The sequence below is a fragment of the Bufo gargarizans genome, chromosome 3, assembly GCF_014858855.1.
Source record: "Bufo gargarizans isolate SCDJY-AF-19 chromosome 3, ASM1485885v1, whole genome shotgun sequence".
Lineage (NCBI taxonomy): Eukaryota > Metazoa > Chordata > Amphibia > Anura > Bufonidae > Bufo > Bufo gargarizans.
In genome coordinates this window covers 306,468,145-306,756,502 of record NC_058082.1, presented here as the reverse complement: position 1 = coordinate 306,756,502, position 288,358 = coordinate 306,468,145, and positions in this window count along the sequence as shown.

Below are 288,358 nucleotides of genomic sequence, written 5' to 3'. Positions count from 1 at the left end.
TGTTGCAGTTCCTTTCTTTGCTGGCGAGTGGCAAGTTTAATAGATATATTTTATCTCTGCACGCTGGGCTAAACCAGTTTATTTGTGACATGTCCATCATTCAGAGAGAGGGGAAAAGATCACATGATGGGCCGAAGGTCTGACAAAAACAAGAAAGAGTGGGAAATCTTACTGTCTTGAGTGAGCGGTTAAGATTTCACTGAACATGCCATGTCTTTGAAGCATTATAAATAACATATACATCTGCCTGACTTTCAGGAGTAAGTGACGTGCTTGGCTGTCACATCAGCTGTTGAATATATGTGACATGAATATTTTAGCGTCTTTTAACCATATGTATTCCTCCAAGGAAATTTTTTCCAAGGAGTGGGTTGCTTTATACAGTAGGCTTCAAGCCCAATGTTACTCCAGGGACATTCTGAACATTGCATTTCCCAGGGCTGATTCCCTAGATAGAGAGAATCTAATAAGGGATAAATGCATTGATACATTCCATACCAAAAAAGACAAGCAAGAACATGGTATCACATTTGTTACTAGTGTGGTAATGTGAACTGTATAACAGGGGAAAGTGTGTAAATCCCACCCAGATACCTCAGCTGGGTGAGGTAAATGAATTCCAGAAATGGTGTTGCTTCAGCAAACATAGTTGCTGGAGCTTAAATATACGCTATATAGGACCGCGCTGATCCTCAATTTTCAGGAAAGATTCCTCCTATGTTCAGGTCATAGGCGTATTGCAGACCCAGGGAAAAGAACATCAATCTTCACACTGGACATTGTCCCTTTGGGTAAGTCGCTCTGTGAAGTATAAGAAGGTCATATATAGTGAAGCACCATTGAAAGAATCACATATAAAGGGTTTTATTTATACTCACAAACATGGTAAGTAGAGTTGAGCGGACACCTGGATGTTTGGGTACGACGGGTCTGGCCAAACTTCACATAAAAGTTTGAGTTTGGGACCCGAACTTGACCCCGAACCCCATTGAAGTCAATGGGGACCCGAACTTTTGAGCACTAAAATGGCTGTAAAAATGTTATGGAAAGGGCTAGAGGGCTGCAAATGGCATCAAAATGTGGTTACGAGCATGGCATGTGGATAGGGAAATTACTTTAAATAACATAAAATACGTAAAAATAAAATATAATAATTTTGATCTAGGAGGACGAGGTCCATATGGAGTAGGAGGTTGAGGAGGCGGTGGATGTGGCGGTGTAGGTGGAAGCAGCGGTTGAGGATGAGGAGATAGCCTACACTGCTTTTTAGTTTTACATTTATTTGTATTTTTTCAAATTAGGGTACACCCCAAAACATTGGGAGATATAACCTGTGATAACCCCCTCCAGTCGTGCTAAACACATGTTCAGACAATACACTGGATGCAGGGCAGGCAAGCACCTCCAAGTCGTAAAGGGCAAGCTCAGGCCATGTGCCCAATTTGGAGACCCAGAAGTTGAAGAGGGCAGACCCATCGTTCAGTACGTGTAGGCATGTGCACACATACTGCTCCACCATGTTGCTCATCCCTGTGATGTCCATGATCCCATTGGATATCTTCTCTATCAACTTTCAATGTTCTTTTATGCGCCTACCATGGTGATCATGGGTGGCGCGGAATCAGGGTTCCAGGCCGGAGAGGGAGCCTGAGAAAGGGATACCACATCCAGGGGAGGTCAATGGATTAAATTAAATGTAAGCGAGCAAAAATGTGGGACAAAGTATTGAAGTATAAGCTTCTAAGTTAAGGAGGGGGCATGTGGCAATTACCCACTCCCGTCTCGGGGAGGTAGTGAAGATAAATAACAATACCGGACTCTTAAGATGTCCTGTTATTGGAATGATTCATAAAAAATTATATGGAATGTCACTGTGGTATTTTGGATTTGGAAACGTTAGCCAGGAGAGGCCCTGCTGCCGCTTTGTTGACTCCAGATAACTCCATTTGGATATCTTCTATATCAACTTTCGATGTTCGATGTTCTGAGCCTACCATGTTGATCACGGTTATCGGCGAATCAGGGTTCCACGCTGAAAAGGGAGTGTGAGAAAGGGACGTCAATGGCTGTAATGGGATGAAGATGAAATGTCGGACAAGTTATTAAAGCAGAAGGATCGAATGAAAGGGCAAATTAAAGACGAATTTTAGAAATTTAAGTCTCTGTCACCTATGCAGAGAAGGGGTTTTTCATCGCCAGAAATGGGTTAATGTCACCCATCAATGGAACAGATTATTTTAAAAAAAATTCAATCCCTGTCACCTATGCAGAGCAGGGGTTTATTCACGGCAAATATTGTAAAATGTCACCCAAGAATGTAACAGAAAAATGTGAGATTTTTTTTTACCTGTCTACCAAGTAGAGCATGGGTATATCACACCGAAAAAAATTGTGAATTTCACCAGAAAATGTAACAGACAAATTAGTGATTTTTTTTTTTTTACATGTCTACTAGGTATATCAGGGGTATATCACACCCAAAAATTGGTGAATTTCACCTGAAAATATAAAAGACAAATTAGTGAAATAACATAAAATACGTACAAAAATAAATAAATCTTGATTTATGAGGTGGAGTTCCATACGGAGTAAGAGTTTGAGGAGGCGGTGGACGGTGGAAGCAGCAGTGGAGGAGGACGAGGTAGCCAACACTGTTTTTTAGTTTTAATTTTTTATTTTTATTAGGGTACACTCCAAAAGAGTGTCAAATATCCAAAATACAAGAATGAGCAATTGCGCTCTAGTATAACAATGGCTGGTTAAGGCCGGTATACATGTCCTGTGGGATCCATGCCTGGTTCATTTTAATGAACGTGAGCTTGTTAAAAGGGGGCAGACCCGTCATTCAGTAGGTGTAGGCGTGTGCAAACATACTGCTCCACCATGTTGGTGAAATGCTGCCTCCTGCTAAGACGTTCCATATCAGCTGGTGGTGCTGGTTGTTGTGGCATGCTGACAAAGCTTTTCCACATTTTTAGGCCATGCTAATCCTTGTGCTTTCACTGTGTCCCCGTTGTCAGGTGGGAATGCCAACAGCAGCGCTTCTACCAGTTTGTGCTTGTACTCGCGCATCTTACGATCACGCTCCAGTGAGGGAATTAAGGACAGTATGTTATCCTTGTAACGAGGATCCAGCAGCGTGGCCACCCAGCAATCAGTACAAGTTAGAATGTGGGCAACTCGGCGGTCGTTGCAGAGACACTTCAGCATGTAATCGCTCATGTGTGCCAGGCTGCCCAGAGGCAACGAAAAGCTGTCCTCTGTGGGAGGTGTATCGTCTGTGTCCTCTGTATCTCCCTAGCCACGCACCAGAGATGGCCATGAGGCTGGTCTGGGTGCCACCCTACTGTGAACATGGTTCCTCCTCCTCCATCTCCTTCTCCTCATCCTCCTCCTTGTCATCCTCCAGAACTGTGCCCTTGCTGGACAATTTTGTACCTGCCGTTTGTGGGTGCAGGCACTCAGCCTTGGAACGACTTTTGAATGACTGGCCAGAAACCCTATAAAATGATCCCTCTTCCTCCTCCTGCTGCTGTGCCACATCCTCTTCCATCATCGCCAGAAGCATTTTTTCAAGGAGGCATAGAAGTGGGATAGTAACGCTGAGAACAGCGTTATAGGCACTGGCCATGTTGGTGGAGTACTTGAAACAGCGCAACAAGGAACACAGGTCTCGCATGGAGACCCAGTCATTGGTGGTGAAGTGGTGCTGTTCCACAGAGCGACTCACCCGTGCATGCTGCAGCTGAAACTCCACCATTGCCTGCTGCTGCTCACACAGTATAGCCAGCATGTGCAAGGTGGAGTTCCATCTTGTCAGCACGTCGCATATGAGGCAGTGAGCGGAAAGGCCGAAGTTACGCTGCAGCGCTGACAGGCGAACAGCAGCAGGGAGAGAACGCCGAAAGCGCGCACAGACGGCCCGCACTTTATGCAGCAGCTCTGACATATCGGGGTAATTTTTAAGGAATCTATGCACCACCAAATTCAGCACATGCGCCAGGCAAGGGATGTGCGTCAAACCGGCTAGTCCCAGAGCTGATACGAGATTTCACCCATTATCGCACACCACCAGGCCGGGCTTGAGGCTCACTGGCACCAACCACTCATCGGTCTGTTGTTCAAGGCCTGTCCACAGCTCCTCCTCTTTGTCCCTCAAACAGATAAGTTTTAAAACTGCCTGCTGTCGTTTACCCCTGGCTGTGCTGAAGTTGGTGGTGAAGGTGTTACGCTGACTGGATGAGGAGGCGGTAGAGAAAGCGGAGGAGGAAGCAACAGGAGGAAAACTGAAGCGCCCTTCAATAACTACTATCCGCCTTAGGCCCAACCGGTACTGCATTTACCCAGTGTGCTTTTATGGAGATATAATGTCCCTGACTGTGTTTACTGGTCAACGTATCCGTAGTGAGGTGCACCTTGCCACAGATGGCGTTGCACAGTGCACACCTGATTTTGTCCCCCACTTGGTTGTGCAGGGAATGGATGGCACGCCTGGAAAAGTTGTGGCGTCTGGGCACAATGTACTGTGGGACAGCCACCACCATAAGGCTTTTAAAGTTCTCTGTCTCCACCAGACGGAATGACAGCATTTCAGAGGCCAATAATTTTGAAATGCTGGCATTCAGGGCCAGGGATTGTGGGTGGGTAGGGGGGTAATTGTTCTTCCGCTCCAGTGTTTGGGAGATGGAGAGCTGAACGCTTCCGTGGTATATTGTGGAGATGATTGGTGACCCAGGTGGTGGTGTTCCTGGCAGATCCTCTGTTTGCGGGGTGGCAGGTGGCACTGTCACTCCAGAGGCAGATGAAGAGGCCGAGACTGCAGCAGAAGAGGAAGCAGGAGGAGCCAGAGACCTTTCTTGGTTTTTGAGGTGTCTACTCCACTGCAGCTCGTGCTTTGCACGGTTATGCCTGGTTATGCAGGTTGTGCTCAGATTGAGAACGTTTATGCCTTGCTTCAGGCTCTGATTGCACAGAGTGCAAACCACTCGTGCCTTGTTGTCAGCACATTGTCTGAAGAACTGCCACGCCAGGGAACTCCTTGGAGGTGGCTTTGGTGTGCTCAGTCCCTTGCTGCAGTGGGCATTAGCAGGCCTACTGTCTAGGGGACGGCCGCTCTGCTTTTTCACCCTGCTCCCTCTTCTGCTGTGCTGTTGGCTCTGTGCGACCACCGCCTCTTCCTTCGAACTACATAGGTCACTCGCATGACCTTGATTCCATGTAGGGTCGAGGACCTCATCGTCCTCTACATCATCTTCCACCTAGTCCTCACCCCTGCTCTCCTTGTCGATCTGCACACTTTCAAAAGCCGCAACAGTTGACACCTGTGTTTCATCATCATCCGAGAGGTGCTGCGATGGTCCTCCCATGTACTCATCTTGAAACATAAGTTGTTGGGCATCGGTGCACTCAATCTATTCCATTTTGGGGCAGGGCTAGGTGGATGGCCCTGGGAAACCCTGCTAACAGAGTCATCAAAAAGCAGAAGAGACTTCTGCATGACTTGGGGCTCAGACTGCTTGGCTGATTTGCAAGGGGGTGAGGTGAAATACTGATGGACATCGGCTGCAGGTGCCAACTCTGATCTTTCAACTTGAGACTGGGTGGGAGACAATGTGAAGGGAATGGGAATTTGGTATCTGATATTACTGTAGGGGAAAGCTTGGGATCTAGTGATCACCAGTCAGTGTGGTTTACTATAAGTACAGTGACTGAGTCACACCACACAAAAACAAATGTTTTAGATTTTAGAAGAGCTGACTTTTCTAAAATTAGATTAGTGGTATACGAGTCCCTATCAGACTGGAACAGTTTCATTGGAGTCCAGGAGAAATGGGACTACTTAAAAGTGGCACTATTGAAGGCAACAGAAAATTGCATTAGACTTTTCAGTAAAAGCAAAAAAAGGAAGAGACCACTGTGGTACTCAGCAGAAGTGGCCAAAATCATTAAAAACAAAAAGATAGCACTTAGGAATTATAAAAATAAAAAAAAATCGAGGATGACAGGAAAATTTATAAGATTAGGCAGAGAGAGGCCAAACAAGTTATAAGAGCTTCTAAAGCACAGGCAGAAGAGAAATTAGCTCATTTATGGAAAAAAGGTGATAAGGCATTCTTCAGATACATAAATGAAAAAAGGAAACTAAAACAAGGAATTACCAAATTAAAAACAAAAGAAGGAAGGTATATGGAAGAAGTGTCATGGAACCATGAACCAGACGTACAACAAGAGATAAGTGGAAAATAAGAAGGTTTTATTGAAGAGCAAGCCGTAGCAAAGTCCGAACGGATGGCTAAACCGAAGCAGGGTCTTGCGGAGACAGAGGTCAGGAACCAGAAGGGTAGTCAGACGAAGCCAGGAACAGGAACCAACGGGGTAGTCAGACGAAGCCGGAATCAGGAACCAACGGGGTAGTCAGACAAAGCCGGAATCAGGAACCAACGGGGTAGTCAGACGAGGCCAGGATCAGGAACCAGAAGCAGCAGCAGTCTTGGAAGCATGTGAACACAGGAGGACCAAGCAAGGAACTGAAGCCACAGACCTCCTATATATATGAGCTAGGCATCCAGCTCCTCCCAGTGGGAAGGAGGAGCCGCAGGGTGGGAGGCTACAAGAAAACCCAGAAACCAAGATGGCCGCCAGCACATGTCAAACGAAGGGAACAGCAAGGAGGTAAGACCATGACAGTACCTCCCCCTCAAGGGCCCCTCCTCCGCGGAGTAAGGAACGGTTTCTGAGGGAAGCGTGCGTGGAAGGCTCGGAGCAAGACAGGAGCATGGACATCTGCGGAGGGAACCCAGGAACGCTCCTCTGGACCATAACCACGCCAATGGACCAAAAACTGCACCCGGCCGCGGACCAGGCGTGAGTCCAGGATATTGCTCACCTCATACTCCTCACGATTGCCCACTTGGACCGGACGAGGCCGAGGAATCGAGGAAGTGAAACGATTACACACCAGTGGCTTCAACAGGGAGACATGAAACACGTTGGAGATCCGCATGCCAGGAGGAAGCGCAAGGGCATAGGCTACCGGGTTTACCCTGCGAAGCACTCGGAAGGGACCAACAAAGCGAGGCGCCAGCTTGGGAGTGGGCACTCGAAGGTTGAGGTTGCGGGTGGACAACCATACGCGGTCTCCGACCTGGTAGGAAGGAGCGGGCGCTCGTCTGCGATCAGCCTGGAGTTTCTGGCGCTGCGCAGAGACCTCAAGGGACCTCTGGATCTGTACCCAAGAAGCACGTAGGACGGAAAGGTGATCCTCCACAGCCGGAATATCCTGGGGAGAGAATACCTCCGGTAACACGGCAGGTTGGAACCCATAATTGGCCATGAAGGGAGACGTCCCAGAGGAAGAGTTCACCGCCGTGTTCCTGGCAAACTCAGCCCAAGGCAGGAGGTCAACCCAATTGTCTTGGTGATCGGAGACATAGCAACGAAGGAATTGCTCCAAGGCCTGATTGGATCGTTCTGCGGCCCCATTGGACTGAGGGTGGTAGGCCGAGGAGAAAGAGAGATGAATCCCCAACTGGGAGCAAAAGGCGCGCCAGAACCTGGACACAAACTGACTCCCCCGATCCGACACAATCTCCTTGGGCAAACCGTGCAACCGGAAGACCTCCCTGGCAAAAATCGAGGCCAACTCTTGTGCAGAGGGTAACTTCTTGAGAGGAACACAGTGGCACATTTTGGAAAACCGATCCACAATCATGAGAATGACCGTATGGCCTCGGGATGCAGGGAGGTCCACAATGAAATCCATCCCCAGGTGTGACCATGGACGCTCCCCGGTGGCTATGGGTTGCAAAAGGCCCAACGGAAGGTGCCGAGGGGACTTACTCTGGGCACAAACGGAGCATGCCGCTACATATGCGGCGATGTCGGAACGTAGAGAAGGCCACCAGAACAGACGTGAAACCGCCCAGGACAGCTGATTCTTTCCAGGGTGCCCCGCGGCCTTGGAGTTATGGTAGGTTCGCAACAACCGAGTGCGCAACTCCTCAGGCACAAAACATCTGCCGTTGGGTCTCCCAGAGGGAGCACCAGATTGAGCCGCCAAAATCTGCTCACCCATAGGAGAAGTCAGGCTGGTGCGAATAGCGGCCAGGATCTGATTCGGGGGTATGACCGTAGTCGGAATCGACTAGGCATCCGCTCTGATGTTCTTGGAGCCGGGTAGGTAGGAGACCACGTAATTAAAACGTGACAAGAACAGAGCCCATCTGGCCTGACGTGGTGTCAATCTCTTGGCCTCAGAGAGGTAGGTCAGATTCTTGTGGTCCGTCAGGATGAGAACCGGAACCACCGAGCCCTCGAGCAAGTGCCTCCATTCTTTAAGGGCCTGCACGATGGCCAATAACTCCCTGTCACCAATCTGATAGTTGCACTCCGCGGAAGACAGTTTCCGGGAGTAAAACCCACAAGGAAGCAGAGGACCCTCTGGTGTTCTACGCTGAGACAGGAGGGTGCCTACTCCCGTCTCAGACGCGTCCACCTCGAGGACAAAAGGCAACCCAGGGTTGGGATGCGACAGAATCGGAGCCGACACAAAGGCGGACTTTAGAGCCTCAAAAGCTCGGATGGCCTCGAGCGGCCAGACCTGAGGATTACTGCCCTTCCTGGTCAGATCCGTGAGAGGCTTGGCTAGCATGGAAAAGTCCCTGATGAACTTCCGATAATAATTGGCGAAGCCCAAAAAGCGCTGCAGGGCACGAAGCCCACTGGGCTGGGGCCACTGTAAGACAGCCGAAACCTTCTCAGGATCCATGGAGAACCCCTCAGCGGAAATGATGTAACCTAAGAAGGTTACCTGGGATCGGTGAAATTCGCATTTCTCAAGCTTACCGAACAGCTTGTTCTCTCGTAAGCGTTGCAACACTCGTCTGACATCCAGAATGTGGGCCTCCATGGATGCAGAATATACCAAGATGTCATCCAAATAGACCACCACACACTGCTGCAACAGGTCACGGAAAACATCGTTGATGAATTCCTGGAAGACTGCGGGCGCATTGCACAACCCAAAGGGCATAACCAAGGATTCATAATGACCGGTCCTGGTGTTAAACGCGGTCTTCCACTCATCGCCCGCCTTGATCCTTACCAGGTTATATGCCGCCCTCAGGTCGAGTTTGGTAAAGACCGTGGCCCCTTTGAGGCGATCGAACAGCTCGGAAATCAAGGGTATCGGGTAAGCGTTCTTGATCGTGATGCGATTGAGACCCCTGTAATCGATGCAAGGCCTCAACTCGCCGCCCTTCTTTTTCACAAAGAAAAATCCAGCCCCTGCCGGGGACGAGGATTTGCGAATGTGTCCGCGTGAAAGCGCCTCCCTCACGTACTCCTCCATGGCCTCATTCTCCGCTACCGACAGTGGATAGACTTTGCCACGAGGAGGAACGGCACCGGATTGTAACTCTATGGCACAATCGTATGGGCGGTGCGGAGGTAGGGCAACCGCGCGCACCTTATCGAATACATCCCGGTACTCTTCGTATTCAGGAGGCAACAGAGAGTCCGAGGAAGTACACAGCAACTTGACAGGCCCATGGATGCAACTAGCCCCACACTGCGGTGACCACGAGAGGATCTCGACCGATCTCCAATCGAAAGTCGGATTATGCTTCTGGAGCCAGGGGTACCCCAAGACCACCGAGTAGTGTGGAGACGAAATAACCTGGAGACAGACCGACTCTCTGTGAACGGCACCAATGGCCATCCCCACTGGAAGGGTCTCATGAGTCACGTGTGGCGGCAGAAGGGGTCTGCCGTCTATCGCCTCAAGAGCCAGTGGGGAACCTCGAGGCTGCAGAGGAATGGAATTGGCGGCAACGAACACTCTATCAATGAACAAACCACCAGCACCAGAGTCCACCAACGCCTGGGTCGTCACCGAGCCCCCGACCCAGGAGAGGACAACCGTGATCAGTGGTTTGTCAACACGGGAAACCGGGGACGAGGAGACTCCACCCAAGATCTGCCCCCGACAGGACCTCAGGTGCGAGCGTTCTCCCGGACGGTTCGGACATGCCAACCGAAAATGCCCACCGAGACCACAGTACATGCATCGGCCCTCGCGTCTCCGGAGTACCCTCTCCCCCTCAGACAGGCGAGCAAACCCCCGCTGCATGGGTTCACCCCCAGACAAGTCATCCCCAGGAGGCGTGGGAGGAGAGGGAGGCACGGGTGGGACAGCAAACGTAGGCGCCAATCTGTTAGGAGACCTCCGCAGGCTCTCCTTAAAGGAAGGTCTCTCCCTGAGTCTGGTGTCAATCAAAATCAGGAAAGAAATAAGAGACTCGAGCTCCACTGGTAGGTCCTTAGCTGCAACCTCATCCTTCAAGGCATCCGAGAGACCATGAGAGAAAGCAGCGACCAGAGCCTCATTATTCCAGCCCACCTCTGCTGCCAGGGTACGAAACTCAATGGCGTATTCAGCTACGGATCGTGAACCCTGTCTGATGGACATAAGGAGCTTCGCAGCAGAGGCAGCACGAGCCGGCACATCGAATACCTTCCGAAGAGAAGCAACAAAACCGGAAAACTCGGCAACCACCGGATTGTTGTTCTCCCATAAAGGGCTGGCCCAGGCCAAGGCCTTGTCCGAGAGCAGCGAGATCAAGAAGCCCACCCTTGATCTCTCAGTAGGAAAGGCATGTGGCAGCAACTCGAAGTAAATGCCCACCTGGTTAAGGAAACCTCGGCACTGAGTTGGCTCTCCCCCAAAGCGCTGTGGAAGGGGGGCAGAACCGGTCATACCCTGAAACACCACAGGCGCAGCAACAGGTGTCAGGGTAGACTCTGGCGCAACAACCGGAGCGGCAGTAGGAGCGGGCCCAGGAGCGACAACCGACCCATCGGCAACGGAAGCTAAATGAGCCGTGCGTTCAAGCAGGGTTTGCAACGCCACAGCGAACCGACCCAACAGGTGATCCTGCTGATCAAGTCTGGCAACCAGCGTAGGTAGCGAGGGTGGCCCTGTACCGTCAGAATTCAGGGCTTGGTCCTAATGTCATGGAACCATGAACCAGACGTACAACAAGAGATAAGTGGAAAATAAGAAGGTTTTATTGAAGAGCAAGCCGTAGCAAAGTCCGAACGGATGGCTAAACCGAAGCAGGGTCTTGCGGAGACAGAGGTCAGGAACCAGAAGGGTAGTCAGACGAAGCCAGGAACAGGAACCAACGGGGTAGTCAGACGAAGCCGGAATCAGGAACCAACGGGGTAGTCAGACGAAGCCGGAATCAGGAACCAACGGGGTAGTCAGATGAGGCCAGGATCAGGAACCAGAAGCAGCAGCAGTCTTGGAAGCATGTGAACACAGGAGGACCAAGCAAGGAACTGAAGCCACAGACCTCCTATATATATGAGCTAGGCATCCAGCTCCTCCCAGTGGGAAGGAGGAGCCGCAGGGTGGGAGGCTACAAGAAAACCCAGAAACCAAGATGGCCGCCAGCACATGTCAAACGAAGGGAACAGCAAGGAGGTAAGACCATGACAAGAAGGTAAAGAACTAGCTGACTGCCTCAATGAATACTTCTGTTTAGTTTTTACGAAGGAAAATGAAGGAGAAGGACCTCAGTTAGGAAAGAAGACTAACAAATCTTTTGATACATATATCTTTACAGAGGAAGAGGTTCTAAGTCAACTGTCTAAAATTGATACAAATAAGTCACAGGGGCCTGATTTGGGTCGGATACAGCCAAAGCAATTAAAAGAGCTCAGCGGTGAACTAGCAAAACCATTAACAGATTTATTTAACTAATCACTGGCAACAGGAGTCGTCCCAGAAGATTGGAAATTAGCAAATGTTGGCCCATTCACAAGAAAGGTAGTAGGGAGGAATCGGGCAACTATAGGCCAGTAAGCCTGACATCAATAGTGGGGAAATTAATGGAAAGCATACTTAAGGAGAGGATTGTGGAATATCTAAAATCCCATGGATTGAAAGATGAAAAACAGCATGGGTTTACTTCAGGGAAATCATGTCAAACTAATCTTATTGATTTTTTTTTGATTGGGTGACTAAAATAATAGATGGAGGAGGTGCAGTAGACATCGCTTATCTAGACTTTAGTAAGGCTTTTGATACTGTCCCACATAGAAGGCTTATCAATAAAGTGCAGTCTTTGGGCTTGGACTCCCATATTGTTGAATGGATTAGGCAGTGGCTGAGGGACAGGCAACAGAGGGCTGTAGTCAATGGAGTATATTCAGACAAAGGTCTTGTTACCAGTGGGGTACCTCAGGGATCTGTTCTGGGACCCATATTGTTTAATATCTTTATCAGCGAAATTGCAGAAGGCCTCAATGGTAAGGTGTGTCTTTTTGCTGATGACACAAAGATTTGTAACAGGGTTGATGTTCCTGGAGGGATACACCAAATGGAAAAGGACTTAGGAAAACTAGAGGAATGGTCAAAAATCTGGCGACTAAAATTTAATGTTGATAAGTGCAAAATAATGCACCTGGGACTTAAAAACCCAAGAGCAGAATATAAAATCAGTGATACAGTCCTAACTTAAGTATCTGAGGAAAGGGATTTAGGGATCATTATTTCAGAAGACTTAAAGGTAAGCAGACAATCTCATAGAGCAGCAGGGAATGCTAGCAGAATGCTTGGGTGTATAGGGAGAGGAATTACCAGTAGAAAGAGGGAGGTGCTCATGCTGCTCTACAGAGCACTAGTGAGACCTCATTTGGAGTATTGTGCTCAGTACTGGAGACCATATCTCCAGAAGGATATTGATACTTTGGAGAGAGTTCAGAGAAGAGCTACTAAACTGGTACATGGATTGCAGGATAAAACTTACCAGGAAAGATTAAAGGACCTTACATGTATAGCTTGGAAGAAAGACGAGACAGAGGGGATATGATAGAAATTTTTAAATACATAAAGGGAATCAACAAGGTAAAAGAGGAGAGAATATTTAAAAGAAGAAAAACTGCTACAAGAGGACATAGTTTTAAATTAGAGGGGCAAAGGTTAAAAAGTAATATTAGGAAGTATTACTTTACTGAGAGAGTAGTGGATGCATGGAATAGCCTTCCTGCAGAAGTGGTAGCTGCAAATACAGTGGAGGAGTTTAAGCATGCATGGGATAGGCATACGGCCATCCCTCATATAAGATAGGGCCAGGGGCTATCTATAGTATTTAGTATAATGGGCAGACTAGATGGGCCAAATGGTTCTTTTCTGCCGACACATTATATGTTTCTATGTTAAAGGTTGTATCTCACACGTACAGATGCAGACTAGGCCGCAAATTAAGATTTTTGCCCAAAATGTTTTTTTTTTTTTAAAGGCAGTATAGAACAACAGTATCTAAATGGTGTATCTCACACGTACAGATGTAGACTAGGCCGCAAATTAATATTTTTGCCCAAACTGGGTGTTTTTTCGAATAACAGAATAGAACAACAGTATCTAAATGGTGTATCTCACACGTTCAGATGCAGACTAGGCCGCAATTTAAGATTTTTGCCCAAAATGGGTGTTTTTCTAATAGCAGAATAGAACAACATTATCTAAATGTTGTATCTCACACGTACAGATGCATACTAGGCCGCAAATTAAGATGTTTGCCCAAAATGGGTGTTTATTTAATACCAGAATAGCATAGCAGTATGTAAAGGGTGTATCTCACAATGATAGATGCAGCAAAATTAAGATTTTTGCCCTAAATGGGTGTTTTTTTAACAGCAGAATAGAACCACAGTATCTAAAGGTTTTATCTCACACGTACAGATGGAGACTAGGCAGAAAATTATAGCTGTATGTCTAGCTTAAATTGCACACTGACTAATGCGGCAGAGGCCCCAGATGGAGGCTATTGCCAAAAATTGTTGTTTTTTCAAAGCCAGAAAATTATTGAAGTATTTCAAGCTTGTTTTTTGCCCAAAAAGGGTGTTTTTTTTAAAACCCAGAAAATTATAGCTGTATTTCTAGCTTAAATTGCACACTGACTAAGGCTACTTTCACACTAGCGTTCGGTGCTCCGCTTGTGAGTTCCGTTTGAAGGCTCTCACAAGCGGCCCCGAACGGCTCTGTACTGCCCTAATGCATTCTGAGTGGATGCGGATCCGCTCAGAATGCATCAGTCTGGCACCGTCTGTCCTCCGCTCCGCTCAGCAGGCGGACACCCGAACGCAGCTTGCAGCGTTCGGGTGTCCGTCTGGCCGTGCGGAGGCAAACGGATCCGTCCAGACTTACAAGTAAGTCAATGGGGACGGATCCGTTTGAAGTTGACACAATATGGCTCAATTTCAAACGTATCCGTCCCCCATTGACTTTCAATGTAAGTCAAAACGGATCCCTAATTTTTTTTTATTTTCTTTTTTGTTCATGGTAATGCAAACGGATCCGTTCTGAACGGATCTAAGTGTTTGCATTATAGGTGCGGATCCGTCTGTGCAGATACCAGACAGATCCGCACCTAAACGCAGGTGTGAAAGTAGCCTTATCCTGCAAAGGCACCAGATGTAGGATATTTCCCAAAAATTTAGTTTTTTTAAAACCAGATTATTATTGCAGTATTTCAAGCTTGAATTTGAATGTCACAAAAGCACAGATGCAGTGCTGGTGCACTGAGCTTGCATAAAATGGCTGCCGCCACCCACCACCAACAGACGGATAAAAGTTTTTTTTCTCTGTCACTGGTAAAAAGATTGTGCACTGGACCCACACAACAAAATCTATGTAGATTGCTGAGTTAAATTGGAGTTCTGATTAAAGATTCTGTCCTATTTTCTTCCTCCCTCACAGCAGCAGCATCCTATCCGTACACTAAGCACAGCAGAGTGACGTGCAGCGCTACGTGACTCTAGCTTATATAGAGGCTGGGTCACATGCTGCACTGGCCAATCACAGCCATGCCATTAGTAGGCATGGCTGTGATGGCTTCTAAGGGCACACAGTTAAACGCTTGCTGATTGGCTGCTCTGCAGCCTTTCAAAAAGCGCCAAGAAATCGCCGAACACCGATTCCAAACTCAAACTTTTACTGAAATGTTCAGGTCCGGGGTCCAAAAATCACATTTGTATTCCTGCCCGATCTGGATTTTGCTCACGCTTCGTCAGGGGCGAATAATCCACCTTCTTTAGAGGCTGTCTTTTTATATCTTCAAATGCATGTTCCCACCTTCCCCATATGAAAAATTCTCTAAAATATGTGTGCTCTTCACATAGTCAGTACAACTAAAACTAAAACTGAAACTTTCTCCAGCCTCAGATTTTTATTTTTTTTAAGGGATTGCAGCTTGAAATCAGTAAAGATTTGGAGCAATTCCATCACATCAAACAGGGCTTTAGGTCAAACTCCACATTTAGGTTCTGCGGCTGTAATGTGTCTAATTTGCAGATCCATTCCACATCACAGCAATTGATTTTCATGACTGGATATCCTCCACGCCAATGTGACTTCACTATTTCAATTCGAGTCCACTCAGATTTTTTTTATGGACTTGTAAGGGAACGCTATGTGTCTCCAAGCCCTTTTTAATGTTGCGGATATGCTCCTGAATTCTTGTTTTTAATTTTCTCGTTGTTCTCCCCACATATTGGAGGCCACAAGGTCACTCCAATAGGTAGACAACCCCTGTACATTGACACGTAATTTACCCCTTTATTTTAAAGTCCAGATCTTTTTTATTTTAGTGAATTATTTCTACACTTCTAATTCTATTTCTTTTGGTTGTTTGTGTGGAGCTGGAGCTGTTTTGTTAAAGTTTTATGGGCTGGATTTTATTTGGACTTAGAGGTAGGTTTGGCAGTGGGACCTTTCAGTCCAAACACCCTTCCACTGCACATATTCCCTTTAACCTGAGCGGTCGGTGATAATTAGTGAGAGAAAATACACTCTGTGTATGAGTAAGAGTGAGAAATTAAAAAGGAAGCCTGCAGAGGCTCTGTGTGGTCCCAGCCAGGAGGGCTGGTGGGCTACAAGGCTGAGAAAGCCTGGGTTTGGGGGGGAGGCAGCAACGCCTGAGGAAAGAGGTGTCACATGGTCAGAGTCGGGAGGACTCTTGGACCATATCCCCCAAGGTATTGGTGTGGCCACAGCCAGGAGGCTACTGGACCGTATGGCTGAGTAAAGCTAGATCTCACCTCTTGTATGAACTGCATCTTAGAGGTGAGCTATGGAGACCTATGTATTAGGTAGAGCTCAGATATGCAGGCGTTTGTTTTGTATTTGAGTTTTGTGGTGCTGAAACCTCATATCACCCAGTAACATTAACTAGGTGATCATCTGTACTGCTAACAAAATAAAGCACCCTGTGGACTTTAAACCCCGCTGTCTGAGATAAGTCTGTCATTGTCAACCCCTGTGAGAGAGTAATGCATTACCCTAGCTATGGCAAGCAATATTATGAAGTTAAAATGAATGTCCAAAAATGTATCCCCATATTACACCACAAAGATAGCTTAGGGAATTTGTTATTAGAAGGGATGTAATTTGCTTCTAGGACCCCTACATTTGGCTACATTTTGTCCCTGTCCTTTTCTAGATATTTTTAATCAACAAATGAACTAAACATTAGTGATAATCGAGCACCAAGTATTCGGGTGTTCGTGCCTAACACATTGAGATATTCATGTGCTTGAATATCGCAATGCCGAGCACCCGAGTATAATGAAAGTCAATGGGAGACAACCAGGCACTGTTCTGAAGAGGGGAGGGTGCCTGGTCCATTGGAAAAAGTCAGAAAATGACAGAAACACCACCAAAATGGATCAGGAACAGCATGGTGACGATGTCTGGATGCATCTTGGACTCCTAAGTCGCTGCTGGGAACCAGCCACTTTTACAGACTGACAAAAATACACATGAGGAAACATTCTTTTCTGTATATTCAATCGTATATAAAGTGCAAGTGCTGCAACAAATTACAAGCAAGAGGCACTCCGAAACAGCCTGTATATCACATAAAGAAGGGCCTCATTCAGATTGTGGTACAATTGTTCAGGTAGTGGGACTCCTATACTCATAAAGCCTATGCACTAAGTGAAAGGGCTGCCAAAAATTACAAGGAACCGGCACTCCCTTTGTTACACATAAAGGAGGGCATCATACACACCCTTGAAAAATGGCCTGCTGGTGACCCTCAAAAACATTTGGAGCAAGGGCCTGCTGATCTGACCATCTAAAACCTTAGGGGCGAGGGCCTGCTGCCACATTGGTGACTCTAGATAACCTCTGGGCGATTGCACGTCCCTGTGATGGTGACGATCTATTTGGATGTCTGCTCTATCAACTTTCGATGCTCTTTTCTGCGCCTACCATGGTGATCACGTGTAACAGGTGTAAGGGATCGCCTCTTATTTGGGGGTCATTCTCACAGATATGACTTTAGGACACCAGGTTTCAGGTCCAAACCGTGCATTTATTGTGCACACTCCAACCAATACAGGTCATCATGAAGTAGCAGCTTCACCTTACACATGTGACATCCACATAAAATAATAAACACTTTCCCGGCTAGGCTCTAACTAACACAGAGTTTCCTAAGTCCTTGTTCACACCCTGTGAACACGTGCGGCTTTCTCAGCCAATGTCCCACAGCCTCCTGGCTGTACAGAGCACAGTATGCCCACTGCCTCCAGTCCAGTGTCTCAGCACACATGAGGAATAGTGGTCTCTCAGCCCTCCTGGCTTGGACCACACAGAGCCTCCAGGCCTCTGTCCACAGGCAAAACACTCCCCCTTGCTGACACCCTGGGAGGTGCTTTGTGCCAGCCTGATTACTTCCAGCTGGTCTGGCCTGTGGTCAAATAGGTGTGTGGACCGAACTATCCACCCCTTCCTTGCCTCTGTCATGGTCTTACCTTCTTGCTGTTCTCCTTCGTTTGACATGTGCTGGCGGCCATCTTGGTTTCTGGGTTTCTTGTAGCCTCCCACCCTGCGGCTTCTCCTTCCCACTGGGAGGAGCTGGATGCCTAGCTCATATATATAGGAGGTCTGTGGCTTCAGTTCCTTGCTTGGTCCGCCTGTGTTCACATGCTTCTAAGACTGCTGCTGCTTCTGGTTCCTGATCCTGGCTTCGTCTGACTACCCTGCTGGTTCCTGATCCAGGCTTCGTCTGACTACCCTGCTGGTTCCTGATCCAGGCTTCGTCTGACTACCCTGCTGGTTCCTGATCCAGGCTTCGTCTGACTACCCTTCTGGTTCCTGACCTCTGGCTTCGCAAGACCCTGCTTCGGTTTAGCCATCCGTTTGGACTTTTGCCTTACAGCTTGATTTTCAATAAAGCCTTCTTATTTCCACTTATCTCTTGTTGTACGTCTGGTTCATGGTTCCATGACAGCCTCTAACCTGCGTGAGACCTGTCACTGTCTGACACAGGGAATCAGGGTTTGATTCTGGAGAGGGAGCTTGAGAAAGGGATACCACATCCAAGGGAGGTCAATGGCTGAAATCTGATTGGATGTTGTTGCCTTGCCACTTTTTTCCTAATTGTGAACCACCCAGAGAGGGTGGGTCAACTTATTAAAGTTCAAGAATCCTCCCTTCCTTTAGCAGGTGTGTAGCAATTACCCACTCCCGACTCAGGGAGGTAGTGAGGATAAATAACAATACAGCACTCCTAAGCGGCCCTGTTATTGGAATGAGTACACTTTCCGTTAACGAGGATCTATTGGAAGGCAAGTCTAGTGTCAGCAGTCAACTTGCTCCCGGCCTCCACAACGTTCACCCAGTGTGCCATCATGGTGAGGATTGTGTTAACCAGACTCTTGACTACTGACACTGGACTTGTAGGTGAGGGACTGCTGCCACTTTTTTGACTCTAGATAACTTCTAGGCAATCGCACGTCCCTGTGACAGCGACAATCCATTTGGATGTCTGCCCTATCAACTTTGGAGCAATTTTTAAACAAGGACCTTCTGGTATAGCACCGTTTTGCTTGTCCTCTCCACCAGAGGAATGAGAGAAGAAAAGTTCTCTTTGTAGCTGGGGTCAAGAAGGGTGAACAACCAGTAATTTGTGTTGTCTAAAATGCATATAAAGCGGGAGGGGGGGGGGGGGGCGTGGCTAGCTGCTGATTGGGAAAGACGTCTCTCGCAGCAGCTCTGTCACTGAAAAGTGAATCTAACCTCATCTGCCCTACAATCTAAGTTTACGGACCTCATCTCGGATCCCCAGAGACTCTGACTAACATCTGCTCTGACCTGAGTCTTTTTTGGAGCCGAAAGACTGCTCCGTCCCGGATCTATAACTGAGGCCTAGTGGAGAAGAATCCCCGACCTAGATTTGTAGCGCCATATAGGTGAAGACAGAGGCTCACCCCTGCCTCTATCAGCAAGATACACGTCACCGCAGGTCGGACGCAGGATGAAAAGGAGTTATCCGGTGACAGCTGTGAACGCCTGCCCTGATTTGAGATCTGTCTGGGGCCGCAAGATAGCTCTGGGCCGGAGCTACGAGTGAGGCCCGGTGGAAGAGGATCCCCCGGCCTGGATTTGACTGGGAGACTATGGACCCTCACCTCTGCCCCAGCTGTTAGACACCGCAGCGCCACGGGTGTACGGGAGGAGCTTTGAGACCGCGGAGCTCATTCCGACCAGAGTTGGAGGAACTTGGCCTAGCTTGGATCGGAGCGTCACCTCGGGCCTGTACTGTGGTGGGACCGCAATCTAAAGTTTTGTTGCGACCGCACAGCGCCGAAGAAGACCTACGTATATAGAGCTGGCGGTTACCTCTTATGAAGTCTTCCCTGGGATCGGTAAGAGTCTCCTCAAGTGCCGTTTCTCAGATTACGCTCATAAGCTTACCTGTGCAACGTGGGGATCCGCCATCTTGTCCTGCAGGAGAGAGCCGGTAAGAGACTTGCTTCTCGACTATTCACTTTGTGGAGCTACCTAGCGCTGCTACTATACAAAACATCTATCTGCAGGCGCCTGTGCATGTCAATTCCTTGGGCACCCGTCTCACAGATCCCCCTGTGCCCTACATACACCGATCTACTGTAGGGTCATATTTATCCCTTTCAAGTGCAACTTGGTGCCCCTCATGATTGCTGGACTGTAGTGGCAAATGACCCTACAACCTCATGACCTCCATTGCCTAACTCTAAACTAAAAGAACACTGCTCCGCTAACTTTTCAAAATTTAAAGGGACAGTAACCCATTTTAACTGAGTACTAACAACACTGCAGAAAAATCTCCCACCTATAAAATGACCTAAGAGCCTGTTCTGGAGGGGGTGAAACTGGAGCTGGATCTGACCGGCCGCATGCAGTTGTAGCTTCGTCAATAATATCTTCCGCATAGCCTGGCCTTATAGCCTGTCAAGTCCAGGATGGTCAAGATCGGCAAATCTGCAGCTGGGGACACGCTGAGCCAACATAGACCGGTAAACAACGAGGGAGAGATGGACAAATTTATTAAGAAAGCGGCCTCTGCCTATGTGGCCAGAGATACCAAAATGGCGCCGACCTCACCGCGCCCTACAAGCCACAAATTGCTGGAGGCAACTGATACTGCACATGGTGGCGAGACTGACTCTGATGCGCTGCCCATATCCCGCACCTACCTCAAAGAAGTTCTTTCCTCTTCCCTAGCATCTGCCCTGGAACCTCTGAGTTCAGACCTGCTTGCCATCAAACAAGACGTCCGTCACATAGGACGCAGAGTAGAAACACTAGAGGAGTCGCAAACCTCAGTTATACAGCATCAGACCGCTGTTCAGCACAACCTACAGGTCATACAGTCTAATATGAACTTTCTTTACAGTGCACTAGAGGATCAGGAGAATAGAGGGAGGCGCAATAATCTACGCTTTAGGCGTGTCCCTGAGTCAGTAGCCCCTGGAGATGTACCTAACACCATTGTGCAAATTTGCCTCTCCCTCCTAGGCCCAGATTCAGCACATGAAGTGCTCCTGGAAAGAGCCCACAGGGCCCTTAAACCTAAACCAGCTTCCTCTGCTCCTCCTAGAGACATAATCTGCAAATTCCTTCATTTTCCTGTAAAGGAGGCTGTCCTCCTAAAAGCTAGAGAAGCCAAAGCTGCAAACTGGGATGGGCACGAAGTCCTCATTTTCCAGGATCTGGCCCAGTCAACCCTGCGGAAGAAAAGAGCCTTAAAGCCACTGACGGACTGGCTTAAATCAAAGCAAATCTTATATAGATGGTCCTTCCCTTTCGGCCTTTCTTTCATGTATGATGGGCGCAGAACCAACGTATGCTCATTCCAAGACCTGGAACACGCTTATGAACACCTGGGGATTGATCCTTTGGACATTCAGAATTGGGACCCAGTCCAGGACTTAGACAAATTGCCTACCCTCCCTTCGCTTGAGCTTTGGGAAAAGCAGCAAACCCCTAAACCTCAAAGGGGTAGAAGAGGAACCCCTAAGGCAACACCTAGAAGGCTTACATTGGGAGACTGAAGATATCCCCTCTCCTTTGAGGTCCCTTGATTAAGGACACTCTATGCTTCAATTTACAATCTCTTCTCTACATTGTCTTTTACGTTAATATCTCCTGTCTGCTTCCCTTCATCACCTACCTCTCTGATGCTCACTTGCCGATCTCACCCTGGTCTCCTACCTCATGTCTAGGGTGATACACATGATAGTGTCTGACCCCCCCCCCAGATTTTCTGATTCTCTATTATACTCACTCTCCCTTACCCTTGCTTGCTTTTCCTAATACCTTTCCCCCACACTGTCTTTTCTCTCTTGCTGTCCACCTCTTTGGCTCTCGATTTACATTACGGTATTGTTATATACAATGCTCTTTTCCTACCTGGAGCTGTGTTGCTCCTCTTGGTGCGAACATTTTGTTACTCTACCTGTTCTGGTACATGTTAATGTTCCATATGTTTTTGCCTTGTTCCTTAGATGTGAGATATCTAGAAGCAAGATGTGGCTACACTATTGTGTGGAAGTATTGGAGTCTACCTCTCCTTGTGGCGGCGCCCTCCTCCCTCTTTCAATAGTGGTAATTACCTGCATTATTCGGCAGACTTCTGAGCTTGTTATCCCATTTCTCTCCTTAAAACATGAGTACACCTAAATTAGTATCTTATAATGTTAAGGGGTTGAGGTCTCCACCAAAGAGATGTCAAATCCTATCGCAACTTAATAGAGAGAAATGCTCGATAGTCTTCTTACAGGAGACTCATTTTAAGCATGGTAACTATCCAAACCTCTCCTACTCCAAATTTCCCATTTGGCATCACAGTGGGGCCGGGGGCGCAGCTTCAAGGGGAGTTAGTATTGGATTCCATAAAGATCTGTCATTCCAATACAAAATGCATATCCAGGATCCAGAGGGAAGATTCCTGATTCTGATAGGACAAATAGGGCAGTCTCTATTCACCCTAGTTAATGTATATGCCCCTAACAAGGACCAAATCACCTGGCTCTCCTTTCTCTCATAGAGACCCACAGGGAGGGAATATTGATTATGGCGGGCGATCTTAACATAGCACTCCACCCTTTAGTAGACACCTCTTCAAAGAGATCCTCCATCCCCATAAAGGCTCTCAAATTAATACAAACCAGATTATTTGATATGGGTATGTTAGATACCTGGTGCTGTCTTAACCCTGATGTACGTGACTATTCTTTCTATTCCTCAGCTAATGACTCGTATAGCAGGATAGACTACATCTTTATTTCAAGAGAACACTTACAGCACTGCTCCTCCGCAGAAATAGGTGACATGACCCTCTCGGATCACTCCCCGGTATATTGCCACCTTTGTATTACGCCCGGGTCAGGTAAGAAACCTAACTGGAGGTTTAATGAGTCTCTGCTGAGCAACCCGAATCACAGATCCCAAATTACTTCTTTTCTAGAGGAATTTTTCTCCACCAACTGCACCCCAGATGTATCCCCCCAGGTCCTATGGGACACCCATAAGGCCTATATTAGAGGAAGATTGATTAGCCTTTGCTCTTTCCTTAAAAATGAATCTGACAAAAAATACACAACTTTACTGGCAAAGATCCATGCTCTGGAAAAGGCTCACAAACAGTCGTTACTAGTAGAGTTGAGCGAACACCTGGATGTTCGGGTTCGAGAAGTTCGGCCGAACATCCCGGAAATGTTCGGGTTCGGGATCCGAACCCGATCCGAACTTCGTCCCGAACCCGAACCCCATTGAAGTCAATGGGGACCCGAACTTTTCGGCACTAAAACGGCTGTAAAACAGCCCAGGAAAGGGCTAGAGGGCTGCAAAAGGCAGCAACATGTAGGTAAATCCCCTGCAAACAAATGTGGATAGGGAAATTAATTAAAATAAAAATTAAATAAATAAAAATTAACCAAAATCAATTGGAGAGAGGTTCCATAGCAGAGAATCTGGCTTCCCGTCACCCACCACTGGAACAGTCCATTCTCAGATATTTAGGCCCCGGCACCCAGGCAGAGGAGAGAGGTCCCGTAACAGACAATCTGGCTTCATGTCAGCAGAGAATCAGTCTTCATGTCATAGCAGAGAATCAGGCTTCACGTCACCCACCACTGTAAGAGTCCATTTTCATAAATTTAGGCCCAGCACCCAGGCAGAGGAGAGAGGTCCCGTAACAGACAATCTGGCTTCATGTCAGCAGAGAATCAGTCTTCATATCATAGCAGAGAATCTGGCTTCCCGTTACCCACCACTGGAACAGTCCATTCTCAGATATTTAGGCCCCGGCACCCAGGCAGAGGAGAGAGGTCCCGTAACAGACAATCTGGCTTCATGTCAGCAGAGAATCAGTCTTCATATCATAGCAGAGAATCAGGCTTCACGTCAGCCACCACTGCAACAGTCCATTGTCATAAATTCAGGCCCAGCACCCAGGCAGAGGAGAGAGGTCCCGTAACAGACAATCTGGCTTCATGTCAGCAGAGAATCAGTCTGCATGTCATAGCAGAGAATGAGGCTTCACGTCACCCACCACTGCAACAGTCCATTTTCATAAATTTAGGCCCAGCACCCAGGCAGAGGAGAGAGGTCCCGTAACAGAGGATCTGGCTTCATGTCACCAGAGAATCAGTCTGCATGTCATAGCAGAGAATCAGGCTTCACGTCACCCACCACTGCAACAGTCCATTTTCATAAATTTAGGCCCAGCACCCAGGCAGAGGAGAGAGGTCCCGTAACAGAGGATCTGGCTTCATGTCACCAGAGAATCAGTCTGCATGTCATAGCAGAGAATCAGGCTTCACGTCAGCCACCACTGCAACAATCCATTGGCATATATTTAGGCCTAGCACACAGGCAGAGGAGAGAGGTCCCGTAACAGACAATCTGGCTTCATGTCAGCAGAGAATCAGTCTTCATATCATAGCAGAGAATCAGGCTTCACGTCAGCCACCAATGCAACAGTCCATTGTCAGATATTTAGGCCCAGCACCCAGGCAGAGGAGAGAGGTCCCGTAACAGAGGATCTGGCTTCATGTCAGCAGAGAATCAGTCTTCATGTCATAGCAGAGAATCAGGCTTCACGTCACCCACCACTGTAAGAGTCCATTTTCATAAATTTAGGCCCAGCACCCAGGCAGAGGAGAGAGGTCCCGTAACAGACGATCTGGCTTCATGTCAGCAGAGAATCAGTCTGCATGTCATAGCAGAGAATGAGGCTTCACGTCACCCACCACTGCAACAGTCCATTTTCATAAATTTAGGCCCAGCACCCAGGCAGAGGAGAGAGGTCCCGTAACAGAGGATCTGGCTTCATGTCACCAGAGAATCAGTCTGCATGTCATAGCAGAGAATCAGGCTTCACGTCACCCACCACTGCAACAGTCCATTTTCATAAATTTAGGCCCAGCACCCAGGCAGAGGAGAGAGGTCCCGTAACAGAGGATCTGGCTTCATGTCACCAGAGAATCAGTCTGCATGTCATAGCAGAGAATCAGGCTTCACGTCAGCCACCACTGCAACAATCCATTGGCATATATTTAGGCCTAGCACACAGGCAGAGGAGAGAGGTCCCGTAACAGACAATCTGGCTTCATGTCAGCAGAGAATCAGTCTTCATATCATAGCAGAGAATCAGGCTTCACGTCAGCCACCAATGCAACAGTCCATTGTCAGATATTTAGGCCCAGCACCCAGGCAGAGGAGAGAGGTCCCGTAACAGAGGATCTGGCTTCATGTCAGCAGAGAATCAGTCTTCATGTCATAGCAGAGAATCAGGCTTCACGTCACCCACCACTGTAAGAGTCCATTTTCATAAATTTAGGCCCAGCACCCAGGCAGAGGAGAGAGGTCCCGTAACAGACAATCTGGCTTCATGTCAGCAGAGAATTAGTCTGCATGTCATAGCAGAGAATCAGGCTTCACGTCAGCCACCACTGCAACAGTCCATTGTCATAAATTCAGGCCCAGCACCCAGGCAGAGGAGAGAGGTCCCGTAACAGACAATCTGGCTTCATGTCAGCAGAGAATCAGTCTGCATGTCATAGCAGAGAATGAGGCTTCACGTCACCCACCACTGCAACAGTCCATTTTCATAAATTTAGGCCCAGCACCCAGGCAGAGGAGAGAGGTCCCGTAACAGAGGATCTGGCTTCATGTCAGCAGAGAATCAGTCTGCATGTCATAGCAGAGAATCAGGCTTCACGTCAGCCACCACTGCAACAGTCCATTGTCATAAATTTAGGCCCAGCACCCAGGCAGAGGAGAGAGGTCCCGTAACAGACAATCTGGCTTCATGTCAGCAGAGAATTAGTCTGCATGTCATAGCAGAGAATCAGGCTTCACGTCAGCCACCACTGCAACAATCCATTGGCATATATTTAGGCCTAGCACACAGGCAGAGGAGAGAGGTCCCGTAACAGACAATCTGGCTTCATGTCAGCAGAGAATCAGTCTTCATATCATAGCAGAGAATCAGGCTTCACGTCAGCCACCAATGCAACAGTCCATTGTCAGATATTTAGGCCCAGCACCCAGGCAGAGGAGAGAGGTCCCGTAACAGACAATCTGGCTTCATGTCAGCAGAGAATCAGTCTGCATGTCATAGCAGAGAATGAGGCTTCACGTCACCCACCACTGCAACAGTCCATTTTCATAAATTTAGGCCCAGCACCCAGGCAGAGGAGAGAGGTCCCGCAACAGAGGATCTGGCTTCATGTCAGCAGAGAATCAGTCTGCATGTCATAGCAGAGAATCAGGCTTCACGTCAGCCACCACTGCAACAGTCCATTGTCATAAATTCAGGCCCAGCACCCAGGCAGAGGAGAGAGGTCCCGTAACAGACAATCTGGCTTCATGTCACCAGAGAATCAGTCTGCATGTCATAGCAGAGAATGAGGCTTCACGTCAGCCACCACTGCAACAATCCATTGGCATATATTTAGGCCTAGCACACAGGCAGAGGAGAGGTTCATTCAACTTTGGGTAGCCTTGCAATATAATGGTAAAATGAAAATAAAAATAGGATTGAATGAGGAAGTGCCCTGGAGTCCAATAATATATGGTTATGGGGAGGTAGTTAATGTCTAATCTGGACAAGGGACGGACAGGTCCTGTGGGATCCATGCCTGGTTCATTTTTATGAACGTCAGCTTGTCCACATTGGCTGTAGACAGGCGGCTGCGTTTGTCTGTAATGACGCCCCCTGCCGTGCTGAATACACGTTCAGACAAAACGCTGGCTGCCGGGCAGGCCAGCACCTCCAAGGCATAAAAGGCTAGCTCTGGCCACGTGGACAATTTAGAGACCCAGAAGTTGAATGGGGCCGAACCATCAGTCAGTACGTGGAGGGGTGTGCACACGTACTGTTCCACCATGTTAGTGAAATGTTGCCTCCTGCTAACACGTTGCGTATCAGGTGGTGGTGCAGTTAGCTGTGGCGTGTTGACAAAAGTTTTCCACATCTCTGCCATGCTAACCCTGCCCTCAGAGGAGCTGGCCGTGACACAGCTGCCTTGGCGACCTCTTGCTCCTCCTCTGCCTTGGCCTTGGGCTTCCACTTGTTCCCCTGTGACATTTGGGAATGCTCTCAGTAGCGCGTCTACCAACGTGCGCTTGTACTCGCGCATCTTCCTATCACGCTCCAGTGCAGGAAGTAAGGTGGGCACATTGTCTTTGTAGCGTGGATCCAGCAGGGTGGCAACCCAGTAGTCCGCACAGGTTAAAATGTGGGCAACTCTGCTGTCGTTGCGCAGGCACTGCAGCATGTAGTCGCTCATGTGTGCCAGGCTGCCCAGGGGTAAGGACAAGCTGTCCTCTGTGGGAGGCGTATCGTCATCGTCCTGCCTTTCCCCCCAGCCACGCACCAGTGATGGACCCGAGCTGCGTTGGGTGCCACCCCGCTGTGACCATGCTTCATCCTCATCCTCCTCCACCTCCTCCTCATCCTCGTCCTCCTCGTCCTCCAGTAGTGGGCCCTGGCTGGCCACATTTGTACCTGGCCTCTGCTGTTGCCAAAAACCTCCCTCTGAGTCACTTCGAAGAGACTGGCCTGAAAGTGCTAAAAATGACCCCTCTTCCTCCTCCTCCTCCTCCTCCTCCTGGGCCACCTCCTCTTCCATCATCGCCCTAAGTGTTTTCTCAAGGAGACATAGAAGTGGTATTGTAACGCTGATAACGGTGTCATCGCCACTGGCCATGTTGGTGGAGTACTCGAAACAGCGCAACAGGGCACACAGGTCTCGCATGGAGGCCCAGTCATTGGTGGTGAAGTGGTGCTGTTCTGTAGTGCGACTGACCCGTGCGTGCTGCAGCTGAAACTCCACTATGGCCTGCTGCTGCTCGCACAGTCTGTCCAGCATGTGCAAGGTGGAGTTCCACCTGGTGGGCACGTCGCATATGAGGCGGTGAGCGGGAAGGCCGAAGTTACGCTGTAGCGCAGACAGGCGAGCAGCGGCAGGATGTGAACGCCGGAAGCGCGAACAGACGGCCCGCACTTTATGCAGCAGCTCTGACATGTCGGGGTAGTTGTGAATGAACTTCTGCACCACCAAATTCAGCACATGCGCCAAGCAAGGGATGTGCGTCAAATTGGCTAGTCCCAGAGCTGCAACGAGATTTCGCCCATTATCACACACCACCAGGCCGGGCTTGAGGCTCACCGGCAGCAACCACTCGTCGGTCTGTTGTTCAATACCCCGCCACAACTCCTGTGCGGTGTGGGGCCTGTCCCCCAAACATATGAGTTTCAGAATGGCCTGCTGACGTTTACCCCGGGCTGTGCTGAAGTTGGTGGTGAAGGTGTGTGGCTGACTGGATGAGCAGGTGGAAGAAGAGGAGGAGGAGGAAGCCGAGAAGGAGGAGGTGGCAACAGGAGGCAAAGAATGTTGCCCTGCGATCCTTGGCGGCGGAAGGACGTGCGCCAAACAGCTCTCCGCCTGGGGCCCAGCTGCCACTACATTTACCCAGTGTGCAGTTAGGGAGATATAGCGTCCCTGGCCGTGCTTACTGGTCCACGTATCTGTGGTTAGGTGGACCTTGCTACAGATGGCGTTGCGCAGTGCACACTTGATTTTATCGGATACTTGGTTGTGCAGGGAAGGCTCGGCTCTCTTGGAGAAGTAGTGCCGGCTGGGAACAACATACTGTGGGACAGCAAGCGACATGAGCTGTTTGAAGCTGTCTGTGTCCACCAGCCTAAATGACAGCATTTCATAGGCCAGTAGTTTAGAAATGCTGGCATTCAGGGCCAGGGATCGAGGGTGGCTAGGTGGGAATTTACGCTTTCTATCAAATGTTTGTGAGATGGAGAGCTGAACGCTGGCGTGTGACATGGTTGAGACGCTTGGTGACGGAGGTGGTGGTGGTGGTGTTGGTGGTACATCCCCTGTTTGCTGGGCGGCAGGTGCCAACGTTCCTCCAGAGGCGGAGGAAGAGGCCGAGGCGGCAGCAGCAGAATAGGCCGAGGCGGCAGCAGCAGAAGAGGTAGCAGGGGGAGCCTGAGTGACTTCCTTGGTTTTAAGGTGTTTACTCCACTGCAGTTCATGCTTTGCATGCAGGTGCCTGGTCATGCAGGTTGTGCTCAGGTTCAGAACGTTAATGCCTCGCTTCAGGCTCTGATGGCACAGCGTGCAAACCACTCGGGTCTTGTCGTCAGCACATTGTTTGAAGAAGTGCCATGCCAGGGAACTCCTTGAAGCTGCCTTTGGGGTGCTCGGTCCCAGATGGCGGCGGTCAGTAGCAGGCGGAGTCTCTTGGCGGCGGGTGTTCTGCTTTTGCCCACTGCTCCCTCTTTTGCTACGCTGTTGGCTCGGTCTCACCACTGCCTCTTCCTCCGAACTGTGAAAGTCAGTGGCACGACCTTCATTCCATGTGGGGTCTAGGACCTCATCGTCCCCTGCATCGTCTTCCACCCAGTCTTGATCCCTGACCTCCTGTTCAGTCTGCACACTGCAGAAAGACGCAGCAGTTGGCACCTGTGTTTCGTCATCATCAGAGACATGCTGAGGTGGTATTCCCATGTCCTCATCATCAGGAAACATAAGTGGTTGTGCGTCAGTGCATTCTATGTCTTTCACCGCTGGGGAAGGGCTAGGTGGATGCCCTTGGGAAACCCTGCCAGCGGAGTCTTCAAACAGCATAAGAGACTGCTGCATAACTTGAGGCTGAGACAGTTTCCCTGGTATGCATGGGGGTGATGTGACAGACTGATGGGGTTGGTTTTCAGGCGCCATCTGTGCGCTTTCTGCAGAAGACTGGGTGGGAGATAATGTGAACGTGCTGGATCCACTGTCGGCCACCCAATTGACTAATGCCTGTACCTGCTCAGGCCTTACCATCCTTAGAACGGCATTGGGCCCCACCATATATCGCTGTAAATTCTGGCGGCTACTGGGACCTGAGGTAGTTGGTACACTAGGACGTGTGGATGTGGCAGAACGGCCACGTCCTCTCCCAGCACCAGAGGGTCCACTAACACCACCACGACCATGTCCACGTCCGCGTCCCTTACTAGATGTTTTTCTCATTGTTATGGTTCACCACAACAACAAATATATTATTTGGCCCAATGTATTGTATTCAAATTCAGCGGGATATAAATTTGAGGCCTAGTATTTAGGCGCTGGGTGACCGGTATGGATTTAGTGACAGAATTAGACTTGGAAATGCACAGAAGCGTGTGTGTGAAGTTATTCTGAATGACCCTATGTGCACCTTGAATATTATATACCCTTTTTGGGATAGATTTCAAATAGCTCTGATATAGCAGGAACCACTAAATTATGAAATTGCTAAATTGGGAATTGTATTTCAACCCAGAACAAAAAATGTGCTTTGACGGACACTAAATATCTTGCCCAGCAACAACAGTACAGCGGTAACGAGAGATTTAGCAGGATATAAATTTGAGGCCTAGTATTTAGGCGCTGGGTGACAGGTATGGGTTTAGTGACAGAATTAGACTTGGAAATACACAGTAGCGGGTGTGTGTGAAGTTATTCTGAATGACCCAATGTGCACCTTGAATATTATATACCCTTTTAGGGATAGATTTCAAATAGCTCTGATATAGCAGAAACCACTAAATTATGAAATTGCTAAATTAGGAATTGTATTTCAACCCAGAACAAAAAATGTGCTTTGACGGACACTAAATATCTTGCCCAGCAACAACAGTACAGCGGTAACGAGAGATTTAGCAGGATATAAATTTGAGGCCTAGTATTTAGGCGCTGGGTGACAGGTATGGGTTTAGTGACAGAATTAGACTTGGAAATACACAGTAGCGGGTGTGTGTGAAGTTATTCTGAATGACCCAATGTGCACCTTGAATATTATATACCCTTTTAGGGATAGATTTCAAATAGCTCTGATATAGCAGAAACCACTAAATTATGAAATTGCTAAATTGGGAATTGTATTTCAACCCAGAACAAAAAATGTGCTTTGACGGACACTAAATATCTTGCCCAGCAACAACAGTACAGCGGTAACGAGAGATTTAGCAGGATATAAATTTGAGGCCTAGTATTTAGGCGCTGGGTGACAGGTATGGGTTTAGTGACAGAATTAGACTTGGAAATACACAGTAGCGGGTGTGTGTGAAGTTATTCTGAATGACCCAATGTGCACCTTGAATATTATATACCCTTTTAGGGATAGATTTCAAATAGCTCTGATATAGCAGAAACCACTAAATTATGAAATTGCTAAATTGGGAATTGTATTTCAACCCAGAACAAAAAATGTGCTTTGACGGACACTAAATATCTTGCCCAGCAACAACAGTACAGCGGTAACGAGAGATTTAGCAGGATATAAATTTGAGGCCTAGTATTTAGGCGCTGGGTGACAGGTATGGGTTTAGTGACAGAATTAGACTTGAAAATACACAGTAGCGGGTGTGTGTGAAGTTATTCTGAATGACCCAATGTGCACCTTGAATATTATATACCCTTTTAGGGATAGATTTCAAATAGCTCTGATATAGCAGAAACCACTAAATTATGAAATTGCTAAATTGGGAATTGTACTTCAACCCAGAACAAAAAATGTGCTTTGACGGACACTAAATATCTTTCCAAGCAACAACAGTACAGCGGTAACGAGAGATTTAGCAGGATATAAATTTGAGGCCTAGTATTTAGGCGCTGGGTGACAGGTATGGGTTTAGTGACAGAATTAGACTTGGAAATACACAGTAGCGGGTGTGTGTGAAGTTATTCTGAATGACCCAATGTGCACCTTGAATATTATATACCCTTTTAGGGATAGATTTCAAATAGCTCTGATATAGCAGAAACCACTAAATTATGAAATTGCTAAATTGGGAATTGTACTTCAACCCAGAACAAAAAATGTGCTTTGACGGACACTAAATAACTTTCCCAGCTACAACAGGACAGCGGTAACGAGAGATTTAGCGGGATATAAATTTGAGGCCTAGTATTTAGGCGCTGGGTGACAGGTATGGGTTTAGTGACAGAATTAGACTTGGAAATACACAGTAGCGGGTGTGTGTGAAGTTATTCTGAATGACCCTATGTGCACCTTCAATATGATCTACCCTTTTAGGGATAGATTTCAAATAGCTCTGATATAGCAGAAACCACTAAATTATGAAATTGCTAAATTGGGAATTGTATTTCAACCCAGAAGAAAAAATGTGCTTTGACGGACACTAAATAACTTTCCCAGCTACAACAGGACAGCGGTAACGAGAGATTTAGCAGGATATAAATTTGAGGCCTAGTATTTAGGCGCTGGGTGACAGGTATGGGTTTAGTGACAGAATTAGACTTGAAAATACACAGTAGCGGGTGTGTGTGAAGTTATTCTGAATGACCCAATGTGCACCTTGAATATTATATACCCTTTTAGGGATAGATTTCAAATAGCTCTGATATAGCAGAAACCACTAAATTATGAAATTGCTAAATTGGGAATTGTACTTCAACCCAGAACAAAAAATGTGCTTTGACGGACACTAAATATCTTTCCAAGCAACAACAGTACAGCGGTAACGAGAGATTTAGCAGGATATAAATTTGAGGCCTAGTATTTAGGCGCTGGGTGACAGGTATGGGTTTAGTGACAGAATTAGACTTGGAAATACACAGTAGCGGGTGTGTGTGAAGTTATTCTGAATGACCCAATGTGCACCTTGAATATTATATACCCTTTTAGGGATAGATTTCAAATAGCTCTGATATAGCAGAAACCACTAAATTATGAAATTGCTAAATTGGGAATTGTACTTCAACCCAGAACAAAAAATGTGCTTTGACGGACACTAAATAACTTTCCCAGCTACAACAGGACAGCGGTAACGAGAGATTTAGCGGGATATAAATTTGAGGCCTAGTATTTAGGCGCTGGGTGACAGGTATGGGTTTAGTGACAGAATTAGACTTGGAAATACACAGTAGCGGGTGTGTGTGAAGTTATTCTGAATGACCCTATGTGCACCTTCAATATGATCTACCCTTTTAGGGATAGATTTCAAATAGCTCTGATATAGCAGAAACCACTAAATTATGAAATTGCTAAATTGGGAATTGTATTTCAACCCAGAACAAAAAATGTGCTTTGACGGACACTAAATAACTTTCCCAGCTACAACAGGACAGCGGTAACGAGAGATTTAGCAGGATATAAATTTGAGGCCTAGTATTTAGGCGCTGGGTGACAGGTATGGGTTTAGTGACAGAATTAGACTTGAAAATACACAGTAGCGGGTGTGTGTGAAGTTATTCTGAATGACCCAATGTGCACCTTGAATATTATATACCCTTTTAGGGATAGATTTCAAATAGCTCTGATATAGCAGAAACCACTAAATTATGAAATTGCTAAATTGGGAATTGTACTTCAACCCAGAACAAAAAATGTGCTTTGACGGACACTAAATAACTTTCCCAGCTACAACAGGACAGCGGTAACGAGAGATTTAGCAGGATATAAATTTGAGGCCTAGTATTTAGGCGCTGGGTGACAGGTATGGGTTTAGTGACAGAATTAGACTTGAAAATACACAGTAGCGGGTGTGTGTGAAGTTATTCTGAATGACCCAATGTGCACCTTGAATATTATATACCCTTTTAGGGATAGATTTCAAATAGCTCTGATATAGCAGAAACCACTAAATTATGAAATTGCTAAATTGGGAATTGTACTTCAACCCAGAACAAAAAATGTGCTTTGACGGACACTAAATAACTTTCCCAGCTACAACAGGACAGCGGTAACGAGAGATTTAGCGGGATATAAATTTGAGGCCTAGTATTTAGGCGCTGGGTGACCGGTATGGATTTAGTGACAGAATTAGACTGGGATATGGCCAAAAAATAACCACACTATTGCTGGTTAAATGCACTTGGTGACGGGCGCAGCTTGCCCCTGATGTAGTATATGGCCAAAAAATGAACAGACTATTGCTGGTTAAATGCACTTGGTGTCACAGCTTGACCAACCACACTACTGAGGGTTAAATGCACTTGGTGACGGGCGCAGCTTGCCCCTGATGTAGTATATGGCCAAAAAATAAACAGACTATTGCTGGTTAAATGCACTTGGTGTGACAGCTTCACCCTGATGTAGGCTTTAGCCAGAAAACAACCACACCATTGAGGGTTAAATGCACTTGGTGACAGGCGCAGCTTGCCCCTGATTTTGTATATGGCCAAAAAATGAACAGACTATTGCTGGTTAAATGCACTTGGTGTGACAGCTTCACCCTGATGTAGGCTTTAGCCAAAAAACAACCACACCATTGAGGGTTAAATGCACTTGGTGACAGGCGCAGCTTGCCCCTGATTTTGTATATGGCCAAAAAATGAACAGACTATTGCTGGTTAAATGCACTTGGTGTGACAGCTTCACCCTGATGTAGGCTTTAGCCAAAAAACAACCACACCATTGAGGGTTAAATGCACTTGGTGACAGGCGCAGCTTGCCCCTGATTTTGTATATGGCCAAAAAATGAACAGACTATTGCTGGTTAAATGCACTTGGTGTGACAGCTTCACCCTGATGTAGGCTTTAGCCAAAAAACAACCACACCATTGAGGGTTAAATGCACTTGGTGACAGGCGCAGCTTGCCCCTGATTTTGTATATGGCCAAAAAATGAACAGTCTATTGCTGGTTAAATGCACTTGGTGTGACAGCTTCACCCTGATGTAGGCTTTAGCCAAAAAACAACCACACCATTGAGGGTTAAATGCACTTGGTCGCAGCTTGTGCTGGCGCACCACAAGACACAAAATGGCCGCCGATCACCCCAGAAAAATGTGACTGACAAACGGTCTGGGCAGCCTAAAAACAGTGAGCAATTGAGGATCAGCAGCTCAATGATCCACAGCTGCAGATCGATCAGTTAATCAAGTCCTTTGGAGGAGTTAATCTGCCTAATCTCGCCCTACTGTCGCAGCCGCAACCTCTCCCTACGCTAATCAGAGCAGAGTGACGGGCGGCGCTATGTGACTCCAGCTTAAATAGAGGCTGGGTCACATGGTGCTCTGGCCAATCACAGCCATGCCAATAGTAGGCATGGCTGTGATGGCCTCTTGGGGCAAGTAGTATGACGCTTGTTGATTGGCTGCTTTGCAGCCTTTCAAAAAGCGCCAAGAAAGCGTCACAAAAGCGCCAAGAAAGCGACGAACACCGAACCCGAACCCGGACTTTTACGAAAATGTCCGGGTTCGGGTCCGTGTCACGGACACCCCAAAATTCGGTACGAACCCGAACTATACAGTTCGAGTTCGCTCATCCCTAGTTACTAGCTCAACAGTTGGCAGAACTTTCTTCCCTTAGGACTGAACTTAAAAACCTCCTGAATGAGCGCTCAGCCAAATACTTTCTGTCTGCACAACAAAAATTTTATGCCCATGGTAACAAAGCATCAAAATTTATGATGCAGAGAATCAAACAGAGGAGAGGCTCCCGCCTCGTCCAGAGCATCAGATCTCCCCAGGGGAACCTCCTATACAAGGCTGAAGAAATTGCTGAACAATTCAAAATTTACTATGAAGCCCTGTGTAATTTACCCACCCCTACGCCGCCTGACCCCACTAAGGGGAGAGAGGACAATATTAATGAGTTTCTGAGACGACTGCATCTCCCAACCCTCTCTAAGTCTCAACGAGACATATTAACTAAACCATTTACAATAAACGAACTGTCGCTAGCCATCAATTCCACCCCCAAAGGCAAGTGCCCAGGCCCTGACGGTCTTCCCATAACATATTATTCAGCATTCAAGAAACCCCTTCTCCCTTTCCTGCTTTCCGTATGTAATCTTTCCTTAGAGAACCACCCCATTTCCATAGATATGACTAGGGCCATGATCACTATCATCCCAAAAGAGGGCAAGGACCCTTCCCTATGCCCCAATTATCGCCCCATCTCGCTACTCAATGTGGACCTCAAATTGTTAGCCAAAATGCTTGCCTCTAGACTCCAGGGTTTATTACCCACACTGATCCATCCTGATCAGGTGGGTTTTGTCAAAGGCCGAGAAGGAAAGGATAACACTATGAAGGTCCTAAACGCCCTTTATTTTGCCTCCCACAAATCCATCCCTCTGGTCCTGATCGGCACGGACGCCGAAAAAGCATTTGATAGAGTGGATTGGTTATATATTAGACTGACCCTAACTAAATTTGGGGTATGTATACTTGCTCTTCGGCGTCCGTGTCAGTGAATGGAATCTTATCATCCCCCTTCCCAATCAGGAACGGAACCAGACAGGGATGCCCACTCTCCCCCCTACTCTTTGTTCTGGTAATGGAGACTCTCCTGCAAACCCTCAGGCAGGAGGAGAAGATTAGGGGTCTCCTAGTGGATGGTTGTGAGTTCAAACTTGCTGCTTTTGCAGATGACCTGCTAATAATCACTACAAATCCCTCTAAAGCCATGAACACTATCCTGTCAATCCTTGATCACTTTGGCTCTTTGTCCAATTTTAAAGTAAATCCCACCAAGTCGCAGGTCCTTCACATCGGGCTTTCACCTTTAACCCTCTCCTTGCTCCAGAAAAACTCTCCATTTAATTGGCATATGCAACAACTAACGTATTTGGGTATCAAGCTCACTCCCCACCTCCCTGACTTGTTTAACCTAAACTACAAACCCCTTCTCGCTTCCATGGTTGCTCAGCTCGACTCCTTGGATCTCCCTTACCTGACCTGGTTTGGGAGGAAAAATATCCTCATGTCCTTAGTTATCCCCAGATCGACCTACTTAATGCAGGTACTCCCTATTGAGATTCCCCAGACATTTTTTCAATCTCTGAATAAAAAAATTCGCACTTACATCTGGCAAGGGAAAAGCCCACTCATCTCCTTTAGCTCGCTCACCAAACCACGGACCCACGGAGGAATGGGTTTGCCTGACCCTGAAGTTTATATGAAGGCCATCCAATTATCTAGGGCAGTGGACTGGCTTAGAAGCCCTCCTCACAAAACATGGCTTAAGTTAGAGCACTCCTTTCTTAGCGCCCCAGCTCGAGCCCTCTTGTTGGCTGACAGCCCTCTTCCAGCTCCTAGCTCCATACCTAACTCCAAAGGTCTGGAAGTCGGTCTCGGCTGATAGGGAGATCTTGATGCTTCCCTCCCCTCTGCTGCTTGTTGAAGATATTGTAGCCCTCGCCGCTAAGGAATTAAGACAAAGCTGCCCCTCTGCTATAAGGTGCTCAAAACTCACTTTACCTAGCTTACTGGATTCAGAAGGTTGCTTTCCTACGGAAGTTGATCTTATAGGAAAACTAGGACTCTCTTCCCAAAACTATATGCTTACCCGATATCTGATAACAAAATTACCTCCCCTTGTCAAAAAAATACCCCCCACAAGACAGATTAGCTGGCTGGAGAAGTTGTTTAGCCAACTATTGCCCCCCCTTAAAACAATCTCTACCATATATAAATCTCTAAAGACCTCTCCCCACTGCCCCAAATTAGCGGCTCTAGGCCTTTGGGAACTAGACTTGGAGAAGACCTTCTCACCACCTGAAGTTGCAAAGATATTGCTAGCGCCACACAAAATTTCCAGATGCATCCGCATACAGGAGAATAGCTATAAAATTCTCCTCCGCTGGTATAATACTCCTGACAAAACCTGTCGCTTTAAGCCGGGGTCTCCAGATACTTGTTGGAGGTGCCTTAAAGATAAAGGGACGTACCTCCACATTTGGTGGTCCTGCGATCCTATCAAATTGTGGTGGCTTGAAATAATTAGGCTTAGCAACCAAATTTGTAATACCACACACCCATGTACCCCAGAATTAGTTCTTCTCTCCCTGGGAGTAACTGGATCTAAGGATCATAAGGCTTCTCTCTTCTCTTTCCTGTTGGCGGCCGCCAGAATGCTTATACCTACTCACTGGCTCTCCACCGAGATACCAAAGAGAGACCATTGGATCAACAGTTAATCAAATATATAGATTTGAGGAGATCTCTCATTGGGAAACAAGGTCGAGACCTACCTTCCTTAAAATATGGTCGCCCTGGAAGAATTACAGGAATTTTTCTTGATCAGTACAGATATCCCGGTCTCCTCCTACCTCCATGCAAAAAATTATGACTTGCCACATATGCGATTTAACATAGAACATTGTTAATATGCTAACCCACATCTAACTGTTGGTATAGTTACACTGTTTTACCCCATCAGGGTTTTGATTTACTGTTTATTGTCACCATTCAAGAATAATATTTAAAAATGCTCTATGATTATTGACTATACGCTTATGTTAGGCGTTTTGTGATACAATGATATGTACAATCTGCCCTTTAAGACAAAACAATAAAATTGTTAATAAAAAAAAAAAATGCATATAAAGCGGAGGGTCGCGGGAAAGGCAGCCTAACATGAAGTCAGCCATGTGTGCCAGAGTACCAACAGGCAAGACTTTGCTGTCATCATCAGAAGGTGAGCTGATCCTGAACGTGCAAAACATTATATGTGAGGGCCTGCAGATGAGCTGACTCTGTAAAACATTAGGGGCGAGGGCCTGTAGGTGAGCTGACCCTGTAAAACATTATATGTGAGGACTGTAGTTAAGCTGACCCATAAAACATTATATGCAAGGGCCTGCTACTGAGCTGACCCTCTTAGACATTATGGGCAAGGGCCTTGCTGGTGAGCTGATGTTCTAAAACATTTTATGCTAGTGCCTGCTGGTGAGCTAACGCTCTAAAACATTATATGTAAGTGCCTACTGGTAAGCTGACGCTCTAAAACATTATATCCTAGTGCCTGCAGGTGAGCAGACGCTGTAAAACATTACATGTGAGTACCTGCAGGTGAGCTGACGCTATATAAAAAATTGAGTTGAGAGCCTGCAGTTGAGTTGACTCTATTAACAAAATTAGAGTGGAGGGAATATATACAATCTGGATGAGGATGAAAAGGAGGAGGAGGAGGAGGAGGAAGATGAGGAGGAGGAGGAAGATGAGGAGGAGGAGGAGAAAACAAGATTCAACCATACTGTATACTCTTTTTTGTGTGGTGGAAAAGGTGCATGGGGATACACTACAGTAGATTGAGTACATTATAAATGATAGATTGAAATTGCCTTTATGTTCATCATCAGCTCAGCTCTCCTATGGTGGAGTTGAGAAGTCAGGGGCAAACCAGGCCTTGTTCATTTTTATCTGAGTCAACCTGTCAGCATTGCCAGTGGACAAGCGGATACGCTCATCTGTTATAATGCCACCAGCAGCACTAAATACCCACTCAGACAAAACGCTTGTGGCAGGGCAGGCCAGCTTGGACACTCAGTAGTTGTAAGGCACTGAGGGATCGTTTAGGATGCTGACACGGTCTGCTAGGAATTCCTTCACAATCTTCCAAAACTTTCCCTCTTTGTACCACTAGGCCACGTTTCAGGGTGAGGTTGCTGGCGGGGTGTCATGAAAGTGTCCTTTGCCTTGGAGATTGTTGCCCTGCCTCTGTTCAAACTGCTGTGTTTTCCCCTTGTCTCACTTCCTCGTTTGCCAACGGAAGTATGGACTCTGTAGCCAGCGTTGTCAGATGGAAAATTTTGGAGCAATCTCTCAACAAGTACCTTCTGGTATTGCACCGTTTTACTAATCCTCTCCACCACAAGAATGAGAGACGAGAAACTCTCTTTGTAGCGGGGGTCGAGAAGGGTGAACACCTGTTAATTTGTGTTATCTAAAATGCGTATAACGCAAGGTTCGCTGGAAAGGCAGCCTAACATGAAGTCAGCCATGTGTGCCAGAGTACCAACAGGCAAGACGTCGATGTCGACATCAGGATGACTCCCCATCTCCTCATCCTCCTCGTCCTTTTCCAGCCATCCACCCTGAACAGATGGAATTAAAGTTCTATGGGTACTACCCTCTGTAGCAGATGCAACTGTCTCCAGCTCTTCCTCCTCCCCTTCATGGTCCAATTTGTGCTGGGAAGATCAACTGAGGGTGGGCTCGCTATCACCGTGTGTAATGTCTTCTCCACCAGCGGAATGAGAGAAGAGAAGTTCTCTTTGTAGCGGGGGTCGGGTAGGGTGAACAACCAGCAATCCGTGTTGTCTAAAATGCATATAAAGCGCGGGTAGCGGGAAAGGCAGCTTAACATGAAGTCAGCCATGTGTGCCAGAGTACCAACAGGCAAGACTTCGCTTTCATCATCAGAAGGTGAGCTGATCCTGTAAAAGATTTTAGGTGAGGGCCTGCAGGTGAGCTGACCATGTAAAACATTATATGCGAGGGCCTGCAGTTGAGCTGGCCCTGTAAAACATTATATGCAAGGGCCTGCAGATGAGTTGACTCTGTAAAATATTAGGGGCGAGGGCCTGCTGGTGAGCTGACGCTCTAAAACATTATATGCGATTGCTTGCTGGTGAGCTGACGCTCTAAAACATTATATGCGAGGGCCTGTAGGTGAGCTGACCCTGTAAAACATTATATGCGAGGGCTGTAGTTAAGCTGACCCGTAAACACAAGGGTCTTTGGAAAGGCAGCCTAACATGAAGTCACCCATGTGTGTCAGAGTACCAACAGGCAAGACATTGATGTCGACATCAGGATGACTCTCCATCTCCTCCTCCTCCTTTTCCACCCATCCACGCTGAACAGATGGAATTAAAGTTCCATGGGTACTACCCTCTGTAGCAGCTCTTGCTCCTCCTCTTCGTGGTCCAATTCGCGCTGGGAAGATGAACTGAGGGTGGGCTCGCTATCACCCTGTGTAATGTCCTCCCCATTTCCTAGTCTGCCACATTCAGAGCGTCATCCTTAATTGTGAGCAGTGATAGTTTGAGTAGACACAGAAGTGGGATGGTTACGCTGATAATAGTGTTATTGCACTAACCATCTGTGTGGATTCATCAAAGTTTTTTAAAACCTGACACAGGTCTGACATCAATACCCACTCCTCGCTTGTGAATAGTGGCAGTTGATCGAAAGGCGATGACAATGTTGCAGCTGGTATTCCGCAACTGCCCTCAGCAACTCACAAACATGTAGAAAGTAGAGTTCCAGAACGTGCTCACGTCGCACAACAGTCAGTGAGCTGGACTGCTGCAGCATTCGCAGACCGGCTGAAGCTAGGGACGACTTGCAGAAATGGGCACACACGCGGCGCGCGTTCACTAGTAGCTCTGGCAAATTGGGGTAGGTTTTGACAAACCGCTGAACCACTAAGTTTAAGACGTGGGCTCGGCATGGGATGTGTGTCAGGTTTCCGAGCTCCAAAGCCACCACCAAGTTACGGCCATTGTCAGACACAACCATGCCTGGTTGGTCCCTTATACCCTGCCAAAGCTCTGCGGTGGTGTGCTGTTTGTCCCCTAAGCAGATCAGCTTAAGCACGGCCTGTTGATGCTTACCCACAGCTACACTGCTTCCAGCTAGTGACTGATGGCTGACTGCTGCTGGAGGTGGAAGTGGAGGAGGAGGAGGAGGCAGAGGAGGAGAAGTGGGGATTGAAACCAGTAACATAGCTGCTGGCGGTGACCCTAATGGACGTAGGGCCCGCAATCCTGGGAGTGGGTAGCACCTGTGCCTTCCCAGGGTACGACTCACTCCCGGCCTCCACAACATTCACCCAGTATGCGGTCAGGGAAATGTAGCATCCCTGGCCACCAGCACTTGTTCATGTGTCCATGGTTAAGTGGACCTTCTCAGTATCTGCGTTGGTACGGGCACAGGGGATGTTCTGGAACACATGCTGGTGTAAGACGGGCACGGCACACCATAAAAAAAAGTGGCGACTGGGGACTGCGTACCGAGGAACATCCGCCGACATCAGGCTGTGAAAGGCCACAGTGTCCACAATTAGGGTTGAGTTTGGTGTTCGGCAATTTAATCGTTCTTTTTGAAAGGCTGCAGGGCAGCCAATCAACTATTGTTTAACTTGTGTGCCCTTAGAAGCCATCACAGCCATGCCTACTAATGGCATGGCTGTGAGTGGCTAGTGCAGCATGTGACCCAGCCTCTATATGAGCTGGAGTCATGTAGCGCACGTCACATCAGCTCTTACTAGTGTAGGGAGAGGATGCTGCTGTTGTGAGGAAGAGAATAGGAAAGAATCTGATATCAGAACTTGTTGTTAACTCTGCAATCTATAGCAATTTTTTGTGGGAGCAATGTAACATTTTTGTACCCTGCCCTGAGCCCAGTGACACAGAAAAATACGTTTTATCTGTCCGTTAGTTAGGTGGGCGGCCATTTTTTGTAAGTGCAGTGCATCAGCACTGCATATGTGCCGGGGACAATAATTGAATCCTGTTCTTTTAGTTCAGTGGGCAACATATACCCATTTTTGCACTGCATATTTGCCAGGGGAAGGGAAAATAATATAGGTAATCCATCTGTGAGTTCAGGGACCCAGGGGGTACTGTAAAGTACCCCTATGCTGCATATGTTAGTGAAATCAGTTCAGTAAATCCATTTGTTAGATTTTGGGGGGACAAATACTTTTTTTTTTCTTTCTACATAGCAAGACAGGGAAATAATAAAATAAATAAAAATTGTCTGTTACATTGTTTGGTGACATTAACCATTTTGGCTGTTTTATACCCCTGCTCTAAATAGCAGATGGAAATAATAAATAAAAAAATTGTCTGTTACATTGTTGGCACCAATATGATAGCCGGATCAATAGTTTTAATACTGCGTAGAGGGAAAAAATATGTAAACTGAGCCACTGAGAAAGTGGTAAATACAAACTTTATTAATGGTAAAATATTACAATACAGTACATAGATAATTATTTTAGACAGCAGCCATAACAAAATGGAGGACACAAAACCAAGAAAGAGGCTGAGGGGACACTTCGAACAGCATGAAAAAAGCAGGCATCCACATTCACCTGTCTATAAGGTGCATAAAACTCCCAGACAAAACCAAGGAAAAAGGAAAGAGCAAAAGTGACATGTGGAGAAACATAAATGTAGTAAATATCCGCCGTGTGCTGGCTCCTCAGCCGCCGCCCCCAACGCCGTTTTATACCCCTGCTTTACATAGCAGACAGGGAAATAATTTTAAAAAATTTGCCTGTTACATTGTTAGGTGACATTAACCCATTTTTGCTGTTTAAAAACCCCTGCTCTGTATAGGTGACAAAGACTTAAAATAAAAAAAATGTGTCTGTTCCATTGGTGGGTGACATTAACCCATTTTTGCAGTTGAAAAACCCCTGCTCTGCATAGGTGACAGGGACCGAAATTTCTCAAAATCGCCTGTTCCATTGGTAAGTGACATTAACCAAATTTTGCTGTTGAAAGAACCCTGCTCTGCATTGCTCACAGGGAGCAAAATTTTGTAAAAATATCTGTTACTTCGGTGGGTGACCGCAAAAAATGAGGAGAGCGTCAAATAAGGGACGTGGCCCTGGTCGTCGTGCTGCTGGTGTTGGTGGAGCTCCTGTTGCAGGGACAGGACGTGGTCGATCTGTGCCAGTTACACAACGAAATGAAACACCTTCCTCAGGTGCACGTAGGCGACAGAGCCTTCAGCATTATTTAGTAGGCCCGAATGCCGCTCTACGGATGGTGAGGCCAGAACAAGTACAGGCGCTAGTAGATTAGGTGGCTGACAGTGCCCTCAGTTCCTTCTCATTGTCTACTACCCAGTCCACTGCTGAAAGCTCAGAGTTGGCATCTGCAGGCCATGGGCATCTAACTTGCACCTCACCCCCTTGCAAATCAGCCAAGCAGTCTGAGCCCCAAGTCATGCAGCAGTTTCTTATGCTTTTTGATGACCCTGCTGGCAGGGTTTCCCAGGGCCATCTACCTAGCCCTGCCCCTGAAGTAGCACCGAAGCCCAACCACTTATGTTTGAGGATGAGGGCATGGGAAGACCACTGCAGCATGTCTCTGATGATGACGAAACACAAATGCCAACTGCTGCGGCCTTTCTGCAGTGTGCAAACCGACAAGGAGGGCAGGGGTAAAGACTGGGTGGAAGATGATGTGGAGGTTGATGAAGTCCTAGACCCCACATGGAATCATGGTAATGCGAGTGATCTGTGCAGTTCGAAAGGAAGAGACGGTGGTCGCACAGAGCCACCAGCACAGCAAAAGGGGTGCAAAAGCAGAGCGGCTGTCCCCTAGACAGTACACCTGCTACTGCCCACCACACCCAGGGACCGAGCACACCAAAGCCAGCTCCAAGGAGTTCCCTGGCGTGGCAGTTCTTCAGACAATGTGTAGACAACAAGACACAAGTGGTTTGCATTCTGTGCAAACAGAGTTTGAAGCAATCCATAATTGTTCTAAACCTGAGCACAACTTGCACGACCAGGCATCTAAGTATAAAGCATGAGCTGCAGTGGAGTAAACACCTCCAAAACCAAGAAAGGTCTCAGGCTCCTCCTGCTCCCTCTTCTGCTGCAGTCTCAACCTCTTCCTCCACCTCTGAAGTGACCGTGACACCGGCCACCCCGGAAACAGAGGATATGGCAGCAACGCCACCACCTCGGTCACCAAGCATCTCCACAATGTCCAATGGAACCGTTCAGCTGTCTATATCCCAAACACTGGAGCAAAAGAGGAAGAACCCCCATACCCACCAGCGATCCCTGTCCCTGAATGCCAGGATTTCAAAATTCATGGCCTTTGAAATGCTGTCATCCGTCTGGTGGACACGGACAGTTTTAAGAATCTTATGGCGGTGGCTGTGCCACAGTACGTTGTGCCCAGCCGCCACTACTTTTCAAGGCGAGCCATTCCTTCCCTGTACAACCAAGTAGGGGACAAAATAAGGTGCGCACTGCGCAACGCCACCTGTGGGAAGGTGCACCTCACTACGGATACATGGACCAGTAAGCGCGGTCAATTAAATTATATCTCCATAAAAGCACACTGGGTAAATGCAGTGGCGGCCGGGCCTTAGGCGGATAGCAGTTTGGCGCATGTCCTTCCACCACAGAGGATTGCAGGGCGTTTCTCTTTGCCTCGTGTTGCTTCCTCCTCCTACTCCACTTCCTCATCCTCTACTGCCTCCTCATCCGGTCAGCGTAACACCTTCACCACCAACTTCAGCACAGCCAGGGGTAAACGACAGCAGGCAGTTTAGAAACTTATCTGTTTGGTGGATAGACCTGACAACGCGCAGGAGCTGTGGGAGGGCATGGAACAACAGACCGATGAGTGGTTTGTGACAGTGAGCCTCAAGCCCAGCCTGGCAGTGTGCGATAATGGGCAAAATCCCTTGCCTGGTGCTTGTGCTGTATTTAATTTAATAACTTGTACCACAATTCCACCCAATCAGATTTCAGCCATTGACCTCTCTTGGATGTGCTATCCCTTTCTCAGGCTCCCTCGACGGCATGGAACCCTGATTCTCCGGCATGGACCGTGATCACCATGGTAGGTGCATAAAAGAACATCGAAAGTTCATAGGGAAGATATCCAAATGGATTGTGAATGTCAAAGGGACGTGCGATCAGGCAGAAGTTATCTAGAGTCCACAAAGCGGCAGCAGGGCCTCTCCTGTATAGCATTTCCTAATCCAAAATACCGCAGTTACATTCCCTGTAATCTTTTATTACTTATTGCAATAACAGGGCATCTTAAGAGTCCTGTATTGTTATTTATCGTCACTACCTCCCCGAGTTGGGAGTGGGTAATTGCAGCGTGCCCCCTCCTTTTCATTGATTCTTCCGCTTTATTAAACTTGTTCCACATTTCCACCCGATCAGATTTCAGCCATTGTCCTCCCTTGGATGTGGTATGCCTTTCTCAAGCTCCCTCTCCGGCATGGAACCCTGATTTCCCGTTACCCTTTACCCGTGATCACCATGGTAGGCGCATAAAAGAACATCGAAAGTTAATAGAAAAAATATCCAATTGGATCATGGACGTCACAGGGACGTGCGACATCGTGGAGCAGTATGTGTGCACACGCTAAACGTACTGACTGATGGGTCTGCCCCTTTAACTTCTGGGTCTCCAAATTGGGCACATGGCCTGAGCTTGCCCTTTACGCCTTGGAGGTTCTGGCGTGCCCTGCAGCCAGTGTATTGTCTGAACGTTTGTTTAGCATGGTAGGAGGGGGCTATCACAGACAAACGCAGCCGCCTGTCCACAGCCAATGTGGACAAGCTCATGTTCATTAAAATTAACCAGGCAGGGATCCCACAGGACTTGTCCTTACCTCGTGCAGTATAGACATGTATAACGGCCTTACCCAGCCATTGTTGTACTCCAGCGCACTTTAAATTTTTTTATTTTTTTTATTTCCCAATGTTTTGGGGTCTACCCAAATTTAAACAAAAACAATAAAAAATAATAAAATAAAATAAAAAACAAAACAAAAAAACAATGTTGGCTACCTCCTCCTCCTCCACCGCTGCTTCGACCTACACTGCCACATCCACCGCCTCCTCAAACTTCTACTCCATATGGACCTCCTCCTCTTAGATCAAGATTATAATTATTTCATTTTTACGTATTTTATGTTATTTTAAGTCATTTCTCTATCCATATTTGTTTGCAGAGCACTTGCAATGCTCTTAACCACATTTTGCTGGCTTTCCGTGACTTTTTTTAGAGCCATTTTAGTGCTCCAAAGTTCGGGTCCCCATTGACTTCAATGGGGTTTGGGGTCAAGTTCGGGTCCCGAACTCAAAACTTTTTCGCGAAATTCAGCCGAACCCGGCGAACTTGGACATCCAGGTGTCTGCTCAACTCTATCCACAAGCCTAAATAGCAAACTTTCAAGGGCCATTAATTTCGAAAGTTGCGCATTTAGTGCTAATGCCTGTGGGTATTTACACTTGTGTTCAAATGAGTGTGTTATGGACATTTGGAAGCTGCGCCGGGACAGGGAAGTAGATGTTGTTGCTGATGGTTCATGAGAAGGTCCAGGTGCAGGGCGAGTGGCATCCGGGCCTGCGCCTTTGACAGGGGATTGGCCAGCAGTGCGTAACGCAGGGGAAGAAGAGGCAGTGGTGTGACCCGCAGACCCAGATTGTGGACCCAGGCATTCGGCCCACTTATTAGGGTGCTTGTAAGCCATCTAGCGGATCATGCTGGTGGTGGTGAAGTTGCTAGTGTTTACGCCCCGGCTCATTTTGGTAAGGCACAGGTTGCAAACTACCACTCTTTTGTCATTTGCACTTTCTTTAAAAAAGCACCATACTGCTTTTGCAACCCCACTACCTCTTCCAGCCTGTTGCGGTGCTGGAATTTCACGTCTGCGTCTGTAGGTTAACAGCGCTTGTGCTAGGACTTATAGAATTTCTGCACTCCGGTCTTAGATATTTTCGACTTCAATGATTGAGTGTGCATGCGTGAGAACTTAGAGAATTTCACGTCTGCGTCTGAGGGTTAAAAGCGCATGCGCTAAGACTTAGAGTATTTCAGTGCTCCGGTCCAGGTGGTCGTTGCGCATGCGCTCAGACTTTTATTTTGGGAATAGAGCTATCTCAGTGTGCCTGCATACGAGAAAATATGTGCGCATGCGCTCGAACTTAGAAAGTTTCAGCATTCCGATCAAAGTAGTCGGTACGCATGCGTTCGGACTTTATTCAAAGAACCAAGCAATCCCAATGTGCGCTAGCATCAGAAGATTTTCCCGATTACAATTGTTCAGGGCGCCTGCGCGGCTACTTAGCAATTTTTCCTTTCCTCCAAAGTGAATTTTCACGCCTGCATCCGAAAAAACCAGGCGCGCGTGCGCTGGGACTTAGAAAGTTTAAGCATTCTGATCCCAATAGTCAATGCACATGCGTTCGGACTTTGTTCAGGAGACTGAATAATCCCTATGTGAGCAAGTATCAGAAAGTTTCCTGATTACAATTGTTCGGGGCGCCTGTGCACCTACTTATATAGGACCAAGTACAATGATGACCAACACAAATACCAATCCATCTACAGGTATAACCTGTACCTCTACCTCTGCACAACCTTTTGCCTTCGGACAGCCAGTAAATGTGACAACCAATCTGGGTCTAAATCCATCTACTACCCAAATGCCAATAACACAGACGAGTACACAGATGAGTACACCTATAGCCCCCCTTTATTTAGGACAGGCGGGGATTCAATTGAGGGATCGGGAGAAATGGGGATGCAGAAAATAGAAATCACTTTACCAACGGATGATGTAAATGACAAACAAATTATTAATTTGTCTGGATATTCTTTGACAACATCACAGAGAACACTCCTGAGTAGAGGTCTCACTTTCTCACCAGTTCCACAGAGTGACAAATTCTTGTGGATTAAAGATATAAATCTTTTTGCGCGCAAACTGGCCTTACATAAAGTACACAAACAGGCCGAATGGGACCTAAGAAAAACCTATGAAAATGAAAAGAGATGTGTTCAAGCCCTGGAGGACCTGTAGAGAGAAAATGAATGACAATGTGTCATCCCAGACCACCCTCGACCCAAAAACCCAAATCTAAAATTACTCCATCATTTACACAGTTCAAGGAGATAGATACCTTTGTGAGTCTAGTGACACAGGATATAAAATCTCTAAAAATGAGAAAAGACCACATTGATTCTAACCTGAATACCTAGGAACTGGAAGCCTTGGAGGAACTTAAGAGAAATGAAAATATTATAATCAAACCCAGTGACAAAGGTGGCAACATAGTCATCCAAAACAGAGATGACTACGTTGACATGGTACAGAGACTGCTAAGGGACAAAAAGACCTATAAAATACTCCCTAATGATCCCACAAAGCACTATACCATGGAATTGAAAGTACTCCTATCTGATGCCAGATCTAGGGAGCTGATAACAAAAGATAAATTTTTGTACCTTCTAAAAAATACCCCATTATCTCCACCTTTTATGCAGTGCCAAAGGTGCATAAAAATAAAATACCAATCCCAGGGAGACCAATAGTATCCGGGAATGACAATTTAACACATGGCATTAGTGAGTATGTAGACCAGATAGTAAGACCTTTTGTCACTACTTTACCTTCCTATATTAAGGATACAAAAGACCTCCTCCTGAAAATTTACCAGCTCAGCTCCCCTAGCTTAAACCCCCTTAATGACCATACCACTTTTTACAATTCTGCCCTACACTACTTTCACGGTTTATTGCTTGGTCATACAACTTACCACCTAAATGAATTTTACCTCCTTTTATTCTCACTAATAGAGCTTTCATTCTGGTGGTATTTCATTGCTGCTGACATTTTAACTTTTTTTTATATTAATGTATTCCTCTTACAAATGATTTTGTAAGAGAAAACAAAAATAAAAAATCATTTTCCGCTAACTTGTGCCCAAAAAATATATATTCTAGGAACTCACCATGCCCCTCACGGAATACCTTGGGGTGTCTTCTTTCCAAAATGGGGTCACTTGTGGGGTATTTCTACTGCCCTGGCATTTTAGGGGCCCTAAAGCGTGAGAAGAAGTCTGGAATATAAATATCTAAAAAATGTTACGCATTTGGATTCCGTGAGGGGTACGGTGAGTTCATGTGAGATTTTACTTTTTGTCACAAGTTAGTGGAATATGAGACTTTGTTAGAAAAAAAATATAAAAATTTCCGCTAACTTGTGCCAAAAATAAATAAATCTTCTATGAACTTGCCATGCCCCTCAAAAGTGATCTTTATAGCGCCGCATCGATTTTACGGTGTTTTTGCAGTGATCAGGAAAAAAAATGCTGTCACTGTGGTGGCGCGGACTGAACGCAAGTGTGCGCACAAGATCAGGCCTGATCAGGCGAACACTGTGTTTTTTGTAGAGCCTATAGAACATGTCCTATTCTTGTCTGCAATTGCGGTCAAGAAAAGGCATTTTCTATATAGTTCTGGCAATGTGCGGATCCGCAAAATGCGGAAAGCACATTGCCGGTGTCTGTGTTTTGCAAATCCGCAGTGTCCGTGTTTTGCGGATCCGTAGATCCGCAAAACACATATGGACGTCTGAATGGAGCCTTACAGGGGGTGATCAGGGAGTCTATATGGGGTGATCAGGGGTTAATAAGAGGTTAATAAGTGACAGGGGGGTGATATAATGTAGTGTGGTGCTTAGTGCTACTTACAAAGCTGCCTGTGTCCTCTTCTGGTGGTCGATCCAAGCAAAAGGGACCACCAGAGGACCAGGTAGCAGGTATATCAGACACTGTTAACAAAACAGCTTCTGATATACCTTTCAAAGGTTAAAAAAAAATCACATCTATAGCCTGCCAGCGAATGATCGCTACTGGCAGGCTGTGGATCAACTAGTTTACCTTCCGATCCTGTGAGCGCGCGTTCACAGGAAATCTCGCGTCTCGCGAGATGACACAACGGTGCGTCAAGGAGGAACAGACCGTCCGCCCGCAGGACGCATCCCTGTGTTAGGCGGTCGGTAGCTGGTTAATGAGATGACAATAACACCAAACACTATCTTAGCAAGCTTGGATTTTGAATCCCTATATAGCAACATACAACACTCACTAGGCCTAAATGCACCAATTTCTTAGCACCAAAAGTAGTAATTTTCACCAACACAATCACTTAGTATTATCTATGTTAGAATTTGTTTTAGAGCACAACTTTTTTATTTTTCAAGGACAATTTTATAAACAGATTAACGGGACCGCTATGGGGACATCTTGTGCCCCCACTTACGCCAATTTATTTTTAGGGTGGTGGGAAAACAACACAGTATTCACGGAGGAGATGTTTTCATATACCTGCCACATTATATTTTGGGGCAGGTATATAGATGACATTCTCATCTTTTGGGATGGTGGACAATCACTTTCCAGGGAATTCACCCAAGTCTTAAATGACAACAATATAGGAATGAGATACACGTATGAAATACAGGAGCGAGAGATTGTCTTTTTGGATCTAAAAATTAAAATTATGGGAAATGGACATCTTGATACTGAGGCATACAGGAAACCAACCTCTACAAACAGTTACCTGCATTGGACGAGTTGGCATCCACCGCCACTCAAGAGGGGAATACCCATGGGTCAATATTTGAGGGCTCAGAGAAATTGCTCTGATGAGGCAACCTTCGAAAGAGAGAGTAGACAACCTCGAGAGATTCAAGAAGAGGGGTTATCCCTCAGCCCCTCTAAAAAGAGCCTATAACAGAGCGAAAATCACAAACAGAGAGGATCTACAGTACTTAAAACAACTCCCCCCAAAAAGAATGAGATTATCCGGTGTATAGGAACCTTTGATGGTTACAATAGAGAAATATATTGTATATTGGAAAGATATTTTAATAGAGAAATATATTGTATATTGGAAAGATATTGGCACATCATCCAGCCAGATAGAGATTTAAAAACAGTACTCACGGTTAATCCGAGTATAACCTATAGGAGAGGCCCAAATCTGAAAGATCAATTCGTGCATAGTCATCTGAAAGAGAAAGAAACAGAAAACATCTCAACTAGAGGAAAATATTGTGGGTCCACACCCTGTGGAGATTGCTCCTTCTGCAAATATATTCTGCGGATTAAAACATTTGTAAACCCTAATGATAAGAAAGAATATGAAATGGGCAAAACCGCACAGGAATTTAGACGTCGTATATCAGGCCATCTACGCTCAATAGAAACGGGTAAAGACACACCGATTGTGAGACATATAAAATATGTACATGAAAACAAAACATCAGTCCTGCGCTTCTGGGTTATTGAGAAGTTAAATATGGGTCCCAGAGGAGGCAATCTCGATAAGAGGCTCTTACAGAGTGAAGCACGATGGATCCAGAGACTCAATACATGAGTCCAACTGGTTTAAATGAAGGTTTTACCTTCACAGCATTTATATGATAGTCAAGTAGGAGAAGAACCCCCATGGTGTTGAGTCCCATGGACTCCTCCATAATAATTTTATAGTGCAACTGATCAGTTTGTTATTTCTCTCTCTATTTAAAGAAAATGAAATAAAAATATTACTAATAAATAGTAAAAGCTAAAATGCTTAGGAAAACATAGGGCAACAATATCCAGATGTACGATGAAGAATATGCATATAATTAATGATATGGGACCTCGGAACGACAAATATGCATGTGAAGAGAAAAAAAGAAAAATTAGCCTAAGTATAGGCATGATATGAAGTTAGACTGGAGCAAAAACTAAAAGTGGGCTAGCGATTGCATTCTGCCACTAGGATAAGTGGAGGTATTTTATACAAGTGATAGATGTATATATACATCTGTATCCTGTATACATGCAAGCCTCCAATATCATTCGAAAATCAGGATGTTTAGCGTATACGTTATGCAAATGTTAACTAAAGACCAATTTCAAACTTCTAAATAAAGGGATTAACTATATGCATGGAAAACAACTAATCTTACATATCTTGGTGGTCCATTTAGGCCCCAGTATATCCCCTGATTCAAACCAGACACTGTAATGCACAGATAAAATATCTAAGTGTAAGTGGAGATCTTGTAGAAGAAATTACTAAGTAGGTGTGCAGGCGCCCCGAACAATTGTAATCGGGATACTTTCTGATACTTGCGCACATAGGGATTATTCGGTCTCCTGAACAAAGTCCGAACGCATGCGCATTGACTATTGGGATCGGAATGCTTAAACTTACTAAGTTCCAGCGCACGTTCGCCTGTTTTTTTCGGATGCAGGCGCGAAAATTCACTTTGGAGGAAAGAAAAAATTACTAAGTAGCAGGTGCCCTGAACAATTGTAATCTGGAAAATCTTCTGATGCTAGCGCACATTGGGATTGCTTGGTTCTTTGAATAAAGTCTGAACACATGCATACCGACTACTTTGATCAGAATGCTGAAACTTTCTAAGTTCGAGTGCATGCGCGCCTATTTTCTCGTATGCAGGCATAGAAATTTATCATGTCTGACGCCTGCGCACACTGAGATAGTTCGATTCCCAAAATAAAATCTGAGCACATGCGCAACGACCACCTGGACTGGAGCGCTGAAATCCTCTAAGTCTTAGCGCATGCGCTATTAACCCTCAGACGCAGATGTGAAATTCTCTAAGTTTTCACGCATGCGCACTCAATCACTGAAGCCGAAAATACTTAAGTTTCGGACGCAGGCGCAAACTAAACTATCCGATTTGTCTAGAAACCGTACATCGTGATTCAAGAGATGGATATGATTGGCCCGAACGGATATCATTAAACACAAGATCGAATTGTTACAGGTTACTAGAAGGTGAGATCCGCCCCAAGGGTATGAAGCACCTCCCATAGGAAACGCTTGTGTTGATAGTAGCTCCATTTCCCCTGAAGATGCCGCATATAGCGGTGAAACATGTCGGAGGAGCTGCATCTCTAATACCTTTTTAAAAAATTATAGCAGTGTAAACAACCTAATAGGAATACGGCGAGCTGCAGGCGCCGACCATATATAGTTACATGATAGGGGTAGCGTAGATGGAATCGAAGTGCCAGTAGCACCACTACTGAGAGACCTCTAGAAAGGGTCAGATACAAATCAAAGAGCACTTCACGCAGGGTAATTAGCTAACAGAGTTTAGTCCAGATGATAGAGTGGCTGGTGTCGGTTGACATTGCAGACATAAAATTATAATGATATAGACTACACCCTATCCTCAGAGGGATATGCAGTAATATCCTTCTGATCTACCAATAAAGTAGACACACTATACCCTCAGCCCCAAACATAGTAGCCCACCATATGTATTTTTAAATTTTCACTTATGTTTTTCGTAGCAATGTATTGTTTAATAAAGTAAGAATAAAAGTTATATTTTAAACGATAAAACCAGAAACAGGAAATTATAGTCGCAGACTATTGAAACATTATCTTTGACCTCTTGGGTACAGTGGGTCATCTGAAACATTATAACAGTCAGGTATTCTCTTTAATTTATAAATTACACAGAGAACCACAGATACTCATGGACTATAGCATTTAAATTGTATTCAGCTAGTTATACCACAAACCTATCAAGGGGATTATACATCTATACTTGTCTATACTTAAAGGTCACATGTTTAAGTGGAAGTGATACCCTCCTTGTGGATTACTTAAACGCGCCCATTTCCTTGTTTCACTATTATGTATTTTTCACTGCACTATTGTCTTATAATTAAAAGCCCAATATTCTCTTATTTATGATGTACACAGAGAACCACTGATATCCCTGGACTATAGCATTTGTATCACTTCTATACGGACTATGTGTTTAGGTGGATGTGGCACCCTCCTTGTGGATTACAAAATACGTGTCCATTTCCCTATACCACTATTATGCATTAGGTCATTGCACTTTGTGTAAGGTCACTATTGTTTCAGGTGATTAGATTCTATCTGTCACTTGACGAGTTTGTTGGTCTTGATTGCTTCTAGACATTGTCTTATTATACTGATCACCATGGTTTACTTTTTGAAGTTCTAAAAGCCTGCTGTTTTTCTATATTCTGTTTTAGTTTGATAAAGGCTGTAATTGGCCGAAACGTAACATCAACATTTTTTCTGGAGTTTTCTCTTCATACAATTGCCAAGAAGTCAGAATGTTGGTGGCTGTAGTAATGGAAGAAGTAATAGTAATGGAAAAAGCAATAGCAGCACAAGCCATCTGACCAGTAATAGTAGTAGCAGCAGGGCATAGTTCTCCATCACTTTCAATAGTGGACACCAGATTATTATTGGGAACTGGATAACTCATTCATCTTCACATTCACAGCATGTTAATGTTGAGGTCATCTCTGAGTCTTAGTGCCAGGGGTCACTGCATTCCTCCTACTTCTCCTCCTTGCGGCACCAGAAAAGCCTTTCAGTTACATCATCTCTATTTTTACTGCCTCCTCCTAGTGGGGCACCTTTTTTTCTTCCTAAGAAGAGGCAACAAAAGCCTACATGTTGTGGAAGACACACAAGAGAATCTCCCATTTGAGGATGTGTGAGAACAGTGAGCGTTTGGACTGCCATGAGGAGGAAGCTCAGAGGCAGGTTGAGACCCCATGCACAGCTGTGTTGATGGTAGTAGTTGTAGTAGTGGCATGTGTATCCACAGTGGGGGTGGTGGTAGGCGTAATGTTAGTCATGTAAAGCAAAACGTTGCCATGCTTTGTTAAAGCTGCTCCCCCTAAAAAAAGAAAATAATTCAAGTCTTGTTCATAACAATCCACTGTCTCTTCCAACACTACCATTTGTGTGTGTAAACAGGGGTAGGCATCTGCTCCTATTTAGGCATACTTTTTGGATGCTTGTGCATAACAAGCCATAGGTTTTTCCAACACTACCATTTGTGTGTAAAAATATGGGCAGGCATCTGCCCCACTTATGGCATCATTTTTGGACCCTTTGCAGAACATTCCACAGTTTCTTCTGACATTAACAAATGTTAATGTGTGTATAAACAAGGGCAGGCATAGCCACCAGGTTTATGCAATAATGCTGACCACAGAATTTAGCTATTCAGATGCCATGGTCAAATTTGAGTTTAAAACCTAGGAGCACTGTGCTTCTGGAGTCAGAATGCCTCCCCATTGCTGGGATCCAGGAAAGAGTTCCGAAGTGGTAATAGGTTACACAGCTAACAGACATGAGAGGTGTATTTAAATGCAAGCCTGCATTAGAATATACAGTATTTTCTATTCAAAAATGCATTTGATCCCATTACCAAACAGATGACTGAATAGAGGTTTTAAAGACTGCATCTTGAGGTCCTCTCGGATGCCTAAAAAAAAAAGTAAAAAAAATATATAAAAATTCAAATCACTCCCCTTTCCACAAAATTAAAATGAAAATAAACAATAAAAAAAATTGGAATCGACATATCTGTATAGTATAGTCCGAGCACTCACATACAGGCATATGGAACGAAAATCATTAATAAAAACATTTAATATAAATAAGGTTGTGGGGCAGGTAAAATCTGGAAAAGCAACAGGATGTGATGGGCTCCCTTTTGAAATATATAAAACCTTCTCCCAGGTGTTAGTAGTACCTGAATTAAAAATAACATTGGACGAGGCTAAAAAAATTGGGGACCTACCAGACTCTATGAAAGAGGCAGTTATTACATTAATTCCAAAAAAGGGCAAAGAACAACTAGACCCGGGATCATATAGGCCAATATCACTTTTAAATACCGATGTTAAAATTTTGGCAAAAGTTTTAGCCGACAGACTATCAAAGGTAGTTAAAGGCGTAATAAACCCAGATCAAACAGGCTTCATACCTGGTAGAACGATATACTCAAACATAAGAAGGCTGTATTTAAATATTGAAGCTAATAGAACAGAAGCGGGGGAGAAAGCTGTATTATCATTGGATGCCCAAAAGGCATTCAACTGTATTGAATGGGAATATTTATGGGCAGTGTTAAAAAGGGTTGGTATAGGGGAAGGATTTATAAGATGGATACAGTTAATATACCACAATCCTCGGGCTAGAGTGATGGTGGATGGGAGCTTGTCCCTGCCCCTTTCCCTATATCGGGGCACTAGGCAGGGATGCCCTCTCTCTCCACTATTATTCGCTATTGCGATTGAACCTATGGCATGTATAATAAGAAACGACAGGGAGATTAAAGGCTTTCACTATGAGGGTGGGGAAGAAAAATTGTTAATGTACGCGGACGATATTTTGTTATTTATGCATAATAGTGGAGATCAGTTTAATAGAGTTATAGACATAATAGATAAGTTTGGTTGTTTTTCTGGATTACATATTAATTGGGGGAAATCATATATGTTGATGTTGGGAGATGCACAACCACAGGGGTTTTTAAAGGTGCAGGTGTTGGGAAAACAAGGAAACTTTAAATATTTAGGGATACAAATTTCGGGAAATATAGAAGAATATGAAAAATTAAATGTACTTCCCCTAATAAAAGAACTTAGGGCCAAAATACATGTCTGGCGTAGGTTACCAATTTCAATACAGGGCCGTGTAAATTTAATAAAAATGTTTTTTCTCCCTAAAATACTATATGTTCTTCAAAATGCCCCAGTTAGGTTGTCGCAGGATACTTTTAGAGTACTTGACAGTTTAATGGGAGATTTCCTCTGGAAAGGTAAGATTTCCAGAATAAAGAGAGAGATACTCCAGCTCCCTGTGAGAGAAGGTGGATTAGCAGTTCCGAACAGTTTTTTTTTATTATATAATCACACAATATGGTCAAATAAAGAGTAGTTTAGATGGTTTGGTGGGTAGGCAGGTAGTAAATAGATTGGGATGGAAAGAAGAATGGAATTTTTTAGAGGTGTTGGAATCGGGTACACTGGGGAGAAATAGTATAGGAAATAGAGTTTTAAACTCTCTGGAATACATATGGGTGGAAATTAAAAAAATATTAGAGATTAAAGGGTTTTTGCAATACACACCTATATGGAAAAATATTAACCTTAAGGAACTGCAGGGGATTAAGATGTATAAAAACTGGGAAAAAAATGGGATAAAAATACTTAAACCAGATATTTGAACAAGGTAAATTGAAAGACTTTAATACAATGATTAGAGAGTTTGGTATACCGCATAAGGACATATATAAATATTTTCAGCTTAGGAATGCATTGAGGTCAGCTACGCAAGAGGACAAATATAAGATGGAAAGATCTGAGTTATTGCATAAATTTACTAATGTAGGTGAAAGGGGAGGAATAACGGCAAAAAGATATAAGATATTGATGCAGGGAAAAAAGAAACGGGTTACAATATTAGCTAGGAAAAAATGGGAGAAAGAACTTCAATTCTTTACGGAGGAAAAATGGAATGATGCCTTAAAGAACTACTCTCGAGTCTCAAATAGGGGTTCACATAAGATTTCACCATTTTTTGTAGTCCATAGGTTGCATAGATCCCCATGGATATTGAAAAGAATGGGTGTTAGAGCTTCGGATGACTGTGTAAAATGTGGGGGAGAGAATGCTGATTTAATACATTGTTTTTGGAGATGTCCAAAATTGTTCAGATATTGGACAGAAATAACAGATACTATATACCGAATTTTGAAGGTTCAAATATCAGAAGATCCCATGACTTGTATTCTGGGGGCAACCGAACACCTGGGTCTAAATAGTGATATACGTATGGTCCTGAGTAAGGTGCTATTTCAAGCTAGACTCTTAATACTTAAGAAATGGGTAGGGGTCGATCCTCCAACAGTTCGGCAGTGGAGAAAAGCAGTCGATGATTTGATTAAAGAAGAACGGGTGATGGAGGGCCATAGTAGAAAAGAAAAAACTGTTGATGAAATATGGAAGAGGTGGTTACTTTAGGGCTGGTTAGATTGAGTATATATATATATATTTTTTTTTTTTATTACACGTCTCCCTCCCCCCCCCATAAGGGTGGTAGGAGGGTGGGTAATTGGGGAGTAAAAATAATTGGGTTTGCATAGAAAAAGATTTGATGTTTCAAAAATGTAACTTTTATCGAATCTATTGTTGACGAATTTTGAGATGATGAAAATAAAGAGATATAAAAAAATAAAAAAAATAAAAAAGACTGCATCTTGAGGTCCTCTCGGATGCCTAAAAAAAAAAAGTAAAAAAAAAATATAAAAATTTAAATCACTCCCCTTTCCACAAAATTAAAATGAAAATAAACAATAAAAAAAATTGGAATCGACATATCTGTATAGTATAGTCCGAGCACTCACATACAGGCATATGGAACGAAAATCATTAATAAAAACATTTAATAACAACATTTAATAAACATCAGAATGCAATACAACAAAAACTAAAAACAAAAATAAAAATAAAAACCCGGATAAGGGAACTCCAGTTGGGGATGTACTCTATATAAAGTGCTTTTGTTTGGGAGCGTATTTCCTAAGAGAAAAAAAATCCTGGGAAAGATAAATAAAGTTAATACAACTTTAAACGTGCTGATGCATATGAAACACCATGAATGTGCACAGATAGATACTGAAAAAACCTGCCAGTCAAAGGGACCCACAGCAATAGTTAAATTCAAACAAAATTTGGTAAATGTAGTGCGTTACTGATAACCAACTCGCCGAGGCGTCCCACGGCTGTGCGAGACCAACACCACTTGTTACCTGTCCCGAGGTCTTCAGATGGAAAAACATTCCTCACAGTAAGTAATGCGTCCTGCTGTTACGGGCCCAAACAAAAGCCACACCAAATGAAGGTAGAGAATGCTGGCTTGTCACGTGATGTATCACGTGGTCATGGTGATCCTGATATCCTCAATAGAGTATGAAGAAAGTGGATCCAATAAAATAACCATCCAATGGTGTAAAAATATACAACTGCCCCCTTCCTCAGTGGTCACCCAAATGGTGAACTTTCCCTGTTTATATAGCCAATCGCAGACAAACATAAAACATGAATACAACCTGGACTGAAATACACTAGAATAGAGTACTAAAATGAAATGAGAAATAAAATAAACAGCAATAAAAACTAAAGGTAAATACATACACATAAAAAAATACAGCAGTTATGATTTGAAAAAAATAATTAAATTGTAAACACAGATGCGGTTTTTAGGTAATAATGTGTTTTTTTTGTGTAAAATGCTGTTTTAGTACAATAAATAGATTCTATGAAGTATTTGGGCCTAGCAATTTCTGGATAACCCAGAAAATAAACTAAAATCGTATGAGAATCATATAAGACATATAAACCTATGAACAAACAGGACGAGCTCAAGAGGAAATGGAGATGAATGGAGGCACTTCGACAAGGGAGGACCAAAGCGGGTAGAAACAAACCGCCTCTGGTTGACCATCACTTGGGGGGCGCCCAAACTAAAGAAAACCAAAAAGTTCCCACTCCACATTGAGTCCGTCCGGTAAAAAAAAATACATAGCTCATGCATTTCCTTGCGGAGAGACCATCGCAGCCATCTTGATTGAAGAAAGTGAGCAAAATCATCACATTACAACTTACAATTTCTTCAATCAAGATGGCTGCAATGGCCTCTCCAGAAGCAAATGGTGGCTATCTATGATTAACCCCTGAAAGGCCTCCATTTTAACATCAGATGCTGCGATCAGCGATGAACGCGGCATCTGAGGGGGTTCGACTATGGGAGGTTGGCGCAACCACTAGTCCCTGTCATTGTACCCGCTACTTACAAAGGAATGCGATTCGTGACAAAGTAATTAGTAGCAAATCAAATTTATTTGTGAAACTTGACGAAACAGACAAATCAAATTTTTCATAACTCCACTCATTACTAAAAGTGGTCAAAATGTCATAAACACTCTGAAATCAAACAGCTCCGTAGATGGAACTATGAAAAAATGTGTTAGTGTAACATACAAGCTAGAAATACTTTTAATAATTTTCTGGTTTTTAAAAAAAACACCCATTTTTGGCAATACCCTACATCTGGTGCCTTTGCAGCATTTGTGAGTGTGAAAGACAAGCTTAAAATACTTCAATAATTTTCTCGGTTTAAAAAAACACCCATTTTGGACAAAAAACAAAACTTGCAGCCTTTGCTGCATCTGTCAGTGTGAGATACACGCGTTAGATACTAATGTTCTATTCTGTTATTTAAAAAAAAACACCCATTTTGGGCAAAATACTTAATTTTGCAGCCTATGCTGCATTTGTTAGTGTGACATACAAGCTTGAAATACTGCAATAATAATCTTGGTTTAAAAAAACACCAATTTTTGGCAATAACCTACATTTGGGGCCTATGCTTCATCTGTCAGTGTGAGATACACGCATTAGATACTGCTGTTCTATTCTGTTATTAAAAACAAAAAACTAATTTTGGGCAAAATAATAAATCTATGGCCTTTGCTGCATCTGTCAGTGTGAAATAAACGCATTAGATACTGGAAAGGGATTTAGGGGTCATTATTTCAGAAGAATTAAAGGTAGGCAGACAATGTCATAGAGCAGCAGGAAATGCTAGCAGAATGCTTGGGTGTATAGGGAGAGGCATTACTAGTAGAAAGAGGGAGGTGCTCATGCCGCTCTACAGAGCACTAGTGAGACCTCATTTGAAGTATTGTGCTCAGTACTGGAGACCATATCTCCAGAAGGATATTGATACTTTGGAGAGAGTTCAGACAAGAGCTACTAAACTGGTACATGGATTGCAGGATAAAACTTACCAGGAAAGATTAAAGGACCTTAATATGTATAGCTTGGAAGAAAGACAAGACAGAGGGGATATGATCGAAACTTTTAAATACATAAAGGGAATCAACAAGGTAAAAGAGAAGAGAATATTTAAAAGAAGAAAAACTTCTACAAGAGGACATAGTTTTAAATTAGCGGGGCAAAGGTTTAAAAGTAATACCAGGAAGTATTACTTTACTGAGAGAGTAGTGGATGCATGGAATAGCCTTCCTGCAGAAGTGGTAGCTGCAAATACAGTGAAGGAGTTTAAGCATGCATGGGATAGGCATAAGGCCATCCTTCATATAAGATAGGGCCAGGGGCTATCCAAAGTACTTAGTATATTGGGCAGACTAGATAGGCCAAATGGTTCTTATCTGCCGACACATTCTATGTTTCTATGGTGTTCTATTCTGTTATTAAAAAAACACCCATTTTGGGCAAAAAAAATAATTTGCAGCCTTTGGTGCATCTGTCAGTGTGAGATACACTGTTCTATACTGGTGTTCTATGAACGTGTCATTGGTAAGAACGGCCGGAGCAGCATGACGTAACCAATGTTGGTGTGCCGCGCCCCCTGCCTGCCGTCGTCGCCCGCATCCCATGCCCCCGTCTGTTGACCCAGCGCTTATCCGTACAGCGCTGGGGCACTGGGCGACGCTGCCTCCTCCGGTCGGGTGAATTGCCGGCGTCAACAGGCAGCGTTCGCTCTTTTGCTGTTTGCTGGAGGGTTAGGTTGGGCCGGCCTCTACCCTGACTAGCTGGACTCAGGTGTGTACAAATCTATCAGTGCATGGTACCTGGTCTACACGTTGGGTCGCAGATTCAACGCTGTGAAGTCGATCGGACAGGCTGGTTGGAGAAGGAGGTTTGATGCCGTTTACAGGGCTGATGACTTGGCGTTCCGTTCTGGAGTGCGCAGTTCCTGGTCTTGACGTTGGAACGAGCTGCAGAGTGCTGAACCACCTGAAAGCGCAGGAGAGAGGGTTCACTTCATTCCCCCACGTGAACTGCAGTAATCCGAATCCAGTATCTGAGAATTGGTGAGATCTGAAAATACATGCTATTGTATGCCTCTTGAATGACTGTTCCCGTTGAGGCAATTTTGGCTTTGTTAGGGGCTACTGTGTTGAACATCTGGCGGATAGGTTATGGAGGGATTATCCTCACCTATTGACCATCCAGTCAAAAAGAGTTAACTGTTATATTCCATATTATATTTTACGGAACTGGGTGCTTAATGGATAGCCCACTGGCCTAAAATGTAATCTAGGACTTTCTCTCCCCCTTCGAAGAGGATAAACTGTCAGTTGGGGATTAGCGGAGGTTGCGCCCTGGCATTGGGTGCACCTTATTGCCTTGGTGCCCCCCCCCCCCCATTTGGACAGCTGTTGCAATGGTGATTGCCACAGAAAAAAGACCTGTGTGTGTTTTTTTTTGTGTGTGACATATAGTAACTCTGGGCTTGTTCTGTGACTGTTCTTAAATTGTTGGAAATAACTTGTGACTTTTGGGAATCCCTCTTCTCCCTTTCTGTTTGTGAAGTAATCTCCCCCCCCCTCTTTATATATATATATATATATATATATTTTTTTTTTTTATGGCACCCAAATATAATAAGAGGTCAGGCGAGGTGGGGTCCCCAAAGAGAGTTACCCCCTCCAGCCTGCAGACAAAACTGGATACATTTTTTAAATCGCCGGGTGCAAAAACTAGAGGGGGTCAGAAAAACCCTCTTGGGTCAAGGGGAGTACATCCAAGTGTCACACAGGCCAGTTCAGAAAGTCATGGCGAGCTTGCTGTCAATAGTGATCGCATGGAGGTCATAGATGGCAGGCTAGCTGAGATTTTAGGGGCGGTACAATGTACAAATAAGGCCTCATGCACAAGCGGATTCGCAACAAACGAAGTCGCCCGTGTGCCTTCCGCAATTTGCAGAACGGAACGGCCCATTGTAGACATGCCTAGTTTTGTCCGCAAAACGGACAAGAATAGGACATGCTATATTTTTTTTTGTGGGGCCTCGGAACAGAGCACCGTATGTGGACAGCACACGGAGTGCTGTCCACATCTTTTGCAGCCCCATTGAAGTGAATGGGTCTGCATCCAAGCAGCAAAAAAACTGCGGCTCGGATGCGGACCATAACTACGGTCATGTACATGAGGCCTAAGGGTCCATTCACACGTCCGCAAACGGGTCCGCATCCGTTCTGCAATTTTGCGCAATGGGTGTGGACCCATTCATTCTCTATGGGGACGGAATGGATGCGGACAGCACACAGTGTGCTGTCCGCATCCGCATTTACGAAGCGTGGCCCCTATCTTCTGATCCGCAGCTCCGCAAAAGATAGAACATGTTCTATTCTTGTCCGCAGCTGCGGACAAGAATAGACATTTCTATAGGGGTGCCGGGCGGGTGTTTTGCGGATCCGCAATTTGCACTTCCACTGTGCCCCCGCTGTCAGGTGGGAATGCCACCAGCAGCGCATCTACCAGCGTGCGCTTGTACTCACAAATAGTACGATCACGCTACAGTGAGGGAATTAATGATGGTACGTTGTCCTTGTAACGGGGATCCAGCAGCGTGGCCACCCAGTAATCAGCACAAGTTAGAATGTAGGCAACTCGGCCGTCGTTGTGGAGACACTGCAGCATGGAATCGCTCATGTGTGCCAGGCTGCCCAGAGGCAACGAAAAGCTGTTCTCTGTGGGAGGTGTATCGTCTGTGTCCTGTGTATCCCCCCATCCATGCATCAGTGATGGCCATGAGCTGGTCTGGGTGCCACCCTGCTGTGAACATGGTTCCTTCTCCTCCTCATCCTCCGCCCTCTCATCCTCCAAAACTGTGCCCTGGCTGGACAATTGTGTACCTTGGGTTTGTAGGTGCAGGAACCCACCCTCAGAGCCACTCTTCCTCCTCCTCCTCCTGTGCCACATCCTCTTCCATCATCGCCCAAAGCATTTTTTTCAAGGAGGCATAGAAGTGGGATAGTATTGCTGAGAACGGTGTTATCGGCACTGGCCATGTTGGTGGAGTACTCGAAACAGCGCAACAAGGAACACAGGTCTCGCATGGAGGCCCATTCATTGGTGGTGAAGTGATGCTGTTCTGCTGAGCAACTCACCTGTGCGTGCTGCAGCTGAAACTTAACTATCGCCTGCTGCTGCTTGCACAGTCTAACCAGCATGTGCAAGGTGGAGTTCCACGTCGCATATGAGGTGGTGAGCGGGAAGGCTGAAGTTACACCGCAGCGCTGACAGGCGAGCAGCAGCAGGGTGAGAACACCGAAAACGTGCACAGATGGCACACACTTTATGCAGCAGATCTAACATATCGGGGTAATTTTTAAGGAATCTCTGCCCCACCAAATTCAGCACATGCGATAGGCAAGGAATGTGCGTCAAACCGGCTAGTCCCAGAGCTGCTACGAGATTTTCCCTCATTATCGCACACCACCAGGCCGGGCTTGAGGCTCACTGTCACCAACCACTCATTGGTCTGTTGTTCAAGGCCCGTCCACAATTCCTGCCCGGTGTGGGGTTTGTCCCCCAAACAGATAAGTTTTAAAACTGCCTGCTGTCATTTACCCCGGCTGTGCTGAAGTTGGTGGTGAAGGTGTTACGCTGACCGGATGAGAAGCCGGTAGAGGATGAGGAAGCAGAGTAGGAGGAGGAAGCAACAGGAGGCAAACTGAAGCACCCTGCAATCCTCGGTGGTGGAAGGACATGCGCCAAACTGCTATCTGCCTCAGGCCCAGCCGCCACTGCATTTACCCAGTGTGCTGTTATGGAGATATAACGTCCCTGACCGTGCTTACTGGTCCACTTATCCGTAGTCAGGTGCACCTTGCCACAGATAGCGTTGTGCAGTGCACACCTCATTTTGTCCCCTACTTGGTTGTGCAGGGAAGGGATGGGACTCATGGAAAAGTAGTGGTGGCTGGGCACGACGTACTGTAAAACAGTCACCGCCATAAGGCCTTTAAAACATTCCGTCTCCACCAGACGGAATGACAGCATTTCAAAGGACAGTCATTTAGAAATGCTGGCATTCAGGGCCAGGGTTCGCAGGTGGGTAGGGGGGTACTTCCTCTTCCTCTCCAGCGTTAGGGATATGGAGAGCTGAACGCTTCCGTGGGACATTGTGGAGATGCTAGGTGACCCAGGTATTGGTGTTGCTGGCAGATCCTCTGTTTGCGGGGTGGCAGGTGACACTGTCACTCCAGAGGTGGATGAAGAGGCCAAGACTGCAGCAGAAGAGGAAGCAGGAGGAGCCAGAGACCTTTCTTGGTTTTTGAGGTGTCTGCTCCACTGCAGCTCGTGGTCATGCAGGTTGTGCTCAGGTTAAGAACGTTTATGCCTCGCTTCAGGGTCTGATTGCACAGCATGCAAACTACTCGGCGGTATTTTAACCTGCTCAGGACCGCCGTACGCAGGATTGCGTCTTTGCGGCGGTCCTGTTCCTCTGGGTGGACGCGCCGGTGCGTCCTCTCGCGAGACACGAGATTTCGGGGAAAGCCAGCCCGCGCATGCGCATCGCGGGTCGGCAAAATTTAAAAGACAAGTTTGTCATCAACCTGCCAGCCAATGATCGTGGCTGGCAGGTTGTTGATTTTCAAAAAAACGAATCAGCAGCCAGATAACACATCATATTTAGTAAATATGATGTGGTTATATGGCTGCTGTGCTCCTCTGCTCCTTCTTTTGGTCGGTTGGTTCCAGCAGAGGAGCACACATCACTGTGAGTACCCACCAACACCACACTTAGCCCCCAGATCACCTCCCAGCACCCCAATTAACCCCTTGATCACCCCTTCTTGCCCCTGTCAATCACTAGTGAAAAGGAAAAAAGTGATCAGTGCAAACTGTCACTTTTTTTTTTTCACTGGTATTGACTGATAGGTTTTAGTATAGTTTAGGTCCCTTGGTTAGGTAGTTAGTGATCGGTTAGCGCCCAGCCCACCGCACCGCAGTCCCTTATTCGCTGATTAGCGTATCGCTAATCAGCATTTGTACTTTTATAGTATCTGGAAGTGATCAAAACTGATCACGGTCAGATCTATAATAGTATTAGTGTCACTTTAGTTTGCGCTCCACCCAAAACGCAGTGTTTGCCCGATCAGGCCTGATCGGTCGCCCACACGTGCGTTCACCCACGCCCGCCCCACCGCAGTGACAATTTTTATTTTTATCACTGCACATTCACTTTACACGCGCTGCGGCGATAAAATAATCAGTTTTGATATTTTTTATCAACCGCATCGGCCTCCAGTACTTCGCTAGCCTCCCCTTTGTAAGACAGGCTTGCTTTTTTTCTTGGGTAGTCTCAGGGAATACCCCTAAATTTAGTTGCCCAAATGTCAAACAGGGAGTATTCTTCTGAAGAGGCCTACAGGCTTCTGACCCAGTCGGATGAGGAATGGGAACCCTCATCTGATGAATCTAGCGGGTCAGAATACGAACCTGTAGAAAGCAGTGGCTCTCTGACCCAAAGTTCGGACGAGGAGGCTGAGGTCCCTGATAGCACCAGGCGTACCCGGCCCCGTGTCGCTAGACCGCAGGTTGCGCAGGATCCGTTTCAAGAGCAGCAGAGTGGGGCTGGTGCTGTCAGATTACGTGGTGAGTAGGGATGAGCGAACTCGAACTGTATAGTTCGGGTTCGTACCGAATTTTGGGGTGTCCGTGACACGGACCCGAACCCGGACATTTTCGTAAAAGTCCGGGTTCGGGTTCGGTGTTCGTCGCTTTCTTGGCGCTTTTGTGACGCTTTCTTGGCGCTTTTTGAAAGGCTGCAAAGCAGCCAATCAACAAGCGTCATACTACTTGCCCCAAGAGGCCATCACAGCCATGCCTACTATTGGCATGGCTGTGATTGGCCAGAGCACCATGTGACCCAGCCTCTATTTAAGCTGGAGTCACATAGCGCCGCCCGTCACTCTGCTCTGATTAGCGTAGGGAGAGGTTGCGGCTGCGACAGTAGGGCGAGATTAGGCAGATTAACTCCTCCAAAGGACTTGATTAACTGATCGATCTGCAGCTGTGGATCATTGAGCTGCTGATCCTCAATTGCTCACTGTTTTTAGGCTGCACAGACCGTTTGTCAGTCTCATTTTTCTGGGGTGATCGGCGGCCATTTTGTGTCTTGTGGTGCGCCAGCACAAGCTGCGACCAAGTGCATTTAACCCTCAATGGTGTGGTTGTTTTTTGGCTAAAGCCTACATCAGGGTGAAGCTGTCACACCAAGTGCATTTAACCAGCAATAGTCTGTTCATTTTTTGGCCATATACAAAATCAGGGGCAAGCTGCGCCTGTCACCAAGTGCATTTAACCCTCAATGGTGTGGTTGTTTTTTGGCTAAAGCCTACATCAGGGTGAAGCTGTGACACCAAGTGCATTTAACCAGCAATAGTCTGTTCATTTTTTGGCCATATACAAAATCAGGGGCAAGCTGCGCCTGTCACCAAGTGCATTTAACCCTCAATGGTGTGGTTGTTTTTTGGCTAAAGCCTACATCAGGGTGAAGCTGTCACACCAAGTGCATTTAACCAGCAATAGTCTGTTCATTTTTTGGCCATATACAAAATCAGGGGCAAGCTGCGCCTGTCACCAAGTGCATTTAACCCTCAATGGTGTGGTTGTTTTTTGGCTAAAGCCTACATCAGGGTGAAGCTGTCACACCAAGTGCATTTAACCAGCAATAGTCTGTTTATTTTTTGGCCATATCCCAGTCTAATTCTGTCACTAAATCCATACCGGTCACCCAGCGCCTAAATACTAGGCCTCAAATTTATATCCAGCTAAATCTGTCCCTAGTGCTGTAGCTGGGCGAGTTATTTAGTGTCCGTTCAAGCACATTTCTTGTTCTAGGTTGAAATACAATTCCCAATTTAGCAATTTCATAATTTAGTGGTTCCTGCTATATCAGAGCTATTTGAAATCTATCCCAAAAAGGGTATATAATATTGAAGGTGCACATTGGGTCATTCAGAATAACTTCACACACACCCGCTACTGTGTATTTCCAAGTCTAATTCTGTCACTAAACCCATACCTGTCACCCAGCGCCTAAATACTAGGCCTCAAATTTAAATCCCTCTAAATCTCTCGTTACCGCTGTACTGTTGTTGCTGGGCAAGATATTTAGTGTCCGTCAAAGCACATTTTTTGTTCTGGGTTGAAGTACAATTCCCAATTTAGCAATTTCATAATTTAGTGGTTCCTGCTATATCAGAGCTATTTGGAATCTATCCCTAAAAGGGTATATAATATTGAAGGTGCACATTGGGTCATTCAGAATAACTTCACACACACCCGCTACTGTGTATTTCCAAGTCTAATTCTGTCACTAAACCCATACCTGTCACCCAGCGCCTAAATACTAGGCCTCAAATTTAAATCCCTCTAAATCTCTCGTTACCGCTGTACTGTTGTTGCTGGGCAAGATATTTAGTGTCCGTCAAAGCACATTTTTTGTTCTGGGTTGAAGTACAATTCCCAATTTAGCAATTTCATAATTTAGTGGTTCCTGCTATATCAGAGCTATTTGGAATCTATCCCTAAAAGGGTATATAATATTGAAGGTGCACATTGGGTCATTCAGAATAACTTCACACACACCCGCTACTGTGTATTTCCAAGTCTAATTCTGTCACTAAACCCATACCTGTCACCCAGCGCCTAAATACTAGGCCTCAAATTTAAATCCCTCTAAATCTCTCGTTACCCACCGCTGTACTGTTGTTGCTGGGCAAGATATTTAGTGTCCGTCAAAGCACATTTTTTGTTCTGGGTTGAAGTACAATTCCCAATTTAGCAATTTCATAATTTAGTGGTTTCTGCTATATCAGAGCTATTTGAAATCTATCCCTAAAAGGGTATATAATATTGAAGGTGCACATAGGGTCATTCAGAATAACTTCACACACACGCTTCTGTGCATTTCCAAGTCTAATTCTGTCACTAAATCCATACCGGTGACCCAGCGCCTAAATACTAGGCCTCAAATTTAAATCCCTCTAAATCTCTCGTTACCCACCGCTGTACTGTTGTTGCTGGGCAAGATATTTAGTGTCCGTCAAAGCACATTTTTTGTTCTGGGTTGAAGTACAATTCCCAATTTAGCAATTTCATAATTTAGTGGTTTCTGCTATATCAGAGCTATTTGAAATCTATCCCTAAAAGGGTATATAATATTGAAGGTGCACATAGGGTCATTCAGAATAACTTCACACACACGCTTCTGTGCATTTCCAAGTCTAATTCTGTCACTAAATCCATACCGGTGACCCAGCGCCTAAATACTAGGCCTCAAATTTAAATCCCTCTAAATCTCTCGTTACCCACCGCTGTACTGTTGTTGCTGGGCAAGATATTTAGTGTCCGTCAAAGCACATTTTTTGTTCTGGGTTGAAGTACAATTCCCAATTTAGCAATTTCATAATTTAGTGGTTTCTGCTATATCAGAGCTATTTGAAATCTATCCCTAAAAGGGTATATAATATTGAAGGTGCACATAGGGTCATTCAGAATAACTTCACACACACGCTTCTGTGCATTTCCAAGTCTAATTCTGTCACTAAATCCATACCGGTGACCCAGCGCCTAAATACTAGGCCTCAAATTTAAATCCCTCTAAATCTCTCGTTACCCACCGCTGTACTGTTGTTGCTGGGCAAGATATTTAGTGTCCGTCAAAGCACATTTTTTGTTCTGGGTTGAAGTACAATTCCCAATTTAGCAATTTCATAATTTAGTGGTTTCTGCTATATCAGAGCTATTTGAAATCTATCCCTAAAAGGGTATATAATATTGAAGGTGCACATAGGGTCATTCAGAATAACTTCACACACACGCTTCTGTGCATTTCCAAGTCTAATTCTGTCACTAAATCCATACCGGTGACCCAGCGCCTAAATACTAGGCCTCAAATTTAAATCCCTCTAAATCTCTCGTTACCCACCGCTGTACTGTTGTTGCTGGGCAAGATATTTAGTGTCCGTCAAAGCACATTTTTTGTTCTGGGTTGAAGTACAATTCCCAATTTAGCAATTTCATAATTTAGTGGTTTCTGCTATATCAGAGCTATTTGAAATCTATCCCTAAAAGGGTATATAATATTGAAGGTGCACATAGGGTCATTCAGAATAACTTCACACACACGCTTCTGTGCATTTCCAAGTCTAATTCTGTCACTAAATCCATACCGGTGACCCAGCGCCTAAATACTAGGCCTCAAATTTAAATCCCTCTAAATCTCTCGTTACCCACCGCTGTACTGTTGTTGCTGGGCAAGATATTTAGTGTCCGTCAAAGCACATTTTTTGTTCTGGGTTGAAGTACAATTCCCAATTTAGCAATTTCATAATTTAGTGGTTTCTGCTATATCAGAGCTATTTGAAATCTATCCCTAAAAGGGTATATAATATTGAAGGTGCACATAGGGTCATTCAGAATAACTTCACACACACGCTTCTGTGCATTTCCAAGTCTAATTCTGTCACTAAATCCATACCGGTGACCCAGCGCCTAAATACTAGGCCTCAAATTTAAATCCCTCTAAATCTCTCGTTACCCACCGCTGTACTGTTGTTGCTGGGCAAGATATTTAGTGTCCGTCAAAGCACATTTTTTGTTCTGGGTTGAAGTACAATTCCCAATTTAGCAATTTCATAATTTAGTGGTTTCTGCTATATCAGAGCTATTTGAAATCTATCCCTAAAAGGGTATATAATATTGAAGGTGCACATAGGGTCATTCAGAATAACTTCACACACACGCTTCTGTGCATTTCCAAGTCTAATTCTGTCACTAAATCCATACCGGTGACCCAGCGCCTAAATACTAGGCCTCAAATTTAAATCCCTCTAAATCTCTCGTTACCCACCGCTGTACTGTTGTTGCTGGGCAAGATATTTAGTGCCCGTCAAAGCACATTTTTTGTTCTGGGTTGAAGTACAATTCCCAATTTAGCAATTTCATAATTTAGTGGTTTCTGCTATATCAGAGCTATTTGAAATCTATCCCTAAAAGGGTATATAATATTGAAGGTGCACATAGGGTCATTCAGAATAACTTCACACACACGCTTCTGTGCATTTCCAAGTCTAATTCTGTCACTAAATCCATACCGGTGACCCAGCGCCTAAATACTAGGCCTCAAATTTATATCCCGCTAAATCTCTCGTTACCGCTGTACTGTTGTTGCTGGGCAAGATATTTAGTGTCCGTCAAAGCACATTTTTTGTTCTGGGTTGAAGTACAATTCCCAATTTAGCAATTTCATAATTTAGTGGTTCCTGCTATATCAGAGCTATTTGAAATCTATCCCAAAAAGGGTATATAATATTGAAGGTGCACATTGGGTCATTCAGAATAACTTCACACACACCCGCTACTGTGTATTTCCAAGTCTAATTCTGTCACTAAACCCATACCTGTCACCCAGCGCCTAAATACTAGGCCTCAAATTTAAATCCCTCTAAATCTCTCGTTACCGCTGTCCTGTTGTAGCTGGGAAAGTTATTTAGTGCCCGTCAAAGCACATTTTTTGTTCTGGGTTGAAGTACAATTCCCAATTTAGCAATTTCATAATTTAGTGGTTCCTGCTATATCAGAGCTATTTGAAATCTATCCCAAAAAGGGTATATAATATTCAAGGTGCACATTGGGTCATTCAGAATAACTTCACACACACGCTTCTGTGCATTTCCAAGTCTAATTCTGTCACTAAATCCATACCGGTCACCCAGCGCCTAAATACTAGGCCTCAAATTTATATCCCGCTGAATTTGAATACAATACATTGGGCCAAATAATATATTTGTTGTTGTGGTGAACCATAACAATGAGAAAAACATCTAGTAAGGGACGCGGACGTGGACATGGTCGTGGTGGTGTTAGTGGACCCTCTGGTGCTGGGAGAGGACGTGGCCGTTCTGCCACATCCACACGTCCTAGTGTACCAACTACCTCAGGTCCCAGTAGCCGCCAGAATTTACAGCGATATATGGTGGGGCCCAATGCCGTTCTAAGGATGGTAAGGCCTGAGCAGGTACAGGCATTAGTCAATTGGGTGGCCGACAGTGGATCCAGCACGTTCACATTATCTCCCACCCAGTCTTCTGCAGAAAGCGCACAGATGGCGCCTGAAAACCAACCCCATCAGTCTGTCACATCACCCCCATGCATACCAGGGAAACTGTCTCAGCCTCAAGTTATGCAGCAGTCTCTTATGCTGTTTGAAGACTCCGCTGGCAGGGTTTCCCAAGGGCATCCACCTAGCCCTTCCCCAGCGGTGAAAGACATAGAATGCACTGACGCACAACCACTTATGTTTCCTGATGATGAGGACATGGGAATACCACCTCAGCATGTCTCTGATGATGACGAAACACAGGTGCCAACTGCTGCGTCTTTCTGCAGTGTGCAGACTGAACAGGAGGTCAGGGATCAAGACTGGGTGGAAGACGATGCAGGGGACGATGAGGTCCTAGACCCCACATGGAATGAAGGTCGTGCCACTGACTTTCACAGTTCGGAGGAAGAGGCAGTGGTGAGACCGAGCCAACAGCGTAGCAAAAGAGGGAGCAGTGGGCAAAAGCAGAACACCCGCCGCCAAGAGACTCCGCCTGCTACTGACCGCCGCCATCTGGGACCGAGCACCCCAAAGGCAGCTTCAAGGAGTTCCCTGGCATGGCACTTCTTCAAACAATGTGCTGACGACAAGACCCGAGTGGTTTGCACGCTGTGCCATCAGAGCCTGAAGCGAGGCATTAACGTTCTGAACCTGAGCACAACCTGCATGACCAGGCACCTGCATGCAAAGCATGAACTGCAGTGGAGTAAACACCTTAAAACCAAGGAAGTCACTCAGGCTCCCCCTGCTACCTCTTCTGCTGCTGCCGCCTCGGCCTATTCTGCTGCTGCCGCCTCGGCCTCTTCCTCCGCCTCTGGAGGAACGTTGGCACCTGCCGCCCAGCAAACAGGGGATGTACCACCAACACCACCACCACCACCTCCGTCACCAAGCGTCTCAACCATGTCACACGCCAGCGTTCAGCTCTCCATCTCACAAACATTTGATAGAAAGCGTAAATTCCCACCTAGCCACCCTCGATCCCTGGCCCTGAATGCCAGCATTTCTAAACTACTGGCCTATGAAATGCTGTCATTTAGGCTGGTGGACACAGACAGCTTCAAACAGCTCATGTCGCTTGCTGTCCCACAGTATGTTGTTCCCAGCCGGCACTACTTCTCCAAGAGAGCCGTGCCTTCCCTGCACAACCAAGTATCCGATAAAATCAAGTGTGCACTGCGCAACGCCATCTGTAGCAAGGTCCACCTAACCACAGATACGTGGACCAGTAAGCACGGCCAGGGACGCTATATCTCCCTAACTGCACACTGGGTAAATGTAGTGGCAGCTGGGCCCCAGGCGGAGAGCTGTTTGGCGCACGTCCTGCCGCCGCCAAGGATCGCAGGGCAACATTCTTTGCCTCCTGTTGCCACCTCCTCCTTCTCGGCTTCCTCCTCCTCTTCTTCCACCTGCTCATCCAGTCAGCCACACACCTTCACCACCAACTTCAGCACAGCCCGGGGTAAACGTCAGCAGGCCATTCTGAAACTCATATGTTTGGGGGACAGGCCCCACACCGCACAGGAGTTGTGGCGGGGTATTGAACAACAGACCGACGAGTGGTTGCTGCCGGTGAGCCTCAAGCCCGGCCTGGTGGTGTGTGATAATGGGCGAAATCTCGTTGCAGCTCTGGGACTAGCCAATTTGACGCACATCCCTTGCTTGGCGCATGTGCTGAATTTGGTGGTGCAGAAGTTCATTCACAACTACCCCGACATGTCAGAGCTGCTGCATAAAGTGCGGGCCGTCTGTTCGCGCTTCCGGCGTTCACATCCTGCCGCTGCTCGCCTGTCTGCGCTACAGCGTAACTTCGGCCTTCCCGCTCACCGCCTCATATGCGACGTGCCCACCAGGTGGAACTCCACCTTGCACATGCTGGACAGACTGTGCGAGCAGCAGCAGGCCATAGTGGAGTTTCAGCTGCAGCACGCACGGGTCAGTCGCACTACAGAACAGCACCACTTCACCACCAATGACTGGGCCTCCATGCGAGACCTGTGTGCCCTGTTGCGCTGTTTCGAGTACTCCACCAACATGGCCAGTGGCGATGACACCGTTATCAGCGTTACAATACCACTTCTATGTCTCCTTGAGAAAACACTTAGGGCGATGATGGAACAGGAGGTGGCCCAGGAGGAGGAGGAGGAGGATGAGGAAGAGGGGTCATTTTTAGCACTTTCAGGCCAGTCTCTTCGAAGTGACTCAGAGGGAGGTTTTTTGCAACAGCAGAGGCCAGGTACAAATGTGGCCAGCCAGGGCCCACTACTGGAGGACGAGGAGGACGAGGATGAGGAGGAGGTGGAGGAGGATGAGGATGAAGCATGGTCACAGCGGGGTGGCACCCAACGCAGCTCGGGTCCATCACTGGTGCGTGGCTGGGGGGAAAGGCAGGACGATGACGATACGCCTCCCACAGAGGACAGCTTGTCCTTACCCCTGGGCAGCCTGGCACACATGAGCGACTACATGCTGCAGTGCCTGCGCAACGACAGCAGAGTTGCCCACATTTTAACCTGTGCGGACTACTGGGTTGCCACCCTGCTGGATCCACGCTACAAAGACAATGTGCCCACCTTACTTCCTGCACTGGAGCGTGATAGGAAGATGCGCGAGTACAAGCGCACGTTGGTAGACGCGCTACTGAGAGCATTCCCAAATGTCACAGGGGAACAAGTGGAAGCCCAAGGCCAAGGCAGAGGAGGAGCAAGAGGTCGCCAAGGCAGCTGTGTCACGGCCAGCTCCTCTGAGGGCAGGGTTAGCATGGCAGAGATGTGGAAAACTTTTGTCAACACGCCACAGCTAACTGCACCACCACCTGATACGCAACGTGTTAGCAGGAGGCAACATTTCACTAACATGGTGGAACAGTACGTGTGCACACCCCTCCACGTACTGACTGATGGTTCGGCCCCATTCAACTTCTGGGTCTCTAAATTGTCCACGTGGCCAGAGCTAGCCTTTTATGCCTTGGAGGTGCTGGCCTGCCCGGCAGCCAGCGTTTTGTCTGAACGTGTATTCAGCACGGCAGGGGGCGTCATTACAGACAAACGCAGCCGCCTGTCTACAGCCAATGTGGACAAGCTGACGTTCATAAAAATGAACCAGGCATGGATCCCACAGGACCTGTCCGTCCCTTGTCCAGATTAGACATTAACTACCTCCCCATAACCATATATTATTGGACTCCAGGGCACTTCCTCATTCAATCCTATTTTTATTTTCATTTTACCATTATATTGCGATGCTACCCAAAGTTGAATGAACCTCTCCTCTGCCTGTGTGCTAGGCCTAAATATATGCCAATGGACTGTTGCAGTGGTGGCTGACATGAAGCCTGATTCTCTGCTATGACATGCAGACTAATTCTCTGCTGACATGAAGCCAGATTGTCTGTTACGGGACCTCTCTCCTCTGCCTGGGTGCTGGGCCTAAATTTATGACAATGGACTGTTGCAGTGGTGGCTGACGTGAAGCCTGATTCTCTGCTATGACATGCAGACTGATTCTCTGCTGACATGAAGCCAGATCCTCTGTTACGGGACCTCTCTCCTCTGCCTGGGTGCTGGGCCTAAATTTATGACAATGGACTGTTGCAGTGGTGGCTGACGTGAAGCCTGATTCTCTGCTATGACATGCAGACTGATTCTCTGCTGACATGAAGCCAGATCCTCTTTTACGGGACCTCTCTCCTCTGCCTGGGTGCTGGGCCTAAATTTATGACAATGGACTGTTGCAGTGGTGGCTGACGTGAAGCCTGATTCTCTGCTATGACATGCAGACTGATTCTCTGCTGTCATGAAGCCAGATTGTCTGTTACGGGACCTTTCTCCTCTACCTGGGTTCTGGGCCTAAATTTATGAAAATTGACTCTTACAGTGGTGGGTGACGTGAAGCCTGATTCTCTGCTATGATATGAAGACTGATTCTCTGCTGACATGAAGCCAGATTGTCTGTTACGGGACCTTTCTCCTCTGCCTGGGTTCTGGGCCTAAATTTATGAAAATTGACTCTTACAGTGGTGGGTGACGTGAAGCCTGATTCTCTGCTATGATATGAAGACTGATTCTCTGCTGACATGAAGCCAGATTGTCTGTTACGGGACCTTTCTCCTCTGCCTGGGTTCTGGGCCTAAATTTATGAAAATTGACTCTTACAGTGGTGGGTGACGTGAAGCCTGATTCTCTGCTATGATATGAAGACTGATTCTCTGCTGACATGAAGCCAGATTGTCTGTTACGGGACCTTTCTCCTCTGCCTGGGTTCTGGGCCTAAATTTATGAAAATTGACTCTTACAGTGGTGGGTGACGTGAAGCCTGATTCTCTGCTATGATATGAAGACTGATTCTCTGCTGACATGAAGCCAGATTGTCTGTTACGGGACCTTTCTCCTCTGCCTGGGTTCTGGGCCTAAATTTATGAAAATTGACTCTTACAGTGGTGGGTGACGTGAAGCCTGATTCTCTGCTATGATATGAAGACTGATTCTCTGCTGACATGAAGCCAGATTGTCTGTTACGGGACCTTTCTCCTCTGCCTGGGTTCTGGGCCTAAATTTATGAAAATTGACTCTTACAGTGGTGGGTGACGTGAAGCCTGATTCTCTGCTATGATATGAAGACTGATTCTCTGCTGACATGAAGCCAGATTGTCTGTTACGGGACCTTTCTCCTCTGCCTGGGTTCTGGGCCTAAATTTATGAAAATTGACTCTTACAGTGGTGGGTGACGTGAAGCCTGATTCTCTGCTATGATATGAAGACTGATTCTCTGCTGACATGAAGCCAGATTCTCTGTTACGGGACCTCTCTCCTCTGCCTGGGTGCTGGGCCTAAATTTATGACAATGGACTGTTGCAGTGGTGGCTGACGTGAAGCCTGATTCTCTGCTATGACATGCAGACTGATTCTCTGCTGACATGAAGCCAGATTCTCTGTTACGGGACCTCTCTCCTCTGCCTGTGTGTGTGCTGGGCCTAAATATATGCCAATGGACTGTTGCAGTGGTGGCTGACGTGAAGCCTCATTCTCTGCTATGACATGCAGACTAATTCTCTGCTGACATGAAGACAGATTCTCTGTTACGGGACCTCTCTCCTCTGCCTGGGTGCCGGGGCCTAAATATCTGAGAATGGACTGTTCCAGTGGTGGGTGACGGGAAGCCAGATTCTCTGCTATGGAACCTCTCTCCAATTGATTTTGGTTAATTTTTATTTATTTAATTTTTATTTTAATTCATTTCCCTATCCACATTTGTTTGCAGGGGATTTACCTACATGTTGCTGCCTTTTGCAGCCCTCTAGCTCTTTCCTGGGCTGTTTTACAGCCTTTTTAGTGCCGAAAAGTTCGGGTCCCCATTGACTTCAATGGGGTTCGGGTTCGGGACGAAGTTCGGATCGGGTTCGGATCCCGAACCCGAACATTTCCGGGATGTTCGGCCGAACTTCTCGAACCCGAACATCCAGGTGTTCGCTCAACTCTAGTGGTGAGGCATACACCAGCAGCGCAGCCCTTCCTGGACCTAGTACCAGCACTGCCGTACAACCTGGTGAAGTGGCGAGCACCAGAAGGGCAGTTGAAGCTGGTACGGTGGCACGAGCAGTAGTGACCCCGTCGCAGCCACCGCAAAGACGTGCCCGTAGAGCCCCTAGTATCCCTGAGGTGCTGGCAAACCCTGATTGGCAGTCCCCAACTTCAGCCGCACCTGTAGTTCCCCCTTTCACCGCCCAGTCTGGAGTTCGGGTTGAGACAGCTCAGATCGGTTCGTCCCTGGGATTTTTTGAGCTGTTCTTGACTGCAGAGCTCTTGGACTTAGTCGTGGCCGAAACAAATCGGTATGCCACACAATTTATATCCGCCAACCCGGGAAGCTCTTATGCCCAGTCTTTCCGGTGGAAACCAGTCCAAGTTTCCGAAATTAAAACTTTTCTGGGCCTTCTCCTCAACATGGGTCTAACTAAAAGCATGAATTGCGGTCATATTGGTCCACGAACCCAATTCATCACATGCCCATTTTCTCTGCTGCTATGTCCAGGACACGATTTGAGACCATCCTGCGTTTCCTGCACTTTAGCGACAACACCACCTCCCGTCCCAGAGGCCACCCAGCTTTTGACCAGCTCCACAAAATTCGGCGCCTCATAGACCATTTCAACCTGAAATTTGCAGATTTGTATACCCCTGAGCAAAACATCTGCGTAGACGAGTCCCTTATACATTTTACCGGGCACCTTGGCTTCAAACAATACATCCCAAGCAAGCGCGCCAAATTGGGGTCAAATTGTATAAGCTCCGTGAAAGGGCCACAGGTTATACCCACAAATTTCGGATCTATGAGAGAAAAGATCAGACCCTGGAGCCGGTTGGTTGCCCTGACTACCTGGGGAGCAGTGGGAAGACAGTCTGGGACTTGGTGTCACCCTTATTCGGCAAGGGGTACCATCTTTATGTGGACAATTTTTACACAAGTGTGGCCCTCTTTAGGCATTTGTTTCTAGAACGGATTGGCGCCTGTGGCACCACGCGAACTAGTCGCGCGAGCTTCCCCCAACGGCTCGTTACCACCCGTCTTGCAAGGGGGCAGAGGGCCGCATTGTGTAACGAAGAACTGCTCGCGGTGAAATGGAGAGACAAGCGTGACGTTTACATGCTCTCCTCCATTCATGCAGACACGACAATCCAAATTGAGCGAGCAACCCGTGTCATTGAAAAGCCCCTCTCAGTCCACGACTATAACCTTCACATGGGAGGGGTGGACTTCAATGACCAGATGTTGGCTCCGTATTTAGTGTCCCGCAGAACCAGACGCTGGTATAAGAAGGTGTCTGTATATTTAATTCAATTGGCTCTGTATAATAGTTTTGTTCTCTACAGTAAGGCTGGGAGAACTGGATGCTTCCTCAAATTTCAGGAAGAGATCATCGCGAACCTCCTGTACCCAGGAGGTTCCGTGGCCCCATCCACCAGTGTAGTTAGCCGTCTACACGAGCGACAATTCCCCAGTGTCGTTCCTGGTACCTCAAACTGACCGCCACCCCGAAAAAAATGTTGTGTCTGTAGCAGGAGTGGAATAAGGCGTGACACCCGCTATTTCTGTCCTGACTGTCCTGACCACCCTGCCCTATGCTTTGGAGAGTGTTTCCGGAAGTACCACACACAGGTACACTTAGCATAGGGATCACATCTCACCAGGACAGCAAAAAGGTTAATGTTTAGTTCAAAAAGTTAAAGTTTATATGTTCTGTTCCAAAGTTAATAAAATTATTGCGTTGCGGCCTGTTTTTTTTTTTTTTTTTTACCTTTCAGGTGGACCAACCGATCGACTAGCTGCAGCACTGATGTACATTCTGACAGAAGCATTGCGCTGCTGTCAGATTACACGCAAGTTGGTGTATGCGGCGCTGCAAGACGAGATTTCTACTCTGCAGTAAAAGATACGTTTGCCAAGGCATAGGAGCTGAGGAGGAGGCGGCGTTCCTATGCTTTGGCAAACACTTTGTATATAAAAAAAATATATATAAATCCCGGCAATGATTTATTCATCCACATCGATTGATGTGAATGGAGAAATCTGGTTTGCCAGGGCATACGAGCTAAGTGGGTATGGATGTTGGGCGGAGCTCCTATGTCCTGGCAAACGCCTTTCCCCTCCTTTTTTTTTTTGGCAGAGATTTTTCCATCCACATTGATCGATGCGAATGAATAAATCTGTGCCGTTCATTTTTTTCTTTCAGCCCAGAGGCTGAACGGAAAAAAAAATCTCATTACCTGTATGCTCAATATAAGGAGAATAGCATAAACTCCTAATGCTGGCCATACATGTAATGATTGCGGAGACCCTCAAATGCCAGGGCAGTACAAACACCCCACAACTGACCCCATTTTGGAAAGAAGACACCCCAAGGTATTCGCTGAGGGGCATATTGAGTCCATGAAAGATTTAAATTGTTGTCCTAAGTTAGCGGAAAGTGAGACTTTGTGAGAAAAAACAAAAAAAAAATCAATTTCCGCTAACTTATGCCAAAAAAATAAATTTCTATGAACTCGCCATGCCCCTCATTGAATACCTTGGGGTGTCTTCTTTCCAAAGTGGGGTCACATGTGGGGTATTTATACTGCCCTGGCTTTTTAGGGGGCCTAAAGCGTGAGAAGAAGTCTGGGATCCAAATGTCTAAAAATGCCCTCCTAAAAGGAATTTAGGCACCTTTGCGCATCTAGGCTGCAAAAAAGTGTCACACATGTGGTATCGCCGTACTCAGGAGAAGCTGAGGAATGTGTTTTGGGGTGTCATTTTACATATACCCATGCTGGGTGAGATAAATATCTTGGTCAAATGCCAACTTTGTATAAAAAAAATGGGAAAAGTTGTCTTTTGCCAAGATATTTCTCTCACTCAGCATGGGTATATGTAAAATGACACCCCAAAACACATTCCCCAACTTCTCCTGAGTACGGCGATACCAGATGTGTGACACTTTTTTGCAGCCAAGGTGGGCAAAGGGGCACACATTCCAAAGTGCACCTTTCGGATTTCACAGGCCATTTTTTACACATTTTGATTGCAAAGTACTTCTCACACATTTGGGCCCCTAAATTGCCAGGGCAGTATAACTACCCCACAAGTGACCCCATTTTGGAAAGAAGACACCCCAAGGTATTCCGTGAGGGGCATGGCGAGTTCCTAGAATTTTTTATTTTTTGTCGCAAGTTAGTGGAATATGAGACTTTGTAAGAAAAAAATAAATCATCATTTTCCGCTAACTTGTGACAAAAAATAAAAAGTTCTATGAACTCACTATGCCCATCAGCGAATAGCTTAGGGTGTCTACTTTCCGAAATGTGGTCATTTGTGGGGTTTTTCTACTGTTTGGGCATTGTAGAACCTCAGGAAACATGACAGGTGCTCAGAAAGTCAGAGCTGCTTCAAAAAGCGGAAATTCACATTTTTGTACCATAGTTTGTAAATGCTATAACTTTTACCCAAACCATTTTTTTTTGCCCAAACATATTTTTTTTATCAAAGACATGTAGAACAATAAACTTAACGAAAAATGTATATATGGATGTCGTTTTTTTTGCAAAATTTTACAGCTGAAAGTGAAAAATGTCATTTTTTGCAAAAAAATCGTTACATTTTGATTAATAACAAAACCACCAAATGACAGCTCTATTAGTGAGAAGAAAAGGAGGTAAAATTCATTTGCGTGGTAAGTTGCATGACCGAGCGATAAACGGTGAAAGTAGTGTAGTGCAGAAGTGTAAAAAGTGGCCTGGTCATTAAGGGGGTTTCAGCTAGCGGGGTTGAAGTTGTTAAATATCTGAATATAACCCAAATATATAAAGGGTGCATCTCACAATCACATATGCAGCAAAGGCTGCCAAATAAACTTTTTTTTGCCCAAACTGGTGTTTGTTTAATAACTGAATTTGGCAGCAGTATATAACCCTGGAATTTCAAACATCTTGATGCTGCAAGGCCTGAAAAATTGTGTATTTTGCCCCAAAAAGTGTGTTTTATTAATAGAAGAATATAAGCCCTGTATATACAGGGTGTATATCACACGGTCTGACCCACAGTAGGCCTCAATTAAAGATTTGTGCACCAAATGGCAGTATTTCAAATACCTGAATATAACCATACTATGTAAAGGCTTTATCTCAAAATAACATATGTAGCAAAGGCTGCAAAATAAACTTATTTTTTGCCCAAACGGGCGTTAGTTTAATAAGTGAATATGGCAGCAGTATATAACCATGGAATTTCAAATGTGCTGATGCTGCAAGGCCTGAAAATTTGTGTATTTTGCCCAAAATAGGGTGTTTTTTTAATAGAAGAATCAAACCCCTATATTTAAAAGGTATATCTCACACGCCCTGAACCAGACTAGGCCTTCTTTTAATTTTGTTTGCCCAAAATGTCTGTATTTCAAATACCTGAATAGAACCCCTGTATATACAGGGTGTATCTCACACGCCCTGATCCACACTAGGCCTCAATTAAATTTGTTTGCCCAAAATGGCTGTATTTCGAATACCTTAATAGAACTGCTGTATTTGAAGGGTGCATCACACACACCCTGATCCACACTAGAACGCTATCAAAGAATTGTGCCCAAAATGGCGGTATTTCAAATAACTGAATAGAAAGACAGTATGTAAAGGCGGCATCTCACAATGACATCTGCAGCAAAGGCTGCCAACAAATTTTTTTTTGCCCAAATGGGTGTTTGTTTAATAACTGAATTTGACAGCAGTATATAACCCTGGAATTTCACACGGGCTGATGCTGCAAGGCCAGAAAAATAGTGGAATCTGGCAAAAAAGTGTGTTCTTAAAAACCCAGAAAATTATGGCTGTATTTCTAGCTTAAATTGCACACTGACTAAGCTTGCAAATGCACCAAATGTTGTAGAACCAAATGTTGTAAATTGCCTAAATTTTTTTTATTTTTTTTAAAAACTGATTATTTGTGCTGTTGGGTTTCAATGTCCCAAAATCTCAGATGCATTATTGGTGCACCCCATCGCCCACCTAACTGACTTATAAAAAAAAAAAAAATTCGGTCACTGGGCTCAGGGCAGGATAAAAAAAATTGTGCCCTGCACCCACACAACACAATGTATGTAGTATGTAGATTGCTTAGTTAGATTCACGTTTTGAGCAAAGATTCTCTCCTATTCTCTCCCTGAAATCACCAGCAGCATCCTCTCCCTACGCTAAGCACAGCAAAGTGACGTGCAGCGCTACGCAACTCCAGCTTATATAGAGAATGGTTCACATGCTACACTGGCCAATCACAGCCATGCCATTAGTAGGCATGGCTGTGATGGCATCTAAGGGCACAGAGTTAAACACTTGTTGATTGGCTGCTCTGCAGCCTTTCAAAAAGTGCAGAGAAATCACTGAACACCGAACACAAACTTTTACTGAAATGTTCTGGTTCGGGTCCGGGGTCCAAAAATCCTAAAGTTCAGTATGAACCCGAACTTTACAGTTCGCGTTCGCTTAACCCTACTCTCCTCCCATCCATTCTGTATGTCTTGACAGTCTCCCCTATATGGATTGATGACTCTTTCTTTTCTGCTCTGGATAGGATAATTAATTATCTGATCTGGGTCAGAAAGAGGGTTTGGATTAAGCTAAGATACTGAGTCTTGGACACAGGGATGGGGGGCTGTCTCTTCCTTTTTTCCAGGGCTATTATCTCTGTGCACAAACACACATGAGAATGGGGTGCTCTGATATCTTTGCAGAGTGAATCATGGCACATGGGACAATTTGTTCTGTCTCTTGGAGACGGGGAAATTGGGTACTAAACGTATTGTCTGTCCGATCGCTCAAATGCTCCAAAGAGTTTGGAATAAAATAAAGACCATTCTTGAAATCACGCACTTACTAAATGTTTCTCCTCTAGGATACCTTACGTCTTGGTGAGTTTTATAAGTTAAGGGACACTCACTTTTGAATCAATAAAGGTATCACAAGAATTGCTCACTTATTTCAGACTGGAAAGATAAAATCCTTAACTGACATCTTATTAGAAGAAGATATTACTTTTATGTCTCAGTTTAGATATGCACAATTATTACACGCCGTGATATCCACCACAGATAAGCATTTATTTTTGGTACAAGAGCAACCTTTTTTAGATTTCTGCTTTCTTTCTTCGGGTACTAATATTAAACTTTCACAAATTTACATTAGACTACAACACGAAATTGCCACGTTTACCAAGTTTAAGAGCGAAAGGAAATGGAATGACGAATTGGGGGGTACGGTTAGTAACTGGGCTAGGGTATATAAAAATATACAATTAGTTTTAGTTGCTACTCAACACAGATGAATTCAATTTAAAATTGTTCACAGGTTGTATTATACCCCTACTTTGTTGGCTAAAGTTTATCATGATTCATTAAGGGTCTTTCTATGTAGTAAGTGCAAGAGTGAAGATGCAGAGTTTCTTAATATGTTATGGGGATGCCCTCTTTTATGGCAATTCTGGGAGCCCATATTTGAAAGTCTGTGGATAACCAGAATATCAACTGTAGACCCGACTTTTGAGCTGGTAGTTTTTGGTCTAGTCTCAGTCGATACTGATCCAAAAATTCATATTTCTCTATTTCAATTATGGATGAAAGGTTTAATGATTGCGAAGGCCCTGATTGTTCCGGAATGGGGCTCCCAGAAAGTGCCGACATTCATTAAGTGGAAAAATTGCATGCTTAGATTAAAGCAGGATGAACAGTAGAGCTGCAGTGGGAAAAGACAGGAGTATAAATGGAAATCAGTTTGGACAAAGTGGGCAGTAACATCATGACCATATGTTGAGGATTATAATTCAGCACAAAAGTTTTGGAATGGTTGGAATGGGGCTCTGGAGGCCCAGTGTGCACACCCATGTAGGGATAGGGGGGTCCAGGGATGGGGTGGGGTAATAAAAAAAAATCTGGACAGTGAAACGCGGGTTGGGGAAGTTGTGGTGGTGCTTCAGTGCCGCGAACTGTACTTTTTCTCTTTTGTTATTTTTTATTTTCTTTGCTCTCGTTTTGCCTCCCTATCATGATCTGTATAGGAAGGAGGGGTTTGGGTTCCTGGAGAACTGGGCCGACTTCTCTATCGGCTACAGGCTCTATCGTAGGGACGGGCTGCACCTCAATGGGGAAGGGGCAGCTGTGTTGGGGAAGAAGATGGCTAGAAGGTTGGAGGAGTGTTTAAACTAGGGACTGGGGGAGGGTAATTATGTTATAGAATGGGAAGATAGTGCAGATAGAGACCGGGCGCAAGGTAGTGAGACTGGGGGAGGAATGGAAGGAGGGACTAGAACAGTTCAGAAGGAAAGGTGTAGAGTAAAAAATATACATAAACCTCTCAAATGTATGTATACTAATGCCAGAAGCCTGACTAATAAAACTGTTGAACTGGAATTAGTGATGTGTGAGGAGGACTATAACATAGTGGGAATAACTGAGACATGGCTGGATAATAGCTATGACTGGGCGGTTAATGTACAAGGTTACAGTCTGTTTACAAAGGATCGTCAAAACCGGAGAGGGGGAGGGGTCTGCCTTTATGTAAAGTCCAGTCTAAAGACCACACTCCGTGAAGATATAAGTGAGGGACATGAACATGTGGAGTCACTGTGGGTAGAGATACATGGCGCTAAAAACAATAATAAATTACTAATAGGAGTTTACAGAAAATCTACTTCTAAACGAGATAGACGAGGCGGCAAATCATAATGAGGTGGTTATTATGGGGGACTTCAACTACCCAGATATAGACTGGGAAACTGAAACTTGTATATCTCATAAAGGAAACAGGTTCTTGGCAATAACCAAAGACAATTACCTCGCCCAACTGGTTCAGGACCCGACTAGAGGGACGGCCATACTGGACTTAGTATTAACCAATAGGCATGACAGAACAACAGACGTGCAGGTTGGGGGACACCTGGGAAATAGTGACCACAAAGTAATAACCTTCCAATTATCATTCAAAAGAGCGTTTCTACAGGGAGAAACAAAAATACCAAACTTCAAAAAAGCTAAATTTAGCCAACTAAGAGAGGCCATAGGCCTAACTAAATGGGATAAAGTCCTCACAAATAAAAATACAGCCACAAAATGGGATTTCTTTAAAAGCATCCTAAAATCTCATTGTGAGAGGTACATACCGTATGGGAATAAAAGGTTAAGAAACAAAAAGAAACCAATGTGAATAAACAGAACTGTAAAGAAAGCAATAAATGACAAAAAGAAAGCATATAAAACACTAAAACAGGAAGGTAGCACGGAAGCACTGAAAAACTATAAGGAAAAAAATAGAACATGTAAAAAACAAATAAAAGCGGCCAAACTAGAGACCGAGAGTAAAACTAACCCTAAAATGTTCTTAAATTATATAAATGTTAAAAAGTATAAATCTGAAGGTGTCGGCCCGTTAAAGAGTAATGAGGGGGGAGTCGCAGAGAGCGACGAAGAGAAAGCAAAGCTGTTAAATATTTTTTTCTCCAATGTATTCACTGAGGAAAATAAACTGTCAGATGACATGCCGAATGTTGAAATAAATTCCCCATTAAAAGTGTCCTGTCTGACCCAGGAAGAAGTGCAACAGCGACTTAAAAATTAAAATAGACAAATCGCCAGGACCGGATGGCATACACCCCCATATCCTAAGGGAATTAAGTAATGTCATAGCCAGACCCTTATTTCTGATATTTGCAGATTCTATACTGACAGGGAATGTCCCACAGGATTGGCGCATGGCAAATGTGGTGCCAATATTCAAAAAGGGTCCAAAAACTGAGCCTGGAAACTATAGGCCGGTAAGTTTAACATCTGTTGTGGGTAAACTGTTTGAAGGTTTTCTGAGAGATGCTATGTTAGAGCATCTTAACGGAAATAAGCAAATAACGCCATATCAGCATGGCTTTGTGAGGGATCGATCATGTCAAACAAATTTAATCAGTTTCTATGAGGAGGTAAGTTCTAGACTTGACAGCGGCAAATCAATGGATGTCGTGTATCTGGACTTCTCCAAAGCATTTGACACTGTACCACATAAAAGGTTAGTATATAAAATGAGAATGCTCGGACTGGGAGAAAACGTCTGTAAGTGGGTAAGTAACTGGCTTAATGATAGAAAGCAGAGGGTGGTTATTAATGGTAAATACTCAGATTGGGTCACTGTCACTAGTGGCGTACCTCAGGGGTCAGTATTGGGCCCTATTCTCTTCAATATATTTATTAATGATCTTGTAGAAGGCTTGCATAGTAAAATATCAATTTTCGCAGATGACACCAAACTGTGTAAAGTAATTAACACTGAAGAGGACAGTATACTACTACAGAGGAATCTGGATAGATTGGAGGCTTGAGCAGATAAGTGGCAGATGAGGTTTAACACTGACAAATGTAAAGTTATGCACATGGGAAGGAATAATGCAAGTCACCCGTACTTATTAAATGGTAAAACACTCGGTAGCACTGACATGGAAAAAGATCTAGGAATTTTAATAAACAGCAAACTAAGCTGCAAAAACCAGTGTCAGGCAGCTGCTGCCAAGGCCAATAAGATAATGGGTTGCATCAAAAGGGGCATAGATGCCCGTGATGAGAACATAGTCCTACCACTTTACAAATCATTAGTCAGACCACACATGGAGTACTGTGTACAGTTCTGGGCTCTAGTGAACAAAGCAGACATAGCAGAGCTGGAGAGGGTCCAGAGGAGGGCAACTAAAGTAATAACTGGAATGGGGCAACTACAGTACCCTGAAATATTATCAAAATTAGGGTTATTCACTTTAGAAAAAAGACGACTGAGAGGAGATCTAATTAATATGTACAGTGGTCAGTAACATAGAAACATAGAAACATAGAATGTGTCGGCAGATAAGAACCATTTGGCCTATCTAGTCTGCCCAATATATCTGAATCCTATGAATAGTCCCTGGCCCTATCTTATATGAAGGATAGCCTTATGCCTATCCCATGCATGCTTAAACTCCTTCACTGTATTTGCAGCTACCACTTCTGCAGGAAGGCTATTCCATGCATCCACTACTCTCTCAGTAAAGTAATACTTCCTTATATTACTTTTAAACCTTTGCCCCTCTAATTTAAAACTGTGTCCTCTTGTGGTAGTTTTTCTTCTTTTAAATATGCTCTCCTCCGTTACCGAGTTGATTCCCTTTATGTATTTAAAAGTTTCTATCATATCCCCTCTGTCTCTTCTTTCTTCCAAGCTATACATATTAAGGTCTTTTAACCTTTCCTGGTAAGTTTTATCCTGCAATCCATGTACTAGTTTAGTAGCTCTTCTCTGAACTCTCTCTAGAGTATCTATATCCTTCTGGAGATATGGCCTCCAGTACTGCGCACAATACTCCAAGGTGAGGTCTCACCAGTGTTCTGTACAGCGACATAAGCACTTCACTCTTTCTACTGCTTATACCTCTCCCTATACATCCAAGCATTCTGCTGGCATTTCGTGCTGCTTTATTACATTGTCTTCCCACCTTTAAGTCTTCTGAAATAATTACTCCTAAATCCCTTTCCTCAGATACTGAGGTCAGGACTGTGTCAAATATTCTATATTCTGCCCTTGGGTTTTTACGCCCCAGGTGCATTATCTTGCACTTATCCACATTAAATTTCAGTTGCCAGAGTTCTGACCATTCTTCTAGTTTTCCTAAATCCTTTTCCATTTGGCGTTTCCCTCCAGGAACATCAACCCTGTTACATATCTTTGTGTCATCAGCAAAAAGACAAACCTTACCATCGAGGCCTTTTGCAATATCACTTATGAAGATATTAAACAAAATTGGTCCCAGTACAGATCCCTGTGGAATCCCACTGGTAACATGACCTTGTTTTGAATGTTCTCCATTGACTACAACCCTCTGTTGTCTGTCACTCAGCCACTGCCTAATCCACTCAACAATATGGGAGTCCATGCTCAATGACTGCAGTTTATTGATAAGTCTTCTATGTGGGACAGTGTCAAAAGCCTTACTAAAATCTAGATATGCGATGTCTACTGCACCTCCACCGTCTATTATTTTAGTCACCCAGTCAAAAAAATCTATAAGATTTGTTTGACATGATCTCCCTGAAGTAAACCCATGCTGTTTTTCATCTTGCAATCCATGGGATTTTAGATGTTCCACAATCCTATCCTTTAATAGGGTTTCCATTAATTTGCCTACTATTGATGTCAGACTCACTGGTCTATAGTTGCTCGATTCCTCCTTACTACCTTTCTTGTGAATGGGCACGACATTTGCCAATTTCCAATCTTCCGGGACGACTCCTGTTACTAATGATTGGTTAAATAAATCTGTTAACGGTTTTGCCAGCTCACCACTAAGCTCTTTTAATAATTTTGGGTGTATCTCATCAGGCCCCTGTGACTTATTTGTCTTCACTTTAGACAGCAAACTTAGAACATCTTCCTCTGTAAAAACACATGCATCAAACGATTTAATAGTCATCCTTTCTAGTGGAGGTCCTTCTCCTTCTTTTTCTTTTGTAAAAACTGAACAGAAGTATTCATTAAGGCAGTCGGCTAGCTGTCACAACCAGACAGCTGAGAAGCTCTGACAGAGGCCTTTCAGAACCTCCTCCTTGAATTTCTGTGTTGTGGTATTCAGCTCCTCCTCTCGTCAGCCTCTCTCAGCTGTCATGTCTTAATTGCTTCCCTTTAAATGCCTCCTCAGAATGCTTTTCTGAGCGGCTTATATTTCCTCCTGGAGTGTGTGTGCACGCTGATCTGTCCTCCTGTTTGCTTCAAAGCTAAGTGTACCTTTATATGTTTATATCTGTTTGCTGGATCCCAGATGACCCTGACTCCCTCCGTGTCTTGTGTAGGGAGCCGGTGGTCGTGTCCCCTCACTATTGTAGGGTGCTCAGGGCTTTATAGTCAAGGTTCGTGGATATGCAAACCTCCACCATTAGGATCTTTGCATAGGCTGAGCAGCCAGGGAAAGTGCCAGGTCTTCTGCAGGGGTCTCCCTTGGTTCCTTAGTTTTTGGATCCAGCGAGTCGTTTATACATGTTGCTTTGCCTTGTTACCTGTACACATTCCGTGACATTATAAGCCGCCAAAACCGTCTTAAGCATGGATCCGGTTTCACTTTTGGCTGAACGCTTCCAGGGTCTTTCATTGGAGGTAGCTGACCTCCGTAAGGACTTTGTCTCAGCTTCAAGTGACCGGTTCAGCTTGCGTTCATGGAGCTTGCTTCTGAGCCTAAGATCTCGCTCCCGGATACGTTCTCCGGGGGTAGTGAGAATTTTGTGCGTTTTAGAGAGGCTTGCAAACTCCATTTTCGCCTTCTTCCCCATTCTTCTGGTGATGAGGAACGGAGGGTGGGGATCATTATATCGCTGCTCAGGGGTAACGCTCAGTCCTGGGCCTTTTCGCTGCCGGAGGGGGCACGGCCCCTCCGTTCAGTGGATGAATTCTTTTTAGCCCTGGGTCAGATATATGATGATCCGGATCGTATTGCTCTGGCGGAGTCTAGACTACGTCTCCTATGCCAGGGTAAACAATCCGCAGAAATATACTGCTCAGAATTTCGGAGATTGGGCAGCTGATACTGGTTGGAATGATGCTGCACTCCGAAGTCAATTTTGCCATGGTCTTTCAGAGGGATTGAAAGATGCATTCGCCTTTCATGAAAGGCCTATTTCTTTGGACTCTGCTATGTCTCAGGCCGTTCGTATTGACAGGCGTCTTAGAGAGAGAGGAGAGATCTCTCCTTCCTGTCATACTCGGTCCCAGGACTGTGCAGCGGTCCCATTCTCTGCGCAGGGGTCTCAGTCGCTGTCAGCCCCTTCTGAGCAGGAGCCCATGCAGCTGGGGTTGATTGCTTCTGACAATAGAAGATTCAGCCCGCATGAGAGGGTTTGTTTTTGTTGTGGAGGTATTAATCATTTGGCAAATATTTGTCCCTCTAGGAGATTCAGGCAGTTCTCTGGGTATAATAAAGAAACAAAGAGGAAAAAATCTTTGAAAAATGTTCCGTCTGTTACTATTGGCAGGATTGAGGCGGAAATTGAAGATTTTCCGTTTGCTTGTAGTTCCCGTTTTGTCCTGCCGGCTAGGGTGGCGCTAGAGAGCAAGAACATTTTTTGTGAGATTTTTGTGGATAGTGGAGCAGCGGTTAATCTCATTGATAATCACTTTGCGATAACTCATGGTTTCCAGGTGTGCGCTTTGAGAAAGGATATTCCTGTGTTTGCTATCGATTCCGCTCCACTTTCTCAGAAGTCATTAAAGGGCATAGTTCACAATATCCGTTTAATTGTGAGTGATGCTCATGTTGAGGATGTGTCATGTTTCGTCCTTAGCGGTTTGCCGACTCCTCTAGTGTTGGGGCTACCCTGGCTCACTAAACATAACCCCACCATTGATTGGCAAGCGAGGCAAATAAATGGTTGGAGTGACTTTTGCAGAGAGAATTGCCTCACTGACATCTGTTTCTGAGGTTGCTACTAAGACTGTACCATCTTTTCTCTCTGAATTTTCGGATGTCTTCTCTGAGAGTGGAGTTCAGGATTTGCCCCCGCACAGGGAGTACGATTGCCCTATTAATCTCATCCCAGACGCCAAGCTGCCTAAATCTCGTTTATACAATCTTTCCCAACCTGAGAGGATCGCTATGCGTGCTTATATCTCTGAGAGTCTGAGAAAGGGACACATACGACCCTCAAAGTCACCTGTTGCCGCTGGTTTTTTCTTTGTTAAGAAAAAAGATGGTTCTTTAAGACCTTGTCTGGATTTCAGGGAGCTGAACAATATCACAATTCGTGACCCTTATCCGCTTCCTCTGATCCCGGACCTGTTTAACCAGGTTGTTGGGGCTAAAGTCTTTTCCAAATTAGATTTAAGAGGGGCATACAACCTGGTCAGGGTCAGAGAAGGGGACGAATGGAAGACGGCCTTCAATACCCCTGAGGGCCATTTTGAGAATTTGGTTATGCCTTTTGGGTTGATGAATGCCCCAGCCGTTTTTCAGCATTTCGTGAACAGCATTTTTTATCATTTGATGGGAAAATTTGTATTGGTGTATTTGGATGACATTTTGATTTTTTCTCCCGATTTCAAAACTCATAAGGAACATTTACGTCAGGTCTTGCTCATCCTGCGGGAGAATAAACTATATGCGAAACTGGAAAAATGTGTGTTTGCGGTTCCAGAAATTCAATTTCTGGGGTTTCTTCTCTCCGCTTCTGGTTTTCGCATGGACCCCGAGAAGGTCCGCGCTGTGCTTGAGTGGGAGCTTCCTGAGAATCAAAAGGCGCTGATGCGTTTTTTGGGCTTTGCCAATTATTACAGGAAGTTCATTTTGAATTATTCTTCTATTGTTAAACCACTCACTGATATGACCAGAAAGGGGGTAGATTTTTCTTCTTGGTCAGTAGAGGCGCGTAAGGCCTTTTCTGATATCAAGGAGAGTTTTGCTTCCGCTCCCATCTTGGTGCAACCTGATGTTTCATTACCCTTCATAGTTGAGGTTGATGCTTCTGAGGTGGGTGTGGGGGCGGTCTTGTCTCAGGGTTCCTCTCCTGCCAATTGGCGACCGTGTGCCTTTTTCTCAAGAAAACTCTCCTCCGCAGAGAGAAATTACGATGTGGGAGATAGGGAATTGTTGGCCATCAAGTTGGCTTTTGAGGAATGGCGCCATTGGCTAGAGGGAGCCAGACACCCTATTACCGTATTTACTGACCATAAAAATCTGGCCTACTTGGAGTCAGCCAAGCGTCTGAACCCGAGACAGGCCAGATGGTCGTTGTTCTTTTCTAGGTTTAATTTTGTTGTCACGTTCCGCCCTGGAGTTAAGAATGTGAAGGCAGATGCCCTGTCACGTTGTTTTCCGGGAGGCGGGAATTTTGAAGACCCGGGTCCCATTTTGGCTGAAGGTGTGGTGGTCTCTGCTCTTTTTCCTGAATTGGAGGCAGAGGTGCAGGCAGCCCAGTCAGAGGCTCCTGATCTTTGTCCTCCTGGGAGGTTGTTTGTGCCTCTCGCTTTAAGACACAAGATTTTTAAAGAACACCACGATACGGTCCTTGCTGGGCACCCGGGGGTAAGAGCCACACTGGATCTCATCGCTCGGAGATTCTGGTGGCCTGCGCTTCGTAAGTCGGTTGAGGGTTTTGTGGCAGCCTGCGAGACTTGCGCTCGTGCCAAGGTCCCTCATTCACGGCCATCAGGTCCTCTCCTTCCCTTACCCATTCCTTCCCGTCCTTGGACACATCTGTCCATGGACTTTATCACGGACCTGCCTCGTTCCTCGGGGAAGACTGTGATTCTGGTGGTGGTGGACCGTTTTAGCAAAATGGTGCATTTCATCCCTTTTCCTGGTTTGCCCAATGCTAAGACGCTGGCGCAGGCATTTGTTGATCACATTGTCAAGTTGCACGGTATTCCTTCAGACATAGTCTCTGATAGGGGCACGCAGTTTGTTTCCAGATTCTGGAAGGCTTTCTGTTCTCGCTTGGGGGTTCGGTTGTCATTCTCTTCTGCTTTCCACCCGCAGTCGAATGGCCAGACAGAGCGCGTCAATCAGAATCTGGAGACATATCTGCGTTGTTTTGTGGCGGAGAATCAAGAGGATTGGTGTTCTTTTTTGTCCCTTGCTGAGTTTGCTTTAAATAACCGTCGTCAGGAGTCCTCTGATAAGTCACCATTTTTTGGTGCATATGGGTTTCATCCACAGTTTGGGACTTTCTCGGGAGAGGGGTCTTCTGGTTTACCTGATGAGGACAGATTCTCCTCGTCTTTGTCATCTATTTGGCAAAAGATTCAAGATAATCTAAAGAGCATGAGTGAGAGATATAAGCGTGTGGCTGATAAGAGACGTGTGCTTGGTCCGGACCTGAATGTTGGTGATCTGGTGTGGTTGTCTACCAAGAATATCAAATTGAAGGTTCCCTCCTGGAAGTTGGGTCCTAGGTTTATTGGGCCTTACAAAATCCTGTCTGTCATCAATCCTGTTGCATACCGTCTTGATCTTCCTCAGACTTGGAAGATCCATAATGTTTTTCATAAGTCCTTATTGAAACCTTATGTTCAACCCATTGTACCCTCGCCTTTGCCTCCTCCTCCGATTATGGTTGATGGGAATCTTGAATTCCAGGTCTCTAGGATTGTGGATTCTCGTCTTGTCCGCGGTTCTCTTCAGTACCTTGTTCAGTGGGAGGGGTATGGTCCTGAGGAGAGGATGTGGGTCCCAGTGACGGACATTAAGGCCTCTCGTCTCATCAGGGCATTCCATAGGTCCCATCCTGAGAAGGTGGGCTCTGAGTGTCCGGAGTCCACTCGTAGAGGGAGGGGTACTGTCACAACCAGACAGCTGAGAAGCTCTGACAGAGGCCTTTCAGAACCTCCTCCTTGAATTTCTGTGTTGTGGTATTCAGCTCCTCCTCTCGTCAGCCTCTCTCAGCTGTCATGTCTTAATTGCTTCCCTTTAAATGCCTCCTCAGAATGCTTTTCTGGGCGGCTTATATTTCCTCCTGGAGTGTGTGTGCACGCTGATCTGTCCTCCTGTTTGCTTCAAAGCTAAGTGTACTTTTATATGTTTATATCTGTTTGCTGGATCCCAGATGACCCTGACTCCCTCCGTGTCTTGTGTAGGGAGCCGGTGGTCGTGTCCCCTCACTATAGTAGGGTGCTCAGGGCTTTATAGTCAAGGTTCGTGGATATGCAAACCTCCACCATTAGGATCTTTGCATAGGCTGAGCAGCCAGGGAAAGTGCCAGGTCTTCTGCAGGGGTCTCCCTTGGTTCCTTAGTTTTTGGATCCAGCGAGTCGTTTATACATGTTGCTTTGCCTTGTTACCTGTACACATTCCGTGACACTTGCTTGGCCTCTTTCTGCCTACTCTTGTAGATTTCCTTTTCTTCATTGCTCTGTTTTTTTATATAATTACAAAATGCTAGCTTTTTATTTTTAATGATTTGGGCCACTTCTGCTGAGTACCACAGTGGTCTCTTCCTTTTTTTGCTTTTACTGACAAGTCTAATGCAATTTTCTGTTGCCTTCAATAATGCACCTTTTAAGTAGTCCCATTTCAGAGATCTATCCCATCATCTATTCATTCCCAGGACGGTGACTGTGACGAGGGGACATCCTCTGCGTCTGGAGGAAAGAAGGTTTGTACACAAACATAGAAGATGATTCTTTACGGTAAGAGCAGTGAGACTATGGAACTCTCTGCCGGAGGAGGTGGTGATGGTGAGTACAATAAAGGAATTCAAGAGAGGCCAGGATGTATTTCTGGAGCGTAATAATATTACAGGCTATAGCTACTAGAGAGGGGTCGTTGATCCAGGGATTTATTCTGATTGCCTGATTGGAGTCGGGAAGGAATTTTTATTCCCCTAAAGTGAGGAAAATTGGGGGCGGAGCTAGCCGCAAGCCGAGATGGAAGCTTGATCTCAGAGCTCCACACAGATGCTGCTGCAGCTTTGGTTTAGCGGGTGACAGACTCTCCTAAGATGGTGAAAACGAACAAAGAAAGGAGCGATACCATACAGGGCGCTCAAAAATCGTGCCAAACGCAATCAGAAATGGATCGTTTTCTCAAAAAAACTGAGTTTCTCGCCAGCCCACAGATCCAAGATGGCGCCGGAGGGAGCCAGAGCCGCCGCGCCACCAGAAGATTCCGATGGTGAAAGTTCCTGCGCCATGTCAGAAGGTACGGAGCCTGCAGATCTACCCCTGTCCAGAGCCTTCTTTAAGAAGACACTTTATAAGGCGCTGCAGCCCCTGCACAGGGACATATCCGATATCAAGACGGAGGTAAAGCAGATTGGGGGACGCGTTGTATCTTTGGAGGAGACGCAGGCGGCCATAATTAATCATGGAGAAGCCGTTAAAAAGGCCATGCAGGGCCATAATGCGTTACTTACCTCAACGATCCTACACCTGGAAGACCAGGAAAATAGAAGTAGGCAGAATAATGTCCGCATAAGAGGAGTACCGGAGGATGTCCCTCCTGGAGAAATCACAGCCGCGGTCACCGCCATATTTGCCTCACTTGTTGGGGAAGACAGGGCTGCGCAGATAGTAATTGAGAGGGCCCACAGAGCCCTAAGGCCTAAGCCACAGGAGAACGGTCCACCCAGAGATATTATATGCGGCTTGCTAAATTTTCTGGACACTGCCTCCATCTTAAGATCTGCAAGAGAAGCCAAGAATATTTCATATAACGGAGCGCGCATCCAATTTTTTCAGGACCTAGCATTTAGTACCCTGGCGAAACGCAGAGCACTGAAGCCAGTTACAGAAGCTCTTAGAGCCCACAAGTTGCCAGTGAGATGGCTATTTCCATTTGGCCTTGCGACCTTTAAAGAGGGCCGACAGATCATTATCAGAACACCGCAAGACTTAACTGATGCCTGGGATAAGCTGGGTATAGCTCCTGTGGAAGTTCAACCATGGATGCCGGTACCAGAAGATCTGGGCTTGCCTGACCTGCCAGAGATTCCTACATGGCAGGTGATAAAAAAGCCAAAATCACCAAAGAACAGGAAGATTACATGAAATTTCATGGGAACTGTATGTCTCCATTTTCACTCCTTTCTTCACAGCAGTTCTTTGTAGGAGCACTCAAATACCATCATAGAGGGTGCTTGTAAGTTGGAAGTTGTTAGATGATATGTGTTATCAATATCAGAGGGCATGAGTTTAAGCTGTACTGCTGATCTTATTTCATCTCTACATAGTAGAGAAGTATTTAGTGCCTCTTCTGAGTGAAAGATTCTAGTGCAGTTGTTAATGCCTTTTCACCACCTTGGGATCATATATTATCTTATTTTGTTGTATGGAAAATATTATAGGTTTTTCACCCGTTACACGATAAGGTGTAAATCATTCTGTTTATGATAGGGCAGTTAGTCTTGATGACAAAGGCTTTCCTCCCTTCCAAGCAGAGTTGGGGTGTTGCGCCGGGCCTGACCTACCCTTCCTACTCATTTGGTGGGGATGGCGGGTTGGGGCTGGGTGGAACGCCGCCAACTCCTTTACTGCTTATATCAACGTTAGTTGACAAATGTTTGTTCACAACTATGATTCACTGTACAATGTGTTTTTCCCCAGTTCTTTACCTGTTTAAGGCTCTTGACAGCTCAATACTCACGTCTTCATTTAGGTATGGCTAATCTAAACATATTGTCACATAATGTGAACGGAATTAACATCCCTCAAAAAAGACGTCAGTTATTTAACCTGCTTTTTAAAAAAAAAGCAGACATTGTCCTTTGGCAAGAAACCCACTTTCGTCATGATCATATTCCCACATTGCCCACGACAAAGTACTCGCAGTGGTTCCATGCAACACACTCATCTGCTTCTAGAGGGGTATCCATCGCAATAAGCTCTTCTATTCCATTTAAACTGATTAAATCCTTTATTGACCCAGGGGGACGCATGCTTATTATTCAAGGTACCATTTTTAACTTTAAAATTACAATAGCCAACATGTATTTTCCAAATACAGCTCAAATTCCCTGGTTGACTAAGGCCCTTAAGAAAATTAAGGAATTTTCAGAAGGTATGTTAGTAGTGGGGGGGGGACTTTAATGTTTCATTAGACATCACTACACCAAAATCTCATAACATCACTAAGAAACAAATGGGGAAATTAATGTTGTCACTTGCAGAATTGCGTCTGTTGGACGTTTGGAGGACCATTCATCCATCAGAAAAAGATTTCACATATTTTTCCCATGTTCATAATTCATACAGTAGGATAGATTATCTTTTCTTGCCTGATGCATATTTAACATGTGTAAAAAGTGTGGAAATAGGGAATCTAGTGATTTCCGATCATGCACCCGTTGCAATGTCGCTTTCTCTCCAATGTCTCCCACATAGAGCATGGTCATGGAGGTTGAACACCACACTTTTAGAGACAAAATCTCATGTGGACACGTTGGCAGACAAATTGGACAACTACTTTAAAACCAATGCCACCCCGGAGAACTCTCCCCCAATGCTATGGGAGGCCCATAAGGCGTATATAAGGGGGGAATTGATAGGACTAGGTTCATATGTTAAGAAGAAATCTACAAAGGAATTGATGTCCCTTCTTTTCCAGATTCAAACACAGGAGAAATTACATAAACTAACACACTCTGAATCCCATAAAGAGGCCTTAGTTACACTTAGACGTAAAGTTAAGGATCTTCTTAATATTAAAGGTGCCAAATCACTGCTGAATCTGAAAAGTAGAATATATGAACATGGGGACAAGGGAAATAAGATGATGTCTTACTTAATCAAAAAGAGAAGGGAAAAACCTTTGTCTCCTCAATAATGTCTAGTCCAACACAAAGGACGACCTCAACCCCTCTCATAGCTAAGGCCTTTCAGACATTTTATTCTAAACTTTACAATCTGCCAGCACCTGAGATACCTTCAGAGGCTGGTGAAAAAACGAGGGCTTCTCTGATTGGGGAATTTCTTGCCTCGATTAGAGCACCCTCGTTATCAGAAGACGAAAATGAAAGCCTCCTCAGACCCTTCTCCACAACAGAAGTAGAGAAAGTCCTCAATTCTATCCCTATAGGGAAGAGCCCTGGTCCAGACGGGCTCCCTATTATTTATTTTAAAAAAATTAAAAAGATTTTGCTCCCTCACTTTACAGATCTCTGCAATTCGTTGCTGGGAGGGATGTCTTTGGCTCCCCAGGCCTTGAGGGCGCATATCACCATCCTACATAAAGAAGGGAAAGACCCAGAGGACTGTGGGAGCTACAGACCTATATCCCTTCTCAACTGCGACTTGAAATGGTGGTCCAAGTTGTTAGCGTCTAGAATTTCCCCCATGCTAAATAGACTCATAGACCCCGAACAAGTAGGGTTTGTACCTGGGAGAGAGGGGAAACACAATATCTGGAGAGTGATCCACTTGATCCATAACGCCCGTGTCAAGAAAACACCTTTGCTGCTGCTGGGAACTGATGCGGAGAAGGCATTCGACAGGGTTAGCTGGGATTTCATGAGAGCCTCTTTATTGAAATTTGGTTTTCCTCCTACATTTGTCTCAGCTATTTTCTCATTATATTCCTGTCCTATGGCACAGGTTTTGGTTAATGGTGCCCTGTCGGATGCCTTCTCCATCAGGAACGGTACTAGACAAGGTTGCCCCCTCTCGCCCACCCTCTTTATTTTATGTTTGGAGATGTTCCTTCTTAAGATTCGACAGTCAGACAAAATTCAGGGTGTTTCTCTGGGTCAATACCAGCATAGAACTGCAGCCTTTGCAGATGACCTTTTAATTGTCATTTCTAACCCTGAAGAAGCCCTTCCCACGGTTATGTCCTTATATATGACCAATATAGTTTAGTCTCCAATTTTAAAATTAATTTTTCCAAATCGGAAGCACTACAAGTCAATATCCCAAATAAGATTCTTGACTCTCTCCAACGCGCATCATTGTTCAAATGGCCAACAACAGCAATCAAATTCCTGGGGGTTAATATCCCGATAGATTTGAATCTACTATTCAAATTAAATTACACCCCGTTACTTACAAAAGCCAAATCCTTCATCTCTTCATTAAAGGTGCCATATATGTCAGGGTTCGGTAGGAAAAACTTGTTGGCCACGTTCGTCCTACCCCAATTTTTGTATGTGTTCCAAGCCCTTCCGTTACATATACCCACCTTCTTTCTAACACAAATTAGAAGAATATTCACTTCATTTCTGTGGAAATCTAAAAGGCCTAGATTGGCTTACTCGCTTCTTTCTCAGAAGAAGCACAAAGGTGGCATATCGTTACCAGATATGTCTCTTTATAATAAAGCTATCCACTTAGCTAGATGGGCACTTTTAGCGAATGAAAAACTACAAGCTCCCTTTCTAGACATAGAGAGGATTCTTCTAGGTACACATAGGCATGCCCTAATGTGGCTTCCAGAGGCCCCTCTTTCTCTCTGTTGGGAAATGTGCACGCTGACAAAGAGTATGCTGATCTGTTACCGTAACTCTAAGATTGCTTTATTAAGAGGAAAGTTGATCTCCAAAATAGCTCCACTAGATGTCCTTCCTTATCTGGTAGATAAAATGGGAGGAGATGACAAGAGCTGGTGGCATTCATGGGGTAATGTGAGGATAGGGGAAGTTATAGAAAACAATTGCTTTTTGTCATTAGATGAAGCATATCATAAATTGGACAGAGGACCTCCTGCCCTAATACATAGCTGGGACTTCAAAAATATATGCAAGAAATATGAGAAAGAATCAGGTCACACGTTTTTGGAGCCTACTTGGCTCGAAAATTTCATGGCCCTACCCACTATTTTAAAGAAGTCACTTTCGATTACATATAATAACCTACTATCTGATCTTAGCATTCCCAAGCCATATTATTTGCATCAATGGGAGAGAGACCTGGGCAAGATCCTTTCAGATACTGAATCTAATTATATTCTATCCCATGCACAAGGTTTTTCCTCTTGCGTTCGTTATCAGGAGAACTCATATAAAACCATTACCAGGTGGTACAGAACCCCTGAATATTTACACTCTATAGGCCTTTCACCCACAGATCAGTGTTGGAGATGCCAGTCCGGGGTAGGATCTATGATCCATATTTGGTGGTCATGTCCCAGAGTTAAACAATTTTGGAAAGATGTCGAACAGAACATAAATTCTATATGTGCAATAGATATAACGTTAACCCCTGAGCTGGTGCTTTTGTGGATCCCTATCCCCAACTTTAAGCCATCAAAAGCGGATCTAATTACGCATATGATCGCCACAGCTAAATTACTTATCCCAACAAAGTGGAGAGATTCCTCCCCGCCAGATTTGAAGATGTGGTTCAACAAAATGCACCAACTCCACAGAATGGAGGAGATGTTAGGATGGATTCATGGTAATAGGTCCAGATATTTAAAGACTTGGCTTCCCTGGAAACAGTCTCAGGAAGCTAGAGATGTGGAAGTTCTTGACGAGCTGGGGGTAGTAATCTCGTAGGCGTCATTGGCCCACGAATAAGTTTAAGTTCTCATTGTGTGAATTTGCCGAGTTCATTCATAAGCAAGCCTAACTCATTATATAGTGGCAATATAGTGAGTGGTTCGTAATCTTTACATTATCCGTGACTTAACAGATACCAGAGTATTGACTAATTGAAACCAAAGAGCCAACCTGTTCATTTACCCTTATATTATTTTGTCCCCTTTTTTCAATTTTATGTTTTTTCTTATTCCCCTACCTCTTCTTCCCGTACTTGTTAAACATTTGCATTGAAAATGTACTTGAATATGGATATATACTGTACTGCATACTGTATTACAATGTGGAAATGTAATCTTATGTTCTTGTAAACTCTGAAACAATAAAAAGAGATTTGCAAAAAAAAAAAAAAAAAAGTGAGGAAAATTGGCTTCTACCTCACAGTGGTTTTTTGACTTCCTCTGGATCAACTTGCAGGATGACAGGCCGAACTCGATGGACAAATGTCTTTTTTCGGCCTTATGTACTATGTTACTATGTATATGATCCTCTGTATATCAGCCATTGATGTATTACACTGTGGGGCTTCACAATGAATACTTTATGCTTTATATTTCCTAGAGACAAGTGGGAGGTGTGTTGAGCTAAACCCCCCTCATCATACTTGCTGTTTCTTGTGATAGCCCACACAGTGTTTCAGGCAATTAATATGCAGATGCATATGTGCAGATATCCCACCATATCCCTCCTTGTTTGGTTATGTCATCTTATTGTGGCTGGTGTATATTACTATTTATATAATGGAGTTGTGAGGCTTTAAAGGGGATATTGAATATACTGCATGTTTGCAAGTGTAAGAAATTATCATCCCTTGTTTTCTCTTGTATTTGATTATCTGAACCAGTGGTCGGCAAAGTGCGGCTCGCGAGCCACAAGCGGCTCTTTAGACACTTCTATGCGGCTCTTTGGTGAGCAATAATCGAATTGCGAATAATCGAATCACGAATAATCGATAAATGCAATTTTGCGGACCCGAAAATTATATATGAAGGGGCACATAACTGGCTTTGTGTGTGAAGTTTTTTTACTACTGTCTGAACTCTGAAACAAGCTCTCTCCTATTGATAATATGGCCAGCCTCTGTTCTCACTGTCATTATGAATGCACTGCAGCGAGCGGCTTCCGGTGCAGCTACATCACTTCCGGGTATAGACTTTTGTCCAGGTATAGAAAAGTGGCAGAACACCGGCCTGCTCGCTGCAGTGCATTCAAAGTGAAAGTGAGTACAGAGGCTGGCCATTTTATCAGTAGGAGAGAGCTTGTTTCAGAGTTCAGACAGTAGTAAAAAACTTTACACACAAAGCCAGTTATGTGCGCAGTTTAGGACACATGAGGGGACACATAGGGCCATGAGGGGGACCAGCATAAGATGTGTGTCTTATGCTGGCCCCCCTCATGGCCCTATGTGTCATAGCACACATCCCCTGCCTATAACAGTGCCATCCACAGATCCACCCCATAACAGTGCCATCCACAGATCCCCCCATAACAGCGTCATCCACTGGTTCCCCATAAGTGTCCTTCACAGATCCCCCATAACAGTGTCCTCCACGGATCCCCCATAACAGTGTCCTCCACAGATCCCCCATAACAGTGTCCTCCACAGATCCCCATAACAGTGTCCTCCACAGATCCCCAATAACAGTGTCCTCCACAGATCCCCCATAACAGTGTCCTCCACAGATCCCCCATAACAGTGTCCTCCACAGATCCCCCACATAAGAGCGTCTTCCACAGATCCCACACATAACAGCGTCATCCACAGATCCCCCACATAACAGCATCATCCACAGATCCTTCACATAACAGCGTCCTCCACAGATCCTTCACATTACAGCGTCATCCACAGATCCTTCACATAACAGCGTCATCCACAGATCCCCCACATAACAGCGTCATCAACAGATCCCCCACATAACAGCGCCATCCACAGATCCCCCACATAACAGCACCATCCACAGATCCCCCATAACAGTGCATCATCCACAGAAGCTTTACAGTGGGTCATCCACAGATGCTTAGCAGTGTGTCATCCACATATGCTTAACAGTGCGTCATCCACAGATGCTTAACAGTGCATCATCCACAGACGCTGAACAGCAGGTCATCCACAGAAGCTGAACAGTGGGTCATCTACAGATACACAACAGTGCGTCATCCACAGATACATAACAGTGCATCATCCACAGGAGCTTAACACCACAGGAGCTTAACAGTGGGTCATCCACAGATGCTGAACAGCGCATGCACTACTGTTTTGCATTGCAGAGGCACAGCCAGAAGCACCACGGAAGCACTCTGTAGCACTCATATCCCGGATCCTGGACCCATTGAAGTGAATGGGTCCATGACGTGGTGTGCAGCCCGCATCATGGACCCATTCACTTCAGCATGCGCTACTTTTTTGCGGTGCGGAGGCACAACCAGAAGCACCACGGAAGCACTCTGTAGCAGTCATATCCCAGATCCTGGACCCATTGAAGTGAATGGGTCCATGATGCGGGCTGCGCATCATGGACCCATTCACTTTAGCATGCGCTTCCTTCCTATATATTTTAGGTTTTAAATATGTGGCTCTCAAAAGAAATTTCAATCGTGGTTTTGGCGATATTTGGCTCAGTTGACAAAAAAGTTTGCCGACCACTGATCTAACCGAACTGCTGCAGCTCCGCCACTTATTGCCACATACGTATCTAATTTTATTAATTAATTATTTCATGTATTGTGATTTTTTTAAATAAAGATGTTGTTTAAAAAAATTACATACTTGTGTTCTATTCTGTAAAAAAAACATCCATTTTGTCCAAAATACTACATTTGCAGCCTTTGCTGCATCTGTCAGTGTGACATATGTAACATCCCAGAGTATGTTACTAAACTCTGTTTCCCTGCTGCAACATGTCAGGTGTATATTTATTGTCATCTTGTGTAATCAAACACTGCATTCTCCATTATGTGCATTTTCTATACCTGTTTCATAGGTTTGCTGTGATTTTCATGTTCACCAGCAGGTGGCAGCAATATGTTTAGTTCAGTTTGGCATGTCTGGACTGGAATGGTGCATTCCAGTCTGGCTCCCCCCCCTCTTTGAGGAGGTGTGGAGTGTTCCCACTTCCTGCCTCATGGGGAGGAAAGAAAGTTCTAGTTAGTGTACCAGCCCCCTGGCTTGGGGCAGGCTGTGTTGGTAGGAGCTCCCAGTTACAGGAATCCCAACCTAGGATCCAGCCTCGGCTGAGGCCGAGGATCACTCTTCCCAGCCTGAGTCATCTACCTCAGCTGGTGACAAGCAAGCAACACCTCCAGAACTACAGATCTCCAGGAAGGAACCATTCCCTGCGAGCAGTCCTGTGAGTACTTATCCAGAGTCCAGGAGAAGCCAAATTCCTCCTCAGCTAGTCAGGCCCACATCAAGCAGAAGACAGAAAGAGCAGAAGATAGATACATGCCATCTTCACTAGGCATATGATAAGAAGCAGAATATATATAGATTGCTGCCACATGTTGCCCATACCTGCTGGGACCTAAAGTCTACTGCTGTAACTCGTATGGATTTCTGTTGCCATCCAGTAAAGACAAGTTGCATTATACTTCAAGTCTGGATCTCATTCATTCCTTGATTGCGCCTATTAGCAACACTCAAGTGAGCCAGGATCCAGGAGTCCAGCCGTACCAAGGTAGGAGACACCGTTGACACTGCACAGAGACATTGTCCCCCTCTGGCATTCCTCACCTGGTACGTGAGTTGCAACAACTTAAAGGGCCCTGAGACTATAACCTGCGCACATTGCAATTGGCATCACAAACTAAAAACTATTAATTTTGCGCCAGTGTGCATTAGTCACCAATCCGGCTTACTGCATATACAAGCTAGAAATACTGCAATAATATTCTGGGTTTAAAATAAAAACACCCAGTTTGTAGCCTTTGCTGCATCTATCAGTGTGAGATACATGCGTTAGATACTGGTTTTCTATTCTGTTATAAAAAAAAACACCCATTTTGGGCAAAATAATACATCTGCGGTCTTTGTTGCATCTGTCAGTGTGAGATACATGTGATAGATACTGCTGTTATATTCTGTTATAAAAAAAATACCCACTTTGGGCAAGATCCTACATTTGAGAAATATGAGGTGAGCGTCAAATAAGGGACATGGCCCCGGTCGTGGTGCTGCTGGTGGAGCTCCTGTTGCAGGGAGAGGACGTGATCGGTCTGTGACAGCTAAACGCACAAGTAAAACACCTTCCTCAGGTGCGAGTAGGCGACAGAACCTTCTGCATTAATTGCTCGGGACTAATGTGGCTCAACGAATGGTGAGGACAGAACAAGTACAGGCGATAGTAGATTGGGTTGCTGACAGTGCCTTCAGTTCCTTTACATTGTCTCCCACCCAGTCTCCTGCTGAAAGATCAGAGTTGGCACCTGCAGCCGATGTCCATCATTCTTTCACCTCCCCCCCTTGCAAATCAGCCAAGCAGTCTGAGCCCCAAGCCATGCAGCACTCTCTTCTGCTTTTTGATGACTCTGCTAGCAAGGTTTCCCACGGCCATCCACCTAGCCCTGCCCCAGAAGTGGAAAAGATTGAGCGCACCGATGCCCAACAACTTATGTTTCAAGATGAGTACATGGGAGTCCCACTGCAGCACGTCTTGGATGATGATAAGAGACACAAATGCCAACTGCTGTGGCTTTAGAAAGTGTGCAGACCGACAAGGAGAGCAGGAGTGAACACTGGGTGGAAGATGATATGGAGGACGATGAGTTCGTCGACCCCACATGGAATAAAGGTCACGCGAGTGACCTGTGTAGTTCGGAGGAAGAGGCAGTGGTTGCACAGAACCACCAGCACAGCAGAAGAGGGATCAGGGTGCAAAAGCGGAGTGGCCGTCCTCTAAGCAGTAAGCCTGCTACTGCCCACCGCACCAAGGGACCAAGCACACCAAAGTCAGCTCCAAGGAGTTCCCTGGCATGGCAGTTCTTCAGACAATGTGCTGATGACAAGACACGAGTGGTTTGCACGCTGTGCAATCAGAGCCTGAAGCGAGACATAAACATTCTAAACCTGAGCACAACCTGCATGACCAGGCATCTAAATGCAAAGCAGGAGCTGCAGTGGAGTAGACACCTCAACAACCAAGAAAAGTCTCTGGCTCCTCCTGTTTCCTCTTCTGCTGCAGTCTTGGCCTCTTCATCCACCTCTGGAGTGACAGTGGCACTTGCCACCCCGCAAACAGAGGATCTGCCAGCAACACCACCACCTGGGTCACCAAGCATCTCCACAATGTCCCATGGAATCGTTCAGCTGTCTTTCTCCCAAACACTGGAGCGAAAATGGAAGTACCCACCGCGATCCTTGGCCCTGAATGCCAGCATTTCAAAATTACTGGCCTTTGAAATGCTGTCATTCATCTGGTGGAGATGGAGAGTTTTAAAAGCCTTTTGGCGATGGCTGTCCCACAGTACATCATGCCCAGCCACCACTACTTTTCCAGGCGAACCATTCCTTCCCTGCATAACCAAGTGGGGGACAAAATCAGGTGTGCACTGCGCAACGCAATCTGTGGAAAGGTCCACCTAACTACGAATAGGTGGACCAGTAACCACTGTCAGGGACGTTATATCTCCCCAACAGCACACTGGGTAAATGCACTGGCAGCTGGGCCTGAGGCGGATAGCAGTTTGGCACATGTTCTTCCACCACCGAGGATTGCAGAGAGCTTCAGTTTGCCTCCTGTTGCTTCCTCCTCCTACTCCGCTTCCTCATTCTCTACCGCCTCCTCATCCTGTCAGCGTAACACCTTCACCACCAACTTCAGCACAGCCAGGGGTAAACGACAGCAGGAAGTTTTGAAAATGATCTATTTTGGGGACAGACCTGACAACGCGCAGGAGCTGTGGACAGGCCTTGAACAACAGACCGATGAGTGGTTGGTGCCAGTGAGCCTCAAGCCCGGTGGAGTGCGACAATGGGCGAAATCTCATAGCAGCTCTGGGCCTAGCCAGCTTGACACACATCCCTTGCCTGGCGCATGTGCTGAATTTGGTGGTGCAGAGGTTCTTTAAAAATTACCCCGGTATGTCAGAGCTGCTGCATAAAGTGCGGGCCGTCTGTGCGCGTTTTCTATGTTCTCACCCTGCTGCTGCTCAAGTCAGTGCTGCAGCATAACTTCAGCCTTTCAGCTCACCGCCTCATATGCAACGTGCCAACAAGGTAGAACGCCACCTTGCACATGCTGGTCAGACTGTGCGAGCAGCAGCAGGCAATAGTGGAGTTTCAGCTGCAGCACACATGGGTGATTCGCTCTGCGCAACAGCACCACTTCACCACCTATGACTAGGCCTCCATGCGAGACCTGTGTTCCCTGTTGAGCTGTTTCGAGTACTCCACCAACATGGCCAGTGCCGCTAATGCCGTTCTCAGTGTTAATATCCCACTTCTATGCCTCCTTGAAAAAACTCTTCTGGCGTTGATGGAAGAGGATGTGGCACAGGAGGAGGAGGAGGAGGAAGAGGGATAATTTCATAGGGTTTACGGCCAGTCATTCACAAGTGGCTCCGAGGGTGGGTTCCTGCACCCACAAATGCCAGGTACACAATTGTCCAGCCAGGGCACAGTTCTGGAGGATGACGAGGTGGAGGAGAAGGAGAAGGGAGATCAAGGAGGAGGAACCGTATTCACAGCGAGGGCACAGTGGAAGCACAAGGCGAAAGCAGAGGAGGATGAAGAGGTCGCCAACACAGCTGGGGCACCACCAGCACCTCAGAAGGCAGGGTTAGAATGGCTGGAATGTGGAAAAGCTTTGTCAGCACGCCACAACAACCAGCACCACCAGCTGATATGGAATGTCTTAGCAGGAGGCAGCATTTCAGCAACATGGTGGAGCAGTATGTATGTGTGCACACGCCTACACGTACTGAATCATGGGTCTGCCCCCTTCAACTTCTAGGTCTCCAAATTGGGCACATGGCCTGAGCTTGCCCTTTTCACCTTGGAGGTGCTGGCCTGCCCTGCAGACAGTGTATTGTCTGAACGTGTGTTTAGCACGGCAGGGGCGTTATCACAGACAAGCGCAGCCGCCTGTTCACAGGCAATTTGGACAAGCTCATGTTTATTAACATTAACCAAGGATGGATCCCACAGGACTTTTCTGTACCCTGAACAGACATGTATAACGGCCTTACCCAGCCATTGTTATACTACCGCACAATTGCTCATTCTTGTATTTTGGATATTTCTTACTCTTTTGGAGTGTAACCTAATAAAAAAAAATATATAAAACCAGTGTTGGCTACCTCGTCCTCCTCCACATCCGCTTCCCCCTATACCGCTACATCCACCGCCCCCTTAAACTCCTACTCCATATGGACCTCCACCTCATAAATCAATTTTTTATTTTTTGGGGACATATTTTATCTTATGTAATTTCAGTAATTTGTTTGTTACATTTTTGAGTGAAATTCACCAATTTTGGGTGTGATATACCACTGCTATACCTAGTAGACAGGTAAAAAAAAATCACTAATTTGTCTGTTACATATTCAGGTAAAATTCACCAATTTTTGGGTGTGATATACCCCTGCTCTACTTAGTAGACAGGTAAACACATTTAACTACTTTGTCTGTTACATATTCTGGTAAAATTCACATTTTTTTGGGTGTGATATATTACTGCTATACCTAGTAGACAGGTAAAAAAAAAAAACACTAATTTGTCTGTTACATATTCAGGTGAAATTAACCAATTTTTCGCTGTGATATAACCCTGCCCTACCTAGTAGACAGTTAAAAAAAAATCACAAATTTGTTGCATTTTCAGTTGAAATTCACAAATTTTGGGCTGTGATATACCATTGCTATCCCTAGTAGACAGGTAAAAAAAAAATCACTAATTTGTCTGTTACATATTCGGTTGAAATTCTCAATTTTTGGGCTGTGATATACCCCTTCTATACCCAGTAGACAGGTAAATACATTTTACTAATTTGTCTCTTCCATTATCAGGTGAAATTCACAAATTTTTTGCCGTGATATAGCCCTGCTATACCTTGTATACAGGTAAAAACATTTCACTAATTTATCTGTTACATTCTTGGGAGACATTTGACCATTTTTGCCGTGATTAAACCCCTACTCTGCATAGGTGACAGGGACATAAATAAATAAAAATTGTCTGTTACATTGTCAGGTGACATTTTGCCAATTTTGCCGTATACAAACCCTTGCTCTTCATAGGTGACAGGGAATTACATTTTAAAAATTCTTCTTTAATTGACGCGTGACCCCTCCTTTTATTCAATGCTTAAACTTTAACAACTTATCCTACATTTGCGCTTCAATAATTTGTCCCACTTTTCTGCTCGATCAGATTTCATTTCAAACAATTAACCTCCCTTGAATGTGGTATCCCTTCCTCACGCTCCCTCTCCGGCATGGAACCCTGATTCGCTGCTCACAGTGATCAACATGGTAGGCACAGAAAATAATATCGAAAGTTGATAGAGAAGATCTCCAATTGGATCGTGAACATCATGGGGAATGTGTGACACGGTGGGGCAGTATGTGTGCACACGCCTACACGTACTGACTGATGGGTTTACCCACTTCAACTTCTGGGTCTCCAAATTGGGCACATGGCCTGAGCTTGCCCTTTTTGCCTTGGAGGTGCTGGCCTGCCCTGCAGCCAGTGTATTGTATGAATGTTTGTTTAGCATGGCTGCAGGGGGTTATCACAGGTTATATTACCCAATGTTTGGGGTGTACCCTTATTTAAACAATTAAAAATAAAACCAAAAAGCAGTGTAGGCTACCTCCTCATCATCCACCGCCGCTTCCACCTACACTGCCACATCCGTCGCCTCCTTCACCTCCTACTCCATATGGACCTCGTCCTCCAAGATCAACATTATTATTTTTTATTTCTACGTATTTCAAGTTTTTTTTTAAAGTCATTTCCCTATCCACATTTGTTTTCAGAGCACTTGACATGCTCTTAACCACATTTTTATGCCATTTGCAGCCCTCTAGCCCTTTCTATCTCTTTTACAGCCATTTTAGTGCTCAAAAGTTCGGGTCCCCTTTGACTTCAATGAGGTTCGGGCTCGGGGTCAAGTTCGGGTTTCGAACTTTTTTGTGAAGTTCGGCCGAACCTGTCGAACCTGAACATCCAGGTGTCTGCTCAACTATAATATATGTAAATTAATTATGGCTAAAACATCAGTAGTAGTAGTTTCCCACATATTATGCATTCATATATATCAGAAGTATTATTTTTATATATATATACATATATATATATATATATATATATATATATATATATATATATATATATATATATATATTAGTAATTGCACATTTATTTTGTGCCATACATTTTTTGCAATTACTTAAAAAAAAAATATATATATATTAATCTTTATTTCTGAAAAGTTTGTGATAGGATTTGAACTCACAGTTTCTGCATCACAGTCTAGAACTACACCACTACACTATATAGCTACTTAACCAGTCCCATTAAAAAAAAAAAAAAAAAATGAGACTTCTACTGTAGAGGAATACTTAGCACAAAAATCACTCCAATAACTCAACCCAAAATCATTGTAGCTAATATTTTGTTTTAGACAGTGTTTGGTCAGTGTTTTGCATCAGTATCTGATCAGAATTGGTGAACCAAAAGCAGGGGCTGGTCCAAAAAACAGATGAGATGCAAATAATTCCATTCTATTTTATCTCTGTTTTCAACAGACTCCTGTTTTTCACTTAGAATTGTCATTGTTTTATTCCGGCCACCTCGCTGCATGTTTGTCATGCTACCACCGGAATTCCTGCCAGCCCCCATTATAGTCAATGGGGCTGGAGCGAACCTCCGGCGGCACGTGTGCACTAGCGGCAGCACGGATTCAGCATGCTGTTCACCCGCCAGAACAATCTGTGGGAGAAGGCTGCCACTAGTGTGAAAGTAGCCCGAAAGAGGCTTTATGGATGCTCAAACCACAGGATTGTTTTCTTTGCTGTTGTTTTATGTTCTTCTTATGGATCAGAAGAACAGAAAAATAAAAGTCATGTTAGCACAGCCTTAGTTGCCACTGCTGCTGTCCCCCTTCCCACTCTGTCATGGAGCTTCTATTGTCACAGTTACCGCCACTGCTACTGCTGCCACCACCGTCCCCACTCTGTCATGGGGCTTCTACTTGAATCTTGGGGCACTACACGGTTAAGTCCATGGCAATAAATTAGACCTGACTCTCTTATTGACCTGTAATACTGACGCAGAGTAATTCCACAGCTAACAGAAGGGATGAGCTTTAAATCTTAGTGACCTGCACAGTAATGTAGACAATGATAAATTACAATTGCCTGTAATACTGATGGCACTGTACCCCAAATGGATTAATTATGATTGTGGGTGCACTAGAACGTAATGCACTGCGATACACTGTCCCTGCACTTTAAGTTCCAAGCCTTAAGGGTGAGATTGGGCCACCAAGCAGGATGCATATGATTAGGCAGAGTGGCCTAGGTATACCATATTTATTGCACTTCATGACAAATACATTCAGAACTAATCAAATTTCTTGAAGAGCTTTGTCAAAACGTCCAAATCGAGATTTTGAAAACTTCGCTCATATCTAAATGTACACTTTCCCAAATTCTTCTCTCTTTATGTAATTCCAGAAAGAGTAAATTATATTGATATCATGACTCTGTGGAGACCATATCATCACTTCCAGGACTCCTTGTTCTTCTTTACGCTGAAGATAGTTCTGAATGGCATTGGCTGCATGTTTGGGGCTGCTGTCCTGCTACAGAATGAATTTGGTTCCAATCGGACACCTCTTGATGGCACTGCACGACAGATAAGTTTCTACCTGTATTCATCAACATTGAGAAAACCATTGATCCTGACTAAAGCCACAACTTCATATGCTGAAATGAAGTCCCAAACTTGCAAGGAATCTCCACCATGCTTCATTGTTGCCTGTAAACACTGATTATTGTAGCCCTTCTGAACATAGACTGCTTTCTACTAAAACCAAATATTTAAAATGTTGACTTACCATTCCAGAGCACCTGCTGCCATTTTTTTGTACCATTTTCCTATGTTTTCTTCAATAGTTGAGTGAATACAAGACCAAATGAACTATGATCGAAAACATAGGAACTGGAATGCAGATTTGCTCCTCTGCCTTCCTCTGTCAGCATTTTTGTTTCCTTTTTGGTTAAAAGACCCAGGTTCATGCATAGCCAGCTTATCTGACCCTGTCATTCAAGAAGCTTGGAATAAATAAATTGTCCGACCCAACAGTAATTTTTTATTTAGGGAGAGGACAGCTTTTACAACTTGTTGTAATAGCCCCAATGATCCAGAGGATTTTTCTTACTAAAATAAATACTATTTTGTGAAACTTGTCTGTACAAGAGCTTTTTGTACCTGCTTCATGTTTTCTATTAGACCTTCTGTTTTGTTATCATTATGTCTTTGTTTTTACCCTAAAGGTAGGTGTTCAATATTAAAAGATTGTTTCTCTTAAACTGCTGTTTTCTAATTCCCACTCTTGCCTTGGGCTGGGCTCAAAATAATTCAGCTTTACCCCTAAGCCCCAAAGGTTACCATTTTGTTTTAATACTTCAATTACTTTTGATTCTCATAAAAGTCTTTTCTACAGTCCACTATTACCGAAATAGATATTCTCTTCCCAGACATAGACTTCTGTACATTAACCTCCCTCCTCTATGTGGTCCCTTTCAGACATTTCTCATCCATCTCTTGCTGTTTCATATTATGTACAATACATCCCTTGGGAAGATCTAAGTGGTGCTTAACACAACTCATCAGACAGTATTAATGCAATGGTCTAAACATTCTGTTTTATTTATTATGTTGTTTTTTGTGTGTTCTCTTAGTTGTTCATGCTCTGGGGAACTATTTCTAGAACAAAAATGGTCATCAAGGCTGAAATGTACTATCTCTCCATTTAATTTTTTTCATGTTCTCAGGCCTAATGCTTGCAATAGCTTTTTAATACAGGATACTGTAAAAGACAAGTATGTGATATTTTTATCATGTTGTATCAACTAGAAAACCTCAAAAGAAATATTATTATTATTATTATTATTATTAATAACAATAATAATAATAATAATAATAATACACTTTCTTTTCTCCTTGGCTCAGTCAATTTATGTACCTTGCGCTAGCTGTGGCACATTTGACTCACTATATATAGTAGACAATTTCCTGTGTCAATGTGTAACTTGGAAAAAATATGTATTGCATAGCTGTGGTGGCTAATAATAGTAATGATAATAATAATAACTGAAAGGCTAATTAGGACAGTAATTTGGGGATTGAACAGGGACTATCACCATCCTTCCCCATCATTCATTGCTGTCAGTAAGCAGCTGTGTTGCTTTTAGGCTTTCACTTTATTGATTTTCAGGAAACAAACTTCACTCTCACTTCCTTATTTATTTGTTCTCTTATCATATCAAACTTTTGTATATAATTATTAATATTTCTACCTTTTGAATCCATTCTGTTTATGGTGGCAGTGGGTTTTTAGCCTTCTGGAGCCTTGGTGCCGTTGTATTGTTAGAGAGCACGCAATTCGAAGGAACATGTCTCATAAAATGAGAAGCAGTTGTAGGTACTGTATGAGCCTATGGCACCATTTAATGGATCCATACAATATAGATTAATAATATAGCAGTATGCATCGATCCATAAAGCAAGTGTTGCAAGCAACATCTGGTTCTGAACATTCAGTCAATTTTTTATGTATTCAGATGTAAAAAGAGATGTAAAACTTGTCCATATTTTATCCGCTATCTTCTGTGTTCAATTAGTTTTGTCCTCCACTGCATTCAATTTTTCTGTTTTCTATTTTATTCCCCATCTGTATGGCATCAGAATGTTCAGGTCTGTAAAAAATTAAGAATGCCAACCCAGTGTTTCCTAGAAACAATGCATGAAAAATGGACCATACATGCTTGGCATTTGTGTGCTGTTCTTTTTCTCTTAGATCCAGTGACTTGAATGGGTGAGTTTAGCAGGATAATTGGACAAAATTGCACATGCTGCGATTTACTCTGCTCCGATAGTCCATGAAGATTCTTGGATATGTAAACTTGCCTATTGACTATAATGGGTCAGTTTCAATCCTTTCTACACTCAGACGGCACACAGATGTAAAAAACCATTGCCTGAATTAGCCCTTAAGGACTGATGCACACAAACATGGTTTGGGTCTGCATCCGATCCACATCTTTTGCGGGTTGGATGAGGACCCATTCACTTTAGTGGAGCTGCAAAAGATGTGCACATCCATTTCGTGCCTTCCACAAAATTATATAACATGTCCTATTCTTGTCTGCTTTAGGGAAAAGGATAGGACTGTATCCAGTACCCTTGTTTTGCCGATCCACAATTTTCAGACCACAAAGCAGCCAATGTTCGTGTGCATGAGCCCTCAAGGGATTATCCCTCAATTTTAGAACTTTTTTTACTCACTTATCTGGATGAAATTCTTTCCTTTCTGTGGATGGACAGCAGCTTACCTGAGACAATCAAGCACCTGCATTAACCAGGATACATTGAAATTGTCTCCTATTAACCCCTTCCTCACCTGCATAGCATTATGTCTACATATATCTACAGAACCTGTTCTATTAAACGCTTATACAAGTAGAGCCCCCCTGGATAGAGTGGAGAGGTTGTCAGCAGTAAGTTTGTGTTTACGTCAATGATTAATTTGCCCTTACCATCAGAACAATAACCCACAAAAAACGAATCCTGTCTGTGGAGCATACGCCTTCACTCGATCAGAATTTGCTCAATAATCCATCAGTATTGCAAATGCAAAAAAAAAAAAAACAGGAGTGGATCGAAAACAGAGATGATCCGTGAATGGAATATTTGCATGTCTTCTGTGTTTTGTACCCACTCCTGCTTTTGGCTACCAAATCATAAGCTAATTCTGATGGGACCATACAGGCCTTACAACTGCTACACAGACATGATCCGTTGTGCGTATAATTTTTCTTTCCTTCTGACAGATCAAAAGAAAGGTCAAATAAATGATTATGTCAGCCAGGCCGAAAGGCAAAATAGTGGCCCAGTAATAAAGTGGGGAGCGTGAAAACAACATTAAAATTCCACAGAGTAGACCTATGATATAGTGGTGAGGTGGAATCAGCATGAGGAAACCATAGAGAGACCCAATGACAGAGTCTGGAGGTAGCGGCAGCAGTAGGAGGCCACAGAGTGGCACAACGACAAAAGATTGTAGAGGTGGCAGCAGCATGAGGAGGCCACAGAGTAGCATGACAACAAAAGATTGTTGAGGTGGCAACAGCATGAGAAGGCCACAGAGTGGCACGAAGACAAAGTGTGGAGGTGTCATCAGCATGAGGAGGCCAGAGTAGCACGATGACGATACATTGTGTAGATGGCAGCAGCATGAGGAGGCCACAGAGTTCCACCAAGACAAAGTGTGGAGTTGGCCATCAGGTGGCACAATGACAAAATCTGGAGTTGGTAGCAGTATAATGAGGCCACTGAGTTGCACAATGACCGAGTCTGGAGTTGGCAGCAGCATGAGGAGGCCACAGTGTGGAACCACAAAAAAGTGTGGAGGTGACAGCTGTATGAAAAGGCCATCGAGGGGCATGACAACAAAAGATTATGGAGGTGGCAGCAGCATGAAAAGGCCACAGAGTAGCACAACAACATGAAATTGTGGAGGTGGGGGCAGCAGCAGTATGAGGAGGCCACTGAGTGATACAATGACAAAGTATTGAGTTGGCAGTGGCATGAGGAGGCCACAGAGTGGCACTACAAAAAAGTTTAAAGGGGTCAGCAGTATGAGAAAGCCACAAAGTAGCATGACGACGAGAGATTGTGGAAATGGTGGCAGCATGAGGAGGCCACAGAGTGGCACGAAGACAAAGTGTGGAGGTGTCAGCAGCCTGAGGAGACCAGAGTAGCATGACTTCAAGAGATTGTGGAGGTGGCAGCAGGTGGAGGCCACAGAGTGGCACCATGGCTAAGTGTGGAGTTGGCAGCAGTATAAGGAGGTCACTGAGTGGCCCAATGACAGAGAGTGGAGGTGGCAGCATGAGGAAGAGGCCACTGAGTGGCACAATGACCGAGTCTGTAGTTGGCAGCAGTATGATGAGGCCAACAAGTGGCACAATGACTGAGTCTGGAGGAGGTGGCAGTAAGAGGAGAACACAGAGTGGCCCAATGACAAAGTGTGGAGGTGGCAGCAGTATGAGGGATCCCCAAGTGGCACAATGACCAAGTCTGGAGGTGGCGGCAGCAAGAGTAGAGCACAGAGTTGACTAAGGACAGATTGTGGAGGTGGTAGAAGCATGAGGAGGCCACAGAGTAGCATGACAACAAGAGATTGTGGAGGTGGAAGCAGCATGAGGAGGCCAGAGTAGAATGATGACGAGAGATTGTGGAGGTGGCAGCGGCATGAGGGAGCCACAGAGTGGCCCAATGACAGAATGTGGAGGTGACGGCAGCAGCAGCATCAAGAGTCGGCCACCGAGTGGCACAATGACAGAGTCTGGAGTTGGTAGCAGTATGATGAGGCCTCTGAGTGGCACAATGACCAAGTCTGGAGTTGGCAGAAGTATGAAGAGGCCACTGAGGGGTACAATGTCCAAGTCTGGAGTTGGCAGCAGTATGAGGAGGCCACTAAGTGGTCACAATAACAAAGTCTAAAGTGGGCAGTAGCTTGAGGAGGCCACGGAATGGCACCAGGAAAAGTGGGAAGGTGTCAGCTGTATGAGAAGGCCACCGAGTGGCACAACAACAAAAGATTGTGGAGGTCGCAGCAGCATGAGGAGGCCATAGAGTAGCACAACGACAAGAGATTGTGGAGGTGGCGGCAGCTACATCAGGAGGAGGCCACAGAGTGGCACAATGACATAGTCTGGAGGTGACAGCAGTAGGAGGAGGCCACTAAGTGGCAAAAAGAAAGAGTCTGTAGTTGGCAGCATAATGAGGAGACTACAGAGTGGCCAAATGACAGAGTGTGGAGGTGGCGGCAGCAGCATCAGGAGTCGGCCACCGAATGGCACAATGACAGAGTCTGGAAGTGGCAGCAGTATGAGGAGTTCACCGAGTGGCATAACGACCGAGTATGGAGGTGGCGACAGCAAGAGTAGAACACAGAGTTTACCAAGGACAGATTGTGGAGGTGGTAGCAGCATGAGGAGGCCACAGAGAAGCATGACAACAAGAGATTGTGGAGGTAGAAGCAGCATGAGGAGGCCAGAGAAGCATGACGACAGGAGATTGTGGAGGTGGCAGCAGCATGAGGAAGCCACAGAGTGGCACCATGACAACGTGTGGAGTTGTCGGCAGTATGAGTAGTTCACTGAGTGGCCCAATGAGTGTGGAGGTGGCAGCAGCAAGCATAGAGCACAGAGTGGCCCAAGGACTGAGTATGGAGGTGGCAGCAGCACGAGGATACCATAGAGAAGATCAATGACAAAGTGTGGAGGTTCTGGCAGCAGCATAAAGTGGCAAGGTGACATAGTGTGGAGATGGCAGTAGCAGCAGCATTAGGAGGATATCACAGAGTATCAAGATGACATAGTGTGGAGATGGCAGTAGCAGCAGCAGGATCAGAATACCACAGAGTGGCAAGTTGACATAGTGTGGAGATGGCAGTAGTAGCAGCAGCAGAATCAGGATACCACATATGGTGACGCTGCATATTTTGATGCAGGGTTGTGGTGCCAATATTGGCAACCTGGCCACGCTTCACCTTCTGCCCACATATTCTACATATGGCCATGTTAACCTCCTCTGGTGGCTTAGCAAAAAACTGCCACACCACCGAGTAGGTGATTTTCCCCTCCAACAGTCCGCACTGACTGACTGCTACCGCCGCTGCTTCCATGAACCCCTGTACCACTACTTCCTGGGCAAGTAGGCTGCTGTATAGAAGGTGGTCTACCCCGGGCACGTTTGGCTCCCGATCTTCCACTGCTGCCACTCTGCTGACTCCCAGACATGCTTTAAACACATATAACCGCCGTAGTGAACTGAGATTATATTTTTCTTTTTGTACTGAAATAGGCCACTAAACGCTTTTGCCACAAATAAGTGCACCAGTGAAGTACGTATATTTTTTTCTTTCTATACTGAAATAGGCCACTAAACGCTTTTGCCACAAAAAAGTGCACCAGTGAAGTGCGTATACTTTTTCTTTCTGTACTAAAATAGGCCATTAAACGCTTTCACCACAAATAACTGCAACAGTGAAGTGCATATATTTTGATCTTTATGTACTGAAATAGACCACTAAATGCTTTCACCACAAATAAGCGCACCAGTGCAGTGCATATATATTTTTCCTTTCTGTACTGAAATAGACCACTAAACGCTTTTGCTAGAAATAAATGCACCAGTTTAATTTGTATATATTTTTCTTTCTATATTGAAATAGGCCACTAAAAGCTTTTGCCACTAAAAAGTGCACCAGTGAAGTGCGTATACTTTTTCTTTCTGTACTAAAATAGGCCATTAAATGCTTTCACCACAAATAACTGCAACAGTGAAGTGTGTACATATTTATCTTTCTGTACTGAAATAGGCCACTAAATGCTTTTGTCACAAATAAATGCACCAGCAAAGTTTGTATATATTTTTCTTTCTGTACTGAAATAGACCACTAAACGCTTTTAAGTGCACTAGTATAGTGAGTATATATTTTTTTGGTCTGAAATAGGCCACTAAATGCTTTAGCCACAAATAACTGCATATACAGTACAGCCACAATAAGTGCATATACAGTACAGACCAAAAGTTTAGATACACCTTCTCATTCAAAGAGTTTTCCTTATTTTTATGACTATGAAAATTGTAGATTCACACTGAAGGCATCAAAACTATGAATTAACACATGTGGAATTATATACATAACAAAAAAGTGTGAAACAACTGAAAATATGTCATATTCTAGGTTCTTCAAAGAAGCCACCTTTGATTACTGCTTTGCACACTCTTGGCATTCTCTTGATGAGCTTCAAGAGGTAGTCACCTGAAATGGTCTTCCAACAGTCTTGAAGGAGTTCCCAGAGATGCTTAGCACTTGTTGGCCCTTTTGCCTTCACTCTGCGGTCCAGCTCACCCAAAACCATCTTGATTGGGTACAGGTCCGGTGACTGTGGAGGCCAGGTCATCTGGCGCAGCACCCCATCATTCTCCTTTATGGTCAAATAGCCCTTAAAAAGCCTGGAGGTGTGTTTGGGGTCATTGTCCTGTTGAAAAATAAATGATGGTCTAACTAAACGCAAACCGGATGGAATAGCATGCCGCTGCAAGATGCTGTGGTAGCCATGCTGGTACAGTATACCTTAAATTTTGATTAAATCCCCAACAGTGTCACCAGCAAAGCACCCCCACACCATCACACCTCCTCCTCCATGTTTCCCGGTGGGAACCAGGCATGTAGAGTCCATCCGTTCACCTTTTCTGCGTCGCACAAAGACACGGTGGTTGGAACCAAAGATCTCAAATTTGGACTCACCGGACCAAAGCACAGATTTCCACTGGTCTAATGTCCATTCCTTGTGTTCTTTAGCCCAAACAAGTCTCTTCTGCTTGTTGCCTGTCCTTAGCAGTGGTTTCCTAGCAGATATTCTACCATGAAGGTTTGATTCACACAGTCTCCTCTTAACAGTTGTTCTAGAGATGTGTCTGCTGCTAGAACTCTGTGTGGCATTGACCTGGTCTTTAATTTGAGCTGCTTTTAACCTGCGACTTCTGAGGTTGGGGACTCGGATGAACTTATCCTCCACAGCAGAGGTGACTCTTGGTCTTCCTTTCCTGGGGCGGTCCGCATGTGAGCCAGTTTCTTTGTAGCGCTTGATGGTTTTTATGACTGCACTTGGGGACACTTTCAAAGTTTTCCCAATTTTTCGGACTGACTGACCTTCATTTCCTAAAGTAATGATGGCCACTCGTTTTTCTTTACTTAGCTGCTTTTTTCTTGCCATAATACAAATTTTAACAGTCTATTCAGTTGGACTATCAGCTGTATATCCACCTGACTTCTCCACAACGCAACTGATGGTCCCAACCCCATTTATAAGGCAAGAAATCCCACTTATTAAACCTGACAGGGCACACCTGTGAAGTGAAAACCATTTCAGGTGACTACCTCTTGAAGCTCATCAAGAAAATGCCAAGAGTGTGCAAAGCAGTAATCAAAGCAAAAGGTGGCTACTTTGAAGAACCTAGAATATGACATATTTTCAGTTGTTTCACACTTTGTTTGTTATGTATATAATTCCACATGTGTTAATTCATAGTTTTGATGTCTTCAGTGTGACTCTACAATTTTCATAGTCATGAAAATAAAGAAAACTCTTTGAATGAGAAGGTGTGTCCAAACTTTTGGTCTGTACTATATATATATATATATATATATATATATATAAAAAAGCTATTTATCTATCTAATATAATGAGTGGAAAGCACAGAGCACAGCAATGACGCTGCTGTCTCTCTCAGAACTCCATAAAACTACAGAAAATGGCTGCTGGGGAGGTTCTTATATAGTAAGGAGCAGGAAACTTTCCTATTGGTTGCTACTGATGTTGCTAAGCTCAGACAATTCTCGAAGTGCCGAAATTCGCAATTAATATTACTGATTCGAATATTCGCACCCAACACTACTTTCATCATCCATCCCATACATAGCGGAACAATTGCGTTTGTACTATGAGTACCTATACAACCTCAAAGAATCCACAGCATTGCCAGAAAACTACAAGGCCTTGGCCCAAGATTTCTTAGCTAAGGACCGGCTGCCATCTCTTTCCCCTCCCAGCTAGAATCCTTGAATGCTTCAATTTCTGAACTGGAACTGAGGAAACTGGTTCTTTCCCTCCCCTCTGGAAAGTCCTCAGACCCCAATGGGCTATAGAATAAATATTATAAACAATTCTGTACCCCCCTAGCTCCCTATTTACTAACTATGTTTTAAAATATTATGTCAGGCATCGTTTTCCTGCCAGACATGCTGATGGCATAAATAGTAACCCTTCCCAAGCCAGGCAAACCTACAGACTCTCCCAAAAATTTCAGACCCATTTGCCTACTCAATTCACACGTTAAAATATTTGCTAAATTTGGGGGCGGAGCCTGGCCTTTGATGCAGATGGCTGTGTGAAACCTCGGCTGCTCCATTCCTAAGCGATTATAACCATTTCTACAGAGGTGACCCACTCCAAAATGGTCAAGTACGGTAGAGAAAGCGGACCTGACCCCCTCAGACACACGAGAACCTAAAAGAGCCAACAAGCTATGCAGCGTTTCCTTAAAAAGAATGCCCTTCACTCACCAGGTGCGGGCCCTAAGATTATGGCGGCAGCAGCATGTACTGAGGAAGGAGGGGAATCTGATGTGGACAGCTCACAGGGGGAAATAGTGAAAACTCTTGAAAAAGCCATAAAGCCAGTACTGGCCGAACTGTCTGATATAAAATCGGAACTTACACAAATGGGGCACAGAGTGGAGACGCTGGAAACTGCGGCTCTGGAGCTGGTAACACACTCCACAGGAATGGTGGAATACCTTGACATGCATACTGCAGAGCTTAGTAGAGCTATGTTAATGATTGAGGACCAATAAAATCACAACAGAAGGCGAAACATTTGCATTAAAGGACTGCCAGAGTCCTGGGCCTCTGAGACGCTGCGCAAAGTAGCCATGGAAATATTTGCTGACTTACTAGGTCAGGAACCAGCTGCCTCGATAGCAATCAAACGTATACACAGGGCATTGAGACCCATACCGAAGCCAAACGAAAGACCCAGGGATGTGGTCTGTGGTTTGCTTTCCTTTGTGGACACTGCACGCATCATGTTTTCAGCTAGAGACAGAAGGCAGATTACATATGATGGCGTGGACATTGCACTATATCAAGATATTGCACCCTCCACGCTAGCTCAAAGGCGCATCATGAAACCTCTACTAGATGTGCTGAGGGCGCAAAAAATTCCATATATGTGGCTCTACCCCTTTGGCATCTCGATCCTGAAAAACGGGAGACGTATAGCGATCCACATCCCGGAAGATCTGGAGAAAGCTTGGGAGGCCATAGGAATCCATCCAATTGAATTCCCTTTGTGGATGCCGATAGTTCAGCCAGCAAACCTCCCGCAACTTACACAAGTGGAGCCTTGGAAGATGGTCCTGAGGGCAAAGTCCAGGACGAACAAGTCGGCACCCAGAGCACACTCTCCTCCACCCTGAAGATGGAACAAGGAGTTAAAAATCTCAGGATAACAGGACAGTCATATTTGTCCCCTGTTTTTCACCAAACCATGCGGTGATTACCCACATTGATGGTCTGGGCTTTGAACTCTGAGCCTTCACTTTACAGTTTCCCAGTTTTTATTACTAGTTTTGAAAATTGGTTCCAGTTTACTGCTGAAATGTCACGTGTACCTCCTGTATACGCTTTCAGCTGTCCTTCCTAATTGTATGTCTAGCTAGAAACAGACCCCTTCCCCTCCATTTTTTACATCCTATTTTAGGCTTAAGAATATCACTTCCTCATCTATATGAGGGTTTGTCCCTGCTTTGGCTTCCTCCTCCACTCTCCTTCCAACATTAATTCTGACATCAGAAGACTATTCCAAAATCCATCCCTGAATTATATGGATTTCTGCACAAATTGGTCATAAAATGTGATCTGATCTTCATCTAAGTCACAACAATAGACAATCACAGTCTGCTTAAACTAATAACGCACAAAGAATTAAATGTTACCATGTTTTTATTGAACACACCATGTAAACATTCACAATGTAGGTTGAAATAGTATGTGACCCCCTAGACTAATGACATCTCCAAGAGCTAATTTGAGTGAGGTTTCAGCCAACTCGAGTCCAATCAATGAGATAAGATTGGAGGTGTTGGTTACAGCTGCCCTGCCCTATAAAAAACACACACCAGTTCTGGGTTTGCTTTTCACAAGAACATTTGCCTGATGTGAATGATGCCTCACACAAAAGAGCTCTCAGAAGACCTACAATTAAGAATTGTTGACTTAGGGCTCTTTCACACTTGCGTTGTCCGGATCCAGCGTGTACTCTACTTGCCGGAATTACACGCCGGATCCGGAAAAATGCAAATGTACTGAAAGCATTTGAAGACGGATCCGTCTTCAAAATGCTTTCAGTGTTACTATGGCACCCAGGACGCTATTAAAGTCCTGGCTGTCATAGTAGGAGCGGGGAGCGGGGGAGCGGTATACTTACCATCCGTGCGGCTCCCGGGGCGCTCCAGAATGACGTCAGAGAGCCCCAGGCGCATGGATGACGTGCCATGCGATCACGTCATCCATGCGCCTGGGGCGCCCTGACGTCACTCTGGAGCGCCCCGGGAGCCGCACGGATGGTAAGTATGCTGCTCCCCCGCTCCCCGCTACACTTTACCATGGCTGCCAGGACTTTAGCGTCCCGGCAGCCATGGTAACCACTCTAAAAAAGCTAAACGTCGTATCCGGCAATACGCCGAAACGACGTTTAGCTTAAGGCCGGATCCGGATCAATGCCTTTCAATAGGCATTCATTCCGGATCCGGCCTTGCGGCAAGTCTTCAGTTTTTTTGGCCGGAGCAAAAAGCGCAGCATGCTGCAGTATTTTCTCCAGCCAAAAAAAGACATCCTGATGCATCCTGAACAGATTTCACTCCATTCAGAATGCATTAGGATAATTCTGATCAGGATTCTTCCGGCATAGAGTGTGAAAGAGCCCTTACATAAAGATGGAAAGGGTTAGAAAAGTATCTCCAAAAGCATTGCTGTTCATCAGTCCACGGTAAGACAAATTGTCTATAAATAGAGAAAGTTCAGCACTGCTGCTACTCTCCCTAGGAGTGTCTGACCTGTAACGATGACTGCAAGAGCACAGTGCAGACTGCTCAATGAGGTGAAGAAGAATCCTAGTGTCAGCTAAAGATTTACAAAAGTCTCTGGAATATGCTAATATCCCTGTTAGCGAATCTACAATACGTAAAACACTAAACAAGAATGGATTTCATGGGAGGATACCACAGAGTAAGCCACTGTTGTCCAAAAAAAAAAACATTGCACACCTTTACAGTTTGCACAAGAGCACCTTGATGTTCCACAGCAGTACTGGCAAAATATTCTGTGGACAGATGAAACCATAGTTGAGTTGTTTGAAAGAAACACACAACACTAGGTGTGGAGAAAAAGAGGCACAGCACACCAACATCAAAACCTCATCCCAACTGTGAAGTATGGTGGTGGGTCATCATGGTTTGGGCTGCTTTATTGTGTCAGGGCCTGGATGGATTGCTATTATTGAAGGAAAAATTAATTATCAAGACATTTTGCAGGAGGACTTAAGGCCATCTGTCCACCAGCTGAAGCTCAACAGAAGATGGGTGTTGCAACAGGACAACGACCCAAAGCATAGAAATAAATTAACAGAATGGCTTAAACAGAAGAAAATACTCCTTCTGGAGTGGCCCAGTCAGAGTCCTGACCTCAAGCTGATTGAGATGCTGTGGCATGACCTCAAGAAAGCGATTCACACCAGACATCCCAAGAATATTGCTGAACTGAAACAGTTCTGTAAAGAGGAATGGTCAAGAATTACTCCTGACCGTTATGCACATCTGATCTGCAACTACAGGAAACGTTTGGTTTAAGTTATTGCTGCCAAAGGAGGTTCAACCAATTATTAAATCCAAGGGTTCACATACTTTTTTCACCTGCACTGTGAATGTTTACATGGTGTGTTCAATAGAAACATAGTAACATTTAATTCTTTGTGCTTTATTAGTTTAAGCAGACTGTGATTGTCTATTGTTGTGACTTAGATGAAGATCAGATCACATTTTATGACCAATTTGTGCAGAAATTCATATCATTCCAAAGGGTTCACATATTTTTCTTGCAACTGTATATGACTTAGGGCTCGTTCACACAAATGTTTTTTGCGTGCTGTATACGAGCCGCATTTGGCGTTCCTTATATGGTCCGTATACTAAACCATTCATTTCAATGGGTCCGCAAAGGATGCGGACAGCACTCCGTGTGCAGTCCACATCTGTTGCTCCGTTCCGTGCCCTGCAAAAATTATGAAGCATGTCCTATTCTTGTCCATTTTGCGGACAAGACTAGGCATTTCTATAATGGACCTGCTGTTCCGTTCTGCAAATTGTGGCAGGCACACGGGCGGCATCCGTTTCTTGCGGATCCGCAATTTGCGGACTGCAAAAAACGGCATGGTCGTTTGAACGAGCCCTTAATGGCAGATAAATCCAGGTTCATCAAATCTCCTCCCATGGTGAAATGGGAATAAGACCTGCAGGGGACCTTTTCAGTGGAGGAGTGGGCCAATGCGGTCAGCTTTATGGTGTCCACTTTCAAATGTATTTCTCAGTATGAAGCAGGGATGAAAACCTTGCTCAGGTGATACTTCACCCCCCACAGACTGAGCCTTATATATCCGGGTACATCTGCTTGCTGCTTAAGAAACTGCAGGACAACCGGATCATTATATCATATTCTATGGTCCTGCACAAAGCTTGCTAACTACTGGCAACAAACCTTTGCTTTAGTTTCGCCTGCCTCTGGGATACAGATTACTCCCTCACCTTCCCTTGCGCTCTTATTTATAGGCATGGCTCCTATGGGTGTAGACAAATTATTGGCCATATCCTATTTTACACCAAGCTAATAATCACCAGGCATTGGAAATCTGTAGATCCCCCAGCCCTATCAGAGACCATTCAAGCACTAAACATCTCTTGAAGATATGAGAAACTGCTACCTGTCACCATGATTAATCCAGCCGTCAGAGATAGTACATGGGCTCCCTGAATGTTACATTCAGATTACTCTCCATGATACATAAAACCTGAATTACTCATGTTGCTGTCTTGCATGAGTGACCCCCTCCTCACAATTTTTTGGGGAGTTTTGGTGAGGTTTACTTTCATTTGTTCAAGATGTATGTGTCCTTCCTGCTAATGTGAATGCCAACAGGCAGAGGGACACACAGCGTACATCGGCCCTCAAGCCCTTGATTGTACGTCACATTATCATATGACTTATTATTGTCATTGTTCCATTATATGCTAATAAGGGCTATTGGCTTGTTTTGTACCTTTAGTATTTGAAAACTAATAAAGATTATTTCTAGTTATATCTACTGAGCTGTGTGGTGGGTCATTTTTTGCAGGAAAATCTGTAGTTTTTATTGATACCATTTTGGAGTGTGTGTTACTTTTTGATCACATTTTATGACATTTTTGCAGGTAGGAGAAGCAATGAAAAAAATTGCAATTTTTTTTCCAGCCATATTTGGCGTATTGAAAAATATTTTTATATTTTAATGTTATGGGCATTTTTGGATGTGGTGATGCCCATGATGTTTATATTTTTTGTTATTTATGTATTTAATTTCTACTTTCTGTGATTTAAATTTTTAATATGTTTTTTAAACTTTTTTTTTTACTTTTTTTACTTTTTTAATGGTTTTGTAGCTCGTGTTTGAGGATAGCTATTATTATTATTTTTTATTCAATATTACCACACTCCATACAGGAGCATGGTAATATGTGAATTGCTGATTTCTTATATTGGCTTGCCACCTGCTGGCCAAAATAAGAATTTCAGTTCCAATACCCTGGGTCTCTTCAGAGAGACCCAGCGTATTGAATTCAATTACCTGCATCCTCATGCTAGTAAGAAGGCCAGTTTTTAGGCTTTAATAATCGCGATTGGCTTAATTGCCGGTCACAGTAAATAGCACGGGTCTCTGCTGTTTGATGTGAGTGGGTACCATGTTCACCTATCGTTCCAGCACCGTACATGTTAAAACCCACTGCCATCCGTTTACCCATAGCCATATATGCAATGGTCATGGTGACATCCCTAATGCTGTCTTATGGAGCTTGAAAGCAGACCAAATCAAATGTGATGGCTGATTCAATAGAATTAAATTAATTTTGGGAAATTTGGTTAACTTTAATATGGGGTAATTTATCATGAGGGAATTTATTTTCTGCATTTTTTTTTCCATCTGCATGAAATTTATCAAATGCAGATGTGTCTTTAAAGGAAACCTGTCACTTTGAACATTGTGTTTAAGCTGAGGGCAGCATGTTATAGAGCAGGAGGAGCTGAGCAGATTGATATATATATATATATATATATATATATATATATATATATATATATACATTTATGGGAAAAGATAAATTAAAACTTCTTTAGGGAATCTGTCAGCCAGATATTGGACTATTATTTACAGTAATGCATGGTAGTAATGCAGATAAGGAGTCCAGATCACAATTTTTTATTTACCTACTCCCCCTAGTTCCCCTGCTGTCAGTGATGATGTTTTCACTGCCTGACCCTGTCAATCAAAATGGAAAGGGAACGGCAGCTGCAGAGAGAGCAGAGCCTCTAGGTGTAACAGCAATGCCCCTGTTGGTCCTAGAGGCTAATTTGCATATATTCCAACTTAATTTTTCTCAGCAATGCAGGCCCATATGAACATGGGACCAACACAGATGCCTTCAGCTGCCAAGTGCACATGCAACAGGTCAGCCAGTTTCATAGGTACAAATATGTTGACAGATGGCCATTAATACCTCAATTTAATTTAGTGTTAATTAGACTCATACATTTGATTGTTTGGGGTTTTGCAAGATATACATTTTTGTTCACTCTGTACTGTATATTAAATTGTAGTTATTTCACAAATTTTTAACTGCATTTAATCATTGTCAGTTTCTATTTGATCATCCTGTGCTTATATTGTAAATCCCCTTTTCTCAAGCTTATCTATTAACTGCAGCTATAATGATCAGTTATGCACCAACTATATAATTTACATACTTCCTTCCAAATTCCTTCTTCATAAAAAATGTGTTAACTTGTGATTGCAATAATGGTGGTAGCTATAATAGTGCATATACACCCTTTTAAAAGTATTTAGTGAGGACTTGTCATCTCTCCTGATGTGTCTGTGTTTGTAACAATATGCATTACACATGCTTGTGTTGTTCCTCTATTATTTCTATTTGAAGTTTATAAATTAATTGCCAACAGTATGCAATAAAGGTCCAAAAGGGTGTTGCCAGTTGTTCTCTACAGAGTTTAACACTATCCATACTGTGCTGTCAGACTCTTTTCAAAGTGTAACTGCTTACATATTTCTATGCAAAAACTTTAGCTTTATTGGTTTTGCATTTATTATTTTTATACTTATTTTTCTCTTGGTTTTGCACTTTTACAACTGAAAAACAAAGAAAACCAGAAGAAATTAAACTGTATAGCATTGTAAAAAAAAAAGGTGGTTGCCTTGCCCTAATAGAGGACCAGTGCCAGGAAGTTTTACCAATGCCCTGAACCTCCCTTGTGGCTCGGTCAAATCAGCCTCTACACCTTTGAAAACACTAAAACAGAGATAAAAAGCCAAATGAATATGTACAAATATATGAAAACATCAAATAAAACAACACAAGTGCATGGAAACTAAAATGACAACATATTCAAAGGTATATACACAATAAAATAGGAATTATTCACTATTAGAGAATTTATAACGTATCTGTGAGCAGTCAAATAAATAATGTATTGAACATAATGAAGGAGAGTCATTTTTGCAGAATACATTTGTTTTTTGTTTGTTTTTTTTTACAATTTTTGATATATACAGTACAGATCAAAAGTTTGGACACACCTTCTCATTCAAAGAGTTTTCTTTATTTTCATGACTATGAAAATTATAGATGCACACTGAAGGCATCAAAACTATGATTTAACAGTAGAGTTGAGCGAACACCTGGATGTTCGGGTTCGAGAAGTTCGGCCGAACATCCCGGAAATGTTCGGGTTCGGGATCCGAACCCGATCCGAACTTCGTCCCGAACCCGAACCCCATTGAAGTCAATGGGGACCCGAACTTTTCGGCACTAAAAAGGCTGTAAAACAGCCCAGGAAAGAGCTAGAGGGCTGCAAAAGGCAGCAACATGTAGGTAAATCCCCTGCAAACAAATGTGGATAGGGAAATGAATTAAAATAAAAATTAAATAAATAAAAATTAACCAAAATCAATTGGAGAGAGGTTCCATAGCAGAGAATCTGGCTTCCCGTCACCCACCACTGGAACAGTCCATTCTCAGATATTTAGGCCCCGGCACCCAGGCAGAGGAGAGAGGTCCCGTAACAGAGAATCTGTCTTCATGTCAGCAGAGAATTAGTCTGCATGTCATAGCAGAGAATGAGGCTTCACGTCAGCCACCACTGCAACAGTCCATTGGCATATATTTAGGCCCAGCACCCAGGCAGAGGAGGGAGGTCCCGTAACAGAGAATCTGTCTTCATGTCAGCAGAGAATTAGTCTGCATGTCATAGCAGAGAATGAGGCTTCACGTCAGCCACCACTGCAACAGTCCATTGGCATATATTTAGGCCCAGCACACACACAGGCAGAGGAGAGAGGTCCCGTAACAGAGAATCTGGCTTCATGTCAGCAGAGAATCAGTCTGCATGTCATAGCAGAGAATGAGGCTTCACGTCAGCCACCACTGCAACAGTCCATTGGCATATATTTAGGCCCAGCACACACACAGGCAGAGGAGAGAGGTCCCGTAACAGAGGATCTGGCTTCATGTCAGCAGAGAATCAGTCTGCATGTCATAGCAGAGAATCAGGCTTCACGTCAGCCACCACTGCAACAGTCCATTGTCATAAATTTAGGCCCAGCACCCAGGCAGAGGAGAGAGGTCCCGTAACAGACAATCTGGCTTCATGTCAGCAGAGAATTAGTCTGCATGTCATAGCAGAGAATGAGGCTTCACGTCAGCCACCACTGCAACAGTCCATTGGCATATATTTAGGCCTAGCACACAGGCAGAGGAGAGGTTCATTCAACTTTGGGTAGCCTCGCAATATAATGGTAAAATGAAAATAAAAATAGGATTGAATGAGGAAGTGCCCTGGAGTCCAATAATATATGGTTATGGGGAGGTAGTTAATGTCTAATGTGGACAAGGGACGGACAGGTCCTGTGGGATCCATGCCTGGTTCATTTTTATGAACGTCAGCTTGTCCACATTGGCTGTAGACAGGCGGCTGCGTTTGTCTGTAATGACGCCCCCTGCCGTGCTGAATACACGTTCAGACAAAACGCTGGCTGCCGGGCAGGCCAGCACCTCCAAGTCATAAAAGGCTAGCTCTGGCCACGTGGACAATTTAGAGACCCAGAAGTTGAATGGGGCCGAACCATCAGTCAGTACGTGGAGGGGTGTGCACACGTACTGTTCCACCATGTTAGTGAAATGTTGCCTCCTGCTAACACGTTGCGTATCAGGTGGTGGTGCAGTTAGCTGTGGCGTGTTGACAAAAGTTTTCCACATCTCTGCCATGCTAACCCTGCCCTCAGAGGAGCTGGCCGTGACACAGCTGCCTTGGCGACCTCTTGCTCCTCCTCTGCCTTGGCCTTGGGCTTCCACTTGTTCCCCTGTGACATTTGGGAATGCTCTCAGTAGCGCGTCTACCAACGTGCGCTTGTACTCGCGCATCTTCCTATCACGCTCCAGTGCAGGAAGTAAGGTGGGCACATTGTCTTTGTAGCGTGGATCCAGCAGGGTGGCAACCCAGTAGTCCGCACAGGTTAAAATGTGGGCAACTCTGCTGTCGTTGCGCAGGCACTGCAGCATGTAGTCGCTCATGTGTGCCAGGCTGCCCAGGGGTAAGGACAAGCTGTCCTCTGTGGGAGGCGTATCGTCATCGTCCTGCCTTTCCCCCCAGCCACGCACCAGTGATGGACCCGAGCTGCGTTGGGTGCCACCCCGCTGTGACCATGCTTCATCCTCATCCTCCTCCACCTCCTCCTCATCCTCGTCCTCCTCGTCCTCCAGTAGTGGGCCCTGGCTGGCCACATTTGTACCTGGCCTCTGCTGTTGCCAAAAACCTCCCTCTGAGTCACTTCGAAGAGACTGGCCTGAAAGTGCTAAAAATGACCCCTCTTCCTCCTCCTCCTCCTCCTCCTCCTGGGCCACCTCCTCTTCCATCATCGCCCTAAGTGTTTTCTCAAGGAGACATAGAAGTGGTATTGTAACGCTGATAACGGTGTCATCGCCACTGGCCATGTTGGTGGAGTACTCGAAACAGCGCAACAGGGCACACAGGTCTCGCATGGAGGCCCAGTCATTGGTGGTGAAGTGGTGCTGTTCTGTAGTGCGACTGACCCGTGCGTGCTGCAGCTGAAACTCCACTATGGCCTGCTGCTGCTCGCACAGTCTGTCCAGCATGTGCAAGGTGGAGTTCCACCTGGTGGGCACGTCGCATATGAGGCGGTGAGCGGGAAGGCCGAAGTTACGCTGTAGCGCAGACAGGCGAGCAGCAGCAGGATGTGAACGCCGGAAGCGCGAACAGACGGCCCGCACTTTATGCAGCAGCTCTGACATGTCGGGGTAGTTGTGAATGAACTTCTGCACCACCAAATTCAGCACATGCGCCAAGCAAGGGATGTGCGTCAAATTGGCTAGTCCCAGAGCTGCAACGAGATTTCGCCCATTATCACACACCACCAGGCCGGGCTTGAGGCTCACCGGCAGCAACCACTCGTCGGTCTGTTGTTCTATACCCCGCCACAACTCCTGTGCGGTGTGGGGCCTGTCCCCCAAACATATGAGTTTCAGAATGGCCTGCTGACGTTTACCCCGGGCTGTGCTGAAGTTGGTGGTGAAGGTGTGTGGCTGACTGGATGAGCAGGTGGAAGAAGAGGAGGAGGAAGCCGAGAAGGAGGAGGTGGCAACAGGAGGCAAAGAATGTTGCCCTGCGATCCTTGGCGGCGGAAGGACGTGCGCCAAACAGCTCTCCGCCTGGGGCCCAGCTGCCACTACATTTACCCAGTGTGCAGTGAGGGAGATATAGCGTCCCTGGCCGTGCTTACTGGTCCACGTATCTGTGGTTAGGTGGACCTTGCCACAGATGGCGTTGCGCAGTGCACACTTGATTTTATCGGATACTTGGTTGTGCAGGGAAGGCACGGCTCTCTTGGAGAAGTAGTGCCGGCTGGGAACAACATACTGTGGGACAGCAAGCGACATGAGCTGTTTGAAGCTGTCTGTGTCCACCAGCCTAAATGACAGCATTTCATAGGCCAGTAGTTTAGAAATGCTGGCATTCAGGGCCAGGGATCGAGGGTGGCTAGGTGGGAATTTACGCTTTCTATCAAATGTTTGTGAGATGGAGAGCTGAACGCTGGCGTGTGACATGGTTGAGACGCTTGGTGACGGAGGTGGTGGTGGTGGTGTTGGTGGTACATCCCCTGTTTGCTGGGCGGCAGGTGCCAACGTTCCTCCAGAGGCGGAGGAAAAAGCCGAGGCGGCAGCAGCAGAAGAGGTAGCAGGGGGAGCCTGAGTGACTTCCTTGGTTTTAAGGTGTTTACTCCACTGCATTTCATGCTTTGCATGCAGGTGCCTGGTCATGCAGGTTGTGCTCAGGTTCAGAACGTTAATGCCTCGCTTCAGGCTCTGATGGCACAGCGTGCAAACCACTCGGGTCTTGTCGTCAGCACATTGTTTGAAGAAGTGCCATGCCAGGGAACTCCTTGAAGCTGCCTTTGGGGTGCTCGGTCCCAGATGGCGGCGGTCAGTAGCAGGCGGAGTCTCTTGGCGGCGGGTGTTCTGCTTTTGCCCACTGCTCCCTCTTTTGCTACGCTGTTGGCTCGGTCTCACCACTGCCTCTTCCTCCGAACTGTGAAAGTCAGTGGCACGACCTTCATTCCATGTGGGGTCTAGGACCTCATCGTCCCCTGCATCGTCTTCCACCCAGTCTTGATCCCTGACCTCCTGTTCAGTCTGCACACTGCAGAAAGACGCAGCAGTTGGCACCTGTGTTTCGTCATCATCAGAGACATGCTGAGGTGGTATTCCCATGTCCTCATCATCAGGAAACATAAGTGGTTGTGCGTCAGTGCATTCTATGTCTTTCACCGCTGGGGAAGGGCTAGGTGGATGCCCTTGGGAAACCCTGCCAGCGGAGTCTTCAAACAGCATAAGAGACTGCTGCATAACTTGAGGCTGAGACAGTTTCCCTGGTATGCATGGGGGTGATGTGACAGACTGATGGGGTTGGTTTTCAGGCGCCATCTGTGCGCTTTCTGCAGAAGACTGGGTGGGAGATAATGTGAACGTGCTGGATCCACTGTCGGCCACCCAATTGACTAATGCCTGTACCTGCTCAGGCCTTACCATCCTTAGAACGGCATTGGGCCCCACCATATATCGCTGTAAATTCTGGCGGCTACTGGGACCTGAGGTAGTTGGTACACTAGGACGTGTGGATGTGGCAGAACGGCCACGTCCTCTCCCAGCACCAGAGGGTCCACTAACACCACCACGACCATGTCCACGTCCGCGTCCCTTACTAGATGTTTTTCTCATTGTTATGGTTCACCACAACAACAAATATATTATTTGGCCCAATGTATTGTATTCAAATTCAGCGGGATATAAATTTGAGGCCTAGTATTTAGGCGCTGGGTGACCGGTATGGATTTAGTGACAGAATTAGACTTGGAAATGCACAGAAGCGTGTGTGTGAAGTTATTCTGAATGACCCTATGTGCACCTTCAATATGATCTACCCTTTTAGGGATAGATTTCAAATAGCTCTAATATAGCAGAAACGACTAAATTATGAAATTGCTAAATTGGGAATTGTATTTCAACCCAGAACAAAAAATGTGCTTTGACGGACACTAAATAACTTTCCCAGCCACAACAGGACAGCGGTAACGAGAGATTTAGCGGGATATAAATTTGAGGCCTAGTATTTAGGCGCTGGGTGACAGGTATGGGTTTAGTGACAGAATTAGATTTGGAAATGCACAGTAGCGGGTGTGTGAAGTTATTCTGAATGACCCTATGTGCACCTTGAATATTATATACCCTTTTAGGGATAGATTTCAAATAGCTCTGATATAGCAGAAACCACTAAATTATGAAATTGCTAAATTGGGAATTGTATTTCAACCCAGAACAAGAAATGTGCTTGAACGGACACTAAATAACTCGCCCAGCTACAGCACTAGGGACAGATTTAGCGGGATATAAATTTGAGGCCTAGTATTTAGGCGCTGGGTGACAGGTATGGGTTTAGTGCCAGAATTAGACTTGGAAATACACAGTAGCGGGTGTGTGTGAAGTTATTCTGAATGACCCAATGTGCACCTTGAATATTATATACCCTTTTAGGGATAGATTTCAAATAGCTCTGATATAGCAGAAACCACTAAATTATGAAATTGCTAAATTGGGAATTGTATTTCAACCCAGAACAAGAAATGTGCTTGAACGGACACTAAATAACTCGCCCAGCTACAGCACTAGGGACAGATTTAGCGGGATATAAATTTGAGGCCTAGTATTTAGGCGCTGGGTGACAGGTATGGGTTTAGTGCCAGAATTAGACTTGGAAATACACAGTAGCGGGTGTGTGTGAAGTTATTCTGAATGACCCAATGTGCACCTTGAATATTATATACCCTTTTAGGGATAGATTTCAAATAGCTCTGATATAGCAGAAACCACTAAATTATGAAATTGCTAAATTGGGAATTGTATTTCAACCCAGAACAAGAAATGTGCTTGAACGGACACTAAATAACTCGCCCAGCTACAGCACTAAGGACAGATTTAGCGGGATATAAATTTGAGGCCTAGTATTTAGGCGCTGGGTGACAGGTATGGGTTTAGTGACAGAATTAGATTTGGAAATGCACAGTAGCGGGTGTGTGAAGTTATTCTGAATGACCCTATGTGCACCTTGAATATTATATACCCTTTTAGGGATAGATTTCAAATAGCTCTGATATAGCAGAAACCACTAAATTATGAAATTGCTAAATTGGGAATTGTATTTCAACCCAGAACAAGAAATGTGCTTGAACGGACACTAAATAACTCGCCCAGCTACAGCACTAGGGACAGATTTAGCGGGATATAAATTTGAGGCCTAGTATTTAGGCGCTGGGTGACAGGTATGGGTTTAGTGCCAGAATTAGACTTGGAAATACACAGTAGCGGGTGTGTGTGAAGTTATTCTGAATGACCCAATGTGCACCTTGAATATTATATACCCTTTTAGGGATAGATTTCAAATAGCTCTGATATAGCAGAAACCACTAAATTATGAAATTGCTAAATTGGGAATTGTATTTCAACCCAGAACAAGAAATGTGCTTGAACGGACACTAAATAACTCGCCCAGCTACAGCACTAAGGACAGATTTAGCGGGATATAAATTTGAGGCCTAGTATTTAGGCGCTGGGTGACAGGTATGGGTTTAGTGACAGAATTAGATTTGGAAATGCACAGTAGCGGGTGTGTGAAGTTATTCTGAATGACCCTATGTGCACCTTGAATATTATATACCCTTTTAGGGATAGATTTCAAATAGCTCTGATATAGCAGAAACCACTAAATTATGAAATTGCTAAATTGGGAATTGTATTTCAACCCAGAACAAGAAATGTGCTTGAACGGACACTAAATAACTCGCCCAGCTACAGCACTAGGGACAGATTTAGCGGGATATAAATTTGAGGCCTAGTATTTAGGCGCTGGGTGACAGGTATGGGTTTAGTGCCAGAATTAGACTTGGAAATACACAGTAGCGGGTGTGTGTGAAGTTATTCTGAATGACCCAATGTGCACCTTGAATATTATATACCCTTTTAGGGATAGATTTCAAATAGCTCTGATATAGCAGAAACCACTAAATTATGAAATTGCTAAATTGGGAATTGTATTTCAACCCAGAACAAGAAATGTGCTTGAACGGACACTAAATAACTCGCCCAGCTACAGCACTAGGGACAGATTTAGCGGGATATAAATTTGAGGCCTAGTATTTAGGCGCTGGGTGACAGGTATGGGTTTAGTGCCAGAATTAGACTTGGAAATACACAGTAGCGGGTGTGTGTGAAGTTATTCTGAATGACCCAATGTGCACCTTGAATATTATATACCCTTTTAGGGATAGATTTCAAATAGCTCTGATATAGCAGAAACCACTAAATTATGAAATTGCTAAATTGGGAATTGTATTTCAACCCAGAACAAGAAATGTGCTTGAACGGACACTAAATAACTCGCCCAGCTACAGCACTAAGGACAGATTTAGCGGGATATAAATTTGAGGCCTAGTATTTAGGCGCTGGATGACAGGTATGGGTTTAGTGACAGAATTAGATTTGGAAATGCACAGTAGCGGGTGTGTGAAGTTATTCTGAATGACCCTATGTGCACCTTGAATATTATATACCCTTTTAGGGATAGATTTCAAATAGCTCTGATATAGCAGAAACCACTAAATTATGAAATTGCTAAATTGGGAATTGTATTTCAACCCAGAACAAGAAATGTGCTTGAACGGACACTAAATAACTCGCCCAGCTACAGCACTAGGGACAGATTTAGCGGGATATAAATTTGAGGCCTAGTATTTAGGCGCTTGGTGACAGGTATGGGTTTAGTGCCAGAATTAGACTTGGAAATACACAGTAGCGGGTGTGTGTGAAGTTATTCTGAATGACCCAATGTGCACCTTGAATATTATATACCCTTTTAGGGATAGATTTCAAATAGCTCTGATATAGCAGAAACCACTAAATTATGAAATTGCTAAATTGGGAATTGTATTTCAACCCAGAACAAGAAATGTGCTTGAACGGACACTAAATAACTCGCCCAGCTACAGCACTAAGGACAGATTTAGCGGGATATAAATTTGAGGCCTAGTATTTAGGCGCTGGGTGACAGGTATGGGTTTAGTGACAGAATTAGATTTGGAAATGCACAGTAGCGGGTGTGTGAAGTTATTCTGAATGACCCCATGTGCACCTTGAATATTATATACCCTTTTAGGGATAGATTTCAAATAGCTCTGATATAGCAGAAACCACTAAATTATGAAATTGCTAAATTGGGAATTGTATTTCAACCCAGAACAAGAAATGTGCTTGAACGGACACTAAATAACTCGCCCAGCTACAGCACTAGGGACAGATTTAGCGGGATATAAATTTGAGGCCTAGTATTTAGGCGCTTGGTGACAGGTATGGGTTTAGTGCCAGAATTAGACTTGGAAATACACAGTAGCGGGTGTGTGTGAAGTTATTCTGAATGACCCAATGTGCACCTTGAATATTATATACCCTTTTAGGGATAGATTTCAAATAGCTCTGATATAGCAGAAACCACTAAATTATGAAATTGCTAAATTGGGAATTGTATTTCAACCCAGAACAAGAAATGTGCTTGAACGGACACTAAATAACTCGCCCAGCTACAGCACTAAGGACAGATTTAGCGGGATATAAATTTGAGGCCTAGTATTTAGGCGCTGGGTGACAGGTATGGGTTTAGTGACAGAATTAGATTTGGAAATGCACAGTAGCGGGTGTGTGAAGTTATTCTGAATGACCCTATGTGCACCTTGAATATTATATACCCTTTTAGGGATAGATTTCAAATAGCTCTGATATAGCAGAAACCACTAAATTATGAAATTGCTAAATTGGGAATTGTATTTCAACCCAGAACAAGAAATGTGCTTGAACGGACACTAAATAACTCGCCCAGCTACAGCACTAGGGACAGATTTAGCGGGATATAAATTTGAGGCCTAGTATTTAGGCGCTGGGTGACAGGTATGGGTTTAGTGCCAGAATTAGACTTGGAAATACACAGTAGCGGGTGTGTGTGAAGTTATTCTGAATGACCCAATGTGCACCTTGAATATTATATACCCTTTTAGGGATAGATTTCAAATAGCTCTGATATAGCAGAAACCACTAAATTATGAAATTGCTAAATTGGGAATTGTATTTCAACCCAGAACAAGAAATGTGCTTGAACGGACACTAAATAACTCGCCCAGCTACAGCACTAGGGACAGATTTAGCGGGATATAAATTTGAGGCCTAGTATTTAGGCGCTGGGTGACAGGTATGGGTTTAGTGCCAGAATTAGACTTGGAAATACACAGTAGCGGGTGTGTGTGAAGTTATTCTGAATGACCCAATGTGCACCTTGAATATTATATACCCTTTTAGGGATAGATTTCAAATAGCTCTGATATAGCAGAAACCACTAAATTATGAAATTGCTAAATTGGGAATTGTATTTCAACCCAGAACAAGAAATGTGCTTGAACGGACACTAAATAACTCGCCCAGCTACAGCACTAAGGACAGATTTAGCGGGATATAAATTTGAGGCCTAGTATTTAGGCGCTGGGTGACAGGTATGGGTTTAGTGACAGAATTAGATTTGGAAATGCACAGTAGCGGGTGTGTGAAGTTATTCTGAATGACCCTATGTGCACCTTGAATATTATATACCCTTTTAGGGATAGATTTCAAATAGCTCTGATATAGCAGAAACCACTAAATTATGAAATTGCTAAATTGGGAATTGTATTTCAACCCAGAACAAGAAATGTGCTTGAACGGACACTAAATAACTCGCCCAGCTACAGCACTAGGGACAGATTTAGCGGGATATAAATTTGAGGCCTAGTATTTAGGCGCTTGGTGACAGGTATGGGTTTAGTGCCAGAATTAGACTTGGAAATACACAGTAGCGGGTGTGTGTGAAGTTATTCTGAATGACCCAATGTGCACCTTGAATATTATATACCCTTTTAGGGATAGATTTCAAATAGCTCTGATATAGCAGAAACCACTAAATTATGAAATTGCTAAATTGGGAATTGTATTTCAACCCAGAACAAGAAATGTGCTTGAACGGACACTAAATAACTCGCCCAGCTACAGCACTAAGGACAGATTTAGCGGGATATAAATTTGAGGCCTAGTATTTAGGCGCTGGGTGACAGGTATGGGTTTAGTGACAGAATTAGATTTGGAAATGCACAGTAGCGGGTGTGTGAAGTTATTCTGAATGACCCTATGTGCACCTTGAATATTATATACCCTTTTAGGGATAGATTTCAAATAGCTCTGATATAGCAGAAACCACTAAATTATGAAATTGCTAAATTGGGAATTGTATTTCAACCCAGAACAAGAAATGTGCTTGAACGGACACTAAATAACTCGCCCAGCTACAGCACTAGGGACAGATTTAGCGGGATATAAATTTGAGGCCTAGTATTTAGGCGCTTGGTGACAGGTATGGGTTTAGTGCCAGAATTAGACTTGGAAATACACAGTAGCGGGTGTGTGTGAAGTTATTCTGAATGACCCAATGTGCACCTTGAATATTATATACCCTTTTAGGGATAGATTTCAAATAGCTCTGATATAGCAGAAACCACTAAATTATGAAATTGCTAAATTGGGAATTGTATTTCAACCCAGAACAAGAAATGTGCTTGAACGGACACTAAATAACTCGCCCAGCTACAGCACTAAGGACAGATTTAGCGGGATATAAATTTGAGGCCTAGTATTTAGGCGCTGGGTGACAGGTATGGGTTTAGTGACAGAATTAGATTTGGAAATGCACAGTAGCGGGTGTGTGAAGTTATTCTGAATGACCCTATGTGCACCTTGAATATTATATACCCTTTTAGGGATAGATTTCAAATAGCTCTGATATAGCAGAAACCACTAAATTATGAAATTGCTAAATTGGGAATTGTATTTCAACCCAGAACAAGAAATGTGCTTGAACGGACACTAAATAACTCGCCCAGCTACAGCACTAGGGACAGATTTAGCGGGATATAAATTTGAGGCCTAGTATTTAGGCGCTGGGTGACAGGTATGGGTTTAGTGCCAGAATTAGACTTGGAAATACACAGTAGCGGGTGTGTGTGAAGTTATTCTGAATGACCCAATGTGCACCTTGAATATTATATACCCTTTTAGGGATAGATTTCAAATAGCTCTGATATAGCAGAAACCACTAAATTATGAAATTGCTAAATTGGGAATTGTATTTCAACCCAGAACAAGAAATGTGCTTGAACGGACACTAAATAACTCGCCCAGCTACAGCACTAGGGACAGATTTAGCGGGATATAAATTTGAGGCCTAGTATTTAGGCGCTGGGTGACAGGTATGGGTTTAGTGCCAGAATTAGACTTGGAAATACACAGTAGCGGGTGTGTGTGAAGTTATTCTGAATGACCCAATGTGCACCTTGAATATTATATACCCTTTTAGGGATAGATTTCAAATAGCTCTGATATAGCAGAAACCACTAAATTATGAAATTGCTAAATTGGGAATTGTATTTCAACCCAGAACAAGAAATGTGCTTGAACGGACACTAAATAACTCGCCCAGCTACAGCACTAAGGACAGATTTAGCGGGATATAAATTTGAGGCCTAGTATTTAGGCGCTGGGTGACAGGTATGGGTTTAGTGCCAGAATTAGACTTGGAAATACACAGTAGCGGGTGTGTGTGAAGTTATTCTGAATGACCCAATGTGCACCTTGAATATTATATACCCTTTTAGGGATAGATTTCAAATAGCTCTGATATAGCAGAAACCACTAAATTATGAAATTGCTAAATTGGGAATTGTATTTCAACCCAGAACAAGAAATGTGCTTGAACGGACACTAAATAACTCGCCCAGCTACAGCACTAAGGACAGATTTAGCGGGATATAAATTTGAGGCCTAGTATTTAGGCGCTGGGTGACAGGTATGGGTTTAGTGACAGAATTAGATTTGGAAATGCACAGTAGCGGGTGTGTGAAGTTATTCTGAATGACCCTATGTGCACCTTGAATATTATATACCCTTTTAGGGATAGATTTCAAATAGCTCTGATATAGCAGAAACCACTAAATTATGAAATTGCTAAATTGGGAATTGTATTTCAACCCAGAACAAGAAATGTGCTTGAACGGACACTAAATAACTCGCCCAGCTACAGCACTAGGGACAGATTTAGCGGGATATAAATTTGAGGCCTAGTATTTAGGCGCTGGGTGACAGGTATGGGTTTAGTGCCAGAATTAGACTTGGAAATACACAGTAGCGGGTGTGTGTGAAGTTATTCTGAATGACCCAATGTGCACCTTGAATATTATATACCCTTTTAGGGATAGATTTCAAATAGCTCTGATATAGCAGAAACCACTAAATTATGAAATTGCTAAATTGGGAATTGTATTTCAACCCAGAACAAGAAATGTGCTTGAACGGACACTAAATAACTCGCCCAGCTACAGCACTAAGGACAGATTTAGCGGGATATAAATTTGAGGCCTAGTATTTAGGCGCTGGGTGACCGGTATGGATTTAGTGACAGAATTAGACTGGGATATGGCCAAAAAATAAACAGACTATTGCTGGTTAAATGCACTTGGTGTGACAGCTTCACCCTGATGTAGGCTTTAGCCAAAAAACAACCACACCATTGAGGGTTAAATGCACTTGGTGACAGGCGCAGCTTGCCCCTGATTTAGTATATGGCCAAAAAATGAACAGACTATTGCTGGTTAAATGCACTTGGTGTGACAGCTTCACCCTGATGTAGGCTTTAGCCAAAAAACAACCACACCATTGAGGGTTAAATGCACTTGGTGACAGGCGCAGCTTGCCCCTGATTTTGTATATGGCCAAAAAATGAACAGACTATTCCTGGTTAAATGCACTTGGTGTGACAGCTTCACCCTGATGTAGGCTTTAGCCAAAAAACAACCACACCATTGAGGGTTAAATGCTGGCGCACCACAAGACACAAAATGGCCGCCGATCACCCCAGAAAAATGTGACTGACAAACGGTCTGGGCAGCCTAAAAACAGTGAGCAATTGAGGATCAGCAGCTCAATGATCCACAGCTGCAGATCGATCAGTTAATCAAGTCCTTTGGAGGAGTTAATCTGCCTAATCTCGCCCTACTGTCGCAGCCGCAACCTCTCCCTACGCTAATCAGAGCAGAGTGACGGGCGGCGCTATGTGACTCCAGCTTAAATAGAGGCTGGGTCACATGGTGCTCTGGCCAATCACAGCCATGCCAATAGTAGGCATGGCTGTGATGGCCTCTTGGGGCAAGTAGTATGACGCTTGTTGATTGGCTGCTTTGCAGCCTTTCAAAAAGCGCCAAGAAAGCGTCACAAAAGCGCGAAGAAAGCGACGAACACCGAACCCGAACCCGGACTTTTACGAAAATGTCCGGGTTCGGGTCCGTGTCACGGACACCCCAAAATTCGGTACGAACCCGAACTATACAGTTCGAGTTCGCTCATCCCTATTTAACAGATATGGAATTTTGTACATAACAAAAAAGTGTGAAACAACTGAAAATATGTAATATTCTAGGTTCTTCAAAGTAGCCACCTTTTGCTTTGATTACTGCTTTGCACACTCTTGGCATTCTCTTGATGAGCTTCAAGAGGTAGTCACCTGAAATGGTTTTCACTTCACAGGTGTGCCCTGTCAGGTTTAATAAGTGGGATTATAAATGTGCCTTATAAATGGGGTTGGGACCATCAATAGCGTTGTGCAGAAGTCAGGTGGATACACAGCTGATAGTCCTACTGAATAGACTGTTAGCTGCTTTTTTCTTGCCATAATTCAACATGTGTTAATTCATAGTTTTCATGCCTTCAGTGTGAATCTACAATTTTCATAGTCATGAAAATAAAGAAAACTTTTTGAATGAGAAGGTGTGTCCAAACTTTTGAAGTGTACTGTATATATATTTTATTATTATTATTTTTTTTATTATTTTTCACATAACTTCATCTTTTACATACAATAGAATCATATAATAATATATTAATACAATAAAGTAAATTTAAATGATCCAGATAATAAATTAGGGGAAAATGATAAAATGTTGATATCGTATACAAGATTTAACTAAAGAATGAAATGTATTAGCTTTTATATATTTCTCTTATTTCTTTATATTTATACCTTTGTCTTTTTAGTGATATATACTTTTGTCAATCCATTCCTACTTTGCCTCTCATTTTGTCAATCTGTCAAATTTTTTCTAATTAATCCATGAACTATTTGTATATTTTACTCACTTATATATCGTTGACATATTCTGCAGCACTTTACAGACATTATCATCACTTGCTGTCCCCAACCGTGCACATAATATAAGTTCCGTATTAGTACAGTATGTATTTAGAGTGCGGTAGAAAGTGGAGTACTCTTAAGCCTACACGGGGAGAATATACAAACGCCATGCAGAAGATGTTGTTGGTTGGATTCAAACCTAGGACCTCAGCTCTAGCAAGGCACCAGTGCTAACCACTGAGCCACTGTTATGCCCACCACTGACTAATCCTATTAGAGATGAGCAAATTTTTTGAAAAAATTTAGTTTGATTCAAATTTATTCGTGGAAAATCGTTATTTCCTGGTTGCAGAGAGCCTTTATAGTAGTGTAGTACACTGTGCCTTGCAGTAACACGCATAGGGAGTCTGCTGTGGTAGTGAAATAATGACATGCAGATGACAGGCATCACTCTTAGAATCACTGCAAACTTCACTTATTTGGGCAGTCACGGGCCAAAACTGACCATATAACTCAACTATGAACTCAGCCTTACAGGTTGTTAGCGCCAAGAAGAAGCACACTGCTTATACAACGTCGTCAGATGATTCCACATAGATGTCTACAGAACCTGTTCTATTAAATGCTTATACAAGTCGAGCCCCACGACAGAGTGGAGAGGGTGTCAGCAGTACATTTGTGTTGATATCACTGATTATTTTTCCCTTCCTCTGATCCATCAGAACAATAAGCCCCAAAAAACGGATCCTGTCTGTTGAGCATCCACCATCACTCGGACAGCATTTGGTCAGTAATCCGTCAGTATTGCTAATGCCCCCCCAAAAAAACAATAGTGGCTCTAAAACAGAGATGACAGAGTCAATAGTTGGGCTGCTGGTCAAGACACGACCGCTAGATGACACCGGGAGCTCAGGCCTCTCGCTTCGGCTCCTGCTGCCACGCCCCTTATTCTGCTGCAACATGTGCCTGTGCCATAAACATTCATGCCTCTGCCCCTCCCCTGTGCAGCGCCTGGGACTTCTCTGTCTGACATACTGTTAGATCAAATAAATAAATAAAAAGGAAATTAAAACACCCCCAAAAAGTCTGCAATTTTCTCACTTCACCAAATAACGGCTAATAAGCCATTTTTCTCCACTAATACACACAAAAAAAGTGCTTTAGAACAGGGATGCTCAACTTGCGGCCCTCCAGCTGTTGTAAAACTACAGCTCCCCCCATGCCCTTATGTAAGCTTATAGCTGTAGGCTGTCTGGGAATGATGGGAGTTGTCGTTTTCTAACAGCTGGAGTGCCGCAGGTTGAGCATGCCTGCTTTAGAACATATAACTGCACAGCTGAATGGCAAATAGGCCTTTATTTTTTTCCTACTTATACACGCCACAGAAGGCTTTACAACATATAACTGCACCGCTGAACAGCAAATATATTTTTATTTTGCCACCATTACATGACAAAAAGAGCTTTAGAAGATATAACTGCACCGCTAAACACCAAATATATATTTGTTTGCCACTAATACATGCCACAAAAGGCTTTAGGACATATGACTGAACAGCAAATATATTTTTCTTTTGCCACTAATACACACCACAATAGGCTTTAGAACATACAGTAAAACGGAACCGCTGAACGGCAAATATATTTTACTTTTGCCACTAATACACGCCACAAAAGGGCTTTAGAACATATAACTGCACCACTGAATGGCAAATATATTTTTCTTTTGCCACTAATACACACCAAAAAGGGCTTTAATTTTTCACACTTCACCACACAACAGCTAATAATCAATTTTTTCCCACTAAAAGCCAAAAAATGCTTTAGAACATATAACTGCACCGCACAAGGGCAAATAAGACATAGAAATATTTCCTTGAATAAACCCTGTTAATACCTGTATCAAACAGCACTTGCACCCAAATAAGCACAGTTAGCTGGAATTACAGAGCTGTATAATGGCAATTTGGGTCCCCAGTCAGTGTAGCAAAGTGCAACAGGATTGTTCCTATTACCCAGGCTGTAACCTCCCCTAATGAACCATGTTCTACATAAATGCTGTGGAATGATTTCTCCCTATCCTTTCCCTACACCTTGAATAATCTTTTCCTGAACTTGTAAATCATTTTTACAATTAAGTTTTTTTCTAGCACTGTCCCTAGCACCGGCTGACGTCTCTCCCTACACTAAGTACACTGGAAAATGGCAGAATCCAAGACGACCGAGGCTATTTATAGGGCTATGACATTACAGGGCTGGCTGCTGATTGGCTGCATGCATGGCATTATGGGTGATCCCGCCTTCCCAGAGTTTGAAGGTGCAAATCGAATTTTCCCTGAAATTCGAATCGAATTCCACTTCGTCATCTTTGATTTGCTCATCTCTAAACCCTATATAAAGAAAAAAGAGAAACACTGCCATATCTATTCCATTGAGGAAGGTGTTGAGAAAACACCAAAATGTGCCTGGGTGACATATATGGAAATTGTATTAGTTCTTGTACCCGCCAAACCAAGATATTGCTAATATAGCAAACATTGGGAGGAGGATATTGTTTAAATGTGTGAGTCACAGGAGCATGCTAGAACTGTACAAGACCAGGAAGGCTCAGAACACAAGGTATAATTTTTTTACTTTTTAATTTCACCAGGAATATTTTGTTATTATATGACTATAATTTCTGCATTGGCTCTGCAACATTTACAATTATCTTTAATGCAGGATTGACAATATTACTTATATCATGTTTTTTTCAAATTCTTTGGATGATTTACTGTTATTGATAATTACATATAGTCATGAGCAAAGGTCTCAAAAATTAGATTCGACTACTTCACCAAATTTCACCCAAAAATTTGCTTTGTGACAAATTACTTCATCACGCAGCACATTTCTTTATGAGTAACAGGCCCAATGATGAGGAATGAGGGTTGTGCCGCCCCCCCTCCCCCATCATTGAACCCCTCAGATGCCCCATTCATTGCTGATCATGGCATCTGAGATTAATCTGAACCTCCATCAGAGGTTAATCTGTTAAAAAACAAATATAATAGTCATCTTGATTGAAGATCCAGCCTGAAATCTCGTGTGGTGCCTAATGACAGGATTTTGCACAGGGATTTTCAATCAAGATGGCCGCGGCAGACTATTCGCATGCAAATGAGTGAAGTACCGTAAGTATGAATTTTTTTTACTGCTATTTAAGGGAAAATGTATTTGTTACCACGAAGCACGAGGAAATCCGGCTTTGCAGCAAATTTTTCCTGCAATTCGGATCGAAGTCCACTTCAGGAAAATCTAATCGCTCAACACTAATTACACTGTCAGACCCATAAATCAGTAATGGTCAATTTAATTTATTGTCTATCACATTTTATTTTATTATTGTCTATCATATTATATTAACCTCTTTGTATTTCTGGACCTTTTTCTAAATAAGTGTATTTTTCTATATTACTATAATTTACCTATCAATATATTGCTTGACTGGATAGAGTGCCGGCTTTAATACCCATTTATTGACTCACTCTGTTCTCTTTGTTTTTTTCAGATAGCCAATTAGCTTGAGCACCCAGGCTATCCATATTCAAAAATCGCTACCAAGTGCAAATATATTTAGACTTGTGCTCATATAGAAAAATGCAAGCTTTGTTTATTCTTAGATCTTTTTCTGCAAAAAAATTTAAAACCGAAAAATATTTTTACCCGCTGTAAATGAGTATAGGTCACAAAGGTAAATTACTTAATGCCTCTTTGTTCAATTAATCACCTGAGATTAATCACTTCAAAAGATTCCTCCAGACTCAGTGATTAATGGCCCATTTATTATATTCAATGGAGGCGATTAGTCGCTTTATGTTCATGCTAAGAGTATGTGATTAAACTGGGCCACAAAACGATCAAAGGAGATGATCTCTGCACACAGAGATTAAAAATTACCAAGCAGCATGTATAATTGAATCCAATGTGTTGAAAATGGGGCGTTTGCTCTTAGGAGATTAATCTCATGCGATTGAGCAATTAAAAATCCCCCATGTACAAATGCTAGCACAAGTCTTGGTATGTGGGAGAAGTAAACTTGTGTTTCTATCACTCCTTAATCTGAAATATTCGTTCCCCCATTAATATATTCAATGCCTTCATGTCACATGCCCGGCAAAGATACATTTGCTTTGATGCAACATTGTGATACAGATCTACGAATGGTTTTAATTACTGACTGTTTATATAGGACACTCTGAAGTCTGAAAAGTCAAAGTTAACTCCTTGGCAAAGATCCAGAGCTATTTCCAACATTGACAATGAATATAGAATTATCTCAAATGATATTGAAAAATTAGATTCATTCACTGCTGTGATAACTGATCTTCCAATCTGTCTCAAAGCCTAAGCAGCTGGTGTGGAAATAAAATGTGATTTAAAAAGAAAGAGAGAGAGAAATGGAGCTTGTGTCTGGCAGAGAACGGTCATTAATGAGGGTTCGAGGCAGGTGTGCGCACAGATTAACTCTTTACTTGACAGAGGTATAAAAAATATTTTACAATTATAGATTATAAATTACAATCTATTTCATAGTATGCATTTTTTTAGCGGGCAAATTGCATTCCATTGTGCTTTTGCATGGAAATCATAAAGGCCTCATCAAGAACTTAAATTATTTTTACAGTAAAATAATAACCACATAGTGTATTAATAATATTGCCACTAGTGTTGAGCGAAGCAAAGCATTCAAAGAGTTATTCTGTCTGAAGTATAGTAAAATATTTCCTTCAACTTCTTGGTAACAAATCAGTCTTTCTTGAAATGGCAGCTGCACATGTTAGAAAGCGAAAGTAAAAAGCTCAGGAACATAAAACCATCCTCATCTTTTGCTAGCTTTACTTCTTCCAAATCAAAATTCAAAGTCTCCATATCCTAGAAAAGACAGCAAGATGCAGAGAGTAGGAGCTAGATGTTCCTGATAACATATTCTCATCTACAGGTCCTTCTAAAAAAATTAGCATATTGTGATAAAGTTCATTATTTTCTGTAATGTACTGATAAACATTAGACTTTCATATATTTTAGATTCATTACACACAACTGAAATAGTTCAAGCCTTTCATTGTTTTAATATTGATGATTTTGGCATACAGCTCATGAAAACCCCAAATTCCTATCTCAAAAAATTAGCATATCATGAAAAGGTTCTCTAAACAAGCTATTAACCTGAATCAACTAATTAACTCTAAACACCTGCAAAAGATTCCTGAGGCTTTTAAAAACTCCCAGCCTGGTTCATTACTAAAAACCGCAATCATGGGTAAGACTGCCGACCTGACTGCTGTCCAGAAGGCCATCATTGACACCCTCAAGCAAGAGGGTAAGACACAGAAAGAAATTTTTGAACCAATAGGTTGTTCCCAGAGTGCTGTATCAAGGCACCTCAGTGGGAAGTCTGTGGGAAGGAAAAAGTGTGGCAGAAAACGCTGCACAACGAGAAGAGGTGACCGGACCCTGAGGAATATTGTGGAGAAGGACCGATTCCAGACCTTGGGGGACCTGCGGAAGCAGTGGACTGAGTCTGGAGTAGAAACATCCAGAGCCACCGTGTACAGGCGTGTGCAGGAAATGGGCTATAGGTGCCGCATTCCCCAGGTCAAGCCACTTTTGAACCAGAAACAGCAGCAGAAGCGCCTGACCTGGGCTACAGAGAAGCAGCACTGGACTGTTGCTCAGTGGTCCGAAGTAATTTTTTCGGATGAAAGCAAATTTTGCATGTCATTCGGAAATCAAGGTGCCAGAGTCTGGAGGAAAACTGGGGAGAGGGAAATGCCAAAATGCCTGAAGTCCAGTGTCAAGTACCCACAGTCAGTGATGGTCTGGGGTGCCATGTCAGCTGCTGGTGTTGGTCCACTGTGTTTTATCAAGGGCAGGGTCAATGCAGCTAGCTATCAGGAGAATTTGGAGAACTTCATGCTTCCATCTGCTGAAAAGCTTTATGGAGATGAAGATTTCATTTTTCAGCACGACCTGGCACCTGCTCACAGTGCCAAAACCACTGGTAAATGGTTTACTGACTATTGTATTACTGTGCTCAATTGGCCTGCCAACTCTCCTGACCTGAACCCCATAGAGAATCTGTGGGATATTGGGAAGAGAAAGTTGAGAGACGCAAGACCCAACACTCTGGATGAGCTTAAGGCCGCTATCGAAGCATCCTGGGCCTCCATAACACCTCAGCAGTGCCACAGGCTGATTGCCTCCATGCCACGCCGCATTGAAGCAGTCATTTCTGCAAAAGGATTCCCGACCAAGTATTGAGAGCATAACTGAACATAATTATTTGAAGGTTGACTTTTTTTGTATTAAAAACACTTTTCTTTTATTGGTCGGATAAAATATGCTAATTTTTTTAGATTGGTAGATAGGTTTTTATGAACATACAGCCAAAATCATCAATATTAAAACAATAAAAGGCTTGAACTACTTCAGTTGTGTTTAATGAATCTAAAATATATGAAAGTCTAATGTTTATCAGTACATTACAGAAAATAATGAACTTTATCACAATACAGGACTCCCACCTGTAGCGCAGGAGAGCGCTGGGGTTTGTAAGGGATCGTCTACTCTTAGGTGGTCGCCATCACAGACTTCCTTACAGACCACAGGATTTAGGGGTCAAACTGTACTTTATTGTGGCACGTCAGCAAAACAAACAAAGAAATCATAAACCTCAGCCGTCTGGCCACTGACTACACAGTATAATCAGCCTCTCTAGCGGGATCTGGGTCTACCACCCAGATCCCCAAAACACAGCAGTACTTACCCCACAGAGGGTTCCAGCTCCTACAGGCCTGTTCCTTCATCAGACTGGGAGCCCTGATTGAGGAGCTCAGCTCACATTTATCTGAACTCCTCAGCTGGCTGACAATTACATTCATTACCAGCCTAACTGCTGCAGACAGTGGGAAAAAACTATTTTCCCAGCCATTCTTTTTCTCACCCAGCTTCCTCTGGGTGAGATACACCATTTTAATGGCCCTCATATGGCCTCTGGCAGCTCCACTGTCACATATCCCGCCCCCCTGATAAAGGCCATAGGACTTTTCACATTACCTAAACCCCCTCCCGTGTCAAAACTCCTACGTTGGGAAACATCTGGGGTCACCTCAGCAGTAAACATTACATGTACATCACCTTCCAGAGGTGTACAAGACACTTGCTCAGACATGGACTTAATCCTCCATTTGCTTACTAGCCTCACACGTACATTGATTTTGTGATTTTTCTTGTTACATACAGTGCTGCCCATAATTATTCATATCCCTGGCAAATTTGGACTTAAAGTTACTTTTATTCAACCAGCAAATACTTTTTTGATGGGAAATGACATAGGTGTCTCCCAAAAGATAAGATGATGTACAAGAGGCATTATTGTGATAAAAAAAAAAAAAAAAAACATTTCTCAGCTTTTATTTACATTTGAGCAAAAAATACAAGATGTTCCGCACTGTTGAAAATCTCAGAGGACGTGGTCGGAAGCCAAAAGTGACACCTGTGCTGGCCAGGAGGATAGTTAGATATCTGGGCTCTGCTGGTGGCAATGTCTCAATGCAGACAATCCAGCGGACACTGCACACGGCTGGATTCCACTTTTCAAGATAAGGCACACAAAAGCTTGCTTGGCCTTTGCAAAAGCTCATCTGGACAAAGAAGAAGACTTCTAGTCTTCTGTGTTATGGTCAGATGAAACCAAAATTTAATTGTTTGGTCGCAATGATGTTTCCTTCATTTGGCATACAAAAAGAGAAGCCTTCAACCCAAAGAACACCATCCCCACTGTCAAACATGGTGGTGGGAACCAAATGCTTTGGGGGTGTTTTTCAGCCAATGGACCAGGGAACCTAATCACAGTAAACGGCACAGTAAAAAAAAAGAGCAATACATGAGGATTCTCAACGACAACATCAGGCAGTCTGCAGAGAAACTTGGCCTTGCATTACAGCATGACAATGACCCAAAGCACACAGCAAAAATGGCGAAGAAATGGTTAGCAGACAACAACATTAACGTTTTTGGAGTAGCCCAGCCAGAGTCCAGACTTGAATCCAATTGAGAATCTGTGGAGGGAGCTAAAGATCAGGGTGATTGCAAGAAGACCCTCCAACCTGAAAGATTTGGAGCTCATTGCTAAAGATGAATGGGCAAAAATACCTGTGGAGACATGCTGGTCTGAAATTACAGGAAAGATTAAATTGCTGTAATAGCCAATAAAGGCTTTTCTATTGATTATTGAGAAGGGTATGAATAATTTTGGACTGGACACTTTTTGCTCAAATGTAAATAAAAGCTGAGAAATGTTTTTTTTCCCCACAATAATGCCTCTTGTACCTCCTATTATTATCTTTTGGGAGACACCCATATCATTTCCCGTCAAAAAATTGCTTGCTGGTTGAATAAAAGTAACATTAAGTCAAAATTTGCCTGGGGTATGAATAATTATGGGCAGCACTGTACATGGTATAATTCCAGCTGAGAATTTGTTTTAACACCAACACAAATACCCATCCATGTTGATGGCCTAACAAACTTCTGTACATAGTCTTCTATCACCATGCTGGGACTTGTCATCTTGATCTCACTATTATATGCAAACTGGTTGATAATTAGCTTTTCAGAACCTACACCTGGACCAATTAACAGAGTTTTATTGGCCCTCTTAGACCCACCATTTGAGGACACTCTCTGACCGGTCACCGCTGTGCCTTGTGAACAAGGGTCACAAAGTACATCCTCCCAATATTGGCCTTCTAGTTGGCAGCACAATAATCCTTAACCTTCTCTGCATTTGTCTCATCTTTCTATTGTACACCCTCCTGGGGCATTACCCTCAATTCATCTCCATGCTGGGTGCATGCTTTAACCTGCAGGCTACTCAGCAGATCAGAACAGTGTGGTTCTTCCCCAGTATCAGGCATATCACCTACGAGCCTCCCCTCTACATGAGGCTATTGACCTTTCTCTGTAAGGTCCATCATCTGTTCTCTCTCCATCACTATCCCACAGCTCATCACCCTGGGCTTGTGTAAGGTCTACTTCAGCGATTCCAGACAGACATTCAGTCATTAACTCTCTCACTACTGACAGTGCTGAGCCTCTATCCTCACTTGGCTCTTTACACTCAGTATGACTCATCCCGAGCTCTGCTACCTGAGAGTCCTCACATATAAGCTCATATGTTGGGGCCTCAATCGCAACATGTACCACATCACTCTTCATAACCTCATCCTCGTTGTTACCACTGGCAGCCTGGTCTACATCGCCTGTAACATCAGTGACCGGGACACACATTACATCTGCACCCACAGGACCAGTCTTGCCATCCCCTTTGGTGGCTTCACTCTCAACCTGGGAATAAGTGAGCTTTCACATTCCACTCACAACCTGCAGGGGGTAGCATTTCTACTAAACACACTTCTTTATCATAGACATCTTCCTTGTCGGTGTTATTCTTCAGGTTACTACTGACAACTGACACCTGTAAGGAATTTTACACAAATATCTCTGGCTCATTACCTGTGAACACCACATCTATTAGCATGCAGACCTTACTGATTTTATCATCCAGGCACTCAAATGTATTATCTTGAGCTACATTCACCCCAGTATGATCCTCCATATTCTGCAACATTTCATTGTTTAACTTAACTGGCTCTGTGTCAGTACATAGTACACCAGCAGACATATAGGGTTCAGCATCACACACCTCCCTATCACACAACAGAGATCCCATGCCCTTTTTAGCATTGACACCTGCTGCACACACAGTCACCTTATCAGCAGCCTCCAAGAAGGTCCCTCCATGATCCACCACTGGCTCTGTACACCCTTCCAGCATACAGTCACTACCAGATATTTTCTCTTCCCACATCAAGCTCACCGACTTGACACTCATGTTGTCAGATACACCTGACTCCCGATTGCCACTCGCAATCACCTTAGTTTTACCAGAAACTGACATGGTAGCCTCACTCTCTGAGCTGCTATCAGTCACAGCACATACAGTGGATATAAAAAGTCTACACACCTCTGTTAAAATGTCAGGTTTCTGTGATGTAAAAAAATGAGACAAAGATAAATAATTTCAGAACTTTTTTCACCTTTAATGTAACTTATAAACTGTACACCTTAAGGCCTCGTTCACACTTCAGTGTTTGGTCAGTGATTTCCATCAGTGATTTGTGAGCCAAAACCAGGTGCAACTCTAAACACAGAACAGGAGCAGATCTTTCCCTTCTACCTCATGTCTGTGGAGGCTCCACTTCTGGTTTTGGCTCACAAATCACTGATTGAAATCACTGACCAAACACTGAAGTGTGAACGAGGCCTAATTGAAAATCCAACTGAAATCTTTTAGGTAGAGAGAAGAAAAAATAAAAAATAAAATAATATGGTTGCATAAGTGTGCACACCCTTAAACTACTACACCTTTTGATTTTATTACAGCACTCAGTCTTTTTGGGTATGAGTCTATCAGCATGGCACATTTTGACTTGGCAAGATTTGCCCACTCTTCTTTGCAAAAATACTCAAAATCTGTCAGATTGCAAGGGCATCTCCTGTGCACAGCCCTCTTCAGATCACCCCATGGATTTTCAATCTGATTCAGGTGTGGGCTCAGGCTGGGCCATTCCAAAACTTTAATCTTATTCTGGTGAAGCCATTTAGGGTTGAGCGAACCCGAACTGTAAAGTTCGGGTTCGTACCGAACTTTAAAAATTTTTGACCCTGGACCCGAACCTGAATATTTCAGTAAAAGTTCGGGTTCGAGTTCGGTGTTCGGCGATTTAATTGCGCGCGTTAAAAAGCTGCAGGGCAGCCAATCAACAAGCGTTTAACTCGTGTGCCCTTAGAAGCCATCACAGCTATGCCTACTAATGGCATGGCTGTGATTGGCCAGTGCAGCATGTGACTCAGCCTCTTTATAAGCTGGAGTCACATAGCGCCGCACGTCATTACTCTTACTAGCGTAGGGATAGGATGCTGCTGCTGTGAGGGAGAGAATAGGAAAGAATCTAATATCAGAACTTGTTGTTAACTCTGTGATCTACAGCGATTTTTTTTTGTGGGTGCAATGTAACATTTTTGTACCAAGCCCTGAGCCCAGTGACACAGAAAAATAAGTTTTATCCGTCTGTTAGTTAGGTGGGCGTTGGCGGCCATTTTGTGCAAGTGCAGTCTACCACTTTTAGTTCAGTGGGCAACATATACCAATTTTTTAAGTGCACCTGCACTGCATATGTGCCAGGGGAAGAGAAAATAATATAGGTAATCTGTCTGTGAGTTCAGGGACCCGGGGGGTGACATATTCACATTTTTTTCTGTAAAATACCCCTGTGCTGCATATGTGAGTGTAATAAATTCAGTAAATCCATCTGTTAGGGGTAACAGATTCTGGGGGAACAAATAATTATTATTTTTTTGCACTGCAAACCTGATCTAAATCCATCTGTTGTACTGTGGGTGAAAACATTATATATTTTTTTCCATAAAGTTCCTTTGCAGCACTGCATTTGTGATAGTGAAAGAAAGTCAGTTAAATCCATCTGTTTCACTGTGTGTGAAAAAAATCATCTTTTTTCCCCCAAAAAAATTACCTTTGCAGCCTGCACTGCATTTGTGATAGTGAAAGAAAATCAGTTAAATCAATCTTTTTCACTGTGGGTGAAAGAATCTTTTTTCTCCCATAAAGTACTTTTGCGGACTGCACTGCAAATCTGATCGTGAAATAAAATCAGTAAATCCATCTGTTTCACTGTGGGTGAAAAAAACATTTTTTTTTTACCAATAAAGTTACTTTGCTTCCTGCGCTACATTTCTGACAGTCCAATAAAACCGTTAAATACTGCTGTTACATTGTTGGTTGAAAAAAAACCTCACTTTTTGTGCTAGATAGTACATTTGCGGCCTGCGCTGCATTCCTAACAGTCCAATAAAACCGTTAAATACTGCTGTTATATTGTTTTTTGAAAAAAACACCCTTTTTGTGCTAGATAGTACATTTGTGGCCTGCACTGCATTTCTGACAGTCCAATAAAACCAGTCAATACTGCTGTTACATTGTTGATTGACAAATTCACATTTTTTGTGACTGTAAAGTAATTGTATTAAATTCGCCTGTCACACTGTTCTGTGACCTCAAGAAATGTTTTCTATTTATGACACCGGCACAGCCTTACTGTCATTGAACGTAATTGTTGACTATTGGCGGTTACATTGGCGCCTGATATAAACCATCTGTTAGTTTGGTGGGTGAACGCAAATAATGAGGAGAGCATCAAATAAGAATCATGGCCCTGGTCGTGGTGTTGCTGGTGTTGGTGGATCTCCTGTTGCAGGGAGAGGATGTGGTCGATCTGTGCCAGCTACACACACAAGTAAAACACCTTCATCAGATGCGAGTAGGTGACAGAACCTTCAGTGTTATTTGGCAGGCCAGAATGCCGCTCTACAAATGGTGAGGCCAGAAAAAGTACAGACGATAGTAGATTGGGTGGCTGTCAGTGCCTCCAATTCCTTCACATTGTCTCCCACCCAGTCCCCTGCTGAAAGATCACAGTTGATACCTTCAGCCTATGGCCATCAATCTTTCACCTCACCCCCTTACCAATCAGCCAAGCAGTCTGAGCCCCAAGTCATGCAGCAGTCTTTTCAGCTTTTTGATGACTCTGCTAGCAGTGTATCCCAGGGCCATCCACATAGCCCTGCCCCAGAAGTGGAAGAGATTGAGTGCACCGATGCCTAACCACTTATGTTTCAGGATGAGTAAATAGGAGGACCACCGCAGCACGTCTAGGATAATGACGAACACAGATGCCAACTGCTGTGGCTTTCTGCAGTGTGCAGACTGACAAGGATGGTAGGGGTGAAGACTGGGTTGAAGATGATGTGGAGGATGATGAGGTCCTCAATCTCACATGGAATCAAGGTCATGCGAGTGACCTGTCTAGTTCGGAGGAAGAGGCGGTCGTCGCACAGAGCCACCAGCACAGCAAAAGAGGGAGCAGGGTGCGAAAGCGGAGCGGCCGCCCCCTAGACAGTACGCCTGCTACTGCCCACTGCACCAAGGGACCGTGCACACCAAAGCCAGCTCCAAGGAGTTCCCTGCATGGCAGTTCTTCAGACAATGTGCTGATGACAAGACACAAGTAGTTTGCACGCTGTGCAATGAAAGCCTGAAGCGAGGCATAAACGTTCTAAACCTGAGCACAACCTGCATGACCAGGCATCTAAGTGCAAAGCACGAGCTGCAGTGGAGTAGACACCTCAAAATCAAGAAAGGTCTCTGGCTCCTCCTGCTTCCCCTTCTACTGCAGTCTTGGCCTCTTCATCCCCCTCTGGAGTAACAGTGGCTCCTGCCACCCCGCAAACAAAGGATCTCCACAATGTCCCATGGAATCATTAAGCTGTTTATCTCCCAAACACTAGAGCGAAAGAGGAAGTACCACCCTACCCACCACGATCGCTGGCCCTGAATGCCAGCATTTTAATATTCCTGGCGTTTGAAATGCTGCCATTCCGTCTGGTGGACACAGACAGTTTTAAGAATCTGATGGCGGTGGCTGACCCACAGTACGTTGTGCCCAGCCGCCACTATTTTTCCAGGCGAGCCATCCCTTCTTTGAACAACTAAGTGGGGGCAAAATCCGGTGTGCACTGCGCAATGCCATCTGTGGCAAGGTCCACCTAAATACTGATACGTGGACCAGTAAGCACAGTCAGGAACGTTATATCTCCCTAACAGCACACTGGGTAAATGCAGTGGGCCTGAGACGGATAGCAGTTTGGCGCATGTCCTTCCACCACCGAGGATTTCAGGGCATTTCAATTTGCCTCCTGTTGCTTCCTCCTTCTACTAGGCTTCCTCATCCTTTACTGCCTCCTTATCCGGTCAGCGTAACATCTTCACCACCAAATTCAGCACAGCAAGGGGGAAACAACAGCAGGCAGTTTTGAAACGTATCTGTTTGGGGGACAAACCCTACACCGCGCAGGAGCTGTGGACGGGCCTTGAACAACAGACCAATGAGTAGTTGGTGCCAGTGAGGTTCAAGCCCGGCCTGGTGGTGTGCGATGGGCTGGGCTTGAGCCTCACTGGCACCAACCACTCATTGGTCTGTTGTTCAAGGCCCATCCACAGCTCCTGCACGGTGTAGGGTTTGTCCCCCAAACAGATATGGGCAAAATCTCGTAGCAGCTCTGGGACTAGCCGGTTTGACACACATCCCTTTCCTGGCGCATGTGCTGAATTTGGTCGTGCAGTGCAGAGATTCCTTAAAAATTACCCCAATATGTCAGAGCTGCTGAATAGTGATGAGCGGCAGGGGTCATATTCGAATTCGCGATATTTCGCGAATATTTTTTAGAATATTCGTCGAATATTCGAAAATTCACAATTTTTCTTTTACTTGAAAAATCGGCAAGGTAATGATTGTGTAATATGCAATTTTTCGGATTTGAATTTTCAGATTCGATTTTTTATTGCAAATTTTTCAACTTACAACTATTAGACAAAGAAGATTATAGCACTGTATTAGCTAAATTGCTCTATATTCGATTTTTTGGGGAATATTCACCATATTGCTATAACAGTTTTTTCGAATATTCGTAATATTCTAAAACAAGAATATATAGCAATATAGCGAATATTCGAAAAAAAAACTAATATAGAGCAATTTAGCCAATATAGTGCTATAATCTTTTTTTTTATAGTTGTAATTTTTTTCCAATCTGAACTTCAGATGAGAAAAAAATTACAACTATTAGAGAAAGAAGATTATAGCACTATATTAGCTAAATTGCTCTATATTTGTTTTTTTTGAATATTCGCTATATTGCTATAACTTCGTTTTTTCGAATATTCGTAATATTCTAAAAAGAATATATAGCAATATAGTGAATATTCGAAAAAACGAATATAGAGCAAAATTCGCAAACACTACTACTCCTAAAGTCAAGTAGATTGCCCACAAGCTAAAAGCAGGAAGGGATCATGTGTACTGATTTAAAAAAACAAAAAGGAAAAAAAAAAATCGGAAAAAAATTGAAAATTCGAATTTACAAATATATAACTATAGTTATAATATATAACTATATATAACTTCACACATAAAATTATTAAATAAAGGATTAAAATTCGCACCATCTAATCAACTAAATAAGTTTGATACAATGATTGGTATAGAAAAGTACATTAGAAAACTATGCCTAAAGAAATATTTCATTAAAAACCCTATATTAAATGGAGGCACCCCAATAGAAGGTCGAAAGTATGTCCATACAGATGTGAAAACTAAATCGACTAAGTTCCCACGTCAAGAAATTAGTGAGGAGATGACGGCCTTTAGACAGGCGGTAGAATTTGATATTAGGAAGATAAAAACGAACAAAAGTAGAGATAATAATCTATCAAAAGCTGAAATACAGGCGGTAAAACAACTACAGAAGGATCATCAAATAATAATATGTCCAGCAGATAAAGGGGGATCAATAGTGATATGGGATAAAGATAATTATAATAAAGAGTGTATTAGACAGTTGTCCGACACAATTACATATAAGCGGTTACGCACTGACCCCACTATAGAATTCCATAAACAACTGGCAACATTATGTGAACAGGGTCAAAAATTGGGCATTTTATCCCAGCAAGAATACCAATATATCACTAATAGCCAATGCAGAATGCCAGTATTTTACTGCATTCCCAAATTACACAAGGACCCTATAAACCCGCCAGGGCGTCCAATAATTTCAGGTATAGGTTCGTTGACATCAAACCTGTCTCATTATATAGACAAATTATTGCAACCAGTAGTTAAAACAACTAAATCATATATAAAAGACACCACCGCAATAATAGATATGGTTGAGAAAATACAGTACAGGCCTGGATGGATTATGGGAACATTGGACGTGCAGTCCCTATATACTGTAATAAACCATCAACAAGGAATAAAAGCTATGGGACAGCAATTGCAACAAAATAGTCAGGTGCCTATAGAACAGATTGAATATCTGCAGACAGTTACCCAGTATATTCTGGATCACAACTATTTTTGGCTTGACTCGAATATATATCTGCAGATATGTGGGACTGCAATGGGCACCAGGTTTGCCCCCAGCTACGCCAATCTTTTTATGGCGAATTGGGAACAAGAAGTTATCGATCCGAGGCTGGGGACAGACCTGGTGCTCTGGAAGAGGTACATCGACGATGTCCTCTTCATATGGAAAAATGACCAGGAATCACTTGATAGATTTTTAGAAAATATAAATAAAAATGACTATAATCTACGGTTTGCAGGAAAAACCAGTCAAAAAATTGTGGAATTCCTAGATCTAGAAATTAAAATAGAAGAATCCAAAGTAATCTGCAATACATTTCGGAAGCCAACATCAAAAAATAGCTATATCCTGTATAATAGCTGTCATCTGCCACAATGGCTCCTAAACATACCGACAGGACAATTTAGAAGAATTAGGAGAAACTGTTCAAAATTGGAGGCCTTTGAAAAAGAAGCTGAAATTATGAAAAACCAATTTTTGGAGAAACAATACCCCACAGAAATTTTGGAAACAGCACTAAATAAGGTTAGACAATTAGATCGGCAGTCCTTCTTTGATACAAAAATAAGGGAACAGAAAGATGAAAATATAAGAATAATTGTCCCATTTAACACTCAACATAAAAAAGTAAAATATATATTAAATAAACACTGGCACTTTTTAAATAAAGACAAAATAATAGGCCAATTAATTCCAGAATTTCCACAAGTTATCTTTACTAAGGCTCCAAATTTAGCACTTATGGTAGTGCCCACTATCCCAAAAACCAACAAAAATAAAGTAGATCCGTCCATACAAAAATGGACGAATACTACAGGTTTTTTTCGATGTGGAAAGTGTATGGGGTGTAAAAATACTATGTTCCCTAAAAAAACAGTGGTAGTAAAATCTACAACAAATAATCACCAACATACAATTAAAGATTTCCTTACATGCAATACCAATAGTGTTATTTATGTTATACAATGCCCTTGTAAGAGACAATATGTGGGAAGAACAAAGAGACAACTAAAGGTCCGTATAGCAGAACATATTTCTAACATTAAAAAAGGTTATGTAAAACATACTTTGTCAAACCATTTTAAACTCAAACATAACCAAGACCCTAGGGGACTTGTTTTTTCGGCTCTTGAAAAAGTAGAAGCAGACTGGAGGGGTGGAGACCATATTAAAAAAATGTCAAGGATTGAATCACGATTCATCTTTGACTTTAATACATTATTACCGGCAGGATTAAATGCTGAAATTGAAATATATGGATTCTTATAGCCATATTTCAAGGAGGGGGTCCTTGACCGGGGAGAGACCCGTGAGTATTTGGATCTCCGGGTCTTCCCCCGGTGATGGACTCCCTCCTCATTGTCCGAAGCTCCTCCCCGTCTAAATAAATAAATCCAATCCAAAATAAATTAGAATTAATACTAAATAAATGGAATATCTATCTGTCTTTTTATCCATGGTGATATATACAGTTATTTTTTATATATATGATTTTATATGTATTTTTACGTATTTTTATGAACATAGTAACTATTTTACACATTTTTAAGACAATATATTTGTTTTACTATACATTGAAATGTCAATATAAGCTTGGGAAAGTTTGATACCGAAATTATATTGAATTAAAATAAAAACGCAATGAAACCGCAACATATAAAAAATTATAACATTAACCGCATAAATATTGCGTGGTATTTAGTAATGTCTAATGTCTTTTTGTGTATTTATTCCCATCAGTATAAACGAACAGTACGAAATGAATAATACAAAACAGATTAGCTGATGTAGAACAACTAAGTAGAGTATATTCTATGTTGCGGTGTATATATATATATATATATATATATATAAGCATATGCGAATGTTTTAAATATATACTACTATAATTTGTAGTCTGATAGTGATATACATATATAGCGATACACATACATTATATATTTAATCTATTTTTATTGGTTTTATACTGAAGTGTGTAAACGATATATTTGCCCTTCTGACTTGAGAAAGAATGTACGTCACTTCCGATTTAAAGTCAATTAATTTAATCCGCACCTGCTTTAGGTGTATAAAAGCTAGTCATTTCCATGGATAGGTTAGCCACTGAAGAAGGAGTCGTAGTTAACTCCGAAACGCATTTGGTAACTATCCTATGGAACAGAATATAATACCGGAGGACTGAAAGCGCTAAAGGAAAGTAAAGATGCAAGGGATCGGTGATTTCCTCTATCTTAAAAAAGTAAAGATAAGGTGGAAATTGGCGTATTGGGAGAGTCGACTTTGTGTTTAAATCCACTCTTGCAAAATATCTGCTTAAATGCTTATCGACTGATCTCCAACACAGTACGGCCATATAAGAACACTGAAGATCCCGAAGCCGCATCATCTTTGTTTGCTGTAACCTGTATCATCACTGCTTGCCACACGTGGGACGCCACCTGTGACGCAGCAAGCCAACATTATTTCACTACAAACTGTGAGTACAACAGCTTCGGCTCTCTTTATTAACAGGCAGCAACAGTGTAGCGCTCACATATGCGGTGCGACTATTGAGTCGCAACATTTGTTACAAGTGACTAAATAAAAAAAGACTTTATTCAAACAGCGGACTTATTCCCCACTCCATCTATTGGGGCACTGATTGGGTTAAATAACCCACCTGGAAGGATACCAACCACCATTTAATTAACTTTAGGGCAAATATCAGCAAATCTATTGCGAATATCTATATATATAAGATCATTGATTTGTATGCATATTGTGTTTTATTGTTTTATTGTATTTAAAGGTTTTATTATTTTTTTAAAATATTCTTTTATGTGTGTTTATTCAACAGTGTATGTCACTTAATAATAAAATATTGATATATTAACTATCCTTGTAGTTCCGAATATTGGTGTGCCCTACCATTCTTTCTTTTGATCCTGCAAATATATAACTATATTCGAAATATTCGCAAATTTTCGAAGTACCTATATTCGTGATAAAAATTCGAAATTCGAATATTCGTGATCAACACTACTGCTGAATAAAGTGCGGGCCGTCTGTGCGCGCTTTCTGCATTCTCACCCTGCTGCTGCTCGCTGTGGGCACGTCGCTCACTGCCTCATATGCGACGTGCCCACAAGGTGGAACTCCACCTTGCACATGCTGACCAGACTGTTCGAGCAGCAGCAGGCTATAGTGGAGTTTCAGCTGGAGCACGCATGGGTGAGTCGCTCTACGGAACAGCACCACTTCACCACCAATGACTGGGCCTCTATGAGAGACCTGTGTTCCTTGTTGCGCTGTTTCGAGTACTACACCAATATGACCAGTGCTGATAACGCCGTTCTCAACATTACTATACCACTTCTATGCCTCCTTGAAATAATGCTGCTGGCAATGATGGAAGCGGATGTGACACATGAGGAGGAGGAGGAGGAAGAGGGATCATTTACAAGGGTTTTCTAGCCAGTCATTCACAAGTGGCTCCGGGGTGGGTTCCTGCATCCACAAACACCAGTTACACAATTGTCCCACCAGGGCACAGTTCTGGAGGATGACAAGGTGGAGGATGAGGAGATGGAGAAGGAGGAACCGTGTTCACAGCATAGTGGCACCCAAACCAGCTCATGGCCATCACTAGTGCGTGGCTGGGGGGATACAGAGGACACAGACGATACACCTCCCAAAGAGGACAGCTTTTTGTTGCCTCTGGGCAGCCTGGCACACATGAGCGATTACATGCTGCAGTGTCTCCGCAACAACCGCTGAGTTGCCCATATTCTAACGTGTGCTGGTTACTGGGTGGCCATGCTGCTGGATCCCCGTTAAAAGGACAACGTACCGTCCTTAATTCCGTCAATGAAGCATGATTATAAGATGCGTGAGTACAAGCGCACGCTGGTAGATGCACTGCTGGTAGATGCACTGCTGGTGGCATTCCCACCTGACAGCGGGGGCACAGTGGAAGCACAAGGCAAAGGAAGAGGAGGAGGAAAAGGTCGCCAACGTAGCTGGGGCACCACCAGCACCTCAGAAGGCAGGGTTAGCATGGCCAAAATGTGGAAAAGCTTTGTCAGCACACCACAACAACCAGCACCACCAGCTGATATGGAACGATGGAACGTCTTAGCAGGAGACAGCATTTCAGCAACATGGTGGAGCAGTATGTGTGCACATGCCTACACGTACTGAATCATGGGTCTGCCCCCTTCAACTTCTGGGTCTCCAAATTGGGCATATGGCCTGAGCTTGCCCTTTACACTTTGGAGGTGCTGCCCTGCAGCCAATGTATTATCTTAACGTGTGGGGGGTGTTATCACAGACAAGCGCAGCCGTCTGTGGACAAGCTCACGTTCATTAAAATGAACCAGGCATGGGTCCCACAGGATTTGTCCGTACCTTGTGTAGAATAGACATGTATGCCGGCCTTAACCAGCCATTGTTATACTACAGCTCAATTGCTCCTTGTTGTATTTTGTATATTTCACACTCTTTGCAGTGTACCCTAATAAAAAAATAAAAAATTAAACCAAAAACCAGTGTTTGCTACCTCGTCCTCCTCCACAGCCGCTTCCACCTACACCGCTACGTCCACCGCCTACTCAAACTCCTACTCCATATGGACCTCCACCTCATAAATAAAGTTTATTTTAATTATTTATTTGAACGTATTTTATTTTATTTCATTTTATTTTATGTCATTTCACTACATTGTCTGTTACATTTTCTGGTGAAATTCACCAATTTTTAGGTGTTATTTACCACTGCTATATCTACACCCAAATCGCGAAGCGAATGAACGCCCGGTATTGTTGCTGTCCAGACTAACTATACGTATTTACCCAAAACTTGACTCAGAACAGCATAAATTATAGAAATACAAAATCTTTTATGGGACATTCACTTGTATAAAACATAGAAATCCATATACATAAGCAGCATTAAATCACACAGGATGATCTCCACAGGTCTGTTACATTATAGTACATATAACTTTGCAATAAAAATCCCAAGCTGTGCGGAATAGTAATCAGTCACAGCCCTCAGTCAGTATACATAAAGTGCATAGTGCTTCAGCTAAAGAATGACACAGGGAAAATATATGCAATAAAGGTAAATACAGACCAAACAGTCCTGGATCCCAACACGTGTTTCGTAGTCGCTTTCTCAAGGGATCACTTGAGAAAGCGACCGCGAAACACGTGTTGGGATCCAGGACTGTTTAGTCTGTATTTACCTTTATTGCATATATTTTCCCCGTGTCATCCTTTAGCTGAAGCACTATGCACTTTATGTATACTGACTGAGGGCTGTGACTGATTACTATTCCGCACAGCTTGGGATTTTTATTGCAAAGTTATATGTACTATAATGTAACAGACCTGTGGAGATCATCCTGTGTGATTTAATGCTGCTTATTTATATGGATTTCTATGTTTTATACAAGTGTATGTCCAATAAAAGATTTTGTATTTCTATAATTTATGCTGTTCTGAGTCTAGTTTTGGGTAAACCACTGCTATATCTAGTAGAGAGGTAAAAAAAAAATAATCACTAATTTGTCTATTACATATTCGGGTGAAATTTGCCAATTTTTGACTGTGCTATACCTCTGATCTACCTAGTAGACAGGTTACATTTCACTAATTTGTCTGTTACATATTCAAGTGAAATTCACCCATTTTTGGGAGTGATATACCACTGCTATACCTAGTAGACAGGTAAAAAAAAATATCACTAATTTGTCTGTTACATATTCGGGTGAAATTCACCAATTTTTGACTGTGATATATTCCTGCTATACCTAAACAACGAACTACAAATAGGGAAGCCAAAAGGTACAGATGCAAAAAATATATACTTTATTAAATAACATGATTTCATACATAAAAGTCGTTATAATACAAAGATGTAGCAGCAGAAAAGAACCACCATCCCTGTAGTACACTACACTAAAAATAATAGCATAATAAATATTGCAAATTAATCTCTATAGTATATGGCAGAGTCTCCTATGTTGTGTGCAATCAATATCACTCTGTGGGTGTCACTATAGGAGATGGTGACAGCAGTCAGGCCTGCAGATGTGACCAAAACTTGTGAAGCCTAAATGGAGCCGTGGCATCTTGCAGACTAATGACCATGAAAAACAAGTATAAGTCATGTATAGAGGAGACTCACCAGCAAGGTAGTGTATCCAAACCGGGATGGCGTTACCCCAAAGCGCGTTTCGGTGTGCCTTCGTCAAGGGGTGGCGCCATCACCATAGATCATAGGTTTTAAAGGTCTCTCCTCCAATCAGGTTGCATTCAAAAGTATCTTCAATCAAAGAGGTATTTTAGTCACCTGGATGTTCGGCCGCAAGGATCTGAGCATGTGATCCTCCCCCCAGCCGGCGTCACCTCAGTACCACCCATGACATGTGACGTCTCACGCCATGTGGCTGGCAGACGTCAAGACGCCAGGTGGGAGGTGCCACGCACTGTCTGGTGCATCATCTGCACACATCACAGGGGAAGAAAATCGGAGCGAACAAGCGCTCTATGGTGCTCCCAAATAGGTTATCTCTCATATACACTTCCTTGGCATATTGTACCACCTCTCATTTATACATAATTACAGTGTGTGCATTATTTATAGCACATAAAATAGCCCAATATTATGAAGTATAAAGGTTCATTCTGTACATGGGTTCGTATAAAATTCCATACAGATAAAAAAATATTGTACAGGATCTCATAATACCTAACATAAATAATGACAACAATGTATAAAATAGTGCAACCCATTATTATATAATCTAATATATGCATAATTATTCTATACACCAATTGATACTAAAATACATACAGATCGACATATTATATAAAATCACAAAATACATAATTATAAGAGAGCTTCATAATACATAATTGCACATGATAATAAATATAAGGTGCACAGGGGACACTTAATAAATATAAGGTGCACAGGGAATATATTTCATTATGAAATGTAACAATTATTGGGGCAAAAAACATATTTCATTAGAAAAATATTGAATTAAAAATATATATGCATATATAATAATTAAGTAAACTAAAATTAGTACTCTCCATTATAGGTGGTAAAAACAATGTGAGTGTATTAATGTGACATGAACCTCAAAAATCAGTGATCTGGAAATCCCACAGGTTAAAAATCTATGCTAAATGTAGATGGTTGTGAATGAATAAATGTGTAACATTTTACACCCAAAGGCATTGTGGGTGAAGAAAGGGTGATGTGTTTAAAAACTTTCTGGTAGTTGACCCGCTTTATTTTGCTGCAATATGTGTTGTATTGACTCATTGTAGTTTTGGAGGGGGGCTAACGTTGGTCTTTTATCGGTATTAACCCTGCTATACCTAGTAGACAGGCAAAAACATTTCACTAATTTGTCTGTTACATTCTTGGGTGACATTTGACCATTTTTGCAGTGATTAAACCCCTGCTCTGCATAGGTGATATGGACATAAATTTCAATAAATCGGATGTTGCATTGTCAGGTGCAATTTTACAATTTTGCCATATACAAACCCCTGCTCTGCATAGGTGACAGGGAATAACATTTCAAAATTTCTTCTTTAATTGATGCACGCCCCCTTCAATGCTTAAACTTTAACAACTTTTCCCACATTTGCGCTTCAATAATTTGTCCCACTTTTCCACTCGATCATATTTAATTGAATACAATTAACCTCCCTTGGATGTGGTCTCTCTTTCTCACGCTCCCTCTCCGGCTTGGAACCCTAATTCACCGATAAACATGATCAACATTGTAGGTTTAGAAAAGAACATCGAAAGTTGATAGAGAAGATATCCAAATGGATCGTAGACGATCAGGCAGAAGTTATCTAGAATCAACAAAGCGGCAGCAGGCCTTTTCTGTCTAACTTTTCCAAATTCTAAATACCCCAGTGACATTCCCTATATTTTTTTATTAATCATTCCAATAACAGGGCATCTTGCGAGTCCTGTATTGTTATTTATAGTCACTACCTCTCCGAGTCTGGAGTGGGTACCGTAATTGCTGTGCGCACCCTCCTTTCCTTCGATTCTTCCGTTTTAATAGCTTCTCCCACATTTCTGCTCCATCACAATTAAATTTTATCCATTGATCTCCCTTGGAAGTGCTATCCCTTTCTCACGCTCCCTATCCGGCGTGGAACCCTAATTCGCCACTAACCTCGATCAACATGGTAGGTGCAGAAAAGAACATCTAAAGTTGATAGAGCAGATATCCAATTGTATTGTGAACATCACAGGGATGTGCAACATGGTGGGGCAGTATTTGTACACACGCCTACACAAACTGACTGATTGGTCTGCCCCCTGCAACTTCTGGGTCTCAAAATTGGGCACATAGCCTGAGCTTGCCCTTTACACCTTGGAGGTACTGGCCTGCCTGCAGCTAGTGTATTGTCTAAATGTGTGTTTAGCATGACTGGAGGGGGGGGTATCACAGGTTAAATTTCCCAATGTTTTGGGGTGTACCCTAATTTAAAAAAATAAAAATAAATTTAAAACCAAAAAACTGTGTAGGCTACCTCCTCCTCCACCGCAACTTCCACTTACACCACCACATCCACTGCCTCCTCAACCTCTTACTCCATATGGACCTCGTCCTCCTAGATCAAGATTATTATTTTTAATTTTTAAGTATTGTATGTTATTTAAAGTCATTTCCCTATCCACATTTGTTTGCAGAGCACTTGCCATGCTCTTGACATTTTGCTGGCATTTGCAGCTCTCTAGCCCTTTCCATTACATTTTTAGAGCCATTTTAGTGCTCAAAGGTTCTGGTCTCTATTGACTTCAATGGGGTTCGGGGTCAAGTTCGGGTCCCGAACTAAAACTTTTTTGTGAAGTTCGGCCGAATTCGTCGAACATCCATGTGTCCGCTCAACTCTAATCTTGATCTAGGAGGAGGAGGTTTAAATGTAGTAGAAGGTTGAGGAGGCGGTGGATGTGGTGGTGTAGGTGGAAGCAGCGGTGGAGGAGGAGGTAGCCAACACTGTTTTATTTTTTATTTTATTTTTCTAATTTGGATAGACCTCAAAACATTGGGAAATATAAAAAATAAAACAAACAAAAAGTGTGCTGGAGTACAACAATGGCTGGGTCAGGCCGGTATACATGTATATTCTGCACAAGGTATGGACAAGTCCTGTAGGATCCCTGCCTGGTTCATTTGAATGAATGTGAGTTTGTCCACATTGGCTGTGGACATGCGGCTGCACTTCTCTTTGATAACCCCCTCCTGCCGTGCTAAACAAACATTCAGACAATACACTGGCTGCAGGGCAGGCCAGCACCTCCAAGGCGTAAAGGGCAAGTTCAGGCCATGTGCCCAATTTGGAGGACAAGAAGTTGAAGGGGGCAGACCCATCAGTCAGTACGTGTAGGCGTGTGCACACATACTGCTCCACCATGTCGCACGTCCCGGTGATGTCCACGATCTAAATGGACGTCTTCTCTATCAACTTTCGATGTTCTTTTATGCACCTACCATGGTGATCACGGTTAACGGGGAATCAGGGTTCAATGCCAGAGAGGAAGTGTGAGAAAGGGATACCACATCCAAGGGAGATCAATGGATGAAATTAAATGTGACGGCAATTGCCTACTCCCGACTGGGAGAGGTAGTGTTGATAAATAACAATACAGGAATCTTAAGATGCCCTGTTATTTGAATGATTAATATACAGGGAATGTCACTGAGGTATTTTAGATTTTTATACGTTAGACAATAGAGGCCCTGCTGCGGCTTTGTTGGCTCTAGATAACTTCTGCCTGATCGTACTTCCCTGTGATGTTCACAAACCAATTGGATATCTTCTCTATCAACTTTCAATCTTATTTTCTGCGCCTACCATGTTGATCACGGTTAGCGGAGAATCAGGGTTCAACGTCGGAGAGGGAGTGTGAGAAAGAGATACCACATCCAAGGGAGGTCAATGGCTGCCATGTGATCGATCTGAAATGTGTGACAAGTTATTAAAGCGGAATGATCGAATGAAAGGGCCAATTAAAGGCAAATTTTAGAAATTTAAGTCCCTGTGACCTAAGCAGAGCAGGGGTTTTTCATCGGCAAAAATGGGTTAATGTCACCCATGAATGGAACAGACGATTTTTTAAAATTTTGGGCCCTGGTTTATTCAATGCAAAAATTCTAAAATGTCACCCACCAATTGAACAGACGATTTTACAAAATTAGGTCAGCTATGCCGAGCAGGGGTTTGTATACGGCAAAAAATGGTAAGATGTCACCTGAGAATGTAACAGACAATTTTTTTTTATTTACGTCCCTGTCACCTATGCAGATCAGTGGTTTATTCACTGCAAAAATTCTAAAATGTCACCCAAGAATGTAACAGACACTTTTGCATCCTGCTTCCTCTTTTGCTGTGCTGGTGCCTCTGTGCGACCACCACCTCTTCATCCAAACTAGACAGGTCACTCGCATGACCTTGATTCCATGTGGGGTCTATTACCTAATCATCCTCCACATCATCTTCCACCCACTCTTTGCCCCTGCCCTCCTTGTCGGTCTGCAGACTGCAGAAAGCCGCAGCGGTTGGCACCTGTGTTTCATCATCATCAGAGACGTGCTGCGGTGGTATTCCCATGTCCTCATCCGGAAACATAAGTGGTTGGGCAACAGTGCATTCAATCTCTTCCACTTCTGGTGCAGGGCTATGTGGATACCCACGGAAATCCTTCCAGCAGAGTCATCAAAAAGCATAAGAGACTGCTGCATGAATTGGGGCTCAGACTGCTTGCCTGATTTGCAAGGGGCTGAGTCGACAGACAGATGGCCATGGGCTGTAGGCGCAAACTCTGATCTTTCAGCAGGGGACTGGGTGGTAGACAATGTGAAGAAACTGGAGGCACTGTCAGCCACCCAATCTACTATCGTCTGTACTTGTTCTGGTTTCACCATTCGTACTGTCCTAAATGCAGTGTAGGCCGCAAATGTACTTTCTAGCGCAAAAGATGACCATTTGTCACCCAACAATTTAACAGATGAATTTGTGAAATGTATTTCCCTTTCCACTAGGTAGAGCAGGGGTATATCACAGCCAAGAATGTGGGAATGTAACCCAACAATGTAACAGACAAATTTGTAAAAAGGTTTTTCCCTGTCCACAATGTAGAGCAGGGGTATATCACAGCCAAAAATTGGGATCTGTCACCCAACAATGTATCAGACAAAACAGTGAAATGACTTTAAATAAAATAAAATACTTAAAAATCATAATCTTTATTATGGAGTAGTAGGCTGAGGAGGCGGTGGACGTAGCAGTGTAGGTGGCGGTGGAGGAGGAGGTAGCCAACAGTTTTTTTGTTTTAATTTTTATAATTTTTTTTTTTTTTTGTTTAAATTAGGGTACACCCTAAAAGAGTAGGAAATATCAAAAATACAACAATGAGCAAGTGTGCTGGAGTATAACAATGGCTGGTTATGGCCGGTATACATGTCTATTCTGCACAAGGTAAGGACAAATCCTGTGGGATCCATGCCTGGTTCAATTTAATGAATGTGAGCTTGGTGGCTGTGCTTGTCTGTGATAACGCCCCCTGCAGTGCTAAACACACGTTCAGACAAAACACTGGCTGCAGGGCAGGCCAGCACCCCCAAGGCATAAAGGGCAAGCTCAGGCCATATGCCCAATTTGGAGACCCAAAAGTTGTAGGGGGCAGACCCGTCATTCAGTACGTGTAGGTGTGTGTACACATACTGCTCCACCATGTTGCTGAAATGCTGCCTCCTGCTAAGACGTTCCATATCAGCTGTTGGTGCTGGTTGTTGTGGTGTGCTGAAAAAGCTTTTCCACAGTTCGGCCATGCTAACCTTGCCTTCTGAGGTGCTGGTCGTATCCCAACTGCGTTGGCGACCTCTTCCTCGTCCTCTGCCTTCGCCTTGTGCTTCCACTGTGCCCCCACTGTCAGGTGAGAATGCCATCAGCAGCTCGTCTACCAGCGTGTGCTTGTACTCTCGCATCTTAAGATCACGCTCCAGTGAGGGAATTAAGGACGGTACATTGTCCTTGGAATGGGGATCCAGCAGTGTGGCCACCCAATAATCAGCACAAGTTAGAATGTGGGCAACTCAGCTGTCGTTGCGGAGACACTGCAGCATGTAATCGCTCATGTGTGCCAGGCTGCCCAGAGGCAATGACAAGCTGTACTCTGTGGGTGGTATATCGTCTGTATAACCCCAGCCAAACAACAGTGATGGCCATGAGCTGGATTGGGTGCCACCCTGCTGTGAACACGTACCTCCTCCTTCATCTCCTCCATCTCCTCATCCTCCACCTCGTCATCCTCCAGAACTGTGCCCTGGCGGGACAATTGTGTAAGTAGCGTATGTGGGTGCAGGAACCCACCCTCGGAGCCAATTGTGAATGACTGGCCTAAAATCCTTGTAAATGATCCCTCTTCCTCCTTCTCCTGTGCCACATCCTCTTTCACCATCGCTCGAAGGGTCTTTTCAAGGAGGCATAGAAGTGGGATAGTAACGCTGAGAACGGTGTCATCGGCACTGGCCATGTTGGTGGAGTACTCGAAACAGCGCAACAAAGCACACAGATCTCTCATAGAGGCCCAGTCATTGGTGGTGAAGTGGTGCGATTCTGCAGAGCGACTCACCTATGCGTGCTGCAGCTGAAACTCCACTATCGCCTGCTGCTGCTCGCACAGTCTGGCCAGCATGTGCAAGGTGGAGTTCCAACTTGTGGGCACGTCGCATATGAGGCGGTGAGTAGGCAGCCTGAAGTAACGCTGCAATGTTGACAGGCGAGCAGCAGCAGAGTAATGACGCCAAAAGTGCGCACAGACAGCTCGCACTTTCTGCAGCAGCTCTAACATATTTGTTAATTTTTAAGGAACTTCTGCACCACCAAATTAAGCACATGCGCCAGGCAAGGGATGTGCATCAAACCGGCTAGGCCCAGAGCTGCTACAAGATTTTGCCCATTATCACATACCACCAGGCCGGGCTTGAGGCTCACTGGGACCAACCACTCATCGTTTGTTGTTCTATGCCCGTCCACAGCTCCTGCGCTGTGTGGCGTTTGTCCCCCAAACAGATACGTTTTAAAACTGCTTGCTATTCTTTACCCCTGGCTGTGCTAAAGTTGGCGGTGAACGTTTTATGCTGACCGGGTGAGTAGGCGGTAAAGGACGCGGAAGCTGTGTAGGAGGAGGAAGCAACAGAAGGCAAAGAGAAGCGCCCTGCAATCCTTGGTGGTGGAAGGACATGCTCCAATCTGCTATCCGCCTCAGGCCCAGCCGCCACTGCAATTACCCAGTGTGCTGTTATGGAGATATAAAGTCCCTGACCGTGCTTACTGGTCCACGTATCCGTAGTTAGGTGGATCTTGCCACAGATGGCGTTGCACAGTGCACACCTGATTTTGTCCCCCACTTGGTTGTGTAGGGAAGGGATGGCTCGCCTGGAAAAGTAGTGGTGGCTGGGCACGACCTACTGTGGGACAGACACTGCCATAAGGCTTTTAAAACTCTCCGTTTCCACCAGACGGAATCACAGCATTTCAAAGGCCGGTAATTTTGAAATGCTGGAATTCAGGGCCAGGGATCGCGGGTGGGTTGGGGGGTACTTACTCTTTCGCTCCTGTGTTTGGGAGAAAGACAGCTAAATGATAACATGGGACATTGTGGAGATGCTTGGTGACCCAGGTGGTGGCGTTGCTGGCACATCCTCTGTTTGCGGGGTGGCAAGTGCCACCGTCACTCCAGAGGGGGGTAAAGAGGCCAAGACTGCAGCAGAAGAGGAAGCGGGAGGATCCAGAGACCTTTCTTTGTTTTTGAGGTGTCTACTCCACTGCAGCTCGTGCTTTGAACTTAGATGCCTGGTCATGCAGGTTGTGCTCAAGATGATAACGTTTATGCCTTGCTTCAGGCGCTGATTGCACAGCGTGCAAACCACTCGTGTCTTGTTGTCAACACATTGTCTGAAGAACTGCCACGCCAGCGAACTCCTTGGAGCTGGCTTTGGTGTGTTAGTTCCCTTGGTGCGGTGGGCAATAGCAGGCCGCTTCGCTTTTGCACCCTGCTCCCTCTTCTGCTGCTGCTGTTCTCCCTCTTCAAAGTATGTAATTACAACCTATATTACAAGCTGGTCATACTTATATATAATGACGCCCAAACTAAATAGAAACTAAATTGGATAATGGTACATCTTAAAAAGATATGTCTTTAATGGTTAAATTTAAAATAATTGGCTCAACAAATACATAGTATCAAGAAACCTCTCTCAGAGGACAAAAATTATTCCCTGCCAACCTCGATGAACTGGTCAGGTTTTGAAAAAATTGTGGAGCCAGGCGGTGTGAACACTGGCCCACTCGGAGGATTGAGTTATGAAAAAAAGTGATAGAGATAGGGAGAGGTGGACAGGTACTGGGTCTCAACCCCTATATGTATCCCTATACTCTATGTGTGAACTCCCTCCGTCTGACCCTAGATGGCCCTCAGACCTATTTTTTGACTGCCCAGCTTCGTCGAAGTTAAAGGACCAGTCACCTCTAGGATCAGCTAATAAACGTAGAAAAAAGAAAAGAAAAAGAAAACAATCCCAACGCGTTTCACTGGTAGGCACCAGATCAGCAGGGGACTCAAGTATAAACTGGACCACAAGTAAGTAACGACAGGCAGTATGTGCCTATATCAGCATTTCATGTAAGGCTGAAGCAGCATGAGACACAATCCTATATGGTATACAATAGGCAGTACTTAGCTTGCTGGAACTTCAAATTGGGTCCATGGTCCGCACCTATACTGCGTATGGCAGTGGCAGCGGGTTATTCGCGCTGGCGTCCTTTTTAAAGGCGCGCGCGTCAAGTAGACTCCTCCCCCCCCGTTCCATGTGATCCGTCACGTGACCTGTGACGCATCAGGTCGCGTCACTCGCTACCGTCACGTGATCAAAGGCGGTCCATGCAAATGCGGCCATAGCACTCTCAGTGATTGGTCGCATAATCGGAGGGGGCTGAGTCATCTGGGTAAACTATAGGTGGCGATACGGAGGTGAGCCACTCCTACTCCCCACCTTACACCCACGTTCCTGACAAGTCAGGTAAAGGTGCGTCACTCCTTAATGTCCTGGGAGGCGCAACCCATGGTATTTAAAAACAGGAAACATGTTGTGATTTGAATGGCCAATAAGTGGGTGGTATAGAGATGCTTGACCCAAACATACAGTGTGAACAGAAACATAACGGTATATTTAGACAGCTCTACAGCTGTAATTAAGAGTCGCAATAATAAAAGTCCCCATGTGTACTTTCAATATGTCGCACAGATGGAGAATTATGAGAACTGCAAATGTGTAATTGAGATTCCAGTATGAGGGGTAACGATGGATTAATACTACAAGCGCTCGACTAGACCTATTACCCAATTAAATATGTCTGTACACTAAGTGGACTACAAGTATCATACTTATAGACATAGTGGGTATATAGTGAATATAATGGGTATGTGATTAGGGGTTCTGGAGATAGTTACAGATTAGTGCGTGGATCTAGATTCCTCAATGAACGAGCTAAGTTTCTATTTAGTTTGGGCGTCATTATATATAAGTATGACCAGCTTGTAATATAGGTTGTAATTACATACTTTTCAGATTTTTTATGGTATGGCAGGATTCTTGGCGACCGGTTTGGATAGGAATTCTTGGTTGAATGAGGCTAGTGATGTATTTTCCGAAAAAACATTGACTTTGAAAAGATATACTCCCTCCTTTAAAACAGCCTTCAAAGAACTGACAAAAACCTTCAAGGAACAGATAAGCTCTTGGTGGGAGATTCAATCCCTGGAGAATTACCTGAAACATGAGATAGTTCCCAGGGGGCTTAGAATCTCGCTCACTCCAGCCAATAGATGCAGGAGTTCGGCACTAATGGCTAAATGGGAGGAGGAAGCCACCAAGAGCTCTTTGAGGTTTATGACACTCCTATTGGAGGAAGAGCGTATCAATCTGAACCAACTAGATAATAAGCTTAAAGAACAGATTGAAGTGACCAATAAACTCAAACAAGAACCAGAGTTTGCGAATAAGGAGGCACAACTGAAGACCACGTTAGAGAAATTTCAGTTTCACCTAAAAGAAAGAAAGCACCGTCAGTTCAATAGGGATTTGCAAGACTTTCGTGAAAACAGGGTCTATATCACTATTGAACGCGGTCCCCAAAAAGGAACAGGAAAACTAGATTCTGATATCTCTTCCAGTGAAACTGACATTTCTGAAGGTGAAAAGGAGGGTGGTCAACCAAATCGAGGGAGAGGTCGCGGACGCAGAAGGGGTAGAGGACCACGGGGTACCTATGAAAATAGTGGGTCACGTGGTTCATATGACAACAGCGGGGCACGTTTTTTAGACCAAGGAATTCCCTATTACCTGCGAAACCGCAAAGAACCTGTAACCCCAACGACATCAAGCCAAAACAGTGTGGGCAGATATAGAATTTATCATCACGCAAACTTGAACAAGCAGAGATGGCAATTCTCTGCAAAGGTTTATCATTTGTACCCACTTCTTTCTTTAATTTGTTCAATTGGATCAAGGATTTGAGTTTGTTTACCAGAAAACTCAAATGGCATAAACACTTTTCCTTGATCGGTAGACGGGAGAGTAAAGAATTGGGAATTCCCTCTGATATTCTACAGGATGTCAAATTACTGTTTAATCTGAGTGACTGCACTATGCAGGAGGGTAAAGGACCCTTCACTACTTTAAAAAATAGAAGTACTAGAATACCACCAACTGGGGACCCTTCCTGCATTGATGTATTTCTTAACCAAGTGTCGCGAGATTTGGAGACAATGACTCTGGAGAAACCCAGATTTAATTGCTCCAAAGAGGAATACAAGGCGATAGAAAATCTGGCTAGTGACAAGACCATCACAATTAAATCCTCTGACAAAGGGGGCAATGTGGTGGTTCTGGACACTTCAGACTACAAAAATCTATGCCTTGATTTGCTCAAGGATAAAGACACATACGAAAAACTTAAAGGTGATCCCACAATTGGTTATCAAACAACACTTAAAAAGATCCTGGGGGAGGCCAAATCTGCTGGCTTGATCTCAGGAGAAGAGTTTGATTTTTTATTCAAAAAGTATCCCACAATCCCGACCTTCTATAGTCTTCCCAAGGTCCACAAGGGAACAACACCTCTCAAGGGGAGACCTATAGTAGCTGGAGTGAATAGCTTGGGACAAAATGTGGGTATCTACCTTGATTTCATCCTGGCCCCTTTTGTGAAGACTTTACCGTCCTACATTAGGGACACTAGCGACCTTCTCGGGCGCCTGGAGGGTGTGTGCATTGATGCCAACACTTGGTTGGCCTCTATAGACGTAGAGGCGTTGTACTCCTCAATCCCACATCATCTGGGTGTGAGAGCAGTTGAGACTAGGGATGAGCGAACTCGAACTGTATAGTTCGGGTTCGTACCGAATTTTGGGGTGTCCGTGACACGGACCCGAACCCGGACATTTTCGTAAAAGTCCGGGTTCGGGTTCGGTGTTCGTCGCTTTCTTCGCGCTTTTGTGACGCTTTCTTGGCGCTTTTTGAAAGGCTGCAAAGCAGCCAATCAACAAGCGTCATACTACTTGCCCCAAGAGGCCATCACAGCCATGCCTACTATTGGCATGGCTGTGATTGGCCAGAGCACCATGTGACCCAGCCTCTATTTAAGCTGGAGTCACATAGCGCCGCCCGTCACTCTGCTCTGATTAGCGTAGGGAGAGGTTGCGGCTGCGACAGTAGGGCGAGATTAGGCAGATTAACTCCTCCAAAGGACTTGATTAACTGATCGATCTGCAGCTGTGGATCATTGAGCTGCTGATCCTCAATTGCTCACTGTTTTTAGGCTGCCCAGACCGTTTGTCAGTCACATTTTTCTGGGGTGATCGGCGGCCATTTTGTGTCTTGTGGTGCGCCAGCACAAGCTGCGACCAAGTGCATTTAACCCTCAATGGTGTGGTTGTTTTTTGGCTAAAGCCTACATCAGGGTGAAGCTGTCACACCAAGTGCATTTAACCAGCAATAGTCTGTTCATTTTTTGGCCATATACAAAATCAGGGGCAAGCTGCGCCTGTCACCAAGTGCATTTAACCCTCAATGGTGTGGTTGTTTTTTGGCTAAAGCCTACATCAGGGTGAAGCTGTCACACCAAGTGCATTTAACCAGCAATAGTCTGTTCATTTTTTGGCCATATACTAAATCAGGGGCAAGCTGCGCCTGTCACCAAGTGCATTTAACCCTCAATGGTGTGGTTGTTTTTTGGCTAAAGCCTACATCAGGGTGAAGCTGTCACACCAAGTGCATTTAACCAGCAATAGTCTGTTTATTTTTTGGCCATATCCCAGTCTAATTCTGTCACTAAATCCATACCGGTCACCCAGCGCCTAAATACTAGGCCTCAAATTTATATCCCGCTAAATCTGTCCTTAGTGCTGTAGCTGGGCGAGTTATTTAGTGTCCGTTCAAGCACATTTCTTGTTCTGGGTTGAAATACAATTCCCAATTTAGCAATTTCATAATTTAGTGGTTTCTGCTATATCAGAGCTATTTGAAATCTATCCCTAAAAGGGTATATAATATTCAAGGTGCACATTGGGTCATTCAGAATAACTTCACACACACCCGCTACTGTGTATTTCCAAGTCTAATTCTGGCACTAAACCCATACCTGTCACCCAGCGCCTAAATACTAGGCCTCAAATTTATATCCAGCTAAATCTGTCCCTAGTGCTGTAGCTGGGCGAGTTATTTAGTGTCCGTTCAAGCACATTTCTTGTTCTGGGTTAAAATACAATTCCCAATTTAGCAATTTCATAATTTAGTGGTTTCTGCTATATCAGAGCTATTTGAAATCTATCCCTAAAAGGGTATATAATATTCAAGGTGCACATTGGGTCATTCAGAATAACTTCACACACACCCGCTACTGTGTATTTCCAAGTCTAATTCTGGCACTAAACCCATACCTGTCACCCAGCGCCTAAATACTAGGCCTCAAATTTATATCCCGCTAAATCTGTCCTTAGTGCTGTAGCTGGGCGAGTTATTTAGTGTCCGTTCAAGCACATTTCTTGTTCTGGGTTGAAATACAATTCCCAATTTAGCAATTTCATAATTTAGTGGTTTCTGCTATATCAGAGCTATTTGAAATCTATCCCTAAAAGGGTATATAATATTCAAGGTGCACATTGGGTCATTCAGAATAACTTCACACACACCCGCTACTGTGTATTTCCAAGTCTAATTCTGGCACTAAACCCATACCTGTCACCAAGCGCCTAAATACTAGGCCTCAAATTTATATCCCGCTAAATCTGTCCTTAGTGCTGTAGCTGGGCGAGTTATTTAGTGTCCGTTCAAGCACATTTCTTGTTCTGGGTTGAAATACAATTCCCAATTTAGCAATTTCATAATTTAGTGGTTTCTGCTATATCAGAGCTATTTGAAATCTATCCCTAAAAGGGTATATAATATTCAAGGTGCACATTGGGTCATTCAGAATAACTTCACACACACCCGCTACTGTGTATTTCCAAGTCTAATTCTGGCACTAAACCCATACCTGTCACCCAGCGCCTAAATACTAGGCCTCAAATTTATATCCCGCTAAATCTGTCCTTAGTGCTGTAGCTGGGCGAGTTATTTAGTGTCCGCTCAAGCACATTTCTTGTTCTGGGTTGAAATACAATTCCCAATTTAGCAATTTCATAATTTAGTGGTTTCTGCTATATCAGAGCTATTTGAAATCTATCCCTAAAAGGGTATATAATATTCAAGGTGCACATTGGGTCATTCAGAATAACTTCACACACACCCGCTACTGTGTATTTCCAAGTCTAATTCTGGCACTAAACCCATACCTGTCACCCAGCGCCTAAATACTAGGCCTCAAATTTATATCCCGCTAAATCTGTCCCTAGTGCTGTAGCTGGGCGAGTTATTTAGTGTCCGTTCAAGCACATTTCTTGTTCTGGGTTGAAATACAATTCCCAATTTAGCAATTTCATAATTTAGTGGTTTCTGCTATATCAGAGCTATTTGAAATCTATCCCTAAAAGGGTATATAATATTCAAGGTGCACATTGGGTCATTCAGAATAACTTCACACACACCCGCTACTGTGTATTTCCAAGTCTAATTCTGGCACTAAACCCATACCTGTCACCCAGCGCCTAAATACTAGGCCTCAAATTTATATCCCGCTAAATCTGTCCCTAGTGCTGTAGCTGGGCGAGTTATTTAGTGTCCGTTCAAGCACATTTCTTGTTCTGGGTTGAAATACAATTCCCAATTTAGCAATTTCATAATTTAGTGGTTTCTGCTATATCAGAGCTATTTGAAATCTATCCCTAAAAGGGTATATAATATTCAAGGTGCACATTGGGTCATTCAGAATAACTTCACACACACCCGCTACTGTGTATTTCCAAGTCTAATTCTGGCACTAAACCCATACCTGTCACCCAGCGCCTAAATACTAGGCCTCAAATTTATATCCCGCTAAATCTGTCCTTAGTGCTGTAGCTGGGCGAGTTATTTAGTGTCCGTTCAAGCACATTTCTTGTTCTGGGTTGAAATACAATTCCCAATTTAGCAATTTCATAATTTAGTGGTTTCTGCTATATCAGAGCTATTTGAAATCTATCCCTAAAAGGGTATATAATATTCAAGGTGCACATTGGGTCATTCAGAATAACTTCACACACACCCGCTACTGTGTATTTCCAAGTCTAATTCTGGCACTAAACCCATACCTGTCACCCAGCGCCTAAATACTAGGCCTCAAATTTATATCCCGCTAAATCTGTCCCTAGTGCTGTAGCTGGGCGAGTTATTTAGTGTCCGTTCAAGCACATTTCTTGTTCTGGGTTGAAATACAATTCCCAATTTAGCAATTTCATAATTTAGTGGTTTCTGCTATATCAGAGCTATTTGAAATCTATCCCTAAAAGGGTATATAATATTCAAGGTGCACATAGGGTCATTCAGAATAACTTCACACACCCGCTACTGTGCATTTCCAAATCTAATTCTGTCACTAAACCCATACCTGTCACCCAGCGCCTAAATACTAGGCCTCAAATTTATATCCCGCTAAATCTCTCGTTACCGCTGTCCTGTTGTGGCTGGGAAAGTTATTTAGTGTCCGTCAAAGCACATTTTTTGTTCTGGGTTGAAATACAATTCCCAATTTAGCAATTTCATAATTTAGTCGTTTCTGCTATATCAGAGCTATTTGAAATCTATCCCTAAAAGGGTAGATCATATTGAAGGTGCACATAGGGTCATTCAGAATAACTTCACACACACGCTTCTGTGCATTTCCAAGTCTAATTCTGTCACTAAATCCATACCGGTCACCCAGCGCCTAAATACTAGGCCTCAAATTTATATCCCGCTGAATTTGAATACAATACATTGGGCCAAATAATATATTTGTTGTTGTGGTGAACCATAACAATGAGAAAAACATCTAGTAAGGGACGCGGACGTGGACATGGTCGTGGTGGTGTTAGTGGACCCTCTGGTGCTGGGAGAGGACGTGGCCGTTCTGCCACATCCACACGTCCTAGTGTACCAACTACCTCAGGTCCCAGTAGCCGCCAGAATTTACAGCGATATATGGTGGGGCCCAATGCCGTTCTAAGGATGGTAAGGCCTGAGCAGGTACAGGCATTAGTCAATTGGGTGGCCGACAGTGGATCCAGCACGTTCACATTATCTCCCACCCAGTCTTCTGCAGAAAGCGCACAGATGGCGCCTGAAAACCAACCCCATCAGTCTGTCACATCACCCCCATGCATACCAGGGAAACTGTCTCAGCCTCAAGTTATGCAGCAGTCTCTTATGCTGTTTGAAGACTCCGCTGGCAGGGTTTCCCAAGGGCATCCACCTAGCCCTTCCCCAGCGGTGAAAGACATAGAATGCACTGACGCACAACCACTTATGTTTCCTGATGATGAGGACATGGGAATACCACCTCAGCATGTCTCTGATGATGACGAAACACAGGTGCCAACTGCTGCGTCTTTCTGCAGTGTGCAGACTGAACAGGAGGTCAGGGATCAAGACTGGGTGGAAGACGATGCAGGGGACGATGAGGTCCTAGACCCCACATGGAATGAAGGTCGTGCCACTGACTTTCACAGTTCGGAGGAAGAGGCAGTGGTGAGACCGAGCCAACAGCGTAGCAAAAGAGGGAGCAGTGGGCAAAAGCAGAACACCCGCCGCCAAGAGACTCCGCCTGCTACTGACCGCCGCCATCTGGGACCGAGCACCCCAAAGGCAGCTTCAAGGAGTTCCCTGGCATGGCACTTCTTCAAACAATGTGCTGACGACAAGACCCGAGTGGTTTGCACGCTGTGCCATCAGAGCCTGAAGCGAGGCATTAACGTTCTGAACCTGAGCACAACCTGCATGACCAGGCACCTGCATGCAAAGCATGAACTGCAGTGGAGTAAACACCTTAAAACCAAGGAAGTCACTCAGGCTCCCCCTGCTACCTCTTCTGCTGCTGCCGCCTCGGCCTATTCTGCTGCTGCCGCCTCGGCCTCTTCCTCCGCCTCTGGAGGAACGTTGGCACCTGCCGCCCAGCAAACAGGGGTTGTACCACCAACACCACCACCACCACCTCCGTCACCAAGCGTCTCAACCATGTCACACGCCAGCGTTCAGCTCTCCATCTCACAAACATTTGATAGAAAGCGTAAATTCCCACCTAGCCACCCTCGATCCCTGGCCCTGAATGCCAGCATTTCTAAACTACTGGCCTATGAAATGCTGTCATTTAGGCTGGTGGACACAGACAGCTTCAAACAGCTCATGTCGCTTGCTGTCCCACAGTATGTTGTTCCCAGCCGGCACTACTTCTCCAAGAGAGCCGTGCCTTCCCTGCACAACCAAGTATCCGATAAAATCAAGTGTGCACTGCGCAACGCCATCTGTGGCAAGGTCCACCTAACCACAGATACGTGGACCAGTAAGCACGGCCAGGGACGCTATATCTCCCTAACTGCACACTGGGTAAATGTAGTGGCAGCTGGGCCCCAGGCGGAGAGCTGTTTGGCGCACGTCCTTCCGCCGCCAAGGATCGCAGGGCAACATTCTTTGCCTCCTGTTGCCACCTCCTCCTTCTCGGCTTCCTCCTCCTCTTCTTCCACCTGCTCATCCAGTCAGCCACACACCTTCACCACCAACTTCAGCACAGCCCGGGGTAAACGTCAGCAGGCCATTCTGAAACTCATATGTTTGGGGGACAGGCCCCACACCGCACAGGAGTTGTGGCGGGGTATAGAACAACAGACCGACGAGTGGTTGCTGCCGGTGAGCCTCAAGCCCGGCCTGGTGGTGTGTGATAATGGGCGAAATCTCGTTGCAGCTCTGGGACTAGCCAATTTGACGCACATCCCTTGCTTGGCGCATGTGCTGAATTTGGTGGTGCAGAAGTTCATTCACAACTACCCCGACATGTCAGAGCTGCTGCATAAAGTGCGGGCCGTCTGTTCGCGCTTCCGGCGTTCACATCCTGCTGCTGCTCGCCTGTCTGCGCTACAGCGTAACTTCGGCCTTCCCGCTCACCGCCTCATATGCGACGTGCCCACCAGGTGGAACTCCACCTTGCACATGCTGGACAGACTGTGCGAGCAGCAGCAGGCCATAGTGGAGTTTCAGCTGCAGCACGCACGGGTCAGTCGCACTACAGAACAGCACCACTTCACCACCAATGACTGGGCCTCCATGCGAGACCTGTGTGCCCTGTTGCGCTGTTTCGAGTACTCCACCAACATGGCCAGTGGCGATGACACCGTTATCAGCGTTACAATACCACTTCTATGTCTCCTTGAGAAAACACTTAGGGCGATGATGGAAGAGGAGGTGGCCCAGGAGGAGGAGGAGGAGGAGGAAGAGGGGTCATTTTTAGCACTTTCAGGCCAGTCTCTTCGAAGTGACTCAGAGGGAGGTTTTTGGCAACAGCAGAGGCCAGGTACAAATGTGGCCAGCCAGGGCCCACTACTGGAGGACGAGGAGGACGAGGATGAGGAGGAGGTGGAGGAGGATGAGGATGAAGCATGGTCACAGCGGGGTGGCACCCAACGCAGCTCGGGTCCATCACTGGTGCGTGGCTGGGGGGAAAGGCAGGACGATGACGATACGCCTCCCACAGAGGACAGCTTGTCCTTACCCCTGGGCAGCCTGGCACACATGAGCGACTACATGCTGCAGTGCCTGCGCAACGACAGCAGAGTTGCCCACATTTTAACCTGTGCGGACTACTGGGTTGCCACCCTGCTGGATCCACGCTACAAAGACAATGTGCCCACCTTACTTCCTGCACTGGAGCGTGATAGGAAGATGCGCGAGTACAAGCGCACGTTGGTAGACGCGCTACTGAGAGCATTCCCAAATGTCACAGGGGAACAAGTGGAAGCCCAAGGCCAAGGCAGAGGAGGAGCAAGAGGTCGCCAAGGCAGCTGTGTCACGGCCAGCTCCTCTGAGGGCAGGGTTAGCATGGCAGAGATGTGGAAAACTTTTGTCAACACGCCACAGCTAACTGCACCACCACCTGATACGCAACGTGTTAGCAGGAGGCAACATTTCACTAACATGGTGGAACAGTACGTGTGCACACCCCTCCACGTACTGACTGATGGTTCGGCCCCATTCAACTTCTGGGTCTCTAAATTGTCCACGTGGCCAGAGCTAGCCTTTTATGCCTTGGAGGTGCTGGCCTGCCCGGCAGCCAGCGTTTTGTCTGAACGTGTATTCAGCACGGCAGGGGGCGTCATTACAGACAAACGCAGCCGCCTGTCTACAGCCAATGTGGACAAGCTGACGTTCATAAAAATGAACCAGGCATGGATCCCACAGGACCTGTCCGTCCCTTGTCCAGATTAGACATTAACTACTTCCCCATAACCATATATTATTGGACTCCAGGGCACTTCCTCATTCAATCCTATTTTTATTTTCATTTTACCATTATATTGCGAGGCTACCCAAAGTTGAATGAACCTCTCCTCTGCCTGTGTGCTAGGCCTAAATATATGCCAATGGACTGTTGCAGTGGTGGGTGACGTGAAGCCTCATTCTCTGCTATGACATGCAGACTAATTCTCTGCTGACATGAAGACAGATTCTCTGTTACGGGACCTCCCTCCTCTGCCTGGGTGCTGGGCCTAAATATATGCCAATGGACTGTTGCAGTGGTGGGTGACGTGAAGCCTGATTCTCTGCTATGACATGCAGACTAATTCTCTGCTGACATGAAGACAGATTCTCTGTTACGGGACCTCTCTCCTCTGCCTGTGTGTGTGCTGGGCCTAAATATATGCCAATGGACTGTTGCAGTGGTGGCTGACGTGAAGCCTCATTCTCTGCTATGACATGCAGACTAATTCTCTGCTGACATGAAGCCAGATTGTCTGTTACGGGACCTCTCTCCTCTGCCTGTGTGTGTGCTGGGCCTAAATATATGCCAATGGACTGTTGCAGTGGTGGCTGACGTGAAGCCTCATTCTCTGCTATGACATGCAGACTAATTCTCTGCTGACATGAAGACAGATTCTCTGTTACGGGACCATTCTCCTCTGCCTGTGTGTGTGCTGGGCCTAAATATATGCCAATGGACTGTTGCAGTGGTGGCTGACGTGAAGCCTCATTCTCTGCTATGACATGCAGACTAATTCTCTGCTGACATGAAGACAGATTCTCTGTTACGGGACCTCCCTCCTCTGCCTGGGTGCTGGGCCTAAATATATGCCAATGGACTGTTGCAGTGGTGGCTGACGTGAAGCCTCATTCTCTGCTATGACATGCAGACTAATTCTCTGCTGACATGAAGACAGATTCTCTGTTACGGGACCTCCCTCCTCTGCCTGGGTGCTGGGCCTAAATATATGCCAATGGACTGTTGCAGTGGTGGGTGACGTGAAGCCTCATTCTCTGCTATGACATGCAGACTGATTCTCTGCTGACATGAAGCCAGATTGTCTGTTACGGGACCTCCCTCCTCTGCCTGGGTGCTGGGCCTAAATATATGCCAATGGACTGTTGCAGTGGTGGCTGACGTGAAGCCTCATTCTCTGCTATGACATGCAGACTAATTCTCTGCTGACATGAAGACAAATTCTCTGTTACGGGACCTCCCTCCTCTGCCTGGGTGCTGGGCCTAAATATATGCCAATGGACTGTTGCAGTGGTGGCTGACGTGAAGCCTCATTCTCTGCTATGACATGCAGACTAATTCTCTGCTGACATGAAGACAGATTCTCTGTTACGGGACCTCCCTCCTCTGCCTGGGTGCTGGGCCTAAATATATGCCAATGGACTGTTGCAGTGGTGGGTGACGTGAAGCCTCATTCTCTGCTATGACATGCAGACTGATTCTCTGCTGACATGAAGCCAGATTGTCTGTTACGGGACCTCTCTCCTCTGCCTGTGTGCTAGGCCTAAATATATGCCAATGGACTGTTGCAGTGGTGGCTGACGTGAAGCCTCATTCTCTGCTATGACATGCAGACTGATTCTCTGCTGACATGAAGCCAGATCGTCTGTTACGGGACCTCTCTGCTCTGCCTGTGTGCTAGGCCTAAATATATGCCAATGGACTGTTGCAGTGGTGGGTGACGTGAAGCCTCATTCTCTGCTATGACATGCAGACTGATTCTCTGCTGTCATGAAGCCAGATTGTCTGTTACGGGACCTCTCTGCTCTGCCTGTGTGCTAGGCCTAAATATATGCCAATGGACTGTTGCAGTGGTGGGTGACGTGAAGCCTCATTCTCTGCTATGACATGCAGACTGATTCTCTGCTGACATGAAGCCAGATTGTCTGTTACGGGACCTCTCTCCTCTGCCTGTGTGCTAGGCCTAAATATATGCCAATGGACTGTTGCAGTGGTGGCTGACGTGAAGCCTCATTCTCTGCTATGACATGCAGACTAATTCTCTGCTGACATGAAGCCAGATTGTCTGTTACGGGACCTCTCTCCTCTGCCTGGGTGCTGGGCCTAAATTTATGACAATGGACTGTTGCAGTGGTGGCTGACGTGAAGCCTGATTCTCTGCTATGACATGCAGACTGATTCTCTGCTGACATGAAGCCAGATCCTCTGTTACGGGACCTCTCTCCTCTGCCTGTGTGTGTGCTGGGCCTAAATATATGCCAATGGACTGTTGCAGTGGTGGCTGACGTGAAGCCTCATTCTCTGCTATGACATGCAGACTGATTCTCTGCTGACATGAAGCCAGATTCTCTGTTACGGGACCTCTCTCCTCTGCCTGTGTGCTAGGCCTAAATATATGCCAATGGACTGTTGCAGTGGTGGCTGACGTGAAGCCTCATTCTCTGCTATGACATGCAGACTAATTCTCTGCTGACATGAAGCCAGATTGTCTGTTACGGGACCTCTCTCCTCTGCCTGGGTGCTGGGCCTAAATTTATGACAATGGACTGTTGCAGTGGTGGCTGACGTGAAGCCTGATTCTCTGCTATGACATGCAGACTGATTCTCTGCTGACATGAAGCCAGATCCTCTGTTACGGGACCTCTCTCCTCTGCCTGTGTGTGTGCTGGGCCTAAATATATGCCAATGGACTGTTGCAGTGGTGGCTGACGTGAAGCCTCATTCTCTGCTATGACATGCAGACTGATTCTCTGCTGACATGAAGCCAGATTCTCTGTTACGGGACCTCTCTCCTCTGCCTGTGTGTGTGCTGGGCCTAAATATATGCCAATGGACTGTTGCAGTGGTGGCTGACGTGAAGCCTCATTCTCTGCTATGACATGCAGACTAATTCTCTGCTGACATGAAGACAGATTCTCTGTTACGGGACCTCCCTCCTCTGCCTGGGTGCTGGGCCTAAATATATGCCAATGGACTGTTGCAGTGGTGGCTGACGTGAAGCCTCATTCTCTGCTATGACATGCAGACTAATTCTCTGCTGACATGAAGACAGATTCTCTGTTACGGGACCTCTCTCCTCTGCCTGGGTGCCGGGGCCTAAATATCTGAGAATGGACTGTTCCAGTGGTGGGTGACGGGAAGCCAGATTCTCTGCTATGGAACCTCTCTCCAATTGATTTTGGTTAATTTTTATTTATTTAATTTTTATTTTAATTCATTTCCCTATCCACATTTGTTTGCAGGGGATTTACCTACATGTTGCTGCCTTTTGCAGCCCTCTAGCTCTTTCCTGGGCTGTTTTACAGCCTTTTTAGTGCCGAAAAGTTCGGGTCCCCATTGACTTCAATGGGGTTCGGGTTCGGGACGAAGTTCGGATCGGGTTCGGATCCCGAACCCGAACATTTCCGGGATGTTCGGCCGAACTTCTCGAACCCGAACATCCAGGTGTTCGCTCAACTCTAGTTGAGACCTTTCTTATGACTAGGGGCCGACAATTTTATGCTCATAATGATTTGGTCATCAAACTCTTGGAATTCACATTGACATCGAATTACTTCCTGTTTAATGGGACATTCTACCACCAGCTCAGGGGCACGGCGATGGGGAGTCCGTGTGCCCCATCGTACGCCAACTTGTTCCTGGGCTGGTGGGAGGAGAATGTTGTCTTCGGTGATTCGCTGGCCCACGTCGTCACACAGTTGGGGACGTGGGTCAGGTTCATCGATGATATATTCCTACTATGGAATGGGGAGGCTGGTCAACTACAACACTTTGTTGACAGCCTCAACATTAATGAAGTGGGATTACGATTTACGTCAGAGGTCCAAAAGGACACTTTACCTTTTTTGGATGTGGTTATCATGAGAGGGAGAGGAGGGGAGATTCATACGAAAACCTACAGAAAACCTACCTCCACCAATGCTCTTCTCAATTGGAATAGTCATCATCCTCTCCCCCTTAAAAAAGGTATCCCCACAGGACAGTATTTAAGAATGAGGAGGAACTGTTCCAGTATGAGAGATTTTAAAATACAAGCCGACGACCTACGGACAAGGTTCAAGGAAAAGGGTTATCCTGACTCGACCCTGAGGGCAGCATATCAAAAGGCATGCTCCAGGAGTAGATGTGAATTGCTGCATCCCAATAAGACAGACAAAGGTGACAAACAGATACGTCTGATTGGAACCTTTGATGGGGCAGCCAAAGAGGTACGAGATGTTATTTCAAAACATTGGAACATCTTGTTACTTGATCCAGATGTTAAGGATGTGGTTGCACCCCGTGCCAACATTACGTATCGAAGGGGTCGGTCGATACGTGACAGAATTATACGCAGCCACTTCAGCGAGACCGACGACCACACAGACGGCTGGCTAAAACGGCCGGTGGGTTGCTTTCGCTGTAGTGGTTGCGTAGCTTGCCCGTTCATTAAAAAAGGAGGCACCTTCAAAAGCAATACCACCAATAAGACCTACAGTATCAGGAATTTCTTGAACTGTAGATCTCAGGGTGTCATCTATAAGGCGACCTGCCATTGTGGATTAGAGTACGTGGGTAAAACCACAAGGGAACTTCGTAGGAGGGTGGAGGAACACCTCGGAGACATTAGGAACAAAAGGGATACCCCCCTCGCCAAACACGTTGAAATCAGCCACAATGGCAACCCGCGAGGTATCACCTTTATGGGTATTGAATCAGTCCCTCGGCCAAAGAGAGGAGGCAACTGGGACAGGAGGATACTACAGCGGGAGACGTGGTGGATCTTTGAGCTAAAGACTTTCCATCCTACAGGGCTCAATGAGCAGCTTTCATTTAGCTCGTTCATTGAGGAATCTAGATCCACGCACTAATCTGTAACTATCTCCAGAACCCCTAATCACATACCCATTATATTCACTATATACCCACTATGTTTATAAGTATGATACTTGTAGTCCACTTAGTGTACAGACATATTTAATTGGGTAATAGGTCTAGTCGAGCGCTTGTAGTATTAATCCATCGTTACCCCTCATACTGGAATCTCAATTACACATTTGCAGTTCTCATAATTCTCCATCTGTGCGACATATTGAAAGTACACATGGGGACTTTTATTATTGCGACTCTTAATTACAGCTGTAGAGCTGTCTAAATATACCGTTATGTTTCTGTTCACACTGTATGTTTGGGTCAAGCATCTCTATACCACCCACTTATTGGCCATTCAAATCACAACATGTTTCCTGTTTTTAAATACCATGGGTTGCGCCTCCCAGGACATTAAGGAGTGACGCACCTTTACCTGACTTGTCAGGAACGTGGGTGTAAGGTGGGGAGTAGGAGTGGCTCACCTCCGTATCGCCACCTATAGTTTACCCAGATGACTCAGCCCCCTCCGATTATGCGACCAATCACTGAGAGTGCTATGGCCGCATTTGCATGGACCGCCTTTGATCACGTGACGGTAGCGAGTGACGCGACCTGATGCGTCACAGGTCACGTGACGGATCACATGGAACGGGGGGGAGGAGTCTACTTGACGCGCGCGCCTTTAAAAAGGACGCCAGTGCGAATAACCCGCTGCCACTGCCATACGCAGGATAGGTGCGGACCATGGACCCAATTTGAAGTTCCAGCAAGCTAAGTAATGCCTATTGTATACCATATAGGATTGTGTCTCATGCTGCTTCAGCCTTACATGAAATGCTGATATAGGCGCATACTGCCTGTCGTTACTTACTTGTGGTCCAGTTTATACTTGAGTCCCCTGATGATCTGGTGCCTACCAGTGAAACGCGTTGGGATTGTTTTCTTTTTCTTTTCTTTTTTCTACGTTTATTAGCTGATCCTAGAGGTGACTGGTCCTTTAACTTCGACGAAGCTGGGCAGTCAAAAAATAGGTCTGAGGGCCATCTAGGGTCAGACGGAGGGAGTTCACACATAGAGTATAGGGATACATATAGGGGTTGAGACCCAGTACCTGTCCACCTCTTCCTATCTCTATCACTTTTTTTCATAACTCAATCCTCCGAGTGGGCCAGTGTTCACACCGCCTGGCTCCACAATTTTTTCAAAACCTGACCAGTTCATCGAGGTTGGCAGGGAATAATTTTTGTCCTCTGAGAGAGGTTTCTTGATACTATGTATTTGTTGAGCCAATTATTTTAAATTTAACCATTAAAGACATATCTTTTTAAGATGTACCATTATCCAATTTAGTTTCTGTTCTCCCTCTTCCTCTAAACTAGACAGGTCACTCGCATGACCTTGATTTCATGTGGGGTCAAGGACCTCATTGTCCTTTGCATCATCTTCCACCCAGTCTTTACCCCTGCCCTTCTTGTCGGTCTTCACAGTGCAGAAAGCCACAGCAGTTGGCACATGTGTTTCATCAACATCCGAGATGTGCTGTGGTGGTCCTCCCATGTACTCATCCTGAAACATAAGTGGTTGGGCATCGATGCACTCAATCTCTTCCACTTCTGGGGCAGGGCTAGGTGGATGCCCCTGGGAAACCCTGCTAACAGAGTCATAAAAAAGCAGAAGAGACTGCTGCATGACTTGGGGCTCAGACTGCCAACTCTGATCTTTCAGCAGGAGACTGGGTGGGAGACAATGTGAAGGAACTGGAGGCACTGTCAGCCACCCAATCTGATATCGCCTGTACTTGTTCTGGCCTCACCATTGGTAAAGCCGCATTAGGCCAGACCAACTAAAGCTGAAGGTTCTGTTGCCTACTCGCACCTGAGTAAGGTGTTTCACTTGTGCGTGTAGCTGGCACAGATCTACCACATCCTCTCCCTTCAAAAGGAGCTCCACCAACACCATCAGCACCACGACCGGGGCCACGTCCCTTATTTGACGCTCTCCTCTTTCTTTGCGTTCACCAACAGATGGTTTATTTCAGGCGACTATGTAACTGCCTATAGTCAACAATTTAGTTCACTGACAGTAAGGCAGTGCCGGTGTCATAAAGAGGAAAAATGTATTGAGGTCACACAATAGTGCGACAGGCAAATTTTATACAATTACTTCACGGTAACAACAAATGTTAATTTGTCAACCAACAATATAACTGCAGTATTTTAAGCTTTTATTTGACACTCAGAAATGCAGCAAAGGACGAAAATGTAGTGTATTGCACAAAATGGGTGTTTTTTCAAACAAGAATATAACAGCAGTATCTAGCGCTTGTATTGGAATGACAGAAATGCAGCAAAGGCCCCAAATGTAGTGTTTTGCACAAAATGGGTGTATTTTTAAACCCAGAATATTACTGCAGTATTTAAAGCTTGTATTAGACTGTCACAAATGCAGGAAAGGCCCCAAATGTAGGGTCTTGCACAAAATGGGTGTTTTTTTTTAAACCCATAATATTACTGGAACATTTAAAGCTTGTATTGGACTGCCAAAAATGCAGCAAAGGCCCCAAAAGTAGTTGTCTTGCGCAAAATGTTTTTATTTTTATTTTTTTTTTACCCAGAAAATAATTGCAGTATTTAAAGCTTGTATTTGACTGTCACAAATGCAGGAAAGGCCCCAAATATAGTGTCTTGCACAAAATGGGTGTTTTTTTTTTTTTTTTTAACCGGACTATAACAGCAGTATCTAATGCTTGTATTTGGCTGCGACAAATGCAGCAAAGGCCAAAGATGTAGGGTCTTGCACAAAATGGGCATTTGTTTAAACCCAGAATATAATTGCAGTATGTAAAGCTTGTATTGGACTGTCAGAAATGCAGCAAAGGCGCCAAATATAGTGTCTTACACAAGATGGGTGTTGTTTTAAAACCAGAATATAACAGCATTATCTAACGCTTGTATTTGACTGTCAGAAATGCAGCAAAGGCCACAAATGTATTATCTTGCCCAAAATGGGTGTTTTTTTAATACCAGAATATAACAGCAGTATCAAACGCTTGTATTTGACTGTCACAAATGCAGCAAAGGCCCACAATGTATTATCTTGTACAAAATGGGTGTTTTTTTTAAAGTCAGAATAAAACTGCAGCATTTAAAGCTTGTATTTGACTGTCACAAATGCAACAAAGGCCGCAAATGTTTTAACTTGCCCAAAATGGGTGTTTTTTTAATACCAGAATATAACAGCAGTATCTAACGCTTGTATTGGACTGTAATAATAATATAATATAATTTAAAAAATGTAATAATGTAATAATACATACAAAGGTGAAGGAAGCTTTTCACACACTTGGTAATGATATACGGGAGGTTACATTGACTGTTTCATTCTCTGCAGTTTTGCCTGTGCATAACCTTCAGCATGACAGGAAGATGCGTAAAAGTATCCTTTCCTTCTCAATACACTTTGATTCCTTTCTTTGTCTCCGAAGACAGGCCTGGAGAACTATCAATGACACACAGTCTGATGTCAGAAACAGCTCTGAGTTTATTCTTGACCATACAGGACTTTTATACATCCATACATCCATACAAGATCAGCTGTGGCTCTCATTACAATAGTGCTGACTAGGAACCATTCCTTATAAAGACAGAAGGTCAATGTAAATATATATTCACCCTCTAGTATGATGTCACCCAACCACCTGTCTTTCATACAGATCATATAGCTTATTTTTTTAACCCTTCAATCCCCTCTTAAGTCATGCATATGACTTATCTTTTTTCTTTCATAGAGAGGTAAGTAGCATATGATGTTCCTGGTTCTGTGGGTTTTGGACACATTACACAAAATATCTCACTGTAATTGTAAGTGTTGTTACCACAAGACAAAAAACATCCCTTAGGGAGCATTATATTATAGATAAAACTGAGAGTCACAATGGTCTTATTACAACTCATGGAATTATCCTGGGAGCTAGAAAGCCTACTATTCTTTTTACAAGTATCATCAATATAATCATATACACTATTCTTAGGTAATCCATTTTTTATGTCTCTACCATCACAATATAAAGACATATCCTGGGAAAAAGTAAAACAAGTCTCTGCTGCAGTCACATTAATAGTATTTATTCTAATATTATCCCTGCTATTTCCTAATTTCTGACACTCCCCACAGAAGTCATACAAGGGAATAAAAGATTGTGTATTGTTAGCCATCGACCAAACTTCAAGGAGGGATTCATCGGGTGTAGGCACAGCACTGTTTGTTTTTAAGGCACAATAAACTAACATTTAGGGCATTTGCCATTCTGACTATGCTATTCTGTTCAAAATAAAAAGGGACGGGAGCAAAGGGATCTTGCTCCCAAGCTCTTTTATATACTGGCCGATTATTTGGTGCACCGCAGAAGAAACTCATCTCCTCTGGGTGATAAATACATGTAGTAATAAGCCAGACTGGCATGAAAACACAAAGATTAATAATTATCAACAGACAAACAAATCTCCCAGAATATTGTGGGGTCATCATTTTCAGCATGTGGCAAGGCACTTTTCAGGGAAACTTCTTCTGAGCTCCCCTCTTTGTTCAGGGAATTCACACCTGCTTCACCCTCTTTGTCTTTGTCTGTCACCGGAGAAGAAGCCTCAGGGACCCTTTTCACTCTGCTAGCGTGAATCCAGATTGGAGCCTCTTCTGTGAGAATCGCTGTTCTAGTAACTGCTACCACTCGGGTGGGTGGTCCAAACGGGAACTCAGTCTGTTTTTTGTCCTTTTGCCAGGCGCTAGACTATCACCACGTCTCCTGGTTGGAAAGGATGTGTAGGTTCCTGTGGAGAGAAAGGAGAACAACGAGCAACATCTCGTTCAATTTGATCTAAAGTTTCTACAAGTTTCCTCACATATTCTGCCTGTACTACTTCTAGATCCCCTTTTTATATCACAGGGGCCTTTGGACCCCAAGGGGTGGGGAAGGGTCTCCCCATTAGGACCTTAAATGGTGAGTAACCAGTATTCCTATTAGGCTGCATCCTAATTTCTGCTAGGGCTATAGGCAAGAACTTTTTCCAATTAGTGAATGTGCCTCCAGTAATTTTCCTTATTTTCTCTTTAATTGTTCTATTTATTCTTTCTACTACCCCTGAACTCTGCGGTTGATAAGGAAGATGAAACTTCCAGTCAATCCTAAGGGCTTTGGAAAGCACCTTACATACCCTGGATGCAAAAGCTGGGCCATTATCTCAGTCAATTCAAACAGGACACCCCCATATGGGGATGATCTCCTGTAACAAACATTTTACCACAATTTGTGTGGTTTCATTGGTGGTAGGAAAGACCTCCGGCCATCTAGAGAACATATCCACAATTACAAGGGAATACTCCTGCTTTCTTACTGTCTTTGGGATATGTGTGAAGTCAATTTGTAAGTGAGTGAATGGCGAAGAGGGGTAATTCAGATGCTGATGTTGGGCCTTCTTTGAATTATTTGGGTTGTTTCTAAGACATATAATACACCGCGAAACATAAGATCGTACCTTTGATCTAAGACCTGGTATAAAAAAATCTCTCTCCGAATGAGGTCAGTGGTTGCCTGTGCTCCCCTATGGCCAAGACCATGATATTGTGCAATTAAAATCGGGGCGCTTGCAACTGGGATACATGGTTTCCCCTCTTTGCAGATAAGACCCGTATTAGGGTCTTGTACTGCACCTACCGACTGCCATTCTATTTTTTCACTACTGGTAGCCAAATCCTGGAGGCTTAGCAATAGATTTTCAGTAAGGGTAATGTCTGGAACTAGGGAGGGCATTTGAACTGTTGCTGCCGTTCTAATAGCAGCCTCTTTTGCTGCCTGATCAGCTAGGGCATTCCCTTTAGCTATGTGCGTTTGGAGACCAGTATGTGCCTTACAATGGATAATAGAAACTTTGCTTGGCAATTGGATGGCGGCCAGGAGATCATGTACTAGGGTGGAATGTGAGATTTGTCTCCCATCTGCAGCTATGAAGCCTCTCCTCTGCCTGATTACCCCATGATCATGCACAACCCCAAAGGCATACTTGGAATCAGTGTAAACATTTACATCTCTCCCCTCAAAAAGACAACAAGCTCTAGTGAGGGCAATCAGTTCAGCTGCTTGGGCTGACTGAAAAGGTATAGGATTCGATTCCAGTATAACATCAGGGAGTTGAACCACAGCGTATCCTGCATGATAAGTGTTGTCATTAGGGCGGGAACAGGATCCATCCACAAAAATATCAGGTGCTCCTTCAATTGGTGTGGACTGTAAGTCAGGCCTAGGTGAGGTATGTTCATGTATTAGTTCAGTACATGCATGGGGAGGAGGCAAATCATCCTGCTCTCCCTTGTAGTCATGTAAGGCATTCAGTATAGCCATTGGACTGAATGTGGGTGCTGAGTATTTGATGTGAAGTTCAGGATTAGATAGCAACAAAACTTCATATCCACTCAGTCTTTGTGCTGACATATGTTGCGTATGTATGTTCCTCAATAGGGCCTGAACATTGTGTGAGGTATGCAGAGTGGTGGGATGACCTAGGGTGATAGGCGTGGCCATCTCAGCGACCATAGCACAGGCTGCCAAACTCCGGAGACACGCAGGCATGCCCTGAACCTGTACGGGAACCACTTTTGAGAAAAAAGCAACAGGGCGGAATTTGCCTCCATGATCTTACGCCAGGTCTCCCACCATGGTTTTACAATTGTCCCTGGCAAATAAGTGAAACATCACACCATAGCCGGGTAGGCCCAAACCAGGACTTGAAACCATTGCACATTTCAAATGACTAAAAGCTTGGAACATTTCATCAGACCATTTAATGAAGTCAGGCATCTCAGTATTAGTGGCTTGTCTCAGAATATTATCATAGTATGAACAATCAGCAATCCATTGGCGGCAGTAACCAATCGTGCCAAGAAAGGTCAACATGTCTTTCTTGGTTTGTGGGCGGGGCAGACCCAGTACGGAGGTAATTCTGGCATGGCTGATTTTCCTCTAACCTTTACTGAGAACAAAGCCCAAATACTCAACACTTTCCATTCTCATAACCACAGTAATAAACTAACACAGTCTGCCTGGCAGGCCTCTCGAGTAGAACTACAGGGAGTACAGAATTATTAGGCAAGTTGTATTTTTGAGGATTAATTTTATTATTGAACAACAACCATGTTCTCAATGAACCCAACAAAACTCATTAATATCAAAGCTGAATATTTTTGGAAGTAGTTTTTAGTTTGTTTTTAGTTTTAGCTATTTTAGGGGGATATCTGTGTGTGCAGGTGACTATTACTGTGCATAATTATTAGGCAACTTAACAAAAAACAAATATATACCCATTTCAATTATTTATTTTTACCAGTGAAACCAATATAACATCTCAACATTCACAAATATACATTTCTGACATTCAAAAACAAAACAAAAACAAATCAGTGACCAATATAGCCACCTTTCTTTGCAAGGACACTCAAAAGCCTGCCATCCATGGATTCTGTCAGTGTTTTGATCTGTTCACCATCAACATTGCGTGCAGCAGCAACCACGGCCTCCCAGACACTGTTCAGAGAGGTGTACTGTTTTCCCTCCTTGTAAATCTCACATTTGATGATGGACCACAGGTTCTCAATGAGGTTCAGATCAGGTGAACAAGGAGGCCATGTCATTAGATTTTCTTCTTTTATACCCTTTCTTGCCAGCCACGCTGTGGAGTACTTGGACGCGTGTGATGGAGCATTGTCCTGCATGAAAATCATGTTTTTCTTACCTTGCAGACTTCTTCCTGTACCACTGCTTTAAGAAGGTGTCTTCCAGAAACTGGCAGTAGGACTGGGAGTTGAGCTTGACTCCATCCTCAACCCGAAAAGGCTCCACAAGCTCATCTATGATGATACCAGCCCAAGCCAGTACTCCACCTCCACCTTGCTGGCGTCTGAGTCGGACTGGAGCTCTCTGCCCTTTACCAATCCAGCCACGGGCCCATCCATCTGGCCCATCAAGACTCACTCTCATTTCATCAGTCCATAAAACCTTAGAAAAATCAGTCTTGAGATATTTCTTGGCCCAGTCTTGACGTTTCAGCTTGTGTGTCTTGTTCAGTGGTGGTCGTCTTTCAGCCTTTCTTACCTTGGCCATGTCTCTGAGTATTGCACACCTTGTGCTTTTGGGCACTCCAGTGATGTCGCAGCTCTGAAATATGGCCAAACTGGTGGCAAGTGGCATCTTGGCAGCTGCACGCTTGACTTTTCTCAGTTCATGGGCAGTTATTTTGCGCCTTGGTTTTTCCACACGCTTCTTGCGACCCTGTTGACTATTTTGAATGAAACGCTTGATTGTTCGATGATCACGCTTCAGAAGCTTTGCAATTTTAAGAGTGCTGCATCCCTCTGCAAGATATCTCACTATTTTTGACTTTTCTGAGCCTGTCAAGTCCTTCTTTTGACCCATTTTGCCAAAGGAAAGGAAGTTGCCTAATAATTATGCACACCTGATATAGGGTGTTGATGTCATTAGACCACACCCCTTCTCATTACAGAGATGCACATCACCTAATATGCTTAATTGGTAGTAGGCTTTCGAGCCTATACAGCTTGGAGTAAGACAACATGCATAAAGAGGATGATGTGGTCAAAATACTCATTTGCCTAATAATTCTGCACTCCCTGTACATATGAGGAGATTGTCCACATATTGTAGAAGGACAGAACCATGAGGGGCAGTCGAAGGGCACAGTGTAGCTTGGAAGACAATGGAGTAGACTACTGGGGAGTCTACATAACCCTGAGGCATTCTACACCACGTATACTGGCAAAATTTAAATGTGAAGGCAAAAAGTGGCCATGTCTCTTTGTCAACTGGGACAGAAAAAAATGCATTCTTTAAATCATTAATCATAAGAGAAAAACTCTGCATGGGCAGGAATAGCTGATAGCAGAGATGGTACATCTGGAACCACATGGACTATAGGTATGATCTGCACATTTACCGCTCTAAGATCCTGGACAAACCTAAAGGTATTATCTGCCTTTCTCACTAGGTTGATAGGTGTATTATAGGGGGAGATAATTTCCTCAATAACCCCTGCATCTAGGAATTCCATCAACATAGACTCAATCCCCTTTTCTTTTTCTGTGGAAAGGGGTATTGTTTAATGTAAACAGGTGCAGCGCCAGGCTTAAGCATTGCCTTATATGGTGTACAAGAGATAAGGCCAACATCTTGGTCAGTATTTGCCCAAACCTCAGGAGGTACCTGATCAAGTAGCGGATCCTGAGGTTGGCATTCCAAATATAAAAAACAATTATCCTTTGGAACATAAATGGGCATAACTGAGGATGTGACATGTAGATGTCCCGTCTTGCTAATTCCCAACTGCAACTTTAACAGAACAAGCAAATCTCTCCCTAATAAATTCGCAGGACAATTTGAATTGGTACTGTGAACAAACAACAAACTGTGTGTGAACATTGATTGGTACTGGTATGGATGTTGGATCGAGAGGGGAGGAGTTTTAAAAGATCTGGTCAGTATCCCATTAATTCCCACAGAGGGCTCAGCATTCTCTCTTGGACCACTATAATAATCCTCACATATAGTACTACTAGTAGCACCAGAATCCACAAGAAAAAGGAGAGGACGTCCCTGTATGGTTAACACAATCAGTGGTGATTCCTTAGAGTGGTTTGTGATGAGAGAGAATGCTGGGATACTGTCCCCCGGGCATCCTCATTGCAATGTCTGCTGCCCCCAGGCTACGGGAAAACAAGGTGTATTATTCTGGGGCTGTGGCAGTGGTGGGGGATGATCTCGGATCTGAGCTTGTGGGTAAGGTTGGGTGCCTTGAGCTTCGGTATCATTTGGGGCATGTTGCTTGGGTGGGTAAGGGTATCGACTGATCCAGTGGTCAGTTTTACCACAATTAAAGCAACCTGCAGGACGATTTATATTATTCCCTCCTCTCCCAGAGCATGGCCCTCTACCCCTTCTTCTGCCACTTTCCCTATTGAGCTGATTTGAGGGACAATTCCTATCCTGAGGTTGGTAATGGGCCTCTTTAGGTCTTACTATTTCAAAACAACCCGCCGTATCTTTCTCCAGCAACTTATTTTAGAATTGATCCTTATTAAGTCTAGGCAATTCGGAGATCATTTGTTTAACAGTAAGCTGGAGATGTGGCTGTAGATTGGTAAGGAAAGTCTGAATGAGCATAGAATGCATATTATCCTGAATACTCATTCCTGCCTCCATAGTCCAAACTTCATTGAACCTCTTCCAAAAGTCTATAACAGACTCTTCAGATTTTTGTTTACAGGCTACAGCAGTTGGCAATGAGGACCTAGTCTGAAAACACCTCTCCATTTAACACTTAATCTCTTCCCACATTATGTATATGCCTGCCTCAGTATTTAATTTATAATTTCCAGACAGCGTATTCGGGGTCTCTATAGTGCTTAGGGGACCTTACTCCAATACCAGGGGGAATTGTGTCCAACTATCCCATCTATTATAAGGCGCATATCCTCCTGAGTCAGACATCTCCCTTTACAATCTCTCTTCAAATAATGAAATGTAAAATGTCCTAGATGAAGATGAAGAGGGTTTAGGGCAGTGTTTAACAATCTTATTAATATCATCTACTTCAATAGGTTTCTTTAACAAGGTGTCCCCTACAGTCATAAAAGGGAACTGTTCCTCAAGGTCACTGTCCTCATCATGATGTTCAAATTTGGGAAAATTATTTTGTGATCTAAGGCTCATGGGAGCTATGACATCCTCAGCACCAACAGCACCAGCTGTGGATCCTAACCACTCTGTTCAGGCATAGGTTGTGGTAACTGCGTAGGTGGCTGCGGAAGCTGGGGAGCTGTAGGTGGTTGGATGTTGGTAGCAGTATATGCAGCCAGTAAATCTAAGTCATCTTTTGAAAGGGATGGATATATTTGTGGGATATTTCCTAAATAGGGAGGAGGGGCTTCTGGAGTGAACCCCTTGTCAATTCTTTTTCTAACTCATGTTTCTTTTTATATCCCTCCTGGTTCTCTGCCTTCTGTTTGTTAACCTTTTTATTTGGTCTATCATACCAATATGGTGCATAAGTAAGCCAATTTTTCCCTCCCGACTTCATATACTGCATGTCCCACTGGAGGTCTGGACCATAATATGGGTAAGCTTCAGTGTCACCCAAACATAACCCATTTACCATATCCATATGGAGGGTATCATTAGCCCCTTCAAGAGTGCACAAATTTATACTCTCCATCCCCTCTGTCCATCCTGCCATATTATCCACCCAGGGAGTAACTAAATAATAATCAGTCCCACAGACCAGGGCTACATAATCCTTACATGTTCTTCTACATTTGGAGGGTGTAGACTGACCTTTCCTTGCTTTGCACCCATTTCTTATAACTTAATTGAGACGGAGGCAGAGCAAAACTCTCTCAACAATTCCTGTCAACTGGGTCAGAGGACTTATGTCTATGCTCAACTTCCTTCTCAATGGACTGTTAGTATTATCCCTTCAAACCGTCAATTGCGTTTACAAATTTCTGGGTTAGCGGGTTTAACATCGCCAGCAAAGTGGGACGTCTTACGGTTATCCAGGATACACACAATAAAGTTAGTACAGTTTAAACAGTATCATTTGCTGCTTACCTTCAGCATAAAAATTACTTAATGCTTCATAACATAGCAAAAAGCAGACGAAAGCGACAGAAAAGAAGCGATAGAAATTGGGTGACAAGAGAAATCAAGGTGCAGACACTATTTGAATTCTTCCCAAAAAAATTCCTCTTTTAAATCCTTCCCTAAATAATGTATCTGTTAGACTTGGCCAGTAGTCTATTTATAGTCTATCTTGCCTAAAGATAGATACTATTCCTTTCAGTGTGTCTAAAGATTCAAAATAGAAGCAACAGAAATTTTTTCGGAAAGCATCGGAATGTCCCCAGTCTTTAAAGACAGAAAACCTCCGTACTTACAGAATTCCTGTATTTTCTATCCTGGACAGAGCTCCCAGCTGAAAGTATACTTTCCTTTTCAATGCACCTTGATTTCTTTCTTTGTCTCCAAAGACAGGCCTGGAGAACTATCAATAACACACAGTCTGATGTCAGAAACAGCTCTGAGTTTATTCTTGACCATATGGACCTTTTATACATCCATCCATACATACAAGAACAGCTGCGGCTCTCATTACAATAGTGCTGACTGGGAACAGTTCCTTATACAGACAGAAGATCAATGTAAATATATATTCACCCTCTAGTATGATGTCACCCAACCTCCTGCCCTTTATACAGATCATATAGCTTATTCTATTTAACCCTTCAATGCGCATTTAGGAATTCAATGTATGTCTTGTTGAATGGTGTCTGAACCAAGGGTTTGGCTTTGTGTTTCATGTTAGCTCTCGTTGGAATGGAAAAGAACTGTACAAGAAAGATGGTTTGCATCTTTCTCTCAAGGGAACAAATGTCCTCAGTGAGCAGTTCAAAGTATTTGCTAAGGAGCATTGAAACTAGGAAAGGGGGGCAAAAGAGTGATAATCCAGCAGTCAGACTCCCCCCCTGAAACAATGCCAGAAGATGCCTGTAGCACATGGGTTAAGAAATGGCAAACTCAGAGTCTTGTCTACAAATGCTCACAGTTTAGGGAATAAGATCAATGATCTTGAGTCTATAATGGCATCTGAGAATATATATTTAGTGGCTGTTACTGAGACATGGTTCAATAAGAGTAACGACTGGGATATAACAATACCAGAGTTCTCTTTATATAGGAAAGACAGAGAAGGAAAAAAAGGGGAGGGATGGGCCTGTATGTGAAAGATAGCATAAAATCTAATTTATTACAAGTTAGCGAGACCAATTTAGAGTCAGTTTGGGTTATGCTGCTGCTTGATAATCATAAGGTAATGTGTGATATGTAGACCACCTAGCCAAGTCAAACAATTAGATGATCTACTAGGTGAAAAAATAGCTAAAATGACATTGAAAGGGGAAGTTATCACTATTGGAGACTTTAATCTTCCTGATGTAAACTGGGAAACCAAAATAGCTAGTTCTGCCAGGAGTACAGATATTCTAAATTCCCTGCTGGGATTATCTCTACAGCAAGTAGTGGAGGAGCCAACCAGGAAGGAGGCAATTTTAAATTTAGTATTCACAAATGGGAATTTGGTATCTGATATTACTGTATGGGAAAGCTTGGGATCTAGTGATCACCAGTCAGTTTGCTTTACTTTAAGTAGAGTGACTGAGTCACATTACACAAAAACAACATTTTAGATTAAAAAAAAATGGACTTTTCTAAAATTAGATTAGTGGTATACGAGTCCCTATCAGATTGGAACTGTTTCAATGGAGTCTAGGAGAAATGGGACTACTTAAAAATGGCACTATTGAAGGCAACAGATTATTGCATTAGGCTTGTCAGTAAAAGCGGAAAAAAGAGGAAGAGACCACTGTGGCACTCAGCAGAGGTGGCCAAAATCATTAAAAACAAAAAGATAGCATTTATTAATTATAAAAAAAAAATAGGATGACAGGCAAATTTGAAAAAATTTGGCAGAGTGAGGCCAAGCAAGTTATAAGAGCTTCTAAAGCGCAGTGAGAAGAGAAATTAGCTGTCAGTGAAAAAGGGGATAAGACATTCTTCAGATACATGAATTAAAAAAGGAAACTAAAACAAGGAATTACCAAATTAAAAACTAAAATGGGTGTTTTTTTTAAACCCTAAATATATCTGCAGTATTTAAAGTTTGTATTTGACTGTAACAAATGCAGCAAAGGTCCCAAATGTAGTGTCTTGCACTAAATGGGTGTTGTTTTAAAACCAGAATATAACAGCAGTATCTAACGCTTGTATTTGACTGTGAGAAATGCAACAAAGGCCCCCAGATGCAGGGTCTTGCACAAATTGGGTGTTTTTTTAAACCCAGAATATAACTGCAGTATTTAAAGCTTGTATTTGACTGTCACAAATGCAACAAAGGCCCACAAATTATTATCTTGCCCAAAATGGGTGTTTTAATACCAGAATATTACAGCAGTATTTAAAGCTTGCATTTGACTGTCACAATGCTGGTGCACTGAACATGCAAAGTTGCCACCAACACCCACCTAACTAACAGACGGATCAAAGTTATTTTTCTGTGTCACTTGGCTCATGGCAGGGTAGAAAAAATGGTGCACTGCACCCACAAAACAAAATCACTGTAGATCGCAGAGTTAACAAGCACTTCTGATTTATTTATTGTATGCACATATATAATGCTACTATATTCCAGAGCACTTTACAGACATTATCATCTAACTGTCCCCAATGGTGCTCACAATCTAAGGTCCCTATCAGTATGTCTTTGGAGTGTGGGAGGAAACTGGAGTACCCGAAAGGAAACCCACGCAAACACAGGGAGAACATACAAACTCCATGCAAATGTTGTCCTTGCTCAGATTTGAACCTACAATCCCAGCGCTGCAAGACACCACTGAGCCACCGTGCTTCCCAACAGATAACAGATTATTTTCTATTTTCTCCCTCAAAGCAGCAGCATCCTTTCCCTACACTAGTAAGAGCAGAGTGATGTGCAGCGCTACTTGACCCAAGCTTATATAGAGGCTGGGTCACATGCTGCACTGGCCAATCACAGCCATCCTTAGTGGCCATGGCTGTGATGGCTTCTAAGTGCACAAGAGTTAAACGCTTGTTGATTGGCTGCTTTGCAGCCTTTCAAAAAGTACCATTAAAACACCGAACTCGAACCCAAACTTTTACTGAAAAGTTCGGGTTTGGGGTCCAAAAATCCTAAAGTTCGTTCGCTCAACCCTACTTAGGACTCTTTCCTCGCAACTTCTCTGGTTGCACTTTTGTCTGGTCACAATTCAGACTGTCCGATAGTGAGACTCCATCCGCCATTACCTCACAGACTTTGAGCTGAGAGTCCTCTGGCTTTTCCCATTTAGGTAGCGGAACAGCAGGCTCTGCAGCCTGATCTGGGACCTTGTCTCCCTTCCACAACTGCCAGAAATATGTGAAGTCTCTGCCCAGCATGAACTCCACCTTAAGCTCAGCACAATTTAACAGTTCATGTTGTACAGTTCCATAATCAGCCACAAAAGTAAGAAATACAGTCTTAAGAGTACTTTTACACTTGCGGCAAAACGGATCCGTCCTTCCGCTATTTCACTGTGCCGTCGGACCACCACTCTGTCCCCATTGACTATAATGGGGACAAGACGGAGCTTTGGCACAGTACGGCAGTTCGCGGTGAGAGGCCGCCGGACTAAAAAGTCGGACATACAGGACTTTTAGTCTGGCGGTCTTTCGCCGTGCACTGCCGTGCTGCACAAGAGCTCCGCCCCCGTTCCTAATATAGTCAATGGGGACGGAGCGGCGGTCCGGCGGCACGGCGAAATAGCGGAGGCACGGATCCGACAGGGCGAACAGCCTGTCGGATCAGTCCTGCCGCAAGTATGAAAGTACCCTTATCAGTTTCTGGACCCGTCTGAAGGAACATCAGTACCTCTGGAAGTACCTGAGACACTCTTTGGTGACAATCCAGCTCCACCAATAGTGGGATTCCACCCACCAACAATTTGCACGTCTTGCTCAGCAATTCCTCTGGTCTCCTGATGAAAGGACAATCCGGTGCACACTTTCTCACTTGGCGGCATCTCCAGCAGCCCTCCCTCTGGTGCTGGACAGCTGCATGCTGCAGTAGTAGGCTGCTCCTAGCAACGGTATTGAGACAAGTCCACACATCCTCTCTAGGACTCTGTATACATTTGCAGGGAACATATGAACTCCTAAGAGCAAAGCCACTCTCCATCTCACTTTGCTCCCATTGGTTGCCCTTAGCAACGGCACACATCACCTTTTTCTCTGGAATTCCCGATACATCACCAACACCTTGGACCTTTACACGCGTCCACTCAGCGTTAAAGACTTATTCTCCAGGGCCAACTGCAGTTGCGCCTCCATAGCCTCCCGCTATTCATCAAACTGCACTATTTCAGCTTGGTAACATCCCATCTGTGTGGCCAGGTTTTCCTGCTGTTTTATCTGCCACAACCTTATGACATATTCTTCCATGAGACCCATGGTAGCGGACTTTTCAGCAAGCAAGTCCACTTTATCAGAGACCACAGCCTCCAGGTGTCTCTTACTTTCTAGAAACAGAAGGGATGAAAAAAAAATAAAAGTAGATCCGCTCAGGACTTGCCCTGTCAATAAATAGCATCCTATGGAAACGGGAAGAAAAATGGATAGGGATTAAAATTTTAATAAACATAAAAAACATATATAGAAGATCCACAGTCGTGGCCATGATGATCAAAGGCACAATGAGAAACCCAGATTCTCATTTAGCCCATGGGACAAAAAGACCCAAGGGTCCAAATCCAGCTATTTTCTTTTTGGGCCAATTTCTTTGATACAGTATATTTCCTGCTCTTAGATCAACCTTAATGCAATCAATTCCTCTTACCTTTAAGGCAATTATGGCAAGAGAAAATAGGGAGAGGCGCTCATAGGGTGGCAGGCAATAATAGTCAGCTAAGCGTAATAGATGGAATATGCTCACCTTTGGGTGTTGTGCGTGTGTGAGCACAACTTCCGTAAGGGTAGACACACAATGGGAGGGGGTGGGGGGGGCAGTCGATGCTGCCACTACCCGTTCAATCCTTTTGGATGGAGTTGCCAAAACTCCTAGGGACTGTTGAGAGCGTGATTAATGGTTTGTGTGCGAACACACAATAGGGTACCTCTTTGGCGCACAGGAACGACCACAAACCGCACACAAACAATTCATCTTACCTTTAATCTTGGATTGAATGCATGAAATTCTTTAAAATGTTTGGGAATCAGTTTCAGTTCATCTTTCCTCTCTGTGTCTTTTGCAGCGATGATGTCCTTCACATTTTTTTGAACCTGAATCTTTAATTCAAGGGTAGTTAAGCCAACGTATATTTTGGAGCATGGGCAGGAAGCGTAGTAGATCACCCTGGAACTAGAGCAGGTGAGGTAATATGGGATTTTTACTTTTTTTTTGTCCCCGAGAGTTTGCAAAATCACATGCCCGCTTCATATTAGGGCATGCCACACATTTATCACAGGGTCTAATACCCCATTGTGGTCTGCTCTGTCCAGGAAAAATCTGTGGAGGCATTAGTTCAAAATAACTCCTTACGAAAACATCACGTAAAGAGCTCTATGAGCCGTGGAGGTAGGAGTTTCTCCAAAGTTGGATCAGTTAAGAGAATAGACCAATGTTTAGCTAGAGACCTTCTCATCTTCTCCCACTGTGAATGGTAGGTAGTTACATACCTGATTTTGTTGTCAGCAATTCTGTCTTTTTTTGTCTATAACAAATTTGATTGTGTCTTTGCTCTCAGGTATGCCTTCTTAATAAAGCCTCTTCTAAGAAAGCGATCTTTCAGGTCATTGGCCTGTTTTTCAAAGGTTGTGTGGTCTGAACAGCTTCTCCGTATGGTGTTTCTAGGTGGTAGAGAGGATGCATATAAATATGCATTCACAGCAGTATCTTTTCGATAAACATTGGTTTGTATCTAAACCCCTGTGGCTCTAGCCACAGACACATCCAATAAGTAAATTTTGTCCCTGTAATATGCATAAGAGAGTTTATTGTTCTGAGAGTTGTTATTAAGAAAACAAAAAAAAATCACGTAGTTGTTCTTCTGTACCCTGCCAAATCATGAAGAGATTATCAATGCGCCATGCCCAAAACACTTTGTCACATTTTTTTATATAATTACTCACTTCACTTGCAGGATAACAGGCCAAACTGGATGGACAAATGTATTTTTTAGGCCTTATGTACTATGTTACTATGTTACTTCACCTATGTACATCAATTTTTTTGTATACATACACCCATCTCATTTTGTTTGATACACAAACATCAGATTATCACATTAATATGTTTTACTTTTGAGATTGTACACCTTTGTGTATTCTTATGTATTTATTGAATATATTTTTTGTATTATGTGCTGTATACATTTTAATAGGGGATTAGTTTTTTTATATGTTGATTTTATTTATTATATATTTCCATGATCTGTGTTTTTGCAAAACATGTGATAATTAGTGTTGATCGAGCACGGTAGTGCTCGGGTGCTCGGACCGAAAACATCGTAATATTCGGGTGCTTGACCGAGCACCCGAGTATAATGGAAGTCAATAGGAGAACCCGAGCATTAAACCAGCTACCCCCTGTTCTGAAGAGGGAAGGGTGCCTGGTTCATAAGAAAATTTCAGAAATTGTTGGTAACACCACCAAAATGGTTCTGTAACAGCATGGGGATGATGTATGGATGCATCTTGGACTCGCTGGTCGCTGCTGGGAACTACGTTGTCTGAATAGTATGCCACTTTTACATAATGACAATGATACGCACAAAGCCAAGGAAATAAAAGCTATTTTAGAGGAAAAATTGTTGTTAACATTAACATTTTATGGGGGTGGATCATTCTCTTTACAAATCTCATATAAAGATAATATAAACATTCTTGACAAGTCCTGATAATTATCAATGTTTTAGAAAAGACTAGAAGATAACACTAACTGACCTTTTTATAGAAGGAAACTATTGCAGAATGCTATTTTAAGAGGCTAAAACTAAAATTAGCATTGACAGCTTTGGTTCCATATACGTTTCTTGGCAAATGATCCTCTAGCAGCAGGAAATTGGTAGACATTTTTGGCTTCGCAATTGTTTCCAGCCAAGATGCAATGCAGTTATTCACCTTAAATATAGTTTCTATTTACTGGAACATGCTGTCCAACTGTCTCTCTTTTAGAAGCATTGATCCTCTGTAGAGCCCAGCTGTCCTTTGAAACTCTCCCTGCTTTTGGATAAAAATATTGTGGATTAACCTTTGCATCCTTTCATACATAAAAAAAACATACATAGCACACTTAAAGACTGTATAATAATTTTACCAGTGTACGAAAATATATTACAATGTATTTCCAATGTGTCTTGCTGTATCCTGTCACTTTATATAATAGTGTGTGCACAATAAAGCAAAATAAATAGAATAACAAAGGAATCATTTTGTATCTGTCATTAATGATTTTATTCATTTTCAGAGGCCTATTATTTACACTACTCACTAATTAAAAGCATATCTTAGCTAAGTGCAGTATATAGAGAAAATATTTGCCATAGGTCTAGTCACTGAGTGACTGAGTGGCTTATAAAATGACTCTGTCATAGGATGACAGCCTGTACTGAGAGTGGGAACATTTAATAGCAAACACCATCAGTTTATCTAAAAAGGTAGATCACTCAAGCATATGAAATGCCAATCATCACCCTGAGTGGTATAAAGCAACATTACCATTCAACTCTATAGCAACGGACATGCATACATTGAAGTTATGAATCACCCTTTACCACTTGGCAGGCTGACAGGTGCATTTGTGTTTTACGGCTGCTAAGAAAGCCAAGTACAATTTGGTGGAGGAGTACAGTAAGAACAGTCCTGGACCTTTTGTGGCTAAATTTGGGTTCTTATGGGGTCATTTATTAAGACTGGCACTTACCACTCCGGTCTTAATAACCCTGTGTTGGCGGTGGATTGAAGTTATGAGTAGAGGAATAAAGGCTCCGGCCTCTACATAACTTTGGCGTATCCACCACCTGTATAAATGTATTCCAGCTCCCTTGCTGGCATTGATTTAGAAAATTTTCTACACCTAAAACAGGCGTAGAAAATGATAAATAAGACGGGCCGACCATGCCACTCCCCCTTTTTTGAGACCAGGTATGAGCGGGAGAAAAAAAATAACTTTTGTGCCACAATCTTCGCCAGAAATACACCAAAAACAGGCAAATTTTTCTTAGTAAATGACCCCTTTAGTTTTAAAGTCCATGTTTTAACACAATAAGGCTTTTAGATCCAATATCTTGTAGACATTGAAGTTCTGCTTTTCTGTTGCAGAGCTCCAAATTCCCCATATTTCTGCAAAGTCAAAGGTCTGTCATCATCCTTGGCATGTCTGTTTTAGTAAATAACTGTAATCCACATGTAATGACAATTCTGGAATGAGCAATACCTGGAGTTTATAAAGTACAACTGGGTATTAGCAGATGAGGGTGTGCCACCGCAGACTGTGCAGGAACACTCCTTTAAATGGTACCACCCAATTGTATCTTTAGTCATAAACTTCTAGCAGTAATAATAGGAAGAACATTGCAAAATAAATTCATAAGAATACTGAATTGTTCTTACATAGAGATTGCAATTAGCTATTAAAGCAGACATGTCATTAGAGGTGACAACAAGTCCTCTTGAAAAGTTAACATTTTATTGAAAAAAAAAGGTTTGAACCTTATCCTAGCTCTATTTGTCTGTTGCATTGTTCCAAATCCCCTGCATAGATGTGGAGTAAGTGATAAAATTCTGCCACCACTAAAGGGAGATTATAAGCTTACGGCATACTGTGTCATTATGCAGTAAGCAGCTAAACTCCCTCTAGAGGTGACAGAATTTTAGCATTTAACTGTAAAGCTATGCATGGGTTTGGAGCTTTGTAAGAGCGCATTAGAGCTCCAACTATTATGAAGATGTAATTTTACTTACTTATTTACAAAAGTGGTGTTCATATTTGGACATTTATGTGTCCAAGTAATGTCACATCATGACTATATATGCATCCATACCCCTCTATCTCTATTCTGTATGTTCTGAATCCAGGAACCAGGACTTGACAGTAGAAATGTCCTGTATGCAGTGATAGTCCACTATCTCACCCTCCATTTTGTTTCCAGACACGTTTGGTGAGTTGACCTTGGGGAAGAAGCTGCTTGGGGTGGGTACTTCAGTTTCAAACACAACTCTCACAGTGGCCAAATCTAAGCTTTTTTTTTCTAGGATGCTGCTGCAAGAAAAGTAAAATAGAGGCTCTGAATATGTTACTGATCCTTGGAATAAGAAGTTGTAGATGTGGAAATAGAGTGCAGTCCCTTGATATTATTTAATTGTCTCAGAGAGGAAGAGGAAGAAGGAATAATAAATACTGAAGTTGGAGCAGATTTAGCCCCTTCCCAACATCCACCATACATGTGCAGCGAATGTCAGATCTTTAAAGATGGTGCCCACTCTGGAGCGGAGCAAGCATCATGGTTACTGGATGCCTGCTGTTTCACATAGCAGACACCTGAGGCTAATGTCTGTGATTAGTGATGCTGCCAATTGCAGACATTTAACCGCTCAGATCTCATGGTCAAATGTGACCACAGCATCTGAAATGCAATTACAAATAAGACCTCTCAGCACTAGAGTTGAGCGAACACCTGGATGTTCGGGTTCGAGAAGTTCGGCCGAACATCCCGGAAATGTTCGGGTTCGGGATCCGAACCCGATCCGAACTTCGTCCCGAACCCGAACCCCATTGAAGTCAATGGGGACCCGAACTTTTCGGCACTAAAAAGGCTGTAAAACAGCCCAGGAAAGAGCTAGAGGGCTGCAAAAGGCAGCAACATGTAGGTAAATCCCCTGCAAACAAATGTGGATAGGGAAATGAATTAAAATAAAAATTAAATAAATAAAAATTAACCAAAATCAATTGGAGAGAGGTTCCATAGCAGAGAATCTGGCTTCCCGTCACCCACCACTGGAACAGTCCATTCTCAGATATTTAGGCCCCGGCACCCAGGCAGAGGAGAGAGGTCCCGTAACAGAGAATCTGTCTTCATGTCAGCAGAGAATTAGTCTGCATGTCATAGCAGAGAATGAGGCTTCACGTCAGCCACCACTGCAACAGTCCATTGGCATATATTTAGGCCCAGCACCCAGGCAGAGGAGGGAGGTCCCGTAACAGAGAATCTGTCTTCATGTCAGCAGAGAATTAGTCTGCATGTCATAGCAGAGAATGAGGCTTCACGTCAGCCACCACTGCAACAGTCCATTGGCATATATTTAGGCCCAGCACACACACAGGCAGAGGAGAGAAGTCCCGTAACAGAGAATCTGGCTTCATGTCAGCAGAGAATCAGTCTGCATGTCATAGCAGAGAATGAGGCTTCACGTCAGCCACCACTGCAACAGTCCATTGGCATATATTTAGGCCCAGCACACACACAGGCAGAGGAGAGAGGTCCCGTAACAGAGAATCTGGCTTCATGTCAGCAGAGAATCAGTCTGCATGTCATAGCAGAGAATGAGGCTTCACGTCAGCCACCACTGCAACAGTCCATTGGCATATATTTAGGCCCAGCACACACACAGGCAGAGGAGAGAGGTCCCGTAACAGAGGATCTGGCTTCATGTCAGCAGAGAATCAGTCTGCATGTCATAGCAGAGAATCAGGCTTCACGTCAGCCACCACTGCAACAGTCCATTGTCATAAATTTAGGCCCAGCACCCAGGCAGAGGAGAGAGGTCCCGTAACAGACAATCTGGCTTCATGTCAGCAGAGAATTAGTCTGCATGTCATAGCAGAGAATGAGGCTTCACGTCAGCCACCACTGCAACAGTCCATTGGCATATATTTAGGCCTAGCACACAGGCAGAGGAGAGAGGTCCCGTAACAGACAATCTGGCTTCATGTCAGCAGAGAATCAGTCTGCATGTCATAGCAGAGAATGAGGCTTCACGTCACCCACCACTGCAACAGTCCATTGGCATATATTTAGGCCTAGCACACAGGCAGAGCAGAGAGGTCCCGTAACAGACAATCTGGCTTCATGACAGCAGAGAATCAGTCTGCATGTCATAGCAGAGAATGAGGCTTCACGTCACCCACCACTGCAACAGTCCATTGGCATATATTTAGGCCTAGCACACAGGCAGAGCAGAGAGGTCCCGTAACAGACGATCTGGCTTCATGTCAGCAGAGAATCAGTCTGCATGTCATAGCAGAGAATGAGGCTTCACGTCAGCCACCACTGCAACAGTCCATTGGCATATATTTAGGCCTAGCACACAGGCAGAGGAGAGAGGTCCCGTAACAGACAATCTGGCTTCATGTCAGCAGAGAATTAGTCTGCATGTCATAGCAGAGAATGAGGCTTCACGTCAGCCACCACTGCAACAGTCCATTGGCATATATTTAGGCCCAGCACCCAGGCAGAGGAGGGAGGTCCCGTAACAGAGAATCTGTCTTCATGTCAGCAGAGAATTAGTCTGCATGTCATAGCAGAGAATGAGGCTTCACGTCAGCCACCACTGCAACAGTCCATTGGCATATATTTAGGCCCAGCACCCAGGCAGAGGAGGGAGGTCCCGTAACAGACAATCTGGCTTCATGTCAGCAGAGAATCAGTCTGCATGTCATAGCAGAGAATGAGGCTTCACGTCAGCCACCACTGCAACAGTCCATTGGCATATATTTAGGCCCAGCACACACACAGGCAGAGGAGAGAGGTCCCGTAACAGAGAATCTGGCTTCATGTCAGCAGAGAATCAGTCTGCATGTCATAGCAGAGAATGAGGCTTCACGTCAGCCACCACTGCAACAGTCCATTGGCATATATTTAGGCCCAGCACACACACAGGCAGAGGAGAGAGGTCCCGTAACAGAGGATCTGGCTTCATGTCAGCAGAGAATCAGTCTGCATGTCATAGCAGAGAATCAGGCTTCACGTCAGCCACCACTGCAACAGTCCATTGTCATAAATTTAGGCCCAGCACCCAGGCAGAGGAGAGAGGTCCCGTAACAGACAATCTGGCTTCATGTCAGCAGAGAATTAGTCTGCATGTCATAGCAGAGAATGAGGCTTCACGTCAGCCACCACTGCAACAGTCCATTGGCATATATTTAGGCCTAGCACACAGGCAGAGGATAGAGGTCCCGTAACAGACAATCTGGCTTCATGTCAGCAGAGAATCAGTCTGCATGTCATAGCAGAGAATGAGGCTTCACGTCACCCACCACTGCAACAGTCCATTGGCATATATTTAGGTCTAGCACACAGGCAGAGCAGAGAGGTCCCGTAACAGACAATCTGGCTTCATGACAGCAGAGAATCAGTCTGCATGTCATAGCAGAGAATGAGGCTTCACGTCACCCACCACTGCAACAGTCCATTGGCATATATTTAGGCCTAGCACACAGGCAGAGCAGAGAGGTCCCGTAACAGACGATCTGGCTTCATGTCAGCAGAGAATCAGTCTGCATGTCATAGCAGAGAATGAGGCTTCACGTCAGCCACCACTGCAACAGTCCATTGGCATATATTTAGGCCTAGCACACAGGCAGAGGAGAGAGGTCCCGTAACAGACAATCTGGCTTCATGTCAGCAGAGAATCAGTCTGCATGTCATAGCAGAGAATGAGGCTTCACGTCAGCCACCACTGCAACAGTCCATTGGCATATATTTAGGCCCAGCACCCAGGCAGAGGAGGGAGGTCCCGTAACAGACAATCTGGCTTCATGTCAGCAGAGAATCAGTCTGCATGTCATAGCAGAGAATGAGGCTTCACGTCACCCACCACTGCAACAGTCCATTGGCATATATTTAGGCCCAGCACCCAGGCAGAGGAGGGAGGTCCCGTAACAGAGAATCTGTCTTCATGTCAGCAGAGAATTAGTCTGCATGTCATAGCAGAGAATGAGGCTTCACGTCAGCCACCACTGCAACAGTCCATTGGCATATATTTAGGCCCAGCACCCAGGCAGAGGAGGGAGGTCCCGTAACAGAGAATCTGTCTTCATGTCAGCAGAGAATTAGTCTGCATGTCATAGCAGAGAATGAGGCTTCACGTCAGCCACCACTGCAACAGTCCATTGGCATATATTTAGGCCCAGCACACACACAGGCAGAGGAGAGAGGTCCCGTAACAGACAATCTGGCTTCATGTCAGCAGAGAATTAGTCTGCATGTCATAGCAGAGAATGAGGCTTCACGTCAGCCACCACTGCAACAGTCCATTGGCATATATTTAGGCCCAGCACACACACAGGCAGAGGAGAGAGGTCCCGTAACAGAGAATCTGTCTTCATGTCAGCAGAGAATTAGTCTGCATGTCATAGCAGAGAATGAGGCTTCACGTCAGCCACCACTGCAACAGTCCATTGGCATATATTTAGGCCCAGCACACACACAGGCAGAGGAGAGAGGTCCCGTAACAGACAATCTGGCTTCATGTCAGCAGAGAATTAGTCTGCATGTCATAGCAGAGAATGAGGCTTCACGTCAGCCACCACTGCAACAGTCCATTGGCATATATTTAGGCCCAGCACACACACAGGCAGAGGAGAGAGGTCCCGTAACAGAGAATCTGTCTTCATGTCAGCAGAGAATTAGTCTGCATGTCATAGCAGAGAATCAGGCTTCACGTCACCCACCACTGCAACAGTCCATTGGCATATATTTAGGCCCAGCACCCAGGCAGAGGAGGGAGGTCCCGTAACAGAGAATCTGTCTTCATGTCAGCAGAGAATTAGTCTGCATGTCATAGCAGAGAATGAGGCTTCACGTCACCCACCACTGCAACAGTCCATTGGCATATATTTAGGCCTAGCACACAGGCAGAGGAGAGGTTCATTCAACTTTGGGTAGCCTCGCAATATAATGGTAAAATGAAAATAAAAATAGGATTGAATGAGGAAGTGCCCTGGAGTCCAATAATATATGGTTATGGGGAGGTAGTTAATGTCTAATCTGGACAAGGGACGGACAGGTCCTGTGGGATCCATGCCTGGTTCATTTTTATGAACGTCAGCTTGTCCACATTGGCTGTAGACAGGCGGCTGCGTTTGTCTGTAATGACGCCCCCTGCCGTGCTGAATACACGTTCAGACAAAACGCTGGCTGCCGGGCAGGCCAGCACCTCCAAGGCATAAAAGGCTAGCTCTGGCCACGTGGACAATTTAGAGACCCAGAAGTTGAATGGGGCCGAACCATCAGTCAGTACGTGGAGGGGTGTGCACACGTACTGTTCCACCATGTTAGTGAAATGTTGCCTCCTGCTAACACGTTGCGTATCAGGTGGTGGTGCAGTTAGCTGTGGCGTGTTGACAAAAGTTTTCCACATCTCTGCCATGCTAACCCTGCCCTCAGAGGAGCTGGCCGTGACACAGCTGCCTTGGCGACCTCTTGCTCCTCCTCTGCCTTGGCCTTGGGCTTCCACTTGTTCCCCTGTGACATTTGGGAATGCTCTCAGTAGCGCGTCTACCAACGTGCGTTTGTACTCGCGCATCTTCCTATCACGCTCCAGTGCAGGAAGTAAGGTGGGCACATTGTCTTTGTAGCGTGGATCCAGCAGGGTGGCAACCCAGTAGTCCGCACAGGTTAAAATGTGGGCAACTCTGCTGTCGTTGCGCAGGCACTGCAGCATGTAGTCGCTCATGTGTGCCAGGCTGCCCAGGGGTAAGGACAAGCTGTCCTCTGTGGGAGGCGTATCGTCATCGTCCTGCCTTTCCCCCCAGCCACGCACCAGTGATGGACCCGAGCTGCGTTGGGTGCCACCCCGCTGTGACCATGCTTCATCCTCATCCTCCTCCACCTCCTGCTCATCCTCGTCCTCCTCGTCCTCCAGTAGTGGGCCCTGGCTGGCCACATTTGTACCTGGCCTCTGCTGTTGCCAAAAACCTCCCTCTGAGTCACTTCGAAGAGACTGGCCTGAAAGTGCTAAAAATGACCCCTCTTCCTCCTCCTCCTCCTCCTCCTGGGCCACCTCCTCTTCCATCATCGCCCTAAGTGTTTTCTCAAGGAGACATAGAAGTGGTATTGTAACGCTGATAACGGTGTCATCGCCACTGGCCATGTTGGTGGAGTACTCGAAACAGCGCAACAGGGCACACAGGTCTCGCATGGAGGCCCAGTCATTGGTGGTGAAGTGGTGCTGTTCTGTAGTGCGACTGACCCGTGCGTGCTGCAGCTGAAACTCCACTATGGCCTGCTGCTGCTCGCACAGTCTGTCCAGCATGTGCAAGGTGGAGTTCCACCTGGTGGGCACGTCGCATATGAGGCGGTGAGCGGGAAGGCCGAAGTTACGCTGTAGCGCAGACAGGCGAGCAGCAGCAGGATGTGAACGCCGGAAGCGCGAACAGACGGCCCGCACTTTATGCAGCAGCTCTGACATGTCGGGGTAGTTGTGAATGAACTTCTGCACCACCAAATTCAGCACATGCGCCAAGCAAGGGATGTGCGTCAAATTGGCTAGTCCCAGAGCTGCAACGAGATTTCGCCCATTATCACACACCACCAGGCCGGGCTTGAGGCTCACCGGCAGCAACCACTCGTCGGTCTGTTGTTCTATACCCCGCCACAACTCCTGTGCGGTGTGGGGCCTGTCCCCCAAACATATGAGTTTCAGAATGGCCTGCTGACGTTTACCCCGGGCTGTGCTGAAGTTGGTGGTGAAGGTGTGTGGCTGACTGGATGAGCAGGTGGAAGAAGAGGAGGAGGAAGCCGAGAAGGAGGAGGTGGCAACAGGAGGCAAAGAATGTTGCCCTGCGATCCTTGGCGGCGGAAGGACGTGCGCCAAACAGCTCTCCGCCTGGGGCCCAGCTGCCACTACATTTACCCAGTGTGCAGTTAGGGAGATATAGCGTCCCTGGCCGTGCTTACTGGTCCACGTATCTGTGGTTAGGTGGACCTTGCCACAGATGGCGTTGCGCAGTGCACACTTGATTTTATCGGATACTTGGTTGTGCAGGGAAGGCACGGCTCTCTTGGAGAAGTAGTGCCGGCTGGGAACAACATACTGTGGGACAGCAAGCGACATGAGCTGTTTGAAGCTGTCTGTGTCCACCAGCCTAAATGACAGCATTTCATAGGCCAGTAGTTTAGAAATGCTGGCATTCAGGGCCAGGGATCGAGGGTGGCTAGGTGGGAATTTACGCTTTCTATCAAATGTTTGTGAGATGGAGAGCTGAACGCTGGCGTGTGACATGGTTGAGACGCTTGGTGACGGAGGTGGTGGTGGTGGTGTTGGTGGTACATCCCCTGTTTGCTGGGCGGCAGGTGCCAACGTTCCTCCAGAGGCGGAGGAAGAGGCCGAGGCGGCAGCAGCAGAATAGGCCGAGGCGGCAGCAGCAGAAGAGGTAGCAGGGGGAGCCTGAGTGACTTCCTTGGTTTTAAGGTGTTTACTCCACTGCAGTTCATGCTTTGCATGCAGGTGCCTGGTCATGCAGGTTGTGCTCAGGTTCAGAACGTTAATGCCTCGCTTCAGGCTCTGATGGCACAGCGTGCAAACCACTCGGGTCTTGTCGTCAGCACATTGTTTGAAGAAGTGCCATGCCAGGGAACTCCTTGAAGCTGCCTTTGGGGTGCTCGGTCCCAGATGGCGGCGGTCAGTAGCAGGCGGAGTCTCTTGGCGGCGGGTGTTCTGCTTTTGCCCACTGCTCCCTCTTTTGCTACGCTGTTGGCTCGGTCTCACCACTGCCTCTTCCTCCGAACTGTGAAAGTCAGTGGCACGACCTTCATTCCATGTGGGGTCTAGGACCTCATCGTCCCCTGCATCGTCTTCCACCCAGTCTTGATCCCTGACCTCCTGTTCAGTCTGCACACTGCAGAAAGACGCAGCAGTTGGCACCTGTGTTTCGTCATCATCAGAGACATGCTGAGGTGGTATTCCCATGTCCTCATCATCAGGAAACATAAGTGGTTGTGCGTCAGTGCATTCTATGTCTTTCACCGCTGGGGAAGGGCTAGGTGGATGCCCTTGGGAAACCCTGCCAGCGGAGTCTTCAAACAGCATAAGAGACTGCTGCATAACTTGAGGCTGAGACAGTTTCCCTGGTATGCATGGGGGTGATGTGACAGACTGATGGGGTTGGTTTTCAGGCGCCATCTGTGCGCTTTCTGCAGAAGACTGGGTGGGAGATAATGTGAACGTGCTGGATCCACTGTCGGCCACCCAATTGACTAATGCCTGTACCTGCTCAGGCCTTACCATCCTTAGAACGGCATTGGGCCCCACCATATATCGCTGTAAATTCTGGCGGCTACTGGGACCTGAGGTAGTTGGTACACTAGGACGTGTGGATGTGGCAGAACGGCCACGTCCTCTCCCAGCACCAGAGGGTCCACTAACACCACCACGACCATGTCCACGTCCGCGTCCCTTACTAGATGTTTTTCTCATTGTTATGGTTCACCACAACAACAAATATATTATTTGGCCCAATGTATTGTATTCAAATTCAGCGGGATATAAATTTGAGGCCTAGTATTTAGGCGCTGGGTGACCGGTATGGATTTAGTGACAGAATTAGACTTGGAAATGCACAGAAGCGTGTGTGTGAAGTTATTCTGAATGACCCTATGTGCACCTTCAATATGATCTACCCTTTTAGGGATAGATTTCAAATAGCTCTGATATAGCAGAAACGACTAAATTATGAAATTGCTAAATTGGGAATTGTATTTCAACCCAGAACAAAAAATGTGCTTTGACGGACACTAAATAACTTTCCCAGCCACAACAGGACAGCGGTAACGAGAGATTTAGCGGGATATAAATTTGAGGCCTAGTATTTAGGCGCTGGGTGACAGGTATGGGTTTAGTGACAGAATTAGATTTGGAAATGCACAGTAGCGGGTGTGTGAAGTTATTCTGAATGACCCTATGTGCACCTTGAATATTATATACCCTTTTAGGGATAGATTTCAAATAGCTCTGATATAGCAGAAACCACTAAATTATGAAATTGCTAAATTGGGAATTGTATTTCAACCCAGAACAAGAAATGTGCTTGAACGGACACTAAATAACTCGCCCAGCTACAGCACTAGGGACAGATTTAGCGGGATATAAATTTGAGGCCTAGTATTTAGGCGCTGGGTGACAGGCATGGGTTTAGTGCCAGAATTAGACTTGGAAATACACAGTAGCGGGTGTGTGTGAAGTTATTCTGAATGACCCAATGTGCACCTTGAATATTATATACCCTTTTAGGGATAGATTTCAAATAGCTCTGATATAGCAGAAACCACTAAATTATGAAATTGCTAAATTGGGAATTGTATTTCAACCCAGAACAAGAAATGTGCTTGAACGGACACTAAATAACTCGCCCAGCTACAGCACTAAGGACAGATTTAGCGGGATATAAATTTGAGGCCTAGTATTTAGGCGCTGGGTGACAGGTATGGGTTTAGTGCCAGAATTAGACTTGGAAATACACAGTAGCGGGTGTGTGTGAAGTTATTCTGAATGACCCAATGTGCACCTTGAATATTATATACCCTTTTAGGGATAGATTTCAAATAGCTCTGATATAGCAGAAACCACTAAATTATGAAATTGCTAAATTGGGAATTGTATTTCAACCCAGAACAAGAAATGTGCTTGAACGGACACTAAATAACTCGCCCAGCTACAGCACTAGGGACAGATTTAGCTGGATATAAATTTGAGGCCTAGTATTTAGGCGCTGGGTGACAGGTATGGGTTTAGTGCCAGAATTAGACTTGGAAATACACAGTAGCGGGTGTGTGTGAAGTTATTCTGAATGACCCAATGTGCACCTTGAATATTATATACCCTTTTAGGGATAGATTTCAAATAGCTCTGATATAGCAGAAACCACTAAATTATGAAATTGCTAAATTGGGAATTGTATTTCAACCCAGAACAAGAAATGTGCTTGAACGGACACTAAATAACTCGCCCAGCTACAGCACTAGGGACAGATTTAGCGGGATATAAATTTGAGGCCTAGTATTTAGGCGCTGGGTGACAGGTATGGGTTTAGTGCCAGAATTAGACTTGGAAATACACAGTAGCGGGTGTGTGTGAAGTTATTCTGAATGACCCAATGTGCACCTTGAATATTATATACCCTTTTAGGGATAGATTTCAAATAGCTCTGATATAGCAGAAACCACTAAATTATGAAATTGCTAAATTGGGAATTGTATTTCAACCCAGAACAAGAAATGTGCTTGAACGGACACTAAATAACTCGCCCAGCTACAGCACTAGGGACAGATTTAGCTGGATATAAATTTGAGGCCTAGTATTTAGGCGCTGGGTGACAGGTATGGGTTTAGTGCCAGAATTAGACTTGGAAATACACAGTAGCGGGTGTGTGTGAAGTTATTCTGAATGACCCAATGTGCACCTTGAATATTATATACCCTTTTAGGGATAGATTTCAAATAGCTCTGATATAGCAGAAACCACTAAATTATGAAATTGCTAAATTGGGAATTGTATTTCAACCCAGAACAAGAAATGTGCTTGAACGGACACTAAATAACTCGCCCAGCTACAGCACTAGGGACAGATTTAGCTGGATATAAATTTGAGGCCTAGTATTTAGGCGCTGGGTGACAGGTATGGGTTTAGTGCCAGAATTAGACTTGGAAATACACAGTAGCGGGTGTGTGTGAAGTTATTCTGAATGACCCAATGTGCACCTTGAATATTATATACCCTTTTAGGGATAGATTTCAAATAGCTCTGATATAGCAGAAACCACTAAATTATGAAATTGCTAAATTGGGAATTGTATTTCAACCCAGAACAAGAAATGTGCTTGAACGGACACTAAATAACTCGCCCAGCTACAGCACTAAGGACAGATTTAGCGGGATATAAATTTGAGGCCTAGTATTTAGGCGCTGGGTGACCGGTATGGATTTAGTGACAGAATTAGACTGGGATATGGCCAAAAAATAAACAGACTATTGCTGGTTAAATGCACTTGGTGTGACAGCTTCACCCTGATGTAGGCTTTAGCCAAAAAACAACCACACCATTGAGGGTTAAATGCACTTGGTGACAGGCGCAGCTTGCCCCTGATTTAGTATATGGCCAAAAAATGAACAGACTATTGCTGGTTAAATGCACTTGGTGTGACAGCTTCACCCTGATGTAGGCTTTAGCCAAAAAACAACCACACCATTGAGGGTTAAATGCACTTGGTGACAGGCGCAGCTTGCCCCTGATTTTGTATATGGCCAAAAAATGAACAGACTATTGCTGGTTAAATGCACTTGGTGTGACAGCTTCACCCTGATGTAGGCTTTAGCCAAAAAACAACCACACCATTGAGGGTTAAATGCACTTGGTCGCAGCTTGTGCTGGCGCACCACAAGACACAAAATGGCCGCCGATCACCCCAGAAAAATGTGACTGACAAACGGTCTGGGCAGCCTAAAAACAGTGAGCAATTGAGGATCAGCAGCTCAATGATCCACAGCTGCAGATCGATCAGTTAATCAAGTCCTTTGGAGGAGTTAATCTGCCTAATCTCGCCCTACTGTCGCAGCCGCAACCTCTCCCTACGCTAATCAGAGCAGAGTGACGGGCGGCGCTATGTGACTCCAGCTTAAATAGAGGCTGGGTCACATGGTGCTCTGGCCAATCACAGCCATGCCAATAGTAGGCATGGCTGTGATGGCCTCTTGGGGCAAGTAGTATGACGCTTGTTGATTGGCTGCTTTGCAGCCTTTCAAAAAGCGCCAAGAAAGCGTCACAAAAGCGCGAAGAAAGCGACGAACACCGAACCCGAACCCGGACTTTTACGAAAATGTCCGGGTTCGGGTCCGTGTCACGGACACCCCAAAATTCGGTACGAACCCGAACTATACAGTTCGAGTTCGCTCATCCCTACTCAGCACCTGTATGACGTTTATATTGACGTTTACATTACCAGTAATATATCTCATTTGGTCATTTGACCATAAAATGTCTTTTTACATGTGCCGTGAATTTAAAATTCAACTTTTATTTTTGTTCTTATTAGATAGAATACTTATACAAACTATAAACTTGCAAAAACACTGTGAGACTATTAAAAAATCTCAGTAGGAAAAAGGTGGATACCCTAGATACACTTTTGCATCTAAAGCGCATATGAAGTCACTGTTTGTATTCTTTCACAATAACACTCAGCTTGTGGCCTCTTTGCCTGTTTGCCAGCAAGTTTTTTCCACTGCTTAAAAGTTCTGAGTTGGCACCCTAATCATCAACAGTGAATGCCTAGCAACCCTGGGGTATTTTAAAAACCTTCCCCAATGGGAGAGTGACTGACCAATTAGGTTGCTTAGCTTGCTAAGTTCTTGTTAGGTGTGCTCTATCCTGTTGTTTGCCTATGGAATGACCTCTGCACATTTACTGTATTCTGACTCTCCACTGTCTGGCCTGACCTGTGCCTTATTTCCATATTGATCTTACACTGTCTGCCCTGACTTCAGATCGATTCCCATATTGGATGTACTCCACCAGCCCTGACCTCGGCATGTCCCTGACTAAGATTCTCCCTTAACCCTTGATGCCCTGCACAGGTGAGTCTGACCACACATAGACTATTTTAGTAGGTACAGATTTAGCAGAGCAAATCTTGATGGTTAACGAGTTAAGTAAACAATAAGAAAATGTTAATTTATTTTTTCAATGGATTTCACTGGCTTTTGTCATGAGATAACACCATGATGTGTTATCAGAGTAAATTTTAGCTTGGCTACATCTGTAGCAGCCCAGTGATACCCTGCAGCGAAGTCCAGATCCCTCTATAGAGCTTAAAGGTTGTCAGACCCCCACCGATCAGATTCTGATGACCTTTCCATAGCATAAGTCATCACTTATAGTCTGATAACCCCTTTAAGATAGAATGAAGTCACATTAACCCTATTAAATTTCCCTTAATGTGTATAAGTTAAAAAAAAGTGCACAAATTGCTGCAGACCTCAAAAAAGTTTTGTCCAGTGACTTCCTGAAGTGTGATAATTTATAACTTTTTAGGGACAAAATTTCAGAAAAAGGTTGTGTTTGTAAAACCATAATGGCTTTTTCTCTATTATGCATAGGTGACACCACTAACTGTTATGTAGTTCAGATTGTATATTCAGTGACAAATGTGCTTTGTCTTTGCTGCGGATAAGTATTTGTTTCCAGCAGAGAGCAAGTTAAACTTGTGAGAACAGGAGGATTTATTGTTCTCAGTGATTCACACTATTCAGTATATCTGCAAGGCCACAAGCGGCCTTCACAATCCTCTCAACGCTAAAGCTGAAAACAAAAGACACTTAGTTTTCAAGTCTTCTCACTGTCATTTCCACATACCTCATTGCCACCATTAACATTTCCTGTAAATCATTTTACATATGAATAGAGTTGAGCGGACACCTGGATGTTCGGGTTCGACTGGTTCGGCCGAACTTCACAAAAAAGTTTGATTTCATGACCCGAAGTAGACCAGGACCCGAACCCCATTGAAGTCAATGGAGACTTTTGAGCACTAAAATGGCTGTAAAAATGTAATGGAAGGGGCTAGAGGGCTGAAAATTGCATAACAATGTGGTTAAGAGCATGGCAAGTGCTCTGCAAACAAAAGTGGATAGGGAAATTACTTTAAATAACATAAAATACGTAAAAAAAAAAAAATTAAAAAAAATTATCGTGATCTAGGAGGACTAGTTCCATAGAGTAGGAGTAGGAGGTTGAGGAGGTGGTGGATGTGGCGGTGTAGGTGGAAGCGACGGTGGAGGAGGAGGAAATAGCCTATACAGTTTTTTGGTTTTACTTTATTTTATTTTATTTTTTATTAGGGTACACCCCAAAACATTGGGAAATATAACTTGTGATAACCCCTTGCAGTCGTGCTAAACACACGTTCAGACAATACACTGGCTGCAGGGCAGGCCAGCACCTCCAAGGGGTATAGGGCAAGCTCAGGCTATGTGCCCAATTTGGAGACCCAGAAGTTCCAGGGGCTGACCCCTGTCAGTCAGTTCGTGTAGGCGTGTGCAAATTTACTGCCCCACCATATAGCACGTCCCCGTGATATTCATGATCCAATTTGATATCTGCTCTATCAACTTTCGATGTTCTTTTCTGCGCCTACCATGGTGATCACGGTTGGCGGGGAATCAGGGTTCCACGCCGGAGAGGGAGCGTGAGGAAGAGAGACAACATTCAAGGGAGGATACATTTTTTCAAATTTAAAATTATAGAGTTGAAATGTGGGAGAAATTATTAAAGCATAAAAGTGTGACAACTTTTTAAAGTTTAAGCATTGAATGGAAGAATGTGGCGCGCATTAATTACTGAAGAATTTATTAAATTTTATTCCCTGTCACCTATGCAGAGCAGGGGTTTATTGACGTCTAAAATTGTATAATGTCAACAAAAGAGTGTAACAGAAAAATTTGTGAAATTTTTTAATTTATTAAGCAGGGGTCTATGACATAAAAAAATTGTTTATTGTCACCCGAAAATGTTAAAGAAAAATTATATAAATTTATTAAGCTGTCAAACAGGTAGAAGAGGGGTATATTGCACCCAAATATAGGTAAATTTCACCAAAAAACAAAACAGACAAGTTTATTTTTATTTTTTTACCTGTTTAATCGGTATAGCAGTGGTACATCACAACCAAAAATCAGTGAATTCCCGATTTTTCAGGATCAGTGGAAAAATCCAGAAAATGTAACTGAAAATTTTTTATTTTATTTTTTACGGGTCTAATAGGTATAGCAGTGGTACATGACACCTAAAAAAAATTGAATTTCACCACAAAATGGTACTGACAATTTTTTTTTAACTTGTCTACTAGGTATTGAAGTGGTACTTCACACCCAAAAATTTGTGAATTTCACCAGAAAATGTAACTGACAATTTTTTTTTTTTTAAACCTGTCTACTAGGTATAGCAGTGGTACGTCACACCCAAAAATGTGTGAATTTGACTGGAAAATGTAACTGACTATTATTTTTTATTTTACCCGTCTACTAGGTATAGCAGTGGTACATCACACCCAAAAGTTGTTGCATTTTAACTAAATATGTAACTGACAATTTTTTTTGTTGTTGTTTTACCTGTCTTCTAGATATAGCAGTGGTACTATACACCCAAAAATTTGTGAATTTCACAAGAAAATGTAACTGACAGTTTTTTTTTTTTTACCGGTGTACTAGTTATAGCAGTGGTACTCTGCGCCCAAACATTGGTGCATTTCACCCAAAAATGTAAATGACAAAGTAGTGAAATGACATAAAATAAAATACGTACAAAAATAAAATAAAAATATATGAGTTGGAGTTCCATATGGAGTAGGAGTTTGAGGGGGCGGTGAACGTAGTGGTGTAGGTGGAAGCGGCGGTGAAGGAGGACAAGGTAGCCAACACAGGTTTTTGGTTTTAATTTAATTTTTTAAAATTAGTGTACACCCTAAAAGAGTGTGACAAATCCAAAATACAAGAATGAGCAATTGCACTGCAGTATAACAATAGCTGGTTAGTGCAGGTATACATGTCTATTCTGCACAAGGTACGGACAAGTCCTGAGGGATCCATGCCTGGTTCATTTAAATGAACGTGAGCTTGTCCACAGTGGCTGCGGACAGGCGGCTGCGCTTGTGTGTGATGACGCCCCCTGCTGTGCTAAACACACGTTCAGATAATACACTGGCTGCAGGGCAGGACAGCACCTCCAAGGCGTAAATGGCAAGCTCAGGCCATGTGCCCAATTTGGAGACCCAGAAGTTGAAGGGGGCAGACTCGTCATTCAGTACATGTAGGCGTGTGCACACATACTGCTCCACCATGTTGGTGAAATTCTGCCTCCTGCTAAGACGTTTGATATCAGCTGGTGGTGCTGGTTGTTGTGGCGTGCTGTCAAAGGTTTTCCACATTTCGGCCATACTAACCCTGCCTTCTGAGATGCTGTCGGTGCCCCAGCTGTGCTGGCGACCTCTTCTTCGTCCTCTGCCTTTGCCTTGTGCTTCCACTGTACCCCTGCTGTCAGGTGGGTATGCCACCAGCAGCGCATCTACCAGCGTGCTCTTGTACTCGCGCATCTTATGATCACGCTCCAGTGAGGGAATTAAGGATGGTACGTTGTCCTTGCAACGGGGATCCAGCAGCGTGGCCACCCATTTATCAGCACAAGTTAGAATGTGGGCAACTCACCGGTCATTGCGAAGACACTGCAGCATGTAATCGCTCATGTGTGCCAGGCTGACTAGAGGCAACAAAAAGCTGTCCTCTGTGGGAGGTGTATCTTCTGTATCCTCTGTATCCCCCCAGACATGCACCAGTGATGGCAATGAGCTGGTCTGGGTGCCACCCTGCTGTGAACATGGTTCCACCTCCTCCCTCTCCTTCTCCTCCTCATCCTCCTCCACATCTTCCTCCAGAACTGTGCCCTGACTGGACAATTGTGTACATTAGGTTTGTGGGTGCAGGAAGCCACCCTCAGAGCCACTTTGGAATGACTGTCCGTAAACCCTACGACATGATCCCTCTTCCTCCTCCTCCTCCTCTTGTGCCACATCCTCTTCCATCATCGCCAGAAGCGTTTTTTCAAGAAGGCACAGAAGTGGGATAGTAACGCTGAGAACGTCGTTATCGGCAGTGGACATGTTGGTGGAGTACTTGAAACAGCGCGAAAAGAAACGCAGATCTCGTATGGAGGCCCATTCATTGGTGGTGAAGTGGTGCTGTTCCGCCGAGCGACTCACCCGTGTGTGCTGCAGCTGAAACTCCACTATCGCCTGCTGCTGCTCGCACAGTCTGGCTAGCATGTGCAAGTTGGAGTTCCACCTTGTTGGCACGTCGCTAATGAGGCGGTGAGCGGGAAAGCCGAAGTTATGCTGCAACGCTGACAGGCTCGCAGCAGCAGAGTGAGAACGCTGAAAGCGCGCATAGACGGCCCGCACTGTATGCAGCAGCTCTTACATATTGGTGAAATTTTTAAGGAATCTCTACTCCACCAAATTCAGCACATGCGGCAGGCAAGGGATGTGCGTCAAACCGGCTAGTCCAGAGCTGCTACGAAATTTTGCCCATTATCGCACACCACCAGGCCGGGCTTGAGGCTGACTGGCACAAACCACTCATCGGTCTGTTGTTCAAGGCCCGTTCACAGCTCCTGCGCGCTGTGGGGTTTGTCCCCCAAACAGATAAGTTTTAAAACTGCCTGCTGTCGTTTACCCCTGGCTGTGCTGAAGTTGGTGGTGAAGGTGTTACGCTGACCGGATGAGGAGCCGGTAGAGGATGAGGAAGCGGAGTAGGGGGAGGAAGCAACAGGAGGCAAACTAAAGTGCCCTGCAATCCTCTGTGGTGGAAGGACATGCGCAAAACTGCTATCCACCTCAGGCCCAGCCGCCACTACATTTATCTATAGTGCTGTTATGGAGATATAACGTTCCTGACCGTGCTTACTGGTCCACGTATCCGTAGTGAGGGGCACATTGCCACAGATGGCGTTGCGCAGTGCACACCTGATTTTGTCCCACACTTGGTTGAGCATGGAAGGGATGGCTCACCTGGAAAAGTAGTGGCGACTGGGCAGCCACCGCCATTAGGCCTTTAAAACTATCCATCTCCACCAGACGGAATGCCAGCATTTCAAAGGCCAGTAATTTTGAAATGCTGGCATTCAGGGCTAGTGATCACGCATGGGTAGGGGGGTACTTCCTCTTCCTCTGCAGCGTTTGGGAGATGGAGAGCTGAACGCTTGCGTGGGAAATTGTGGAGATGCTTGGTGACCCAGGTGGTGATGCTCCTGGAAGCTCCTCTGTTTGCGGAGTGGCAGGTGGCACTGTCACTCCAGAGGTGGATGAAGAGACCGAGACTGCAGCAGAAGAGAAAGCAGAAGGAGCTAGAGACCTTTCTTGGTTTTTGAGGTGTCTACTCCACTGCAGCTCGTGCCTTGCACTTAAATGCCTGGTCATGCTCAGGTCGAGAACGTTTGTGCCTCGCTTCAGGCTCTGATGGCACAGCGTGCAAACCACTCGTCAGTACATTATCTGAAAAACTGGCACGCCAGGGAACTCCTTGGAGCTGACTTTGGTGTGCTCGGTCCCTTGCTGCGGTGGACAGTAGCAGGCATACTGTCTAGAGGACGTCCGCTCTGCTTTTGCACCCTGCTCCTTCTTCTGCTGTGCTGGTGGCTCTGTGCGACCACCGCCTCTTCCTCCGAACTACATAGGTCACTCGCATGAACTTGATTCCATGTGGGGTCGAGGACCTCATCGTCCTCCTCATCATCTTCCACCCAGTCTTCACCCCTGCCTTCTTTGTCAGTCTGCACACTTTCGAAAGCCCCAGCAGTTGGCACTTGTGTTTCGTCATCATCCGAGACGTGCTGCAATGGTTCTACCATGTACTCATCTTGAAAGATAAGTGGTTGGGCATCGGTGCACTCAATCTCTTCCACTTCTGGGGCAGGGCTAGGTGGATGGCCCTGGAAAACCCTGCTAACAGAGTCATCAAAAGCAGAAGAGACTGCTGCATGACTTGGGGCTCAGACTGCTTGGCTGATTTTCAAGGGGGTGAGGGCAAAGACTGATGGACATCGGCTGCAGGTGTCAACTGTGGTCTTTCAGCAGGAGACTGGGTGGGAGACAATGTGAAGGAACTGGATCCACTGTCAGCAACCCAATCTACTATTGCCTGTACTTGTTCAGGCCTTAACATTCGTAGAGCTGCATTAGGCCCTACCAAATACCGCTGCAGGTTCTGTTGCCTACCCGCAACTGAGGAAGGGTTTTCACTTGTGCATGTAGCTGGCACAGATTGACCACGTACTCTCCATGCAACAGGAGCTCCACCAGCAGCACCACAACTTGGGCCATGTCCCTTATTTGACACTCTTCTCATATTTCTCGAATTTAGGATCTTGCCCTAAATGGGTGTTTAATTAATAGTAGAATAGAATGACAGTATGTACAAGGTGTATCTTACATGCCCTGAACCAGACTAGGCCTCAATTAAATTTGTTTGCCCAAAATGGCTGTATTTTAAATACCTGAATCAAACCCCTGTATTTAAAGGGTGTATCTCACACGCCCTGAACCAGACTAGGCCTCAATTAAAGATTTGTGCACCAAATGGCGGTATTTCAAATATCTGAATAGAACCACACTATGTTAAGGCTGTATGTCACAATGACATATGCAGCAAAGGCTGCAAAATAAACTATTTTTAGCCTAAACTGGTGTTATTTTAATAACTGAATATGACAGCAGTATATAACCCTGGAATTTCAAACGTGCTTATGCTGCAAGCACTGAAAAAATGTGTATTTTGCCCCAAAAAGGGTGTTTTATTAATAGAATATAAGCCCTGTATATACAGGCCTGACCCACACTAGCCGTGTATCTCACACGGCCTGACCCACACTAGGCCTCAATTAAATTTGTTTGCACAAAATGGCTGTATTTCAAATACCTAAATCCAACCCCTGTATTTACAGGGTGCATCTCACACGCCCTGAACCAGACTGGGCCTCAATTAAAGATTTGTGCACCAAATGGCGGTATTTCAAATATATGAATATAACTCAAATATATAAAGGGTGTATCTCACAATGACATGTGCAGCAAAGGCTGCCAAATACACTTTTTTTTGCCCAAACGGGTGTTTGTTTAATAATTGAATATGGCAGCAGTATATAACCCTGGCATTTAAAATGTCAAGATGCTGCAAGGCCTGAAAAATTGTGTATTTTGCACAAAAAAGGTGTTTTATTAATAAATGAATCAAACCCCTGTATTTAAAGGGTGCATCTCACACGCCCTGAACCAGACTAGGCCTTCTTTTAATTTAGCTTGCCCAAAATGGCTGTATTTCAAATACCTGAATAGAACTCCTGTATATACAGGGTGTATCTCACACACCCTGATCCACACTAGGCCGCAATTAAATTTGTTTGCCCAAAATGGCTGTATTTCAAATACCTGAATAGAAGCCCTGTATTTAAAGGGTGTATTTCACATGCCCTGATCCACACAAGGACGCTATCAAAGAATTGTGCCCAAAATGGCTTTATTTCGAATAACGGAATATAAATACAGTATGCAAAGGCGGTATCTCACAATGACATCTGCAGCAAAGGCTGCCAACAATTTTTTTATGCCCAAACGGGTGTTTGTTTAATAACTGAATTTGACAGCAATATATAACCCTGGAAGTTCACACGTGCTAATGCTGCAAGGCCCAAAAATTTGTGGAATCTGGCAAAAAAGTGTGTTTTTAAAAACCCAGAAAATGATCGCTGTATTTCTAGCTTAACCTCCTCCCAACCGCCTAACGCAGGGATGCGTCCATCGGGCGGCCGGGTTATTCCTCCTAGACGCATTGATGCGTCATCTCGCGAGACGCAAGATGGCTCGCATATCCGGCCCGCACATGCGCAGGGCGGGTCTTTAAAAGTCGCAGGAGGAGTTCGTCACCAGCTTGCCAGCCAATGATCAGCGCTGGCAGGTTGGTGACTTTTAAAAAAATGAATAACAAGCCATATAAGACATTATATTTATAAATATAATGTGCTAAATGTCTTCTGTGCTCTCTGCTGGGTCCTTTTCGTCGGTTGGTCCCAGCAGAGAGCACAGATCACTGTGAGTACACCAATCACAACTAGAGTTGAGCGGACACCTGGATGTTCGGGTTCGAGAAGTTCGGCCGAACTTCCCGGAAATGTTCGGGTTCGGGATCCGAACCCGATCCGAACTTCATCCCGAACCCGAACCCCATTGAAGTCAATGGGGACCCGAACTTTTCGGCACTAAAAAGGCTGTAAAACAGCCCAGGAAAGAGCTAGAAGGCTGCAAAAGGCAGCAACATGTAGGTAAATCCCCTGCAAACAAATGTGGATAGGGAAATGAATAAAAATAAAAATAAAATAAATAAAAATTAACCAATATCAATTGGAGAGAGGTCCCATAGCAGAGAATCAGGTTTCACGTCAGCCACCACTGTAACAGTCCATTGTCATATATTTAGGCCCAGCACCCAGGCAGAGGAGAGAGGTCCCGTAACAGAGAATCTGGCTTCATGTCAGCAGAAAATCAGTCCGCATGTCATAGCAGAAAATCAGGCTTCACGTCAGCCACCACTGCAACAGTCCATTATCATATATTTAGGCCCAGCACCCAGGCAGAGGAGAGAGGTCCCGTAACAGAGAATCTGGCTTCATGTCAGCAGTGAATCAGTCCGCATGTCATAGCAGAGAATCAGGCTTCACGTCAGCCACCACTGCAACAGTCCATTGTCATATATTTAGGCCCAGCACCCAGGCAGAGGAGAGAGGTCCCGTAACAGAGAATCTGGATTCATATCAGCAGAGAATCAGTCTGCATGTCATAGCAGAGAATCAGGCTTCACGTCAGCCACCACTGTGACAGTCCATTGTCATATATTTAGGCCCAGCACCCAGGCAGAGGAGAGAGGTCCCGTAACAGAGAATCTGTCTTCATGTCAGCAGAGAATCAGTCTGCATGTCATAGCAGAGAATCAGGCTTCACGTCACCCAACATTGGAACAGTCCATTGGCATATATTTAGGCCCAGCACCCAGGCAGAGGAGAGAGGTCCCGTAAACAGAGAATCTGGCTTCATGTCAGCAGAGAATCAGTCTGCATGTCATAGCAGAGAATCAGGCTTCGCGTCAGCCACCACTGTAACAGTCCATTGTCATATATTTAGGCCCAGCACCCAGGCAGAGAAGAGAGGTCCCGTAACAGAGAATCTGGCTTCATGTCAGCAGAGAATCAGTCTGCATGTCATAGCAGAGAATCAGGCTTCACGTCAGCCACCACTGCAACAGTCCATTGTCATATATTTAGGCCCAGCACCCAGACAGAGGAGAGAGGTCCCGTAACAGAGAATCTGGCTTCATGTCAGCAGAGAATCAGTCTGCATGTCATAGCAGAGAATCAGGCTTCACGTCAGCCACCACTGCAACAGTCCATTGTCATATATTTAGGCCCAGCACCCAGGCAGAGGAGAGAGGTCCTGTAACAGAGAATCTGGCTTCATGTCAGCAGAGAATTAGTCTGCATGTCATAGCAGAGAATCAGGCTTCACGTCACCCAACATTGGAACAGTCAATTGGCATATATTTAGGCTCCGGCACCCAGACAGAGGAGAGGTTCATTCAACTTTGGGTAGCCTCGCAATATAATGGTAAAATGAAAATAAAAATAGGATTGAATGAGGAAGTGCCCTGGAGTACAATAATATATGGTTAAGGGGAGGTAGTTAAGGTAGTTAATGTCTAATCTGCACAAGGGATGGACAGGTCCTGTGGGATCCATGCCTGGTTCATTTTATGAACGTCAGCTTGTCCACATTGGCTGTAGACAGGCGGCTGCGTTTGTCTGTAATGACGCCCCCTGCCGTGCTGAATACACGTTCAGACAAAACGCTGGCCACCGGGCAGGCCAGCACCTCCAAGGCATAAAAGGCTAGCTCTGGCCACGTGGACAATTTAGAGACCCAGAAGTTGAATGGGGCTGAACCATCAGTCAGTACGTGGAGGGGTGTGCACACGTACTGTTCCACCATGTTAGTGAAATGTTGCCTCCTGCTAACACGTTGCGTATCAGGTGGTGGTGCAGTTAGCTGTGGAGTGTAGACAAAACTTTTCCACATCTCTGCCATGCTAACCCTGCCCTCAGAGGAGCTGGCCGTGACACAGCTGCCTTGGCGACCTCTTGCTCCTCCTCTGCCTTGGCCTTGGGCTTCCACTTGTTCCCCTGTGACATTTGGGAATGCTCTCAGTAGCGCGTCTACCAACGTGCGCTTGTACTCGCGCATCTTCCTATCACGCTCCAGTGCAGGAATTAAGGTGGGCACATTGTCTTTGTACCGTGGATCCAGCAGGGTGGCAACCCAGTATTCCGCACACGTTAAAATGTGGGCAACTCTGCTGTCGTTGCGCAGGCACTGCAGCATGTAGTCGCTCATGTGTGCTAGGCTGCCCAGGGGTAAGGACAAGCTGTCCTCTGTGGGAGGCGTATCGTCATCGTCCTGCCTTTCCCCCCAGCCACGCACCAGTGATGGGCCCGAGCTGCGTTCGGTGCCACCCCGCTGTGACCATGCTTCATCCTCATCCTCCTCCACCTCCTCCTCATCCTCGTCCTCCTCGTCCTCCAGTAGTGGGCCCTGGCTGGCCACATTTGTACCTGGCCTCTGCTGTTGCCAAAAACCTCCCTCTGAGTCACTTCGAAGAGACTGGCCTGAAAGTGCTAAAAATGACCCCTCTTCCTCCTCCTCCTCCTCCTCCTGGGCCACCTCCTCTTCCATCATCGCCCTAAGTGTTTTCTCAAGGAGACATAGAAGTGGAATTGTAACGCTGATAACGGCGTCATCGCCACTGGCCATGTTGGTGGAGTACTCGAAACAGCGCAACAGGGCACACAGGTCTCGCATGGAGGCCCAGTCATTGGTGGTGAAGTGGTGCTGTTCCGTAGTGCGACTGACCCGTGCGTGCTGCAGCTGAAACTCCACTATGGCCTGCTGCTGCTCGCACAGTCTGTCCAGCATGTGCAAGGTGGAGTTCCACCTGGTGGGCACGTCGCATATGAGGCGGTGAGCGGGAAGGCCGAAGTTACGCTGTAGCGCAGACAGGCGAGCAGCGGCAGGATGTGAACGCCGGAAGCGCGAACAGACGGCCCGCACTTTATGCAGCAGCTCTGACATGTTGGGATAGTTGTGAATGAACTTCTGCACCACCAAATTCAGCACATGCGCCAAGCAAGGGATGTGCGTCAAACCGGCTAGTCCCAGAGCTGCAACGAGATTTCGCCCATTATCACACACCACCAGGCCGGGCTTGAGGCTCACCGGCAGCAACCACTCGTCGGTCTGTTGTTCTATACCCCGCCACAACTCCTGTGCGGTGTGGGGCCTGTCCCCCAAACATATGAGTTTCAGAATGGCCTGCTGACGTTTACCCCGGGCTGTGCTGAAGTTGGTGGTGAAGGTGTGTGGCTGACTGGATGAGCAGGTGGAAGAAGAGGAGGAGGAAGCTGAGTAGGAGGAGGTGGTAACAGGAGGCAAAGAATGTTGCCCTGCGATCCTTGGCGGCGGAAGGACGTGCGCCAAACAGCTCTCCGCCTGGGGCCCAGCTGCCACTACATTTACCCAGTGTGCAGTTAGGGAGATATAGCGTCCCTGGCCGTGCTTACTGGTCCACGTATCTGTGGTTAGGTGGACCTTGCCACAGATGGCGTTGCGCAGTGCACACTTGATTTTATCGGATACTTGGTTGTGCAGGGAAGGCACGGCTCTCTTGGAGAAGTAGTGCCGGCTAGGAACAACATACTGTGGGACAGCAAGCGACATGAGCTGTTTGAAGCTGTATGTGTCCACCAGCCTAAATGACAGCATTTCATAGGCCAGTAGTTTAGAAATGCTGGCATTCAGGGCCAGGGATCGAGGGTGGCTAGGTGGGAATTTACGCTTTCTCTCAAATGTTTGTGAGATGGAGAGCTGAACGCTGCCGCGTGACATGGTTGAGATGCTCGGTGACGGAGGTAGTGGTGTTGGTGGTACATCCCCTGTTTGCTGGGCGGCAGGTGCCAACGTTCCTCCAGAGGCGGAGGAAGAGGCCGAGGCGGCAGCAGCAGAAGAGGCCGAGGCGGCAGCAGCAGAAGAGGTAGCAGGGGGAGCCTGAGTGACTTCCTTGTTTTTAAGGTGTTTACTCCACTGCAGTTCATGCTTTGCATGCAGGTGCCTGGTCATGCAGGTTGTGCTAAGGTTCAGAACGTTAATGCCTCGCTTCAGGCTCTGATGGCACAGCGTGCAAACCACTCGGGTCTTGTCGTCAGCACATTGTTTGAAGAAGTGCCATGCCAGGGAACTCCTTGAAGCTGCCTTTGGGGTGCTCGGTCCCAGATGGCGGCGGTCAGTAGCAGGCGGAGTCTCTTGGCGGCGGGTGTTCTGCTTTTGCCCACTGCTCCCTCTTTTGCTACGCTGTTGGCTCGGTCTCACCACTGCCTCTTCCTCCGAACTGTGAAAGTCAGTGGCACGACCTTCATTCCATGTGGGGTCTAGGACCTCATCGTCCCTTGCATCGTCTTCTACCCAGTCTTGATCCCTGACCTCCTGAGACATGCTGAGGTGGTATGCCCATGTCCTCATCATCAGGAAAAATAAGTGGTTGTGCGTCAGTGCATTCTATGTCCTCCACCGCTGGGGAAGGGCTAGGTTGATGCCCTTGGGAAACCCTGCCAGTGGAGTCTTCAAACAGCATAAGAGACTGCTGCATAACTTGCGGCTTAGACAGTTTCCCTGGTATGCATGGGGGTGATGTGACAGACTGATGGGCTTGGTTTTCAGGCGCCATCTGTGCGCTTTCTGCAGAAGACTGGGTGGGAGATAATGTGAACGTGCTGGATCCACTGTCGGCCACCAAATTGACTAATGCCTGTACCTGCTCAGGCCTTACCATCCTTAGAACGGCATTGGGCCCCACCAAATATCGCTGTAAATTATGGCGGCTACTGGGACCTGAGGTAGTTGGTACACTAGGACGTGTGGCTGTGGCAGAACGGCCACGTCCTCTCCCAGCACCAGAGGGTCCACTAACACCACCACGACCATGTCCGCGTCCGCGTCCCTTACTAGATGTTTTCCTCATTGTTACCGTTCACCACAATAAGAAAAATATTATTTGGCCCAATGTATTGAATTCAAATTCAGGCCTTTTTTTTTTACAGACACCTAACACTATCTGGCTATCTATTTAGGTACCGTATTACATTAATACAGGCACAGCAGTAAGGACAGATTTAGCTGGATATAAATTTGAGGCCTAGTATTTAGGCGCTGGGTGACAGGTATACGTTTACTGACAGAATTAGACTTGGAAATGCACAGTAGCGTGTGTGTGAAGTTATTCAGAATGACCCTATGTGGGGGGCGGAGCTAGCGCCGGATGAAGATGATCGCATAGCTCCGTGTTCTGTGAAGAGATTCATCCCTGACGCCAGCAAACATCCGCCTACAGAGACGGAGATGGTTAAGATCGGGAACAACAAGCATGTGGACACCCCTGCTCCCTCTAAAACTCAGATTGCAGGAGGTGAGATGGAGAAATTCCTAAAGAAAGCTGCCGCTACCGTGGCCGCCAGAGAACCCAAGATGGCGCCGACGCCGCAGGCCAAAGCTCCGAAGCGCGCCCCTGCTCCATCGGAGGGTGAGAGCGATTCGGATGAAGTGCAAGCCAGCTCCGATCTCCCGGTCACAAGGAAATACCTAGACCGCGCTCTGAGTAGAATGATGGAGCCGATACTAGCGGAACTATCTGCCTGCAGGAGCGAAGTGAGACAAATAGGGGATCGGGTGGAGAGTCTGGAGAACCACCAGGCAGAAATCCTGAACCACCAGTCTGCTGTAACGGACTCTTTTCGTCGCTGCGCCCTTTATTTGAATGACCTCCACTGTTCCCTAGAGGACCAAGAAAACAGGGGGCGCCGGAACAACCTCAGATTCAGGGGTGTGCCAGAGTCGGTCACCTCAGGAGAGGTCTCGGCGTCCATTACCGAAATCAGCAGATCGCTGCTGGGGCCTGATTTTCCTCGGGAGATAATCATAGAGCGGGCACACAGGGCCCTCAGACCCAAGCCCAAGCCGGATGAGCCGCCCAGAGACATTATTTGCATGTACCTGAACTTTCAAGTTAAATCAGCCGTCCTGGAAGCCGCACATGCCCACCCTGATCTGGCATTTGAAGGATCCAAAATAGAAGTTTTTCAGGACTTAGCTCCGTCAACATTAAAGAAGCGTAGAGCCCTTAAACCCTTAACGGATTGGTTACTCTCCAAAAAGGTGCTCTATCGCTGGTCTTTCCCTTTTGGTATATCCTTCTCATACGCAGGAAAGAGAGTGAACATCTCGTCTTATACAGACCTCACATCTGCCTTTGAGATCCTGAACGTGCCGCCTATGCGGATTGAGAATTGGGAACTTTTTCAAGACCTCGGCGCTTTACCTGAGATACCCAAAGTGGCTCCATTTGAGATACTACGCACACCAAAGTCATCCCGTTCTAAGAAGAGGGGTCACCATCTCACCCCGAGAAGTCTCTCACAAGACCACTAGAGAGACCTGTTTGTATACAGTATAGTTGCCATAAGTAATCCTGTCTCTTTAACTTGCCTACCTCATTGCTAGGTTTTCATGCTTTCATTGTTAGCGTGATGTCTTTTAGCCTAAACCTTGGCGTTCAATGTTCCTTTAGTTCTTTATTGCATTATGGTCTGATTCCGTCTTATCGTCGCATATCCTAGGGCGTTAAACGATCTCTTAAACGGTCTACAGACCAAGTAACCCCCACTAGATCTAGACATCAAGTGTTATGTCTATGTTTGTATCCTATGTTTGTTTAATATGTTATGTTTTACTCCCCTTTTTTTCCCCCAACTCAAGGTACTCGACTAGCATGTCAGACAGGATCGTCTCTGCCACACGAGCGACACCAATGGTGCAAGAGATAATGGTCCACAATGGTTCCAATGCGTCTCCTGGGGGGAGGCCACCAAGGCTCCAAGGTAAATTCGCACACACAGCAAATTATGGCTGACATCTCAGTGGCCTCTTACAATGTCAAGGGCTTTCACTCCCCATCTAAACGGAGCCAAGTCTTTGCCATTCTGAGAAAAGCAGGAGCGGGGGTGGTGTTTCTCCAGGAGACGCATCTACGTTTTAATCACTACCCAGACATGAGGTTCTCGCACTACTCCAACTGGTATCACTGTGGGAGTAACTCCTCAGCTTCCTGTGGAGTTAGTATAGGGTTCCAGAGGAGAATCCCCTTCAAATTTGCCAGCCAGAGTTTAGATCCAGAGGGCAGATATATCCTTCTTAAGGGTTCTATAGGGCCACAAATATACACCTTTGTCAACCTGTACGCCCCCAACACCAGCCAACCCCGTTGGTTTTCTGACATCTTTCCCATCATAGAGGCTTTTAAGGAGGGTATAGTAGTTGTTGGAGGTGACCTAAACGTCGCTCTCTGTCCTTAACTAGATATCTCCACACGTAAATCATTTCACTCTAAAAGTTTCCTAAAAAGTGTTAGGAATACCCTTTGGGATCTGCACCTGGTTGATGCCTGGCGGTCCCTCAACCCGAATACTCTAGATTTCAAATTTTTCTCCCCGGCACACAAAACTTACCACAGACTAGACTTCCTGTTCATTTCTAAAGAACACTTACATCTGTGTAGGGAAGCATCCATTGGTACCATTCACATCTCAGACCACTCTCCAATCTATCTCTCAGTTCAGGCCCCCAGATTGACACCCTCGTGCTTCAACTGGCGCTTAAATGAAACATTACTAGGATTCCAGGATTCGGTTGACCGGATTTCCAAGCAAATTGCAGAATATTTCTCCCTCAACAAGAGTCCTGATGTATCGGCCAACACACTCCGGGATGCACACAAACCTGTAGTTAGAGGGCATTTTATTAGCATGGGCACGCACCTCAAGAGAATGAGAGAAAGAGAAATAGATGACACTCTAAAAAATATTCAGATACATGAGTCAAGTCATAAAGCTCAATCCTCTGATGCTCTTTTCCAAAAACTATCTGAATATAGGGCAAAACTTAGGTCCCTGTTAGCCACTAGAGCCGCTAAATATCACATGAGTTCGCAGCACAAATTTTTCGCCCATGGAGATAAGGCCACCAAATGTGTAATGAGCAGAATTAAGGGGAGGAGATCTACAAACTTTGTTCACCAACTTTCAACACAGGAAGGGACCCCCATCTTCTCAGTCGAACAGATTGCCGCTCAATTTTGTTCCTTTTATAATGACTTATATAACCTACCCTCATCAACAGCCCCTGAAGCTTGCGCCTCTGTGATATCTTCCTTTTTGGAAGCAGCTAAACTCCCTAGAATTGACCCGGACCAGGAATCATGCCTTATAGCCCCCTTCTCCCTAACTGAGTTAAAGGATGCAATGAATCAAATGCCGACAGGGAAAAGTCCAGGCCCGGACGGCCTACCGTTGGCCTATTACAAAACGTTTCAGGCAATACTCCTCCCTCACCTTTTGGATGTATGCAATCAGACTCTTAAGGGGATCCCATTATCGAGAGATATGACAGCGGCACACATTACTCTCATTCCCAAAGAAGGGAAAGACACTAGATTGTGTTCTAATTACAGGCCCATCTCCCTCCTAAACATAGACCTAAAGCTCCTGGCCAAGATGCTAGCTAACAGACTTGCTATCATTCTTCCTCACCTTGTCCATGGAGATCAGGTAGGCTTCATCCGCAACAGAGAAGGGAAGGATAACACTTCAAGGGTTATTAACACCCTCTGTCCTGCTAAACGACTCTCCTCCCCTCTGCTTTTACTCAGCACGGATGCTGAAAAAGCATTCGATAGAGTCAACTGGTTATACCTAAGACAAGCTTTAGCGGGATTTGGCCTACCTGACCCCTACATCAAGGCAGTCTTCTCGATGTATGAAAAAGCTACAGCCTCAGTCCTAGTTAATGGCACCACATCACCTTCTTTTGCCATTAGAAATGGGACTCGCCAGGGCTGCCCCCTATCGCCTCTCTTATTCATCTTGGCCTTGGAGCCTCTCTTAGCGAACATAAGATTGGACCAGGAGATAGGGGGTCTATGTTTGGGAGGCAGGGAACAGAAAATCGCCGCCTTTGCGGACGATGTACTCGTAATGACAACTAACCCAAAAACATCCCTTCCTAGACTCCAGACCCATCTTAAGGCGTATAGCTTAATGTCTGACTTTAAAATCAATGCCAATAAATCCTTAGTCCTTTGCCTAGGTATTCCCCAATCAACCCGACACCTTCTAATGAAGGACTCCCCATTTAACTGGTCATCTCCTAACATTACGTATCTAGGGATCAAAATTAGCCCAGACATAACGGAGCTTTTCTCCCTTAACTATATTCCCTTGAGGAAGTCTATCTTCGATTCTATTGACAACCTGGCTCGAACTAATCCAACTCTCTCTTGGTTTGGTTGAAAGAACCTCCTTTCCTCCTTGATACTTCCCAGACTTACATACCTGCAACAAGCTCTCCCCATCTCTATCCCCAAACATTACTATGTCTCGATAATGAGAAAATTTAGTTCCTTCATCTGGAATGGGAGGAAGGCGAGGCTCTCCTCCTCTCGTCTTATTAAGCCCAGAAATGCTGGAGGGATAGGCTTACCAAGCCCTGAACTGTATGGGAAGGCTATTCTTCTTTCTCGCGCACTAGCTTGGCTGAGCCCCCCCCCATACTCTGTAGTGGCCCAGATAGAAATAGATATACTGAACATACCAGCTAGGGCGCTTCTACTGGGTCAGGAGACCGCTCTTCCTGGCCATATGTCCGCATATCCAATTATCGGGGCCACATTGGGAGCGTGGAAGTGGCTATCTCATACACACTGCTCCATCCCCTTTCCTTCGCCCACCTTGACAGTATCAGACGCATTGAACATGGCCCCCCCCCCCCACATTAAGGAATGCCACCTCACCAGGATTGTTGTCCTCTTCGATACCACTAATATCCTTAGCTCTCCTGACTGGAGAATGGATGGATTCTAGGGACACGAACGCTCTACTTAATCCTCACCCACGGGATTTCATTCCAGTAGCTTACCTTAGGGCTTACTTAAAGCAGTACACACAAAAACAATTGGATTGATAGACGTTCCTATAATACTTAGATAATCACAGCCTGATGAACGTTTAAAATAAAAAAACAAAGCTTTATTTAAAGTCTGTTTAAAAAGAGGGTGGGGAAACCCATATGTCACAATCTGTGACCATCAGGCAACTAATCTTAGAAATGTATACAGAGAGGGGAGCAAATATCTCTGCACATTAGGAAGATTAGGAAAAGACCCGACTTGCTAGCTGGAATAGCTATGTATCTGCAGGTCGGGGTAAATGGACACTAAAGTCAGTGTGAATGGATGCACTATGTGTGTATCATCGGTGATCCTGTAGGATGTATATACACAGATAAGGTTGTGCCACCTGGTATATGTAACCAGGAATGTTCAATACATTAGATCACACTGCCTCTGTCATATAACAGTCTCAAAGGACTTGCAGCCACTAACTGTAGTGCAGATGACAGATCAGTCTTTAATGTGTATTGCTGATGGTAAATACCTAGGTCACAGCCTTATATCCGCAGCCAGTATTGGCTAACTACAACCACTCAGAGCCAATTGATTAAGCTCCATTCACACACATAAAAGCCAGTATATTTTGGCTCATCCATCCATCACATGCATACTCCAAGGCTGACTAAAGGGTTAAATGCATCTAGTGCAGTCCTGCCTAAAAAGCTGTATCCTGATACAATGTATTAGCTCTACGCGTTTCCACGTGACCTGTTATTATCACGCATCTTCAGGAGCTTATTGTTTGCTAATGTCAAAACAGTAGAGCCGCACTGTGGTGTGCTATGGCTAATGGCGCTGTAATGGCCGCACGCGGCCGATAGAACGCCGAGTTCATATGGATGAGGCCCCGCCCACCAGGAGGCGTGTCCCGGTACCGTATCCAATCAGAAGTAGGGGCGGGCTCTCTAGCTCCGCCCTCTGACCGGCCGATGCCGAAATTGATTCCAACATTTCCTGACATGAATTGCGTTATACGCAGTGACAGGGGGAGTGAAATTTGCGGCCCATATACTGTCATTCCAGACCGGAGCAAATCCACACAAGGGGTGCCCTCATGATTCATGACCAGAAAAAAGACAGGTACCGCTCTCACCCATGTCGTGTGACATCAAAGGGGAGGGGTGAATTACAACACTGATAGATTCAAAAGAAGCATCACTGTTGCACGCAGCTCAGGTTGGACATGCACATATACTATACAACCAGATTGTATAGATGTACATCGATATGTACATATACAGTAGTGTTGAGCGCGAATATTCGAATTGCGAATTTTTTTCGCGAATATCGGCACTTCGCTAATTCGCGAATATTTCGAATATAGTGCTATAAATTCGATATTTCGAATATTCGTTTTTTTTTTTTTTTTTTTTAATTGTTATTTTTTTTCCTTTCCCACTTCCCTAAAGTTGTTCTTACCTGTCCTTTGGATTCCTGGCTTCCTGGCTGCTCCAGTCAGTGCCCGTTGCTGCTTCTGCCACCTTCCGTGCTCATGGAGCGTCCCCATCTCCATGGGAACGTCTCCATATACTAGAATGTACTGTCGGATTTGAGAATTACGTTGAAATCGCAATTGCGATTAATATAACACGAAATAATCGCATTTGCGATTTCAACGTAATTCTCAAATCCGACAGTACATTCTAGTATATGGAGACGTTCCCATGAGCATGGAATATAGCATTACTAAGTTAAAATCGCAATTGCGATTATTTCGTGTTATATTAATCGCATTTGCGATTTTTTTTTAATTTTTTTTTTTTTTTTACTATGGTTGGCTTCAATGGTAGAATTAGCGAATATGACGAATATATTCGTTATATTCCACAAAACGAATATACGAATGTATTCGTCATATTCCACAAAACGAAGATAACGAAGTATTCTGCATCTCAGTTATATCTACCTATTCATCAACTTCGCTAATTCTAGCAATCATATAGGAAAGTTGACTATAGAGACAGCTAAGTATAATTCGCTATGCGATTATATGACTGCTTTTTTTTTATATAAATAGAATAATTATAATACCTGATAATTATTATAATCTATTTATATAAAAAAGCAAAGTAATATAATCGCATAGCGAATTATACTTATCTGTCTCTATAGTAAACTTTCCTATATGATTGCTAGAATTAGCGAAGTTGATGAATAGGTAGATATAACTGAGATGCAGAATACTTCGTTATCTTCGTTTTGTGGAATATAACGAATATATTCGTATATTCGTTTTGTGGAATATAACGAATATATTCGTCATATTCGCTAATTCTACCATTGAAGCCAACCATAGTAAAAAAAAAAAAAAAATCGCAAATGCGATTAATATAACACGAAATAATCGCATTTGCGATTTCAACGCAATTCTCAAATCCGACAGTACATTCTAGTATATGGAGACGTTCCCATGGAAATGGGGACGCTCCATGAGCATGGAATATAGCAGGGATCAGCAACCTTCGGCACTCCAGCTGTGGTGCAACTACAACTCCCAGCTTGCACATCTCCATGGCTGTTCTCAGGACTCCCAAAGAAGTGAATGGAGCATGCTGGGAGTCGTAGTTTGACAACAGCTGGAGTGCCGGAGGTTGCTGATCCCTGGAATATAGCATTACTAAGTTAAAATCGCAAATGCGATTATTTCGTGTTATATTAATCGCATTTGCGATTTTTTATTTTTTATTTTTTAAATTTTTTTTTTTTTTTACTATGGTTGGCTTCAATGGTAGAATTAGCGAATATGACGAATATATTCGTTATATTCCACAAAACGAATATACGAATATATTCGTTATATTCCACAAAACGAAGATAACGAAGTATTCTGCATCTCAGTTATATCTACCTATTCATCAACTTCGCTAATTCTAGCAATCATATAGGAAAGTTTACTATAGAGACAGATAAGTATAATTCGCTATGCGATTATATTACTTTGCTTTTTTATATAAATAGATTATAATAATTATCAGGTATTATAATTATTCTATTTATATTTAAAAAAAGCAGTCATATAATCGCATAGCGAATTATACTTAGCTGTCTCTATAGTAAACTTTCCTATATGATTGCTAGAATTAGCGAAGTTGATGAATAGGTAGATATAACTGAGATGCAGAATACTTCGTTATCTTCGTTTTGTGGAATATGACGAATACATTCGTATATTCGTTTTGTGGAATATAACGAATATATTCGTCATATTCGCTAATTCTACCATTGAAGCCAACCATAGTAAAAAATAAAATAAAAAATTGATAATCGCAAATGCGATTAATATAACACGAAATAATCGCATTTGCGATTTCACCTTAGTAATGCTATATTCCAGGGATCAGCAACCTCCGCCACTCCAGCTGTTGTCAAACTACGACTCCCAGCATGCTCCATTCACTTCTTTGGGAGTCCTGAGAACAGCCATGGAGGTGTGCATGCTGGGAGTTGTAGTTGCACCACAGCTGGAGTGCCGAAGGTTGCTGATCCCTGCTATATTCCGTGCTCATGGAGCGTCCCCATCACCATGGTAACGTCTCCATATACTAGAATGTACTGTCGGATTTGAGAATTACGTTGAAATCGCAAATGCGATTATTTCGTGTTATATTAATCGCATTTGCGATTTCAATAGGAGAGTAGCCTTTAAGTTTAAAAAAAAAAACAAAAAAAAAAAATCGCATATTATTCGCGATTATTCGCGATAACTAGAATAATGACGAATATTCGATTTCGACGAATATAAAACGTATATTCTATCGAATATTCGCGAATTTCGTCGAAATCGAATATGGCACCTGCCGCTCATCACTAATATACAGATCCTATTATACCAAAAATGGAAAAAACAAGATGCAACTTACATCATGTTATGTTATATTTATTAAAGATTTTTTTCTTCCTTTTGTTATTATTAAATTTCAAAGGGCAGCATATACATGTGTGCAAATCAACTCCAAGGTTTAAATATAAAGGGCAGCATATAGGTATATGCGACTCCAAAATCATTGAGCCCTAATGGTTGAACTGTCTGCAACTTGTATGTCCACATCGCTTCTTTTCGTAATAGGGGTATATCAATATCCCCTCCACGGATTGACATCTTTACTAATTCAATCCCTTGTACTTTCAACACATCAGGGTCACCGTCATGCATTTCACAAACATGACGTGCCACTGATGTGTCCCGTTTGTTTCGGATGTCCGACATATGTTCGCCGAATCTGCGTCTCAACTCACGTCTTGTTTTGCCGACGTATTGTGACCCACATTGGCAACTGATTAAATATACAACACCCGCAGAAGTACACCTGATAAACGCCCGTATCTTGTACCTTTTATTTGTTATGTGGCTGGTAAAGAATTCTCCTCTCAGGATATTCCTGCAGATGATACACGAGCCACAGGGGAAGGTACCTTTGAGGGTATTTTTTAACCAGGTCTCAGGTTTGGGTTGTGTATATAAACTCTGCACCAAGTGGTCACGTAGATTTAAACTACGTCGGTACATGATTGAGGGAAACTCTGGAATAAGCTTCCCAATATCTGGGTCAGATTGCAGAATAGACCAGTGATTTTGTAAAATGTCACGAACATTTTTGTGGGCCTAATCAAAAGTTGCGACAATTCTGGGCGTAGAGTCCGCAGTGTTTCTTGATTTTGGAACAAGCAATTGGGTACGGTCTGTACTCATGGAGTGATGGAACGCTTGTTTCAAAGCATATTGTGGGTATCCCCGATTGATAAATCGGCCTCTAAGGTCAGATGCAGCAGCCCTAAAATCACCTAGGCCTGAACAATTCCTCCTGGCCCTGAGGTATTGTCCCTTCGGGATACCTCTTTTCAGGGCCAGGGGATGACCACTCTGCCAGTGTAGAAGGCTGTTAGTCGAGGTTTTTTTCCTAAACAGATTTATCTTTCTGTCAGTGCCGATGGTGATCATCAGGTCCAGAAATGCTATCTGTTGTTCTTGTACCTCAGATGTAAAAAATAAACCCATCTGATTCACATTTAATGCTGCCACAAATGCTGCAAATTGTTCTTGTGTCCCCTTCCACAGGATCAGCACATCATCGATGTACCTGATCCATAGTTGCACCTTCGATGTGTGCTGCTCCATCTCGTCGCCGAACACAACTTCCTTCTCCCACCAGCCCAGGTACAAGTTGGCAAAAGTCGGGGCACAGGGACTGCCCATCGCGACACCCCTGAGCTGGTGGTAGAAGCGTTGGTCGAAGATGAAGACATTGTGGGTGAGGACAAATTCCAGCAGCTGTAGCAAGATGATGTTGTGCCGGCGACATTGTTCACCTCTCTGTTGGATGAAGGCCTCGACAGCCCTACACCCAAGATCATGGGGTATAGAGCTGTACAAGGCCTCAACATCCAAACTAGTGAGGAGGACACCTTCCTCACACTGTATTCCATCCAGGCGTTGTAGCACATCCATTGTGTCTCGGGCATAGGATGGCAACGACATCACGAATGGACGCAAAATTGTGTCCAAATACGTGCTTACGTTGGCAGTAAGGCCACCTATGCCCGAGACAATGGGCCTGCCCTTCAATACCGATCCTGCTTTGTGCAGTTTCGGCAGACTGTAAAATGTTGCTACAACCGGGGATTTAGGAAGAAGATAGTCCAATTCATTTTTGCTGATGAGTTTATCTCCAAAAGCACTATTTAACAAACTCGCCAGCTCATGTCTGAATATGGAGGTAGGGTTAGTTGGAAGACGCCTGTATGTTTTGGGATCCTCAAGCAGGCGGAGACACATTAAACGATAATCCCCCTGCTCCATCACGACAATGTTGCCTCCTTTGTCGGAGGGCTTAAGAACAATGGACGTGTCCGTCTCCAGTGCTTCCAAGGCCTGTCTTTCAGCTGATGTAAGGTTATCCCTGCCCAGAGGTATATCCTCTAATTTTTGGAGGTCCTGTGTGACTACATACAGAAAAGTATCGATAGGGGTGGTATCACTAACCGGGGGAAATATTTTAGATGGATTTCTCAACTCCGTAAATGGACCATCTCCTATCATTCTGTCACCCTCTTCCGATAGACCTGCCAATAGCAGAACGTCTTGCAAATCCTCCACCTCAATACCCAGTTCATGACATCTTCTCCTGTCATGGATTTTAAAAAACTTTTTCCATTTTAATCTGCGTGCAAACAACTGTAAATCTTTAACCCAATTAAATAAGTTAAACTTCTGCAGGGGTACAAACGAGAGTCCTTTCTTCAAAAGACTCATCTCTGTGGTGGAAAGTGTATGTTTGGACAGATTGACAACTTGTAGTTCATCTACTTGGGGAGCTAAGGTAGTTTCTTGTGGCGCAGTAGGTAGTCGGACACTGGAGGAAAGTCTAAAAAACCTCCACAGGAACCTCTCCCTGATCTACCTCCTTGTTGAGAGCCACGTGCTCTACGATTTCCTCGTCTATAACTACCTCGTCCTCTTGTAGATCCACTATTCTGTTCGGCATCCGTGTCACATTCAGAGGACGATACTTCTGTATCCACCTCAGCTGCAAAATCAAAAATACGGCCCTCCCTAAAGTCACTAATATCTCTATTACTTAAAGCAGCACATCAAAGTAGGGGACCTTCTTCGTCCCTTAGTCTGGATTGAAGCCTTGTCTGCCTCACAAACATTGCCCAGAAAGCTCACCTCACGGCTGTACAGCAAACTACGCCTACCCCCTATGCTAGCTAAGCCCTCCTTTGTCAGGCAATGGGAATTAGATCTAGGTATCACAATCCCCTTTGATTTTCTGCCTAGGTTCCTTGACTCCCCCCACGGTGTCTCCCGCTGTGTCAGGATCCGGGAAAACAGCTATAAAATCCTCACAAGGTGGTACAACACTCCGGATAAGACATCAAGATATGCTGGGTCGGCTTCTGGCACGTGCTGGAGATGCCTTGGGGAGAGAGGAACCTTACTCCATGTTTGGTGGACCTGTCCTCCCATACAGAAATGGTGGAGCGACATCTTCGCTACTGCAAATAAGGTTTGTGGAACAAAGTTCCAGCCCTCCCCGCAAATTGCCCTCCTCTCACTCCCCCAAGGTAACGGGAAGGCCAAGCCGCCATTTGTATTTACACAGATGATCCTAGCGGCCCGTCTTCAACTTCCCAAATTCTGGCTCCAGACTACAGTCCCAACTTTAGATCAGTGGATGCAGAAAATTGTTCAGATTCATAGATTTGAGGAACTTTCCTCATGGGAATCCCGTACACATATGGTCTTCCTAAAAAAATGGTCATTATGGGCAATTTTCAGATCCCCCAAACCCTTGATTTCTCAATGGAATCCGCTGGAGGTTCTGACCCTATAGCTACTGAACATAGATGTGCAAAATGTCCTAAACGTCACCCCGACTACATGTACCCCTTGCAAAGGTTTTAAACTGCCTTATCGTCAGGGTCTTATCATCTCTCTTGGTATTAATCAATTGCCTTTATAGCTGCCTTACTCATTGGGAATGCTGTTTTCTTTTGTCAATAGTGGTTGACGGTCTTGTCTACTATACTTAAAGCTGATCCTTCCCTGTATTAGACATGTACTTACTCTTGCAAAGTCGAGGCCTGCGAGCCTACACCTTGATACTATGTCCCTCTTGTTATATTGTATAACCTACAATAAAATATTAAATAAAAAAAAATAAAAATAAAGAATGACCCTATGTGCACCTTGAATCTTATATACACTTTTAGGGATAGATTTAAAATAGCTCTGATACAGCAGAAACCACTAAATTAGGAAATTGCTAAATTGGGAATTGTATTTCAACCCAGAACAAAAAATGTGCTTTGACGGACACTAAATAACTTGACCAGCCACAGCAGTACAGCAGTAACAACAGATTTAGCTGGATATAAATTTGAGGCCTAGTATTTAGGCGCTGGGTGACAGGTATAGGTTTACTGACAGAATTAGACTTGGAAATGCACAGTAGCGTGTGTGTGAAGTTATTCAGAATGACCCTATGTGCACCTTGAATCTTATATACCCTTTTAGGGATAGCTTTAAAATAGCTCTGATACAGCAGAAACCACTAAATTAGGAAATTGCTAAATTGTATTTCAACCCAGAACAAAAACTGTGCTTTGACGGACACTAAATAACTTGACCAGCCACAGCAGTAACGACAGATTTAGCTGGATATAAATTTGAGGCCTATTATTTAGGCGCTGGGTGACAGGTATACGTTTACTGACAGAATTAGACTGGGATATGGCCAAAAAATAACCACACTATTGATGGTTAAATGCACTTGGTGTGACAGCTTGACCAACCACACTATTGAGGGTTAAATGCACTTGGTGACAGGCTCAGCTTGCCCCTGATGTAGTATATGGCCAAAAAATAACCAGACTATTGATGGTTAAATGCACTTGATGTGACAGCTTGACCCCGATGTAGGATTGAGCCAAAAAACAACCACACCGTTGAGGGTTAAATGCACTTGGTGACAGGCGCAGCTTGCCCCTGATGTAGTATATGGCCAGAAAATAACCACACTATTGCTGGTTAAATGCACTTGGTGTGACAGCTTGGCCCTGATGTAGGATTCAGCCAAAAAACAACCACACCATTGAGGGTTAAATGCACTTGGTGACAGGCTCAGCTTGCCCCTGATGTAGTATATGGCCAAAAAATAACCACACTATTGCTGGTTAAATGCACTTGGTGTGACAGCTTGACCCTGATGTAGGATTTAGCCAAAAAACAACCACACCATTGAGGGTTAAATGCACTTGGTGACAGGCTCAGCTTGCCCCTGATGTAGTATATGGCCAAAAAATAACCACACTATTGCTGGTTAAATGCACTTGGTGTGACAGCTTGACCCTGATGTAGGATTTAGCCAAAAAACAACCACACCATTGAGGGTTAAATCCACTTGGTGGCAGCTTGTGCTGGCACACCACAAGACACAAAATGGCCGCCGATCGCCCCAGAAAAAAGTTAAAACAGTGAGCAATTCAATAGCAGCAGTTCAATCATCCACAGCTGCAGATCGATCTCTGAATGAAGTGTTTTGGAGGAGTTAATCACTGCCTAATCTCGCCCTAACGTCGCAGCTGCAACCTCTACCTATGCTGATCAGAGCAGAGTGACGGGCGGCGCTATGTGACTCCAGATTAAATAGAGGCTGGGTCACATGGTGCTCTGGCCAATCACAGCCATGCCAATAGTGGGCATGGCTGTGACGGCCTCTTGGGGCAAGTAGTATGACGCTTGTTGATTGGCTGCTTTGCAGCCTTTCAAAAAGCGCCAAGAAAGCGACGAACACCGAACCCGAACCCAGACTTTTACGAAAATGTCCGGGTTCGGGTCCGTGTCATGGACACCCCAAAATTCTGTACGAACCCGAACTATACAGTTCGGGTTCGCTCATCCCTAATCACAACACATTTAGCCCCAGATCACCCCCCCATCACCCCAATTAACCCCTTGATCACTCCTGTCAATCACTAGTGAAAGGGAAAAAAGTGATCAGTGTAAACTGTTACATTTTTTTCCCCACCAGTATTGACTGTTAGGTTTAGGTTAGTTTAGGCCCCTTTGGTAGGTAGTTAGCTTCAGTTAGCACCCAGCCCACCGCACCGCAGTCACTGATTTGCTGATTAGCGTATCGCTAATCAGCATTGGTACTTTTATAGTATCTGTAATTGATCAGAACTGATCACAGTCAGATCTATAATTGTATTAGTGTCACCTTAGCTCGCCCTCCACCCAAAACGCAGTGTTTGCCCGATCAGGCCTGATCAGTCGCCCACACGTGCATTCACCCACGCCCGCCCCGCCGCAGTGATATATATTTTTTTTTTTAATCACTGCACAATCACTACACAAGCGCTGCAGCGATAAAAAAATCAGTTTTGATATTGTTTATCATTCGCAGTGGCTTCCTGTACTTCGCTAACCTCCCATTTGTAAGACAGGCTTGCTTTTTTTCTTCGTAAGTCTCAGGGAATACCCCCTAAATTTAGTTGATTAAATGGCAAGGAAGGGGTATTCTTCTGAAGAGGCTTACAGGCTTCCGACCCAGTCGGATGAGGAATGGAAACCCTCATCTGACGAATCCAGCGGGTCAGAATATGAACCTGTAGAAAGCAGTGGCAGTCTGACCCAAAGTTCGGACGATGAGGTTGAGGTCCCTGATACCACCAGGCGTACCCGGCCCCGTGTTGCTAGACCACAGGTTGCGCAGGATCCGCTTCAAGGGCAGCAGAGTGGGGCTGGCGCTGTCGGATTATGTGGTGAGGCATACACCAGCAGCGCAGCCCATCCTGGACCTAGTACCAGCACTGCCGTAGAACATGGTGAAGTGGCGAGCACCAGAAGGGCAGTTGAAGCTGGTACGGTGGCACGTGCATTAGTTCCCCCGTCACAGCCACTGCACAGACAAGCCCGTAGAGCCCCAAGAGCCCCTGAGGTGCTGGCAAACCCTGATTGGCAGCCCCCATCTTCAGCCACACAAGTAGTAACACCTTTCACCGCCCAGTCTGGAGTTTGGGTTGAGACAGCTCAGATCGGATTGGCACTGTTTTTTTTTTTTTTAGCTGTTCTTCACTGCGGAGCTCTTTGACTTAGTCATGGCAGAAACAAACCGTTATGCCACTCAATTTATAGCCGCCAACCCGGGAAGCTTTTATGCCCAGCCTTTCCGGTGGAAACCCGTCCAAGTTTCCAAATTTAAAACTTTTCTGGGCCTTCTCCTCAACATGGGCCTGACAAAAAAGCATGAATTGCGGTCATATTGGTCCACGAACCCAATTTATCACATGCCCATGTTCTCTGCTGCCATGTCCAGGACACAATTTGAGACCATCCTGTGTTTCCTGCACTTTAGTGATAATAGCACCTCTCGTCCCAGAGGCCACCCAGCTTTTGACCGCCTCCACAAAATTCATCCCCTCATAGACCACTTTAACCCCATAGGGACACAGCCTTATTTCACCTTAAGGACCAGGCCATTTTTTGCAAATCTGACCACTGTCACCTTAAGTGCTGATAACTTTAAAACGCTTTGACTTATCCAGGCCGTTCTGAGATTTTTTTTTCGTCACATATTGTACTTCATGACACTGGTAAAATGAAGTAAAAAAAAATTTGCAAATTTGCAAATTTCAAAGTTTCAGTTTCTCTACTTCTGTAATACATAGTAATACCCCCAAAAATTGTGATGACTTTACATTCCCCATATGTCTACTTCATGTTTGTAGCATTTTGGGAATGATATTTTATTTTTTGGGAATGTTACAAGGCTTAGAAGTTTAGAAGCAAATTTTGAAAATGTTCAGAAATCTTCAAAATCCCACTTTTTATGGACCAGTTCAGGTTTGAAGTCATATTGTGAGGCTTAGATAATAGAAACCATCCAAAAATGACCCCATCTAAGAAACTACACCCCTCAAGGTATTCAAAACTGATTTTACATACGTCATTAACCCTTTAGGTGTTGCACAAGAGTTATTGGCAAATGGGGATGAAATTTGAGAATTTCATTTTTTTTGCCTAATTTTCCATTTTAACCCATTTTTTACACTAACAAAGCAAGGGTTAACAGCCAAACAAGACTGTATCTTTATTGCCCTGACTCTGCCGTTTACAGAAACACCCAATATGTGGCCGTAAACTACTGTACGGCCACACAGCCGGGCGTAGAGTGAAGGTGAGCTGTTTGGTTTTTGGAGGGCTGATTTTTATGGACCGGTTTATTTACACCGAGTCCTATTTCAACCACCCTGATGCTCCCCTGGAGTAGAAACTCCCTAAAAGTGACCCCATTTTGGAAACTACTGGATAAGGTGGCATTTTTTGGGGGACTATTTTTAGGGTACATATGATTTTTGGTTGCTCTATATTACATTTTTATGAGGCAAGGTTACCAATAGAAATTCTGAAGTTTCATCTCCATTTGCCATTAACTGTTGAGGAACACCTAAAGGGTTAATAAAGTTTGTATAATCAGTTTTGAATACCTTGAGGGGTGTAGTTTCTTAGATGGGGTCACTTTTACGGAGTTTTTACTCTAGGGGGGCATCAGGGGTGCTTCAAAAGAGACATGGTGTCAATAAAAAAGGTCTTCAAAATCGGCCTTCCAGAAACCATGTCGGTCCTTTCCTTTTGCGGCCTCCCTTTTACTGATACAGCAGTTTACGACCACAAATATGGCATTTCTGTAAACTGCAGTATCAGGGTAATAAATATTAACTTTTGTTTGGTTGTTAACCCTTGTTTTGTTACCGGAAAAAACGGATTGAAATGAAAAAGTGCCCAAAATTGTGTTTTTGGCACCGTTTTCTTTCTTTTTTTTTAACAGTGTTAATCTGAGGGGTTAGGTCATGGGATATTTTTATAGAGGAGATTCTTACAAACGCGGCAATACCTAATAAGTCTACTTTTTTTTTTACAATTATTTAGGTTTTTGACTATATTATCCTTTTTGATACAAAAATGTGTACATTTTTTGTATCTCTAAAGTCTAGGTGTCATTTGTTTATTTACTTTTTATCCGATTATCTTATGTGGGGGCTAATTTTTTGCGGGACGAGCTGACTTTTTTGGCACTATTTTGGGGGCTATATGACTTTTTTATCGCTTGCTATTAAATTTTTTGTTATGTTTGGTGACAAAAAAATTCTTTTTTTGCACCTTTTTTTTTTTTGGGGACCGTGTTAATCAGGGGGGTTGGATCATGGGGTATTTTTATAGAGGATATCTTTACGGATGTGGCGATACCTAATAAGTCTACTTTTTTTTACATTTATTTAGGTTTTAGACTATATTATCCTTTTTGATACAAAATTATTTTTTTTGTATCTCTAAAGTCTAAGTGTCATTTTTTTTTTCTTATCCGATTATCTTATGTGGGGGCTCATTTTTAGCGGGACGAGCGGACGGTTTTATTGGCACTATTTTGGGGGCTATATGACTTTTTGATCGCTTGCTATTAAACTTTTTGTTATGTAAGGTGACAAAAAAAATCTTTTTTTGCACCTTTTTTTTTTTTTCCTTGACCGTGTTAATCTGGGGGGTTAGGTCATGGGGTATTTTTATAGAGGAGATTGTTACCGACGCGGCAATACCTAATATGTCTACTTTTAATAAATTATTTTAGTTTTTTTGGGTGTCTCAAGTCTGAGAACAAGGTTTTTTTGTCCGATGTCAGTCCTAAATTCGGGATATAAATTTAGTACTCCATGGAAGTGTGATACTCCCTGAAGCAACCAATAATGCAGAGGCCCGGATGATCGGGGCACGTGTCACATTGAGTTGTGGTGTCCTTCCGTATCCCCCTCCTGTGACACACTCTGCACCTTTTTTGGGTTCGTCCCTTCTTTCCAGTATGGGGGACTGTGCCGGCATACATACATAATTCCTCTGGGTAGCCATCTTATATGCTTCTGGCCTATGTAAAGAAAACAGTGAACTCTCATCTTCTGAAGCCTGGGTCGCCTATGATATAGATGGACACTTTTATTACCACTACTCTTTGAGGCCAGCTAAAAAAAGGTCATAAAGGCTATACCAGGCCCAGCTCATCCTGTTCTTTAAGATAAGATCAGCTCGCTGTCAAGCCTGGCTGGAGCGTGACGTCATTAATTTCCAGGTCTGGTTTGAGGAGAGCTAATAGCCCTTAATTAGCTCTGGGCATAAAACCAGTCCACTTTCATATTTCATTTATGAATCAACTTATGCCCTTTCTGACACCAGATCCAGGCTCTACAGAGTATTGTGGTTAATTGGGTATCAAATATGACTAGAGGATGTGATTCTGTAGCTGACCTATGGGTGGTAGAAGAACTACAGGTCCCAGCATTACCGTGTGTGGTCTCATTCTGTAGGTAAATAAATAAGGATCGCAAATATGTATTCTGTATAAAAATATGCCGATGTATCAAGGAGATACGGGCTTAAGTATAATCCTCATTGTAGGAATTGAACTTTGATGGGGTCATAAAACACTTGGGGGCCATTCCCTAGGCTTCACAGTCACTCTGCTGCCATTGGCTGACAGGAGTAAGTCTCCTGCCCATGGGAGAATTCATAAAAATCCATGCACAAGGACAGAGGAGAGAGACCCATGGAACATCACCAGACACTTAATTGGACATTGACGGCATATCCCTGTATCAGAAGAACTTTGAGGGTCTCCCCTGATACATACTGAAAAGGGGTTTGCAAGGATTCAAAAAGGACATATGAACGACCATCTGAAACCCTCCAGAGAAACTAAGTATTCTTTCATCTTTTTCCCTTTTATTTGAACTGTCGTGATTATTTATATTGTTATTATTATTCTGTAGATTTATAGTCATTTTCACAGGACATTTTTACGCATTTGGATTCCAAACTACTTCTCATGCTTTAGGGCCCCTAAAATGCAAGGGGAGTATAAATAACCCACAAGTAACCCCATTTTGGAAAGAAGACACCCCAAGGTATTCAGTGAGGGGTATGATGAGTTCATGTAAAATTTTATTTTTTGTCACAAGTTAATGGAATATGAGACTTTGTAAGAAAAAAAAAAAAATCATTTTCTCCTAACTTGTGACATAAAATAAAAACTTCCATGAACTCACTATGCCCATCAGCGAATACCTTAGGGTGTCTACTTTCCGAAATGGGGTCATTTGTGGGGTGTTTCTACTGTCTGGGCATTGTAGAACCTCAGGAAACATGACAGGTGCTCAGAAAGTGCATAAATTAATTTTTTTGCACCATAGTTTGTAAACGCTATAACTTTTACCCAAGCCAATAAATATACACTTATTGCATTTTTTTAATCAAAGACATGTAGAACAATAAATTTAGAGAAAAATTTATATAGAAATGTAGTTTTATTTGAAAAATTTTACAACAGATATTGAAAAAATTTCGGTCAATTTTGATTAATATCAAAAAAGTAAAAATGTCAGCAGCAATAAAATACCACCAAATGAAAGCTCTATTAGTGAGAAGAAAAGGAGGTAAAATTCATTTGGGTGGCAAGTTGTATGACCAAGCAATAAACCGTGAAAGTAGTGTAGTACAGAATTGTAAACAGTGGTCTGGTCATTAAGGGGGTTTAAGCTAGGGGGGCTGAGGTGGTTGAATTGCACACTGACTAATCCAGATGTTGCATATTGCCAAAAAAGTGTTTTTTTTGTAACAGAATATGAAAGCTGTATATATTAAACTTGAATTTAACACTTGCAGCTCTGGAAAATAGTGTTTTTGGGAAAAAAGTGTGTTTTAAAAAACCCAGAAAATGATGGCTGTATGTCTAGCTTAAATTGCACACTGACTAATCCAGATGTTGTATATTGCCAACAAAGTGTTTTTTTGGTAACAGAATATGAAGGCTGTATATATTAAACTTGAATTTAACATTTGCAGCTCTGAAAAATAGTGTTTTTTGGCAAAAAAAAGTGTGTTTTTAAAAACCCAGAAAATGATGGCTGTATTTCTAGCTTAAATTGCACACTGACTAAGCCTGCAAATGCACCAGATGTACAGGTCCTTCTAAAAAAATTAGCATATTGTGATAAAGTTCATTATTTTCTGTAATGTACTGATAAACATTAGACTTTCATATATTTTAGATTCATTACACACCAACTGAAGTAGTTCAACCCTTTTATTGTTTTAATATTGATGATTTTGGCATACAGCTCATGAAAACCCAAATTTCCTATCTAAAAAAATTAGCATATTTCATCCGACCAATAAAAGAAAAGTGTTTTTAATACAAAAAAAGTCAACCTTCAAATAATTATGTTCAGTTATGCACTCAATACTTGGTCGGGAATCCTTTTGCAGAAATGACTGCTTCAATGCGGCGTGGCATGGAGGCAATCAGCCTGTGGCACTGCTGAGGTGTTATGGAGGCCCAGGATGCTTCGATAGCGGCCTTAAGCTCATCCAGAGTGTTGGGTCTTGCGTCTCTCAACTTTCTCTTCCCAATATCCCACAGATTCTCTATGGGGTTCAGGTCAGGAGAGTTGGCAGGCCAATTGAACACAGTAATACCATGGTCAGTAATCCATTTACCAGTGGTTTTGGCACTGTGAGCAGGTGCCAGGTCGTGCTGAAAAATGAAATCTTCATCTCCATAAAGCTTTTCAGCAGATGGAAGCATGAAGTACTCCAAATTCTCCTGATAGCTAGCTGCATTGACCCTGCCCTTGATAAAACACAGTGGACCAACACCAGCAGCTGACATGGCACCCCAGACCATCACTGACTCTGGGTACTTGACACTGGACTTCAGGCATTTTGGCATTTCCCTCTCCCCAGTCTTCCTCCAGACTCTGGCACCTTGATTTCCGAATGACATGCAACAGTCCAGTGCTGCTTCTCTGTAGCCCATTTCCTGCACACGCCTGTACACGGTGGCTCTGGATGTTTCTACTCCAGACTCAGTCCACTGCTTCCGCAGGTCCCCCAAGGTCTGGAATCGGTCCTTCTCCACAATCTTCTTCAGGGTCCGGTCACCTCTTCTCGTTGTGCAGCGTTTTCTGCCACACTTTTTCCTTCCCACAGACTTCCCACTGAGGTGCCTTGATACAGCACTCTGGGAACAGCCTATTCGTTCAGAAACTTATTTCTGTGTCTTACCCTCTTGCTTGAGGATGTCAATGATGGCTTTCTGGACAGCAGTCAGGTCGGCAGTCTTACCCATGATTGCGGTTTTGAGTAATGAACCAGGCTGGGAGTTTTTAAAAGCCTCAGGAATCTTTTGCAGGTGTTTAGAGTTAATTCAGATGATTAGGTTAATAGCTTGTTTAGAGAACCTTTTCATGATATGCTAATTTTTTTAGATAGGAATTTGGGGTTTTCATGAGCTGTATGCCAAAATCATCAATATTAAAACAATAAAAGGCTTGAACTACTTCAGTTGGTGTGTAATGAATCTAAAATATATGAAAGTCTAATGTTTATCAGTACATTACAGAAAATAATGAACTTTATCACAATATGCAAATTTTTTGAGAAGGACCTGTATATTGCCAAAACATTTTAGATTTTTTTTTTTAAACAGATTATTTGTGCTGTTTTTAAAGCTTGGATTTTTTTGATTTTTTTTTTTTTTCGGTCACTGGACATAAGGCAGGATAAAAAAAATTGTTCCCTGCACCCACACAACACAATGTATGTAGATCTCTGAGCTAGATTTATGTTTTGAGCAAAGATTCTCTCCAATTCTCTCTCTGAAATCACCAGCAGCATCCTCTCCCTACACTAAGCACAGCAGAGTGACGTTCAGCCCTACGTGACTCCAGCTTACATAGAGGCTGGGTCACATGCTACACTGGCCAATCACAGCCATGCCAATAGTAGGCATGGCTGTGATGGTTTCTAAGGGCACAGAGTTAAACGCTTGTTGATTGGCTGCTCTGCAATCTTTCGAAAAGCGCCAAGAAATCACTGAACCCAAACATTTACTGAAATGTTCGGGTTCGGGTCAACCCTAGCCTAATATAAGGAGGTAGGGGAAAACAACAAACCACAAAGAAGATACACTTAACTTTCAGAAGTATGCATACAAGCAGAAACTCAGAGAGAACCAACACCAGGACTTCACCAAACAAGGAGCTATCAACCGCACAGCATGATGGGTGAGGCAAGACTAAATTGAGGAGAAGTAATGACCACTTAAGCTAAAACCTGAGACAAGAGGTGTGGTCATCCCCAGCAACAACACAGAAAGGTGAAACCATAGAGACTGTCAATCCTGTGCAGCCAATCTTCTAGACCCTGTCACAGACAGGACCGTGACAGTAGTATATTGATGCAGTAAAATCTGCTGAATTAAACTAGTATATTGATGCAATAAAATGTGTTGAACTGTGCAGTTACAAACAGTAGCAAAATTGCAACTGGTTCAAGAAAGAAAAAGCCATGCATGTGCAGCATATCCAATAAAATGTATGCTGCTGGATGTGCTGGGAATAACAATGCTGCCATGCAGTGGCGTACCGCCCATAGAGGCAGACCACGCCATTGCTATGGGGCCCGCGGCACTGAGGGGCCCGAAGTGCAGCGAAGGCCCCGCCCACACTATTTGGCCCCGCCCACTCATGACATGCGTGTCGGCTATGCGGCTGGCCGGCTGCTTTTCTTCAGCCAACTCTTCTTCTGCAATGGCGTGTATCTGTAATTGGTATCTGCCAGACACATGGCAAACATGTCCCGTCATACCTCTGGCTGAGTTATCAATGGCATATGTGCTTCAGAGCTAGCGCTGAGTCTGAAGGAACATCCAATGTGTTGCCCCCAGAATGGCTGACAGGCTGCCTGCAAAAATTGTGGGCAAGACAGGCCAGGGTCATGTGATCCTCCATCTTCTTCCTCCCTGCCCTGTTTCCCTCACATTTTGACAGTACAATGGTGATCACAGGTTTGCACAATCCATCCAAAGCGAATCAATAAAGCTTCGGATTTTTTTGTCAGAAGAATTATATCATGAGAAATCTGATTTATACTAAGAATGTATGTATCACGCCTGAGATGGCAGGTAACAGACGTGCAGCGCAGAGGGGAGGGAAGTACCCTTCAACTAGGGAGAGGGAGGAGTGGGGATCCTAGCTCACCTGGCACTGCCACCTGGCTGCTCTGACGTCCCTAGATGGGTTGCTAACCTATGCACTGATCACGTCCCTCATCTCTGGCTTACCCTGAAATAAGCCCTAGGTAGTGAATAGGGCGGTGGGAGAACTAGTCTTTACCACTGACACCTAGGGTAACAACAGGGAAAGGACAAACAACACAAACACCACAAATAATCCCAGAAGGGAAACAACAAGCAGGAGATAACTGGAGTGAACAAGAGATCCAACAGCTCAATTTCCAATGGCTCGACAGCAAGAGTTGTCCACCTGAGGTCAGAATTGAAGATCTGGAAGGAAGGTCTATATCTGGCAACAAGGGAAGCAGAAAGGGAGAATAGAGAACAGTTGAAAAGAAAAGCTACAGTTTCCAAAATGGAACAAAAAGGATTGCAAACCTAAGCAGGAAAACCTGGACCGGAATCAATTCCCACCACTAGGTCATGGAATGATCTCTTGAAACCGAGCAAATAGCCACCTGCTGCGACCTTCTGACCCCCAGCACAACAGGGTCAGGGATAGGTCGCGACACCCTCGGGACAGTATGTAATAAACAACAGGTGGTGCTATACAGATACATTTTACTGAATAGCTCACTAGCTGTAGTAAATTTGTAATTAGATGCATGTAACGGCATTTGCTGACCGCTGATGTTCCCCTACTCACCACCGCAGTCCCAAATCTGTTCTCAGGCACTGTTCCCCCTTGCCACCTCCATCATTGTCTGCATCTGGCAGCATTGCGGGACAGTTACCGGCAATGATAGGCTGCCAGTGTCTTCCCGTTCACCGCCGTAGCCCTTACAGACACCGTCCTTCCTGGAATCCGCTCCATGGTTTTCCTCTAGCCCTGGACACAGCATGCCTTCAAGCCTGTTTCTGTAGCACCTCGTTAAGGGTCGTCAGTAGGGATGAGCGAACTCGAACTGTATAGTTCGGGTTCGTACCGAATTTTGGGGTGTCCGTGACACGGACCCGAACCCGGACATTTTCGTAAAAGTCCGGGTTCGGGTTCGGTGTTCGTCGCTTTCTTGGCGCTTTTGTGACGCTTTCTTGGCGCTTTTTGAAAGGCTGCAAAGCAGCCAATCAACAAGCGTCATACTACTTGCCCCAAGAGGCCGTCACAGCCATGCCTACTATTGGCATGGCTGTGATTGGCCAGAGCACCATGTGACCCAGCCTCTATTTAAGCTGGAGTCACATAGCGCCGCCCGTCACTCTGCTCTGATTTGTAGGGGATGATGAGACCCGCACACCCTGTTTTAGTGGTGGGTGCCCACGGAGGACGATAAAACGTCACGTAGCACAGAGAAGAAATTCGTGGCACACCAGAGTAAATTTGATGCAATTTAATTCATTGATGTTTTACATCATTTCATTCCATAACTTCATGTATATATACACATAATTAATACATCCGGATCGCAAATTAGGCTTGTATAACGTGTCCCAACGTTTCGGCCATATATCTGGCCTTTGTCAAGGGATCTGTGAAAAATTATATAAATAGAAATCACTAATAAGTACATATAATGATGAAAGTGAAATGAGGGTCATATGCAAAAATAAACAATAAATAATAAATGGTCAGGTATATATGTCAAATCAAGAAACAAAACAAGAGAAAATATAATTTCATGGGTATCATCCCTAAAAGAAAAATCACAGTGCGGCATTGACAGAGAACATATGTGGGGTAATAGTAAAGGCGCCATATAATCAAATGGTAGACATGAGTCAGTGGAAGTCACTGAATGCATCCATGTTGGTAAAGTATTGTCATATAAACCAGGGAGTATGGCTGGGTGCCCCACTATAAGTTGTCAGAGGTATCAGGAGATACCTGTTACTGTAAACAGACCTGTTAGGGAGGAAAGAGAAGACCAGCGATTACCTGTGGTTATGATAGCGGAGACCTCGACCGGATGTGTCCGCAGTGAGAGGCGCGCTGGGATTTATAAAGGGTACTAGATTGTATCGTCTCTGTGGTGGCTGCGTGCGTCCTTGATGACGTCACGCCGCTCGCGCATGCGCGATAGCCTCTGCTGGACAAGTGAGGGCATGTGAGTTGCCCTTACTACAGGAATCAAACTACTGATATATAGAGGGCCCTGGTATCGCGTTATAGCTATATGGAGGGCGCTATTGAGTCACAGCTAATGTCTGGTCTGTTGGAGATGTGAAATAATAAAGACAAATAATAAAAACAAATGACATTATGTAGATAGCACCGTCCTCTGTTAGTCACAGGTAATGGCATATAATAATAACTGGGTTATATGGATGAGTGGGAAGGGGGAAGGAACAGTGGGAGGGTAAAGGGTTAGGGGAAGGGAAACAGGGGGAAGGGAAAGGATAAGGAAAGGGGGAGGTTGTGGTGATTGGAGGGGTAATCTCACCCATATGTTCTAGATCTAAACTCCCATTTTATCGAATCTGTGAGGAGAAACATATAATAATTGTTATTAGGGATATAGGATTGAACAGTGATAATAATAACAGCATAAAGTCCATTATATATTAAAGAAGAAATCGCATTCCCGGTTTAATCCTCTAGGGTTCAATGTGTCCAGGCGGTGGATCCAGTAAGATTCCCTTTGTTTAAGCAATAGTAGTACCCTCACAGAGTACCACAAAAATAATCGTATACCAAGAGGCCTGCGCTCGCATCTACGTCCGACATTATTCAAGGACGACGCCGACTTTTGTGACCGCTTCGAGAACATTATCAATAAATGCTCATTTGATCTTATGTTACTAACTATTGACAAAGCCCGGCATACCATAGAAGACCTTCAGAAACAAATTACAGCAACTGAAGAACAACTATCAAGCCTACTATCTACGGAAGAGTGGACAACACTAAAAGAAAAAACATCTAAACAAACCTCTGAATATCAAAAATACACAGAAGGAACCAAAAGGGCCAAATTCATCCGCGACGCCGAGGATTATAGGCTGAACAGAGTGTACAGATGGCGCGACCCCAATTCACAAGCAAGCTGGGACAACAGAAACCACGACTTCTCTTCAGGACAAAGTTCATCCGGCTCGGAAAGCGGAAGGATCAACACCCAACGCCGCCAGCATTTTTTAGGACGAGGACGCAATCGTTACAGACAAGGAAGAGGCGACCGCGGAGAAGCCAGAGGAGGAGATCCAGACAACCGCATTCTGACTCGATCACAGGTAACATGAACAATTTAGTGATGAACATTTCCTCTGTGATTCTCTCACCTGCTCAAATTTCAGTCTTACAAAAAGGGCTATCATTCTGTCCCACTACTCCACTTAATACTTTCCTTCTGGAACAAGAGCTACAACGGTTCTACCGAACCATTAGACTAAAAACACACTTTGGCCAATGTGACCAACCAAGTGTGGTATCAAGTGGAAACATGAATGATGCCCTGGCACTACAAACATTAGGCCTGAGAAACAAAAGCTCCTACATGCCCCCTAAATCATACCACCCAGTAGAGACCTATATCTCATTTACAAAACAAACCATACAACAGACCCTGGATTCATACACCAGGGGTGATTTCAAACATTCCTCTAACCTGACGGTAGAGGAACAGAGAGCAATAAAAGAATTACAAACAAACACAAAAATCATGATCAAACCAGCAGACAAGGGAGGGGCCATAGTGGTCATGGATAAAACAATGTACATTACAGACATTTCCAACCAATTGAATGACCTTGACACATATGAACCTCTCAAAACTGATCCAACCCCGAGCATTGCTAAAAAAATTAAAGACATACTCCGACACTACCAAGAACAAGAGATAATAGATGACAAGACTATCACCTTCTTGACAAAACAACACCCAATTACGCCAGTTTTTTACACTCTCCCCAAAATCCATAAGAACCTTAGCAATCCCCCTGGGAGACCGATAGTTGCTTCAACAGATTCGATACTTTCACCTTTATCCATTTATCTAGATAAGATTCTGACCCCCCTTATCAAAAAATCACGCTCTTTTTTACTAGATACCCAAGATTTTATCACCAAATTGAGTCAGAGCACACCAACAGCTAACTCCATATTAATAACTTTGGATGTTAATAGTCTATACACGTCAATAGAACATCAGAAGGGCATTGAAGCAACTGCTAACATACTCAAAACACAATCCGTACTCACTGGTCAGCAACAAGCATTTTGTCTAGCCCTCCTTTCCACAGTACTACATGAGAATTTCTTCCTCTTTGGCGACACATTCTACATTCAGAAACGGGGAACCGCGATGGGGCAAATGTGGCCCCCCCGTATGCTAATGCATACATGATTTACTTCGAGGAGACACATGTGTACAAACACCCTCTTTTTCAGCAACATGCCCGGGTGTGGTTACGCTTCATTGACGACATTTTTTGTCTATGGAGTGGACCCACATCCAGCGCAGAAGCTTTTCACCAGTATCTTAATAGTATACACCCTGAGCTGAGCTTCACTATGCAAATTGATAGTAATAAGATTAGCTTTCTGGACACTCTAGTACTAAAAGACGAAGATGGTAATGTAGCCTTTGATCTATACAATAAACCAACGGATAGAAACAGCCTCCTACTATACACCAGTAATCACCCAAAAGCCACTAAGAAATCATTACCACGCTCCCAACTTACTCGGGTAGAACGCATCGTCAGCGATTCCTCCACAAAGGTAAAAAGATTAGACGAAATGACTAAGAAATTCATTGAGAGAGGCTACCCCAATGATTCCTTTGCACAGCAACCCAAATCTACAGATATGACCAAGTCACAGCCACAATCCTCTAGACGTATACCCAGTATACTTACTTACCATCCTTTAACACCAAAGATTCAGTACATACTCAAACGTCATTGGCATATACTGACACAAGCCTATCCAAGGATAGCAGAATTTCAAACTCCGCCGCTAACCTGCTATAAACGTACCAAAAACATCAGGGATGGATTGGTCCGAGCAGATATCGGACCATTGACAAAACTCCCACGGCAGAGGTTCCTTGGCACCCCACAATCAGGCACCTTTCCTTGCCTTCACTGTGCACAGTGCTCAAGTGTGATTAAAGGGAACACGGTAACACACCCACATTCGGGTAAACGCTACACCATTAATGACTTTTTTACATGCGACTCCACAAATGTGGTGTATCTGATCAAATGCCCATGCGGACTTTGTTATGTGGGTGAAACCACCCAACATATCAGAGACAGGATCTCGAAGCACAAGTCCACTATCAGGACCAATCAGTTACTTCTACCTATCCCTGCTCACTTTAAGGAACGAAATCACCAGATCTCATCTTTAAGATTTCAGGTATTAGAGCAGATAAAAAACCCACGGAGGGGTGGAAATCAGATACTATTGCTTAAACAAAGGGAATCTTACTGGATCCACCGCCTGGACACATTGAACCCTAGAGGATTAAACCGGGAATGCGATTTCTTCTTTAATATATAATGGACTTTATGCTGTTATTATTATCACTGTTCAATCCTATATCCCTAATAACAATTATTATATGTTTCTCCTCACAGATTCGATAAAATGGGAGTTTAGATCTAGAACATATGGGTGAGATTACCCCTCCAATCCCCACAACCTCCCCCTTTCCTTATCCTTTCCCTTCCCCCTGTTTCCCTTCCCCTAACCCTTTACCCTCCCACTGTTCCTTCCCCCTTCCCACTCATCCATATAACCCAGTTATTATTATATGCCATTACCTGTGACTAACAGAGGACGGTGCTATCTACATAATGTCATTTGTTTTTATTATTTGTCTTTATTATTTCACATCTCCAACAGACCAGACATTAGCTGTGACTCAATAGCGCCCTCCATATAGCTATAACGCGATACCAGGGCCCTCTATATATCAGTAGTTTGATTCCTGTAGTAAGGGCAACTCACATGCCCTCACTTGTCCAGCAGAGGCTATCGCGCATGCGCGAGCGGCGTGACGTCATCAAGGACGCACGCAGCCACCACAGAGACGATACAATCTAGTACCCTTTATAAATCCCAGCGCGCCTCTCACTGCAGACACATCCGGTCGAGGTCTCCGCTATCATAACCACAGGTAATCGCTGGTCTTCTCTTTCCTCCCTAACAGGTCTGTTTACAGTAACAGGTATCTCCTGATACCTCTGACAACATATAGTGGGGCACCCAGCCATACTCCCTGGTTTATATGACAATACTTTACCAACATGGATGCATTCAGTGACTTCCACTGACTCATGTCTACCATTTGATTATATGGCGCCTTTACTATTACCCCACATATGTTCTCTGTCAATGCCGCACTGTGATTTTTCTTTTAGGGATGATACCCATGAAATTATATTTTCTCTTGTTTTGTTTCTTGATTTGACATATATACCTGACCATTTATTATTTATTGTTTATTTTTGCATATGACCCTCATTTCACTTTCATCATTATATGTACTTATTAGTGATTTCTATTTATATAATTTTTCACAGATCCCTTGACAAAGGCCAGATATATGGCCGAAACGTTGGGACACGTTATACAAGCCTAATTTGCGATCCGGATGTATTAATTATGTGTATATATACATGAAGTTATGGAATGAAATGATGTAAAACATCAATGAATTAAATTGCATCAAATTTACTCTGGTGTGCCACGAATTTCTTCTCTCCACTCTGCTCTGATTAGCGTAGGGAGAGGTTGCGGCTGCGACAGTAGGGCGAGATTAGGCAGATTAACTCCTCCAAAGGACTTGATTAATCGATCGATCTGCAGCTGTGCATCATTGAGCTGCTGAAATTCAATTGCTCACTGTTTTTAGGCTGCCCAGACCGTTTGTCAGTCACTTTTTTCTGGGGTGATCGGCGGCCATTTTGTGTCTTGTGCGGTGCTGCGACCAAGTGCATCCAAGCTGCGACCAAGTGCATTTAACCCTCAATGGTGTGGTTGTTTTTTGGCTAAAGCCTACATCAGGGTGAAGCTGTCACACCAAGTGCATTTAACCAGCAATAGTCTGTTTATTTTTTGGCCATATACTACATCAGGGGCAAGCTGCGCCTGTCACCAAGTGCATTTAACCCTCAATGGTGTGGTTGTTTTTTGGCTAAAGCCTACATCAGGGTGAAGCTGTCACACCAACTGCATTTAACCAGCAATAGTCTGTTAATTTTTTGGCCATATACTAAATCAGGGGCAAGCTGCGCCCGTCACCAAGTGCATTTAACCCTCAGTAGTGTGGTTGGTCAAGCTGTCACACCAAGTGCATTTAACCAGCAATAGTGTGGTTATTTTTTGGCCATATCCCAGTCTAATTCTGTCACTAAATCCATACCGGTCACCCAGCGCCTAAATACTAGGCCTCAAATTTATATCCCGCTAAATCTGTCGTTACCGCTGTACTGTTGTGGCTGGGCAAGTTATTTAGTGTCCGTCAAAGCACATTTTTTGTTCAGGGTTGAAATACAATTCCCAATTTAGCAATTTCATAATTTAGTGGTTTCTGCTATATCAGAGCTATTTGAAATCTATCCCTAAAAGGGTATATAATATTCAAGGTGCACATAGGGTCATTCAGAATAACTTCACACACACGCTACTGTGCATTTCCAAGTCTAATTCTGTCACTAAATCCATACCGGTCACCCAGCGCCTAAATACTAGGCCTCAAATTTATATCCCGCTAAATCTGTCGTTACCGCTGTCCTGTTGTGGATGGGCAAGTTATTTAGTGTCCGTCAAAGCACATTTTTTGTTCTGGGTTGAAATACAATTCCCAATTTAGCAATTTCATAATTTGGTGGTTTCTGCTATATGAGAGCTATTTGAAATCTATCCCTAAAAGGGTATATAATATTCAAGGTGCACATAGGGTCATTCAGAATAACTTCACACACACGCTACTGTGCATTTCCAAGTCTAATTCTGTTAGTAAATCCATACCGGTCACCCAGCGCCTAAATACTAGGCCTCAAATTTATATCCCGCTAAATCTGTCGTTACCGCTGTACTGTTGTGGCTGGGCAAGTTATTTAGTGTCCGTTAAAGCAGATTTTTTGTTCAGGGTTGAAATACAATTCCCAATTTAGCAATTTCATAATTTAGTGGTTTCTGCTATATCAGAGCTATTTGAAATCTATCCCTAAAAGGGTATATAATATTCAAGGTGCACATAGGGTCATTCAGAATAACTTCACACACACGCTACTGTGCATTTCCAAGTCTAATTCTGTCACTAAATCCATACCGGTCACCCAGCGCCTAAATACTAGGCCTCAAATTTATATTCAGCTGAATTTGAATACAATACATTGGGCCAAATAATATTTTTGTTGTTGTGGTGAACGATAACAATGAGGAAAACATCTAGTAAGGGACGCGGACGTGGACATGGTCGTGGTGGTGTTAGTGGACCCTCTGGTGCTGGGAGAGGACGTGGCCGTTCTGCCACATCCACACGTCCTAGTGTACCAACTACCTCAGGTCCCAGTAGCCGCCAGAATTTACAGCGATATATGGTGGGGCCTAATGCCGTTCTAAGGATGGTAAGGCCTGAGCAGGTACAGGCATTAGTCAATTGGGTGGCCGACAGTGGATCCAGCACGTTCACATTATCTCCCACCCAGTCTTCTGCAGAAAGCGCACAGATGGCGCCTGAAAACCAACCCCATCAGTCTGTCACATCACCCCCATGCATATCAGGGAAACTGTCTGAGCCTCAAGTTATGCAGCAGTCTCTTATGCTGTTTGAAGACTCTGCTGGCAGGGTTTCCCAAGGGCATCCACCTAGCCCTTCCCCAGCGGTGGAAGACATAGACTGCACTGACGCACAACCACTTATGTTTCCTGATGATGAGGACATGGGAATACCACCTCAGCATGTCTCTGATGATGACGAAACACAGGTGCCAACTGCTGCGTCTTTCTGCAGTGTGCAGACTGAACAGGAGGTCAGGGATCAAGACTGGGTGGAAGACGATGCAGGGGACGATGAGGTCCTAGACCCCACATGGAATGAAGGTCGTGCCACTGACTTTCACAGTTCGGAGGAAGAGGCAGTGGTGAGACCGAGCCAACAGCGTAGCAAAAGAGGGAGCAGTGGGCAAAAGCAGAACACCCGCCGCCAAGAGACTCCGCCTGCTACTGACAGCCGCCATCTGGGACCGAGCACCCCAAAGGCAGCTTCAAGGAGTTCCCTGGCATGGCACGTCTTCAAACAATGTGCTGACGACAAGACCCGAGTGGTTTGCACGCTGTGCCATCAGAGCCTGAAGCGAGGCATTAACGTTCTGAACCTGAGCACAACCTGCATGACCAGGCACCTGCATGCAAAGCATGAACTGCAGTGGAGTAAACACCTTAAAACCAAGGAAGTCACTCAGGCTCCCCCTGCTACCTCTTCTGCTGCTGCCGCCTCGGCTTTTTCCTCCGCCTCTGGAGGAACGTTGGCACCTGCCGCCCAGCAAACAGGGGATGTACCACCAACACCACCACCACCTCCGTCACCAAGCGTCTCAACCATGTCACACGCCAGCGTTCAGCTCTCCATCTCACAGACATTTGAGAGAAAGCGTAAATTCCCACCTAGCCACCCTCGATCCCTGGCCCTGAATGCCAGCATTTCTAAACTACTGGCCTATGAAATGCTGTCATTTAGGCTGGTGGACACAGACAGCTTCAAACAGCTCATGTCGCTTGCTGTCCCACAGTATGTTGTTCCCAGCCGCCACTACTTCTCCAAGAGAGCCGTGCCTTCCCTGCACAACCAAGTATCCGATAAAATCAAGTGTGCACTGCGCAACGCCATCTGTAGCAAGGTCCACCTAACCACAGATACGTGGACCAGTAAGCACGGCCAGGGACGCTATATCTCCCTAACTGCACACTGGGTAAATGTAGTGGCAGCTGGGTATACAAACCAAAAAAGACAAGGTGGCATTAGCAGGAGGTGCTCAAACCCATATGCAGTCGTGCATATATATAGGGGAGCAAATCCTGCACTTGTGGTCCGTTGCTAATGGCGAACCCCAGCAAAATGCATACGGTGGAGGATGCCCGCGGCGAACCACAAGTACCACAATAGACATCTCACACAAGGTAACAAGTGCGGATGTAATAATCAATATAACAATATAACAAAACAACAACAAATACAGGAGCACTCTGCGGTCTCACTAAACCCTCAAACTGATTTTAAAATTGAGAGATTAGTCAACATGTCCTACGGTGTAGAACATGTCTAAGCCCGGGCACCACGTCAAGGTTTCTCAAGTAGCCCGGGACCTAACGCTCTCCTACCTGCGCCGTATGGGCGATACCAGGAGCCAGTGGGCAAATTACAGGAGCATGAGGCCGACTCACAAACAGCTCACCAGTTACCTCCAGCATGTAACCATGCTTGCAATGGGAGGAGGGAGGAGTCTGTGAGTCCCACTCAAGACTGACTGATATGGCCCAGGCCTCACAGGTGCACCTAAATGTGGCCTGTAGATGGAAAACAGGCACATTTAAATTGGAGTTTATACACCTCCAGGAATCTATATATACAAACCAAAAAAGACAAGGTGGCATTAGCAGGAGGTGCTCAAACCCACATGCAGTCGTGCATATATATAGGGGAGCAAATCCTGCACTTGTGGTCCGTTGCTAATGGCGATCCCCAGCAAAATGCATACGGTGGAGGATGCCCGCGGCGAACCACAAGTACCACAATAGACATCTCACACAAGGTAACAAGTGCGGATGTAATAATCAATATAACAATATAACAAAACAACAACAAATACAGGTGCACTCTGCGGTCTCACTAAACCCTCAAACTGATTTTAAAATTGAGAGATTAGTCAACATGTCCTACGGTGTAGAACATGTCTAAGCCCGGGCACCACGTCAAGGTTTCTCAAGTAGCCCGGGACCTAACGCTCTCCTACCTGCGCCGTATGGGCGATACCAGGAGCCAGTGGGCAAATTACAGGAGCATGAGGCCGACTCACAAACAGCTCACCAGTTACCTCCAGCATGTAACCATGCTTGCAATGGGAGGAGGGAGGAGTCTGTGAGTCCCACTCAAGACTGACTGATATGGCCCAGGCCTCACAGGTGCACCTAAATGTGGCCTGTAGATGGAAAACAGGCACATTTAAATTGGAGTTTATACACCTCCAGGAATCTATATATACAAACCAAAAAAGACAAGGTGGCATTAGCAGGAGGTGCTCAAACCCACATGCAGTCGTGCATATATATAGGGGAGCAAATCCTGCACTTGTGGTCCGTTGCTAATGGCGATCCCCAGCAAAATGCATACGGTGGAGGATGCCCGCGGCGAACCACAAGTACCACAATAGACATCTCACACAAGGTAACAAGTGCGGATGTAATAATCAATATAACAATATAACAAAACAACAACAAATACAGGTGCACTCTGCGGTCTCACTAAACCCTCAAACTGATTTTAAAATTGAGAGATTAGTCAACATGTCCTACGGTGTAGAACATGTCTAAGCCCGGGCACCACGTCAAGGTTTCTCAAGTAGCCCGGGACCTAACGCTCTCCTACCTGCGCCGTATGGGTGATACCAGGAGCCAGTGGGCAAATTACAGGAGCATGAGGCCGACTCACAAACAGCTCACCAGTTACCTCCAGCATGTAACCATGCTTGCAATGGGAGGAGGGAGGAGTCTGTGAGTCCCACTCAAGACTGACTGATATGGCCCAGGCCTCACAGGTGCACCTAAATGTGGCCTGTAGATGGAAAACAGGCACATTTAAATTGGAGTTTATACACCTCCAGGAATCTATATATACAAACCAAAAAAGACAAGGTGGCATTAGCAGGAGGTGCTCAAACCCACATGCAGTCGTGCATATATATAGGGGAGCAAATCCTGCACTTGTGGTCCGTTGCTAATGGCGATCCCCAGCAAAATGCATACGGTGGAGGATGCCCGCGGCGAACCACAAGTACCACAATAGACATCTCACACAAGGTAACAAGTGCGGATGTAATAATCAATATAACAATATAACAAAACAACAACAAATACAGGTGCACTCTGCGGTCTCACTAAACCCTCAAACTGATTTTAAAATTGAGAGATTAGTCAACATGTCCTACGGTGTAGAACATGTCTAAGCCCGGGCACCACGTCAAGGTTTCTCAAGTAGCCCGGGACCTAGCGCTCTCCTACCTGCGCCGTATGGGCGATACCAGGAGCCAGTGGGCAAATTACAGGAGCATGAGGCCGACTCACAAACAGCAGTGGCAGCTGGGCCCCAGGCGGAGAGCTGTTTGGCGCACGTCCTTCCGCCGCCAAGGATCGCAGGGCAACATTCTTTGCCTCCTGTTGCCACCTCCTCCTTCTCGGCTTCCTCCTCCTCTTCTTCCACCTGCTCATCCAGTCAGCCACACACCTTCACCACCAACTTCAGCACAGCCCGGGGTAAACGTCAGCAGGCCATTCTGAAACTCATATGTTTGGGGGACAGGCCCCACACCGCACAGGAGTTGTGGCGGGGTATAGAACAACAGACCGACGAGTGGTTGCTGCCGGTGAGCCTCAAACCCGGCCTGGTGGTGTGTGATAATGGGCGAAATCTCGTTGCAGCTCTAGGACTAGCCAATTTGACGCACATCCCTTGCTTGGCGCATGTGCTGAATTTGGTGGTGCAGAAGTTCATTCACAACTACCCCGACATGTCAGAGCTGCTGCATAAAGTGCGGGCCGTCTGTTCGCGCTTCCGGCGTTCACATCCTGCTGCTGCTCGCCTGTCTGCGCTACAGCGTAACTTCGGCCTTCCCGCTCACCGCCTCATATGCGACGTGCCCACCAGGTGGAACTCCACCTTGCACATGCTGGACAGACTGTGCGAGCAGCAGCAGGCCATAGTGGAGTTTCAGCTGCAGCACGCACGGGTCAGTCGCACTACAGAACAGCACCACTTCACCACCAATGACTGGGCCTCCATGCGAGACCTGTGTGCCCTGTTGCGCTGTTTCAAGTACTCCACCAACATGGCCAGTGGCGATGACGCCGTTATCAGCGTTACAATACCACTTCTATGTCTCCTTGAGAAAACACTTAGGGCGATGATGGAAGAGGAGGTGGCCCAGGAGGAGGAGGAGGAGGAAGAGGGGTCATTTTTAGCACTTTCAGGCCAGTCTCTTCAAAGTGACTCAGAGGGAGGTTTTTGGCAACAGCAGAGGCCAGGTACAAATGTGGCCAGCCAGGGGCCACTACTGGAGGACGAGGAGGACGAGGATGAGGAGGAGGTGGAGGAGGATGAGGATGAAGCATGGTCACAGCGGGGTGGCACCCAACGCAGCTCGGGTCCATCACTGGTGCGTGGCTGGGGGGAAAGGCAGGACGATGACGATACGCCTCCCACAGAGGACAGCTTGTCCTTACCCCTGGGCAGCCTGGCACACATGAGCGACTACATGCTGCAGTGCCTGCGCAACGACAGCAGAGTTGCCCACATTTTAACCTGTGCGGACTACTGGGTTGCCACCCTGCTGGATCCACGCTACAAAGACAATGTGCCCATCTTACTTCCTGCACTGGAGCGTGATAGGAAGATGCGCGAGTACAAGCGCACGTTGGTAGACGCGCTACTGAGAGCATTCCCAAAGGTCACAGGGGAACAAGTGGAAGCCCAAGGCCAAGGCAGAGGAGGAGCAAGATGTCGCCAAGGCAGCTGTGTCACGGCCAGCTCCTCTGAGGGCAGGGTTAGCAAGGCAGAGATGTGGAAAACTTTTGTCAACACGCCACAGCTAACTGCACCGCCACCTGATACGCAACGTGTTAGCAGGAGGCAACATTTCACTAACATGGTGGAACAGTACGTGTGCACACCCCTCCACGTACTGACTGATGGTTCGGCCCCATTCAACTTCTGGGTCTCTAAATTGTCCACGTGGCCAGAGCTAGCCTTTTATGCCTTGGAGGTGCTGGCCTGCCCGGCGGCCAGCGTTTTGTCTGAACGTGTATTCAGCACGGCAGGGGGCGTCATTACAGACAAACGCAGCCGCCTGTCTACAGCCAATGTGGACAAGCTGACGTTCATAAAAATGAACCAGGCATGGATCCCACAGGACCTGTCCGTCCCTTGTCCAGATTAGACATTAACTACCTCCCCTTAACCATATATTATTGGACTCCAGGGCACTTCCTCATTCAATCCTATTTTTCTTTTCATTTTACCATTATATTGCGAGGCTACCCAAAGTTGAATGAACCTCTCCTCTGTCTGGGTGCCAGGGCCTAAATATATGCCAATGGACTGTTCCAATGTTGGGTGACGTGAAGCCTGATTCTCTGCTATGATATGCAGACTAATTCTCTGCTGACATGAAGCCAGATCCTCTGTTACGGGACCTCTCTCCTCTGCCTGGGTGCTGGGCCTAAATATCTGACAATGGACTGTTGCAGTGGTGGCTGACGTGAAGCCTGATTTTCTGCTATGACATGCAGACTGATTCTCTGCTGACATGAAGCCAGATCCTCTGTTACGGGACCTCTCTCCTCTGCCTGGGTGCTGTGCCTAAATATCTGACAATGGACTGTTGCAGTGGTGGCTGACGTGAAGCCTGATTCTCTGCTATGATATGAAGACTGATTCTCTGCTGACATGAAGCCAGATTGTCTGTTACGGGACCTCTCTCCTCTGCCTGGATGCTGGGCCTAAATTTATGAAAATGGACTCTTACAGTGGTGGGTGACGTGAAGCCTGATTCTCTGCTATGACATGAAGACTGATTCTCTGCTGACATGAAGCCAGATTGTCTGTTACAGGACCTCTCTCCTCTGCCTGGGTGCTGGGCCTAAATTTATGAAAATGGACTGTTGCAGTGGTGGGTGACGTGAAGCCTGATTCTCTGCTATGATATGAAGACTGATTCTCTGCTGACATGAAGCCAGATTGTCTGTTACGGGACCTCTCTCCTCTGCCTGGGTGCTGGGCCTAAATATCTGACAATGGACTGTTGCATTGGTGGCTGACGTGAAGCCTGATTCTCTGCTATGACATGCAGACTAATTCTCTGCTGACATGAAGCCAGATTGTCTGTTACGGGACCTCTCTCCTCTGCCTGGGTGCTGGGCTTAAATTTATGAAAATGGACTGTTGCAGTGGTGGGTGACGTGAAGCCTGATTCTCTGCTATGACATGAAGACTGATTCTCTGCTGACATGAAGCCAGATTGTCTGTTACGGGACCTCTCTCCTCTGCCTGGGTGCTGGGCCTAAATTTATGAAAATGGACTCTTACAGTGGTGGGTGACGTGAAGCCTGATTCTCTGCTATGACATGAAGACTGATTCTCTGCTGACATGAAGCCAGATTGTCTGTTACGGGACCTCTCTCCTCTGCCTGGGTGCTGGGCCTAAATTTATGAAAATGGACTCTTACAGTGGTGGGTGACGTGAAGCCTGATTCTCTGCTATGACATGAAGACTGATTCTCTGCTGACATGAAGCCAGATTGTCTGTTACGGGACCTCTCTCCTCTGCCTGGGTGCTGGGCCTAAATTTATGAAAATGGACTGTTGCAGTGGTGGGTGACGTGAAGCCTGATTCTCTGCTATGATATGAAGACTGATTCTCTGCTGACATGAAGCCAGATCCTCTGTTACGGGACCTCTCTCCTCTGCCTGGGTGCTGGGCCTAAATATCTGACAATGGACTGTTGCATTGGTGGCTGACGTGAAGCCTGGTTCTCTGCTATGACATGCAGACTAATTCTCTGCTGACATGAAGCCAGTTTGTCTGTTACGGGACCTCTCTCTTCTTCCTGGGTGCTGGGCCTAAATTTATGACAATGGACTGTTGCAGTGGTGGCTGACGTGAAGCCTGAGTCTCTGCTATGACATGCAGACTGATTCTCTGCTGACATGAAGCCAGATCCTCTGTTACGGGACCTCTCTCCTCTGCCTGGGTGCTGGGCCTAAATTTATGAAAATGGACTGTTGCAGTGGTGGGTGACGTGAAGCCTGATTCTCTGCTATGATATGAAGACTGATTCTCTGCTGACATGAAGCCAGATTCTCTTTTACGGGACCTCTCTCCTCTGCCTGTTTGCCGGGGCCTAAATATCTGAGAATGGACTGTTCCAGTGGTGGGTGACGGGAAGCCAGATTCTCTGCTATGGGACCTCTCTCCAATTGATTTTGGTTAATTTTTATTTATTTAATTTTTATTTTAATTCATTTCCCTATCCACATTTGTTTGCAGGGGATTTACCTACATGTTGCTGCCTTTTGCAGCCCTCTAGCCCTTTCCTGGGCTGTTTTACAGCCGTTTTAGTGCCGAAAAGTTCGGGTCCCCATTGACTTCAATGGGGTTCGGGTTCGGGACGAAGTTCGGATCGGCCGAACTTCTCGAACCCGAACATCCAGGTGTTCGCTCAACTCTAGTCGTCAGGTGTCACTTTCTATGATTAAAAGTTTTGCACATGTGACCTGTGCGACCAATCCCAGCCATCCTACACACATATAAGTGATCCAGCCCTCTACCCAGGTGCCTGAACATCAAAGGTCCTTGTGTTCTGAAAAGTTAGCATTTGTCTGTGCTTGAGTTCCTATATACCTGACCTGTGCTTGTCTTCTGGATTTCGCTTCCTGTCTGATCCTTGCCTGCTTGACTCTCTTGCTGATCTGTATTGCCTGACCTACATCTGTTCTGCCTGCCCTGACCTACTGCTTGTATGACTAAGGCCTCATGCACACGACCGTTGTGTGCATCCGTGGCCGTTGTGCCGTTTTCCCTTTTTTTTTGCGGACCCGTTGACTTTCAATGGGTCCGTGGAAAAATCGGAAAATGCACACGTTTTGCAGCCACATCCGTGATCCGTGTTTCCTGTCCGTCAAAAAAATATGACCTGTCCTATTTTTTTGACGGACAAAGGTTCACGGACCCATTCAAGTCAATGGGTCCGTGAAAAAACACGGATGCACACAAGATTGGCATCCGCGTCTGTGGTCCGTGGCCGTAGGTTACTTTTACACAGACGGATCCGCAGATCCGTCTGCACAAAAGCTTTTTCAGAGCTGAGTTTTCAGTTTGTGAAAACAAAGATCCGACAGTATATTCTAACACAGAGGCGTCCCATGGTGATGGGGACGCTTCAGGTTAGAATATACTAAAAGAACTGTGTACATGACTGTCCCCTGCTGCCTGGCAGGTGCTGCCAGGCAGCAGGGGGCAGACCCCCCCTCCCCCCAATGTATTTAACACATTGGTGGCCAGTGCGGCCGGCCCCCCTTCCTCCCCTGTAGTTAACTCATTGTTGGCCAGTGCGGCCGGAGCCCCCTTCCTCCACTGTAGTTAACTCATTGGTGGCCAGTGCGGCCGGCCCCCCCTCCCTCCCCTGTAGTTAACTCATTGGTGGCCAGTGGGACCCCCTCCCTCCCCCTCCTAATTAAAATCTCCCCCCTATCATTGGTGGCAGCGGAGAGTACCGATCGGAGTCCCAGTTTAATCGCTGGGGCTCCGATCGGTAACCATGGCAACCAGAACGCTACTGTAGTCCCGGTTGCCATGGTTACTTAGCAATTTGTAGAAGCATTATACTTACCTGTGAGCTGCGATGTCTGTGTCCGGCCGGGAGCTCCTCCTACTGGTAAGTGACAGGTCTGTGCGGCGCATTGCTTAATGATCTGTCACTTACCAGTAGGAGGAGCTCCCGGCCGGTCACAGACATCGCAGCAGGTAAGTATAATGCTTCTACAAATTGCTCGATCGGTACTCTCCGTTGCCACCAATGATAGGGGGGGAGATTTTAATTAGGAGGGGGAGGGAGGGGGGAGCCCACTGGCCATCAATGAATATACAGTACTACAGGGGAGGGAGGGGGGGCCGGCCGCACTGGCCACCAATGAGTTAACTACAGGGGAGGGAGGGGGGGCCGGCCGCACTGGCCACCAATGAGTTAACTACAGGGAAGGGAGGGGGGCCGGCCGCACTGGCCACCAATGAGTTAACTACAGGGGAGGGAGGGGGGGGCCGCACTGGCCACCAATGTGTTAACTACAGGCAGCAGGGGGCAGTCATGTACACAGTTCTTTTAGTATATTCTAACCTGAAGCATCCCCATCACCATGGGAACGCCTCTGTGTTAGAATATACTGTCGGATCTGAGTTTCACGATCTAACTCAAATCCGATGGTAGATTCTAACATAGAGGCGTTCCCATGGTAATGGGGACGCTTCAAGTTAAAATATACCATCGGATTGGAGAAAAGTCTGATCCGATGCTATAAAAGGGACTCCTGACTTTACATTGAAAGTCAATGGGGGACGGATCCGTTTGCAATTGCACCATATTGTGTCAACGTCAAACGGATCCGTCCCCATCAACTTGCATTGTAATTCAGGATGGATCCGTTTGGCTCTGCACGGCCAGGCGGACACCAAAACAACTTTTTTTTCATGTCCGTGGATACTCCAAAAATTAAGGAAGACCCACGGACGAAAAAACAGGTCACGGATCACGAACCTACGTACCCTGTTTTTGCAGACCTTAAAAAAAACGGTCGTGTGCATGAGGCCTAAGCCTCTGCTTCATCCTTTGGTCCTGCACTGTTGCTACTGGGTAGGACTTGGCTTGTTGACTTAAGATGCAGCAGAGTTAAAGGGATTCTGTCACCAGGATTAACGATATGTAGATATTTATATCTGCCCATTAGTCTTCATGCAGTGTTTTCAATGATCCCTTTGTTTATGGTCTGTGTGCCTTATTTTCTTAAAAATAAAAAGCGATTTTATTCATATGTAAATCACCTCTGTCAGGAGCCCAAGGGGATCTCCCACGATCTGTCAGGATGTCCCACGATCTTTCCCATCTCTGTCAGGAGCCCAAGGGGATGTCCCTGGAGCCCAGGCGACCCATTGATCCGGAGCCCAGCACCGCCTACCACTTAATTTATTCACTCCACTATCCCTGACGTCAGTTCTTCTCAGTGCTGTAATCTCACGCAGAGGGAGCCGGCGCATGCACAGTTGACTCGTCGAAGCCGGTGCCAGTAGTCCGCAAGGGGGCAGACTACAATGTCCACTGCGCCTGTGCGAGACTACGGAGCAGAGATTACATGACGTCAGGATTGTGCAGTGATTAAATTAAGAAGTAGGCGGTGCTGGGCTCCGGATCGATGGGCGCGGCTGGGCTCCAGGAGATCGTGGTACAACCCCTTGGGCTCCTGCAGAGGTGATTTACATATGAATAAGATCGCTTTTTATAAGAATATAAGGCACACAGAGCATTGTAAACACTGCATGAAGACTAATATGCACATATAAATATCTACATATCGTTAATCCTGGTGACAGAATTCCTTTAACACACATGCCTAACTAGACATGTTAATTTAACTAGTTGTGTTAAGCCGACACTTTCAATTCCTTTTCAATGGCTTTTGTTTCGGCATATCACAATAAGTTACGAAATTTGAGTTAACAGTTTATGTGTTAACTCCGCCACATCCGTATGTCCGTACCTCTGGTACCCTGCTTTGTGTACCAATCCACTTCAAGAGGTAGCACCTGGTGTTCCCTTCTGGAAAGTCTATACCCACCATCAGGGGTACTGTACAATGCAGTTACATAAGTATTCAGATCCAGATGCTGGTTTGAAAAATGTAGAATATTTTTTCAGGAGACCACTCCTTTAAGTTGTGGTTTTATATATATTAAAATGCCTAAAGTAAATACAGTAATACTGTACTACCAAGACAATTTTGATTAAAATGCTTAAAGTAAATAATTCATGTAAAATTCAAATCAGAGATATAAATCTGTGCATCCTCAAAGCTTTATGAAGCCATGAGTATGCATTCAGCTATAAGATAATGACAGCTGCACAGCATTACACCATAGTGCATTCAGGACCCACCTCTTTCTTTCTAAGATACATACAGAGTATGGAATCATTGTGCCTTTTACTGCCAACATAGAATAGCTAGATAGTTGTGTCTATTAGTATGACTTCTATTGACAAAGGAATTAATTGAAAATTAGCAAATCCTAATGATTAAAAGATGTGTGTGATCCAATTGTGCATCAACTTTTATGTCAGATGCTTGGATGTTAACCACTGGTGTTGAGCGAATCGAAGTATCCGAAGTGGACTTCAATCCGAATTTCAGGAATAATTTCCTCGCGCTTCGTGGTAACTAATCAATTGATATTGCTGCAAAAAGAAAACGTATGCTCCTAATCCATCAGCACACAGAGAGGCGGTCGCGGCCATCTTGATTGAAGATACTACGCAAAATCTTGCAAGTGGTAATGTACGACATCAAGTCATCGCGCAACATCTTCAATGAAGATGGCCGCAGTGGGCTCTTCGCAATGAAAAGCATAAGGTGAGTATTATTATTTTTTATTTTTTGCTGATTAACCCCTGAAAGCACTCATTTTTAATCTCAGATGCTGCATTCAGCAATGAACGCGGCATCTGAGGGGTTCAATGATTGTGCTCGCTACATACACATAAATGTGCTTTGTGATGAAGTAATTCGCCACAAAGCAAATTTATTTATGAAATTTGTTGAAGTAGCCAAATCAAACTTTCCATGACTTTACATATCTCTATTGACCACAGTATGTATAGTGCAAGAGATAAGATTGTAACTGATCAAAGCAAGCACCTCTCTAGTCGTCTTCTTGAAAACTCCCGAAGCTACAAATTTCATGCATGGATCTCCTCACCTCAAAAGACTACAAGCCAAAATATGTTGGGAAAGAACAATTGTTCTGTGATGGGTAAAATAATATCCAGGAAGGATGAGTAAATGTTAAGCTCTCAATCCATTTTTATGCTTCTGGACCTAACACAGCTGGAAGCAACATAACTTCAGTACGGGTGTAATAGGTTTGATCCTAGTTCCTGGTTTGCTAGATGTGACAGCAAGATGTCACCGAGCTGCTACACCTCTCCTGGGGCTTTTGGCACCTCTCAAAGCTGCCTTCACAGCTGATTGGACAATTGGTAGGCTGAGCTGTTCTTTTTTCTCAAAGCTCTATCACAGAGAAGGAAATGTGTGCTTGACAATTTCTATCTGTGACATTTTTAAGAAAAAACTTCAAGATTGATTTGAAGAAAAGTAAGCAATATTCTACCAGAGGGAATGAAAGACATCTTAACAAGAGAGAACAAATGCAATACATACTGCTTACATACAACAGAAACAAATAAAACGGTCAAAATCAGTCATCTTGTTTTTAAAACTTCCCCATAAAAAGATAGTTTAACATATATACATATATATATATATATATATATATATATATATATATATATATATAGACTGAATGGAGTGAATGAGCCAATAACAGCAACAAGAAAATTACATGTGCCTGTCATTTACTGCATTACTATGTGTGTATTGTTTCACATATTCTCTGGGACATGCAACTCGGAAGTTCACCATTATATGTTTGGTGCATCCAACAAATATATAGACCTACAAAATAGTGCATCCGTCAAACTGCATAACTGCTAAATATTACTAAAATAATAAAACTTTTTAAATGCACAATAAATGCACTAAAACTGAGTGTGCAAGGATGGAGGACAAATCACTGGGGGGGGGGGGGGTATACAAGCAATGAACACCCTGTGATTTTGCACGTTCTCCCACTTAGAAATCATGGAGGGGTCTGAAATTTACATTGTAGGTGCAATCCTACTCTGAGAGACAGAATAAAAAAATAAAAATTCTGGAAATCACATTGAATGATTTCTAAAGAATGTATTTCTCTTGCACTGCTGAACATAATATTTGAACACCTAAAAAATATCTGTGTTAATATTTGGTACAGAAGCCTTTGTTTGCAATTACAGAGGTCAAATGTTTCCTTTAGTTCTTGACCAGGTTTGCACACACTGCAACAGGGATTTTGGCCCACTCCTCCACACAGATCTCTTCTAGATCTGTCAGGTTTTGGGGCTGTCGCTTAGCAACACAGAGTTTCAGCTCTCTCCAAAGATATTCTCTTGGATTTAGGTCTGGAGACTGGCTAGGACCTTGATATGCTTCTTACGGAACCACTCCTTGGATATCCTGGCTGTGTGCTTCGGGTTGTTATCATGTTGGAAGACCCAGCCACGACCCATCTTCAATGCTCTGACTGAGGGAAGGAGGTTGTTGCTCAAAATCTCACAATAAATGGCCCCATTCATCCTCTCCTTAACCCCTTAAGGACACAGCCTTTTTACACCTTAGGACCAGGCCATTTTTTGCAAATCTGACCAGTGTCACTATAAGTGCTGATAACTTTAAAACGCTTTGACTTATCCAGGCCGTTCTGAGATTGTTTTTTCATCACATATTGTACTTCATGACACTGGTAAAATGAAGTTAAAAAAAAAATTTTTTTTGCACCAAAAAATACCTAATTTAACAAAAAGTTGGAAAAATTAGCAAATTTCAAAGTTTCAGTTTCTCTACTTCTGTAATACATAGTAATACCCCTAAAAATTGTGATGCCTTTACATTCCCCATATGTCTACTTCATGTTTGAATTATTTTGGGAATGATATTTTATTTTTTGGGGATGTTACAACGCTTAGAAGTTTAGAAGCAAATCTTGAAATTTTTAGGGACCACTACAGCTCTGAAGTCACTTTGCGAGGCTTACATAATAGAAACCACCCAAAAATGACCCCATTCTATAAACTACACCCCTCAAGGTATTCAAAACTGATTTTACAAACTTCGTTAACCCTTTAGGTGTTGCACAAGAGTTATTGGCAAATGGGGATGACATTTGAGAATTTCATTTTTTTGGCTAATTTTCCATTTTAACCCATTTTTTCCACTAACAAAGCAAGGGTTAACAGCCAAACAAGACTGTATCTTTATTGCCCTGACTCTGCCGTTTACAGAAACACCCCATATGTGGCCGTAAACTACTGTACGGCCACACAGCGGGGCGTAGAGTGAAAGGTGCGCCATATGGTTTTTGGAAGGCAGGTTTTGCTGGACTGTTTTTTTGACACCATGTCCCATTTGAAGCCCCCTGATGCACCCCTAGAGTAGAAACTCCATAAAAGTGACCCCATCTAAGAAACTACACCCCTCAAGGTATTCAAAACTGATTTTACTAACTTCATTAACCCTTTAGGTGTTGCACAAGAGTTATTGGCAAATGGGGATGAAATTTGAGAATTTCATTTTTTTGCCTAATTTTCAATTTTAACCCATTTTTTCCACTAACAAAGCAAGGGTTAACAGCCAAACAAGACTGTATATTTATTGCCCTGACTCTGCCATTTACAGAAACACCCCATATGTGGCCGTAAACTACTGTACGGCCACACAGCGGGGCGTAGAGTGAAAGGTGCGCCGTATGGTTTTTGGAAGGCAGGTTTTGCTGGACAGTTTTTTTGACACCATGTCCCATTTGAAGCCCCCCTGATGCACCCCTAGAGTAGAAACTCCAAAAAAGTGACCCCATCTAAGAAACTACACCCCTCAAGGTATTCAAAACTGATTTTACAAAGTTTGTTAACCCTTTAGGTGTTGCACAAGATTTAATGGAAAATAGAGATACAATTTCAAAATTTCACTTTTTTGGCAGATTTTCCATTTTTATATTTTTTTTCCAGTTACAAAGCAAGGGTTAACAGCCAAACAAAACTCATTATTTATGGCCCTGATTCTGTAGTTTACAGAAACACCCCATATGTGGTCGTAAACTGCTGTACGGGCACACGACAGGGCGCAGAAGGAAAGGAATGCCATACGGTTTTTGGAAGGCAGATTTTGCTGGACTGGTTTTATTGACACCATGTCCCATTTGAAGCCCCCCTGATGCACCCCTAGAGTAGAAACTCCAAAAAAGTGACTTTATTTTAGAAACTACGGGATAAGGTGGCAGTTTTGTTGGTACTAGTTTAGGGTACATATGATTTTTGGTTGCTCTATATTACACTTTTTGTGCGGCAAGGTAACAAGAAATAGCTTTTTTGGCACAGTTTTTTTTTTGTTATTTACAACATTCATCTGACAGGTTAGATCATGTGGTAATTTTCTAGAGCAGGTTGTCACGGACGCGGCGATACCTAATATGTATACAATTTTTTTTATTTATGTAAGTTTTACACAATAAATTAATTTTTAAAACAAAAAAAAGTTTTAGTGTCTCCATAGTCTAAGAGCCATAGTTTTTTTAGTTTTTGGGCGATTATCTCAAGTAGGGTCTCAGTTTTTGCGGGATGAGATTACGGTTTTATTGGCACTATTTTGGGGTGCATATGACTTTTTGATCGCTTGCTGTTAAACTTTTTGTGAAGTAAGATGACAAAAAATTGCTTTTTTTACACCGTTTCTTTTTTTTTTTTTTTACGGTGGTCACCTGAGGGGTTAGGTCATGTGATATTTTTATAGAGCCGGTCGATACGGACGCGGCGATACCCAATATGTATACTTTTTTTTATTTATGTAAGTTTTACACAATGATTTCATTTTTGAAACAAAAAAAATCATGTTTTAGTGTTTCCATAGTCTAAGAGCCATAGTTTTTTCAGTTTTGGAGCGATTATCTTGGGTAGGGTATGATTTTTGCGGGATGAGATGACGGTTTGATTGTTACAATTTTGGAGTACATACAACTTTTTTGATCACTTTTATTAACTTTTTGGGGAAGTAAGGTGGGCAAAATTTCAATTTCATCATAGTTTTTAATTTTTTATTTTTATGTCGTTCACCGTTTGGGTAAAAGTAACATGACCGTTTTATAGATCAGGTCGTTACGGACGCGACGATACCAAACATGTGTAGGGAATTTCATTTTTTAAATTTTTAATCAGTGATAAATGTGTTTTTTGATTTTTACTTTATTTTCACTTTTTTTCACTTTCTTTTTGACCCAGACCCACTTGGTTCTTGAAGATCCAGTGGGTCTGATGTCTGTATAATACAGTACAGTACAATATATAGTACTGTACTGTATTTTACACTTTGTCTGAACAGATCTATGCCTTTCAGCACAGATCTGTTCAGCACAATGGACAGCAGGACGCCTGAGAAGGCGTCCTGTTGCCATGGGAACCTTCCCCGTCTGCTCAGTTATGGTCAGAACTGCGCAGACGGGGAAGGGTAAGGACGGGGCTTGGGGGGCTGCCTGGAGGCTCTCTCCCTCTCCATTCGGAGGGGCTGCAAAGGCACAGCAGCCCCCCGATGGGAGAGGGAGGGAGCTCCCTGCGCTGTTAACCTTTTCCATACAGCGGTCCGTACGGACCGCTGTATGGAAAGGGTTAAACGGCTGACATCGCATCACCGATGTCAGCCGTTTATACCAGGGTGCCAGCAATGTGCTGGCACCCTGGTATACCCACTAGACGCCAACGATTACGCAATGGGAGGCGGGCGGGGGATCGCGATCCCGCCTGCCGCACCGCCCGCCTCCCGCACCGCCCGCACCGACCCCCAACCCTCCGCCTGCACCTCCCACCCGGCAAAAATCACTAAGGGGTGCAGGGGGGGGGGGATACAGATATATTTTCGGCATACTTAAGTTTCTGATCCCCGCGGTCAGGGACCGCGGGGATCAGAAACTGCAGAAATCGCAGCAAACCGCAGGTCTGAATTGACCTGCGGTTTGCCGCGATCGCCGACATGGGGGGGTCACGGGACCCCCCCGGCGCATTTAGCCTAGGTGCCTGCTCAATGATTTGAGCAGGCACCGGGCTCCGATCACTGCCAGCCGCACGGCAGTGATCAGAAATACACAGGGCGTACATGTACGCCCTGTGTCCTTAAGTACCAGGGCACAAGGGCGTACCTGTACGCCCTATGTCCTTAAGAGGTTAATACAGTGCAGTCGTCCTGTTCCCTTCACAGAAAAGCACCCCCAAAGCATGATGTTACCGCCCCCATGCTTCACAGTAGGGATGGTGTTCTTGGGATGCAACTATCCTTCTTTTTCCTTCAAACACGATGAGTGAAGTTTAGACCAAAAAGTTCTACTTTGGTCTCATCTGAACACATGACTTTCTCCCATACCTCCTCTGGATCATCCAGATGGTCATTGGCAAACTTCAGGCGGGCCTGGACATGTGATGACTTGAGCAGGGCAACCTTTTCGTGCAATGATTTGAGACCATGATGGCGTAGTGTTCTACCAACAGTGACCTTTGAAACTGTGGTCCCAGATCTCTTCATGTCATTGACCAGCTCCTCCCTTGTAGTTCTGGGCTGATTCCTCAACTTTCTTATCATCAGTGATAACCCACGAAGTGAGATCTTGCATGGAGCCCCTGTCCAAAGGAGACTGACAGTCATCTTTAGCCTCTTCCATTTTCTAACAGATGATCTATTTTCATCAAGCTGCTTGGCAATTGCCCTGTAGCCCTTTCTAGTCTTGTGGAAGTCCACAATTTTGTCTCTGGTGTCTTTTGACAGCTCTTTGGTCTTGCCCATGGTAGTAGTTGGTGTCTGACTGACTGTGCGGTGGACAGGAGTCTTTAAAGAGCTCAGACAGGTGCTACTAAGTTAGATTAATGAGTGGAGTAGTGGTGGACTTTTTAAAGACACAGTAACAGGTCTTTGAGAGACAGAATTCTTGCTGTTTTTCAGGTGTTCAAATACTTATGTTGAGCAGTGCAAGACAAATACATTCTTTAAAAATCATACAATGTAATTTCCTGACTTTTTATTTTATTTTAATTCTGTCTCTCAGAGTGGGAATGCACCTACAATGTGAATTTCAGACCCCTACATGATTTCTAAGTGGGAGAACTTGCAAAATAGCAGGGTGTTCAAATGCTTCTGTTCCTCACTGTATATAAATACACAAAGATCCAATTGTGCATCAACTTTTATACTATCAGATGCTTAGATGTTGAACACTGGTGTTAAGTGAATTAAACTGTCTGAAGTGGACTTCAACCTGAATTTCAGGAATAATTTAATTCACCGCAAAGCCAAATTTCCTAGCGCTTCGCGGCAACAAATTGATTTTCCCTGATATGGCAGTAAAAAAAAAACACACACACACACACATAGTGAGACTGTCTGTGTCAGTCATGTGACAAGGTCACATGACATCACTGACCTTTGTCCCGTCTCACCTGGCACGGGTGCTGGAAATGTAGTTAGGGGGCAGTGTATTTTGGCATATGTGCCATTAGAGTTAAGGTGAGCTTATTTTTGCTAGCACTCACATTGACGCTTCTCTATTTAAAAATGTGGACTGGGGTAGGTGCCAACCTGGACCGTGGGAGAAATATTGGTAAGATTCTTTAGAGTATTTGATACTGACTTTGATGATGTGGCTACAAAAAAACAAAATGGCTGCACACCATTATATATGCAAACAATAGAGCTAAGAAATGGGGGTCATTCTAGATAAAAGTGGTACAATACCGACTATAAATGAGTAATGGAAGCTCTTAGCGCAGATACGTGTCGGGCCCACCTACCAAGCGTCAAGGTGGCTTTGGCAGATGGGTCCCTATCACTAAAGATACTGCCTCACTTTGGACTTACTAAAGCCTCCAATATTCAGGGCTGTGTAGGAACCAGCTACAAAAGTACTCTGCTCAGAAGTCCAAGGTAGATGGGCGTGTCCAGTCAAAAATGGGTGCCACACCCAATATATTGCAAGAAAATTTAGACTAAAACCTTCAGAATCACAGGTGCATATCCATGAAGCAAACATAATTACAAAAAAACAAAATGGCTGCACACCATTATATATGCAAACAATAGAGCTAAGAAATGGGGGTCATTCTAGATAAAAGTGGTACAATACTGACTATAAATGAGTAATGGAAGCTCTTAGCGCACATACGTGTCGGGCCCACCTACCAAGCGTCAAGGTGGCTTCCGCAGATGGGTCCCTATCACTAAAGATATTGCCTCACTTTGGACTTACTAAAGCCTCCAATATTCAGGGCTGTGTAGGAACCAGCTACAAAAGTACTCTGCTCAGAAGTCCCAGGTAGATGGGCGTGTCCAGTCTAAAAGGGGTGCCACCCCCAATATATTGCAAGAAAATTTTGACTAATTGGCCCTTTTATTCGATCCTACCGCTCTAATTTTGATGATGTGGCTGTTGGTTTGTCATATGTTGTTTGCAGACCACGACTTGTTAGTAGAGTTGAGCGGACACCTGGATGTTCTGGTTTGACGGGTTGAGCTGAATTTCACAAAAAAGTTTGAGTTTGGGACCTGAACTTGACCCAAACTTGACCCCGAACCCCATCGAAGTCAATGGGGACCCAAACTTTTGAGCACTAAAATGGCTGTAAAAATGTAATGGAGAGGGCTAGAGGGCTGCAAATGGCATCAGTATGTGGTTAAGAGCATGGGAAGTGCTCTGCAAACAAATGTGGATAGGGAAATGATTTTAAATAACATAAAATATGTAAAAACAAAAAATAATAATCGTGATCTAGGAGGACGAGGTCCATATAGAGTAGGAGGTTGAGGAGGTGGTGGATGTGGCGGAGTAGGTGCAAGCGGCAGTGGAGAAGGAGGTAGCCTACACTGCTTTTTGGCTTAAAATGTATTATTTTATTTTTTTTAATTAGGGTACACAGGGAAATATAACCTGTAATAACCCCCTCCAGTAGTGCTAAAGACACGTTCAGACAATACACTGGCTGCAGGGCAGGCCAGCACCTCCAAGGCGTAAAGAGCAAGCTCAAGCCATGTGCCGAATTTGGAGACCCAGAAGTTGCAGGGGGCAGACCCATCAGTCAGTTCGTGTAGGCGTGTGCAGACATACTGCCCCACCATGTCGCATGTCCCCGTGATATTCACGATTCAATTTGATATCTGCTCTATCAACTTTCAATGTTTTTTTTCTGCGCCTACCATGTTGATCACGGTTAGTGGCAAATCAATGATCCACGATGGAGAGGGAGGTGAGAAAGGGATAGCACATCCAAGGGAGATCAATAGATGAAATTTAATTGTGATCGAGCGGAAATGTGGGAGAAGCTATTAAAACAGAAGAATTGAAGGAAAGGAGGGGCCGCGCGGCAATTACCCACTCCCGACTCGGGGAGGTAGTGACGATAAGTAACAATACAGGACTCTTAAGATGCCCTGTTATTGGAATGATTATTAAAAAATTATAGGGAATGTCACTGGGGTATTTTTTACTTGGAAACGTTAGACAAGATAGGCTCTGCTGCCGCTTTGTTGACGCTAGATAACTTCTGCCTGATCGCACGTCCACGTGATGTACGCAATCCATTTGGATATCTTCTCTATCAACTTTCAATGTTCTTTTCTGCACCTACCATGTTGATCACGGTTATTGGCGGATCAGGGTTCCACGCCAAAGAGGGACCGTGAGAATGGGACACCACATCCAAGGGAGGTCAATGGCTGCAATGTGATCGACCAGAAATATGAAAAGAGCAATTAAAGCGGAAGGATCGAATAAAAGGGCCAATTAAAGACAAATTTTTTAAATTGAAGTCCCTGTCACCTATGCAGAACAGGAGTTTTTCATCGGCAAAAATAGGTTAGTCACCCACCAATGGAACAGACGATTTTTAAAAATTTCAGGCCCTGTCAACTATGTAGAGCAGGAGTTTATTCACGGCAAAACTAGATTCATGGCACCCACTAATTGAACAGACTTTTTAACAAAAATTAAGTCCCTGTCACCTACGCAGAGCAGGGGTTTGTTTACGGCAAAATTGGTAAAATGTCCCCTGACAATGTAACAGATGATTTTTTGAAATTTATGTCCCTGTCACCTATGCAGAAGTGCCCCCGTGACGTCCACCATCTTCTCTTTCAACTTTCGATGTTCTTTTCTGCGCCTACCATGTTAATCACAATTATCAGCGAATCAGGGTTCAATGCAGGAGAGGGAGCTTGAGAAAGGGAGACCACATCCAAGGGAGGTTAATTGTTTCAAATTAAATATGATCGAGCAGAAAAGTGGGACAAATTATTGAAGCACAAATGTAAGAC